Genomic DNA, 271,049 nt, shown 5'->3' with positions numbered 1-271,049 from the left:
GAAAAGAAAAAGAAAAATCACCAGAACAAAGTAGCCAAGTGAAACAAGATTTTCTTAATTTCTTTACTAAAACTGTAATTTATTTGAAATTCAAACTTAGTTTAACAAGTTCTATGTATCTCTCTGCTTTAGAAACCACTTTCCCTGAGAAGGAGAGGTTTAACTTATGATGCCATCCATATGCTTCACAGTGCTGAAAAATGAGTGTTTTACACATTAGTTAGATTGCATATTGAATAAACGAATGCAAAGGAACTGATTGACAAATAGTTGGTCTACCTAAACAAGCCCATAGATGTCGAATAGATGGGCATTTTTGGAGAGGTGGAAACTAACTGCTATGAGTCTAAGTCTTGACTTGTAAAATCCTAAGTATTCCATGCTTAAACATTTGTGTTGAGAGGAAATTTAGCTTGACGTCATCACGTTGTACTGACACCAGGAACCAGAAAAACATGATTTTGATAAAAGAAGAGCTTCCAAAGTGAATTTTATGTTTGAATGTATTCAGTTTTACCACTACATAAAAGAAGCTAAGGATGTCCTAAAGTCTATAGGCAGTTCAGAGAAATGCTTTCAGAAAAGGAAACAGCCCAGCGAAGACTGCCACTGTGTCCTCCCTGCTGTCAGCTGCACACAGTGGGGTGTCACTCCAGAACCTTGCTTCAGACATGATTCCCCCCATCCATTAAACCATTGATGTCTCTTAAAAAAAAGAAAAGGAAATAGAAAGAGTAAAAATATTCTACTGTATCACCATGTTTCTGTGACAAAAAGAAAAATGGCATTAGTTTTTACTAGGTATAGGTAATATCAGTTTAGTTAGTTCTATCATATTTACATTCTCCTTATTAAAATTCTTATATTTTATGTATTTTAAGATACAGCAATCCAATAAAGAGTTATAAAGAAGTTAAAGTAAACTTCTGTGTTAAGGGATAATGTATAAGTATCCTCTTATGATGTTTCTAGTTATGTATTTCTCACACATTAAATAGTTGTTCCTACTACCAATTACTACTGATCACCACTGTTAATTAGTCCTATTGTTTTGTTTTAAAAATGGCATTTAAGTAACAGAAAATTAAATCCAGAATGTACAATTTCAAATATCTATTTTTCATAAATTTATGTTTAAGACATATGTGTATATTTATTATATATCTTTTTTCCTATGTGGCTGTGTCCTGGATTGACAATCTAAAAAGATAGCCACCCCACTTCACTGAGTGAATACACCATAATTTATTCAACCAGTTCTCTGTTGATGGACATTTAGGTTGTTTGCAGGGTTTTCCCATTATAAATAGTGCTACCATGAATAGCAGTGTACGTATGCCTTTTCATAATATTACCAGTGTATCTTTGGGCTAAATTCCCGTAAGCAGCATTTGGGGTCTAAGAACACATGCACATGTAATTTTGCTATCGCCAAATTCCCCCCATTATGTGTTTCCTCCCCACAATTAGCAACGTATGAGAGTGCTCCCTTTTCCATAACCTCATCAATACAATATGTGGCCAAACTTTTGGAATTTTTCCAAACTGCTAAGTGATAAAAATGCTATCTCAGTATAGTTTTAATTTGTATTCTCTTCTTATGAGTGAGGTAGAAAATCTTTTTATCTTTTTAAGGACAATTTGCACCTTTCTCTGTGATCTGTCTGTCCTCATCTCTAGCCCATTTGTCTATGGGATTGATTATTTTCTTTTAAGATGCTCTATATATTCACTTTTTATTTAAGTTGAAATTTTTTAAGCCAATGTGTCATTTGTCTTTTTACTTGTTTTTGGTTGTTTAGTTTTTGTTTTGGTTTATTTTTTTATTTGCTATTTGAAATTATTTTTTAGTCAAAGTTATTAATAAAAATGTCATTTAGAACCATGGGAATTATTGAGATCACATAAGAAGATGCTATCAAGAGGGAAGTGGGCTCAAAATTGAGTCTGAGGAACCTCAACATTTAGAGATCAAGTAGAGGAAGAGGATCCAGGACTCTGAGAACAAAGGCTGAAGCAGGAGAAAAACCAGGAGAGTGGTTCGCTGAATCTGAAAGAGATGTTAACGCCAAATTATCCCTTTAATAACAACACACATACATAACTTATAACACTGCTTTCTTTATAAGAAAATCTTTTCAAAATTCCTTTTTATGGATGATTTTCAAGCAGTTTCCTGGGACCTATCAAGTCAATTTTTTACAAAAAAAAAGATTAACTACATAGGTAGGTTACTTACAAGGCCTTATAAGTTGTCTAATGCATGAATATTGAAACTTAAACTTCTATCAAAGTGGGAAATGAGCATAGAAGGCATATCAACCAATTGCAGATAGACTATGAAATTAATGAATTAGAAGAGAAAATGAGAGAAGAAATAGTGAAAAAGTATGAATTAGATAAACTTTAGATCCTAATTGAAATATTGTAAACAATTTGACTCTATTGAGCAAATTTGACGACTGACTGGATATTTGATATTACATTTTTAAAAATTTAGGTAGTATAATGGTATTGTAGTAATCTTTTAAAAACATCAGTCTTAATTTTTTTAAGAGATACATACTGAAATATTTATAATTGAAAATATTTGATGCCTTGTATTTGCTTCAAAATCATCCAGTGGGTTTGGAGGTAAATGGATAGAGGGAATAAGATTTGTTGATAATTATGGAAGATGTTGATGGATATAAGAGTTCATTATACTATTCTACTTTTGTGTATGTTTAATTTTTTCATAATAAAAGTTTTCTTGAAGAAAGAAATTAGTAGCCAAATACCTGTCCCTAATGGCTTTATCTCATTGAAGGACAAAATGGTCTTTACTCTTCTGTATTACCATAGTCCTAGCAACATGAGTAACATGAAACATTGCAACAAGTATGGTGCTACAAAATAAAACATGTTGGTGTGGAGACTGCAAAGTAAATTGGGAAATTTAAAATTGCCTTCCCTTAAATGTTACACTAAACAGTTACTGTTCAGTGACCTAAATTCTTTAATGTTTATTAAAATTTTACTACCATAACCATTGGGTATTTTTCTTGTTATAAAACCAATATAAAAAATTACTCATGCATGTAAGCCAGCATATAAAAATCGCCCATAATCCCAGACTGAAAGATGACGTTTGTTTATACTGTTCATTCATTTTCCAGGCATATATATGCTTTTATTTTGTTTTGTTTATTAAAAGTGGGTTCTCACTGTACATATTGCTTTGTATTCTATTTAACTTCCAAATGGATTATATCTTTCACATTAATAAAATTATTATGGAACACTCAGACACACAAGTATTTTTTCCCCTCATAGGATTCTTTTAAATCTCGCTCATATCTGTGTTATTTCTCCTTTGTGATTTTCTGATCTTTGTCAGTCGCTGTTAGACTGAGGAACAAGTCCTGAGAGCAGGTGAGGGGATTAAGACGAGACGGAGTCAGGAGGGTGGTGTACAAGCACACACACACTTTATTTCCCATCAAAACTCTTTTTATAGATTGCAGTAGGCAATACATGTTTTTGTTAAAATCACAAGACAGAATCATCAGACAGTATTTCCTTAATGTTGAAGTTATAGTACAAAACATTCTGCGAACCAGAATATAAACATGCATGAGAACAGACTGTGATTACCGAAACATGCCAAGGACAAACTATAGTTAGAGAAACTGCAAGCAACCTCACGGGCCAAGACTCATATCTTCTCTAATAACTCTTTCGGGGCCTGTCAAGAATTAAGCAGAACTTTGCCATGCTTTAAGCTACAAGGACTGTGTCAGCTTGCAGCTGGTTCCCGACAGATCTTGACCATTTTTTTTTTCCTTTTCAGGTTAGTAAGAAGTTTAACTCATATAATTTTTCTGTTTGTATGTTTTTCCCAAAAAAACCAGCTTTTAATTTTGTGTCCTTTTTGTATGTTTTCTAACTAATTAATTTATTATGTTTCCTCATTAATGCCATCTCAGGCTCTGTTGGTAGTCCTCTTCTGGTTTCAGAAGATAAGTTTCATAGCAGCACTATTTACAATAGCCAAGACATGGAAGCAACCTAAATATCCATTGACAGATGAATGGATAAAGATGTGGTATATACACACAATGGACTATTACTCAGCCATAAAAAAGAATGAAATAATGCCATTTGCAGCAACATAGATGGACCTAGAGATTATCATACTAAGGAAGTCAAAGACAAATATCATATGATATCACTTATATCTGGAATCTAAAATATGACACAAAAGAACTTATCCACAAAACAGAAACACTCACAGGCATAGAGAACAGACTTGTGGTTACCAAGGGGGAGGAGGGTGGGGAGGGATGGATTGGAAGTGTGGGATTAGCAGATGAAAACTATTATATATGGAATGGATAAAAAACAAGGTCCTACTATATAGCACAGGGAACTATGTTCAATATCCTGTGATAAACCATTATGGAAAATAATATGAAAAATTATATATATATATATATATATATATGTATAACTGAATCACCTTGCTGTACAGCAGAAACTAAAGCAGCATTGTACTTCAATAAAATAAATTTTAAAAATAAGATGAGTAGTTGGTTCCTTTAATTTTCATTCTTTGTATTTAATAATGAGAAGATGTCAGATGCTTTTCCAAGAGGTCCTTTTGGTTCCCTAAATGTTTCTTATAATACTGTCTTCCACATATGCATTATGTTCTGATAACAGATCTCTGATAACATAAATAATAATTTTCTCTTCTCTCTCCATACCTTATTTTTTTCTAATTTTTTTCAGTCTCTGTCTTTCATATGAGCAATTTCTTCAGTCTGGTGATTGTTGGCTAGAAGTTCGTATTGAAGCATGGTGTTTCAAAGAGTAGCTCTAAGGGTTTGTGCTTCCAGGAAGGGCTTGTCAAATGTTGTCTTCACTATGAGAAGACCTGGCTGGACCATTCAGTTGGTGAATCTTTAACAGCATCAACTTTGGGTCTTGTGTCTTGGGCTGGTCTGATTTCTCAAAGCTGCTTCTGATCCAGGGCCTTCATGTGTGGCTGTGCAAGCCTGGGCACTGCACACCAGGGGTGTCTTTCACATAAACTGTGTGTATGAAAGGCTTCCCCAGAGCTGTGCAACTTAGCAGCTTTGCTCCAAAAATCTACTAGCTGAGTAGCCATTTGGAGTGGAGGAAGAAGGCTGGGAGATGAGGGAGGGAGAATCAATATCCATTATAATATTTTCACTTAATCTCCCTTTTTCATAAGCACCCCCTTTGCCAGAGATTCCTTTACCTTTTCCAATCTTCCACAGGGATTGAGGAGGGGCTGTCACAGCCTCCCCATTGGGGAGGAGATGTCAGGTCCTGGTACTTCTGAAACATATTCCCCTTCTTTTGGCCTCATCCTAACCTCCACCTTGGGAGGTAGCTGGTTCCATCTGTTCCTGGAAATTCTAGGTGTTTCTGTGGTACAAAATGGGTGGTTTCTTGGGTTTCCCCATCACTGGCTCATGATCCAGCTCTCTTGGGTCCACTAAGTAAGTGCCCTCATCCATCTGCTTCATAGCATCAAAGGCATCGGTTTTTCTTCATCCATTTCTTTTGTCCTTGTGAGTGTGCGCCTTTTCATCTTCATTTTGTGGAGGTTGATACCTGTGTCCTGTCCTCCATATTTAACAGGAAGTCTGATGAAGGGATCTGGAGCAAGTTTCTTGAACATGCTAAATTCCAGTGTCCTCATTCGTAAAGCAATGACTTTACATTGCTTACACAGTTGTGAGAATCAAAGTTTAGAGAACTGTAAAATTACATAATGTAATCCTTTTTCTCATTCCTCTGATATCTCAGTTATTTAGTGCCACTTGACTACGTGGTCTAGAAAGCTATTTATCTAGTACTGGAAATAAAGTTCCAGGACTTCACTTTTGTCACACCCAGATTCATGTCTGCTTATTCCATTTTTAAACATCTTTGGGGAAAAGGGTCTTTATTTTATATGCTCATCTGTTCAAAAATCCATTTCAGGGCTTTCCTGGTGGTGCAGGGGTTAAGAATCTGCCTGCAAATGCAGGGGACATGGTTTCGAGCCCTGGTCTGGGAAGATCCCACATGCCACAGAGCAACTAAGCCCGTGCGCCACAACTACTGAGTCTGCACTCTAGAGCCTGTGAGCCACAACTACTGAGCCTGTGTGCCACAACTACTGAAGCCCACGCACCTAGAGCCCGTGCGCCTACAGCCTGTGCTCCACAACAAGAGAAGCCACCACAAGGAGAAGCTGGCGCACAACAACGAAGAGTAGCCCCCACTCGCAGCAACTAGAGAAAGCCCGCGCGCAGCAGCAAAGACCCAATGCAGCCAAAAATAAATAAAATAAAATAAATTAATTTTTTAAAAAAATCCATTTCAGTGACTTGAGTTTATAAAACTATAAAGGCACTCACGCTTCAGTTTCAGCACTTTGCAGAAGTACTTTTTAGTTGCCTAAAAAGCAGCCTTTCAGAAGCTTGAAGATTTATATTAAGCCTCTTATGATTGTCAGCCCTGCGATAAAATGTAAAATCACCTTTATTCTAAACTAAATTGAACCAAAAATATAGATGCTTACGTGAGACATATAAATTTCTCCCTATCCTTTAGACATGACTTTTCTTTTTTTGATATTTATTTTTTAAAATTATTTCTTTATGTATTTATTTTTGGCTGCGTTGAGACTTCGCTGCTGAGTGCGGGCTTTCTCTAGTTGCAGCGAGTGGGGGCTACTCTTCATCGCAGCGCACAGGCTTCTCATTTCAGTGGCTTCTCTTGTTGCCGAGCACGGGCTCTGGGCACTCGGGCTTAGTAGTTGTGGCTCATGGGCTCTAGAGCACAGGCTCAGTAGTTGTGGCGCCCGGGCTTAGTTGCTCTGCGGCATGTGGGATATTCCTGGACCAGGGCTTGAACCCATGTGCCCTGCATTGGCAGGCGGATTCTTAAGCACTGTGCCACCAGGGAAGTCCCTAGACATGACTTTTTAAGAGCTATAAATTGTCATGTTTACCTTTTAGAAAAGAAGTATGAAATAGTACTTTAACCTGCACTGTCCCTAGACATCTGAAGTCCTTGGAGAATTCTGTCAAAGGTAAGAAAAACATGTTTGGGCGACCCAAATGTAAAAAATCATGAGAAGAATGTTGCTATTTATAGAATAGCAATATTTCCATCTTTGTATGCCAGATACTCTTTAAAGTATACTTTAGTACAAACAAAAGAGATTTATATTCATTGTTATTATTAAGTAGGAATATAAAACATGAAGTTAATACTAATAAGATGATTCATTCAAAACTGGAAGGCAAAGTAGCCAAAAAGAATGCAAAATGAAATCTACTCTAGCGATCTTTCTTACAAAATTATTTCCAAAATTATTTGAAAATAATCCAGATAAAATATATTGGTAAGGGTGTAGGAAAAAAAATATCTGTTACAAACTAAGATTGGCAATTTTGCAGTACTGTTCTATTCTTTTTCTCCTTAGAGATCTTCAAGAACTAGGAATGTCCTTAAGGACATTCAAGAACTAGTAATGTCCTTAGGGACATTCAAGAACTAGATAAGCCAATATATGAAATTTAGAGTTATCATTATAATGTCAACACACAAGTGGTAGAATACCTGGAGTTGTACTAAAAGATTCAAAGGAGCATCATAACTTCAATGTTCTTCAAGAATCTAAGGTATGAGATACACCGTTCTACACACATATATTACAACCAAACAGATACAACTTAAAAATGTCTGCAAGCACTCCTCTTCTTTCATTATTTGCTCATCCTTCCTGGAAATTAAAGTAGACTGAGCAAGATAGGACATGCCTATTTCTTAGGATTTTTGTATACAATTTTCACTTCTGCACATCCTTTTTGTTCTGCTAACAGCGGGCTGCATTCATGTTGTAGACTCTTTCTCCACAACACAGACCTATATGTTTCTTTGCCTCTTCACATGGTGCTGGTCTCTCTTTACTCCATATGAGAAAAATGCAAAGAAGAAAAATTAACCTCTTTTGTCATCACTGCATTACAAACTCTTATTTTTTTTCAGTTCTGTAACTTTTTGATTACTTTATATAACACAAATACTCATTAAGCGTCTTTTTTTTTGCACCATTTTCTCTTATATGCAGTGGTGATATCTCTGTATGTAAGACAAATAAGATCCCTGCTCTCACAGAAATTATAATTTATGAAACTAAATTATTCTGGTGTTTTATTATAAAGCAATTTAGCAAATTAGAGGTAATTGAGAAGAAAGAAAAGCAGGAAACACTAATTCATGCCAAACACAATTATTGTTAGCATTTTAATCTCTTTGTTTCTATTTTTTTTCTTCTGTCAGAATTTGTTGTTGTTGTTTTCCCTTTTGGGTGAATGGCTGCGGGGAGAGGGAGGTGCTGTTTAACATACCAGGTCCTACATTTTTGCACTTGTGAATATGTGTCCATGTAACTGCATAATTCTCATGGCCATCATTTTGATAGTCTATAATGCTCACATGTTTATTATTTCTTGGCACTGGCAATTGGGTAAGACCTCAGGTTCACATATCCCATCGTTAGGAATAACTGGTCTACCCTGGAGTTTGTGAGACATGCTCTTTATAGCTCCAAATGATCTTTTAACTTCAGACTTGTTGATCAGAGGTCACTGGGTCTATAACAGACTCACACAGAAAGGATACCTGTATTTATGCTATTGACCAATGCTACGACACACTTTCCCATAGAAATAATGTGATGAATAATCTTCAATTCCTAGACCAGTCCAGATCATGAGGATTATGGTTTTTTTGGTTTTTTCTTTTGTTGTTGTTGTTTGTTTGTTTTTTGCCTATGATGTACTTAGTGTACTCTTGGCATTATGCTTCTTCAAAAATTTAATTGGCTTCAAACACCAGAATCATAAACTAAACCATTGTTATCAAATTGGTACTAGGTGAAAATATGTTCAGCATTACAAATAACTGCCATACAAATGAATTTTTGGAACATGACTTATTTATAAAGTGTTGACTGATATAGCAATGTTATTTTTCCTTGTTAAAGGGAATAATTGCCAATGGATAGAATCAATTGTATTCATCTATTTATTTCATCCAGATACAATGCAGTTGGGTCATCTTTGCTTGAAAAACAATCTCTGGCTTTAGTGATATTATTTGAAATACTTCAGATAACAGGACCTAGAATTTAGTCCTCAAATCCCAAATGTGTGCAAAGAATTATCTAGGTTTCTGAGAGTGTGCCAAAATAAAGGCATGACCCTCAACTAGCTTCTGATTTCAAGGGAGAGAGTTGCATGTTAACAACTAAGTACAACCATGAGCCAGAATGAAGGAGAGTGCCACAACAGTGGTAGAAGCTTTGAAGAAAGTAAAAAGACCTCAAAGAATGGAAGAAAATTTTTGTAAGTCATATATCCAATATGGGACTTGTATATAGAGTATATAAGGAACTACTACAACTCAATAATAAAAACACAAATGATTCAGTTTAAAGATAGGCAAAAGACCTGGACAGTTCTCCAAATAAGATACACAAATGGCCAATAAGCAAATGAAAACATAACATCATAAGCCATCAGGAAAATGCATATCAAAACCATGATACCACTTCATACTAATAAAAGGGACCCATAATAACAAGTGTTAGTGAGGATGTGGAAAAATTAGAACACTCATACATTGCTGATGGGAATGTAAAACGGTGCAGCTACTTTGGAAGCTGTCCAGCAGTTCTTCAAGAGGCTAAACATAAAGTGACAATATGACTCAGCTATTCCACTCCTAGGTAAATACCTAAGAGTAATGAAAATTTATAACCACACAAAAGCATGTACATGAATGTTTATAGCAGCATTATTCACAATAGCCAAAAAGTGGAAATAACCTGAATGTCCATCAACTGATGAACGGATAAATAAAATGTGGTATAACCATATAATGGCATATTATTCAGCAATAAAAAGAAATGAAGCACTGGCACATGCCACAACATGGATGGACCTTGAAAACAGGCTAAGTTAAAACAAGCCAGTCACAAAAGACCACATATTATATGATTCCATTTAAATGAAATATCCAGGGACTTCCCTGGCTGGCCAGCGGTTAAGACTCCATGCTTCCACCATAGGGGGCGTGGGTTTGATCCCTGGTCAGGGAACTAAGATCCTGTGTACCGCATGGTGCGGCCAAAAAGAAAAAAGAAAAAAGAAATATCCAGAATAGACAAATCCACAGGGATAGAAAGTAGACTAGTGGTTGCCTTGGGCTAGGATTAGTGGATGATGCCTAAGGGGTACAGGATTTCTCTGAGGTAGTGAAAATGATCTAAAATTGATTGTGGTAATGGTTGCTCTGAATATACGAAAAAGTCATTGAATTGCACACTATTTTTAAATGGGTGAATTTTATGGTATGTGAGATCTCTCAATAAAGCTGTTTTTAAAAAAGAATTTGGGATATTTGGGAGCAAGAATGGGGAGTGACTGCAAATCGTCAGGAGGAATTTTTTAGAGTGGTGAAAATGTTCTAAAATCGGATCATCGTAATGGCTTCACAACACTAAGTTTTCTAAAAATCATTCAAGTACACCCTTAAAATGAGTGAAATTTATGGTATATAACTTACCTATCAATAAAACTTTTTTTAAAGTCAACTCTTAGAGGATTTGATATTCCAGCTCAGAGAGGCAAGAAATATTTTTGGTCAGAACTCAAATTCCTGGAATAGTCACTCTCCCTGAGGCAGAAGACAAGCTCCCTGTAAGACAGCATTGTCTGTGGTCAGCCTGGTACCACGGAGAGATCTGTGGCCACCCACAGGACCCAGAGGCAGAGCTGCTAGCGATAGTATCTCACAAATTCCAGCTCACTAGTCATGTGTTGATTTTCAACTGGTTAGGTGGCAGAAAATGGGCAACTTGTGAAGATGGGCATTTCTGCATGGCCCCACCTGAACCTCTAGAGCACAGACCTCTATGTATAGTGGGATTCCCAGCAGAGCTTAATCATCCGTCATGACTTCTTACACTGGAGTTATTCTTGAACAGTAGTTATCTGAGCTCCTGGGTTGGTTCCTGATGGATGAAATGGCCTAAATACCCCTAGAGAATTCCATAGGTTAAATAAGTAGTGGAGGTGTGGTGGTGGTGGGCATTGGGGGTGGATGGGGGAGGGTGCTGTTCATCTACATAATTCCAGGAGAAGTCAGAGTTCAGAGTTTTTAGACAGTGAGGGAGAAAGCAGAGAAGTAGAGCAGCACCTAGCTGGTACCTCTGTCCCCTCCCATGCCTGGCAGGCCAGAACACATCCATATGGTAGCCACCCATGCAGGCAGATCAGCACCATGACCCAGAGACAGGCATGTCTGACCCTGGACAGTGCTGACAGAGCTTCATCCGACTACCTGATTTCTCTGACAGTCAGGCATACCAGGATTCGTCTAAGACCACTTAGCAGGTAAATACTTGAAATCTAGTTTCTGGTCAAACTTGTAACACTGGTCACTATAAGCTTAACTACCTACTATGATATTCACATCAAACTCACTCCAGAGGGATCCCACCAAACCCTTCAAGTAGCACCTGGATGCAACGCTGTATATATCAGCCTTGGTCTTAAGCTAAGAGCTATCATCCGCTGGGAACCCAACTAATGGGGCCAACTGAATGGTACCTCATCCCAGATTAACACCATACCAGGCGACAGAATACAGAAAACCATCGAAGGAGAAATTAAGTTGAAGGTTTACATACCGGGACAGCCCATCTAATCTGTGTGGGTTAAAGCTCTCAGGCTGGGCTAGAGACAAGTACTTAAGCAATAAAATCTCCAGGGGAAAAAAATCAGGAGAGCTGGAAATGTCACTGTGGGGGTGATCTGCAAAGAGTAAGCAGTAGAGATGGCATGGTCACTAAGTCTACATGAAGCTGGGCTTAAATTCTTGCTCTGCCATTTACTAGCTAAGTATCTAAGGAGTGAAGTTACTTTTTCTGGCTAAACCTCAAGTTCATCATCTGTAAAGCCATCTTGTTTTTATCAGATGTGAAATTAGATTTTTTTTCTATACCCCTGAAGCCACAGAAATAAATGAGCTATTCTCCCTAACCCCTCAGGAAAAGCTACAGAATAAGAGGGAAAGGACAGAAAGATATAATTATACAAAAAATGGTAAACATTTAGATGAGGACAGATTTCATTATTTCCTGGCATCCAGAGTTCAGTGCAAAGTGAAAACAGTAATTTCTCAGGTCATAGAGGAATATACTAGTTTACTATATTGATAGGCAGGTCAGGAGTAGAAATGACTCTGAATTTGGATCCATCAGGATCTGAGTTTTAATTCTGGCTTCACCATTTACTAGTTCTATGAACCTCAGCAAGTCACAACATTCCCAGCCTTCAGATTTACCATCTTGGAAGTGGTCATGACACTCCCCATCTTTTAGGTTTGGATTAAGAATTAAATGAGGCCTCATAAAGACGTTTGTAACTTTAATCCACAAAATGACAGAGGCTCCTGTCATGAAAAAGAATCAGTTATAAAACATTTATTGCTTTTCTGAACCCAATTTGTCAGGTAGGTATATACACCACAATTAAAGGAATATTGGTACTCACAACTGTAACTTAGATAATGTTTGGCTTCTAGCAAATTTGGTATGTTCTAGATTCAGAGATTCAACCTTGGCTACACATTAGAAATCACTCAAGGGGCTTTAAATATTGATGTCCATGCTTCCCCTGTAGAAATTCTGTTTTAATTGGTCTGCAGTATGGTTAGGGTAATGTGATTTCTAGAAACCCTCAAGGTGATTCTAATGTTCAGCCAAGCTTGAGGCACACTACTCTAGAGAAAATTGACAAAAATACAATCTGGGGTAACCAAACCATTGAACTCTACTGTATATTTAGCTAATCTAGCCTGCGTCTAGCCTGAAGTGGGGATTAAGCTGGATGAGCCCTGATACAGTGAAGACAAGGCTCAGCTTCTTGTTCCAAGCCCAGTCCATCCTCATGAATCATTGGACTCATGACACCTTCCTCTTGCTGGTCTCGCCAGGTACCCTCAGAAAAGTCTTCTATGGCCAGGCTGTGCTGTGGTTGGGACCACCTCTGGTTGTATAATCGGTGTCCTCCAGAGAAACAGAATCAAAAGGATGTGTGTGTGTACATATATAATAATTATAAGGAAATGGCTCATACTTTTGTAGAGGCTAAGAGTCTCAACACCTGCACTGACAACAAGGAGACCCAGGAAAGCCAGTGGTGTATTTCCAGCAGGCTTGAGATTCAGGAAGAGCCAATATTTCAGTTAGAATCTGAAGTCAGGAAAAAACCCTGATATTTCAGCTAGAAGGCGGTCAGGCAGGAGGAGTTTTCTCTTACTCACAGGAAGGTCAGCCTTTTTGTTCTGTGAAGGCCTTCAACTGATTGGATGAGACCCACCCACACTGGGGAGGGCAATCTGCTTTACTCAATCTATTGATTCAAGTGTTAATCTTATCCAGAAACACTCTCACAAACACACCCAGAATAATTTTTGACCAAATGTCTGGGCATCCTGTGGCCAAGTCAACACATAAAATTAACCATCATAGTAGTATTTGATCTTAAGACGCCCCATCTGCTGCCTCTACAGGAAGCACAAAAGGGTGCCCAGGGTCAGGGGTAAGGAGACTCTGGGACAGATGTCTTTAGCATAGTTTCTTGGCAATTGATGGGAAGGTATGAGAAATTCATAAACTGCCATGTTATTTATTTCCATATCTATGTTTCTAAATCATTTAATAGTAATGGCTTCAAGAGCTGCTACAACAAATTCTGTTTCCTTCCCAAGCATTTGGGTCATTTAAAGGGGAAAAAAGCCAAGCAATTGGCAACACACAAATGGAGTTCTCCCTCACTCAACATCTTTACTTCAATATTACTGAGTTACCTTAATCTTAATTAAAACAGAATACTGTTTTAGTAAAAACATTAGGGCTATTTAAGAATCTTCACCACTACTCCATCCCATTCCTAGATAATTCTTTTTTTCTACTTTGCTTGGGTTCTTAAAGTTTTATATTAGTTTTTCCCTTGCCTACCTCATCCACCTGTGTCGTTGGAACTTATCACTGATTCTAAATGCTAAGTTCTAATTGTTAAACAGAAGCTTCTCTCTGCACTCTCACCTATTTCAAACTCCCACAGTCTGGAAATGATACCCACTCTTTTAGAAGCTCAGTTCTTTTCAGAGTAAGCCAAAGTCAGCTGAAATCTGATTACTTTCTTTTTTTCTTTTAACATCTTTATTGGAGTATAATTGCTTTACAATGTTGTGTTAGTTGCTGCTGTATAACAAAGTGAATCAGCTATACATCCAATAAAGATGTTAAAAAGAAAAGAAAAGAAAAGAAAAATTACTCTGGCTGTGGTGTGGAGTACGGATCTGAGAAACAGAAATGGATGTGGGGAGACCTGCAGTAGTGCAGGTGAGAGGTGGTGGTAACATGTACTAAGAAGATGGGAGAGTGAAGACAGAAATGGACGGATTAGCCATGTATTGAGGAGGAAAAATCGAAAAGCACTAGTAATGGATTGGTAGGGTAATGAGTGATCACTAACATTTATTGAAGGTTTCCCAAGTGGCAGGTTCTACACTGTCTTACTTAATCCTCATTGCAACCGTAAAATGTGGGAATTTGCCATCTCAATTACATAGATCAGGAGGTTTGGAGAGGTTCAATAACTTGCCAAGGTTTGGAGAGGTTCAATAACTTGCCAAGTGGGAAAGTGGCAGAGTCTTAGCTGACTCATGGCCAGCACCCTTGACCACTGTACAGGAATGGATGTAAGGAGAGTTTGGAGGAGAGATGGAGAAGGTACCAAGAATCACCCCTAGATTTCTGCCTTCCTGTTTTGATGACTGGTGGTGTCATTCACTGAGGCAAAGAAAACCGGGTGAGGCCCAGCTTTGTAGAGGAAGAGCATTTATTGTGTATATGTTGAGTGATCTTCCATAAGATCACATTTTAGTGATCTTATTCAAGTTCAAATTATGCTCTGGCACAATCACCCAAGAAGTTTGTGATATATACAGCTTTTGTTTACTTAAACTAAGCCAGAAAATATGCTTCATGATTGTACTCATCCTATCTTTATAGAGAGGGAACAGTTAATCATTCCAACTCTATTGTACTTCAGTAGCTGGTTCATTTTTTTGTTTATATTGTAACTGTCTCTTCTCCTCTAGATTGTAAACAATTCCTTTGGTTCCAAGTATCTGATGTGGGAAATGATGTCGGCTCAGTAACTGCTTGCTGGAAGAACGTAAGATTAATAGCAAATATTTAAATAGTACTTTACATATTACAGACAGAAATTTCACTTCATATGGTCCCGAAGAGAAGGCTTATTAGATTTTATTTCTAGTTTTAATTTTTTTTTATTTTTTATTTTTATTTTTTTAACATCTTTATTGGACTATAATTGCTTTACAATGGTGTGTTAGTTTCTGCTGTATAACAAAGTGAATCAGCTATACATATAAGTATATCCCCATTTCTCCAACCTCTTGCATCTGCCTCCCACCCTCCCTCTCCCACCCCTCTAGGTGGACAAAAAGCACTGAGCTGATCACCCTGTGCCATGTGGCTTCTCCCCACTAGCTATCTATTTTACGTTTGGTAGTGTATATATGTCAATGCCACTCTCTCACTTCATCCCAGCTTACCCTCCCCCCTCCTGGTGTCCTCAAGTCCATTTTCAACGTCTGTGTCTTTATTCCTGTCCTGCCCCTAGGTTCTTCAAAACGATTTATTTTTTTATTCCATATATATGTGATAGCATACGGTATTTGTTTTTCTCTTTCTGACTTACTTCACTCTGTATGACAGACTTTTTTAAGGAACCTCCGTACTGTTCTCCATAGTGGCTGTATCAATTTACACTCCCACCAACAGTGCAAGAGGGTTCCCTTTTCTCCACACCCTCTCCAGCATTTGTTGTTTGTAGATTTTCTGATGATGCCCATTCTAACTGGTGTGAGGTGATACCTCATTGTAGTTTTGATTTGCATTTCTCTAATAATTAGTGATGTTGAGCAGCTCTTCATGTGCTTCTTGGCCATCTGTATGTCTTCATTGGAGAAATGTCTATTTAGGTCTTCTGCCCATTTTTGGATTGGGTTGTTTGTTTCATTAATATTGAGCTTCATGAGCTGTTTTTATATTTTGGAGATTAATCCTTTGTCCGTTAATTCATTTGCAAATATTTTCTCCCATTCTGAGGGTTGTCTTTTCGTCTTGTTTATGGTTTCCTTTGCTGTGCAAAAGCTTTGAAGTTTCATTAGGTCCCATTTGTTTATTTTTGTTTTTATTTCCAGTATTCTAGGAGGTGGATCAAAAAAGATCTTGCTGTGGTTTATGTCAAAGAGAGCTCTTCCTATGTTTTCCTCTAAGAGTTTTATAGTGTCTGGTCTTACATTTAGGTCTCGAATCCATTTTGAGTTTATTTTTGTGTATGGTGTTAGGGAGTGTGCTAACTTCATTCTTTTACATGTAGCTGTCCAGTTTTCCCAGCACCACTTATTGAAGAGACTGTCTTTTCTCCATTGTATATCTTTGCCTCCTTTGTCATAGATTAGTTGACCATAGGTGCTTGGGTTTATCTCTGGGTTTCTATCGTGTTCCATTGATCTATGTTTCTGTTTTTGTGCCAGTACCATATTGTCTTGATTACTGTAGCTTTGTAGTATAGTCTGAAGTCAGGGAGCCTGATTCCTCCAGCTCCTTTTTTTCCCTCAAGACTGCTTTGGCTATTCGGGGTCTTTTGTGTCTCCATACAAATTTTAAGATTTTTTGTTCTAGTTCCGTAAAAAATGCCATTGGTAACTTGATAGGGATTGCACTGAATCTGTAGATTGCTTTAGGTAGTATAGTCATTTTCACAATGTTGATTCTTCCAATCCAAGAACATGGTATATCTCTCCATCTGTTGGTATCATCTTTAATGTCTTTCATCAGTGTCTTATAGTTTTCTGCATACAGGTCTTTTGTCTCCCTAGGTAGGTTTATTCCTAGGTATTTTCTTCTTTTTGTTGCAATGGTAAATGGGACTGTTTCCATAATTTCTCTTTCAGATTTTTCATCATTAGTGTATAGGAATGCAAGAGATTTCTGTGCATTAATTTTGTATCCTGCAACTTTACCATATTCATTGATTAGCTCTAGTAGTTTTCTGGTGGCATCTTTACGATTCTCTATGTATAGTATCATGTCATCCGCAAACAGTGACAGTTTTACTTCTTCTTTTCCAATTTGTATTCCTTTTATTTCTTTTTCTTCTCTGATTGCAGTGGCTAGGACTTCCAAAACAATGTTGAATAATAGTGGTGAGAGTGGACATCCTTGTCTCGTTCCTGATCTTAGAGGAAATGCTTTCAGTTTTTCACCATTGAGAATGATGTTTGCTTTGGGTTTGTCGTATATGGCCTTTATTATATTGAGGTAGGTTCCCTCTATGCCCATTTTCTGGAGAGTTTTTATCATAAATGGGTGTTGAATTTTGTCAAAAGCTTTTTCTGCATCTATTGAGATGATCATATGGTTTTTATTCTTCAATTTGTTAATATGGTGTATCATATTGATTGATTTGCATATATTGAAGAATCCTTGCATCCCTGGGATAAATCCCACTTGATCATGGTGTATGATCCTTTTAATGTGTTGTTGGATTCTGTTTGCTAGTATTTTGTTGAGGATTTTTGCATCTATATTCATCAGTGATATTGGTCTGTAATTTTCTTTTTTGTAGTATCTTTGTCTGCTTTTGGTATCAGGGTGATGGTGGCCTCATAGAATGAGTTTGGAAGTGTTCCCTCCTCTGCAATTTTTTGGAAGAGTTTGAGAAGGATGGGTGTTAGCTCTTCTCTAAATGTTTGATAGAATTCACCTGTGAAGCCATCTGGTCCTGGTTTTTGTTTGTTGGAAGATTTTTAATCACAGTTTCAATTTCATTACTTGTGATTGGTCTGTTCATATTTTCTGTTTCTTCCTGGTTCAGTCTTGGAAGGTTATACCTTTCTACGAATTTGTCCATTTCTTCCAGGTTGTCCATTTTATTGGCATAGCATTGCTTGTAGTAGTCTCTTAGGATGCTTTGTATTTCTGCGGTGTCTGCTGTAACTTCTCCTTTTTCATTTCTAATTTTATTGATTTGAGTCCTCTCCCTCTTTTTCTTGATGAGTCTGGCTAATGGTTTATCAATTTTGTTTATCTTCTCAAAGAACCAGCTTTTAGTTTTATTGATCTTTGCTATTGTTTTCTTTGTTTCTATTTCATTTTTTCTGCTCTGATCTTTATGATTTCTTTCCTTCTGCTAACTTTGGGTTTTGTTTGTTCTTCTTTCTCTAGTTTCTTTAGGTGTAAGGTTAGATTGTTTACTTGAGATTTTTCTTGTTTCTTGAGGTAGGCTTGTATAGCTATAAACTTCCCTCTTAGAACTGCTTTTGCTGCATCCCATAGGTTTTGGATCGTCGTGTTTTCATTGTCATTTGTCTCTAGGTATTTTTTGATTTCCTCTTTGATTTCTTCAGTGATCTCTTGCTTGTTTAGTAACGTATTGTTTAGCCTCCATGTGTTTGTGTTTTTTACGTTTTTTTCCCTGTAATTGATTTCTAATCTCATAGCGTTGTGGTCAGAAAAGATGACTGATATGATTTCAGTTTTCTTAAATTTACTGAGGCTTGATTTGTGACCCAAGATGTGATCTATCCTGGAGAATGCTCCGTGTGCACTTGAGAAGAAAGTGTAATCTGCTGTTTTTGGATGGAATGTCCTATAAATATCAATTAAATCTATCTGGTCTATTGTGTCATTTAAAGCTTGTGTTTCCTTATTAATTTTCTGTTTGGATGATCTGTCCATTGGTGTAAGTGAGGTGTTAAAGTCCCCCACTATTATTGTGTTACTGTCTATTTCCTCTTTTATAGCTGTTAGCAGTTGCCTTATGTATTGAGGTACTCCTATGTTGGGTGCATATATAGTTATAATTGTTATATCTTCTTCTTGGATTGATCCCTTGATCATTATGTAGTGTCCTTCCTTGTCTCTTGTAACATTCTTTATTTTAAAGTCTATTTTATCTGATATGAGTATAGCTACTCCAGCTTCCTTTTGATTTCCATGTGCATGGAATATCTTTTTCCATCCCCTCACTTTCAGTCTGTATGTGTCCCTAGGTCTGAAGTGGGTATCTTGTAGACAGCATATATATGGGTCTTGTTTTTGTATCCATTCAGGAAGACTTTGTCTTTTGGTTGGAGCATTTAATCCATCCGTGTTTAAGGTAATTACTCATATGTATGTTCCTATGACCATTTTCTTAATTGTTACAGTCTTGTTTTTGTATGTCCTTTTCTTCTCTTGTGTTTCCCACTTAGAGAAGTTCCTTTAGCATTTGTTGTAGAGCTGGTTTGGTGGTGCTGAATTCTCTTAGCTTTTGCTTGCCTGTAAAGTTTTTGATTTCTCCATCAAATCTGAATGAGATCCTTCCAGGTAGTGTAATCTTGGTTGTAGGTTCTTCCCTTTCATCACTTTAAGTATATCATGCCACTCCCTTCTGGCTTGTAGAGTTTCTGCTGAGAAATCAGCTGTTAACCTTATGGGAGTTCCCTTGTATGTTAATTGTTGTTTTTCCCTTTCTGCTTTCAATAATTTTTCTTTGACTTTAATTTTTGCCAATTTGATTACTATGTGTCTCGGCGTGTTTCTCCTTGGGTTTATCCTGTATGGGACTCGCTGTGCTTCCTGCACTTGGGTGGCTATTTCCTTTCCCACGTTAGGGAAGTTTTCGACTATAATCTCTTCAAATATTTTCTCTGGTCCTTTCTCTCTCTCTCTCCTTCTGGGACCCCTATAATGCGAATGTTGTTGCATTTAATGTCCCAGAAGCCTCTTAGGCTGTCTTCATTTCTTTTCATTGTTTTCTCTTTATTCTGTTCTGCAGCAGTGAATTCCACCATTCTGTCTTCCAGGTCACTTATCCGTTCTTCTGCCTCAGTTATTCTGCTATTGATTCCTTCTTGTGCAGTTTTCTTTTCAGTTATTGTATTGTTCATCTCTGTTTGTTTGTTCTTTAATTCATCTAGGTCTTTGTTAAACATTTCTTGCATCTTCTCGATCTTTGCCTCCATTCTTTTTCCGAGGTCCTGGATCATCTTCACTATCATTATTCTGAATTCTTTTTCTGGAAGGTTGCCTATCTCTACTTCATTTATTTGTTTTTCTGGGGTTTTATCTTGTTCCTTCATCTGGTACATAACCCTCTGCCTTTCATCTTGTCTACCTTTCTGTGAATGTGGTTTTTGTTCCACAGGCTGCAGAATTGTAGTTCTTCTTGCTTCTGCTGTCTGCCCTCTGATGGATGAGCCTATCTAAGAGGCTTGTGCAAGTTTCCTGATGGGAAGGACTGGTGGTGAGTAGAGCTGGTTGTTGCTCTGGTGGGCAGAGCTGAGTAAAACTTTAATCTGCTTGTCTGCTGATGGGTGGGGCTGGGTTCCTTCCCTGTTGGTTCTTTGGCCTGAGGTGACCCAACACTGGAGCCTACCTGGGCTCTTTGGTGGGGCTAACGGCGGACTCTGGGAAGGCTCACGCCAAGGAGTACTTCCCAGAACTCCTGCTGCCAGTGTCCTTGTCCTCATGGTGAGCCACAGCCACCCCCCATCTCTGCAGGATACCCTCCAACACTATCAGGTAGCTCTGGTTCAGTCTCCCCTGGGGTCACTGCTCCTTCCCCTGGGTCCCAATGCACACTCTACTTTGTGTGTGCCCTCCAAGAGTGGAGTCTCTGTTTCCCCCAGTCCTATTGAAATCCTGCAATCAAATCCCATTAGCCTTCAAAGTCTGACTCTCTAGGAATTCCTCCTCCTGTTGCCAGACCCCCAGGTTGGAAAGCCTGACGTGGGGCTCAGAACCTTCATTCCAGTGGGTGGAGTTCTGTGGTATAAGTGTTCTCCAGTTTGCGAGTCACTCACCCAGCAGTTATGGGATTTGATTTTATTGTGATTGCACCCCTCCTACCGTCTCATTGTGGCTTCTCCTTTGTCTTTGGATGTGGGGTATTTTTTTGGTGAGTTCCAGTGTCTTCCTGTTGATGATTGTTCAGCTGTTAGTTGTGATTCCGGTGCTCTCACAAGAAGGAGTGAGGACACGTCCTTCTACTCCTCCATCTTGAACCAATCTCCGATCTTTTAGAAAATATCATCTCATACATCCCATTGGGAATGAGGTCTGTATTTGAGGGATTATTTGAACTAGGTATTATTGTTTTATGTTTGCTAAGATTTATATTCCTTCTTGTCAAACTCTGTACTTGCTGCCTGTCATGTTTCTTTAAGCCCCAAACCCCAACCCATATGATGATCATTCAACATAGAAGCCCAGACCCAAAGTCTTGACCTCATCTTGGAACCCGTGAGTATTTAAAATTGAGTGTGAAACAGTTTCATTCCTCAAGCCCTTGTTAGGCCTATGCCCCTTAACAGCTGTCTTCACCCAGTATGCCTCAGGATTAAGGAAAGATCAAAAGAAGGAGGTACTGAAACCATACCCTGTGCCTTATACACTTAGGGCCCATAAGGTAGAAACAAAAGATGATAAACCAAGACCTCTAACTTGTTTTGCAGAATACCAAGAAAACTGCAGATAAGGAAATAACTTGTTGACGGTCCTGTCAACTGAACATTGCACAGGTGCCTTGAAGGACTAGAATGACCAAGCAGTGAACTCTGGACATCACAGGCTGAAAATCCACCTCATGTAACATATGGAAAGCCCCCGAATTTGCACACTGCACCCATGAAGAGACATAAAAGGCAATTGCGCCTGTGCAGAGGACTCTTGAAACTTCCCTTTAGGGAATTCCCTGGTGGTCCAGTGGGGAACTAAGCCCCCACAAGCCGCACAGTGCAACCAAAAAAAGTAACTTCCATCTACCCCTCCACCAATCATCTCAGCCTCCAAACCCTCCTATTCCCTACTCCCACAATAAAAATCCCACTCAAAAGCCAATGGGGAGATAGATCTGATAGATCTTGTCTCCTTGCTTGGCTACCCTGCAATGAAGCCTTTTCTCTCTGCAAAGGACTGTTGCCTCGATATTTGGTATTTTCATTGCACAGAAGGCAATAAGCCTGCTTGGTTGGTTACAATAGGGAAAAAAAAAAAAAGGTTTAATTGGAAATTTATCCTGAAACATAAAACTAAAAATGTAAAAACATTACCTTATGGTAAATAAAATTTAGATTATAATTTTAAGAAAACATCAAATCATAGAACAAATAAAGAATAATTCAAGTGTTGAGTTTTACAGGATCGTAGGAGATGCCATCTTCTATAACTGACTTTCACAACACAAGTGTTTTAGTAAAACACTTAAGGATGTCATCAGATTTCTCAAGAGAACTTTCTTAATCCTTTGGTGGTTAATTTATTTTCTTTTGAAGCTCCTCTCATGTCTTAATCATCCTCATTCATTTTTCTCTCATTCATTAACTCTCCTAGATATGTATGCCAGATCATGTGACATCGCCTCTCTTTTATATGAATTTTGCTCCCCTTTACTACTTTTGTAACTGCAGGAGTTAAATAACGAGTTTTCAGAAAATAAAATCCTCTTAGAAGAATCTTTGGTCTCATCTTCTGAGGCAGTGTAAGTAACATTGTGTTCAATATGACCATTTCATACTTTTTGAACCATTTTAAATGTTTACAAAATCAAACTATTTCCTGAAATCTCTTTAAAGTTTTGTTTTAAAATAATTTTAAAGAAAGATTTAGGGGCAGGAACATGCCCTGGTACCTATATTTTTTTGGAAAGTTTACCAACTGGCATATTTTAGACAACAGCATATTGTAATCCTGTTTTTGTTTTATCTACAATTTCACAGTTACAAGTGAAAACATATGGAAATATTTAAGGAAGATGTGTCTGAGGCCTGTGAAATATCACCGACTGTCCATTTTTTTGTTATTGTTAAATAACTTGTATTCCAACTTAAGACCAAACAACAAAAAAGCTGCCAAAGATACTCACATTTGCACAAAGAGCATTTGATGATGTTATGGTAACTGAAACTGACTAGTAGAACTGGAAGTAGAAGTTAGCAATTCCTACTCCTTCCTTTAGTTCTCAGTGACCCTCAATACAGACATCAGACTGTAGCATCTTGAGGCAGCTACTAAACTTGACCATATTTTGCATGACAAATTAACATCTACAATTGTAAGTATTTTATTATAAATGTTTTTCTCTTTTTTTTGAATTTTATTTTATTTTATTTATACAGCAGGTTCTTATTAGTTATCTATTTTATACATATTAGTGTATATATGTCAATCCCAATCTCCCAATGCATCCCCTCCACCACCCTCACCCCCACTTCCACCCTTGGTGTCCATATGTTTGTTCTACGTATATACAATGGAATATTACTCAGCCATAAAAAGGAATGAAATTGGGTCATTTGTAGAGATGTGGATGGACCTAGAGACTGTCATACAGAGTGAAGTAAGTCAGAAAGAGAAAAACAAATATCGTATATTAACGCATATCTGTGGAATCTATAAAAATGGTACAGATGAACTGGTTTGCAAGGCAGAAATAGAGACACAGATGTAGAGACAGTTTTTCAATGAAACCAGTTTTTGAGCACCAACCAGCTGTAAGAAATAAGACCTTGTGCTCGTGCTGCAGTATTGTTTTGTATATATTATTCATATTGGTGTGAAAGAAGATTTTTTGCACATAGCTGCCTCCCTTGCATCATTTCTGTCTCAGCTCAATGATCCCCTCCTCAAAGGCCTTCTCTGACCAGCTCGTATTGCTTTCCTATATCACTCTCTATCCTATCATCCTGTCCCATTGCCTAATCTTTATTTGAAATTACCTTGTTTTCATTTGTTTAGTTATTTATCCTGCCTCCCCCCAAGAATGTAATCTCCCCAAGCACAAGGATTGTACCCATTCTGTTCTCTGCTCTGTCCCCAGTGCTTGGAGCAGTGCCTGTCTGGCAGATACCAAATTTGTTGAACAAATTAATAAATTATGAAGTGTCAAAAGCATAGTCAGCTAAATTAATATCTATACATAAGAGGTTGAGTGAGTCTCAAAGTTTCATTGAAATATTTGCATTAAAATATTAAATTCCAAAAAAAATTAACTTGTAATTATTTGTAGAATGCAGTGCGGGTATCAGATAGAAATACATAGTCTTTTCTAATCCCAAGATGCCATTATCCAAATACGTGTTGTCAGTTCCTGAGATAGCTTTCCTACATTGCATAGCTACATTTGGCAAAAGCACCAACATTTGTATGCAAATCCAGCATTCTCCCTGTCTATTTCTTAGAAATTTATATACTGAGTCTCTCCAAAGGTAGGGAGACCAGACAGAAAGTATGTGGCTTGAATGAGAGTTGCTTCAATTTCAGGCAATTTTATTCTTAATCAACAGAAGTTACACACTCATTTTCCTCTAGAAATGAAATTCTCTTCCTTTCAATCCTCTTATCTTTGAAATAGCAATCCACATGACTGAGACAAATGTACATGTCCAAGAACACTGAAATCATTCTATGGTAAAATCAATGTTTCATTTTCAGTAATTCATCTAATAGTTTCTCTTTTTAGCGTACATTGTAAATTTTAGTATATGTAATAAATTGAGTTGTCAAAAATATTTCCCTGTTTTTCAAAACACCTCAATAAGTAAGAAATAAATTAAGAAAAATATTGCTGGGAATTCCCTGGCGGTCCAGTGGTTAGGACTCCACGCTCTCACTGCCGAGGGCCCGGATTCAATTCCTGGTCAGGGAACTAAAATCCCAAATCCTACAAGCCACATGGCGTGGCCAAAAAAAAGAAAAAAGAAAAATATTGTTGCCCATATTATATAGCTAGCTAGCTCATATATTCTTGGTCAAAGGTAAGGATAGCATATACTAATGAAGTCAATGCCCATTTCTTAGTTTATTCATTAGTTCCAGTTTCTTTTCACTAAGTCCATTATTGAATAGCCAGTGAAATACAGAATCATTCATCAGCTTATGTTTTATTATTAGTTAAAATTAGGCTAGGTTGATGAAAATTAGGCTAGGTGTCTTTCCCCTCTGGTAGATTTTCTGCCACAAGCTTCCAAAGAAAAAATAGGTTTCTTCTCAAGCATCATATCTTTGGAACTCGTGCTCTCCCACGACACCTCACCCCAGACCTCTGTTTAGAATTTAAGAACTGTGTTAGCGCCATGTTGGAGAGTCTCCATAGGACTGCACATAAGTAGGTAGGTGGGGGTAAAGTTACAGCCTATTAGATGTTCTCAGGCCAGCCAGTTTACACCCTTAACTTCAATTTTATTGCTCTATCTTAAAAGTTAGGAAAGAAACCCTGGATTAGAACTAGGAGTTCTATTCTACATTCAGGGTTCAAAAACACTGTCATGGGCACTGGTTGATTCATCCACCTCCATTCAATCCCAGATAAATAGTTGGAAGTCAGTTGCAGTAGTTCTATTTCTCTTCCAAAGTGGAGTGATGAAAAGTTTCTTGGGTTGCTGATAACAGTCCTCCCTAAAGAATCCACCAACCTGGAAGCCTGCTCTGCTTCTTGGAGTTGATTTGGTGGAATAATGAACATCTTTACTGTTTTTTTAAAAAAATAAATTTATTTATTTTTGGCTGTGTTGGGTCTTTGTTGCTGCTCACAGTCTTTCTCTCTAGTTGCGGCGAGTAGGGCCTACTCTTCGTTGCGGCGCGCGGGTTTCTCATTGCGGTGGCTTCTCTTTGTTGTGGAGCATGGACTCTAGAGCACAGACTCAGTAGTTGTGGCGCACGGGCTTATTAGCTCCGTGGCATGTGGGATCTTCTCTGACCAGGGCTCGAACCTGTGGACCGCTGCATTGGCAGGCGGATTCTTAACCACTGTGCTACCAAGGAAGTCCCTGAATTTCTTTATTGTTGAAGTCAGTTTGAGTCAAGGTTTTGTTACACACAGCATAAAGCATTCTAATGCATACAGGTCCCCTAGGAAAAGAGTCCATTGCCATGGTTCCAATTCACTAAGAAGGACCTCAGAATTCTGGTACCACATAAATCAAATGCTCCATGGGGCATCTTCACCTAGATTCTGAGACCAGTGCTCTCTGAGCCTCAGATAAACCTCTTTGTAATTTCTGGACTGTAGGAGACCTCAGTCTAGCTTGACATTCTTTGCAGTGGTCCCTGGGGTCTCTGAAAGCTATGACTGGTTTTACTTATTGATTATTCATGCTTTGAGACCAGTTGAATTTCTCCAGGGGTTCAAAGATCCAGTATATTCCAATGTGGCTTCTTCTTAGAAAAGTAATATCCAGCAGTTTCAGTGCTTGTAGATGCACGGGGGGCCGGATTATTGTACCAAAATAATCTAAACCTGCAGGCTGCATTTTATAGTTGCCTATCTGTCTCCATAAACAAATGGGAATGAGATTTACCATCACAACTGAAATTGTTAGCTCTAGTCTGATAAGTAGACCTAGGGTATCTGAATTTCAGCAGGATGTCTAACAAAGCCTTTTGTGCTGACTCTGTAGAAAAATTGGAGAAAAGTGAGCTGGCTATTGATTTACATTTGTTATTGCTATTATTGATTCATATTTGATATTAATATTTAAATGCTGAGACTTTCAGGATGCTGATTAATGGATGAACGTCAACTTATAGAAAGCTCTCCAATCCCTGCTTTAAAGCACTGTCATCAGATATGTTCTATTCAATATTTTTCTCATTAAATAAGATGAAAACACAGAAAGCATGGCTTCGTATCATTTCCCGATGACATGAAACTAAAGAAAGTGCCAATATGATGGGCAACTCAAGCAGAATCCAAAAATAACTCAGCAAGCTGAATCAGTGAGCCAAATATAGCGGAGGCTGTTTTCATAAACAGTATAAAAAGATGGTGAAGATCATGTAAAAGCTGTTGAAAAGAATTTGGGATATGTAAAAGGAAAAAGTAGGTAGCCAATATTTATGTATTTGAAGGACTGTCATGGAATTCCATAAAGTAAAACTAGAATGAATTTTTTGGCTCATTAATGAAAGGACTCTAACATTTGGAGGCAAAGGAGCTGAATTAGAAAAGAAATATCTGGATCAGGACATAGTGATATAGTGAGAGTCCTATAGTTTACAAGTTCAAACCATAGCCAAGTGGTTGTATGTATGTATAGATAGATAGATAGATGATAGATAGATGATAGATAGATAGATAGATAGATAGATAGATAGATAGATAGATAGATACTTTATAGATAACTTGGGAGGAGATGAACTCTAAACTCTCTTCCTTGGGGTTTATTTTTTAAATTAGCCTGTCATTCTTTGTGTTTTAATTGGAGCTTTTAATCTCTTTACATTTATTGTAATTATTGATATTTTGATTTTGTGATTATATATTTGTGTAATTACCACATGATTTATATTTTTTCTATCTGCTCTATGTTTTATTTTCTCTCCATTCTTACCTCTTTTGGATTGATTGCTTTTTAAAAAAATTTTACTTTTATTCTCTATTTGCTAGGAAGTTAGACACATTTTACTCTTCTTTTGCTGCTGTCTTAGAGATTACAACATGCACACTGAGAAGTAAACTATCATTTTAGTTGTTCATTTTTAAGATGATCTGCCTTTTTTTCCTCTGGCTTCTTTTAAGATTTTCTCTTTTTCCTGGGTTTTGGTAGTTTTATTCCAATGTGCCTAGGTGGGCTTCCTTTTTCTTATCCTGCTTGAGGTTTGTAGGACTTCTTGAATTGATTGGACTGATATCTGTACAAGAGTTACTTTGTGTGTCACCCTGGATCCATGCACTAGCCTTTTTGTCACAGATTCAGGTCAAAGCCCCCAGTTCCACCCTCACTCCTGCCCTCTGTGGTGGCTACTCCCATCCCTTGTCACACTTGGGCACAATCTGCAGTTGTCTCACATCATGCATGCACCATGCACTTTCATATCCTGCCCTGGGGCTTTCCCAGTGTGGCCGAGGTGAGAGATAACATTGTACCCACTGGGCACTCACACATACACAATCCTGAAGTTTATGAGTTATCACCCCTGTGGTGGACTCTATCCAGTGCAAGAGGAGAACTGGTGGATAATCTTCTCTTCCTTCTTCCTCCTAACCAGACTGTTGTAATAACAGTTGCTCATGTACCCTCTCTGAAAATGCCCTGTGAGACTAAATAATAAGCTTGTCGTGAGTTTATGGCCACGTTGGTAAAAACACAGTCCTTATATTTGTACTATTTCCTTCTTTGTCTCACACCACTTTTACCTCCTTCCCGCTCCTGTGGGATAACACTCTCCAATAAAGTGTTAAAACAAATAAACATTTGCTTCAGGCTCTGTTTTCTAGGCTATCTGGGTAATAACAATGTCTTCAATCAGCTTGGAAAATTCTCAACTATAATCCCTTCAAATACTTCTTCTGACCCACATCCTCTTTCCTTTTCTTCTGAAACTCCAGTGGAATGCATGTTAGATTTTTTTTTTCACCATCTCCTCTGGGTTTCTTATTCTCTCTTCCATAATTTTTATCTATTTTTCTCTCTATGCTTCACTCTGTTTATTTTCTTTTCCTTCTGTCTTATCTTGTAGTAATTCTCTATTCAGCTATGTCAAATCTGATGTTAAACCCACCCATTGAATTCTTAATTTCAGTTACTGTACTTTTTCAGTTCTAAAATTTCTGGATACTTCTTTCAAAAAGTCTTCTATGTCATTTTGGTACAGTTTTCAGGGTTTTGTGGGGTTTTTTTGGCTGAATTTTCTATCTTAAGTTGTGTTTACTTGCATATAGTAAGCATGGTTAGTTCCAATATCCAGAATCCCTATGGATCTACTTTTGTTGCTTATGATTATTACTGTCTTCATTCATGTTGCCATGTCTCTTTATGTGCCTGGTTCTCTATGCGTATGTGCTGAACATTTTATTTGAACGAGCCCTAAGATGTTATCTTTCCCCAAAAAAGATTTTCATTTGTTTTGAGCAGATGCCTATGACCACTGCCATCTTGGATTACCTTAATCCAATTTCAGAGACTAAGATTTTTATGGGCCACCTAAATAACTGGGAGCTGGGTTGTACTCTGAGTAAGGGGTGTTATGCTTTTGATTCACCATTACTCCTACGGTACCATCTTTTACGGTATTGGCCCAAAGTGGGGGATTTAATCAGACTTTTCCCTTCATGAAAATCTTTGTCCCTCTTTTACATGAAAGCTGTCAAAAGCACCACTCAGACTTTCAAGTGACAAATGTCCCAGAAGGAAATGACTCCAACTGCCAAGATTCCTGTCTTCTCTTGGAAGCAATTCTTTGGCCCAGGAATTCTTTATTACGTTATCTTTCTGGTGCTTTCAAGTAGATGTTTTCTGTATTTTGTCCAGCTTTTATGATCATCAATGGCAGTATTGGTCAAGTAGAAGAGAAATGCTAAGTCTAGCCTACTGGTACCCTGAGCATCTTCACTTCTGGACTAAAAATCAGTATTTCTTTTTTTTTTTTTTTTTTAAAGGGCTCCTGACTTATTTATTTATTTATTTATTTTTGCTGTGTTGGGTCTTCGTTTCTATGCGAGGGCTTTCTCCAGCCGTGGCAAGCGGGGGCCACTCTTCATCGTGGTGCGCGGGCCTCTCACTATCGCGGCCTCTCGTAGCTGTGGCTCACGGGCCTAGTCGCTCCGCGGCATGTGGGATCTTCCCAGACCAGGGCTTGAACCCGTGTCCCCTGCATTGGCAGGCGGACTCCCAACCACTGTGCCACCAGGGAAGCCCCAGTATTCCTGATTAGTAAACTTAACTTGGTGCAGGTATTTTGGCTGTATGCATGTTATTTTAAACACTTTATGAACAGTAAAGTGGTAGTAATGTGTGACTTTTGATGACAACAGAGTACTTGAACTTAATTTCTCAGAACATAAAAATTCTATTTTAATTTTCAGAATAAACATAAAGTTGGAAAATTTTATTTTACCAAGTACATTAAAAAATAATAAAAATTAATGTTAACCATCATGATTATTTCATAAAAGAAAGAATTTTGATACAAAAAATCAGTAAGGACATAACCTCATAAAGGATGATCCTTTAAATTGGATAAATCAGTATTATGTAAAGTTCAGTAATTTGTTGTTATTTTTCTCCTTTCATCAAGAATCAGTGAAAATTTGATTATCTGGAAACAGAGGTGTACAGATTGGTGTTTTGGAGCTATTGCCTTATACTATTTAGTTTATTCTCTAAAATGGTATTTCAAAAATAACATAAAAATCTAAATACAAAACATTATGGAATAAAATGCATGTAGGTTACCAATGAAAAGTCTCTCAAAATCACCAGTCTCTTGCTAAATTAAGTGAAAAACAGATTCTCAATTATGTGCCAACAGAATCAAGCTGGCAATGATCTTTTTCTGCATTGATAAAGAAATCTGACAAGTATTTTTATACTTTAGGAATACAGAGATGTTCCTAAAAAAGTGGCCACATTACATCTTCAAGTCAACATGACACTCAGAGCTACAATTTATCAAGTATGAAGAATAATTAAAAATATAGAATATTTTGGAGGTTATTTTCAAAGGATATGACAGTAATTTCTAGTGGGTTTTTCAAAAGGACTCTGGTCAAATAATATTTCCTGGAAGACTTTACATTAAGAGAGGACAAAACCTAAATAATGTTAATGCAAATTCACACAAGTCTCCATATTTCACAAGGAGAACAAGATGGGTATTTTTGTGAAAGTTTCAACTTAACATCTTATTAAATAAGATCCTTTGAATTTGATTTATGATGCAAAATAAAATTCTCTCTCTCTCTTTATAGCTGCAGAGGAGATGGTACATCACTTTTATTTTTTAAATAGACGTTTAGTTAATTATGAGGATTTAAGTTAATTAGCATGTTTTTAAAAAGCCTACCTTTTGAATTTACTTCCAGACATAGAGAAAGGATGAATAAGATATTACCTACAAAACAACGAAATAAGGAGCTTACGGCATTTTTATTTGCCAGTCTCTCAGTTTTGTTCTTTTTAAATCAGATTTAAATCTGCATGAGATCTCTTAATATTTGAGCTTCAGATTTGCTTTCTCTTAAATACAAAATGGGCACTTTTCAGTCCTTAAAAGAAAGCTTTTGATGCATTCTTTCAAGACTACAATATATGCAACATTTTCTGACTGTTATCACTGTATACAGGCTTATCATAGTTCACAATATTGCTAATATTCGATTTTTACCCTTAAATTTCCCCAAAAGTCTACCTGGCTGTGTAACTAGGTTCCATCTCTCAGACTGTTGCAGTGTAGCAGCTTCTTTTTTCCTGTGTGAGTACACGATAATCCTAAACAAATTCTAATTAACAGGAATATTGACCTCATATTTCTTGCCAAATAAACACTCATCCTTTGTTGACAAAGGTGAAATCTGGAGCCCTGAAATTCGAGGACAATGACCACCACAGCAGTAGTGAGCAGATTTTAGATGTAGCCAAGGATTGCTGCCCTGTTCCAAAAAGGCCAGCTTAGTCCTCAGCCTTTGAATAAAGTGTAAAACTCCATATGGTAGAAATTGTACTATTTTATTCTATCAAACTGTAGTGTTTTATTTATGTCTTGGAAGCTGTGAACCTTTTCAATAAACTCCATATGGTAGAAATTGTACGATTTTATTCTATCAAACTGTAGTGTTTTATTTATGTCTTGGAGGCTGTGAACCTTTTCAATATGGAGAGTTGGGAGATAATTCATGTTGGAGGTATTACAACATGTATGTATAAGGTGAACATATAGTTTCTCATCCAAACTGGGATACTTCTGACGGTATAAGGGGGTGCTATTAATAATTATACCGAAATATTAGGTGTAAACTGGTATGGTACTGTGCAAACTTAAACCTATAAGGCAAGAAATGGACCAAATGCATGGCAAGTATGGGAAAGCATAGGTTCCACATATAAAATAGGTGCCGTTATGAGTTGTAATTTTTTTTCTTTAAGTTGAAATTCCTATCAAAATCCCAATGGCATTTTTCACAGAAATAGAAAAAACAATCCTAAAATTTCTATGGAACCATAAAGGACCCCAAATAGGTAAAACAATCTTGAGCAAAAAGAACAAAGCTGGAAGCATCATGCTCCCTGATTTTAAACTATATTACAAAGGTGATACTGGCATAAAAAGAGACACATTGACCAATGGAACAGAATAGAGAACCTGAAATAAACTTATGCATATATGGTTAACTAATTTTCAACAAAGGCCCCAAGAATATTAAATGGGAAAGGATAGTCTCTAATAAGTGGTGTTGGGAAAACTGGATATCAACATGCAGAAGAATCAAACTGAACCATTATCCGTACACAAAAATCAACTCAAAATGAATTAAAGACTTAAATGTAAAACGAAAACCATAAAACTCCTAGAAGAAACCACAAGGGAAAAGCTACTTGACGTTGATCTTGGCAATGATTTTTTGGAATTGACACCCAAAGCACAGGCAACGAAAGCGAAAACAAACAAGTGGGGAAGCTGCAAGTTTCACCACAGGAACAATGTGGAAATATTCAAGGGTCATATTTTTAGCACAGCCTAGGGTCTGGTGCTGCTACTGACATTTTGCAACAATATAGGAACCCAGTATATTCTCAATGGGATAAAACAGAGAAGTGCCAGTCTGCAAAGTTAGAACTCTGCCATACCCAGCTCAATATTCAGCTACTTGTTTGCCTTCATCTGCTCAGTCATCACATCTATCATCCCAGGTGAAAGACAAAACATCTTAGTGATCCTTCACACAGTGATGAATGATGTGTAAAAACAGGTACAGAAATTAGAGATACTTACATTTTTTGTACATTGATATGACAATCAAAAAGTGTATTATTATTGTATTCTTAGGCTACCAAATCATGCAAACAGTCACAGTTACCAGTTTGGGCCCATCATTCTTAGTGAAGGTCAATTTTACTCTTTTCTTGACAGAGAACCCTGTTCATCTTAAAATTGCAACTTAAAGTCCGGGTAGAATGTTGCTTAGTATTGATCAAGCATCAAGGTACTGGATTACTCTGGATTACTGAAACACACTTTTAATTCCAGTAATGATCTTTGTTCCAATCTTGGTCGATACAAAAGAGAGGATTAATAATCTTGTTCAGTCTTGGCATTGTGTAAAAGTTCCCCAGTAAGGACTGATGAAAATGAATACTAATCAGTTTCTGACCAAAAAATGTTTACCAGTAAATCAGGCTACCTCAGAAATTTTTGTGACATCTGGTCCCAGTTCATGGACAAGTGGGGCAGCTTTGACAATACTGTAGAGCAATTACAAAAAACAAAAACAAAAACTGGGGATGGGAGCCTACCAATCTTACCTAATTATTTCTAGCGTTTCCCTCTTGGATTCTGAGCAAGGAAGGGAGTACATCTTGGTGTTACCAAGTGGCCATCGGTGTGCACCAAAGACAATCTGGGTGCAAGGACAGCCTGTCGGTTTTCTGATTTTGGAGTATAGCTAACATGTTTAAGAACAAAGAATTGCTATAGCCATGACTGGATTATTGATGAGAGTAACAACATTTTATAACAACCACAGCAGAATGTGACATGCTATTAGGAATTTTTATCTTGTCCAAAAGTAAGGAATCTTTCGAGGTTTTTTGGTTTTGTTTTTTTGCTTTTTTTTTTTGGCAATTGTTTATGGACATGAAGGCAAAGGACCCAGAGGCATAACTAGAGTCAGTACAAATATTAACAGATTTTTGAAAAGTGAGATTATACATATGGGTCTAACAGTAAGTTCTGCCGCCTGGGAAGATTGCACAAAAGGCAAAACAAACTTTTCACTACATCATGTTGAAGCAGACTGTAAACTCAGTGATGCAATCCTCTGAACTTCCAGTCTTCTCTTCTGCATTGCATTTGAGTTTATTCATTAATTTTTATATGTCCTGGTATGTATTTATAAATAACATGTATATAGTCATATCAAGCAATGTTTAAATGACAGTAAAAAGCTTTAAAACTTTAGTTTTCAAAAAATATAATAGATCTTTCCAAGCATATATAAGATAATGATTAAAATGAAATGATTGTACCATCATAATGTAAGTGTTATGAAGAAGAAATAAATTTATATCTGGCCAAAAATACATAGTTAAAAAAAGAAAAACACAGACTAGAGGCTTGTGCTTCTGGGATGATGGAGTAGGCATAATTTTCTTGATCCCTCTCACTAAGTACAAATAAAAACCCTGAAAATTATACATAAAATAAACATGAGAAGACTCTGATATGTGGAGAGAAGAAGGAAGACCAGCTAGGAGCTGCAGGGTCCAAGGAACAACATGGTAGTAAGTTCCTTGGGTTTCCTTTTGGCCTCATATATCTCAGACTTGGAGCTAAAGAAGTCAGCAACTTGGAAACATCAATGCGCACAAACAAAAATAGCCCCAACCAAAGGCTGCTCTTTCTAGCCAAAGGATAAGGGAAAGGGCAGCTAGGCAAAGCAGAAAACTTTTAGATGATAACCACTCTATTCCAGCCAAATACCATAGAAAAAAAACTGTGGCCTCACCCTCACCCACACCAGTAAAATCTGAGGAGAAAGCCTAGACTAGGGTCCTAAACCCCCTGCAGGGGTGGTAGCAGAGAAAGCTGAGTAGGGAGCTGGAAATTTCATTCCAGCAACCAAATTCCACCTCTACCCCTGTGGAGACCACAGAAAGAGTCTGGACTTCTACTAACATCCGGCAGTAACAAGGCACCCTTCCCCCTCCTCACGGGGGAGACTGCCAGTGGAGATCATGTGAGGAGAGGTAACTCCCACCTGCCCAGTGGTACTGAGGTAGCCCCTCCTCAGGTGTCAATGGAGGCCAACTGGGGAATCTGGACATCTACTTCTATCCAGCAGTAAGAAGACAGCATCTTCCCCTTCTCCTGCTGAAGGGGTCAAAGAAAGCCTCCCAAAACAGAGGGGTTAATTTACATCCAGAGTTTTATTGCATAATAGGAGAACATTCAGTTTTCAAAAAAATCACTCATTATACTAAGAACCAAGATCTCAACTGAATGAAAAAGGACAATCAATAGATGCTAACATGATGTGACAGAGATGTTAGAATTATCTGACAAAGATTTTAAAGCAGCCATGATAAAAAGTGCTTCAATAAGCAATTTTGCACGCATTTGAAACAAATGAAAAGATTGAAAGCTTCAGCGATGAAATTGAAAATCTCAGCAAAGATAGATAAAGATATAAAGAACTAAAGGAAAATTTTGGAACTGGAAAACACAATAACCAAGTAAAAAGCTTGGTAGAGGTGCTGAACAGCAGAATGGAGGGGACAGAGGAGAGAATGAGTGAACTGGGAGATAGAAAAATAGAAGTTACTCATCTGAACAATGGAGAGAAAATAGGCTGAAAACAAAGTTGGCAGCGTCTCAGGGACTTGTGAGACTATGACAAAAGATCTAACATTTGTGTCATTGGAGTCCTGGAGGGAGGGGAGAAAGAAGATGGGGCTGAAAAAGTACTGAAAGAAATAAGGGCTGAAAACTTCCCAAATTTGACAAGACACGTCAACCTACAGATTCAAGATCTGAGTGAATCCCAAACAGGATAAACCTAAAGAAATCCACTCCAAGACATATCAACCAGCAGGATTTAAATAACATTTACAGAATGCTCCACCAAACAACAGCAGAATACATATATTCCTCTTTTCAAGTGTCCATGGAACATAAAACAACAAATTTAAAAGAGCTGGAATCATACAAAAAATCCACACAGAGTGTATTCCCTAACCAGAATGGAATCAAGTTAGAGAAGAATACCAGATAGATAACAGGAAAATCTCCAAACACTTGGAAACTAAACATATTTCTAAATAGTCTATGAGTCAAAGAGGAAGTTTCAAAAGCAATTTTAAAATGCAGTGAACTGAATGAAAATGACAATATCCAAATTTGTGAAACATAGCTAAAGCTATGAGAGGGAAATGTATAGCACTAAATGTATACATTAGAAAAGAGGAAGTCTCAAATCAATAACCTAAGCCCCCTCCTCAAGAATATAGAAGAAGTAGAGCAAAACAAACCAAAGAAAGCACAAGGAATGGAATAATAAAGATAAGGGCAGAAATCAATAAAATTTTAAAATAGAAAAACAAGAAAATAAAAGAAACGAAGAGCCGGTTCTTTGAAAAGATCAACAAAGTTGATAAATTACCAATATTAAGAATGAAGCAGAGAATATCACTACAAACCCTGCAGATATCAAAAGGAATACTTTCTCCCCTAAGACTGGGAAACAAGGCAAGAATGTCTGCTTTCATCACTCTTATTCAGCATAGTACTAGAATTTCTAAGTAGTGAGTCCAATACCATTAAGGAAATAAAAGGAAATAAAAGTTACATAGTTTGGAAAGAAAAAAATAAGACTGTCTTAATGCAGATGACATGATCATCTCCTTAGAAAGTTGATCAGAATACTCCTAGAGCTAATAAGTAAGTTTGGCAAGTTCAGATTACAAGAGAAATGTACAAAAATCAATTGTAGTTTTATATACTAGCAGTGAACATCTAGACACCAAAATTAAAAATACAATACCATTTACAATTGCTCAAAAAAGGGAAATGTTTAGGTGTAAATTCAGCAAAAATGTACAGGACTCATATGCTGGAAACTACACAGTGCTGATAAGAGAAATCAAAGAGGGTCTAAACAAATTGAGAGACATATTGTGTTCATGGATTGGAAGAGTCCACGTAGTAAATGTGTCAATTATTCCCAAACTGATATACAGGTTTAACATAATTTCTATCCAAACCTCACAAATTTTTTTGTGGATATAGACAAATTATCCTAAAACGTATATGAAAAAGCAAAGAAACTAGACTAGCTAAAACAATTTTGAAAAAGAAGAGTAAAATGGGAGGATTCAGTCTACTTGTTTTCGAGACATTACATAGCTACAGTAATAAAAACGGTGTGATATTGAGAAGGGACAGACACATGGATGAATGGAACAGAACAGAGAAACTAAAAATAGAGTCACACAGATATGTCAACTGACTTTTGACAAAAGTACAAGAGCAATTCAATGGAGGAATGATAGCGTCTTTGGCAAATGATGCTGGAGCAGACACCCACAGGCAAAAACAAATGAACCTCAACTTCAGACTCACACCTTGTATAAAAGTGAATTTAAGTGGATTACAGCCTTAAATATAAAATTATAAAGCTTTTAGAAAAAAAGCATAGCAGAAAATTTTGGGGATTTAGGACCAGGCAAGGAGTTCTCAGACTTGATCTAAAAAGGGAAAAATTGATAAATTGTGCACCATCAAAATTAAAAACTTTCGTTCTGTGAGAGACCCTGATAAAAGGATGCAAAACACTAAGAGAAAACAAATGCAAGCCACAAATCTGACAAAAGAATACTATTTCAAATGTATAAAGAACTCTCCAAATTCAACAGTACAAAAAGCAAACAATACAATAAAAACATGGGCAAAAGACATAAAGAGACATTTCACTGAAGAACATATACAGATGGTAAACAAGTACTTGAAAAGTGTTCAACATCATTACCCACCAGGGAAATGAAAATAAAAACCACAATGAGAAATCACCACACGCCTAAAGAGAATGGCTAAAATAAAAAATGCTGTTGGAGATGCAGAGAAACTAGATTACCTGATATGGGTGGTGGGAAAGTAAAATGGTACAGTCACTCTGGGAAACTGGAAGTTTCTTAAAATGCCACTAGCCTTCAATTTAGCAACTAACCTTCAATTTAGTATTTGCACTTCTGGGCATTTATTCCAGAGATATGAAAACCTATGTTCGCACATAATCCTGTACATAAATATTTATAGTAGTTTATCCATAATAGTTGCAAACTGGAAACAATCCAGTTGTCCTTCAAGAGGTGAATAGTTAAACAAACTGTGATACATCTGTACTGCAGAATACAACTCAGCAATAAAAAGCAATGAACAACTGATACATGCAACAATGTGGACGAACCTCCAGAGAATTGTGTTGAATGGAAAGAAGCCAAAATAGTTACATACCATATGACTCCATTCATATAAAATTTTTAATTTATTTTATTTATTTATTTTTTATTTTTGGCTGCGTTGGGTCTTCGTTGCTTCGTGTGGGCTTTCTCTAGTTGTGGGGGGGGGGCCACTCTTCGTTGTGGTGCACAGGCCTCTCATTGCAGTGGCCTCTCCTGCTGCGGAGCATGGGCTCTAGGCACGCGCGCGGGCTTCAGTAGTCGTGGCGCGTGGGCTCTAGAGCACAGGCTCAGCAGCTGCGGTGCACAGGCTCGGTTGCTCCGAGGCATGTGGATCTTCCCAGATCAGGGCTCAAACCCGTGTCCCCTGCTTTGGCAGGCAGACTCCCAACCACTGAGCCACCAGGGAAGCCCTATATAACATTTTTGAAATGACAAAATTATAGGAAGGGAGGACAGAGTAGTGGTTGCCCAGGGTGGAGAATGGGGTGAGGGCTGGAGGGAAGTGGTTGTGACTTTCAAAGTGCAACACGGTGCTGGAACTGTTCTGTATCTTGACTATGTCAATGTCAATATCCCAGTTGGGATATTGCATTGATATTTGCAAGATGTTTCCATTAGGGTAAAGGGTGCATGAGACCTCTATTTTTTCCTACAACTGCATGTGAATCTACAATTACCTTAAAAAGTTCATTAAAACACACACAACAGACATAATTTATCTTCTCTGTCCTTTAAAATGTTACCTTTAGAAAATTTCCTGGCAACCTAAGAATCCTCACTATTTACTTCAATTTACTGTTATTCCAAGATCTCAAAGCCAGTTAGAACCTATAATCTAAGTTGACATTAAATCATGTAATCACTGCTAATATTAAGAACATATCAGAAAAATAAAACACCTTAAAACATCACCTGGATAGTGTAAATGGAAAATCTCTGTAGGTCCACATAATTCAGCAGTGTTGGAAATTTACCAGAGCCAATTGTATAACAATGGTTTTAAAAATTCGGTTTAATTGAATCCATGTTTTCTTTTATATAGTACTTTTAAATAATGGTGTAAAGAATAAATGTAACAAATTTAGGAAGTTACATTTGATTAGCCTTTTGCCAAAAACAAATTCAAACTTTGCATAAACTACAATGTCATGTTTGCATTTCATTTTTGCACTGTGATAAAGGTCAGGGTGAAGATGTCTATCCATCCTTTTACTCAAATTCATAAAAATAAATTTGTTTAGGAGTTTTTCAGTATTAGAAGATATAAGTAAATTTCACTAATGCTTAAAACAAAATTCTTCAAATTAATTTTATGGTCTAGTATTAAAGCCCTTTAAATTATAGTACAAGATCCTAGTACAAGGAAAAGTTCTTTAAAGAATTTTTACAACTACTGATTGTCCAATGCCAAGGGTGCCAATTTGTATCTCTTTGGTCCTAATCTTATAACTCTGTAGCAGGGGTACTGAGGAATACTTTAATAAACCAAAGTTACATTTTTATTTGGTAAAGATAATATTTACCTTTAAGCAAAGGTTTCATAACTGAGTCATTGATTTTCACTTGGAAAAGAAAAGGAATATATTCCAAGTATAAAACAATTATAAAATTTAGTTCTCTAAAGACCCATCTCTTTAATCTATTTCAAAGTATTTGTGCAGGTTATAGCATATAATTTATTGCTTGGTTGTTTCATGAAGTCCACACTTTTATTTCTATCATCCTGAAAAGTTTTTCTCAAAGTTACGCTCATATAAAGCATACATATTTTGGCTTCGTTTTATTTACTTTTGTTTTCTGGGAGTCTTTGACACCTCTTATTTTAGATTTAGTGTGTACTTGGTAGTGTCTAGAACCAATCAAAATAAGAGCTCCACTGAATTTGAGACTATACAACTTTACTTGCTAATTCTCTGTTAAGGTGGGCCATCCTATCTTATTCAAAGATAGCTTTCAAGGGAAACACATTTCCTTTACCAAAAGTGTGACATAGCCCTTCCAACCCTGGAGGAACAGATTCCTTACCAAGGCGGGGAAAAACATTTACATAGCAGAGGCATCCTATCAAAATCTGACTTTTAGGAGGCCTTCCTTTGAGGCCAGGAGTCTCTTTCCCTAAGTCTGGGAGAGTGATCCTTGAGTGGGGATCTTAGCAAGGGTGATATTAAAAATGTTTGACTACGTAAATGGCAGATGCCTGAACATTCAGGTACATGCCAAACCAGCATACAACAGCTGCACATCAGAGCTGGATCCTTGCCCAGTACAGGTCTCTGACTCAGGGAATTCTTAAATGAGCAGTTTATAATGGAACTTATTGCTCTCTATTTCATTATGCACTTAAAAAAAGAAGATGAATTTGACCAATTAGACAGTGGGAGAGCCAGGTCCTAATGTGAAGATTTCAAAGCCCCACAGCAAAGCCTTGGAAGTAGCACTCAAAGCTCTTCCCTCACAGTTTGACTTGGCTCATTATTATATTTCCGTTATAATCCTGGTTGCTTGGGTAGAGTTTAGGAAGGAAAAGGCTTTGTGCCTATGCACCATTTCACCTGAAATGCTAAAACGTAACAGCATGCATTCACACAGCTGTTCTGAGCTTCCCAGCAATTGGATTTTCACTCTGGCGTTCATCCTCCAGGTGGCAGCAGTCCCTCTTACCAAAGAATGGCAATCTTGTTAGCTCTGGTTTTGCGTCTGTCTGCGTGTCTCTCCATGGTATGCATCCTAGTTCCAACAGTGAAAGCGAACTCACTGTCCCAGACTCAAATCTTACAAAGTGAAAGGCTCACCTAAATCCTAATCTGAATAACTCTCAAACCTAGAAAATAGTCTCCCAAATCACTGTGTGCGTGGTTGTCTGACCTGATGGAACTACTAGCTCTTCAGAGAGAATGCATTTCCCCTCCTAAATGGCACGGTTAGACTACATTTCCCAGCCTGCCTCGGGGGTAGATGTGATTACGTGACTGAATTTAGCTGGTGGCTTAGGAGTGGAAGTAACTCTACAGAAACAAGTGTATGTATGCCTTCTGTCCCCTTTTCCCACTTCCACTATCTGGTTACAGACACTGAGCGCAGTCTCGATAGACTGGGAGCTAGAAGAGGGCGGTTGTCGAGGGCCGAAGCCCGTGGAACTGCCGGGAGAAGCCGGTGCTCTCAGTGGAGAAGTTACAAAACGTTCCGATGATCATGATCCCACGTGGGTGAGAGACCAGCCCGTAGTTCGGGTCGGGGGCCAACTCTACTGTTTCCACCAGCCTAATGGGATAATAATCCCTTAGGTGTTTCCAAACAGTCCAGTTCCTTATCCACTCGGAACGCCCTCCGCCTTGGTGGGGTGTGTCCCGGTCCAGGAATAAGCATACCAAGTAGAGAACAGAGAAACACCAGAGCGGCGTGCAGAGGAGGAAGAGGAGAAGAAGGGAAAAGAAAGGGCCCATGAAGAGGAAAGTGAGCACGTACTGGTAGGCGCTCAGTACTTCCAGTCGCTCCCCTTCTGCCAGCAGGGCTCCAGGGCCCGGAGAACAAACGGCCAAGGTTTCGATGTGAGCCCGGGAAGCCTTTCTCGTCTGAGCGGCCAAGGCCTTGGGGCCCCCCGGGATTGCTTGTCGGGGGGCTGTGTGGATGAGGAGACCCGTGGATCCGGAGCCCCAGAGGTCGCTCCTTCTCACCGACAGTTTCTCATTTCAACACCTTCCGGTTCTCAGAGGTATCGCTTTGACTACACTGTGTCAGTCATACTCCTGCGTGCACTTGAAGGTGAATTGAAACTGGTTAAAGACAAATACCGTATGATATCACTTATATGTGGAACCTAAAAAATACAACAAGCTAGCGAACAAAACAAAAAAGAAGCAGACTCACGGATATAGAGAACAAATTAGTGGTTCCGGGGTGGGGGGCCAATATAGGGGTGGAGGGGTGGGAGATACAAACTATTAGATGTAAGATAGGCTCAAGGATGTATTGTACAACACAGGGAATACAGCCAATATTTTGTAATAACTGTAAATGGAAAATAACCTTTAAAATGGTAGTAACATTTTTAAATTAAAAAAAATTTACATAGAAATAAAAGATCCCAATATCGCAAAGGCACTAGAAAAATAGGTAGGAAGGACTTGCTTTATCAGCTATGAAGATACTGCTATTTCTACTGCAATTAAGACACTGATATTGTCACAAGAATTAGAAAATAGATCAAAAGAAATAAAAGTCCAGGGGAAAAAAAACAAACAAACTGGTTTTACTAACAGTCAGGGCTAACCATGGATGGCTCTCTCCAGCTATTAGATTATGGTCTAGTAGGTGCAGCTGTTCAGTAACGATTTCAGAAAAGCTCACTGGTGGACAGCAGGAAATCCTAAAAGCAGAGTTAAATTTCACTCTTGACTTTGGTAAGGCTAGTAAACCATTTAAATGAATATTTTATCTTTTTATAAGGACTGTCATTATTATGGTAGGATTTCATGGTCAACAAAACAGGTTCTAGATTTTCAATGATCATTTCATAGCTCATGTCTTCCCGTCCTATGTGAGCACATGGATTTGTATACAATTTATTGCTCAGATCCTTTGAGGCCTACCTAATTCATGCCCCAATGCACATAATCTTAATGTCAGGGAATGGAGGAATATTTTTTTCTAACCAAGAAGAGCTTTTCTTCTTTGTTATCCATGCTAGATTTACTTGCCAAATGACTAACAGCTCTTTGCTGTTCTGAACAAAAACAGAACAGATTATAAATAGATATTAATGAAATACATTTTTAACATTCTTATTTTCCCAATGCTATACAGTGGAGATCTAGCTTACTGCATGAATCTAAATTATATGAATTCAACTACATGTACTTGACAGAAAAGGAAAATTGATTACAACTATATACATATAATATATCTTACTGATGTCTTAAAGGATTTTAAAGAGGAATTTGGATTAACCTCAGTTTTGGTCTTTTATATTAGAACTTAACTTTCATGTATGGAACAATTCTACTATACCTAATTTTTTGAAATACGATTGCTGAAAGAAAACTGAAGCTTGGCAGCTTTCTGTAAGGTATAAACTAACTTGGATAATATATATTTTTTAAAGTTTGCATGTGATAACTGTCATTAGCTTTACAGTCTTTACAAGATAATTTCAGATTTACTGAAGATAAAGTCTTTTCGCTGTCTTAAAGGTTAAATACTTTTTACGTAAACAACTATGGACTTGTTTCAGCTGAATCATCCTTTTTCCCCAAACTGTGAGAACATTTTCTTCTGTTGCTTAGAGAAATTTCCAGCCAACAGTCACTGTTTTCATTTTTGTCTTTTCAAATGTTTTTTGATTAATGCTTGATTTCATGACACAGTACTTAATTTTTGAGATACTATTCTCATTCTATCACTGGTATATTTTAAACCAATATTTTCAATTCAAGGAGCAATCACCAACTACTTTTCTGTGAATCACTTTGCTTGGGGAAGAAGAGAGGAGATAACCCCATCTCTGCCATTATACTAAATAACTGTTGTAGGGGAACAGAATTTGTTGTTGCCCTACAACAATTAATAATAATTAACTGTTATTAATTAATAATAATTAATAACAAATTAATCATTTCAAACTGAAAACAGTCAAGGGCCAAAAGAACCTTTGACCTTCCCCCTAACTGCCTAAAAGAATGTAGATACGGGACCAGAAGGGTGCTATCACCATAGATATAACTACAGTGTGAACTAGGTGTGTAGACAAGGAGGAACCTAGCAGACAGAGTGTGTTTGTTAAAATTCCTTTCTGTGTCCCATTGTCTCTGCATTGCCCAGCAAACATTTGTTTACCAAACATTTGCTTTTTCATTTCCACATGAATTGCCTTCCTCCCCTTGAAGTCCCAAACCACTACCCCAACATCCTCTTTTGTTTTTAGCTGAATATGGTATTTAAAGTGAGGGTTTCAGCCAGTTGGAAGAGTTACTTCAGTTTCCCTGGGTCCCTCCCTTGTATATATGTTATTAAATGATTGTTTGATTTCCTCGTATTAATCTATCTCATGTCAATTTAATTCTTAGACCAACCAGAAGAGCCTAGAGGGGTAGAGAAAAATTCTTCTTCCCCAACACTGATGCATGAAATATGTAGAATATATACTAAAATGAGTTTTACAAGAAATATGATGTCTTAGTCAGCTTGGGCTGCTATAACAAAATACCATCAACTCGATGATGTTTCAACAATAGCAATTTGTTTCTCATAGCTCTTGAGGTTGGAAGTCCAGATTAGGGTGCCAGCTTGGTCAAGTTCTGGTGAGGATCCTCTTCTGGGTTGCAGATGGCTGACTTCTCATTGTATCCTCACATGGCTGAAAAAGGGGCAAGCTGTGTTCTCTGGCCTCTTCTTATAAGGACACTAATCCCATTCATGTGGGCCTCACCCTCATAACTTAATTACCTCCAAATACCATCACATTGGGGGTTAGATTTCAACATATGGATTTTGGGGGGACACAAACATTCAGTCCCTAACATATGAGAGATGAGTTTTCAAGAATAGTTAATCCCAACCATGGAAATATGTGGAAAGACTTTGGGGAGGAGGGCGTATTTGAATTGGACACTAAAGAGTAAAAGTGAGTCTGGATTTTTCAAGTCATAAAATCTGGTGTATAAAAATGGAACTTTTTTTCCTCCAAAACTGAACTTTTATCTCAAGCCCCCCTTTCTGCCTGATATCAGAAAATTTAATCTAGACACTTCCAGATAAACTCAGACAAATGTAGAGAGTTCTTATGAATTTCCATTGCAATTCAGTCAAACACAGCTAGTCAAGGTGTAGTCCATGGACTTTTTTTTCTGTTGGAAATGCAGACTCTTGGCCCCAACCCCAGATCTTCTGAATCAGAATCAAGATTTTATCAGTAGTCCCTAAATCAGAATCAGCAGTTTAACAAGATTCCCAGGTGATTTGTATGCACATTAAAATTTGAGAAATCCTGAAATACAGTGTTTGTCTCTCCCTTCCTATTATGTGCATTGTCAAGGTCAGCTGCTGAATGTTCTGCAGGCGGCCAACCAGCCTGCCTCCTCAGATGGTTGAGCCCCCCATTGTGGTCAACCTCAGTTGAGATAAAAGCTGATCTCCATCTGAGCTCTGGCCTAACTTTCCTCTTCTCTCATGGTTTTCCCTTGTCCTAGTGGCAAGGCCTTTAAGGATCTTCCACATTCTCTCTTTCCACTAATCTCACATTTCTCTGGCTTTTGGAAAATTCCTCCATTTTCCAAGAGTCTTTCTGGCTAGCGTGATCTTTGTGGAATCCCATTAGCCCAGGCATCTGATGTTCAGGTAGTCAATTACCACAGGTGCAGTGGCTTTCTTGTGGTTGGGTGAGTATGCTGTACAGGTTGTGTTTGACTATACATTGCTGAGTTCATAACAGACAATAAATACTGAGTAGGAGTAAAATGTAAAAGGTGCTGAGTGTAGAGTCACAGATTCTTCAACAGTTCCTTTATTAATTCAGACTCCACTGATTTAGAATACATGATAGTCCAGGAAAGGTTTGGGATGATGATTATTTATCTGAAAGATGCCCTGACTCATAAAGTTCTTTCTAACTTCAAGATCATCCATCCATCCTCCTAATGAACATTTGTTGAGTAGCCAATATATGTCAGATTGGACTAAGAATTAGGATTGAAAAGATTATAGTCCCCACTTCAAGGAAATTAGGAGGAGATATATAACATTAATTATGCATAAGGGAAATAACGGGAGCAGGCTGTAGGCCATATTTTAACCCATCAGTGGTCGGGGAGAGAAATAAGAGGCAAACTTGTTATCCTAATACAAAGAATGTTAGGCATATATTAGTAAGAATATTGCTTTCATACAGTTTTCAAATTACACATATTGTACTATGTTTGATAATTCATATCTGTTAGTGAAAAGCAATTCCTTTATTAGTCAATGAAAACTTTATTAGTCAGTGCAAACTTGACCATTAATTTCATAACTCTACATATGTGAAAGTAATGAAACCATTTTAAACACCTAATTCAGAGTTTTTCTTATTTCAAATTGGGTCTTGCAAATGGGCAAGATTTTATTGCTTATGCAGTAAAATGACATGGAGAATAAAAAGGCATAGAGAAGACAATCAGATGCTAAAACAGCACCTGAATTCTCTTACTTAAAAGAGTAAGGCTATCAATGAAATGCTTTTCTTTTCTAGAATAAGAATATCCATAAAAATAATATCCTCAAACTAAATATAATCTTACTATATGATCCTGCAATGACACTAGTAGATATTTACCTACTTGTGTTGAAGACCTATGAGCACACAAAAACAACTATGCTACATCCATACAATAAAATATTATTTAGCAACAAAAAGATATGAATTACTTAACCACAACAAGACATGGAGGAATCTTAAATGCATATTGCTAAGTGAAAGAAGCCAATTTGAAAAGATTATATACTGTAGGATTCCAACTATATGACATTCTGGAAAAGGCAAAACTGTAGAGATAGCAGTAAAAAAATCAGTGGTTTCCAGGGGTTTGGGGAGGGAGGGGATTTTTAGAGCAATGGAACTATTCTCATAGTATTGTAATGGTGCATACAAGACATCGTGTATTTATCAAAACCTACAGAACCTTACAACACAAAGAATGAACTGTAATGTATGCAAATTTTTTTTAAATTTGGGAGGTCAGGGCATATCACGAAAAAATGCAGTCTAATGCAGATTCAAGAGAATCTAACTGTATTACAAATGTATGAAACAACCTCACTGAAGGAACTGGGGGGAAAGTTGATGACTTAAAGAAATTTGGAAATGAATGCAGTCTGTAAGATGAAGGGCAAAAGGAACAGCACATGGTACCGTATTCTGATTGATAAAACTGTTCCCTTTGGGAGAATCAGAATTGTGATACTGTTCTACATGTATGCTGGACTTGAACAGTTTAATGAGTTGATGACAGATGAGGGAGCCAGGTTTCTTACCATTGAAGTGGGAATTTACAAATCAGCAAGGGTAGGAGGCTAGAATGACCCATGTAATGGATTAGAGTTGGAGACATCAGTAAGAACTCATGTTTAGCTTAATGTAGATACAGGTGATAGAAATATACACCTATGTATATACATAGGTGTTTTAGTTTGCTGTGGCTGTGTAACAATTACCACAACTGGGTTGCTTAAAGCAAGCAAAATTCTGGGGACCAGAAGTCTAAAATCAACGTGTCAGCAGGGCTGCCCTCTTTCTGGAGGCTCTAGGGGAGAGTCTGTTCCTTGCCTCTTCCAGCTTCTGGTGGCTTCCCGTGTTCCTTGGCTTGTGGCTGCATCAGTCCAATCTGACTTCCACGATCACATCGCCTCCTCCTCTTTGTATGTCTCGCCTCTTTGTGTCTCTTACATAAGGATACATGTGATGACATTTAGGGCCCATGCAGATAATCCAGGATTATCTCCACATCGCAAGATCCTTAATCACAATTGCAAAGATCATTTTCCAAAATAATGTACATTCACAGGTTCCAGGGATTTAAGGCAAATATCTTTTTATGGGAGGAGGGAGCATTTTTGGCCTACCACACACAGATTAATATTTACACACATATAATATTTCTTGTCTCTGTCAGCTGAGAGGGCCTAAGCAAACAACACCCGGTAGCAACAAGTATATTCATTGCCCAAACTTTGGTTTCTAATACCCTTATCCAGTAGAATTAACGGGCTCTTTGGAACCATGGCTGATTCTAGGACTGGGGTAGGTTATATAAAAGCCTGGGACATCTTGTAGCATCAGAAAGTAAGGAGGTTCTCAAAAACAACAACAACAAGACATTTATGGGGGTATTTAAAAGTGGCAAAGGAGACAACTGAAAGAGTTCTCAATGGCCAAAGCTGGAAAAATTTGAGCAAGAAAATAAAGTAATATTGAATTATAACCCAAAGTATAAAATAACTATCCATGAGTTCATATTGATATAAATAAATGATTGAGTAAATTGATAAGCAGGGACAAATCTCCTATGAAGAAAAATTCCAAATAATTTGTGTAGATACTACACCCTAAAGGAGGAGAATGTGACGACTCATTCCTTAAGTGTGGGCTGTGCAGAGTGACTTCTTTCCAAAGAGTGCAGTATGGAAAAGGGGAAAAAGAGGGTCACTCTACGCTGGAGAAACCTGACAAATACTGCTTCAACTAGATGATGAAGGCCAGCACCACTGATTACAACTCATGATGGTCGTCTATACTGCTGATATGATGTGATGAAAATGACACTTCCCCTCTGTAGTCTTCTTCCCAGAACCCAGAACCCTCGTTATCATGATAAAAACATCAGGCAAATTCAAACTGAGGGACATTCTACAAAACACTTCACCAGTACTCCTCAAAACGTCAAGGTCTTCGAAAACAAGGAAAGTCTGAGAAACTGTCACAGCCAGGAGGCGCCTAAGGAGGCATGACAATTAGATGTAGTGTCTTAGATGAGATCCTGGAACAGAAAATGAACGTTAGGGAAAAACTAAAGAAATCTGAATAGAGTATGGGCTTAAGTTAATAATAATGCATCAATATTGGCTCATTAATTGTCACAAATGTACCACACCAATGTAAAATGTCACTAAATAGAAGCCGTGTGTGCAGAGGTCAGGGGTAATATATTGGTACTCTTCGTACTATGTGCTCAATTTTTTCTGTAAATCTAAAACTGTCCCAAAGTAAAGCCTGTTGATAATAATAATATCTCCATTGCTATTTTACTATCTTCATAGTCAGATTTGTTTTGTTTTTGTTTTACAATGTAAAGAGCTGAGCTTCCTAAGCAGCCTACCCCAATGAGCAGAAGTATTATACCTGTGGGTGGGTTCTGGAGTGAGCTGCAGATCCCACCTCCCTCAGTGATCTTTGAAGATGTGATGAGTTTCACTTTAGTTGCCTTGTGGGCATAATAACAACATGTCTCATAATTTCATGGAGGTAATAATAATATTGTACCTTTCCCCCTAGAATTGTTGTGAGATTTAAATGAGATAGTATCTTGGTGGTAAAGTCCATGAGGCAAGGGATCTTGTCTTTTGTGACACATCAGTGTATCCTTAACCCCTATTCTGCCTGGTACAGGGCTTGGTTAAGCTTTCTGTAAAGATCCAGGTAGAACACATCTTAAGCTTTGAGACCTATAGCATCTCTGCTGCAGTAACTCATCTCTGCTGTTGCAGCATATGAGCAGACTTAGGCAATATGTAAATGAATGGGTGTGGTAAAGTTCCAATTAAACTTTATTTATGGATGCTGAGATTTAAATTTCATATATAGTTTTCATGTACCACAAAATATTACTCTTCCCTTGATTCTTTTCCCCAATCATTTCAAAATGTATAGCCATTCTTAGTCAGGATCTGAAGCTCACTCCAGACCCCATGCACATCTACTTCTACACATCAAAGTTAGCTAGCCAGAAAGTTAAGCTCTTTAAACTGCCACAGATGAAAAAGAACTTAATAGATTATGAAGAAACTGAAATAGTAATGAGGATAGTATTTTTTAAGATTCTAAATCCAGACAGTGAGCTGGACTTAGCCTACAGGCCATAGCTTGTTGATTCCTGGTCTAGTACAAGGTTAGTATTCACTAAAAGTGAATGTTTATAAAATCATGCAATCTGGATTGATAATTTCAATTGTATATTTGCATTGACCTTTTTAAAAACACCAAAACAGGGCTTCCCTGGTGGTGCAGTGGTTGAGAATCTGCCTGCTGATGCAGGGGACACAGGTTCGAGCCCTGGTCCGGGAAGATCCCACATGCCGCGGAGCAACTAAGCCCATGTGCCACAACTACTGAGCCTGTGCTCTAGAGCATGGAAGCCACAACTGCTGAGCCCACGCGCCTAGAGCCCGTGCTCCGCAACAAGAGAAGCCACCACAATGAGAAGCCCGTGCACTGCAACGAAGAGTAGCCCCCGCTTGCCGCAACTAGAGAAAGCTCGGGCGCAGCAACAAAGACCCAACGCAGCCAAACATAAATAAAGTTAAATTAAAAAAAAAAAAATCCACTTGATTCCTAGCTTCTGGAGTCAGGCACTGCGCCTTCCTTGTCTTTTTGGTTGTATCTCCACAGTACCTAGCGACCACCTTCCAAATTGTATGTGCTGCTTTGTGGAAGTGAATTACAATCTCTTATTCATTTGATATAGCTGTTTGGAGTGGAACCAAGAGAGGGGCCTGAGCCAAATAACACTTGGAAAAAAGATTTGTTAACCTACAGTACATCATTTTTCAGAGGGCTCATTCTGATATGCTGGCATGCATACCTCTATGTGATGACTTGGATCCAAAAAGTACAAATTGCCTAAGTCTTTATAATTTTCAGGAGAGGAGAATGTGTGTCTTTTAGGAGCACATCCCACTAGAGAATAGGTCCATAAGGAGACTTAATGGTACATTGTCTTCTGGAAGCCCTTTACACAATGCAATCATGGATCAAAGAAGACTTCTGTAAACTGAAGTTCTAGGCAAATGTAATTAACAAAATTACTCTAATTACCCAATGAAATGATTTATTTAAAATTGCTTAGTGAAGTGATTTAGAAGTAACAATGAAATGGCAGGACAAATCATTAAATTTAAAAAATAGGTTACCTGTAAGCTGAGGTCAGAGAAAAAAGGTAGATTTTTTCAAATACATTTTGTTCATATATTTGATTTTGGAACCATGTAAATGTTTCCACATAATCATAATATAAAATTAAGTGTAAAAATTAAAGTATAAACAAATAAACTAAAAAAGAGATCCAGTTATTAGTATTAACTACAGACAGAGACATTATTCCAAATGTCTTTAAAATATAGTAATTTGATTGCATATACCTAAAGTATATACCCCAGGGACAAAAAGAACTATTAACATAATCCTAAACTGTTTTCAATAATCATATTGTTGGAGGTTGTTGTAGACATGCAGAAGTGCTGCCCAGATTCCCCTTGAGAGCAGGGAGTATGGTCAGTGGCCAGCCTTGGGCTATCAACTCCTTTGGGGTTAACCTCAAGTTCAGAGCCACCCTGCCTGGTGCATGCCCTTCCTGGTGCAGCCCATATCTGGTGACTAAGCAGGACAGGAATATAAAGTTCTGGCAAGTTCAGTCCAATATGAGACATATGTGATGGGCATTATCCATCCCATATTTCCTGTGGATTAGCCAAGGTTTGGAGGGACTTGATCACATCATGTCACATTGATCTGGCTTCTGCCCAATTCTGTTTCCTCCCCTTTCCTTTCTCATGTTGTATCCTAAACTCCATCTCAGTATCTGCTTCCAGAAAACCCAACCTGTGACAGAGGTAGCATTAGTACAGTTGGCCCTTAGTATCTACAGGTTTTGCATTCGTGGATTCAACTGCAGTTAGTTGAATCTGCAGATGCAAACCCCGCGGTTATGGAGGACAAACTGTATTCATTGTACTATGCCATTTTATATAAGGGATATAAGTATCTGTGGATTTTGGCATCCATGGGGGCTCCTGGAACCAATCCAATCCCCCAGGGATACCGAGGGACGACTGTACTATTGTTCTGAGACCTTTTGATGTATAGTTTGGGATAAAACAAATAACTAATCATGTTCATCTTGTTTAAAATAAGAATTTTTGGAGTAAGAGAAAGAAGTTTCAGCAAAAGATCAAGGCTTAAGTAAAAGCCCTGTAAAATTGGATTTTAGCTTAAAGTATTAATGTGAACACATGATATATGTTAGCTTTAAAATACATATTTTTGTATCAGTTGGCTTTTACTGCTTAACAAAACTATTCTAAAGGTTAAGGGATTAAAACAACAAATGTTTTTATTTCTCATGATTCTGTGGATTAGCTGGGTGGTTCTTCTGGTTTGGGAGGCCAATTTGGGGAGGGACTGGGTAGGACGGCATCAATCACATGTATGGGGTCTCAGCTGGGACAGCCAGGATGGTGGATGCTTCTTGCCATGTGGTCTTTTACTCTTAAGGAAGCTAACCCAGGCTTGTTCCCAGTAGTACCTGATCAAGCCCCCATTGCACATGTGCTTTTCAAGTCTATGTTTTTGTCACTTCTCCTGTTGTCCACTAGCCAAGGTTAGTATCATGGCCAAGCCCAAATTCTAGAGTTAGAGAAATAGATCCATATCTCAATGGGAGAAGTGTCAAGGTCAGAGACATGTGGTATACAGGAAGGGGAGGGACTTGAGTCCATTTTTGCAATTTACCATAATTTCTTATCACTACTTAAAAGACCTGGAAACAATGATATACTGAAAAGTGCTAGTTTGAGACCACAATCTGTCTACTACAGGTCCTCATTTCTATCCAGTTGATTATTGTTTTTAGGTATTTTCAACTGAGTAGGAAAGAGCACCAGGATTCTTTGGAGAAATGGCTGCTTCCATGTTTGGGACAGGAAAATAAAAGGTGAGGCTGGAATATCTTTTAATAGCAGACAATAGGAAAACTACCAAAGACTACTAGGGTTGTATCAAAGGGACTTAAAACCAATTTGAATAGATTTCCACTGGCCAAAGATGGAGAAATTTGAGCACTAATAAGGATGATAACTGCAAGGTATAAAAATACTTCAAACATGTTTAAAATCCATGAGTTCATAATGACACTACACTGAGGGAGAGGGTATAGGTCTCACACATGCCTACAGGCTAAGGAGGTGCTCTCAGGGAATGTAAGCAGGGAGACACTATCCTTGTACATTCACTTGGCATCACTACAGCTTGACAAGACTCCCCAGAAAGGAGCATAGACACTTGTCAGGAGCCCTGATTTTTGCAACTCTTGCCCAGGGGCACCTCCAAATCTCTTGGTTTGGAGGCCAGCAGGATTACAATTACAGTCCCACAGGACTGTATATATCTATACACTTTAAGAGCTGCCTAAGGGTCTGTCATCCAATCAGCATGAAACTAGGTGCAAAATGAGATTCCTCTCCTTGGAACACTGACAGTACACCTCAACAACAGGGGTATATTCAGAATAAATCAGGTAGTATAGACAACCACAAAGATTTAAGAGGCAACCAACAGCTATGGTTGAATGAGAAAGATCATCACCTATACAAGGCCATTCCTTCAAGTCTGAGAGGTAGCAGTTTTTCCTGATACATGGAAACAAACAGAGAGCTAAGCAAAATGAAGAAACAGAGAAATATGTACTAAATGAAAGAACAAGACAAAAACCTTAAAAAAGACCCCAGTAGGGAGATAAGTAATCTATCTGAGAAAGAAGTCAAAGTAATGGTCATAAAAATGCTCACCAAACTTGGAAGAAGAATGAAATAACATAGTGAAAACTTCAACAGAGTTAGAAAATATAATAAAGAACCCACCAGAGTTAAAGAATACAACAACTGGTCTTCCCTGGTGGCGCAGTGGTTAAGAATCCACCTGCCAATGCAGGGGACATGGGTTCGAGCCCTGGTCCAGGAAGATCCCACATGCCGTGGAGCAACTAAGCCCACGCACCACAATTACTGAGCCTGCGCTCTAGAGCCCACGTGCCACAACTACTGAAGCCTGTGTGCCTAGAGCCCATTCTCCGCAACAAGAGAAGCCACTGCAATGAAAAGCCCACGCACCACAACAAAGAGTAGCCCCCGGTCACAGCAACTAGAGAAAGCCTGCACACAGCAATGAAGACCTAACATGGCCAAAGATATAAATAAATAAATAAATAAATAAATTTATTTTTTAAAAAAAGAATACAATAACTGCAATGAAAAATGTACTAGAGTGATCCAAAGTATATTAGATGATACAGATGAATGGATCAGCAATCTGGAAGATACATATTAGAAATCACCCAATCAAAACAGCAAAAAGAAAAGAGAATTTCAAAAAATGAAGATGGTTTAAGGGACCTCTGGAACAACATCAAACATACTAACATTTACATTACAGGGGTCTCAGAGGAGAGGAAAGAGAGAAAGAGGCAGAAAACTTATTTGAAGAAATAATGGTTGAAAACTTCCCTAACCAGGTTGAGGAAGCACAGTGTCAATCAAGATGAACCCAAAGAGATCTACACCAAGACACATTATAATTAAAATGTCAAAGTTAAAGATAGAAAGAGAATGTTAAAAGCAGCAAGAGAAAAAAAACTAGTGGTGTATAAGGGAACCTCCATAAGGCAATTACTGCATTTTTTAGCAGAAACTTTGTAGGCCAGAAAGGAGTAGCATAATCTATTCAAAGTGCCAAAAGGAAAAAGCTCACCACCAAGAATACTCTATCTGGCAAGGTTATCTTTCAGAGTTGAAAGAGAGGTAAAGAGTTTCCCAGACAAGCAAAAACTAAATTAGTTCATCACCACTAAAATCGTCTTGCAAGAAATATTTAAGGGACTTCTTTAAGTGGAAAAGAAAAGGCCAAACTGTAAGTTTAAAAATATATGAAAAAAAATCTCAAGGTAAAGGTAGTGGATTAACCACGTGTAAAGCTAGTGTGAGGGTTAAAAGACAAAAGTAGTAAAAGCAACTATAACTTCAATAAATAGTTAATGCATACACAAAATAAAAATATGTAAATTATGCAATAAAAAACATAAATTGTGTGGGGGATAAAATGTAGTGCTTTTAGAATGCATTTGAACTTAAGCAACTATCAACTTAAAACAGATTGCTTTATATATAGATTGTATACATGAACCTCATGGTAACCACAAACCAAAAACCTATAATAAATAAACAAAAAACAAAGAGAAAGGAACCCAAACATAACACTAAAGAAAATCATAAACCACAAAGGAAGAATCAAAGAAAAGAAAGAAGGAAGAGAAGAATTATGAAAACAACCAGAAAACAATTAACAAAATGACAATAAGTACATATCTATCAATAGTTACTTTAAGTGTGAGGACTAAATTCTCCAGTCAAAAGACATAGGGTGGCTGAATGAATAAAAAAAAAACCCAAGACCCATCTATGTGCTGCCTACTAGATACTCACTCTTTTTCCATCCATTCACTTTCAGCCTGAGTGTGTCAAATCCAAAGACACACTCAGGATGAAAGTGAAGGGATGGAAAAAGATATTCCATAAAATGGAAATCAAAAGAAAGCTGGGTAGTAATACTTAGATAAAATAGACTTTAAAACGAAGACTGTAACAAAGGACAAAGAAGAGCATTACATAATGATAAAGGGGTCAATCCAACAAGAAGATATAACATTTGTAAATATTTATGCACACAACATAGGAGCACTTAAATATATAAAGCAGATATTAACAGACATAAAGGGAGAAACTGAGTGTAATACAATAATAGTCTGGGACTTACATCACTGGATAGATCGTCCAGACAGAAAATCAATAAAGAAACATTGGCCTTAAACAACACATTAGATTAGATAGACTTAATAGATATACATAGAACATTCCATTCAAAAACTGCAGACTATGTATTCTTTTCAAGTGCACGTGGAACATTCTCCAGGATAGACTCATGTTAAGCCACAAAACAGTTTTCAGTAAATTTAAGAAGATTGAAATCATATCAAGCGTCTTTCCCAACTACAATGGTATGAAACTAGAAATCATTACAAGAAGAAAACCAGAAAAAACACAAACACTTGGAGGCTAAACAACATGCCATTAAACAGTCAATTGGTCAATGAGGAAATTAAAAAATATCTAGAGACAAATGAAAACAGAAACACAACTGTCCAAAATCTATGGGACAAAGAAAAAGCAATTGTAAGAGGAAAGTTCATAGAGATACAGGCCTACCTCAAAAAACAAGAAAAATTTCAACTAAACAATCTAACTTTACATCTAAAGGAACTAGAAAAAAAAGAACAAATAAGTCCCAAAGTTAGTAGAAGGAAAGAAATCATAAAGATCAGGTTCTGCAAATAAATGAAATAGAGACTAAGAAAATAATAGAGAGATCAATTAAACAAAGACCTGGTTCCTTGGAAAGATAAACAAAAGTAGCAAACCTTTAGCCAGACTCACCAAAAAAGAAAGAGAGAGGGCCCAAGTAAGTTATATCAGAAATGAAAGAGGACAAGTTACAGCTGATACCACAGAAATACAAGGGATCATAAGAGACTACTCTGAACGATTGTACCCAAACAAATTGAGCAATGTAGAAGAAACTAATAAATTCCTAGTAACACACAATATTCCAAAACTGAATCATGAATAAATAGAAAATCTGAACATAACAACTACTAGTAATGAATCAGCAATTTAAAAACTCCCCAAACAAACAGAACTGCAGGACCAGCCTGCCTCATAGGTGAGTTCTACCAAACATTTAAAGAAAAGGTAATACCTATCTTTCTCAGATTATTCTGAAAAATTGAAGAAGAAATGCTTCCAAATTCATTTCATGAGGCCAGTGATACCTTGAAACTGAAACTAGACAAAGACACCACAAAAAATGAAAATTACAGGCTAATATTCTTGATGAACATAGATGCAAAAATCCTCAACAAAATATTATCAAGCTGAATTCAATAATATATTAAAAGAATCATACACCATGATCAAGTGGGATTTATTCTGAGGGTGCAAGGATAGTTCCACAACTGCAAATCAATCAACATAGTACACAACATTAACAAAATGAAAAATAAAAATCATATGAATATCTCAATAGCTGCAGAAAAAAGCATTTGACAAAATTTAACATCCATTTATGATAAAAACTCTCAACAAAGTGAGTAGAGAGGGAGTGTACCTCAACATAATAAAAGCCATATATGACAAACCCACAGCTAACAGCATACTCAATGATAAAAAGCTGAAGGCTTTTCTTTTAAGATCAGGAAAAAGACAAGAATGCCACTATCACCACTTTTATCCAACATAGTGTTGGAAGTCCTAACCATAGTAATTAGGAAAAAAAAAAGAGTAAAAGTCACCCAAATTAAAAAGAAGTAAAATGTCACCATTTGTAGATGACATGATACTATATATGAAAACCTTAAAGATTCCACCATGAAGCTATTAGAAGTAATAAATGAATTCAATAAGGTTGCAGGATACAAAATTAACATACTGAAATTGGTTGCATTTCTATACACTAATAATAAACTTTAAGAAAGAGAAGTTTAAAAAACAACCCCGGGGGTTTCCCTGGTGGTGCAGTGGTTAAGAACCCGCCTGCCAATGCAGGGAACACAGGTTCAAGCCCTGGTCCAGGAAGATCCCACATGCTGCAGAGCAACTAAGCCCATGCATCACAACTACTGAGCCTGTGCTCTAGAGCCCATAAGCCACAACTACTGAAGCCCACGTGCCTAGAGCCTGTGTTCTGCAACAAGAGAAGCCACCACAATGAGAAGCCTGCACACCACAATGAAGAGTAGCCCCCACTCGCCGCAACTGGAGAAAGCCTGTGCACAGCAACAAAGACCCAATGCAGCCAAAAATAAACAAATAAATTAATTAATTAAAACAAAACAAAACAAAAAAAAAACAAAACAAAAATCCGATTTACAATTGCATCAAAAAGAATAAGACACCTAGGAATAAATTTAATCAGGGAGGTGAAAAACCTGTACTCTAAAATTATAAGACATTGATGAAAAAAATTGAAGAGGACACACATAAATAGTAAGATATATTGTGCTCATGGATTTGAAGAATTAATATTGTTAAAGTGTCTATCCTACCCAAAGCAATCTAGAGATTCAATGCAATCCCTACCAAAATACCAATGGCATTTCTTTCACAGACCTAGAACAAAGAATCTTAAAATTTATATGGAAGCACAAAAGACCCCAAATAACCAAAACAATCTTGAGAAAGAACAAAGCTGGACGTATCATGTGCCCTTAAAATTTAAACTATACTACAAAGCGATAGTAATCAAAACAGTATGGTACTGGCATGAAAACAGACACACAGATCAATGGAACAGACTAGAGAGCTCATAAATAAGCCCACGGTTATATGGTCAATTAATCTATGACAAAGGAGGTAAAACTATACAATGGAGAAAAGACAATCTCTTCAATAAATGGTGTTGGGAAAACCAGACAAATACATCAAAAGAATGAAACTGGACCACTATCTTACAACATATACAAAAATAATTTTAAAATGGATCAAAGACTTGGATGTAAGACCTGAAACCATAAAACTCCTAGAAGAAAACATAGGCAGTAAGCTCTTTGACACTGCTCTTAGAGATATTTTTTTGACATGTCTTCTCAGGCAAGGGCATCAAAAGCAAAAATAAACAGACTACATCAAACTAAAAAGCTTTTGCACAGCTAAGGAAACCATCAACAAAAATGAAAAGGTGACCTACTGAATGAGAGAAGATATGTGCAAATCATATACTCGATAAGGAGTTTATATCCAAAATATATAAAGAATATATACAATTTAATATCAAAAAACAAACAACCTGATTAAAAATGGGCAGAGGATCTGAATAGACATTTTTGAAAAGAAGACATACAGATGGCTAACAGGCACATGAAAAGATGCACAACATCGACAGTCATCAGGGAAACGCAAATTAAAACCACAAAGAGATATCACCTCACACCTGTCAGAATGGCTATTATCAAAAAGATTTTTTAAAAAAATGACAAGTTTTGGTGAGGATGTGGAGAGAAGGGAAACCCTTGTGTACTGTTGGTGGGAATGTAAATTGGTGCAGCCACTACAGAAAATAATACTGAGGTTCCTCAAAAAATTAAAAATAGAATTTAGATATGATCCAGCATTTCTACTTCTGGGTATTTACTCAAAGATAATGAAAACACTAATTTGAGGGGAACCGAGCATGGGACTAGCGCAGATGAACTGAAATACCTGCCCTGACAGTGAGACCAGGGCAAGCATGGATGGTGCTATTATTGGACAGGCACCATAACATGCTGGAGAACACTGACAAGTGAGCTTCACCAGTAACTAGTTTTGTGATGTTGGGTGTTGAGGATGGAGGGCGATGCTGTTGAAATAGACTTGGCTGAAACCAAGATGGCGGAGTAGAAGGACATGCTCTCACTCCCTCTTGCGAGAACACCAGAATCACAACTAACTGCTGAACAATCATCGACAGGAAGACACTGGAACTCACCAAAAAAATACCCCACATCCAAAGACAAAGGAGAAGGCAAAATGAGATGGTAGGAGGGGTGCAATCACAATAAAATCAAATCCCATAACTGCTGGGTGGGTGACTCACAAACTGGAGAACACTTATACCACAGAAGTCCACCCACTAGAGTGAAGGTTCTGAGCCGCACATTCGGCTTCCGAACCTGGGGGTCCGGCAAAGGGAGGAGGAATTCCTAGAGAATCAGATTTTGAAGGTTAGCGGGATTTGATTGCAGGTCTCTGACAGGATTGGGGGAAACAGAGACTCCACTCTTGGAGGGCACACACAAAGTACTGTGTGCATCGGGACCCAGGGGAAGGAGCAGTGGCCCCTGGGGAGACTGAACCAGGCCTACCTGCTAGTGTGGGAGGGTCTCCTGCAGAGGCGGGGGATGGCTGTGTCTCACCGTGAGAACAAGGACACTGGCAGCAGAAGTTCTGGAAAGTACTCCTTGGCGTGAGCCCTCCTAGAGTCTGCCATTAGCCCAACCAAAGAGCCCGGGTAGGCTCCAGTGTTGCATTGCCTCAGGCCAAACAACCAACAGGGAAGGAACCCAGCCCCACCCATCAGCAGACAAGTAGATTAAAGTTTTACTGAGCTCTGCCCACCAGAGCAACACCCACCTCTACCCACCACCAGTCTCTCCCATCAGGAAACTTGCAAAAGCCTCTTAGATAGCCTCATCCACTAGAGGGCAGACAGCAGAAGCAAGAAGAACTACAACCCTGCAGCCTGTGGAACAAAAACCACATTCACAGAAAGATAGACAAGATGAAAAGGCAGAGGGCTATGTACAAGATGAAGGAAGAAGATAAAACCCCAGAAAAACAAATAAATGAAGTGGAGACAGGCAACCTTCCAGAAAAAGAATTCAGAATAATGATGCTGAAGATGATCCAGGACATCGGAAAAAGAATGGAGGCAAAGATTGAGAAGATGCAAGAAACGTTTAACAAAGACCTAGATGAATTAAAGAACAAACAAACAGAGATGAACAATACAATAACTGAAATGAAAACTACACTAGAAGGAATCAACAGCAGAATAACTGAGGCAGAAGAACGGATAAGTGACCTGGAAGACAGAATGGTGGAATTCACTGCCATGGACCAGAATAAATAAAAAAGAGTGAAAAGAAATAAAGACAGCCTAAGAGACATCTGGGACAACGTTAAACGCAACAACATTCTCATTATAGGGGTACCAGAAGGAAAAGAGAGAGAGAAAGGACCCAAGAAGATATTTGAAGAGATCAGAGTCGAAAACCTCCATAACATAGGAAAGGAAATAGGCACCCAAGTCCAGGAAGCGCAGGGAGTCCCATACAGGATAAACCCAAGGAGAAACACGCTGAGACACATAGTAATCAAACTGGCAAAAATTAAAGACAAAGAAAAATTATTGAAAGCAGCAAGGGAAAAACAAAAAATAACATACAAGGGAACTCCCATAAGGTTAACAGCTGATTTCTCAGCAGAAACTCTACAAGCCAGAACGGAATGGCATGATATACTTAAAGTGATGAAAGGGAAGAACCTACAACCAACATTACTCTACCTGGCAAGGCTCCCATTCAGATTTGATGGAGAAATCAAAAGCTCTACAGACAAGCAAAAGCTAAGAGAATTCAGCACCACCAAACCAACTCTACAACAAATGCTAAAGGAACTTCTCTAAGTGGGAAACACAAGAGAAGAAAAGGACCTACAAAAACAAACCCAAAACAATTAAGAAAATGGTCATAGGAACATACATATCGATAATTACCTTAAACGTGAATGGATTAAATGCTCCAACCAAAAGACACAGGCTCACTGAATGGATACAAAAATGAGACCCATATATATGCTGTCTACAAGAGACCCACTTCAGACCTAGGGACACATACAGACTGAAAGTGAGGGGATGAAAAAAGATATTCCATGCAAATGGAAATCAAAAGAAAGCTGGAGTAGCAATACTCATACCAGATAAAATAGACTTTAAAATAAAGAATGTCACAAGAGACAAGGAAGGACACTACATAATGATCAAGGGATCAATCCAAGAAGAAGAAATAACAACTGAAAACATTTATGAACCAAACATAGGAGCAACTCAATACATAAGGCAACTGCTAACAGGTATAAAAGAGGAAATCGACAGTAACACAGTTATAGTGGGGGACTTTAATACCTCACTTACACCAATGGACAGATCATCCAAAATGAAAATAAATAAGGAAACAGAAGCTTTAAGTGACACAATAGAGCAGCTAGATTTATGATATTTTTAGGACATTCCATCCAAAAACAGCAGATTACACTTTCTTCTCAAGTGCACATGGAACATTCTCTAGGATAGATCACATCTTGGGTCACAAATCAAGCCTCAGTAAATTTAAGAAAACTGAAATCATATCAAGCATCTTTTCTGACCACAACGCTATGAGATTAGAAATCAATTACAGGGAAAATAACGTAAAAAACACAAACACATGGAGGCTAAACAATACGTTACTAAACAAGCAAGAGATCACTGAAGAAATCAAAGAGGAAATCAAAAAATACCTAGAGACAAATGACAATGAAAACACGACAATCCAAAACCTATGGGATGCAGCAAAAGCAGATCTAAGAGGGATGTTTATAGCTATACAAGCCTACCTAAAGAAACAAGCAAAATCTCAAATAAACAATCTAAACTTACACCTAAAGGAACTAGGGAAAGAAGAACAAACAAAACCCAAAGTTAGCAGAAGGAAAGAAATCGTAAAGATCAGAGCAGAAATAAATGAAATAGAAACAAAGAAAACAATAGCAAAGATCAATAAAACTAAAAGCTGGTTCTTTGAGAAGATAAACAAAATTGATAAACCATTAGCCAGACTCATCAAGAAAAAGAGGGAGAGGACTCAAATCAATAAAATTAAAAATGAAAAAGGAGAAGTTACAACAGACACCACAGAAATACAAAGCATCCTAAGAGACTACTACAAGGAACCCGATGCCAATAAAATGGACAACCTGGAAGAAATGGACAAATTCTTAGAAAGGTATAACCTTCCAAGACTGAACCAGGAAGAAATAGAAAATATGAACAGACCAATCACAAGTAATGAAATTGAAACTGTGATTAAAAATCTTCCAACAAATAAAAGTCCAGGACCAGAAGGCTTCACAGGTGAATTCTATCAAACATTTAGAGAAGAGCTAACACCCATCCTTCTCAAACTCTTCCAAAAAATTGCAGAGGAAGGAACACTCCCAAACTCATTCTATGAGGCCACCATCACTCTGATACCAAAACCAGACAAAGATACTACAAAAAAAGAAAATTACAGACCAATATCACTGATGAATATAGATGCAAAAATCCTCAACAAAATACTAGCAAACAGAATCCAACAACACGTTAAAAGGATCATACACCATGATCAAGTGGGATTTATCCCAGGGATGCAAGGATTCTTCAATAAACACAAATCAATGAATGTGCTACACCATATTAACAAATTGAAGAAGAAAAACCATATGATCAACTCAATAGATGCAGAAAAAGCTTTTGACAAAATTCAACACCAATTTATGGTAAAAACTCTCCAGAGAGTGGGCATAGAGGGAACCTACCTCAACATAATAAAGGCCATATATGACAAACCCACAGCAAACATCATTCTCAATGGTGAAAAACTGAAAGCATTTCCTCTATGATCAGGAACAAGACAAGGATGTCCACTCTCACCACTATTATTCAAGATAGCTTTGGAAGTCCTAGCCTCAGAAATCAGAGAAGAAAAAGAAATGAAAAGATTACAAATTGGAAAAAAAGAAGTAAAACTGTCACTGTTTGCAGATGACATGATACTATACATAGAGAATCCTAAAGATGCCACCAGAAAACTACTAGAGCTAATCAATACAGTTGCAGGATACAAAATTAATGCACAGAAATCTCTTGCATTCCTATACACTAATGATGAAAAATCTGAAAGAGAAATTAAGGAAACACTTCCATTTACCATTGCAACAAAAAGAAGAAAATACCTAGGAATAAACCTACCTAGGGAGACAAAAGACCAGTATGCAGAAAACTATAAGACACTGATGGAAGAAATTAAAGATGATATCAACAGATGGAGAGATATATCATGTTCTTTTATTGGAAGAATCAATATTGTGAAAATGACTATACTACTCAAAGCAATGTACAGATTCAATGCAATCCTTATCAAACTACCAATGCCTTTTTTTACAGAACTAGAACAAAAAATCTGAAAATTTGTATGGAGACAAAAAACACCCAGAATAGCCAAAGCAGTCTTGAGTGAAAAAAGTGGAGCTGGAGGAGTCTGACTCCCTAACTTCAGACTATACTACAAAGCTACGGTAATCAAGACAATATGGTAGTGGCACAAAAACAGAAACATAGATCAATGGAACAAGATAGAGACCCAGAGATAAACCCCCGCACATATGGTCAACTAATCTATGACAAAGGAGGCAAGGATATACAATGGAGAAAAGACAGTCTCTTCAATGAGTGCTGCTGGGAAAACTGGACAGCTACATGTAAAAGAATGAAATTAGAACACTCCCTAACACCATACACAAAAATAAACTCAAAATGGATTAGAGACCTAAATGTAAGACTGGACACTGTAAAACTCTTAGAGGAAAACATAGGAAGAACAACACTCTTTGACATAAATCACAGCAAGATCTTTTTTGATCCACCTCCTAGAGTAATGGAAATAAAAACAAAAATAAACAAATGGGACGTAATGAAACTTAAAAGCTTTTACACAGCAAAGGAAACCATAAATAAGTCGAAAATACAACCCTCAGAATGGGAGAAAATATTTGCAAATGAATCAGTGGACAATGGATTAATCTCCAAAATATGTAAAGAGCTCATGCAGCTCAATATTAAAACAAACAACCCAATCCAAAAACGGGCAGAAGACCTAAATAGACATTTCTCCAAAGACATACAGATTGCCAAGAAGCATGTGAAAAGCTGCTCAACATCACTAATTATTAGAGAAATGCAAATCAAAACTACAATGAGGTATCACCTCACACCAGTTAGAATGGGCATCATCAGAAAGTCTATAAACAACAAATGCTGGAGAGGGTGTGGAGAAAAGGGAACCCTCTTGCACTGTTGGTGGGAATGTAAATTGATACAGCCACTATGGAGAACAGTATGGAGGTTCCTTAAAAAACTAAAAATAGAATTACCATATGACCCAGCAATCCCACTACTGGGCATATACCCCGAGAAAACCATAATTCAAAAAGACACATGCACCCCAATGTTCATTGCAACAGTATTTACAATAGCCAGGTCATGGAAGCAACCTAAATGCCCATCAACAGACGAATGGATAAAGTAGAAGTGGTACATATATACAATGGAATATTACTCAGCCATAAAAAGGAGCGAAATTGGGTCAATTTGAGACGTGGATGGATCTAGAGACTGTCATACAGAGTGAAGTAAGTCAGAAAGAGAAAAACAAATATCGTATATTAACGCATATATGTGGAACCTAGAAAAATGATACAGATGAATCGGTTTGCAGGGCAGAAATTGAGACACAGATGTAGAGAACAAACGTATGGACACCAGGGGGGGAAAGCGGAGGGGGGGTGGGTGTGGTGGTGTGATGAATTGGGAGATTGGGATTGACATGTATACACTGATGTGTATAAAATGGATGACTAATAAGAACCTGCTGTATAAAAAAATAAATAAAATAAAATTCAAAAATTCAAAAAAAATAGTGTTCTTTGATGAAGAAGTTTTAAATTTTAATGTAATCTAATTTGTCTATTTTCACTTTTTTTTTGCTTTTGGTGTAAAACTGTTATTTTTTAAAACTGCTGGATTTATTTTGTTAATATTCTGTTAAGGAATACTCTGCACCTGTATTCACGTGTGAAACTGGCCTGTAATTTGCCTTTCTCATATTTTCCTTTCCTGGTTTTTTATCAAAATTAATTATACTAGCCTCATAAAATGAGTTGAACAGTGAAAAAAAAAAAGAAAAGAAAACACTAACTTGAAAAGATATATGCAACCCTATGCATATATCCTTTGCAGTATTATTTACAATAGCCAAGATATAGAAACCTAATTGTCTGTTGATAGATGAAAGGATAAAGAAGATATTGGTGTATATATACAATAGAATATTATTCAGCCATAAGAAAAGAAACCTTGCCATTTGCAAGAATATGGATGGACCTAGAGTTTATTACGCTAAGTGAAATAAGTCAGATAGAGAAAGACAATTACCATATGATTTCACATATACGTGGAATCCAAAAAACAAAACAAATAATACAAAACCAGACTCACAGAGAACAAAGCGGTGGTTGCCAGATGGGAGGGTGTTGGGGGGCAGCCGAAACAGGTGAAAAGGATTAAGAGGTACAAACCTCGAGTTATAAAAAAATTAAATCACAGAGATGCAATGTACAGCACAGGGAATATAGTCAAGAACCCTGTATTAAGTTTGTATGGTCTCAGATGGTAATTTGACATCGATTTGACCATTTCAAAATGTATGTAAATATCAAATCACTTTGATGTACACTTGAAACTAATATGATATTTTATGTCAATTACACTTCAATGAAAAATACTCATACATAAAGACAACATTAGGAAGATGAGGGCGGTAATAAGCGTCAACTGGGAAAAATGAAGAGGGATATATGCCTATTACAAGGAGAAAAAAACATAAGAAGGAAATGCAGCAGCACTGACACTTGATTTGAAGGTTTCTGTCATATTTGACTTCCTTCCTCTTCTCTGTGGTCTATTTTCTTTATTCTCTCAAGAGAATCTTCTCTTATTTGTGCTAGTTGTCCTCCATTTGACCATACAGATCCATTCTCTTGCCTTTCTCCATGTGTCTGGAGGCTACCTCTAGGGATCGTGTCACCCAGGCTGCTTCATAGACTGACTTCTGGTTAGGTTTTGCCAGGGTTGCAAGGAGGAGGTAGAGGTCAGGGTATTAATTCCACCATTTCTTCCCTCCTGGGGCACTGTGGTTTTGACAGTGGCAACTTTCCTCCACAGTTCTAGCTCTTGTACCACAGCCCTTCCTCCCTAGTTCTGCTCTCCCTAAGCTTTAATGACAGTATTTCCTCCCCTTGTCCCCTTCAGCCCTAGGCATGGTAATGGATTCCCACTGTTGCAAGGTCTAGATGCCCCCAATTTCTCTTGCGTGGTCCTTTCATGAAGGGACTCTTTAAATAATCCCTTCATTAAAGCCTCCTCAGTTAAAATATCTGGACCTAATTTCCTGCCAGCACCTGAATGAATACAGCTCACCTTAGTTACATACTATTTTCAACACTAGAATTTTCTTCAGTAGTGTAATTTACACTACTCAGAGTTGGAGCTGAATAAATTATTTAAGTCAACAAATATTTTTTGAGCACTTACTATGTGCCAGGCACTGTGCCGATATCAGCTTATACAATGGTGACTGAGACAGATAAGGTCTCCGCCCGCATGGAACATACAGTCTACTGGGGGAGTTAGACAATACAAGATCCTTTAAGTTGCAAATGATAGAAAAGCTGAACCCAAACTGACTCATGCAAAAAGGGGAATTTATTGGCTCATTAAAAAAAAAAAAAAAAATCCAGAAATTGGGCTTGCTACTGCGAATGAAAAGAAAATATCGCCTTCGGTATCAGTGAACAAAGGATGTTGCAGCCATCAAGCCATTACATTACAGCCGCCTTGATGGTGAGCCCTGAGGGAACTCAGGATATGAACGGGATGGCCGCCATCTAGCAGTCAGCTGCTGCCGCCATCCCCCCACCCCTCCCGGCAGTGCACCCTGAGGAGACTCAGGATGAGAAACCACAGGGAGTTTGAAAAAGAATAGATACGTGTATAACTGAATCACTTAGCTGTACACCTGAAATAACACAACGTTGTTAATCAACTATGTGCCAATATAAAATAAAAATTAAAAAAAAAACCCAACCAACTCAAGTAGGCCATTAGTAAAAAAAAAAAAAAAAAAAAAAAGAAAAAGAAAAAGAAAGCACAGGATACTGGCCCCAGATAGCTGAGGTGCATGTCAAAGGAATTATTTCAGTGAGTCCAGACTCTTGCATCTTCCCATACACAGAAAAGCGCTAAATTCCTTAACTTGAGATGTCTGGTTTTCTTTAATTAACAGTAATCTTTTATTTATTTATTTATTTATTTATTATGATGTGGACCATTTTTAAAGTCTTTATTGAATTTGATATTGCTTCTGGTTTTTTTTTTTTTTTTTATGTTTTGGTTTTTTGGCTGTGAGGCATGTGGGATCTTAGCTCCCTGACCAGGGATCAAACCTGAACCCCCTGCATTGGCAGGCGAAGTCTTAACCACTGCACCACCAGGGAAGTCCCCCAACAGTAAACTTTTGATGTTCTGACTACCTGGTCTTTGTTGCAGAAACTCCTGTGTATCCTGGCTCCTCCTTTACCTCTTCGGAGAAGTCTCTCAGAGTCTCTCTGAGATGCTGTGTCCTGGGCTTAAGTCTTCAGTTTTGTCCACCGAATAAAACATAATTCTCAAATTTTAGATTGTGTATTTTTTCAGTTGACACTACCTATGAAGTTTTATCTAGGACCTCAAGCAATGTCACCAAAACCTATTTCTCTTACACCTCTGGTTCTGCTTTTCGTGTGTGGGCTCAGTCCTTAAACTAGCTCTCCCCTCAGTGCAGCTAATGTGTTACAACTGAGAGTCCTAGAATATATTTCGTTGCTTCTCATTGGCTGATTGGGAACGTGATGCTCTGATTGGCTCAGCAGGAGCCTCCTAGCCACTATTATTATTACTATTTGCTGCAAAAAGCTTTATTATTTCCATTTGGTCCAGGGCTTGGGTTAGGGCTCCAGCGTGGTTCAAAAGCAGCCTAGTGGCTGCAGAGAGAGGGAGGGCTTCAGGCAGAAGCCCTGACACCAGAGGGGCTCCTCAAAGGCTGCTGGGCTTCAGAGGCTCCTAGTCGTGCTTGAGGGTGAGCCTTTCGAAGAGATACGCGCCCAGCCCAGCCTGGGGGCCCCCAGCCTGTGGACGTTAGTCAGGTGGTTGCCATCTTCTTTATGAGTTTCACCTGCTCCTGTAGGAAGTGGTTCTCCAGGAAGTCACAGAGATGGGGGTCTACTCAGGCAGAACCCAACGCATGCAGATCCAAAAGGGCCTGGGTCAGGTTTTTCTCCATGAGCACGGTGGCTTCCGTAGCCGCCTGGGTTTTACCCCACTCATCTTGGGACGGCTTCTGCAGGTCCTGGAAGTGGGTGAGGCCACTGCTGGTGTTGCATCTCCAAGAGACGCTCAGCACCCTTGGGTTTCTCCTCCGCCAATTTGTGGGAAAAGTGGCCCACGCCCTGCAGAGACACATCGTAGTCAAGGTCAAAATAGAAGCCCAGAGAGAGTTAGTATAAGCAGATAGGGTAGGGGGTCCCCAGAGAAAGAACCAGTCATGGCTTTCTTGACATAAATAAGCCATTTCTGGCCTAAGCCATTTTGTGATCTAAGACTGGCCACAATGCTAGTCCTTGAACAGATTTCAGTAATTAATGATCTTAAGAGAGTAAAACAATGCAGAAACAAATGACTATTGTCAAGTAAGCAAAGTAACAATAGCAAAGATAATACAACAGTTGTAAAAACTCCCAGTTCTCTTTCAATGGTAAAGATTAACCTGAAGCTCTCAACCACCAGATCAACTGGAACCTAAGGGAGGATGATGTTACCCTTTTCTGGACCCCTGTGACTTCCATCAACTAAAGCTTGGAGTCTTTTGACCACCCAAGTCCCTTCATGAAAATGCATGTACCCTTAGCTTCCTCAGTTTTACTGTTTAAGGAGACACTGCTTTGGGAAAGATCCCCAGTGTTCTCCTTACTTGCTGCAAGTAATAAATCCTTCCTTTTCTTGATCTTTGGTTTGGTTGTGTCAACTGAAAAAAATGGCACAAGCTAAAAGTTGAGAATCTCAGCAGACTTTCTGAGGACTTAAGACCAGGAGACAGCCTCCCAGATAGCTCTGTGGGACTGCTCCAAAGAGGTAAGGGAGGAACCAGGATACAAAAGAGTTTTTGCAACAAAACCCAGGTAGTTGGAACATCAAAAGATTGCTGTTAATTAAAGAAAAACCAGACATCTTAAGTTACTTTAGTACTTTTTTATGTATGGGAAGATGCAAGAGTCTGGGCTCTTTGAAATCATTCCTTAACTGTCTAGGGCCTCCATACTAAATCAGATGCACAGTCGGGGCAGCTGCAGTGGCTGAGGGCTTGATGGCTGCAACATCCTTTGTTTACTGATATGGCAGGTGACATTCACAGTTGTGTCTTTTAACTCGACACCCACCAAGAGGCAAACCCAGTTTTTCGGGTAACAGTAGGTGTAGGAGGCCGGCAGATGCATGTAGACCGGGCAGTTGATGACAGCCTCTATCTCCGTGGAATAATTTTGACAAATCTGGGAGCTCATGGTTGATTGGCATTAAGGAGCTAAGCTCAGAAAATGATGTTGGCTGGTCCCCGAGACCGAGGAGAGCTGAGTGGTTGGTCCAAAGGTTGCAAGTGATAAATAGGTTGGAGGGTGGATGGGGGCTGGAGGAAGGGGCGTCTCTGGGTCTGTTCTGTCCAAACACTATTGAAGCAAGAGACACATCCACTGGACTGCGGAGCACACTGCTTCCTGGCCATTATTAGAACGAGGAGTGGACTCTACTTTTGAAGCCTAATAGCTGTCAACAGAGAAGTGGCTTTCCTAGAGGAAAACTGCAGTACTGTCTCCAGAAGAAAGAAGCCCCCCCAAACATTAGATGCTCATGAACAAAGATAAACAATGATATATCCTGATAATTAAACTAAAGCTGATCAATATTGTTAGGCAAAATGCTTTAATGGCTGGCTATTTCAGCAAAGCCTCGTGGGGGTTAACCTGCGTTCGATTCGCACTGCACCTGTAGGGGTCAGTTCTCCCGCGTGTGGACAGCATCCCACTGCTAATTCTGCCTCGGGGCTTTCTTGGCAGAATTGCCATGGGAGCTTGCTCTGCCAGGTACAGGGTAAACTGGAAGTATTCACCAGGGGCAACCGTTAACCAAAAAAGGAGAGAAGTTGGTGGATAAAGGCCCCAGACTCCAACCATTTTAGAGAACAATTCTGACGCACATTCTACGTGGTGCAGCAGAGGGCTCCTAGGGGGAGGGAGCCCCAGTAGTCCATAACCGTACCCAGCCAATAAGTGGGTCCTTTATTGGATTTTCCTCCTTCCTTGTCTCATTCTCCTCCACTCTCTTTCTAAGGAATCCCTTCCTAAGTCCTTGTCTCAGTCTCTACCCAGGAGATACAAAGTGAAACCCAGCTGAGACCCGAAGGCTGGACAGAGCTACCCATGCAGAGAGCAAGGGGAAAACTGTGGTTTTGAAAAGGAGAGTCGAACTCCCCCATCAAATAGGAAAAACAGGTCAATTTTAGGCCACAGGGGAGAGCAATGAAAGGTAAAAATGAAAGCGCATTTAATGAAGGTAAAACTGAATTGTTTCTACTGTTTTATATTAAGAAGCATTCTTAGAATTATTTCCATATTAATAAACATAATTAATTTTGTAATGTGTATAATTATTAAAGTTGATTAGCTTTGTTCCTCCCATGCGCTGCAAATATTTTGAAAGCAGGAATTTCTTGAAGCTGGTATCTCTAAATTAAATTAAACTCAGCAAATTTGCATTGAGTATGTACCATATCCAAAGTACTTTGTTAAGTGCTGTAAGACAAATTGCCCTTGCTTAAGGGGCCCTCAGAATCTAGTAGAGGCAACAGATATACGTATCTGGCAAGCTTGAGACTAACCAAGGGAACTATGGGATTACAGGTATAATCCTAGTACTGTACCTTATGGCTTCTTAGTAAAGGTCATGTATTCATTCATCTTTTACCGAGCATATACCTTATACCAGGTCTATATGAAGGACCGCCTTTTAATTATTATTGTTATTATTATTCAGGGGCCCTCAGAATCTAGTAGAGGCAACAGATATACGTATCTGGCAAGCTTGAGACTAACCAAGGGAACTATGGGATTACAGGTATAATCCTAGTACTGTACCTTATGGCTTCTTAGTAAAGGTCATGTATTCATTCATCTTTTACCGAGCATATACCTTATACCAGGTCTATATGAAGGACCGCCTTTTAATTATTATTGTTATTATTATTCAGGTGCAAAAATATTAATGTGTCTCCAAAGGCCAACTCTTCTTTCTTACAACTACTGGCAAATTCTCTACCTTTGCTGTGAGCATCTTTCCTGTCTTTTTGAGACTCTCCAAAGAAAACCCTCATCTGATCTTTTTCATGGCCTCCCAGGCATATTTCCTGAGGGTTTTGGAAGCTCTCCCTCTGGGAAATGCAAATGCCACATTTACAGATTCACAGAATGTTAGCTCTGAAAGGGATCTTAATGTTTTCTAGTGTTTTCCATAGAAATCGGTATATATACTGCATACCAAAAGGGATTGGGAGGTTTGCATCTGTAAGTGGCAGACTCAGGGGCTCCAGCTGCCCTAAAGGTCAAGGGGTTCAATACCTCTGCATGCTAGTGTGGCTAGACAGGGGCAACCAGATGACCGTCAGCTTGCCCGTAAGCTGTTCCGGTCACATTTATGTTAGTTGGCACACTTGTTGGGAATAATACCTTAGAGATTGTTTAGCCCAGCCCTGCAGTTCATTTGTTTTCCAGAACTTCAGTTTTAGTAAAGAGGGAACCAAGGCCCAGAGAGGTGGCATGGCTAACCCAAGGGCACACACTGAATTGGAGTTTCTCCCCATAGCTCCATTTAGAGATGGCTCCTCTTCCGCAACTTAAGGTCCTTTCACAATGCTCTTATCCAATTTAGGGAGAAGAGAGCTTACAGTGGGAAGCCGGGGAGAGATGAGTATAGGGAGCAGTAGTAAAGTTCAAGGAAAGTTACATGCAGAAACACAGGATGTGAGACAGAGCATTCCTTTGAGTTTCAGGGAGCATATCCCGGATGCGTTTAGTGCTGAAGCAAGCGAATTATGATGATCCTCCCAAAATAACTTTGCTTTAGAGCTAAAGATATCCAGCCAGGCTCAAGGTTGCACAAGCCTTTTCCCCACAGCTCTTTGCTAATTGAATTAAACCCTTCTTGGCAATGAGGGAGTCTCCCAAAGACTGAACAGAAGGATCGATTTTGCACATGTAATGACTTGGCTTTCCAGTTGCTTCAGGCTGCCTGTCTCAGCTCAAATTCCTCCTTTAGCTACTGTCTGCTTTCATCTTCCTGTAATCATTAGTGATACCTGATCCCATTACCCTCTGGGGGCCTTCCAGGCACACTCTGTTGAACAAATACTCATGATTGCTGCTAATTCATAGAGGGAAGAGCTCTGTACCGGCTGGTACATCTTCATAGTGTTCTTATCCACTTTTCAATTTCAGATGCAATGCCAAGGGAACTGAAGGTACTTCAATTAGAAAAGGGAATGCTGCATTTTGTTTTCCAGAATCATGTATGTGCTAGAATCAAAGCCAGCAAGAGAGGACAAGAAAAGTCACAGAATTATAGTCTGTCTTTGAGTAATTCACCTCCCATTACTGTGGACTTCTACTCACTTTCAAAGCTCACTGTGTTTTGCTCTGCCCAGAGCCCACACATAGCATTCTTCCAAGCTCTGAACCTTTCTCCCATTCCTTCATGGTAATCTGTCTTTTGTGGCCTATTTTCTTTTCATTAAACTCATAAATATCTAAAAATTACATTTTTAACTGCTAAGGCATCTCCCTCATAAATTAAATATTTCATAGCTCTAAGTTCCTTTGGAGAATTAGAATTTGCCTCACAGGAGTGACTCCCAGGCTGAGAATTTCAGGGAACTTGATGAAGCTGCAGTCGGAGATATTTGGGGTAGACATTTATTTTAAGTTTTCTTTATTTCACATCAGCCACTCAGGCTAGTGTGAATGAGAAATGTTCCCTGCCATATCAGCAAACAAAGGATGTTGCAGCCATCAAGCCATCACATTACAGCCCCCCTGACTGTGAGCCTTGAGGGAACTCAGGATGGAGACAAACAGGCTGCCCACTGCCAACCCCTGAGCCACTGCAGTCACCCCCAACTGTGCACCCTGAGGGGATTCAGGATGGAGAAAAGCAGAATACTGGCCCCAGGTAGCTGAGGTGCATATCAAAGGAATGATTTCAATGAGCCCAGACCCTTGCATCTTCCCATACATAGAAAAGCACTAAATTCCTTAACTTGAGATATCTGGTTTTCTTTCATTAACAGTAATCTTTTGATGTTCCCACTACCTGGTCTTTGTTGCAAAAACTGCTATACATCCTGGCATCCCCCCTTGCCTCTTCAGAGCGGTCCCTCAGAGAGATCTGAGAGTCCTGTCTCCCAGGTTTAAGTCGAATGTCTGTCAAATAAAACATAACTCTCAACTTTTAGGTTGTGCTTTTTTTTTTTTTCAGTCGACACTAGCTAACATTGCCTAGGAGGTGAATAGAAATATTTTACAGTGTTTATGGTTCTGTGCAAGACGGTAATCTGCAAAAAACTATCAGGACCGACCTTATGCTGGAAAGCAGAACTGGTCATGCAGGCCCTCAGTAAGAAACCAGAACATATGGATAATACATAGTAAGAGAGACTAACTCAATTATTTGTTCAGGTCCAATTCTTCTGTGGCTGTATGAATACAGCATTTATTAAAAATTGTCCATTTCACTTCCAGGAATAAACAGAAGCATGATTCATAAGGGAGGAAAAGGCCTGTAAGGTATGAAATCATCACCAGGCCAAAGAGGTGGCTACATTTTGTCAGAACCACTGCTGTCAATAAATAGTGAAACTTTCAGCATTTGGTTGCCCTCTGAATAAAACCAGAAAGAATGAACACATGACAAGTAGATTTACCTTTGGCAGAAACAATCCAGAGATGGTTTGTAGATGTGTGACTATTAGAGATTCAGGAAACCTCTAAACTTTATATAGCTGACCTACATATATCATCAAGACAAGGAATATTAGCAAAGAAAGCTATAGCCTGCTAAACTGTGTTTTGCATGGAGCACACATATAGCAGTGTTCCACTGGAGCCGGCAGTATGGGTTTTACAGAACTGATTGTTAAATATCCAGGTAAAGTCGGTTGGTCCCTTGAAATCAGCCACAGTGGGAATGTTTATACCACAGAAATTGGCAGTTGTTATAGACCATGGATTTTTGTTTGCTAGTTTTGTTTAGTTTTCAGAGAGTTGGTTTACCAGTCCACCACTGTCCAGCACTGCTAGAAGCAAAGAGAGCCTATCTGTCAGGAAAACGTACATTCCCATCTCTCAGAGAGACACGTGTTGTGCGGAACTGGGAAAACTCACCAGACGTTTCCCAGAACCTGGATGGAGTATTCCTCCAAGTCTCTCTCCTTCAGGTCTATGCTCACTAAGCAACCTTCTGCTTATTTATCTGGTACCAGTAGATGAGTTGGTGCCAGATGGTATTCCTTCAAGTCCTGGGGCTTCTAAGGAACTGTTCTGGAGGACATCTGGGGAAAGAGGAGAAGATCACACCAGGCTGAGCAGGCCTTTCATCTGTCTTCAACAGGAGCGGCTTCATTTTCTCTGTTTTACATATTGGTCACACGCACACACACACACAGAGAACCCAAAACAAAACAGTTGCTTGGAGAAAGCATACCACCGCTAAAAAAAACTTTTGAAAATAGTAGGCCGGAGATCTTGTTTGCCAGAAAAGCGCATCCCTTATTAAAGTTAACAGTTTATTTTTCTGGGTATAATTCGGCCACTTGTGAGTTCAGTTAACTTCAATCAGCTTCCTATTAACGGATAAAGTTGCGATGCACCGACTGAAAATTCAAATTTCTTGACTTACCATGTCGAAGATTAGACTCATCAGTGAGGAACTGCCCTTCTGAGATTTCCATCAGGGTGGTCAGCACACTTTCCTCTCCGATAGCCCTCTCTTACATGGAGCAACTGGGAAACTTTCTCTTTGCTACAGGGAAACTGGAAAATGCAGTCAGTCAGGTGAGCTGAGCTCAAGTCATGGGACGTTTCTGTCTATTAAAATGGTTCTTCTTCCAATTACAAAAGCGACCTGATGTCCCTTAAAATTTTTAGAAAATTAGAAAAGCAAAAAGAAGAAAATGAAAATCACTTTATCCACCACCCAAAGACAGTCACTGTTACTTCTGGTGTATATTCTAGCCATTTATACAAACACACATGTTCATCTACATACACATGACTATTTTTTTTTCTTCCACATGGCTTTTTTTTTAAAGAGGAGTTTTTTTTTTTTTTTTAAACATCTTTATTGGAGTATAATTGCTTTACAATGGTGTGTTAGTTTCTGCTTTATAACAAAGTGAATCAGTTATACATATACATATGTTCCCATATCTCTTCCCTCTTGCATCTCCCTCCCTCCCGCCCTCCCTATCCCACCCCACTAGGTGGTCACAAAGCACCGAGCTGATCTCCCTGGGCTATGCGGCTGCTTCCCACTAGCTATCTATTTTACATTTGGTAGTGTATATATGTCCATGACACTCTCTCACCCTGTCACATCTCACCCCTCCCCCTCCCCATATCCTCAAGTCCATTCTTTAGTAGTTCTGTGTCTTTATTCCCGTCTTGCCACTAGGTTCTTCATGGCCTTTTTTTTTTTTCCCTTAGATTCCATAAATATGTGTTAGCATACTGTATTTGTTTTTCTCTTTCTGACTTACTTCACTCTGTATGACAGACTCTAACTCCATCCACCTCATTACAAATACCTCCATTTCATTTCTTTTTATGGCTGAGTAATATTCCATTGTATATATGTGCCACATCTTCTTTATCCATTCATCCGATGATGGACACTTAGGTTGCTTCCATGTCCTGGCTATTGTAAATAGAGCTGCAATGAACATTTTGGTACATGACTCTTTTTGAATTATGGTTTTCTCAGGGTATATGCCCAGTAGTGGGATTGATGGGTCATATGGTAGTTAAAGAGGAGTTTTTAAACTTTGAGCTTGCAATGTAATGACATTTGACTGGTTCTCATCACAGTTTCTGTATCTGTAATACCTGGCTACAGGTTGATCTCTACAAGAAAGGCCTTTTCTCTATATAAAATTCTAAATAAAAGGTAACGTAAAATCTTCAAATTAAAAAAAATCAAGTAGTTATTTTACTAGATACTACACGCATACAGTATAATCTAAGAGCATAATATGGTGTTCAATAAAGGTAAGTCTCTCTGCCACAGTCTACCAGTTCTCCCCAGAGGCAATCACTGTTATCAGTTCCTTGTTTGTTTTTCAGAGACACTCTGAGCCTATGCAAGCATATTTGTAAAGTGTAACAGCTAATTTAAAGAGAAGATTTTTGGTTTATATATGGAAATAGAGCTCAAACATTTTCCTTCTATTAAAACGTTCTTAAAAAGTCTTTCATTGTTGTTTTGTTTTTATGCATTGTTTTCCTTTATGGCTAGAGAAAGCTTCTCCTCTATGGTCATTACTATTGTCATAATCATCAGCAAACATGAATTAAGTCCCGGTGTATGCAGGTTACTGTAAGAATACCTTCATTTAGAGAATGAACTATCCTGACTTTGGGGCTGAGGTTGGGGGTTGGTAAGATGATAACTGCATAATAATGAGAGTTCCTCCTATTCAGAAGTAAGAAACATATCTACTTTTTCTATCTGGAAAGTTCAAAAGAAAAAAAACCCAGCATAATCACATTTAGAATTGAGTAGGTTATGTGTGTTTAAGAAGTCAAATAGACAGAGTAGTTCTCATTGCTTATGGATAATCAACATGGAGGTGGTATTAGTTTTCTATTGCTGCTGTAACAAATTACCATAATCATAGTGGGTTAGAATAACACACATTAATTATATTACAGTTCTGTAGATTAGAGGTCCAATACAGGTCTTACTGGGCTAAAATGAAAATTTTGACAGGGGTGCATTCCTTTCTAGAGTCTGGGGAGATTCCCTTTCCTTTCCTTTTCAGCTTCTGGAGGCCACTGCATTTCTTGGCTTATGGCCTACTCTCTCTTCAAAGCCGGCAATGTTGCACCCTGTCTGACCCGTCCTCTATAGTCACATCTTCCTCTGACCACAGCCAGGAAAGACTCTCTGCTTTTAAGGTCTCATGTGATTAGATTGGGCCCAGATAATTCAGAATAATCCAGATAATCCAGAATAATCTTCCTATCTTAAGGTCCTTGATTTAATAAAATCTGAAAAGTCTCTTTGCCATGTAAAGTAATATAGTCATAGGTTCTGGGGATTAGGATGTGGGTATCTTTGGGAAGGGGGCATGATTCTGCCTTCCACAGGGATCAAGAGAAATGAATTTCCAGAGAAATAAAGCATTCCTTCTATGCTGTTCTGTGTTGTGTGAGATTCTTGGGAAAATCCCCAAATGGAGCCTGAAATGGCTGGCTCTAGCCAAGTAGCAATTTTTTATTTCTTATAGGAACAATATACCAGCATATCCTGACCATTGTTCATAAGCAATGCAGGCCAGAGCCACTGAGTCTTTTCCTGTAAGATATTTTCATGTCTCTTTGAGCAATATCCACTAATCCTTTGGTTAAAATCCCTCTTATTTATGAATCCTGTTTTCTTACTTTTTTGACATGCATTTCTTTATAAATAGTTAAGGCATAAGCCTGTCACGTTGAATTTTAAACAATGCAAAAGGAAGTTGTAAAAGTATTTTTACCAGTGTCCCAGAATTAAAGCTCATTAAGTCTCAGTTTCTCAGGGAGGAATCACAGGTCTAGAGTCCTTTGGCAAATCAAAGATTCCCACCTAGAAGGAAGACTGAAAGCACTACAGATAATACCTAGATATTTTGGGGGACACTGTATATATGACCAGCTGTCTGAGGAAGAAAAAAATCAAGCTTGGTTTACTGATGGGTCTGTAAATATGCTGGCACCATACAAAAGTAGACAGCTGCAGCATTACAGTCCACACAGGGGTGACCCTGAAGGACAACAGTGAAGGAAAATCCTTCCAGTTGGGCAGAATTTTGAGCAATAGATATGGATCTACGCTGCTTCTTGGGCAGTTGCCAATTGTTGGGCTGGTGAGTTAGGAACTTGGAAGAGATGGGAGTGAGAGATTGGTGAGGAGGAAGTTTGCAAAGGAGGTTATGTGGATGGACCTCTCTGAATGGGCACAAACCGTGAAAATATTTGTGCTCCACATGAAAGCCCACCTAAGGGCATCTACTGCAGGGAAGGTTAATTACCAGATGGACAAAATGATGCTCTCTGAGATGTCAGTCACTTTCCCCAGCCACCTCAGTGTTTGCTCAGTGGACCCCTGAGCAAATTGGCTGCAGTGGTTGGGATAGAGGCTATGCATGGGCTCAGCAACGTGACTTATGCTTACTAAGGCTGACTTGGCTGACGCTACTTCTGAGTGCCTAACCTGCAAACAGTGAAGACCAACATTAAGTCCCAATCGGTGACTTCTCCAACGCATGGCACCCAGTAGCCAGCAGCTGGCACCCCTTCAGGCAGTTTCATAGTGGAGTGTCTCGGTGGGATGCCTCCCCATGAATAGCTTTCCCCAGCACCCTAGATGATGGAGTTCTAGGAAGTTCCAAAGGACAGGTTTCCAGCAAGTTCTGCCAGCACAGTACCACAGAGACTTCACCATCATCTCTGTGAGTCACTGCTGTGCTCTCTCCAAGATCTGGATCTTGAACCTGGGGACTGATACAGATAGAGAACAAATAATTTGATTGATTATTGTCCTGAAATTTCCATCTCATTGTGATGAGAGGAATCAAAGTCCAGTCTAGCCGAGTATAAAGGTATGCCCAAATTTCACATATCTAAAAATAGGAAATAATGTTTCCTCAATAATTCATAAAAATTATTTCTTATTTTTAAGCTGAAGATAATTCTGCATGACTTTTCTTTGTAGTTAAAAAAAAAAAATCCAAATCTTTCATATTTGCATTAACTCTTGTTTTAAAATGTGTTGTCCACAAAGTCGATTGTGACAGAAGAGAGTAATGTATAAATGAGACTTCCCAATGGTTGCCTTTGGTTTCAGGCTAATGCAGTCTATTGGTGCCCATGTTCTGTGGCTACTTTAAAGCCAGGGAAACAATAATTAACCTTTGTAGGGACCTTATGATTTACAACCTGCTTTTACATATACTATACTTTTTTAAAAAAAATTTATTTATTTTTGCCTGCGTTGGGTCTTCATTGCTGCACGCGGGCTTTCTCTAGTTGCGGCGAGCAGGGCCTACTCTTCGTTGCAGTGCGCCATCTTCTCATTGCGGTGCCTTCTCTTGCTGCGGAGCACGAGTTCTAGGCGCGCGGGCTCAGTAGTTGTGGCGCACGGGCTTAGTTGCTCTGCCGCATGTGGGATCTTACCTGACCAGGGCTTGAACCCATGCCCCCTGCATTGGCAGGCAGATTCTTAACCACTGCCCCACCAGGGAAGCCTACATATACTATAACTTCTAATCTGCTCAACAACTTTCAAAATTAGTTATGATAACTTAAATAATGTAACTTTTTTGTTAAAATATCATATTTTTATTGTAGAAAGTTTAACAACCATTGAGAAATAAAAAGAATAAATTTTAAATGATCTATAATTCCATTACCAAGTGATAACTGTTGTTAAAACTTTAATGTTCCAGTCTTGTTTTTATACATATAAAGACACGTTTTTATAAAAATGGAATCATGTTGCATGTAATCTGCTAACTTACAAAACAATGTACCATGAATATGTTTATGTGTCATTAAGTGTATCCCTCTTAAACCATGATCTTAATCCTTTTGTAATTGGACCTCTGTAAGAATCTAATGAAAGCTATACTCCCTAAGCCCCAAATGAAGCAGCTATGCAATTACACAATTAAAATTTATCAGTTAATAAATAGAGGAGGATCCAGGATTTATGGGATTTGAAGTTTATATGATTTTGGAGACACTATTTTATTTTTATTTTTTTGTTTTCAACTTTATTTTTTCTTAGGTTGCATGCTTACTTTTAAAACATTTAAATAATGCAAAATATATAAAATGGCAGTGCCTACCCCAACCTGGCCCCAAGTAATTCTAGTAAGTAGAATGGTATTTTCCCTTATAGAACCCTATTTATGAAACTGTAAATGCATAATAATTTCTGTAGTATTGATTTTTTAAAAATACAAATTTCTTTGTACAATCCATACAGTTCAACAACTTGCTTTTCTTATTTAACAATATATCAGACACTGAAGAATTTCTTAAATATGAGAAAGTGAATTTAGTTTTGACTCCCCATTTCTAAATTTCAATCGAATTAATGATTAGCTGGTATGAAACTATTTCTTTAATGTTTTCAAATCAGTTAATTATTAGTCGTTTGGAAATGCTAAACAGTTTTATTACATAGAAATAAAGAGTAGTTTTAGTGTTTGTGATTTCTGTTAAAAATTTATTATTTTGGTTATTAAGAACAAAACAAAACAAAACACTTGTCTAGATTGTAGGATTGAGAAACTGACATGAAAATGATGGGAAATTCCCTCCTTCTTACACTGTGGGGAGCCCTCTAAAAGGAAAAACACAAAATTATATATAAATGTATTTATTTAGAATGAGAAATTACAGTATCTTGCTGGAGACTTGGAGATTCAGGTGCTTTTTAAATGAGATCTGTTTAGGAATTTACCGGAAATGCTACGTAGAAATCCTTCTTGACTGCAACTTGGCTTCCCCTTCATGCCTAGAAAATTCTTTAACTCTCAGCAATTCAGCACTCACAGGCGCCTGCACAAGTGAGGGGCTATGAGACCTCTCTTCACTGCTCACTCCATTAGCCTCAGGGTAAATCCACAGCTGTTCATGAATGAAACCTTTTGGGCCCCAGGTTAAAAACTCCTTCTCTACCACATCATTTTTAATGGCTTCCTAGTCATCCATTGCATGGGTGTACAATAATATGTTTATCCAGGTGCCTTCTCTTGAACACTTAAGATGGTTTATAATACCACTCCGGGATAATCATTCTTTTAGCTAAATTCTCTGCCACTTCCCTGGTTATTTCCTTAGGATAAATTCCATTAATTGGATCAAAGGGTATTTCAAATTTTCAAATGCCAGATTTGGCAGGAATATTTAAGTTCATTTCACAAATGAAGAAAGTGAGAGTATAGTGGTTTACAGATATGGATCGTTAAACTCAGTTTTTCTGACTCTGAATCATATATCATTCGATCTACCACATGACCACTGGAAACCATTTGCCACTGTAAAAAGGTTTTGCCCCCAGAACCACACCATTATGTGAAATGCTGGGGTTGCTTCCCAGCCTTGTCATGTTTGTTTAGGTTCAGCTCAGGTTGTTCTTGCTGCACTTCTGCTCCATGTTTTTTTATGGGAAACCTTTTAGTTTGACACATAACAGCTGTTAGGTATTTTGTTGAGCATTATCATTTGTTTAACTCCTCAGAAGATTTCAGGAGGATTGTGTCTGGCACATAGGAGGTGTTCAATAAATTGATGATTGTTGAATGATATTGAATAATTACAACAATCCTACAGAGGTTACAACTCCAGAAGATTGGATATGTATCAGAAATTTCATGATTGAGCTTGTGCCTCTAACATTTATGGTTCCAGATGGAAATGACTGTAGACTTTTGAGAGGACCACTATTATTCTAAACCTTATGGCTATAAAGTTTCATGATAAAGTTTGTGGCATTTTGTATATTTCTCTAACAAAGGTATGGAGGTAAGGAAATCAGCAAAAGAGGAGAAAGAGATAGTTGGGCTCCAACGCTCACCTTTCTCTCCCAGTCTAGTCCAAAGTTAAAATAATCAAACGTTTATTGAATACTTACAAGGTATGGGCTAGACTGATTTGAAGAATCCCAGTTAAATGAATATCACTGTAAGGTCAGACTCTGGTCTACATCACACAATTATTTACAACGAGTTTTATATATCATAATAGGGTGTGCTGACAAAGCTGAGGGAACAACAGGGATTTGTTCTGCATTTTACTTAGTTGTGTGGGTTAATCTACTGGGTCTGTGTTCTGGCCATTGAACCACACTAACAATGCTTTGTTAAAGTTGAATGCAAATTTTGCAAAAACACACATTCACATTTGTATCTATACCTTTCTACATTGCAGGTTAATTCATTTAGGAAGATGCTCTTTGAATAAAGTTTCATGTATATTACATACATTTAGTTTCTGTAGTGTTAAATATTTAGATAATTAGGTGTTCTCAGATAATGCTTTTCAGCCTGGGTGGTTTGGGGTGGCAGTTGTTTTAAAATTATTTAAAATACTGTACACTGCCTTTTGGTGCTCACAGTCAAGGAAACTATGGCATTTATAAAATGGCAGTCTCTTGTTTATCGGAGTAAAGACATCTGCCAAGGGCAAACTGCAGAAAGCACAGGTGCTGCACCTCGGGTTACCTTTTGAATGACCTTCACACCTGCTTAATTTCTTTTAAACTTGATGGTAAGAAAACAAAACTAAAACCTCACAGCTCTCAATTTATTTCCCTAACTGGTTGTAATAATTTTACATTCCTTAACAGCTACTATAAACAGCAGCAAACATGATCCATGCTCTTGAAAAAAAGTAAATGGCAGTATTCATTAAGAATATATTATAGTGCGTTTACATGCAGTCAAAACAGAAGGGGGTGTATCAGTATTTTACCTTTCTGACACATTACTTTGGCTCAGATAAAACATTCCGTCTCTGCCTTCAGTGGCCCATTTAGCATTACCATTTTTGTGACTATATGTACGCACATTACAAAAAAAAAGCAAAAAATAAATCAGCATGCTATTTTGTTCGTTGCAGCACTAGGTATCTGATTTACTGAGGCAGGGCCACAAAGTGGAATTTCGTTGTGTTCTGGGAGCCCAGCTGTGATAGCTGCTTGTCTTCACCTTCTTATTATGGACTCTCCTTGAGGTGAGGAAAAGGCTAAGTTTTACCGCGGTCCCCAGGGTCCAATGCCACCCCGGTACCACGTGGGTCGGAGGTACCGGGGTGGCATGGTGTTGGCCCGGTGCTGCTAAAAGCCTCCTAAGAGGGCGGGCGTGGGCTCCGGCTTAGTTCTGGGAAAAGGCGTTGTCTCTAACTGGGAGCGTACAGGAAGGTGACTTGCGGGACATGAGCAGCCGCCCGAAGAACCATTTGGTTGGGTAGGCCGGCAGCTGCAGGGGACCACAGCCGGCGTCGCGCACATGCCCTACTCCAGACTCTCGGCCCGGCCTTCCCCGCCCCCAAACAACGGCGCGAGCGCCCCGCCCTCCCCCCTGCGCGCGCTCCCTCCTGCTCCACGCGCGCTCCCCAACACCCCCCACCCTGCTCCTGCCCGCGCGTGCCCCTCCCTCCCCGCGGCGCTCGCCCACCCGGCCCGCGCGCACGCGTGCCCCACCCTCCCTCCCGCCCGGCGCGCGCGAACCGGCTGGCCGAGGAGTGCGGTGGGCGGGGCGCCGCGCTGACGTTGCCCGGGATGCAGGCAGGTTCCGCCGCCGCTGCCGCCGCCGCCGCCGCCTGCTCCTCCTCTTCTGCCACCGGGGTTTGTATGAAAACACCCGGCGGCGGGCGGCGAGGCATCCGCCGGGCCCCCGGAGAGCAGCTGCCCGCGCTGCCGACGCCGAGCCGGCTGCTGCAGCTTTACCCAGTCCCTGCCAGCGCCCCATCCTGAGCCGGTGAGCGCCCCGCCGCCGTCAGCGCGTCCGGGCCGGCAGCCCCTCGGCTGCGGCTATCCCGCCCGCCCGCCACCCCTCCTATCTCCTCAGCCGCAGCGTCCTGGGGGCTGGAGGGGCCGGGGAGGAGCAACCCCGGGCCCGCACCGGTCTGCGCCCTGCGATCCCTCCGCCCCTTACCTGACAGGTTGTGTAACCCGTGTCTTTCGGGGGGTGGACTGGGTCTTGAGGGGAACCCCTGATGGGTGGGGCCTTTGGCCGGTTTCTGGAAAACGCCCCGCCCCCACCCATGGAGGCTCGGTCGTCCCCGTTCCAGTCCCCGCGGAGGGTGCCCGGCACGGTCTCAGGGCAGAGGCGGCCCCCTGCCCTGCTCTCCCTTTCTCTCGGTGGTGGCCGCGCGGGTGGCTGCGGTACAGCGCGGAGCGGAGCCGAGGGGCGGAGGGCAGGGGCCGGGCGCGTACCCCGCCTCCCCAGCCGCCCCAGCTCCCACCCACTAGGTGCGCCGGGCTTCAGGGTGGGCTGTGGTGTGACGTCGGCAATGGCTGGGCTTGCTCCCTCTCAGTGGGTGGCTTGGCCTAAAGTGTGTTCTCTGCTTACAACTTGGCGCCTTGTGGGTTTGATTTGAACCTGAATTAGATCGCCCTAGATGACACTGCAGAGTTTCCCTCCAGCCTTCCTTCCTGAGTTGCGGGCTCTTCATGCAAGTGTTCAGGGACTCCTGCAACCCAACGCAAAGGCTTGCTGGGCTCAATGGTTGTTTCCCTCCTGTGCCTTTAAGTCTCTTAAAGTACCCGTGCAGTTTTGAATTGGTTCGTTTCCTTTCCTGGGCATTTACTCATTACAGAATAGAGTTTTACACATCGTTGTGAATGTTGATAACTTAAAGCCCATTTCTCATTTTAAGATAGCTTCCTCGAGTGCTTGCAGGTCTAGCACTGCCGATGACCTAATATGTTGTAAGACAGTCGAAATTTTCTTTGGCAATATTAATTCTGTGTGATTTTTTTTCTTTCAGGTATTCAAAATTGTAGCAGTGTTTATGATGTACGACAGTTTGTAGGTAGAAGGGACTTTATCGGTCTTCTGGATCACTCATTTTCACTTACCATTTATGTTCGTGTTGGAATCTTTATGTAAATCGGGTTATCTCTTTCTTTGTTAACCTCTGAATTCGTCTTATAAATTGTCTTTTTTTTTTTCCCTGAGAAAACCAGAAAGTTATTTTTGTAATTGTATTGTGGAATGTTTTCAGTTCAGTAGGCCAAAAAAGTAGTAATTTATTTAAGGCACTTTATAATGGTACATATTTTAAAACGTGTGCCAAATGTTAAAACCAAAGAAAACCCTGAAAGATCTGTAAGCATTTTCTTATGTAATTACTGTGAGATAGTTAGCAGTGCCTTATCCACTCCTTATTTCTCATCCTTAAGGCTGAGTTGTAACACGACTTGTTCTGTTTCCCATTCCACTTTGCTTGAATTAATTTCTACAATGAAGTTGTAGGTTCATTTTTAAAAAAATTTATTTATTTTATTTATTTATTTTTGGCTGCATTGGGTCTTCGTTGCTGTGCGAGGGCTTTCTCTAGTTGTAGGGAGCGGGGGCTACTCTTCTTTGCGGTGCGAGAGCTTCTCATTGCGGTGGCTTCTCTTGTTGCAGAGCATGGGCTCTAGGCCCGAGGGCTTCAGTAGGCTCGCGGGTTCTAGAGCGCAGGCCCAGTAGTTGTGGCGGATTCTTAACCACTGTGCCACCAGGGAAGCCCTAGGTTCATTTTTTTTTTTTTCTAACTTTATTTATTTAGCCTTGGCTGTGTTGGGTCTTCGTTTCTGTGCGAGGGCTTTCTCTAGTTGTGGCAAGTGGGGGCCACTCTTCATCGCGGTGCGCGGGCCTCTCACTATCGCGGCCTCTCTTGTTGCGGAGCACAGGCTCCAGACGCGCAGGCTCAGTAGTTGTGGCTCACGGGCCTAGTTGCTCCGCGGAACGTGGGATCTTCCCAGACCAGGGCTCGAACCCGTGTCCCCTGCATTAGCAGGCAGATTCTCAACCACTGCGCCACCAGGGAAGCCCCCTAGGTTCCTTTTTAATGACCTCAAAACTCTGCCTTGAATTGCTTCAACACATACTTAGAACTGCAGTCTCACTCTGAACACTGAAATGAAAAGTATAGACATAGAGCTACCCTTGTAATTAGTCACATTGCAAAACAGTTAAATGTATAGTGTAATCTGAACTTTTGTAAAAGCGGTTTTTATAAAGCTCTTTCAATTGACTTGAATTGAGGCATTATTCTCTTTGGAATAGTCTAGCTAGATTCTTATATAATAACGGTTTTATCTTCAATAGTGGAAGGAAAAGAGGTCCAAGATGTGTGAAATCATCTAATTTGTATTATATTCTATATCTTGGACAAAAAATAAATCTCCACAGTTTCACCTTCCAAAATCTACTTTTCTTGCTCGAAGCCCCTTAATACCTGGAAGTTGAACAGTGCACGGGTAGTAATGGATGACCTGTCAGAGGGCTCTCTGCAAATTGGGAGCTTCTCTTAGGCAGTAGGTCTCAGTGTAAACAACAGAAATTGTCTACAGTGGACACTGAATTTAAACTTTATATATTATTGTTGGTTACTGTGCCTTTGTGTACTACAGTGTAGTGGCTAAGGGTCTGGGCCTCTGAGCCAGACAGGCTGGATTTGAATCCTGGCTTTGCTTTGAGCAAGTTATTTATCTTTTTTGTGCTTCAATTTTCTCAACTCCAAAAATGGGGATAATTATGGTGTATACTCTTAAGACGATCTTGAATATTAAATGAGTTAATACATATAAAGTGCTTAGCCCACAATGCCTGGCACATAGTAAATGCTCAGTAAATATTGCTAGTGTTTTTCCTAAGTGCAAAGGATCTAGTAAGCTGAAAAGGGGCTTTGGGCTGATCGAGCACTGTTATTCCAGATTAATTCCACGATGACCCATTTGCTCTTTTGGGGCTAAGTGAGAGCTTAGTGTTACTGTCCGGACTTGGAAGCATGTAGTTTAGTTTAGAACAGCTAGACCCTGAGCTGGGTGCCCTGAGATGCTGCCGGAGAGTGGCTGTAGTATCCCTGTTTGTCCCTTCTGACAGAACCTTGGATTGTCTCCCTTATGGTGGCGGTGGCTGCTATTTTAATCACCTGTTTTTGAGTTTGTGATTGCATGTTTCTTTGGCTGTCATGTGCAGCTATCAAAAATATTATCTATCAAACTATTAATGGATATATTTATGTGTTTATCTGATCAAGATATTGCATGTTTCCTGGATATACAAAATCACTTTCATCTAAGCATTCTTTTTTTTTTTTAATTCTGTATTGATGTTACTTAGAATGAGGTTAATTTTGATTTGCCATTGTGTTCCTTTTCAGTTTTCTTGTAATTTTCCTAGGAAAACTAAAAAAAATTTTTTTAAATGTACTTCTTGTTCTTTTTGGTTTGCAGGGATCTGATATTAATACTTTGTTCTTTACATCAGGTGCTTTCAAATGTTTGGTATCAGGACCCTTTTATACTCTTAAAAAATTATTGAGCACCACAGAAAGCTTTTGTGGATTATATCTATACTATATTATAAATTAAAGCAAAGATGCAAAATTTTTATTAATTCACTTAAAATGATCATTATAAACCCATTATATGTTAATATAAACGTATTTTTTAGTGAAAGATGACTATTTTTCAAGAATAAATAAAGGAGTGAGAAGACTGGCATTCTAGATTTTGTAAATCTCTAATGTCTGGTTTAATAGAAACAGCGGGATTCTCATATCTGCTTCTGCATTCAGTCTATTGCAATATATTGTTTGGGTTGAAGTATATATACAGAGAGAAATCCAGCCTCACCCAGTTAATGGCTGAAAAAGGAAGGGATATTTTGATAGCCTCCAGATAATTATGGATATACTTGTTTGGTACTACATCAAAACTCAGCATATGACAGTTTTTAGTTAGTTATGTAAGGGTTTGGAATGAACCTCCCCAAAATGTGCCACTTTTGAGTGTGGATTATTTTGAGCTAAAGGCAGTTGAGAAACTGCCTGTTCAAGGGAAACTACTGCCCCTTCCTTAACTACCTAGAAGGATTTAAATTGGGGATTTTTCCCAGAAAAAGAGTTATTACCAGAGATAAATTTTATCCTAGTGGCCCCATCTATATGGCAGACAAACATCATATTGTCAAACATCTGCTCTTCTTACTGTCCTGTGAATGACCTTAGTTCTTGGAAGCCCCAGGCCCCTATCCCATTCTGTAGCTCAGGATGACATATACACTTCATTTTACCTTTCTGTCTTTGAAACTCTGATGTATGGAGGGTCTCTGACCCCTCATGTGGATGGGATTCCCATACATATGAAATTAAATTTGCTTTTCTCCTGTTAATCTGTCTCATGCCAATTTAATTCTTAGACCAGCCAGGATAACCTAGAAGAAGGGTAGAGGAAAGTTTTCTTCCTCCCTGACAGTTACAGTATGGAATCTGAAATCATAACATTGGACTTTTTGATAATGTTATGTTAAAATCCATTGGTCTGAACTTAGAGTGGATCTAATGCCCATGCCTGAATTTATAACATCATGCCCTGGTCATTTGTAAATATTGGTTCAGTGAGTTACTTTTCATTATAAAATATTGAAAAAATCATGTTTGTTAATATCAGTATCACCACCTATTCCATCAGAAACAAGTTATTGGGAAGCTATCCCAGTTGTGACATGATGGTGGATATGAGTTTTCCAGAAATCTAATTTTTGCTTGAAAGCTCAAATTTTATCATTGGCAACAAATATGATTGTCAGTTGTTTCCTGTAAGTGACAAGTAGACTTCATTCATTTCTGAGCAAACCTCTGCCAAAATACCTAAGTCATTCTTTTAAGTAAAGGTGGTGTTTAATGAAAAAGGCTAATTCAAGGTCTCAATTCAGTTACAGAAGCACTTTTCCTTGAGACAGCCATCAAGCATTATAATTTAGTATATAGGAAGAAATGCTTCATGCATACTTAACCATTTTTTCACATAGAACATTAAAAGAATATGTATGCAATGGCCAAGATTTAATAAAATTAATATCTTTTTTTACTATTTCAGGGACATTCTTAAGTGAAACAGACTCTTTTTTATAATTGCTGGTGCTTGATGGTGAAAATACAATCACTAATAACAGTACAGTTTGGTGCCACCATTATAATTTGTTCCAAGGTGCCAGAAATTTTACACACCGTTGCTTTTGCACTATTAGTGTAAATGCTAATATAGTTAAAAAAGCTAATAATGTTTTAGTATTATTATAAAAATAGTTTTGACCTTGTGGACCCCCTAAAAGGGTGTTGGGACCCCAGGGTTCCACGGACCACACTTTGAGGACTTATAGTATAAATCATAGGGGATTTCTACCAAACTTTGATTAGGAAGGGAAGTGGTAGTAACTATTTCTAGTCTCTTTTTGCTTCAGACTTTTGGGTCCCTGTAAAGGCCTTCTTTAAAAAAAAAACATTAAGCAGAGTTAAGATTATTCATAGAAAGTTGAGAGGCTTCTTAGGGTTTTAGTCAAGTGCTGATACAAGGGGGCTTTATTATTAGTATTCTGAAATTGCACTATCTTAAAACAAAAAGATTTGGTAGCACATTTCCACATAAATGTTCAAATCTAATTTTTTTTGGATTTTACATGTTAGACAAATATAGTGAAGGCACAGTATGGAAACCTCGCTTGATACCCAGCTCATAAGCTGAAAAAAAAAAAAAGACAAACTACTTAGCTCCCTTCATTTCTCATTTAATTCTTGCTGAGGATGAACCATCCTAAGGAGAGGTGCCCAGCACTTGCTGTCTTTGTGTCACATCTTTTCCACGTGGGGAAAATGATTTACGATTATGATTATAAGGGTATAGGTTACATTGGGAATAATAATAATAATAATGTCAATGAACGATTTATGGTAGAATAATAGTAATAAAAATGTTAACACTGTCTACATATAATAGAGTTTAATGAATTGAAAATAATGCTATTTTTGACAAAAACTCCAGATTTGTTAATTTATGGTAGGCACAGCTTCTTGTTGAATGTAGGCAGAACTGATTGATGATAGTTGATGCAAGACTGCTAACCTCCCTGAGGAGCTTCTCTCCTAATTTACAGAGTGAAAGAATTTGACTTCCACGAGATCTTTGAAGCCTGCTACAACTCTAGAGTTCTGGGATTTTTTCTTTGCCTTGAAAATGTCTCTTTCATCTGTTAATTTCATCTCATCAGTTTTAATTTTTTTAAATTTAACTTAATTTAATTTTTCCTCTTCAACAGATTTTTTATTTTTTGGGTCCAGATTTTCTTTTATTTATTTTTTTATACAGCAGGTTCTTATTAGTCATCCATTTTATACACATCATTGTATACATGTCGATGCCAGTCTCCCAATTCATCACACCACCACACCCACCCCCTGCCGCTTTCCCCTCTTGGTGTCCATACGTTTGTTCTCTACATCTGTGTCTCCATTTCTGCCCTGCAAACCGGTTCATCTGTACCATTTTTTTAGGTTCCACATATATGCGTTAATATACGATATTTGTTTTTCTCTTTCTGACTTACTTCACTCTGTATGACAGTCTCTAGATCCATCCACGTCTCAACAAATCACCCAATTTCGCTCCTTTTTATGGCTGAGTAATATTCCATTGTATATATGTACCACATCTTCTTCATCCATTCATCTGTCGATGGGCATTTAGGTTGCTTCCATGACCTGGCTATTGTAAATAGTGCTGCAATGAACATTGGGGTGCATGTGTCTTTTTGAATTATGGTTTTCTCTGGGTATATGCCCAGTAGTGGGATTGCTGGGTCATATGGTAATTCTATTTTTAGTTTTTTAAGGAATCTCCATACTGTTCTCCGTAGTGGCTGTATCAATTTACATTCCCACCAACAGTGCAAGAGGGTTCCCTTTTCTCCACACCCTCTCCAGCATTTGTTGTTTGTAGATTTTCTGATGATGCCCATTCTAACTGGTGTGAGGTGATACCTCATTGTAGTTTTGATTTGCATTTCTCTAATAATTAGTGATGTTGAGCAGCTTTTCATGTGCTTCTTGGCCATCTGTATGTCTTATTTGGAGAAATGTCTATTTAGGTCTTCTGCCCATTTTTGGATTGGGTTATTTGTTGCATTAATATTGAGCTTCATGAGCTGTTTATATATTTTGGAGATTAATCCTTTGTCTGTTGATTCATTTGCAAATATTTTCTCCCATTCTGAGGGTTGTCTTTTCGTCTTGTTTATGGTTTCCTTTGCTGTGTAAAAGCTTTTAAGTTTCATTAGGTCCCATTTGTTTATTTTTGTTTTTATTTCCATTACTCTAGGAGGTGGATCAAAAAAGATCTTGCTGTGATTTATGTCAAAGAGTGTTGTTCTTCCTATGTTTTCCTCTAAGAGTTTTACAGTGTCCAGTCTTACATTTAGGTCTCTAATCCATTTTGAGTTTATTTTTGTGTATGCTGTTAGGGAGTATTCTAATTTCATTCTTTTACATGTAGCTGTCTAGTTTTCCCAGCACCACTTATTGAAGAGACTGTCTTTTCTCCATTGTATATCCTTGCCTACTTTCTCATAGATTAGTTGACCACATGTGCGGGGGTTTATCTCTGGGTTTCTATCTTGTTCCATTGATCTATGTTTCTGTTTTTGTGCCAGTACCATATTGTCTTGATTACCGTAGCTTTGTAGTATAGTCTGAAGTCAGGGAGTCAGACTCCTCCAGCTCCGCTTTTTTCATTCAAGACTGCTTTGGCTATTCGGGGTCTTTTGTGTCTCCATACAAATTTTAAGATTTTTTGTTCTAGTTCTGTAAAAAAAGGCATTGGTAGTTTGATAAGGATTGCACTGAATCTGTACATTGCTTTGAGTATTATAGTCATTTTCACAATATTGATTCTTCCAATCCAAGATCATGGTATATCTCTCCATCTGTTGATATCATGTTTAATTTCTTCCATCAGTGTCTTATAGTTTTCTGCATACAGGTCTTTTGTCTCCCTAGGTAGGTTTATTCCTAGGTATTTTCTTCTTTTTGTTGCAATGGTAAATGGGAGTGTTTCCTTAATTTCTCTTTCAGATTTTTCATCATTAGTGTATAGGAATGCAAGAGATTTCTGTGCATTAATTTTGTATCCTACAACTTTATTGATTAGCTCTAGTAGTTTTCTGGTGGCATCTTTAGGATTCTCTACATATAGTATCATGTCATCTGCAAACAGTGACAGTTTTACTTCTTTCTTTCCAATTTGTATTCCTTTCATTTCTTTTTCTTCTCTGATTTCTGTGGCTAGGACTTCCAAAACTATCTTGAATAATAGTGGTGAGAGTGGACACCCTTGTCTTGTTCCTGATCATAGAGGAAATGCTTTCAGTTTTTCACCATTGAGAATGATGTTTGCTGTGGGTCTGTTGTATATGGCCTTTATTATGTTGAGGTAGGTTCCCTCTATGCCCACTTTCTGGAGAGTTTTTACCATAAATTGGTGTTGAATTTTGTCAAAAGCTTTTTCTGCATCTATTGAGTTGATCATATGGTTTTTCTTCTTCAATTTGTTAATATGGTGTATCACATTGATTGATTTGCATATATTGAAGAATCCTTGCATCCCTGGGATAAATCCCACTTGATCATGGTGTATGATCCTTTTAATGTGTTGTTGGATTCTATTTACTAGTATTTTGTTGAGGATTTTTGCATCTATATTCATCAGTGATATTGGTCTGTAATTTTCTTTTTTTGTAGTATCTTTGTCTGGTTTTGGTATCAGAGTGATGACGAACTCATAGAATGCGTTTGGGAGTGTTCCTCTGCAATTTTTGGAAGAGTTTGAGAAGGATGGGTGTTAGCTCTTCTCTAAATGTTTGATAACGTTTACCTGTGAAGCCATCTGGTCCTGGACTTTTGTTTGTTGGAAGATTTTTAATCACAGTTTCAATTTCATAACTTGTGATTGGTCTGTTCATATTTTCTATTTCTTCCTGGTTCAGTCTTGGAAGGTTATACCTTTCTAAGAATTTGTCCATTTCTTCCAGGTTGTCCATTTTATTGGCATCGGGTTGCTTGTAGAAGTCTGTTAGGATGCTTTGTATTTCTGTGGTGTCTGTTGTAACTTCTCCTTTTTCATTTTTAATTTTATTGATTTGAGTCCTCTCCCTCTTTTTCTTGATGAGTCTGGTTAATGGTTTATCAATTTTGTTTATCTTCTCAAAGAACGAGCTTTTAGTTTTATTGATCTTTGCTATTGTTTTCTTTGTTTCTATTTCATTTATTTCTGCTCTGATCTTTACGATTTCTTTCCTTCTGCTAACTTTGGGTTTTGTTTGTTCTTCTTTCCCTAGTTCCTTTAGGTGTAAGGTTAGATTGTTTACTTGAGATTTTTCTTGTTTCTTGGGGTAGGCTTGTATAGCTATAAACTTCCCTCTTAGAACTGCTTTTGCTGCATCCCATAGATTTTGGATCATCGTGTTTTCATTGTCATTTGTCTCTAGGTATTTTTTGATTTCCTCTTTAATTTCTTCAGTGATCTCTTGGTTGTTTAGTAACGTATTGTTTAGCCTCCATGTGTTTGTGTTTTTTACGTTATTTTCCCTGTAATTGATTTCTAATCTCATAGCGTTGTGGTCAGAAAAGATGATTGATATAATTTCAGTTTTCTTAAATTTACTGAGGCTTGATTTGTGACCCAAGATGTGATCTATCCTGGAGAATGCTCCGTGTGCACTTGAGAAGAAAGTCTAATCTGCTGTTTTGGGATGGAATGTCCTATAAATATCAATTAAATCTCTCTGGTCTATTGTGTCATTTAAAGCTTCTGTTTCCTAATTCATTTTCATTTTGGATGATCTGTCCATTGGTGTAAGTGAGGTGTTAAAGTCCCCCACTATTATTGTGTTACTGTCTATTTCCTCTTTTATAGCTGTTAGCAGTTGCCTTATGTATAGAGGTACTCCTATGTTGGGTGCATATATAGTTATAATTGTTATATCTTCTTCTTGGGTTGATCCCTTGATCATTATGTAGTGTCCTTCCTTGTCTCTTGTAACATTCTTTATTTTAAAGTCTATTTTATCTGATATGAATGTAGCTACTCCAGCTTCCTTTTGATTTCCATGTGCATGGAATATCTTTTTCCATCCCCTCACTTTCAGTCTGTATGTGTCCCTCGGTCTGAAGTGGGTCTCTTGTAGACAGCATATATATGGGTCTTGTTTTTGCATCCATTCAACAAGCCTGTGTCTTTTGGTTGGAGCATTTAATCCATTCATGTTTAAGGTAATTACCCATATGTATGTTCCTATGACCATTTTCTTAATTGTTACAGGCTTGTTTATGTAGGTCCTTTTCTTCTCTTGTGTTTCCCACTTAGAGAAGTTCCTTTAGCATTTGTTGTAGAGCTGGTTTGGTGGTGCTGAATTCTCTCAGCTTTTGCTTGTCTGTAAAGCTTTTGATTTCTCCATCGAATCTGAATGAGATCCTTGCTGGGTAGAGTAATCTTGGTTGTTGGTTCTTCCCTTTCATTACTTTAAGTATATCATGTCACTCCCTTTTGGCTTGTAGAGTTTCTGCTGAGAAATCAGCTGTTAACCTTATGGGAGTTCCCTTGTATGTTATTTGTTGTTTTTCCCTTGCTGCTTTCAGTAAGTTTTCTTTGTCTTTAATTTTTACCAATTTGATTACTGCGTGTCTAGGCGTGTTTCTCCTTGCGTTTATCCTGTATGGGACTCTCTGCGCTTCTTGTACTTCGGTGGCTGTTTCCTTTCCCACATTAGGGAAGTTTTCGACTATGATCTGTTCAAATATTTTCTTGGGTCCTTTCTCTCTCTCGTCTCCTTCTGGGACCCCTATAATGCGAATGTTGTTGCATTTAATGTTGTCTCAGAGGTCTCTTAGGCTGTCTTCATTTCTTTTCACTGTTTTTTCTTTATTCTGTTCCGCAGTGGTGAATTCCCCCAGTTTGTCTTCCAGGTCACTTATCCGTTCTTCTGCCTCAGTTATTCTGCTACTGATTCCTTCTAATGTAGTTTTCATTTCAGTTATTGTATTGTTCATCTCTGTTTGTTCTTTAATTCTTCTAGATCTTTGTTAAACATTTCTTGCATCTTCTCTATCTTTGCCTCCATTCTTTTTCTGAGGTCCTGGATCTTCACTATCATTATTCTGAATTCTTTTTCTGGAAGGTTGCCTATCTCCATTTATTTGTTTTTCTGGGGTTTTATCTTGTTTCTTCATCTCGTACATAGCCGTTGCCTTTTCATCTCATTTATCTTTTTGTGAATGTGGTTTTTGTTCCATATCCTGCAGGATTGTAGTTCTTCTTGCTTCTGCTGTCTGCCCTCTGATGGATGAGCCTATCTAAGAGGCTTGTGCAGGTTTCTTGATAGGAGGGACTGGTGGTGGGTAGAGGTGGGTGTTGCTCTGGTGGGCAGAGCTCAGTAAAAGTTTAATCAGCTTGTCTGCTGATGGGTGGGGCTGGGTTCCCTCTCTGTTCGTTGTTTGGCCTGGGGCGACCCAACACTGGAGCCTACCTGGGCTCTTTGGTGGGGCTAATGTTGGACTCTGGGAAGGCTCTCGCCAAGGAATACGTCCCAGAACTTCTGCTGCCAGTGTCCTTGTCCCCACGGTGAGCCACAGCCACCCCCCGCCTCTGCAGGAGACCCTCCAACACTAGCAGGTAGGTCTGGTTCAGTCTCCTATGGGGTCACTGCTCCTTCCCCTAGGTCCCCATGCACACACTACTTTGTGTGTGCCCTCCAAGAGTGGAGTCTCTGTTTCCCCCAGTCCTGTCGAAGTCCTGCAATTAAATCCCGCTGGCCTTCAAAGTTTGATTCTCTAGGAATTCCTGCTCCCGTTGCCGGACCCCCAGGTTGGGAAGCCTGACGTGGGGCTCAGAACCTTCACTCCAGTGGGTGGACTTCTGTGGTATAAGTGTTCTCCAGTTCGTGAGTCACCCACCCAGCAGTTATGGGATTTGATTTTATTGTGATTGCACCCCTCTTACCATCTCATCGTGGCTTCTCCTTTGTCTTTGGATCTGGGGTATCTTTTTTGGTGAATTCCAGTGTCTTCCTGTCGATGATTGTTTAGCAGTTAATTGTGATTCTGGTGTTGTCACAAGAGGGAGTGAGAGCATGTCCTTCTACTCCACCATCTTGAACCAATCCCCCCAATTTTAATTTTGTGTTTACATTTGAAACTTATTTTTTCCAATCTTTAACGTAGTGACTCATTCATAGTTTTGGTCCATATTTTGATTTAAAAATTTATTTTAAGAAATTATGGTATAATATATATAACATAAAGTTTAGCGTTTTAATCTTTTTTTAAAATAAATTATTTTATTTTATTTATTTATTTTTTGGCTGCGTTGGTTCTTCATTGCTGCACGCGGGCTTTCCTCTGGTTGTGGTGAGCGGGGTCTACTCTTCATTTTGGTGCAGAGGCTTCTCATTGTGGTGGCTTCTCTTGTTCGGAGCATGGTCTGTAGGCGCGCCGGCTTCAGTAGTTGTGGCACCAGGCTCAGTAGTTGTGGATTTGTGGGCTCTAGAACACAGGCTCAGTAGTTGCAGCGAACGGGCTTAGTTGCTGCGTGGCATGTGGGATCTTCCCGGACCAGGGCTCGAACCCGTGTCTCCTGCATTGGTAGGCGGATTCTTAACCACTGCGCCACCAGGGAAGCCTTTAATCATTTTTAATATACGGTTCAGTGGCATTAAGTAATTCACATTGTTGTGCATCCATTATTACCATCCATCTCTAGAACTTTTCATCTTGCAAAACTAAAACTCTTGTTCCATTAAATAATAACTGCCCATTTCTTCCCCTCCCACCTGCCCCTGGCAACTACCATTTTGTTTTTTCTCTCTCTGAATTAGACTACTTTATCTACATTATATGAATGGAATCATGCAGTATTTGCTCTTTTGTGATTGACTTATTTCTTTTAGTATGGTATCTTCAAGGTTCATCTACACTGTAGCATGTGTCAGAATTTTTTTCCTTTTTAAGGCTGACTAACATTCCATTGTATGTATATACCATATTTGTTAATTTTTTTGTTTTTTCATCCATTGATAGATCCTTGTGTTGCTTCTACCTTTTGGCTGTTGTGAATAATGCTGCTGCTGTGTAGATGGGTGTGTATATATTTCTTTGAGACCCTGCTTTTAGTTCTTTTGGGTACATACTCAGAAGTGGAATTGCTGGGTCATATGGTAATTCTATTATTAATTTTTTGAGGAATGACCATACTGTTTCCATCACGGCTGCATCATTTTACATTCACACCAACACCAACATTGAACAAGGGTTCCAATTTCTTTACATCCTTGTCAACACTTGTTATTTTCTGTGTGTGGGTTTTTTTGTGTTTTGTTTTTTTTTGGATAGTAGCCATCCTGTTGGGTGTTAGGTGATATCTCATTGTGCTTTTGATTTACATTTATGCTGCTGAATTCAGTTTGCTGGTATTTTGTGGGGGATTTTTTGGATCTGTGTTCAAAGGGGTATTGGTCTGTAGTTTTCTTGTAATGTCTTTGTGTGGCTTTGGTATCAGGGCGATGCTGGCCTCATAGAATGAGTTAGGAAGTGTTCCCTCCACTTCAGTTTTTTGAAGAATTTGAGAAGCATTGATATTCTTTAAATGTTTGGTACATTTCACTAGTGAAGCCATTAGGTTTGGGGCTTTTCTTTGTTGGGAGCTTTTTGATTACTGACTCAATCTCCTTAATAATTATGGGTCTATTCAGATTTTCTATTTCTTTGTGACTTAATAGGTTTCTAGAAATTGGTCAGTTTTACCTAGGTTTTCCACTTTGTTGGTGCACAGTTGTTCACAGTACTCTCATAAAATCTTTTTTATTTCTGTGGAATCAGTAATGTCTGCACTTTCTGATTAGTAATTTGCTTCTTTTTTCTTAATCTTGCTAAAGTTTCGTCAATTTTGTTAATTTTTTGAAGAATCAACTTATGTTTTTGTTGGTTTTTCTGTATTATTTTTCTATTCACGATTTCATTTATCTCTGCCCTAGTCTTTATTATTTTCTTCTTTCTGCTAGCTTTGGGTTTCAGCTTTTTCTAGTTTCTTAAATTGTAAAGTTAAGTTGTTGATTTGAGATCTTTCTTATTTATTTATTTATTTATTTATTTATTTATTTTAAACATCTTTATTGAAGTATAACTGCCTTACAATGGTGTGTTAGCTTCTGCTTTATAACAAAGTGAATCAGTTATACATATACAATATGTTCCCATTTCTCTTCCCTCTTGCATCTCCCTCCCTCCCACCCTCCCCACCCCACCCCTCTAGGTGGTCACAAAGCACCGAGCTGATCTCCCTGTGCTATGCGGCTGCTTCCCACTAGTTATCTATTTTACATTTGGTAGTGTATATATGTCCATGACACTCTCTTACCCTGTCACATCTCACCCCACCCCCTCCCCATATCCTCAAGTCTATTCTCTAGTAGGTCTGTGTCTTTAGTCCCGTCTTGCCACTAGGTTCTTCATGGCCTTTTTTTTTCCCTTAGATTCCGTATATATGTGTTAGCATACTGTATTTGTTTTTCTCTTTCTGACTTACTTCACTCTGTATGACAGACTCTAACTCCATCCACCTCATTACAAATACCTCCATTTCATTTCTTTTTATGGCTGAGTAATATTCCATTGTATATATGTGCCACATCTTCTTTATCCATTCATCTGTCGATGGACATTTAGGTTGCTTCCATGTCCTGGCTATTGTAAATAGAGCTGCAATGAACATTTTGGTACATGACTCTTTTTGACCTATGGTTTTCTCAGGGTGTATGCCCAGTAGTGGGATTGCTGGGTCGTATGGTAGTTCTATTTGTAGTTTTTTAAGGAACCTCCATACTGTTCTCCATAGTGGCTGTATCAATTTACATTCCCACCAACAGTGCAAGAGTGTTCCCTTTCCTCCACACCCTCTCCAGCATTGATTGTTTCTAGATTTTTTGATGATGGCCATTCTGACCGGTGTGAGATGATATCTCATTGTAGTTTTGATTTGCATTTCTCTAATGATTAATGATGTTGAGCATTCTTTCATGTGTCTGTAGGCCATCTGTATATCTTCTTTGGAGAAATGTCTGTTTAGGTCTTCTGCCCATTTTTGGATTGGGTTGTTCGTTTTTTTGTTATTGAGCTGCATGAGCTGCTTGTAAATCTTGGAGATTAATCCTTTGTCAGTTGCTTCTTTTGCAAATATTTTCTCCCATTCTGATGGTTGTCTCTTGGTCTTGTTTATGGTTTCCTTTGCTGTGCAAAAGCTTTTAAGTTTCATTAGGTCCCATTTGTTTATTTGTGTTCTTATTTCCATTTCTCTGGGAGCTGGGTCAAAAAGAATCTTGCTGTGATGTATGTCATAGAGTGTTCTGCCTATGTTTTCCTCTAAGAGTTTGATAGTGTCTGGCCTTACACTTAGGTCTTTAATCCATTTTGAGTTTATTTTTGTGCATGGTGTCAGGGAGTGTTCTAATTTCATACTTTTACATGTATCTGTCCAATTTTCCCAGCACCACTTATTGAAGAGGCTGTCTTTTCTCCACTGTATATTCTTGCCTCCTTTATCAAAGATAAGGTGACCATATGTGTGTGGGTTTATCTCTGGGCTTTCTATCCTGTTCCATTGATCTATATTTCTGTTTTTGTGCCAGTACCAAACTGTCTTGATTACTGTAGCTTTGTAATATAGTCTGAAGTCAGGGAGCCTGATTCCCCCAGCTCCATTTTTCGTTCTCAAGATTGCTTTGGCTATTCGGGGTCTTTTGTGTTTCCATACAAATTGTGAAATTTTTTGTTCTAGTTCTGTGAAAAATGCCAGTGGTAGTTTGATAGGGATTGCATTGAATCTGTAGATTGCTTTGGGTAGTAGAGTCATTTTCACAATGTTGATTCTTCCAATCCAGGAACATGGTATATCTCTCCATCTATTTGTATCATCTTTAATTTCTTTCATCAGTGTCTTATAATTTTCTGAATACAGGTCTTTTGTCTCCTTAGGTAGGTTTATTCCTAGATATTTTATTCTTTTTGTTGCAATGGTAAACGGGAGTGTTTTCTTAATTTCACTTTCAGATTTTTCGTCATTAGTGTATAGAAATGCGAGAGATTTCTGTGCATTAATTTTGTATCCTGCTACTTTACCAAATTCATTGATTAGCTCTAGGAGTTTTCTGGTAGCATCTTTAGGATTCTCTATGTATAGTATCATGTCATCTGCAAATAGTGACAGCTTTACTTCTTCTTTTCCGATTTGGATTCCTTTTATTCCTTTGTCTTCTCTGATTGCTGTGGCTAACACTTCCAAAACTATGTTGAATAATAGTGGTGAGAGTGGGCAACCTTGTCTTGTTCCTGATCTTAGTGGAAATGGTTTCAGTTTTTCACCATTGAGGACAATGTTGGCTGTGGGTTTGTCATATATGGCCTTTATTATGTTGAGGAAAGTTCCCTCTATGCCTACTTTCTGCAGGGCTTTTATCATAAATGGGTGTTGAATTTTGTCGAAAGCTTTCTCTGCATCTATTGAGATGATCATATGGTTTTTCTCCTTCAATTTGTTAATATGGTGTATCACATTGATTGATTTGCGTATGTTGAAGAATCCTTGCATTCCTGGGATAAACCCCACTTGATCATGGTGTATGATCCTTTTAATGTGCTGTTGGATTCTGTTTGCTAGTATTTTGTTGAGGATTTTTGCATCTATGTTCATCAGTGATATTGGCCTGTCGTTTTCTTTCTTTGTGACATCTTTGTCTGGTTTTGGTATCAGGGTGATGGTGGCCTCGTAGAATGAGTTTGGGAGTGTTCCTCCCTCTGCAATATTTTGGAAGAGTTTGAGAAGGATAGGTGTTAGCTCTTCTCTAAATGTTTGATAGAATTCGCCTGTGAAGCCATCTGGTCCTGGGCTTTTGTTTGTTGGAAGGTTTTTAATCACAGTTTCAATTTCAGTGCTTGTGATTGGTCTGTTCATATTTTCTATTTCTTCCTGGTTCAGTCTTGGCAGTTTGTGCATTTCTAAGAATCTGTCCATTTCTTCCAGGTTGTCCATTTTATTGGCATAGAGTTGCTTGTAGTAATCTCTCATGATCGTTTGTATTTCTGCAGTGTCAGTGGTTACTTCTCCTTTTTCATTTCTAATTCTATTGATTTGAGTCTTCTCCCTTTTTCTCTTGATGAGTCTGGCTAATGGTTTGTCAATTTTGTTTATCTTCTCAAAGAACCAGCTTTTAGTTTCATTGATTTTTGCTATTGTTTCCTTCATTTCTTTTTCATTTATTTCTGACCTGATCTTTATGATTTCTTTCCTTCTGCTGGCTTTGGGGTTTTTTTGTTCTTCTTTCTCTAATTGCTTTAGGTGCAAGGTTAGGTTGTTTATTCGAGATGTTTCCTGTTTCTTGAGGTAGGCTTGTATTGCTATAAACTTCCCTCTTAGCACTGCTTTTGCTGCGTCCCATAGGTTTTGGGTCGTCGTATCTCCATTGTCATTTGTTTCTAGGTATTTTTTGATTTCCCCTTTGATTTCTTCAGTGATCACTTCGTTATTAAGCAGTGTATTGTGTAGCCTCCATGTGTTTGTATTTTTTACAGATCTTTTCCTGTAATTGATATCTAGTCTCATAGCGTTGTGGTCGGAAAAGATACTTGATACGATTTCAATTTTCTTAAATTTACCAAGGCTTGATTTGTGACCCAAGATATGATCTATCCTGGAGAATGTTCCATGAGCACTTGAGAAAAATGTGTATTCTGTTGTTTTTGGGTGGAATGTCCTATAAATATCAATTAAGTCCATCTTGTTTAATGTATCATTTAAAGCTTGTGTTTCCTTATTTATTTTCATTTTGGATGATCTGTCCATTGGTGAAAGTGGGGTTTTAAAGTCCCCTACTATGATTGTGTTGCTGTCGATTTCCCCTTTTATGGCTGTTAGTATTTGCCTTATGTATTGAGGTGCTCCTATGTTGGGTGCATAAATATTTACAATTGTAATACTTTCCTCTTGGATCGATCCCTTGATCATTATATAGTGTCCTTCTTTGTCTCTTGTAATAGTCTTTATTTTAAAGTCTATTTTGTCTGATATGAGAATTGCTACTCCAGCTTTCTTTTGATTTCCATTTGCATGGAATATCTTTTTCCATCCCCTCACTTTCAGTCTGTATGTGTCTCTAGGTCTGAAGTGGGTCTCTTGTAGACAGCATATATATGGGTCTTGTTTTTGTATCCATTCAGCCAGCCTGTGTCTTTTGGTGGGAGCATTTAATCCATTTACATTCAAGGTAATTATCGATATGTATGTTCCTATTCCCATTTTCTTAAATGTTTTGGGTTTGTTATTGTAGGTGTTTTCCTTCTCTTGTGTTTCTTGCCTAGAGAAGTTCCTTTAGCATTTGTTGTAAAGCTGGTTTGGTGGTGCTGAACTCTCTCAGCTTTTGCTTGTCTGTAAAGGTTTTAATTTCTCCATCAAATCTGAATGAGATCCTTGCTGGGTAGAGTAATCTTGGTTGTAGGTTTTTCTCCTTCATCACTTTAAGTATATCCTGCCACTCCCTTCTGGCTTTCAGAGTTTCTGCTGAAAGATCAGATGTTAACCTTATGGGGATTCCCTTGTGTGTTATTTGTTTTTTTTCCCTTGCTGCCTTTAATATGTTTTCCTTATATTTAATTTTTGACAGTTTGATTAATATGTGTCTTGGCGTGTTTCTCCTTGGGTTTATCCTGTATGGGACTCTCTGTGCTTCCAGGACTTGATTAACTATTTCCTTTCCCATATTAGGGAAGTTTTCAACTATAATCTCTTCAAATATTTTCTCAGTCCCTTTCTTTTTCTCTTCTTCTTCTGGGACCCCTATAATTCGAATGTTGGTGCGTTTACTGTTGTCCCAGAGGTCTCTGAGACTGTCCTCAGTTCTTTTCATTCTTTTTTCTTTATCCTGCTCTGCAGTAGTTATTTCCACCATTTTATCTTCCAGGTCACTTATCCTTTCTTCTGCCTCAGTTATTCTGCTATTGATCCCATCTAGAGTATTTTTAATTTCATTTATTATGTTTTTCATCGTTGCTTGGTTCCTCTTTAGTTCTTCTACGTCCTTGTTAAATGTTTCTTGCATTTTGTCTATTCTATTTCCCAGATTTTGGATCATCCTTACTATCATTATTCTGAATTCTTTTTCAGGTAGACTACCTATTTCCTCTTCATTTGTTAAATTTGGTGTGTTTTGACCCTGTTCCTTCATCTGCTGTGTGTTTTTCTGTCGTCTCATTTTGCTTATCTTACTGTGTTTGGGGTCTCCTTTTCACAGGCTTCAGGTTCGTAGTTCCCGTTGTTTTTGGTATCTGTCCCCAGTGGCTAAGGTTGGTTCAGTGGGTTGTGTAGGCTTCCTGGTGGAGGGAACTAGTGCCTGAGTTCTGGTGGATGAGGCTGGATCTTGTCTTTCTGGTGGGCACGTCCACGTCTTGTGGTGTATTTTGGGGTGTCTGTGGCCTTATTATGATTTTAGGCAGCCTCTCTGCTAATGGATGTGGCTGTGTTCCTGTTTTGCTAGTTGTTTGGCATAGGGTGTTCAGCACTGTAGCTTGCTGGTCATTGAGTGATGTTGGGTCTTGATGTTGAGATGGAGATCTCTGAGAGATTTTTGCCGTTTGGTATTACGTGGAGCTGGGAGGTCTCTTGTGGACCAGTGTCCTGAAGTTGGCTCTCCCACCTCAGAGGCACGGCCCTGATGCCTGGCTGGAGCACCAAGAGCCTTTCATCCACATGGCTCAGAGTAAAAGGGAGAAAAAATAGAAAGAAATAAAGAGGCTATAATATAGTGAAGTAAAATAAAGCTATTGTAAAGCAAAGCTATACAGACAAAGTCTCACCCAGAAGCATATACATATACACTCACAAAAAAAAGGAAAAGGGGAAAAATTAATATATCCTGCTCCCAAAGTCCACCTGCTGAATTTGGGATGATTCGTTGTCTATTCAGGTATTCAACAGATGCAGGCACATCAAGTTGTTTCTGGAGTTTTAATCCGCTGCTTCTGAGGCTGCTGGGAGAGATTTCCCCTTCTCTTCCCTGTTCGCACAGCTCCTGGGGTTCAGCTTTGGATTTGGACCCGCCTCTGCGTGTAGGTCGCCTGAGGGCGTCCATTCCCCGCCCAGACAGGATGGGGTTAAAGGAGCAGCTGCTTCGGGGGCTCTGGCTCACTCAGGCCAGGGGGAGGGAGGGGTACAGAGGAGGCGGGGCGAGCCTGCGGCGGCCGAGGCCGGCGTGACGTTGCACCAGCCTGAGGCGCGCCCTGCGTTCTCCCGGGGAAGTTGTCCCCGGGTCACGGGACCCTGGCAGTGGCGGGCTGCACAGGCTCCTGGGAGGGGTGGTGTGGAGAGTGACCTGTGCTCACACACAGGCTTTTTGGAGGCGGCAGCAGCAGCCCCAGCGTCTCACGCCCGTCTCTGGGGTCCGCGCTGATCGCCGCGGCTTGCGCCCTTCTCTGGAGTTCGTTTAGGCGACGCTCTGAATCCCCTCTCCTTGCGCGCAGCGAAACAAAGAGGCAAGAAAAAGTCTCTTGCCTCTTCGGCAGCTGCAGACCTTTTCCCGGTCTCCCTCCCAGCCAGCTGTGGTGCGCCAACCCCTTCAGGCTGTGTTCACGCCGCCAGCCCCAGTCCTCTCCCTGCGATCCGACCGAAGCCGAGCCTCAGCTCCCAGCCCCGCCTGCCCCGGCGGGTGAGCAGACAAGCCTCTCGGGCTGGTGAGCGCTGCTCGGCGCCGAGCCTCTGTGCGGGAGTCTCTCCGTTTTTCCCTCTGCACCCCTGTTGCTGTGGGGTCTGCGCTGATAGCCGCGGCTCGCTCCCGTCTCTGGAGTTCGTTTAGGCGGCGCTCTGAATCCCCTCTCCTCGCGCACCAGGAAACAAAGAGGCAAGAAAAAGTCTCTTGCCTCTTCGGCAGCTGCCGACTGTTTCCCCGGACTCCCTCCCGGCTAGCTGTGGTGCACTAACCCCTTCAGGCTGTGTTCATGCCGCCAACCCCAGTCCTCTCCCTGCGATCCAACCGAAGCCGAAGCCTCAGTTCCCAGCCCCGCCCGCCCCGGCGGGGGAGCAGACAAGCCTCTCGGGCTGGTGAGTGCTGGTCGGCACCGCTCCTCCGTGCGGGAACCTCTCCGCTTTGCCCTCCGCACCCCTGTGGCTGCGCTCTCCTCCTTGGCTCCGAAGCTTCCCCTCCTCTGCCACCCGCAGTCTCTGCCCGCGAAGGGGCTTCCTAGTGCGTGGAAATCTTTCCTCCTTCACAGCTCCCTCCCACTGGTGCAGGTGCCGTCCCTATTCTTTTGTCTCTGTTATTTCTTTTTTCTTTTGCCCTACCCAAGTACGGGGGGAGTTTCTTGCCTTTTTGGAGGTCGGACGTTTTCTGCCAGCGTTCAGTGGGTGTTCTGTAGGAGCAGTTCCACGTGTAGATGTATTTCTACTGTATCTGTGGGAAGGAAGGTGATCTCCGCGTCTTACTCTTCCGCCATCTTCTCTCCTCTCCACCTTTCTTATTTTTTAATATGTGTTTATAGCTATAAATTTCCCCCTTAGCACTACTTTCACTGCATCTAATAAATTTTGGTATGTTGTGTTTTTTGTTTTCATTTGTCTTTTAAGTATTTCTAATTTCCCTTAGGATTTCTACTTTGACCCATTGGTTGTTTAAGAGCGTATTGTTTAATTTCCACAAATTTGTGAATTTTCTAATTTTTCTTTTACTGATTTCTAAATTCATTCTGTTGTAGTTAGGAAAAATACTTTGTATGATTATCTGTCTTTAAAACTCTATTGAGACATAATTTGTGGCCTGATATATCATGTGTTCTGGAGAATGTCCCACTTGTACTTGAGAAGAATGTATAATCTGTTGTTAGGTAGAATGTTCTGTATATGTCTGTTATCTCTAGTTGGTTAATTGTGTTGTTCAAGTTCTCTGTTTCCTTACTTATCTTCCATCTGGTTGTTCTATCCATTATTGAGAGTAGGGTGTTGAAACTGCCAACTATTATTATAGAACTGTCTATTTTCCCCTTTAATTCTGTCAGTTTTTACTTCATATATTTTGATAGTCTGTTATTAGATGAATGTTTATAATTGTTATATCTTCTTGCTCTCTTGAGCCTTTTATTAATATATAGTGTTCTTCTTTGTATTTTATAACCTCCTTTGATTTAAAGTCTATTTTGTCTGGTATTAGTACAGCCACCCGTGCTGTTTTTTGGTTACTATTTGCATGTCATATCTTTTTCCATCCTTTCACTTTCAACCCATTTGTACCTTTGTATCTAAAGTAAGTCTCTGGTAGAGAACATATAGTTGGATTATGTTTTTAAAATCCAGAAATCAGTGTTGGGTGGAAGAGTTATTTTAAATAAACTATTTAATTAAATTGAAGTGTAGTTGGATTCTGCTCCTCCAACAATAAGACCCTATTATTTGTAGTATAATTAAAACATCACATAGCAGAACAAATTAGACCTTTGTAAATGTCAGAGCATCTTTTGTGGAGTAGTGTGTGAACCAACCAAATGCTTGTGTTTTTAATGAGGATGCATAATGAAGAAAGGTAAAAGGTATAACCTTCTTATAGGTTTACTGTTATCCACATTTTTTGATAAAATTAATGACAGTAATATAGGTGAAATATATTTGCCTGTTTGCAGATCAGGTTAAAACATTAGTAAACTAATCATAAAATGTCATATGTTTAATGTAACTGGATGAAAATATATACCTTAATATTGTAATTTAGAGTATGTTAATAAACACAGCTCATGTCCAATGTATATATTTCTCTCTTAATTTAAATGATAATAATCTCTATCTGCCTATTGCTGGGAATGTTACTCTTCTTTCCTTTAGACGATAGATGTTATTTATCTCTTTTCTTTAAAGTTTCTTTTTCCTTTAATAAGGGAAAGGGGTATAAGCATATTCTTTGGGATCTTATTAAATAATCAGGATTTACAATTTTCCATCACATTGACATAGCTGGTGTGGGGGAATAGTAGCTCACTTATATTCTTGAAAAGTGGTTTCTTCCTTTTAGATGATGAAACAATAAGGGAGAGCTGAAAAAAGCTCTTTTCAGCATACTTGTTTTCCCATTCCCCATGGTAGGACCAGCTACCCAGATTTTCTTTAACTACAGTCTTTTCCTAGTTGCCCACAACCATTCCAACAAGAACAATTATCTGGTATTTAACAGCAAAGGTTATTATTATTGATTAGAACAGTGTTTCTCAAATGTTTTTAAATAGTGGAAGTTTTTTGTCTAATGATACCTTGTGGGGAGACCCATTAGTAAACAGATGAGAGTAAATTAGTGAAGTTGTTCTGGCTGAATGGGAACTGGACCAAGTTGTTTAAGCAAGTCAAGTCAAAGGGAATCATATTTCCTCAGATTGTTTTTTAGAGATTTAGATGGGGCTTTGGAGTGTGAACAGTATATGGTTCTTGGCGTTTTTTCTTTTGTAGCAGTTTGACTTGAAATAAATTTAAAATCACGTGTATTTGAAGTCTTTATATATTTAGAATATACAGCTTTACCTTTGCTGTGTGTCAGAATTTCTTCTGTGGCTTGTTTGTGGAATGAAAATTAGGACAGCTTACATGTATAAAATACTGATGCCTTATGTGTGTGTGCCTGTTTATTGACTTGGCTGATGAGCTTGATTCCAGGGTTAAGCCAGTGAGAACTGAGGGTTTCAGTTTTTAGATTCTCTAGGCTCTGGAACTAGTTCTAGTTGAGAGCAAAAGATCAGGAAAATCTCAAAAATTCAGAAGATCCAAACCTTTGTACTTTTGAGCTGGAATATACAAAATTGTTTACTTTTCCTTAGGTGTGGGCTAGCTTGAGCTAGTTTATTTGCTTGTATGATTTTCTGCTAAGGCCAGATTTCCACATTTAATTCCAGTGTAAGCCACATTTAAATATATAAAAATCAATTTATACAGACTCTTCCCCCAACTGGGGGAGGTGTATACTGTGGATTTTTATGTGACAGCATAGTGCAGCTTTTTTTTTCCCCAAACCTCTTTTGGGTAAATAACTCAGAATACATATTCCCAAGAGCCAGGTGGGTCTGTAGTTTTGCTTTTGTGTAAAGGGTATTGTATTCTATCATGAGAAGCAGGCACTGAGGTACAGAAGGATTTAAGTCTCTAATCCTAATTTAGGAATGGTTGAATTATGAAAGTACCTGCAGAGATTAAGCCTTTTTTTAAAATAGTTGTATTGAGATATAACTCACATACCATACAATTTCACCAGTTAAAGTATGCAATTCAGTGGATTTTAGTACATTCACAGAGTTGTGTAAACATCACCACAGTCAGTTTTAGAAAGAACATTTTCATTACCCCTCAAAGAAGCCCCACACCCTTTTAGCCTCTTCCCACACAGCCATCCCCATCTCTCCTAGTCCTAGGTAACCACTAATTTACTTTCTGTCTCTATAGATTTAGCTATCCTGGATATTTCATATAAATGGAATTATATAATTATGTGGTCTTTCTTGACTGGCTTCTTCCACTTAACATAATATTTTTAAGATTCATCCAGGTAGCACATATAAGTACTTTGTTTCTTTTTGTCACTGAATAATATTACATTGTATGGATATACCACATTTTATTTATCCATTCGTAAGTTGATGGGCATTTGGGTTGTTTCCACTTCTTGGTTTTTATGAATAATGCCGCTATAAACATTTGTGTACAGGTTTTTGTATGGATATAACTTTTCATTTCTTTGGGTATGTACCAAGAGATGGAATAGCTGAGTCATTATGGTCACTTTATGTTTAGCTTTTTGAGGAACTGCTAGACTGTTTTCAAAGCAGCTGTATCATTTTACTTTCCCATCAGCAATGTATAAGGGTTCTAGTTTCTCCATATCCTTGTTAACACTTGTTATTATCTGTGTTTTTTATTATAGATATTTTAGTAGGTGTGAAGTGGTATCTCACTGAAGACTAATTTTTTAAAATAGTGGTTAGGCATTACAGGAATGGTAGTACTCTAAGATGAAGTTAATATTACAATTAAACTATTTAATAGCCTGACCTGGGAATATAATCTTCAGTAGCCATTCTTAAGCCTGGCTATGTATAATTAGTATCACTTCCTAATTAAAAAAAATGATGTTATGAATATTGTAAAATCCTTCCACCCACCCCACCCCTAAAAATTCTTTATTCAAAGAGAAAACAGTGAAGACTTAATTATAGAGAACAGAATCCACTTGATGTAACTTAAGCAGAGAGGATTTATTTACCATGGGGTACTAAAGAGCTTAAAAAATTGTTGTGATATATCAGTCTGGGTCCGATCAGGAGATAGAAGCCACATAGTAATTTAACAGGGAAAGAGTAGTGTAAAGAATTATTGACTACACTTGATCTTAGCCAAAAGGCTGAGAAGTGGTGCTGGGAAAACTGGACAGCTACATGTAAAAAAAATAAAATTAGAACATTCTCTAACACCATACACAAAAATAAACTCCAAATGGATCAAAGACCTAAGTGTAAGGGCAGACACTATAAAACTCTTAGAGGAAAACATAGGCAGAACACTCTTTGACATAAATCACAGCAGTATCTTTTTTGATCTGATCAGGGTCAGGTAGTAGCTATCTTGTACAATTTAGGACAGTGGATCCCTTCTAGAGTAATGAAAAATAAAAACAAAAATAAACAAATGGGACCTAATTAAACTTAAAAGTGTCTGCACAGCAAAGGAAACCATAAACAAAATGAAAAGACAAGCCACAGAATGGGAGAAAATATTTGCAAATGAAGCGACCGACAAGGGATTAATCTCCAAAATATACAAACAGCTCATGTAGCTCTATGTCAAAAAAAACCCCCAAAACCAAAAAACAAAACAAAACAAAAAAATCAAAAAATGGGAAGAAGATCTGAATAGACATTTCTCCAAAGAAAACATACAGATGGCCAAAAAGCACATGAAAAGATGCTTAACATCACTAATTATCAGAGAAATGCAAATCAAAACTACAATGAGGTATCACCTCACACTGGTCAGAATGGCCATCATCAAAAAGTCTACAAACAATAATTGCTCTAGAGAGTATGGAGGAAAGGCAACTCTCCTACACTGTTGGCGGGAATGTAAATTGGTACAAACACTATGAAGAACAGTATGGAGGTTCCTTAAAAAGCTGAAAATAGAACTACCATATGATCCAGCAATCCCACTCCTGGGCATATATCTGGAGAAAACCATAATCTGAAAGGATACATGCACCCCAGTGTTCACTGCAGCACTGTTTACAATAGCCAAGACATGGAAGCAACCTACATGTCCATTGATAGAGGATTGGATAAAGAAGATGTGGTACGTATATATAATGGAATATTGCTCAGCCATAAAAAAGAATGAAATAATGCCATTTACAGCAACATGGGTGGACCTAGCAATTATCATACTAGGTGAAGTAAGTCAGACAAAGACAAATATCATATGATATTGCTTATATGTGGAATCTAAAAAAAGTGCAAATGAACTTATTTATAAAACAGAAATAGAGTCACAGATATAGAAAACAAATTTATGGTTACCGGGGGGGAAAGGGAGGGAGGGATAAATTGGGAGATTGGGATTGACATATGTACGCTACTATATATAAAATAGATAACTAATAAGGACCTACTGTATAGCACAGGGAATTCTACTCAGTACTCTCTAATGACCTATATGGGAAAATAATCTAAAAAAGAATGGATATATTTATATGTATAACTGATTCACTTTGCCATACAGCAGAAAGTAACACAACATTGTAAATCAACTATACTCCAACAAAAATTAAAAAAAAAGAATTACTGACTGTAACAGGGGATTGGAGCAATATGGGATTTACCAGTAAGAAGTCAAGGTAATGCTAAAGAATATAGGAATAGCTGATATAAAGAGCAGTTTCTAACCCCAGGGCTCACTGACATCTATCCTTGGTTAGGTAGGGCACGTTCAAGTCAAGTAGGTAAGGTGTGACACTAGGAGAATTTGCTGGATATGTGCCCTCTTGGGTACCAGGGAAAGCGTTCCTGGGGAGGTGACTCACCAGCGGCACTCTGCTACAAAACTGCCTAACCTCCTGTTGGAGAAGCTGCACTGCTGCAGGAATCTGGTGCTGGAGAAACCATCCTTGTCGGGGTGGGTTCTGGAGAAGCCTTGCCTGCTGCAGCCAAGTGAGCACATTGGAACCACGAAACAGAATCTTTTTCCCCTACAGTGTCTTTCCAGTGCTCTCTTGACAAAGCTTAATATCATGTCAGTTGGCAAAGAAATTGGTATTTTAAGTACATAAATCCATTTTCACAGTACAGGCAAAAAGGGTGAATTTGGAGAGGAGGGGGAATGAATCAATATCTAGCACAGGTATTAAGTGGTTTACAGAATTGTTTAGACATCTAAAGAAAGAGACTCTTGATTGAGCTTCAAAGGAACAACCTCCAAAACCTCTGCACAGAACTGAGAAGCACAGGGAGTTATTGTCTTTTTTTGACTAAGAGGCCTCCTGTCTAATTGTGAAATTGCCTCTAGATCTTTACTGCTGTTTTAAAATCAGGAAAATGTTGTGGTCAGGAGGCCATGGTGATCAGGAATCTCCTGCTATACTTAACCAGCTCTAGAACCACACTGGACCTGTTCTGGTCTGTACCAGCCCTGCCTACAAGAGACTAGACTAGCCTTTCTCAATTTTTATACCCTGGAGGATCCATGAAATAATTTTCAGGTCTCAGGTTACAGGTGTGATATTAGTGTAAACAGAAAGTTTAGATATAGTAATTGTCTGACCACCTCCTATTCACCTCCCTTCACCTGATTGGTGAAAGAGAGATCTCCTGTCCTAAATTGTACAAGATGGCTGCTACCTGACCCTGATCAGATGAGACAGTAATTTTTTAGTTACATGTACTCACAACCTATGGGAATGGTACTTGGGAGTAGAGTAAACTAGCCAAATTGTCTATGGGAGATTGGCTTTGGAGTAACAAAAGGATGAAGTACTCCCCGCAACTCTCCACCCCCGTGGGAGGATGTGATTAGTTTGTTTGAATAATTCTGAGGACTGGCAGGGAACTGAAACTAGTTGGGTTGAGGACTGAGTGGAGTGCAACTGATTCAGCTGATAGTGGACTGAGCTGGGTGAGGAGTCTTTCCTGTTGGCTATGGTGAGGGTGGGAGAACTCTCATTAGGCCTCTGGGGCCCTGTGAGGCTCAAAGCTGTCAGAACAGCACTTGAAATTTTAGGCCTTACAATACAGTACTCCAGTAATGATTGCTAATGCTTTTTTGATAGAGAATGACATTTTTCTGTGCCTCTATATATTTTGGCCATCTAATTAGTCTATTCTTTTGTATGGATCTCCATCCGCACACGGGATATAAACTCTTATGTGAGTTAGTAATGCAGGTAGAAAAAACAGTTTTTCCTTTTCCTAAATTTCCCACTGTATTTTTGTACTTTATCCAAGTAGGCCTAGGAGTCTTACAGATTTTTACTATACAAGATATCAATAGCATGGCTTGTGGTATATGGCTTGTACAAGAGTAATTTTATTTTTCTTTATTTAATGCAAATAAAGACTTTAACCCACCTTACTTGAAAAATAACCAGGTAGTTAAACTTAGCTTACTGTTCTGGAGACTAATCTCTTTCCTTTTTATGATTTTTAAAAACACATATGGTGATGATAATAAATTTCTGTTAAATAACTGGCTTAAGCTAAAATGGGATTCAATTTTTTTTAAAAGTAGCCTTGGTAGACTTAGTTTAAAAAAATATTGTAAGCTGATTTTTAAAAAAATTATCTTTTTATTGTGGTAAAATATATTTAACATAACATTTGCCATTTTAACCATTTTTAAGCTTATAATTCAGTAGCATTAATTACTTTCACGATGTTATACAACAGTCATCACTATCTAATTTCCAAAATTTGTCATCACCCCAAACAGATACTCTGCAACCATTAAGCAGTGACTCCCCATTCACCCTTGCCACCAGCCCCCAGTAAACTAATCTACTTTATATCTCTATGAATTTGCCTGTTATAGATATTTTATATAAGTGGAAGCATACAATATTTGTTGTTTTGTTTCTGACTTATTTCACTTAGCATAATGTTTTCAAGGTTCATTCATACTGTAGCATGTGTTAGAACTTTATTCCTTTTAATGGCTAAATAACATTCCATTGTGTGTATATACCAGATTTTCTACATTCATCTTTCAGTAGACACTTAGGTTGTTTTTATGTTTTGGTGTTGTGAAGAATGCTTTGTATGTTGACGTACAATTATCTGTTTGAGTCTCTGTTTTCAATTCTTGTGGGTATATACCTACGAGTAGAATTGCAGGGTCATATGGTAATTCTTTTTGAGGAACCGCCGAACTATTTTCCATGGTGGTTGCACCATTTTACATTCCCACCAGCAATGTGTGAGGGTTTCAATTTATCCACATTCTTTTATTTTTTAAATTTATTTATTTATTTACTTATTTTTGGCTGCATTGGGTCTTCATTGCTGTGCCCAGGCTTTCTCTAGTTGTGGCAAGCGGGGGCTACACTTCGTTGTGGTGTGCGGGCTTCTCATTGCAGTGGCTTCTCTTGTTGCAGAGCATGGGCTGTAGGTGTGCAGGCTTCAGTAGTTGTGGCTTGCCGGCTTCAGTAGTTGTGGTGTGCCGGCTTCAGTAGTTGTGGCACGTGGGTTCTAGAGCGCAGGTTCAGTAGTTGTGGCGCATGGGCTTAGTTGCTCCATGGCATGTGGGATCTTCCCGGACCAGGGATCGAACCCGTGCCCCCTGCATTGTCAGACTCTCAACCACTGTGCCACCAGGGAAGTCCCTGGATATTAAACCCTTATGAGATGTATGATTTGCAAATATTTTCTCCCATTCTGTATGTTGTCTTTTCACTTTCTTGACAATGTCCTTAGATGCACAGAAGTTTTTAATTTTGAAGTTCAATTTATTTATTTATTTTTTGTTCCTAATGCTTTTGTTGCCATAACTTAGAATCCATCACCAAATTCAAGGTCATACAGATTTACTCCCATGTTTTCTTTTAAGAGTTTTAGTGCTTATATTTAGGTCGTTGATTCATTTTGAGTTAATATTTATATATGGTGTTCAAATTCATTCTTTTGCATGTGGAAATCCAGTTGTCCCAGCAATAGAAGAGACTGTTCTTTCATTATGGAATGGACTTGACACCCTTGTCAGTAATCAATAGGCCATAAATGTATGTGTTTATTTCTAGACTTGCAGTTCCATTTCATTGGTCTCTTTGTCTATCTTTTTGCTGGTACCACTGTAAACTGATTTTAACTAGCGTTTACTACAAACATGATAATTATTGACAGTGCAGATATTTGCTATCTAAAAACCATAAGCCAAAGTAATAGTAATAAAAATATAGCCCAGTAGAATTTATACCAGAATTCGATAAAAACAAACTCTTTTTTTCCTGACTGACATGATGAGGCTCAAATATAGGTCCAGGAATTACAAATGAGTATATATATGTGTGTTGATCACTTGATATTTTATCAAAAGGTTTTATACAATAAACTTATTAGTTTTTAAGACTAAAAATAAAGAGTGAAGTTTATGTCTTTCATATGAAACTTGTTTTTGTTTTCTTTGGTTGAACTTTAAATAACCATTCACAGATTCCATTTTCAACTGACATAAGATGATTTCCTCCTTGCTCTTGATGCTTGTTAAACAAAAAATTCCATACACATATAATGAAATTGAAAGCTGGCAGCAAGATGTTCATTACCCTCTTATGATGTGCAGGACACTACTCTTTGATAGAAATCCAGCACTTTTTAGGGGCAGATCAGTAAATACCATCTTGGGTTCATAGTCAGACCGCAGTGTGCAAAATTCTTCCTCCTCAAAGTCAAGTTCTCAGCCTGCACAGATGATTCAGAGAAAGGGTCTCTCATTTCAGCCCTATACTTGTTGGAAAAGAAAGGGAAAATACTGTTCTATTTTATTTTTAAATTTTGTTCCCCTAGGTCAGCAAGACTTGGGATTTGCAGATATATCCTTTTTCCCTATCAAGTCTAAGCAGCAATAAGAGCATCTTTTGATATCCTTTTGTCACTTGATCTTTTCCCCAAGAATCTTGTCACTTGAAGTCAAAATGCTTTCTTTAAAGTCTTGCAGAGAGTGGTTCATTTGTTTCATGTGATAACAAATCTTTGCTAAGTTGGCTAGTTTCAGTAGCCATTCTTCATCCTCTAAGCACTTAGCAGAATCTGGCCTACTTACTGTGTTTGCAAAAGTACCCCTGCAGCTCACCATTCAGCTTGGATGTCCTGTTGAGAACTCTTCATCTGCTAAGCCCCTGGACTTCTGCATGGAGCAGGAGATTTATGTGCTCTTTGTCCAGGCTTTCACACAGCTCTTTAAACATTTTTGAGTAAACAGGTTTTTGTTTAATAAAGTCAATCATTTTTTGTAGCTTCAAATAGAACTTTTTCATTTCATCTCCCAGAGCTTTGACACTAGCATTTCTCTGTGAAGAAAACACTGTGTGGAGAAGTCAGGTTTTTGTTTTTTGGTTTTTTTTTTTCGGGGTGTGGGGAGAGTTTAAACAATAGTGGCACATCTTCACATGGAGCCAGCTGTTGGTGGGACATTTTCAGCACAGATGCCAACATAGTTCCTCCAAGAGGGACCTTTTGTTTCTAGACAGAGGACAAAACATTAAATATCCTGTCCTTTGCTGGCTTTGGGCAGCACTCTGTAGCAAAAAAAAGTTTTCTTGATTTCACCATTTTCAAATCTTATAAAATCTATAAATACATAATGTAATCTTATAAATATTACAGATGATGAACTCTGTTGGCTCATCAATCTGGTTAGAGAAACTTGTTTTCCTGTTACCACGTAGGTCTTTAACATCACATGACATGTCAATAACATTGACTTACCTTACTGTTATTGTACTGTAGAACTTTAAAAATTTCTCTTACTGCATCTCATATAAACATTTCACTCAGCATAATTTTATATTCTGGCCGTATTAGGTTCTCAGCAATTGGGGTGGCTTTCCTTTTTCCGGTCAGTAAGGTCTACTACTATATAACTTGCTACCTCAGCCTTTACATTATATGTAATTTTTTAAAGCAAAAGCTTTATTATGCTTATTTTGAGATCCCATTAATACCTTTAACGTGTCAAATGACTATAATTTGCAGCTGTGTCTTTTGAATATTGCTGGAGCCATTGCTGCACTTGAAACGTTGTTTTCCACAGACAACACAAAATGGAATAGGATATTCCATTGTATAAATCCATTGATAAGTAGTTTTCATTAGAAGGGTATGTTTTTTGTGTGTGTCTCTTGTTGCATTAATTTAGTGAAATGACTCGCATGATACAACTCTTCATTACTAATCTTACCAGAATTGTCCACTGACCTTCCTTTCACACCTCAGCCTCAAAAATTGCCACATTGGATTATCCGGCATATTTGTAAATTACAAATGTTAATGTGTGAGACATAAGGACATACCAAACAATTAAATGAGAAAATCACAAAAAGTCCAAACATTTCACAGTAGAAGTCCCTGGTAATTTATTTAGTCCACATTTTGGAATGTTCAGACCAATAGCAAAGCATTAGGAGTGGGGGCACCTGGGTATAAAGTTTTTTTCATTAAAATTAAAATTTCTCTCCAGGTTTTCATTACACTTGCAGAGCTTGTTTGCTCCTATAAGGCAGTTAGCAGTGCACAAGGGGAGATTAGGGGAGGCAATTTGAGAGGGAGAGGCTGATAGTCATTAGCCTATATGATCTTCTCCCTGTGTCCTGCAGTCTTCAATTATCAAGGCCAACTCTAACCAAATGAACATGGTCCTACTGTGCACTATCACACACAGCTGATTTGTAACAAAATCATTAATTATGCTGCCATTGCTTGGTGCACAAAAGTAAAAGAGAAGGAAAAAAGAACCCCCTGCCCCCAATCGTGAGCTCTCAAAGAATTCAGCTTGTGGACCCCACTTTGAGAAACCCTGGACTAGACTTGGGGACCTCTGCATACACTGCTGTAGAAGAACTAAGCACATTTAAGTTGGTACTTACCTGTGGGATCAAGTGGCCTTTTTCTGACTTTCAGTCTAATAAATTTCATAAATGATGAAATTGAGGAAAACATCTGGAACCCTAGCTGCAGGAGAGTCTAGGAAATACTTTTTTTTTTTTTTGGAAAGCTTTCACGTTCCTGTAGTACAGGAAGGCATACTGGAGAGAAATTGGGATAGATATTGCGTGCCAATATATCTACGATATTGTTGGATTTTTAAAAATGAAGATTTCTTATTTGTGTAGTAAAATTTTCTCAAATTTTTGTTTGTTCATTCAGAAATTTATTTACCACCTGCATTGTGCTGGCACTGTTCTAGGTACTTGGGAGACAGTGAGCAAAACAAAGAGTTTTGCCCTTATGGAACTTTAATTCCAGTGGAGAGAAATAGATAATAAATAGTGCACAGAGTTAAATTGTCTAGTTTACAAGGTGATTAAAAAGAGTCAAGTAAGTGACCACCAAGATATTAGATGTTAAACTACGTGACTTATGTGGTTATATCAAGAACCTTGGGTTGCTGCTGCTTTCCTCAAAACCTTGAGGAAATGAAGGAACCCATTGTGGTTCTTTTGTAGTCACCAGTGGTGATAAGCTGCTAAGAGTCTGGGATGAATTAGAGTACAGGATTGATGTATGTGGTGTGATAGGGCCATATATTGAGCATTTATAAGTATATGGAAATAAACTGTTCCCTTAAAAATTTGTTTTGACACCTGTTCAATTATAATCAGTTATTGAGAGTACAATTTTCAATGTGTTCTGATACTTTTGAACCATCCTGTCATAGAAGGTGGTAAGTGCTCTGGGAAAAGACAAAAGTAAACTGAGGCAAGGGGCAGTGGGTATGCCGGGGTCTGGAAGTGATTTACAGTATTAAATAGGATGGTTGGGATAGGCTTTATTGAAAAGGTGATACTTGGGCAAGGGAAGTTTGGGAGTTGGTTGGTCATTGGGATATCTGGCAGAACATTCTGGGCAAAGGAAACAGGTTGGGTAAAGGTAGTAAGGCGAGAGTGAGCCTGGCATGTTGGTGGAAAGCAAGGAGGCCCAGCCAGTGTGTCTAGAGCAGTGTGAGGGAGAAGAGTTGTAGGTAGGAGATGAGGTTAGTGAGGGAAGGGCTGGGGTATTCCCTTAGGGTCCCTAATGTCATTGAAATGGGCAGCATTGCTGGGCTTTGAGCAGAGTGCTGATAAGATTTATCTACGTTTTTTTTTCTCTTTTCTCCAAGTTTTTAAAAGGATCAGTCAGGATGTTTTGTTGAGAATAGACTGAAAGGAGACTAATAAGGGCGGTGGCCCAATCATGGTAGTAGACGTGGAGAAGTGATTGGAGTCTGGATATATTTTGAAAACAGAATTATCAGGAGTTCCTCATGGGTTGGATGTGGGGTGTAAAATAAAACAGGAGTCAAGAAGGCCGCTAAGGTTCTAGACTGAGCAATTGGAGAGAGAGAATTGTCTCTAACTACAGTTGGGGAAAGCTGAGGTTAGAGCACATTGGGAAGGGAAGGGAAAGTCAGATTAGTTTTATATATGTTGAGTTTGTGATATTATTAGAGAGCCAAGTGGAGATGTTGAGTAGTCATGAGACTGGATGAGATCACCAAGGAAGAGACTGGAGTTGAAAAGGACAAGAACTGAGCCCTGGGGCATTCTAGTAAAGGAAACTTAAGAAGGAGTGGCAGTGAGGTAGGCAGAAAACAAAATATGGCCATATAAATAAAGTATTTGCAGAAAGAGGGAGTGATCAGCTATATCAAATGCTCCTTCTTGGAAGTACTTTCTTTGGCCATACACAGTTGAAGCTATGTAGCCATTAATGTTTGTTAAATGAATGAATTTTGAGATTACAGTGATTTTCATCATCTTTTTAAAGTTAATTATTCAAGTAGTATAAATCCATGCTTTCTAATATTTTAAAAATATAACAAAACATGGTAGTTACATAAATTACACATGTAATAAAATGACATAGAACTAGAGAAACATGTTGTATGAATATCAAATTGCTGGCTTTGATACTGTGCTAGAGTTAGCATAAAATGTCATATAACTGTTGGGAGAAACAGAGAGGGAACACGGGACTTCTCTCTACTATCTTTGCAACTTCCTGTGAATTTATAATAATTTCAAAATAAGAAGGTAAAACAATATGGTGAAACATAAGAAATCAAAGATCTTTTTTCCACTATCACCTTGCTTTCCAGCCCCCTCTTCCACTCACCCCCATGCTCAGAGGTAACCACTGTTAAGCTCTGTTAAAGTGTCCATTTTTCCTAACCTCCTGAAATATTTTAAAATAAATATGAGGTAGGTCAGATCATAAAAGTGATTCAGATAGTGCCACAAACTGAATGTTGTGTCCCTAAAAATTTATTTTTTGAAAACTAATGCCCAGTGCAGTAGTGTTTGGAGGTGGGCCTTTGGTAGGTGATTAGGTCATGAGGGTGGAGCTCTCATGAATGGGATTAGTGTTCCTATAAGACACCTAAGAGAAACCCCTGGCCCCTTCCCCCATGCCACAACACAGTGAGAAGATGGGGGTCTATGCACCACATTGCCAGTTCTCACTAGACACTGTAGCTGCCAGCACCTTGATCTTGGACTTTCCAGCCTCCCTTGCATAAGGTCTCAGCTTCTTTGTCCGTTTCTTGCTTTGTCACACTTGGTTGGCAAAGCCACAAAACTTCGTGAGATGCAACACTTCTGCTTCTAGGTTCCTGCTCTTTCTGTTACACCATACTGTAATGAACACAAACTGTCACAGCAAAAAGAAGGCTTTTCTTTTTCTCTGAAGTACTGTGGCATCAGGCTTCAGCAAGAAAAACTGACTGTAAGGGACATATTGGCTTAGTGAAATGCACTTTTTTTTCTTCTTTTGTATTTTCTTTGTATTTCTCTTAAGTAGTTGCTTGACTTAACATCCTTCTGTTGGCTCTATACAATGAAAATACAAACTAAATGACAATAGAAAAAAATAATTAAAGCATTAAATTGTACAAATTACGAATCTGTTCCAAATATACTTACATTAAATACAATGCACATTTCAGTAGAGATCTACAGTGAATGACAGTGTACATTCCGGGAAGCTTCATGACATCTAGGAAAGGGCTAAGAGAATTTACGTCCAATCACAGTTTGTGACGGATTTCTTATCACCAGTCTGCAAGCTACACTGAGCACATCATTAGCATCACTTGTGCAGGGAACTGATTTTGTCTGGGAAAAAGGGAAGAAGCAAGCTCTAGGCTCAATTCTGAGTTCATTACAACTTCTCAGGAATAGCAGAGGCCTATTTAGTACAGTTTCAAAAAAGTAAATATGTTAAGGTAAGGAGGCAACCCTTTAGAACTTCAAACACATTTTCTTGCTGTATTTATGTAGAACTCTTCATCTACAATGGACAGTTGTGAAGAGGTTCTTCCTCAGGACAACATGGTCACAGGACTTGGACAACCAGTGGGACTGAGAGGGAGCTTGATGACTGGGGAGGAGGGCTTCCTTTTAAGTTGGAGACAGACTTGTAACACACAGCCTATGAGCCCTGCAGCCTTCTCCTCCTATCATCTGGCAGTTAACGCTTCGTGTAGTCTTCAACTTTATTCCCCAAGTCCTCCTCGTCCCACAGATGATGTTCTGCAGCTTCATGATTCAGTCGAGCATCAGAATTGAGAGGATCAGTAAACAGAGTTTAATCCCGAAACAACATCCTTCCATGTCCTCATGGGAGCCCAGCCGGTGCCATCAACCGAATGTTCTCTCAGTAAACTTAGACATATTTTACCAGTGATCCTGGTCAAGCATTTCACTTTGGGAGGCTGGAGTTACAGTTTGCCGAAAGCAGCGAAGCTTGTTTGGATCAGAAAAGTGCACTTTACATGTGCAACGTATTATAAATTAGCTTCATGTCCTGCAACCTCTTTAATAAGCAGCATGTCTCTCATGTCTCAGCATGTCTCTCCGAGCAGAGTCGGAGGCTATGGCTGATGTCCGGGGACCCTTTGAGACCCATCATCTCGCTTCAGTATGCTTGCCAACGTCAGTGTTACTGCTCTCTTTACCCTGGGCACCCGAGACAGGCGAGATGCGGCCCCTCACCTCCTGAGGTGGGCTTGCTGTTAATGTAGTTTTAGAGAAGGTCATACTGCTCAACAAGTAGAAGTAGCTTAATTAAGTTCTGTTTATGGCAGCAACAGCACTTTTGAAGACACACAAGATCCCCCCCCCCCTTAATTAATTTGGAAATTGGAAAAAGTTACTTTGACTTTGTAGTCATTAAAAAAGTCAATTGTAAGAAAAAACAGCATTTAAAAAAATGTCTTATCTACCTTAAAAACAGCCTATGTAATTTTTGTACATAACCCTAAATACATGTTTCCTCTTTCATAACTGAGTTAATTAGAAAAATGAAAAAAAGTCATGTTTATTTTGTTAATGTAAAAGTTCTTTGTTGTTGAAGAACTACATCCAGAATATCTATATCTTCTAAATCTATTATATTAAACAATTTGAAGTCTCTTTTTTTTGCATGTTTGTTTTCTTTTAAATGTAGCATTACTAAATATTGCATAAGAATGTAACTTGTTGAATTGTCAGTAATTTTAAAATTTCTTGTGTTGCCACAAAATTCTGCTTCATTAATAAGCATTGATATGTAAAATTAAAAGATATCCAGGGTTTTTTTTTTGGGGGGGGGGTGTGAATAGTTGTAAAATAAATCTGAAAAATTATAAAAATTGTGTGAATTGAGATTTAGGGTTTTAAACCCCTTCTCCCTCTTGTCCTTGCAGCCCAGGGTGGTAACTGCTTCCTGCAGCTCTTTATCTTGAGCCTCCGTAGGTTTCCTCTTTTGCTTGCTAGCCTTTCAACACCCATGTAACCAATTCCTATATTAGGTTCCTTCTATTAAAAAAAAAAAAAAGATTTAAGGTTTTAAATGTGTAATATGCACTTTCTGAAGATGAAACCTGTATTGATTGTGGGAAAATATGCATAAGTGTATTAAATGAGATGGTGTTTTAGAAGGTTTTTGCTCTGTCTAAACAATTTGTTTTTGATTAAGGTGTTTTCATATAGAAATAATTATACATATTAACCAGTATTGCACTGCTGTGTGAATGGTGGACAATACACTAATCACATGATGCTGTGATTGGTTTGAGTATTTTAAGGTGGAGTATTAGAACAGGAAGGATAATTTGAATTATCTAAAAAGAAATCTTGGCACTATATCATAAATTGTGTTATGTTAAATTTTTGCATTTTTGTAGCACTAGGATTTTTGATAACATTTTGCTGGCTGATTTTAGGTAATTTAATAGTCACACATTGCAGATTGAAGTGACCTGCCAGAAGCACATAAAACTCAAACATTCTCCTGTGGTTTCCAGTCTTATGTTGCCCATGATAAAACCTTTCAATTGTATGGCTTTTATGATATCTAATATATAGAAAACAGAATTGTGTGTTTAATATCATTAACTTTTTTTTTCTTTTCAGCTTATCTGCAATGGTGAAATGAAGAGTAATTCAAGATGAGCAAGTTAAAAGTGATACCAGAGAAAAGGTACTGCAATTTTAGTTTTATTTATTTATTTATTTATTTTTGGCTGAGTTGGGTCTTTGTTGCTGCGTGTGGTCTTTCTCTGGTTGCAGCGAGTGGGGGCTACTCTTCATTGCGGTGCGCGGGCTTCTCATTGTGGTGGCTTCTCTTGTTGCAGAGCATGGGCTCTAGGCATGCGGGCTTCAGTAGTTGTGGTGTACGGGCTTAGTTGTTCCGCAGCATGTGGGATATTCCCGGACCAGGGCTTGAACCCGTGTCACCTGCATTGGCAGGTGGATTCTTAACCACTGTGCCACCAGGGAAGCCCTGGTACTGCAATTTTAAATACCAGTATGTATAAATTACAGAACTAATACATGAAGTGATCATTTGAAACTTTTTGCTTTAAGAAATATTTGTTTAAATACAGTGTGTTATATTTATGTTATTTTATTAATATTTATTAGTGTTTAACTTTTCAGTTAAAGCAGGAGTCAGCAAACTAGGACACATGGGTCAAATCTGGCCTACTTCTTATTTTTGTGTGGCCTATGAGCTAAGAGTGGTTTTTACATTTCCAAATGGTTGGGAATAAAAATAAAAAGAATAATATTTTCTGACATATGAAGATTATATGAAATTCAAATTTCAGTGTATGTAAATAAGGTTTTACTGGAACACACCTGTGCTCACTTATTTATATATTGTCTGGCCACTGAATTTTTTTCCTTACATAAGACTTGATCAAAGCACATCCATTTTCACAGAAAATTTATTATATTCTTTCTGTCTTTAAAGGCTTCTATAGTTGCTCTTTTTAGTTTATTTATTTTTTTGCCCCTTTTAGATTTATTTCTCAACTGTGAGATATCTATTAAACACTTTTGTGTACCTAACCCAGCACTGAATCTGTGAGAGTAGAAAAGAAACATAAATATAACACTTAACACAGTGCTCTGCAGAAAATGGGTGTTGAGTATGTTCTAAAGAATTGAGCCCTATACTCTTTTTTTTTTTTCCCCAACTTTGGGTTTATTTATTTATTTATTTATTTATTTATTTATGGCTGTGTTGGGTCTTCGTTTCTGTGCGAGGGCTTTCTCTAGTTGGCGCAAGTGGGGGCCATTCTTCATCGCGGTGCGCGGGCCTCTCATTATCGTGGCCTCTCTTGTTGTGGAGCACAGGCTCCAGATGCGCAGGCTCAGTAATTGTGGCTCACGGGCCTAGTTGCTCCGCGGCATGTGGGATCTTCCCAGACCAGGGCTCGAACCCGTGTCCCCTGCATTGGCAGGCAGATTCTCAACCACTGCACCACCAGGGAAGCCCCCTATACTCTTTTTACACGAAGCTTATAACCTGATGAGAACACCTGCACAAATGCAGTGTAGTGGTTTAACCAGTATATAGTGAAGTGTTAAATTGTGGGGTCCATAGAGTTAGAAAACAGGATCCTCATAATAAATAGGTGTTTATTGTGTGATATGGACTTGAAGAGGCAGGGCTGGCTTGAGACTTTCTTACTTTTTAGCAAATCTGGAGGAGTGGGTGGAATATTGATACTTGCTGAGTTTAGACAAGGACTGTAATTAGATGGATTAGATTGGCAGATTTAAAGACCATGTGAGTGGGTGGTGAGACAAATCAAGTAATGAAAATTTTATAAGATACAAGAAGCAGAATTTTTCTCTACTCCCTACTCCCCATCATCATGTTCATGCCCTAAATGTTATCACCAGCAAAACTCTCCTTTCAAAGTACTAATTCAGACTTTTCATTTTCCAACAAAAATCTTTTACCTTTCCAGCTCACTTGTTCAAGTGGCTGTACTGCAAAGAGTTCTGCCTTATCCAGAGCTCTGAGCTATTGACTTTTATCATCTCTTCCTCTCTTACCCAGTGTAGAATCCATTGTTCATCATTACACTCTTTGAATACCTGAAATGTTTTTACCTCACTTTGTGTTATTTCATCACACATACCTGACGAAGTCCTTTCTCTGGGTAGACCTTTACTGAGCAGCTGAATGATGTTGGAGGATAAACTAACTTGGAAGATATTGCTAAAAATTATGGATCATTACTGATCAGTAATCTTACTACTGTGGTTCTCTATAAAGCTCATTTTCTCAATTTTTTTAATGACTGTTTTACACTTTCTTCATACCTTTCAAATCTTTGAAATCCTCCGATGTATCACATACATACCCTCAGCAGTTGACCTTCTCTGTGATATCATAGAGATAATACAGTTTTTTTATCCTTATATTTCTTACACAAAATTTGCATACTCCCCTTTACTTGATTCTATCCTCTGTTTTCCCTCCTGTTATTTACTGCAACAGAGGATGTGTCTCTTTTTTTGTTAAAGACTAGCACTGTCACCTGTGTTCTAGATTTCACCTCTCTCTTTCCTTCTCAGGGTCTTTTAATCATTAGTATTGTTCTGTATTGAATCTTTAACTCCTCCATTCCTTATCATTTAAACATGATCTAGGCTTTCCAATATTTAGACTCTGCTCTTCTGCTACTACTCAATTTATCTGATTTCCTCAAAAGCCAAAAAATTTGAAATAGCCTATAAATGAAATCTACATCTCATTTCATACTCTCTAATCACTCGTCTTTAGTTTCTGCCTTATCCACTACGCCAACAGTACCTATGAATTTTTAAACAGCTTTATTGAGATATAATCATCTTACAACAAGCTGTACATAGAGAGTACAGTTTGGTAAGTGTGGCCTATGTATAACTGGAATTATCCTCTCAATCAAAATACTGAACATATTTATCATGCTCAGATATCTCCTGGTGCCCTTTTGTAATCTTTCTCTCCCACCCCATCCTTCACTCCAGACAACCATTGATCTGCTTTCTGTCACTACAGAAGTGTTGGCTTTTTTAGAACTTAATATAAATGGGACCATACAGTATGTCTTTTTTGGGGGTGGGGGTAGAGGTAGAAGGTAGGGGTGTGGGTATGCCTTCTTTAATTCAGCACAATTATTTTTGAGAATCATCTCTTGCAATCATACCTTTTTTTTGATTAGTAAGTAGTATTCCATTGTGTTGATATACCACAATTTGTTTATCCATTCAACTTTTGGACATTTGGGTTGTTTCCAGTTTTTGGTTGTTACAAATAAAGCTGTTATGAACAGTTTTGGACTTACACTTTATTTTCTATTAGCTAAATACCTAGGATTGGAATGGCTGAAGCATATGGTAGGTCTGTGTTTCTTTTTATGAAACTGCCAACAATCTGTTTTACAAAGACGTTAATACCATCTTCTATTCCCTGCAGCAGTGTATGGAAGTTCTAGTTCTACATTCTCAACAACACTTGGTATGGTCATTCTTTTTAAATTCTTAAATTCTTATGATCATTCTTTTAAAATTGTAGCCATTCTAATAGGGGTGTATTGGTATCTCATTGTGATTTTAATTTGTGTTTCCCTAATGACATGATGTTGAGCATCTTTTCATGCACTTATTGAAATATCTTTCCAAATCTTCCAGTTTTTGAAATTGTAGTGTTTCTTAATAGTTGAGTTTTAGAATTTTTTTTTATATATTATGGATACAAGTCCTTTATCAGATATTTGAATTGCAAACATTTTCTTCCAGTCTTGTCTTTTCGTATTCTGTGCAGTATCTTTTAAGATAAGAAGTTTCAAATTTAGATGATTTCCATTTGCTTATTTGTTCTTTTATGGATTATGCTTTTAGAGTTGTATCTAAGAAATATTTGCATAACCCATATTACCAACGTTTTCTCTTATGTTTCTTCTAGAAGTTTTTATAGTTTTAGATTTTACATTTAGGTCTATGCTCCTTTCTGAGTTAATTTTTATATATGGTGCGAGGTATGGATAGAAGTTCTTTTTTTTTGTACATATGGATATCTGGTTGTTCAGCACCATTTTTAGAAAGACTATCCTTTCTCCACTGAGTTTCCTTTGTACCTTTATCAAAAATCAGTTATTTGTGGATGTGTAGGTCTATTCTTATACTCTGTTTTGTTCCGTTGATCAACATGTCTATCTTAGTGCCTATACCTCACTGCTTGGATAATTGTTGCTTTATAATGAGTCTCAAGATTTAGATAGTGTTGGTCTGCCAACCTTTTTCTTTTTTCTGAAGTTTGGCCTATTTTAGGTTCTTTGCATTTCCATATGAATTTAGCATATAGATAGTGTTGATCTGCCAACCTTTCTCTTTTTTCTAAAGTTTGGCCTATTTTAGGTTCTTTGCATTTCCATATGAATTTAGCATCAGTCTGACAATTTCTACACGACAGCCTGTTGGTATTTTGATTGGGATTGCCTTGATTCTGTAGATCATTTTGGGGAGAGTCTTGGTTATGAGTCTTGGTTAAGTCGAAAACTTTGATATATTTTAATGAATTTTTTTGCTGTCAGATGTTTATATCTTATTTATGAAGACGTTTACTATCTGTATTCAATTTACATTTTAAGATGAAAAGGTAATAAAATTTATTTATAATGTGAAGATAGGTTCTTTAGCCCTTGCACTTCCTTGGGAAATTATTTGTTGCAAGATAATATCTATACACCATTGAGACTTTTGTAACATACAAAAAAATTATGTTTTTAGGGAAATAGCTGTAAGGCTGAATGTAAACTCAAAGAATCAAAAGCAGTAGGAGACCACTACAGTGAAACAAATATTTGAGTGATAGTGTCTTTAAAATATACATTGGAAAGTTAACTCGATTTGATGTATTTCACATTGATCATATTTTCAATTCCATGATTTTTTTAACTATAAAGTAATTAACATTAGCAGTTATAAATGGAACCTCCCGAGGTTGGTCTTGGTCTCATTTTGATTCATCTAAAAATAGGGCAAGGCAGGGAAGATAAATCCTTGTCTGAGCCTCTTTATTTAACAATTTTCTGCTCTGCTGTGTAGCTCAGATTGTTCATTGAATAGCTGTATAGCTTTTGTTTTTTCCTTTATCCTTGGATTTTCCAAAGTCTAAAAATCATTCAGTAGGTAGAGCTGCCCTCTGGTGTTCACCCTGCAGTTCTCTCAACATTAGTGTCAACAGCCTTAAATTTTTAGATCTGAGTTGGGGGTGGCTTGGAATATTTTGTTCAGTTTTTATTCTGTCAATGAGAAAAGTGAAAATAGGGAAATCAACTTGCCTACGTTCTTAATTTACATTTGTTTGCCGTCCTTCAAAAAATTCATGGCATCTATCCAGCTATAGTTTGTAAGAGCATGATTCTTAGAAAGAAATCACTTAGTTGCAAGTTGTTTTACTTTGATAGTGGTGTAATTTAATTTAAAATTCAAACTCTTACTTTGGAATGGAATAGAGCATGTGTTATGATCAGTGTGTTTTGTATGTTTTTGAATATTTTTAATAGTAGATGTTTTATTAGCTACTGAAAAATGCTAACAGATGACCTTTAAGAGAAAAATAACTGGAGAAAACTAAACAAAAAAAAAACACTCAATTATTAAATTTCAGAATCCTGGTTTCCATAATGCAAATTTTTCTTAAATCTAGGTTACAGAATTGTTTTTAAAGATGTATTTGCTCTCTAGTATGTGGACTGTGGTGTCTTAATACCATTTCTTACCAAAAAGAACCAGGGCTTTTTGGAGAAAGGGTCGATTCCAGATCAGAGCACAAAATGTGCAAGATAAGTTGAGAACAATAGTTCTCAAACTTTTTGTCTAAGAACCCCCTTGTGCTCTTAAATTAATGACTCCAAAAAGCTTTTGTTGAATGTGCGTTATTTTTTATCTATTGATATTTACCATATTATAAATTAAAACTGAGAAATTAAAAGATTTGTATTACTTCATTTAAAAATAACAGTAATAAACCCATTGCATAATAACATAGTAATATTTTATATTAAAATAACTAAATTGTGAAAAATATTTAGAAGGTGGCATGTTTTATTAAATTTTTGCAAATCTCTTTAATGTCTGGCTTAATGGAAGACAGCTAGATTCTCTTATCTGCTTCTGAGTTCAAACTGTCATACATACATCAATATACATATTGTATATAGTACACACATATGTTATACATACATATATGTTTTTGTGTGTATTCGTGTTGTTAAAGTATATGACTACAATATGGGCTCACATAGATATATATTTAGAAAAGGAAGGAATACTTGAATAAAAGGCCTTTTCAGATAATTGTGGCTAATTGTCTTTTGATTTATGATGGAGGAAAATAAAGTTGTGTGTTCAGTATTTGGAGAGAAACAGTAAAAATGTGATTAAAGCAAGAATAATAATTATAGGTGAGGAATAAACATTTCTGAATGATAACAATATACTTTAGAAATAAAGCCATATTGTTTGAAATTCAAATTGAAGTGGATGTTCTTTGATATTACACTAAAACTTGATAAGTGGTAGTTTCTTAAAGGTTAGTTGCACTGTGGAATCAGAAGCCACATATGTGAACTTTTTGTTTTCTTTTACATTAAAATCCATTGGTCTCTTTTGCATATTGACTGGTTATTTTTCCCATGTCTGAATTTGTAACATCGCACATTGGTCAGTGTTTGGAACATATTGATTCAGTGAGTTATGCAGACCTTCTAAATATTGACAGTGTTTATTACACAGTTTAAAAAAATTACATTTACTAATATCACCAGTGATTTTCTCAGAAAATTCTTTAAGTAGGGGGAAGCTGTCAAGGTCATGATGGTAGATCTTTGTTTTCCAAGATTCTAATTTTTGCTTGAAAGTTCACATTTAATCATTGGTAACAAATCTATCAGTTGTTTCCTTGAAATGATAGACTCACTTTGTTTATTGCCAAGAAAATGTATGCCAGGATACCCCAGTGCGAATAATTATTGTCAGTTGTTTTTTTAAAGTAAAAATGATGTTCTATGGAAAAAGTAACTAGTTCAGCTTGCAGTTTAAACAACCGCGCAAGTGTTTTCCCTCAACCATCATATTTCATTGTGCAGCTGAAATGTCTTATGTGCACACAGAATATTAAAAAAATATATACTCATAGGTGAAACTGGCATTTTTGTTTTTAACTGTGAGTGCATGTTGGTGAAGAACATGGTGACTGCTAGTTATCACACAGTGACTACAATTTGTTGGCACTGTCTTGATTGTATCATGTGCCAGCACTTTATCCACCATTGCCTTAAGATCAACAATGTAAATGTCAACACTGTGTCAAAGGTAAATAGTGTCTTAGTATTTTTATGAAAATAGTTTTTGACCTCACAGATTTTCTGAAAGAGTCTCAAGTACTCAGTTTTGTAGAGCATACTGAGAACTGCTGGCCTAATAATAGTCTTGTTATATCAGAAATCCAGGAAGCTATCAAAGACTAGGATCATAACAAAAGGACTTGGGAGCCCACATGAAGAGGCTCCCACTGGTCAAAGATGGGGCAATTTGAGCATTAATAACTACAGTGGATAAAATGTATCATATGCGTTTAAATCTGTGAGTACATATTGATACATGAAATCAAAATACTTCATTGATTACTTGGGGAGGACTTTTGGAAATGAACTCATTCTTCTGAAAACTGGTAAATAAAGATAAATTAAAAATCCAGCATTTATTTTGCTTTTATTTGATGAATTATACCTCTGGATAATTAAATAAGGGATTTTTCTTTTTATGGAGTTGTCCTAGTTAAGAAGTAGAAGGAATGGAAATGATAGAGTATCAGTGCTTTTCAACTCCTAATAAAGTAATGGATCTAGGCAGTGGTAACCAGTGACTGCTTATATTACAAAAGTAAGATAACCAGACCCTGTTTGCCTCCTTATGGAAGATTACAGTACCACTTATAAAGACTTCATGTCACCAAATCAGGCCTTGATCAGATGAGACCTTTAAATTCGGCTACCAGTTTACAAAAAATAAAGATAGACAAACATATTAATGATACCATTGTTGGGGAGGGGAAAATATATGTACACACACACACACTAAAGAATATATTGTATTGAATTTGTATATTTTAAAACCTTATGTTAATATCATACTGTATACATTTTGAGTTGTTTTTTTCATTTAGAGATTTATACATAGTGATATATATTTTCATTTCCATACTATGCTGGCTATTTGCAAAATTAGGAAATATTGTATTATTTTATTTTAGTTACATTCTTAAATAGTATGCTCAGTATGTTTTTTTCATCCTCCAGATACTTTTTCAGATGAAGTACCTCCAAATTTAAAGCATTGAGTCTAGTTGTTAATCTAAAAATAGTATAAATATACTGTTTTCCATATGCTTCTTCATTTTTTTGTTCATTCTGAATATAGCTGTGTATTGCCTATTCTGTGCTAGCCACTGTTCGAAATACTACATATATAGAATAAGACATGCAAGGTCTTTACCTTTGTGAAGCTTACATTGTTGGACACATTTTAATATTGGAAGCCAAAGGGCTGGTGGAGAAGTGGGGACATCTTCAGGTTGTAACCTGAAATGAGAAGGAGCCAGCCATATGAAGAACTGGCAGAAATTATCCTCTAGGTTGAGAGGACAGCAAATATAAACACCTTGAGATTGGGGAAAAACTTGCTATATTTAAGGAAATGGTAGAAGGCCAGTGTGTTTGGATCCCGGTATGAGGGCAGCAAGAATGAAAGCAGATTATTTAGGGTGCTGTAATTGCCAAGTGAGAAATGATGATTGCTTGGACTTGGGTAGTAATAATGATGAGATGTGGAGAGAAGTGGATGGATTTGAGGTGTTTTAGAGATGGAGCTAATATTGAGTTGGGCATGGGAAAGGGAGTTTAGATTTTTGTCTTGAGCAACTGATGGTTTCATATGAGTTTGGGAAAGTTAAGATTTGGAAGAGGAGCAGGTTGAGGCTGGAGTTGAATGTAGGAGCCAGGCAGCATATCAATTTTAATCTAACCCCCAGCTGTGGGGTTAGATGAGATTGCTCGGGGCAGTAGAATGGAGAGTGTGAAGGGAAGAGGGCTGGGGATAGAGCTGTGGGGGGTCCTCAGCATCTAGAGGTTTGTTGGAGGAGGAGCCAGTAGAGTCGATCTAAAAGAAGTGGCGATAGGAAGAAAATCAGGAGAATATGGAGCCATTGAAGCCCAAGGGAGAAAGTGAAGAAAGAAGGAGCTGATTGGGATAGGGCTGAGATTCTGAATCTGACAAGGAAAGAAGTGACCACAGGAGGTTTTGGGGAGACCTCAGAGTGCAGAAGCCAAACTAGTAGTTTGAAAAAGTGAACAACATGTGAGGAAATGGAGAGGTCAAGTACAGACATTTCCTTCAAGGAGTAGCAGAGAAAGGGGGTGGTAACTAGTGGGAGCTCCTGGATCATATTGTGTGCCAATGGGCATGATCCAGTTGAAAGGGAGAGCTAAATGATGAATCAGAGAAGGATTAATTGAAGGAACAAATACATTGGGAATGCAAGAAGGGCTGGGGTCAGGCATGCCAGTGGAGGGATTGTTCTTTGAGTCTCAACATACCGGCCGAAGAGAGCCTTTTAAAAGCAAGTCAGGGCTTCCCTGGTGGTGCAGTTGTTGAGAATCCATCTGCCAGTGTAGGGGACACGGGTTCAAGCCTTGGTCCGGGAAGATCCCACATGCCGTGGAGCAACTAAGCCGGTGCGCCACAACTACTGAGGCTGTGCTCTAGAGCCCGTAAGCCACAACTACTGAAGCCCTCGTGCCTAGAGCCCATGCTCCACAACAAGAGAAGCCACCGCAATGAGAAGCCTGCGCACCACAACAAAGAGTGGCCCCCGCTCGCTGCAACTAGAGAAAAGCCCGTGAGCAGCAACGAAGACCCAACACAGCCAAAAATAAAATAAATAATAAATAAATAAATAAAAGCAAGTCAGATCACATCACTCTTCTCCTCAAAAACTTCCCGTCTCACCTAGTTGAAAAAAGTCAACGTTTTTACAGTGGCCTATAAGGCTCTAAATGATTGTGCTCTCTTCTACCCAACCCTCAACTCTGACCTCATCTTTTACCGATATTCTCCTTTAAGTCTGCTGTGGCCATCTCACTCTTAATTGAATACAGCAGGCATGGTCCTGCCTTGGTGTTTTGATGATTGTGACTCTGTCTTCTGGTCAGCTCTTTCTGTGGGTATCTGCACCGTTCACTCTCTTACTCCTTTCCGGCCTTTCCCTAAATGGTACCCTCTCAAAGTTTTTCCTGACCACCCTGTCTAAAATTGCAACCTTCCGTGCCCTTGCATCTTTTATTCCCACAACCCACTTTTCCCCATAGTGCTTCCTACCTCCTTCATACTATATAATTATTTATGTATTTAATTTGTCCCATTAGAATGTTCACTCTGAGGGGCAGGAATTTTTGTTCATTTTGTTTACTGTTGGCAGTACCTAGAATAGCACCAAATGTGCAAATGTATAATGAATGGGAATAAAGAAAGAATGTGGGTAGAGAATCAGAGAGGTTTAAGGAACTGTTGGTGGGAAAATGAATGTATTCTTGTTTGATTTTATAATAGTTATGAAGCAGGGTACTAACTGAGAATGGAGTGGGTTAGAAGGGATGGTTAGAGTTTTGAGGAGAGCATAGGATGTATAAAAAGTCTGCTTGGAGAGCGGAAAGGTGAATTGTCAGAATGTGATAAAAGATTGCTGGATAGGGTTGAATGCACATTTGTGGTTTCCTGAAATAGAATGTTTCTCACGTAAATCAACAGAACATTAGCAATGTTAAGCTCTAACACAGAGTAAGGAAATGTGACATGTGTAAATGCTTAATGTTTTTAGAAGGGTAGAATTTTGTTTTGATTTGTTTTTAAAAATATTTATTTATTTATTTTTGGCTGCGTTGGGTCTTTGTTGCTGCGCATGGGCTTTCTCTAGTTGCGGTGAGCGGGGGCTACTCTTTGTTGCGGTGCACGGACTTCTCATTGCGGTGGCTTCTCTTGTTGTGGAGCACCGGCTCTAGGCACGTGGGCTCAGTAGTTGTGGCACACGGGCTTAGTTGCTCCGTGGCATGTGAGATCTTCCCGGACCAGGGCTCAAACCCGTGTCCCCTGCATTAGCAGGCAGATTCCCAACCACTGTGCCACCAGGGAAGCCCCTTGATTTGTTTTTAACACTGATCTTTATAGTATTTTATTTGCAATTGATGTAGAATGTGCCCTAATTTAAAGTAACATTCTTTTTTTAGCCTTACAAATAACTCTCGGATTGTGGGACTCCTGGCTCAGCTGGAGAAGATCAATACTGAATCTACAGAATCAGATACTGCCAGACATGTTACATCAAAAATTCTTCATCTGGCTCAGAGTCAAGGTGAACTTTAATCTCTTATTTTTGGAATGCTTTCTTAATTCTTTAAAAGTAGATGCTGAGAATGTTCAAACTTTTGATAAATACATGGTTTTATGTAAAAATTGAACTTTCTCCCATAGACTCAAGACGTAGAAAAGTGAATAACTGTGGAAGTAATTGATCTTCAAAGCATTGTTTCTAAAAAATGATTATGAGTTTACTTATGTGTGACTGCCCCCCTTTCCCCAATTTTCAGACAACACCTAATTCCAGTACTACTTTTTCTAGAATGTTGACAAAAAGGTGGCAGATATTATGTTGGTTATTAGTGTTGTTCCCCACTTTGAAATGCAAGCCCTGTCATTCAGTGATGGGTGACCTTAGGGAAGTTTTGAATCTCTAGGACTTCGCTGCACCATCTCTGAAATAGAGATAAGAGATATCATGTAATTATCATGTAATTTACATGAGAAGCATGTAAAAATAATGTTAAAAATGTTCAATAAATATCTGTAATTAGGCATAATTTATCTGTTTTATGAAGGTAGTACTACTGAGTTGGTATCAAAACCTTGACAGAGTACAAGAGAAGAAAAGTATTAACTTTGCACTCAGGAACCTAAATTTGAAAAATCCCAAATAAAACATTAATGAATTAAGTCCAATTATAATATCAGGAAATATATCAGTGTAGCATTATTTGGACAGGTTGAATAAAATCCATGTGATTATCTCAATAGGAGCTAAAAAAGAAATTTAAGATTCCAAAATCTGTGCTTGATTAAAAAAAAAAAAAAAAACCTTGATTTTTCTTTTTCTAAATAAGGGTAAACCAGTAGCTACCTTTATATTTAACAGTGACACATTGAAGGCATTCTGTTAAAATTAAGATCCAGACAATTCACAATTATTTTAATTAATTTATTTTTTTATTATTTCATTATTCTGGAGGTGTAGGTCATTGAAATATTGTGCTTATCAACTAAGGTAAATGTATACGGATGGTCACTGTATTAGTGCAAAGATAGACAGATGTACCAAGTATATTCATTGTATTCGCATATGAAATAACTCCTTAAAACAAACAAAACGCCCCAGCAAAACAAAGAAGACAAATTCTCCGAACCTATAGATACTACTTGCGTATAATTGCTCTCACCACTGTAGACTCTTCCCATCATAGTCTAGAAGTCCCGACTCCAACATCACTACTGAAAATGCCCCTAGTCATACCACTACCAGAGATTGTCCTTTTCCCCACACTGCCACGCACAAATGGGGAAACCAGCCCCTGAATACTGCCCCCTGGGGTTGTATAATACAGTGACTCTGTTTATAGTTAACACAGTGTAAATTAGTAGTGAAAGATTGTCCCGTCATTATTTATAGGATAATCCAGTTGTCTATCCATTTGAGAGAGAAAGATTAGGAATTTACAGCTCAAAGAAGAGGAAATGCAAATAACCAGTAAACATATGAAAAGGTTCTTTACTTTCTTAAAAGTCAGGAATTACTAATGAAAACAACTAAGGTATTTCTCACTACTTAGATTGGCAGAAATTAGAGAATGGCAATATCCAGTGCTGTTGAAGGCATGGAAAATAGGGTATTCTCATACACTGTAGGTGGTACAATAATTATTATAAACTTTGGAGGAAAGAATCTGGCAATGTTTATTAAAACTTAAAGTGCACCTGCTATTTTACTTAACGCTTTCACTCTCAGAAATCTGAGTGAAATAAAAATCTTATTATATAAAAGAATATTTGGAGGCGTTTATTTCAGTGTTGGTAAAGTCAAAGATCAAGAAACAACCTTAAATATCCAACTATGGAGAATGGTTGAATTAATTTTGATGTAACTGAACTGTGGGACATTATAACTACATTATACAGCTATTATCAATAATAAATTATTTATAATATATGCTGTGGTTCATATGTGGAACTACAGGCATACCTCAGAGATATTGTAGGTTCGATTTCAGACTACCGCAATAAAGCAAATATTGCAGTAGGGTGAGTCACATGAAGTTTTTGGTTTCCCAGTGCATATTAAAGTTACGTTTACACTGTACTGTAATCTATTAAGTGTGCAATAGCATATGTCTAAAAAAATGTACATACCTTAATTAAAAAATACTTTATTGCTTAAAATGTAAGCCCTCAGTGAGTCATAATCTTTTTGCTGTTGGAGTGTCTTGCCTCAATATTTAAGGTGGCTGACTGAGGTGGTGCTTGCTGAAGGCTGGGGTGGCTGTAGCAATTTCTTAAAATAAGACAGTGAAGTTTGCCACACATCACTCTTTCACGAGTGATTTCTCTATAGCATGTTGTGCTGTTTGATAGCATTTTACCCACAATAGAACTTCTTTTAAAACTGGAATTAATCCTCTCAAACCCTACTGCTGCTTTATCAACTAAGTTCTTGTAGTGTTCTAAATCCTTTGTTGTCACTTCAGCAATCTTCACCAGGAGTAGATTCCATCTCAAGACCACTTCCTTTGCTTATCCATAAGAAACAGCTCCTCATCTGTTAATATTTTATCGTGAGATTACAGGAATTCAGTCATATCATCAGGATCCACTTCTAATTCTAGTTCTCTTGCTGTTTCCACCACATCTGCAGTTATTTCCTCCTCTGAAGTCTTGAATCCCTCAAAGTCATCCATGAGGGTTGGAATCAACTTCTTTGAAACTTCTGTTTATGTTGATGTTTTGACCTCTTCCCATGAATCACAGATGTTCTTAATGGCATCTAGAATGGTGAATTCTTTACAGATTTTTAACTGACTTTGCTCAGATCCATCAGAGGAATCACTACCTATGACAGCTATAGCCTTATGAAATGTATTTCTTAAATAAGAAGACGTGAAAGGCAAAATTACTCCTTGATCCATGGATTGCAGAGTGGATGTTGTGTTAGCAGGCATGAGAACAACACTAATCTTGTATATCTTCATCAGAGCTCTTCATCAGAGTGACAAGGTGCATTGTTAGTGAACAGTCCCATTTTGAAAGGAATCTTTTTTTCTGAGCCAGTAGGTCCCAACAGTGGGCTTTAAAATATTCAGTAAGGGCTTCCCTGGTGGCGCAGTGGTTGAGAATCTGCCTGCCAATGCAGGGGACGTGGGTTTGAGCCCTGGTCTGGGAAGATCCCACATGCCGCGGAGCAACTCGGCCCGTGAGCCACAATTACTGAGCCTGCGTGTCTGGAGCCTGTGCTTGGCAACGAGAGGCCGCGATAGAGGCCTGCGCACCGCGATGAAGAGTGGCCCTCGCACTGTGATGAAGAGTGGCCCCCGCTTGCCACAACTAGAGAAAGCCCTCGCACAGAAACGAAGACCCAACACAGTCATACATACATACATACATACATACATAAAAAGAATGTAAGCAGACAAGAATAGCATTAAAAAAAAATTAAAAAAAAATTAAAAAAAAATAAAATAAAATATTCAGTAAACCATGTTGTAGACAGATGTGCTATCATCCAGGCTTCATTGTTCCATTGATACAATACAGGCAGAGTAGATTAAGCATAATTATTAAGGGCCCTAGGATTTTTGGAATTGTAAATGAGCATTGGCTTCAACTTCAAGTCACGAGATGCATTAGTCCCTAATGAGAGAAGCTTTGAAGCCAGGCATTGACTTCTCCCTAGTTATGAAAGTCCTGGATGGCATCTCTTCTGATATAAGGCTATTTTGTCTACATTGAAAATCTGCTGTTTCGTGTAGCCAACTCACTGCAGCTTCTACATCAGCACTTGCTGCTTTACTTTGGGCTTTTATGTTATAGAGATGGCTTTTTTCATTGAACCTCATGAGTCAACCTCTGCTAGCTTCAAACATTTCCCCTGCAGAAAAAGGTATTCCATGCAAATGGAAATCAAAAGAAAGTCAGGGTAGCAATATTTGTATCAGACAATAAAGACCATTACAAGAGACAAAGAAGGACTTAACAAGATGATCAAGGGATCAATTCAATTGTAAATAAATTTACACCCAATATAGGAGCACCTAAATACATACAGCAAGTATTAACAGGCATAAAGGGAGAAATGGACTGTAACACAGTAATAGTAGGGGGCTTTAACACTCCACTTACATCAAGTGACATATCATCCAGACAGAAAATCAATATGGAAACACTGACCTTAAATGACACATTTAAACAAATGGACTTGATAGATATATATAGAACATTCCATCTGAAAGCAGCAAAATACACATTCTTTTCAAGTGCACATGGAACATTCTCCAAGATAGTTCATATGCTAGACCACAAAATAAGCCTAGGTAAATTTAAGAAAATTGAAATCATACCAAGTATCTTTTATAACCACAATGTTATGAGTCTAGAAATCAACTACAAGGGAAAAAAAACTGCAAAAACCACAAATATGTGGAGGTTAAACAATACGTTACTAAACAAGAAATGGATCACTGAAGAAATCAAAGAGGAAATCATAAAATACCTGGAGACAAATAAAATGAAAATAATGGTCTGAAATCTATAGGATGCAGTAAAAACAGTTCTCAGAGGGAGGTTTGTAGTGATACAAGCTTAGCCCAGGAAACAAAAATCTCAAATAACCTAACCTTACATGTAAAGGAACTAGAAAAAGAAAGAACAAATGAAACCCAAAGTTAGTAGAAGGTAAGAAATCATAAAGATCAGAGCAGAAATAAATGAAATAAGACTTAAAAAAATTAGAAAGAATGAGTGAAAATAAGAGCTGGTTCTCTGAAAAGATAAACAAAATTGATAAGCCTATAACCAGATACATCAAAAAAAAAAAGAGTGCTCAAATTGATAAAATCAGAAATGAAAAAGAAATTACAACTGAAACCACAGAAATACAAAAGCTCATAAGAGACTACTATGAACAACTATATGCCAATAAAATGGACAACCTAGGAAAAATGGGCAAATTCTTAGAAACGTACAATCTCCCAAGACTGAACCAGGAAGAAACAGAAAATATGAACAGACCAATTACCAGTGATGAAACTGAATCAGTAATTAAAACACTCCCTACAAACCAAAGTCCTGAATCAGATGGCTTCACGGGTGAATTCTGCCAAATATTTAGAGAAGAGTTAATACCTATCTTTGTGAAACTACTCCAAAAAATTGCAGAGGAATGCATGCTTCTGAACTCATTCTACAAGGTCAGCATTACCCTAATAGCAAAACCAGACAAAGATATCACAAAAAAACAATATTACAGGCCCATCTCACTGATGAACATAGATGCAAAAATCCTCACCAAAATATTAGCAAATTGAATCCAACAATACATTAAGAGGATCATACACCATGATCAAGTGGGATTTATCTCAGGGATGCAAGGATGCTTCACTGTCCACAAATCAAACAGTGTGATACACCACGTTAACAAATTGAAGAATAAAAGCCATATAATCATCTCAATAGATGCAGAAAAGCTTTTGACAAATTTCAACATCTACTAATGGTAGAAACTCTCGGGCTTCCCTGGTGGCGCAGTGGTTGAGAATCCGCCTGCCAATGCAGGGGACACAGGTTCGAGCCCTGGTCTGGGAAGGTCCCACATGCCGCAGAGCAACTGGGCCCATGAGCCACAACTACTGAGCCTGCGCGTCTGGACCCTGTGCTCCACAACAAGAGAGGCCATGACAGTGAGAGGCCCGCGCACTGCGATGAAGAGTGGCCCCCGCTCACCGCAACTAGAGAAAGGCCTCGCACAGAAACGAAGACCCAACACAGCCAAAAAACAAAAAAAACAAAAAAAAAAACAAAAAAACTCTCCAGAAAGTGGGCGTAGAGGGAACATACCTCAACATAATAGAGGCCATATGTGATAAGGTCACAGTTAACATCATACTCAGTGATGAAAAGCTGAAAGTATTTTCTTTAAGATCAGGAACAAGACACGGATGCCTACTCTCACCACTTTTACTCAACATAGTTTTAGAAGTCCTAGCCACAGCAATCAGAGAAGAAAAAGAAATAAAAGGAATCCAAATTGGAAAGGAAGAAGTAAAATAGTCACTGTTTGCAGATGACATGATGCTATACATAGAAAACCCTAAAGATGCTACCAGAAACTACTAGAGTTCCCCAATGAATTTGGTAAAGTTGCAGGATACAAAATTAATATACAGAAATCTGCTGAATTTCTGTACACTAACAATAGAATATCAGAAACAGAAATTATGGAAACCATTCCATTTATCATCACATCAAAAAGAGTAAAACACCTGGGAATAAACCTACCTAATAAGGCAAAACACCTGTACTCTGAAAACTGTAAGACACTGATGAAAGAAATTGAAGATGACAAAAATAGATGGAAAGATATACCATGTTCATGGATTGGATGAATCAGTATTGTTACAATAACCATTGTACAGATTCATTGAAATCCCTATCAAAATACTAATGGCATGTTTCACAGAACTGAAACAAATAATTTCAAAATTTGTATGGAAACACAAAAGACCCCAAATTGCCAAAACAATCTTGAGAAAGAAGAACAGAGCTGGAGGAATCACACGCCCAGACTTCAGACTATACTACAAAGCAACCGTAATCAAAACAGTATGGTATTGGCACAGAAAACAGCCATGTAGATCAATGGAACAAGATAGAGAGGCCAGAAATAAACCCAGGTACTTAATCTATGGAAAAGGAGGCAAAAATATACAATGGAGAAAAGACAGCCTCTTCAATAAGTGGTGCTGGGTAAACTGGACAGCTGCATGTGAAAGAATGAAATTAAAACATTCTTTAATGCCATATACAAAAATAAACTCAAATTGGATTAAAGATCTAAATGTAAGATTGGATACTATAAAACTCCTAGAGGAAAACATAGGCAAAACACTCTGACATAAATCGCAGCAATATTTTTTTGGATTCATGTCCTAAAGTAAAGTAAATAAAAGCAAAAATAAATAAATAAATGGGTCGTAATTCAACTTAAAAGCAAAGGACACCATTGACAAAACAAAAAAACAACCTTTTTTTTCTATTTATTGTGATAAAAAGGATCATCTAGTTTCCATTTCTACTGAAAGGGAGAAAATATTTGCAAATGATACGACTGATAAGGGATTAATATCTAATATATATAAACAGCTCATACAACTTCACATCAAAAAAAAAACCAGACAGCCCAATTAAAAAATGGGAAGAAGAACTGAACAGACATTTTTCCAAAGAGAAAATGCAGATGGCCAACAGGCATATGAAAAGATGCTCAATATTGCTAATCATCAGTGAAATGTAGCTCAAAACCACAATGAGCTATCACCTCACACCTGTCAAAATGGCTATTATCAAATAGAACACAAATAACAAATGTTGGTGAGGATGTGGAGAAAAAACCCTTGTACACTGTCGTTGGGAATGTAAATTGGTGCAACCACTGTGTAAAACAGTATGGAGCTTTCTCAAAAAACTAAAAATAGAGCTACCATATGACCCAGCAATTCCACTCCTGGGTATATGTCCAAAAAACCCACAAAAACACTAATTTGAAAAGATATATGCACCCCAATGTTCATATCAGCATTATTTACAATTGCCAAGATATGGAAGCAACTTAAGTGTCCATCAACAGATGAATGGATGAAGAAGATGTGATATACACACACAAGCACACAGACACACACAATGGAATACTACTCAGACATAAAAAAAGAACAAATTTTGCCGTTTGCAGCAACATGGATGGACTTGGTGGACATTATACTAAGTGAAATAAGTCAGACAAAAAAAAATACTGTATGATATAACTTAAATGTGGAATCTAAAATATATAACAAACTAGTGAATATAACAAAGAAGCAGATTCACGGATATAGAGAACAAACTAGTGTTGCCAGTGGGGAGGGAGGGAGGGACAATATAGTGGTGAGGAGTGGGAGGTCAAAGTATTTGATGTAAGATAGGCCACAAGGGATATGTCGTATACCACGGGGAATATTATCTAATATAATATAATTATAATTAATATAATATCTAATATTAGTAAATATTAACTGTGTGATAAAACTATATGTAATTTTTTTTCTTTCATGTTTTAGAAGAAAATTTTTTTCCTACTTTTCAGAAAAAACAAGGAGAGAAATGACAGCCAAAGGTTCTACAGGAATGGAAGTTCTGCTGTCAACATTAGAGGTAACTCACTGACATGCTTTAATTATGTAGCTGTTAATAGCAACCAATACTGAGAGAAAAAAAATGACAAAGTACAAAATTTTTATCCTAGAGGTAGAGCCAATGAATGGAAGTTTGTTTTCTTTTTTAAATTATTTGGCACGGGGATATAAACATTCCAGCATACATTAGATAAACCTCTAAGTGTATTTCCCTATGATTATAATGATAACCATATTTTAAATCTTTACATGCCATTCTAATTGGTAATAGAAAATAAAGCATTAGTTGCAAATAAATCTTTAGCATAAAATAAATGATTGAGGGACTTCCCTGGCAGTCCAGTGGTTAAGACTCTGCGCTTCCACTGCAGGGGGCATGGGTTCGATCCCTGGTCAGGGAAGTAAGATCCTGCATAATGCGTGGTGTGGCCAAAAAAAAAAAAAAGGATTGAAATTGGAAATTCTCATTTATTTTGTTAGTTATACATTTATGATTAAGTTCACTTCATACATTGGTTGAATAACTATATTATATCAATATTAATTAAGTTTCAATGCTAGTATAACAGTTTGGGGTGGATCAGCAAGACATAGTCAGAATCAAGATTTTATATTTTGTTCAGTGCAATGTTAAAAATAAGGAGTGAGTGAGTACATTGTATACCTTAGACTTAAACAATGTTATATGTCAGATTATATCTTAGTAGAACTGGAAAAAAAATGATCAGGGAGTGAGTTCATGTGTGTGTGTGTGTGTTTTTTTTTGACTGTGCTGCATGGCTTGTGGGATCTTAGTTCCCTGACCAGGGATCAAACCTGTGCCCTCAGCAGTGAAAGTGTGAAGTCCTAACCACTGGACTGCCAGGGAATTCTCTGTTTTTTTTTGTTTGTTTGTTTTCTTTTAATTGAAGTACAGTATTGATTTATAATATTATATTTTTTATAGTTTCAGGTGTACGGCATAGTGATTCAGTATTTTTACAGTTTATACTCCATTAAACGTTATTACAAGATAATGGCTATAAATTCCCTGTGCTATACAATATATTCTTGTTGCCTATTTGTTTTATACATAACTTTGTAACGTTGTATTTGTAACTTCGTATTTGTAACTCAATTCTGTACCCCTAATGTGCCCCTCCACCATCTTCTCTCCCCACTGGTAACCACTAGTTTGTTTTTTGTATCTGTGAGAATGTTCCAATTTTGCTTTATACATTCATTTGTATTATTTTTTAGAGTTCACATATAAGTGATAGCATACAATATTTGTCTTTCTCTGTCTGACTTGTTTCACTAAGCATAAAATTCTCTAGGTCCGTCCACATTACTACAAATGGCAGAATTTCATTATTTTTTTATGGCTGAGTAATACTCTATTCTATATAATATATATATACCACATCTTCTTTATCCATTCATCTGTTTATGGATACTTGGGTTGCTTCTATATCTTCTTGGCTATTGTAAATAGTACTGCTATGAACATTGGGGTGCATATATCTTTTCAAATTAGTGTTTTTGTTTTTTCTGGATATATACTCAGGAGTGGAATTGCTGGGTCATTCTGTAGTTCTATTTTTAGTTTTGAGAAACCTCCATACTCTTTTCCACAGTGGCTGCACCAATATACATTTCCACCAACAGTGTACATGGGTTTTTTTCTCCACATCCTCGCCAACATTTGTTTTTTGTGTTCTTTTTGATGATAGCCATTCTGACAGGTGTGAGGTGATATATCATTGTTGTTTTGATTTGCACTTCTATAATAATTATCCTTATTGTACATCTTTTCATGTGCCTTTTAATTTGTTGAGACTTGTTTTGTGGCCTGGCATGTGATCTATCCTAGAGAAGGTTCCATGTGCACTTGAAAAGATTATGTATTCTGCTGTTTCGGGATGTAACGTCCTGTAGATACCTATTAAGTCCAACTGGCCTCTGGTGTCATTTAAGACTACTGTTGCCTTTTTGATTTTGTGTCTGATGAGCTGTCCAGTGATGTAAGTGGGGTGTTAAAGTCTTCTACTATTATGTATTATTGTCAGTTTCTCCTATATGTCTGTTAGTCATCACGAATTATTAGAGAAATGCAAATCAAAATCACAATGAGGTATCACCTCACACTGGTCAGAATGGCCATCATCAAAAAATCTACAAACAATAAATGCTGGACAGGGTGAGGAGAAAAGGGAACCCTCTTGCACTGTTGGTGGGAATGTAAACTGATATAGCCACTATGGAGAACAGTATGGAGGTTCCTTAAAAAACTAAAAATAGAACTACCATATGACCCAGCAATCCCACTACTGGGCATATACCCAGAGAAAACCATAACTCAGAAAGACACATGCACCCCAATGTTCATTGCAGCACTATTTACAATAGCCAGGTCATGGAAGCAACCTAAATGCCCATCGACAGACGAATGGATAAAGAAGATGTGGTATATATACACAATGGAATATTACTCAGCCATAAATAGGAATGAAATTGGGTCATTTGTAGAGACGTGGATGGACCTAGAGACTGTCATTCAGAGTGAAGTAAATCAGAAAGAGAAAAACAAATATATATTAACGCATGTATGTGGACTCTAGAAAAATGGTACAGATGAACCTGTTTGCAAGGCAGAAATAGAGACACAGACGTAGAGAACAAACGGATGGACACCAAGGGGGGAATGCAGGGGTGGGATGAATTGGGAGATTGTGATTCACATATATACACTAATATGTATAAAATAGATAACTAATGAGAACCTGCTGTATAGCACAGGGAACTCCACTGTACAGTAGAAACTAACACAACGTTGTAAAACAACTATATCCCCTCCCCCCCCAAAAAAAACTATAGGGTGCAAGATAGTTTTATACAAGGATATATTGTACAACATGGGGAATATAGCCAATATTTTGTAATAACTGTAAATGGAAAGTAACCTTTTAAAATTGTATAAAATTTTTTAAAAATTAAAAATAAAAAACTGTATTCAAAAAAAAAAATTATCCTACCTCCCTGGTAAATGAGATAACAGTGCAACTTCCATTCATATTCCAGTGGCCTGAAATCAGTCACAAGGCCCAAACCTAATTGCAAAAGAGCTGGAAAATGTGGTTTGGCTGTGTACCCAGGAAGAAGATGAACACTTAGCAATATTGCTCCTGCCGCAGTCTATTCTTTTCTTTAACAAATGTTTGTCTCTCATTCTTCCAACTCTGTCCCCAGTAAGCCAGTGGTCCAGTTAACACCCCCAGTGCTAAGACGAGGGTCTCTGGTTAATGTGTGGTCCTTTTTCTGGTCTGGATTTGACTTTCTGGTTCCATTAGTCTCTGCCCTTAAATGGTGAAGTAGAGACAACACTTATTCCCTTTTGGAAAGGGGAAGAGCAAGAGTCCCATTCCAGTCACTGATACATTGCAATTCCGAAATTCCTCTAAATAAACACTGTAAAATCCTTCTACTCTGGGGATGAGGCAGTTCCTTGAATAGGCCACAGTTCTGCTGTCTGTGTGGTTTTCTTCATCCAAGCATTGCTTTTAGTAAGAGAAATATAACCAAAGTACAGTATTTAAACATTTTCTCTTATTAGATTGGTTGTTCAGACTTTGGGAAATAGTTACTTTTCTGCATTGTGGGTTGGAGTGTAAATTACTCAATGAAGAGCAAGTTAGTAATATCTACTATCAAAATAAATGCCCATATTATTGACCCAGAAATTCCAGGAATTTATCCCATGTACAGTTGTACTTGCTTCCCTGTAAGTGTATGTACTTAGTTTTGGTTGCAATTTTTAATAGCAAAAGATTTAAAAAATTTAAATATCCCATTGATAGGTGACTGGTTGCATAAACAATGGTATTGCCATGCAGTGGAATATATCATGTGGCCCTTAAAAAAGGATGAAGAAACTATTTATTGACATGTAAAAATATCAGTATAAAAAATAGTTACCTATAGAGCAGTAATACCATTTGGAGAAATAAATCTATGTATACATGTATTTTTACATGGATTACTTTTACGTGTGCACACTATCTTGCTGGATACATAAGAAATTGATCATGCCGTTACTTTTTGAGAGGGGAGCTCACTGGATGGATAGTCACCATATATACATTGTAGTGCCTTTTATATTTTGATACATTTATTTGTATTATCTATTTGGTAGAAGTTGATGAGTTCAAATGACAAATTAATTCCTGTTGATAATAAGAAAATAATAGCTCAGATGATTTCCAAAAAATTTTAAGGGCAATAAGAAGAGACTGAAGTGATGTGTGAGAATAGTGAAAACCTGAATACGTTTATTCTTAGAGAAACCAAAAAGGTCATCTGTAAAATATAGGTGGTTCCCGACTGACAGAAAAAGTTTGGGAATCAGAAATTTACAATGTTTTAATAAAGCAAATAAACTATTTATTTCAGAACACGAAAGATCTTCAAACTACTCTTAATATCTTAAGCATTCTTGTTGAGCTGGTGTCAGCTGGTAAGTTTTTGTTTCCTTTGGTGTAATTTCTGTTTGTAAACAATGATCAGAAATGCATCATGTGTACTTTTTTTGGAATTTTCTGATACTCATACAGAGGCTATTCTGAGTATTGGAATTTGGAAGCGAAAATGTCATACTCTTGTTGTTGCTTTGTTTTTGGTATCTTCTGGTGTCCCTCAAACCCATGTGTTTTAGAGCCTTGAATGTAGAGTTTTGCATCACTTCTATTTACTGTCTGCGTTATTTTTTAAACTAACATAAATTAAATAAAATTTTATTTTGATACTATTTGTTTGCTTTCTGAAGTCATCACTTTTAATACTTCTTTAAAGCTAACAAGTTGTGATATCTAATATGTTACAGAGGAATTTGCGATTTCAACGTATTTCTTTCAAAAAACTTCTTAGGTGGAGGTCGAAGAGCAAGTTTCTTAGTCTCCAAAGGCAGTTCACAAATATTATTACAGTTACTTATGAATGCCAGCAAAGAATCTCCCCTGAATGAGGAGTTAATGGTGCAGATTCATTCCATTCTTGCAAAAATTGGACCGAAAGGTAAGGGTTTCATTTGTATGACTTTCAGGTGGAACTATTTTTGTTACATCAATTCTGTGTGCCTTGAAACTGATAAATTTTACAATCTAAAATGCTACTGCTTTTTCTTGGTCTGAGTCATGGAATGCTTTTTACAGTCAACTAGTGACCTGCAAGAATTTAGGATCCTAAATTTCTGAGTAATTCTATTGCATATGGTGGAAAAAGGAAGAAAAAATGCGTTAAAGTCAGACGTGTGTCTTGGTGTGTGTGTCCCTGGCATATATATGTTATAAAAGATACACGTAACATGGATATTGTTGAGGTCAGAAGGAGGGAGTGTGGATGGGAATGCTTTGAGGAGCATGCAGGTAGAATGTGTTTGCTTTTCATTAATAGTCATCTTATAGTCATGTCTCAGTGCCTAAAAAGCTTACAGACTAGTTAAGCTTTTAATCATAATCATATAAGAAAGTGATTACAGCTTTAATTATCTCAGATCAACTTTTAGTTGATAATATGAATTTATAATATTAGTTTTAGAAATTTAATCGTTTTATGACATTTCATTTTATTCAGAAGTTACATATGAATAAATTGTGTTTGTTCATTTTTTTTTAAACAGACAAAAAATTTGGAGTGAAAGCTAGAATTAATGGAGCTCTAAATATAACCCTGAATTTGGTCAAACAGAATTTGCAGAATCATCGCTTGGTTTTGCCTTGTCTTCAGCTTTTACGAGTATATTCTGCCAACTGTGAGTATTTCAGAGCAGCTTTTAGTTAGCTCAGTGTTGTGAAGTTAACACAAAATGAAAATTTTGTACTTTAACTCCATAAATCTCTAAAATTTGTGGACAAGGAAAGAGAATATTTGATATGGCTCTTTGTAATTCTAACCCCGCACCACAAAAGTGAGGTAGGGTAAGAAGGTGAGTTGACAAAATCTTCAGAATTCTCATAATTCCCCCAGTTTGTAAAGGCATGTAGTAAGGGGGATGATTAGGTGGCCTGTGGAAAAGATTTGGAGGAATATGAGGATATTGGCAGCTGGAAAAACTGCTATGCCTATTTGGATTTTCACAGATGAGAGGAAAATTGAGAAGGAAGGAATGCGGTGGCATAGTCACATGGAGCTAATTCTCTTCAGTAATGAATAGGGAAGTAGCAGAACCGAAAATAAATAGCACAGGAGACTCTGAGGAAGCTGGAGAAAACAGTAATCACAGGGAGAGAGTCTCAGATGAAGTGTCTCCCAATGGGCACGCACACACACACATACACACATTCTCTCCCTCTCTCATTAATGTAATATTAGGTCCCAAGCCCCTGAGGTATGGATTTTCTTCTATTCCCTGACTATGGGTTTGGAATGATTAACAAAACACCCAGAATTGAGACTGTACAGTATATATTATTGCAGAACATCATCACAAAATAATGATAATCAAAGTGGTAGATGTGTGTGTGTGTGTATTTATTTATCTGTATCTATACTTTGACAGTATAGCTAAAGGTGTATTCACAGGAAAATAGTTTTGAACACTTAAATAATTAACACTTAAATAATTAAGAAGTGCATAAGGAAATGAATTAATTGGCTGTTTAAACAAAGAAATTAGGAAAAGAGCAATAAACATAAGGGAAGCAGAGGAATGAAATTGTAAAGAAAAAATACGTTATGAAGTCTTTAAAAGTTGATTTAAAAAATAAAACAGATAAACCACTGAATGAAGGAAAATGGAAGACAAAACAGACTAAAATTAGAAGCAATAATGGAGTAATAAACAGATATAGAGGAAATTAAAATTGTCATACAAAACTTGAGGAACTACATTTTTGGTGGCATTTTATTTAATTAAGCACCAGGAGGCCAGTAAACAGTGTATCTATAATTTTTAAATAATATTTGTTCAGGATTGAAAATGTTAGGCACAATTTTCTGGTTAGGTAATTATTTGCATGTTCTGTCTAAAGTTGTTACCTGTTTTTCCCTACTGCAGTCACTTTAGTTAAGGTTCTCATTACCTCTCATCTAGACCACAGTCTCCTAATGTGTCTCTCAAATCCATCTTTCCTACAATGCTGTTAGATCTGACCTGTATCTAAAATGCAGATCTGATTTGTTGTTCCTTTTGGGTAATTCCCTGCAGTTGAAGGAATTAACAACTTCTAGGACCTTTCATAATTTGTTCTAACTTCTTTTCCCACCTCATCTTCCCATTGGCATGCCTTTGTCTAACACTTTGTTTTAACAATATGTAACTGCAATTTCCCTGCAACTTCCCATTAAAAAATAAAGCAAAAAAAAACCCTTCCTTTGAAGTATTGACTAAGGTGGACTTTACGAGGGACTTGAGTTCACATTTACTAAACAATTTCAGAGCAGCTTTTAGTTAGCTCAGTGTTGTGAAGTTAACACAAAATGAAAATTTTGTATGTATATGTTTTTGGTTATGTATCACACGTATACACATTTCTACTCCCTGAGGTTTTTAAATCACTTTACATCTCTTTTTTCACCTTCCCAGCTGTGAATTCTGTATCCTTAGGGAAAAATGGAGTTGTGGAACTGATGTTTAAAATCATCGGACCATTTAGTAAGAAGAATTCCAGTCTTATGAAGTGAGTAAATGTTTTAAGTGTAAATAGAGGTATACCCTTTGTTATTTTGGGCCTTACCATCTTGATCTGTACAATGAGCAGGTTGAGTTAAATTGTATCTAGGGTCCTTTCTCAGTTCTTAAATAGTGATTTAATTATGATAAAGATTTTCTTTAGTATAAAGTTTAATCTTCAAAAATATATCAAAATTAGATAAATTCATTGAACATAGTGTTATGGAAATTCAGACTTTGAACATTCCTAGATACTATAATAGGAAAAAAGACCATTTATAAATCTCATTCATTCAGAAACATTTATTGAGTGCCTACTATATTCCCTACCCAATTTTACAGTCTTTTAATGACTACTTCCTTCAGTCTTACAATTATCTGGATATATTTTAAATTTATACATTTCTTTTTTGTCAGAATCATGTTATTCTTTTTCTTACTTTGAGATATGTATATATATCTCAAAATATGTGTTATATATGTGTGTATTTGTGTGTGTGTGTGTGTATATATATATATATACACACATCCATAAATAAATAAATAATAAATAAATACACGCACACACACACATATGCACATATTCATTTGTAGGTCTTTCAACCTCAGAAAATAAAAGCAGTTTCCAGTTATTTCATTATGTTTAGTACTTTCTTAAGCCAAATTAATGGTCATTCTTTAAAAAAAATTTTTATTATGGAATTTTTCAAATACAGCATTTATATTATATTAATTATTACTTATTATATTCAACAGTTATCAACATTCTGCCATGTTTGTTTCATTTATTCCCCGTCCAGACTTTTATTTATTTTTCCTGGGGTATTTTTAAGCAAATCCCAAATGTTATCCACATATATATGAATTTCTGTAAGCAAATACCAGATATTTTCTCACTTTTCCCCTAAATACTTCATTATGTAACTCTGCTAAATAGGGACCTAAAAAATAACCATAATACTATAATCATGCTCAACAAAATGATTAATTCCCTAACACAATCTAAAATCCAGTGTGTTTAGTTTTCTCCAGTTGTCTCCAAATGCCCTTTAAAGCAAATATCAGCCATGACATTTATACTGTAAATTCTTTAGTATGATCACTATCAGACATAGTTTTTTTCTTTTAGTGTTACCAAAGTATCATTTCTTTGTTCAACAATATTAATAATTCTTTAAGATCATCTAATATTTTCTGATTGTCTAAGGAATGTCTTTTTTTTACAATTGGCTTGTTCAAATCAGGATCCAAATAAGGGCTCTACATTCTATTTGATTGATAAGTCTTGTAATTTTTTGCAGTCAATAACAGGCCCCCTACTTTTTTTTTTTTTTTTTTTAAATCTTCATCCTTCCTGTTTTTTTAAATTTATTTATTTATGGCCGTGTTAGGTCTTCATTTCTGTGTGAGGGCTTTCTCTAGTTGTCGCAAGCGGGGGCCACTCTTCATCGCGGTGCGCGGGCCTCTCACTATCGTGGCCTCTCTTGTGGCGGAGCACAGGCTCCAGATGCGCAGGCTCAGTAATTGTGGCTCACGGGCCCAGTTGCTCTGCAGCATGTGGGATCTTCCCAGACCAGGGCTCGAACCCGTGTCCCCAGCATTGGCAGGCAGACTCTCAACCACTGCATCACCAGGGAAGCCCCCCACTACTTTTCCATTCTGTTTTGTTTATTTGTTGAAGGAACTGGGTGGCATCTTATAGAATGTCCCAACATAGACTAAGATGACTGTATACTGGGGTCACTTAATTTGTAGGTATATCCCTCAAATTTTCTGTAGACTGATGGAGCTTGAGGCTTGATTAGATTTGTTTTTTTTTTTAATGGTCAAAATATTTCATAGTTGGTGCTGGGTCTCTGTTTTGCACCCCTTAAAATCATTGAGTTGAAATGTTCCATCCTCTTTCACCTAAAAACTTAGCAATATTTCATAGCATTGCCTGATCCATTATTTCTTAAAAGGTTCCAAAATAGTGACTTTTCTAATTTTCTCATTCTTTCTGCTTTTATTAGCTGTGATTCTTTTATAAGGAAGAACTTGTCCACATCAACTATTTGGTTAAATTTTACAAATGAATAATGTCCAGAACATACCCAGTCTTTTCACCCTTTCTTAGTAAAGGTCAGATATTTAGCTTTTACCCTTCTTGAAAATGGAAGCTTACTTGCACATATAATTATTTATTAAATATTTTTTGGTGGGATGACAGCATATTTACCTATATAAAGATCATACACACAGTCTTAGAGCATCTGATGAAATGTGACAAGATAAAGAAAATGATTGTTCACAATTAGTAAAACCAACTTCCAGAATTGATGTAGTGTAGTGAGTGGGCTCTGGAGCCAGGCAGAACTCGATTTGTGTGTTAGCTCTTACTGGCTTCATGATATGAAGTAAGTTGCCTAACTTTTTATGCCCCAGTTTCCTGTCTGTAAAATGGTAGTATTTGTGCATACATCATAAGGTTGTTATGAGGATTTAATGAGGTGATTCTTGTAATTAGCACAATGCCTATATTAATGCAGTGTAATTAGTTTAGGTAAGTAATGTAGTAATGTGGATGTGAATGAATCCTAGTTAATATTAAAAACATATTCTTTATCTTTAAAATTTTTATGCCTTTTCTCTTCTTGATCTTTAAAGTACTTTAAAATTAATCTTTATCTTGGTTATGATCTCCTACTTAAGATCTACATTACTCTATTGTAACCAAGTTACCAAATCTAATATAAAAAGTTCCTAGGAGAAAAGAACATTTCACAAGTATCTGTATAATATACAACATGGAATATTTCCAAAACCATGTAGAAATCAGTGGGTCTAAACTTCTGAGAAAGGAATGTAAGTTATCTACATTATTCCTTCATTCTTTTTTCTATATTTTAAAAAGAAAAATTCTTTAAACTTTATTTTTACTTTAAAAAGGATAAACCATTCATTGACCAGACATCTATATCATGATTCCTTTATTTTGAATAATTGTAGGATCTCCCCCTTAATTAAACAATCTCAACATCTAGAGCATTTGTATACCAGTTCTTCCTCCCCTTAATGCCCTGCATTTAGTTAGTTGAAGAAGATTGAGGGTTATTATTTATGTTTGAAGAGCGACACTTCCCTTTAGAATTTCCTTTCCTTTCCATTTTAGGTTTTGGATTTAAACATTGTTAATCTAGAAGGAAACAACTCTAAAAGTTATTGTAACTCTTTCCGAGTTTCACTACAGGTTTGGAGGTTATTGCAAGGATTGACGCCCCCCCAACTTAAATGACTTCATGAGTACCTGGGGCTTCAGTTTCTCCTCCCTCGCTGCTCCCAAATGAATAAGCCACAGGCTGCTTTTAAAGCCATTGTTAGTTATGTTATTCTGTGTGGGACTTATGAAGACTGAAAAATATATGAGGAAGTATAAAATATTGGTGCTGAGAAATTCTAATCAACATATAAAAATGTACTTTTCAATAAATACTATTCTGTAATTGTTGGGTAACTTTTATATTATAAATTCATACTGGCTTATAACTGACATAGAATTACAGAAATTCCTTTGTACTGAAGTTTTTAAAAATACCTTTTAAAAATCATCTTGGTAAAACTGTCAAGACGACTTTGCACCAAACTTCATAATTTCTTTTCATCTAATGGGGCTGTGGAACAAGCATGATGGGCAGAAGGAGTTGGGTGTATATCCAGTTTTGGCAGTGTTGAAGAATAAACATCAAGAGAAAAACATGTAGTTTAAGGCTTAGAAAATGTCAGAGCACTTCTGTTTGGTTCAAATGTGTTGTAAACAACTGCCAGCAGGCAGAAAGACTGTTTCTGAAAGTACTGTTAAGATTTTTAAAATTTTGAATTAAGACTTAGCTGTAAATGGGAAAATTCTGAGTTCATTGCAAATGATTGCCGCTAAGGGATTGTACTAGTTTCCTAGGACTGTTGTAACAAAGTACCTAGTACAAAGTTGGTAGTTTACAATAACAAATTTATTGTCTCTGGAGGCTGGAAGTTCAGAATCAACTTGTCAGCAGGACCAGTGTTCCCTTTGTAACCTGCAGGGGAGAATCCTTCCTTGCTTATTCCTAGCTTTTGGTGGTTTGCTGGCAATCTTTAGTGTTCCTTGGTTGTAGGTGCAACATTTCAGTCTCTGCCTCTATCATCATATGGTGTTCTCTCCTTGTGTGTCTGTCTTCAAATAGTCTTCCCTCTTTTTATAAGAGCATCAGTCTTGATGGATTAAGGGCAGTCTACTCCAGCATGACTTCATTTTAACTAATTTCCTCTACAAAGACCCTGTTTCCAGATAAGGCCAAGTTCTGAGGTGCTAGAGGTTTGGACTTCAACATATCTTTTTGGGGGAGACTGACATTTCTGATTTCATAATTTTCTTTCTCAACAAGAATCTTGTATGATTTATTTTTCATATCACTTAGTTTTTATGTGACCCTAGGCATATTATATTCTGAAATCCTTAGTTTCTTTATTCATAAAATGTGCCAATTCTATGGACTAGGAATTTTTTTTTTAAAGAATTAAACTAGAAAACACATATACAAGGCATGTGTAACAATTTTTGGCATTTATCAGGTCTTGCTGAATGAAGTCTTCCTTTCTTTTTTCCCCAAAATTGCCATTGTACTTAGAAGATCCATTTAGTTCTGATTTTGACCAATTTAAAAGTCATCCTTATTCTGATAGTTTTACAGTCTTAAGTGCATTTTATTGCATAATTATAAGATTATGAAAAGTTTCTTACTGATGATTCAGTGCTGTGAAAATTCTGTTATAATTTTATAGTTTTCATTTACTTTTAACTTGCCATTACCAAAACTGCACATTGTTTTGAGAAAGTTACATGCAGGAGTTTATATTTTTTAGAGCATATACTGTTGTTTTTATTTTACAAATGTTATCATAAATAAATGTTTATATGGGTGCTTTATTTGTGTCAATAAACCAAAATGTAACTGTTAACAACTTGCTCTAGAGGGTAGCAGTAATGAGCATTTATTATAAATGAGCACTTAGTCTGTACCTAGTCCTGGATTATTGTTTCAGGTTTTATTTTGAACCAATATCCATCTTAAATCAGTATCCGTTTTAAATCTTCTAAGTCATCTTAGAAGTCATCATCTGGTCATGCTATGTGTACCACTAATGTGTATCCAGCTTTATTAACTTTATTACTTTGTTTTCAGTTTTAATTTCTTGAGTAGTTTTTCCATAGATGTGTACATTTTATTACATTATCTAGATTGTAAAATTATCTGTGAAAGAGATAACTTTGTTTTCTAATTTTATACCCATGAAGAACCTGCTACTGTGGGTATCTAGTAGGCATTCAACAAATGCTTAGTGATGAGTGAAATGCTTAAATTTGACAGTGTACAGATTTTTATGCAAATTAATTATCCTTGTTGAAATCTTACTAAGAGGTACTGGCTTATATTTTTAAAGTTCCTGAAAGTTCCATTTCTTCAGTAACTCATTTTAAAAAAAATATTTGAATTACAGGTTTTCCACAGTGATGTTATATATATTTTTAAAGCTGATTAATGGCCACTGATTTCACTGTGTGTAACTGCACATTTATATTCAAAGAATATATAAGTCCTCTAATGGGCGGTGAGAAATTTTGAGATGTTAATTAGGTCATTATTCTCTTTGGTGCCGTATGGCTGAAAAATGTTAAGGGTTCATACTTCCTCTCCCCAAACCTCCTAGTTCCAAAATATTTTACATTTGTTATCACATTAAATGTTAGGATTATTGCTTGATAGAGCTAAAATACTTTGAAGTCAGATAGCTACGAATATCTATAGAATTTTGTAGTCGCAAACTTTGTGTTAAAACTTGTTTTTGTTTTAATGTTTTTGTGAATCAGAATCTATGATTCTTAGTATTATTCCTTTGTGAACTCTGTCCCAGTCAGACACAGGTACAATGATTCTATTCACCTAACGTCCGATAACGAAGACTTTTAGACATTGTTAATTTTCTTCTTTTTCTTTCTTAAACATTTTTTTTTGCTGCTCTTTTGTTGATATTTCAATCTTCCTCATATCCAATTTTAACCTGAAGGAAGTGAGGCATATAGAGAAATGCCATATGTAACTGATTATAACAGGAATGACATTTGGAGTAGATACTAATAACTTATCTGAAAAGATTGTATGAATTTACTATTGTAGATTAATTTTACTAGTTTTGTTGTTGTTTGTGTTTTCTCATGTTGACAGGGTTGCTTTAGACACTCTTGCTGCATTGCTAAAATCAAGTAAGTTTTTAAATACTAGAAATACTAGATACTATTTTCTGAGTATTCTATCTACTATGTTAAAGAAACTGGAAATGTAGATTTAGTTTATGTTTATAAAGCTTGTTCATAATAATGTCAAAGTTGATTTTATCTTTTAGTACAGTTGATTGATATACATCATAACTAAGATCATTTATGTTTATTGAGCTCTAATTTATCAGTACATTTATATAATTTATTCAAGTATATTGACTTCCTTTTTCTAAGTTACTTTTATAAACATAAAGCCTTGTTAGTAGAGGAAAGTAATATGTAAATATTATATAGTATCATTTTGAAAAAGTGATGCTAACATGGCCTTGAGAACATCTACCATGAAGAGTATCTTTGACAACTACTGTCTCTGTATAACATTTGATTTTCAGTTAGGACCTCTTTATTAGAAGTTTTATTTCTACCATAAAATTCAAATTTATAACATTAAAAATGACTTAATGTAAATTTACACTTTGCTAAATGCATTTACAGACTAAAGCACAATTTTTTTAATCTTCAAAATTGAAGTTTTGGAGGAAATGTGTCTTAACACAATATGGTGTTTTTGGAGAGTAACCATCTGCATTATGTGCTTTTTTTCTCTCCATGATACTCAGTGTCTGTATTTTAAATATTAATTTTTGTTAGCACTCCCATTCCCCCATTCCATTGGTTGATTAAATTAACATCTTATTTAACCACAATAACATTTAGTCCTAAAGATCTATGTTGATGGCTTTCAATGTTATTTTTCCCCAAAACTGTCTATTGAGGGTGAGACCAACTTGCCCTTAAGTTTGATGAGAAGAACAGTAGCAAATGATTAATCGATTGAGAATCTGATATTTGGTAATGATTTATTAAATTTAAAGAATCACCTTAGGTATTAGTATTATATACTAGAGTGCATAAAATTCAGTTAACAGTTTTATCCTTGAAATGAAATGTGTGTTATTCAATTAGATTAGCTATGTAGCTTTGTTTTCATATATGATGTGATAAACTTTAGACCAAGATTAGAATACTTGGATTAATTTCAAAGATATTTGTAGCCTTGCTTTGATGTGCCCTCCCTGCCTTTGTGGTTCAAATTGTTTAAAGATTAATTTTTAAATTAATGTAGGCATATTTTTTGATTTAGAGTAGATTAAAATAGCCATTAAAACTAAACTCTTATTAAAGCTTACTAATTTTCAGAATCACTGATGACAAAGTCACTAATTTGAAGTCAGTAAAAACTAAAACTCTAAGTTTCAAGTATTTTTAGATATCAGTTAACCTAAAATGACTGAAATGCTGATATCTTCAGTTTTAAATAATAAGCTTCCTTTTACTCCCTCCCTTCTTCTCCTTCAAAGGAGGATGGTGGGCAAACATATCTGTTTGCTCCATCAGGTAAAAAAGTAACTGACAAGTAAATGCTCCTGGATTGCAGATAGCTCTGTTCACTTCTCTTAAGAGTCACTCAGCACCTGTGTTTGAGTTATGCACAAGTTTTTTATTTGATCTTCAATAAAGAATTTAAATATTTCTCATAAGTACCATTTAGGCTTTTGGGAATTCCAGTGGAATCTGGAATTACATCTGTAGCAGTGGAATCTGAAATTACATTTGTAGCTCTTCCAGACACAACAGAGGTATTAAACCTTTTACATAAGAAAGTGCCCCGCTCCTGCCCCTGTGAGTTTCTTCCAGCTCTCAAATATCAGAACATAATTTCTAAGAGGGCATTAATAAGTTTGTTGATCTCGGTGTCTTTATGTTTTAGGTGGGTATTAGCACATTTAAAACTGTAGTAACTCTTTCAGGCAACTAAAAGCAGCACAGCCTTACTGTTGCATTATCTTAGTGTCCATGCCATGAGCCAGGTGGTCATTTTATACGTAAACGTAGATGAGGAAGAGATTGGTATTTCTTTCTAATTAAACAACCTCAGATGGGTTGGTATTCCACATTATCTTGCACTCTTATCATTGGCCCACCCATGTGGTGCTGGGTGGCTCAGGATGTTGCTAAGATATGATTCCCTTGCTCTCATCTTAGTGAAATGCACCCTTCTGGTTAAAAATCTTAAATATTAACATTAAAAAAATGAAGTACATCAAATTTATGGATTTATTTCTGTTAATTTTACCCCAATAAAATTGACTGTTTACCAAAAAAATTTTTGATGTAGTTTTTTCATATATTAAAAAATTAATGACAGTAAAGCACTATCTTCTAATCATATAATGCTTCTTACATTTCACTTACTAAAAAGTTGTTTAAGTATTTTTCACTTAGCTTTGTTGTAGCATGGATATTTATATAATTGTGGGGGTAATTAAAATTTAAAATAATTTCAATAGAAACACATAAAATTTGTAGTAGGAGCTACAATCCAATGGAGTTTATTTCACACAAAGATTGTAATAGAAGTTGCAATAATGATAATGGCTTTTAACAAAATCATAGTCACAGCTAGTGAGTTAAAGGCTTATATATTCCTTTTGGTGTAATGAAAGTCAGTATATTCATAAGTTTTAAAATATATGAAAGTTTTGTTAGTATTAACATTTAAAAATATACAACCTTAATTGTGTTAAAGATATTTTGATATTTATTAACCACAAAACAATATATGGGCAGGTTTCTGGAAAATTACCTGGAACTTGTCATATTTATTTTGTTAGCTAAAAAATATTTAAATATGTGGTTGCCATTTTTTTTGGAAAAAAAGTATTGTAAGACTTCATTACAGTATTGTGGTTATGTTTTTAATTTGATGTATTCTACCAGTGTCTCTTATTATTTAAAAAATATTCTTTCTCAATTTTCTTTTGTTAAAGAAACAAATGCCAGGAGAGCTGTAGACAGAGGATATGTCCAAGTCCTTTTAACAATTTATGTAGATTGGCACCGCCATGATAATCGGCATAGAAACATGCTCATTCGAAAAGGAATTTTACAGAGTTTAAAAAGTGTTACAAGCATCAAGTTGGGAAGAAAAGCATTTATTGATGCCAATGGGATGAAAATTCTTTATAACACTTCGCAAGTGAGTTTTTAATTTTCTTCCTATTATTATGATTATCTATTAATGATAGGATTTGGTTCTTAAGAATACTTAGTATTTCTAAAAATACTCAAAAAGTATGATAAATATATTAAAAAAATCCGAAAGCCAAAAGGCACAATCGTTTCTGAAATGTGACATCAGACTGAGTTCGAGAAAGTGCTCAGTGCATATCTCTGCAATATGAGGTTTTTCCCCCATACGTAAAAGGAAGATGTATATAAATCTCTCCACTGGGCAGGAAGGGATTCCATATAGCCACGTTTTCTAAGGTGTGCAGTTGGCTGTACTCAGTTTTGTATGTTCCCCTCATAAGTATTCATGAATCCTTTATGGCTGGTCAGGCAGATATGCTGTTTGTGAGTGTTCTCAGTGTCTTTCTTCTGGAGAGAATATTTTTAAATAGTGCAGGTACAAAAGTGAAACCTGGCGTTAGGAATCCTGGTTCTGCCAGCCATCTTACGCATAAACCTTCTCAACAATATCTTTAGCAAGATTCTAGCATCTGTAGAAGACTGTCAGTTATGGAGAGTGGGGATATTGCAAAGAAACCTTTTATTTTTACAAAGCTATAATTATTAGAACAAAATCTGTCTTGAAAATTCCAACCAGTCATCTTGGTTGTGCCCTCTTGGTCTTACACACAACAAATAATCTTTTTCTGTGTGAGAGTAGTTAAGAACACGTATTGTATGTTAACTCTTAGCTTTTTCTTTTCTAGATCAATCACATGCACTTATTTTTACTATTCCTAATATAGACAGTGATGGATATTTAATATATGAGGAAGAATTGGTTGACTTTGTTTATGCCACTTCACATTTATGAGCCTTAGTTTTTCATCTGTTTTGACAGGTCAGGTGTGAAGATTTCTATTGAAAATTTCACAGGTTATCAAAGTGCCATCTAAAGCCATCTAAATGTCAATTGTCAATAATAATAACAGTGTTATATGAAATAGTTTCAAATTCCCTGTTCACTAGTCCTTCTCAAGATTAGATACCAGGATAGCAAATTAAACTCTTACAACTTAAAATTGTGATATTCAGGCTATTCTTTTATAAGTTGAACAACTAACTTATTAGGGGTGCTATTGCATGATAACTGATAGAATTTTGAGAAAGGCTCAGCCAAATGCACATTCCTTTTTATTTTCTACACCTTTCTTAATTTCGTAATCGTTCTTCTTTTTTTCTTCTTCCCTTAAATTTTCATTTTTATTTTATACCCTAGGCTTGCTAAATGCTCCCTAAGTCACTCATAGATATTACTTAGTGCTTTGGTGACTTCTGGTACCAAAGATGGTACTGATTTCTGCTTAGTTAAGATATTTAAGGAAAATTACTGCTAAATGAGGTTCTTACTTACAAAGAGATATTTCTGATTAGTCAAAGCTGTTTTATAATTATGTTAAAAATATTGGTTTTTGTGATATTTGCCTTTTGAAATTATTAATATATTACTTTCTGAAGTCATGTAAAATTGTTTCACTTATTCACCAAAGGCACATTATCTTTTTTTTCTTTTCTTATAAAACAGGAATGTTTGGCAGTCAGGACCCTTGATCCTCTTGTCAACACCTCCAGTCTGATAATGAGGAAGTGTTTCCCTAAAAATCGCCTGCCACTCCCAACGATTAAAAGTTCTTTCCATTTCCAGTTACCAGTTATTCCTGTGACTGGACCTGTGGCCCAGCTCTACAGTTTACCCCCTGAAGGTAGGACCACATGCTTCTTGCTGACTTTCAGTGGTTATTGGAATTGTGTGACTTTATCTATTTTTGCTTTTGTTTATCTCCCTAGCAAAAGAAGGCTTTAATGAACATGATAAACTTTCATATTATTTTTTAGTTAATAAATATTTCTTCAAATATAAGAAATTGAGGTTGAGTAATTAAGGGAAGGAATGTGGGGTGTGCTACATATGTGGAAATGTGAATTGTGAAAAACTTAAAGCACCACACAGGAACAGTATTTGATAGTTTATATAAATTTTCAAAATCTAAGAATGTAAACATTAACTGTTTAGGTAATTATATTTGAGCTTATATTTGTAGCTTTTTAATGAACTTCATTTTTTAAAGTTAAAGATGTCTAATCATCAGACATGTTATGGTTTATGTTTAACAAAACTTGAACAGTTACTTACCTGATAGAAAATATGAAATGATCATAAATTGGCTTTTGTCATTTTTGGTGCAATATTGTATACATAGCAAAGGAAGTAAGGGTTTCCACTTCTTAATGTGGGCAAAAAGCAAAATTTTTTTTTTTTTAATTTTATTTATTTATTTATTTATGGCTGTGTTGGGTCTTCGTTTCTCTGCGAGGGCTTTCTCTAGTTGCAGCAAGCGGGGGCCACTCTTCATCGCAGTGCGCGGGCCTCTCATTATCGCGGCCTCTCTTGTTGCGGAGCACAGGCTCCAGACGCGCAGGCTCAGTAGTTGTGGCTCACGGGCTCAGTTGCTCCACGGCATGTGGGATCTTCTCAGACCAGGGCTCGAACCCGTGTCACCTGCATTGGCAGGCAGATTCTCAACCACTGCGCCACCAGGGAAGCCCAAAGCAGAATTTTTTTGATAAGACATAGCAAAATTAAAAAGAGAAAGTAGTCTAGGCTATTAATAGAATTTCTAAAGTATTTTCTTGTTAGGTGATCACTTTTTTAAAAAAATAAGAGGTTTTTAATTATATTTAAAAGCAACTCTTTGAAGTAAGTGATTTAAGAAAATTTTCAAGTAATTATAATTAGTTTATTATCCTTGATATAGACTTACCTATGGTATATATCACAGAGTTCACTGTTATGATTTCATTTCTAAAGTATTTAGTTATTAAAGTAGAAGTTTAGTCTACACAAAATATCAAAATGGATTATTCAGAAACTTCCTTTAAAAGGTTTAAAAGTCTAAGTCTGGGGCTTGATTAAACATAGCTAAGTGAAAACAGTGATGTAATTGCTTCTTCTCATTCCATTTAAAATTGCCAACAGACTTCAAAAATAGGGGAAAAATCTGTACTGAATCTGAAAACTAGATAAAAGGAGCATTCCCATGGAATAAACATAGGGTGTGCAACAAACATGTTGGAGAAAAGAATAGATTAAGGAAGAGTGTCAACTCTATTCACCCTTCTATGAAATGCAGTATCTCTGGCTCCAGGTTGAGGGCCACTAGTACCTAATTTGGAGGGACAATCAAGGAGCTGTTGGAATTTCTTTCTCTCTCTCAATGTAGGATTATGGAGGTTTAAGTGGTGGTCTAACTGGTAGAAAGCTTGTGAGACTTCGCTATATGTGGCAGGTAGTAACACTGGGAGAGAGATAGGATATACCCCAGAGTGTTCTTTGTTCAGTGTCCAGAATAATCACATGGATAGAGAAAGCTGACTTGTAGTGCAGGGAATATATCAAACATGGGGGAAAAAAAGACAGAGATAATATTTTTCTGAGGGCTCCTTTTCTGCATCATTTCAGACTGATGGATCACTGAACTAGAAATGGAGACTTTAATTGACTAAGAAGGCTTCATGAATAAGATGTGAGAGCAGGGTTCTAATAGCAATTGCATAGACACAAAGAAAACACCCTGCTCTCCATCATTTTCTCACATATCAGGCTTCATTACATTTATCACAATTTTCATTAGTTTTTACCATCCTCAGTTAGACTGTAAATTCCACGAAGCTAGGACTGTTGTTTTTACCTTCATTTTATCCTCAACATGCGTTAGATTGCATGAGTTGTAATAAATGTGCATTTAACATTTGTTAATGGGTGAATTGAGCTGGGCTCCAGACTTATTCTCTAAAACATTTAATGCCAAAAGATAGTGAAGCAGACTCTGGAGATTCGAAGGAAAAGAGTTCTGACTCAAGATTTCTGAACCCTTATTAGAAGCCACCCGTATGTGAAGGTGACATATTCTTAGATATGCAAGGGTACAGAAGCATATTGCCCAGGAACCCTTCTGAAGTAATTATATGAAATAATACTTCAGCCAGGCCAGTGATGAATTAAGTCAAGAATGCAGAAGACATGGTAGTAGAGTAATTGTATTTAACATTACAAATTGTTAATTATGTAATACTAAATAGTTGCTCTACTATTATTTTGAAATATATCAACTAATTTTTGGTGGAAGACACATAATATATGGCTATAGTAAACTGGGTCTTTTGCAATTTATATTCATAGATTTCTTAAATTATAATATTGTTGTATTTCTAAGATGGTAATTATAGAAATAGTGGCCCAAATATGTGTTTCAAAATGTAAAAGTAACATCTAGAGCAGAGATCCTTAGACTAGAATCTACTGAATCATGGGAATTCATGGATGGACCTCAGAGACTAAGAACCCTTTGAAATTCTGTATAAAATAATGTATATTCCTTCTTGGAAAAAATTCTTGAAGAGGTCCATCCATCACTGCTATAGAAAAGTAAGAAAATTTCCAAGATGCACAAAATCCGGAGAATGCTGAATACAAAGCAAGAACAAGCAAATCAGTTTCAGTAATAAGATATCTAAAAGGATAAAATACTCCCATTAAAAAAAAAGAGACTCTCAGGTTGGGTTAAAAACAAAATCTAAGTAGCTGATACATCCTAGAAACTCTTAAAACAGCAAGACTGAAAGCTTAAAATAAACAGATTGGCAACTGTGTATCTGTTTTTCTCAGCTCAAGAAAGGTGAGGAGGACATTATTACTACCCCACAAAATATAGATACAGAACAAAAGGTTTAAAGCAAGATATCAAAGATGATTTTATACAAGCTAGATAATAACAAGTGTGCCAAGCACTAGAACAAAGGTAGATAAAGCTATAATTATTTGGATAATATGGAGAAATTGATAGAAACACAGCATTAGTGGGTGATTTTAATATACCTCTAAGTTCTTGGCAAGTTAAATAGAGGAGATCCAGTCAATCTAAGTGGATGCTAAAGATAGCTCCTGTTAATACATTTGAAAATATGATTGAGATGGACAATATTTTAGGGAAATATAAGTAACTAAAATTGACTTAAATAGTAGAAAACCCGCAACTGAATATGAAATCAAGTTGCCTTCAGTGAAGACACCAAACAACAATGACTTTATAGATTAGTTCTCTCAACTTTCAAGAAATTTTCCTATGCTTTGTTTTCCAGAGCATAGAAAAAAAGAAAAGTTTAGAAGCTAGTATGTTGCTGAAATCAAAACCTGGTAAGAATAACCTGAAACAACTTACAGATCATTGTCACTCATGAAAATAAATATAAAAATCTAAAGTACTAGCAAATTGAATTGAGCGGCATTTTCAGATATAGGACACTTTGACAAAGTAAGGATTATTAAGACTTTAATTAAAATTTAACAGTAGGTCAAAGCAAGAAAACCAGTGATTATCTTAATAAATGCAGTGAAGAGTTTTGATAAAAATCATTATTAGTTTCAGATAAAATTTCTTAAGGAATATTTTCCGTGCTAGCTGAGTATTATCTAACTCAAATCAGCAACCAACATTACAAATAGTTATGAAGTGTTAGAGGAAGCATTTCTCAACCATTATTAGTTAACATTGTTTTGAAAACTCTGGCCAAATCAATAAGACAGGGAAAGGAAAGGTATTAATCATTAAAAGAGTGAGATAAAGTTATATCAGTGTCTGCAGAGGATGTTATTGCTCATGTGGAAAATCCAAGCAAATCAATTATAAAATGTATCTTAAACCAGATGAAAGTTCAGTGAAGTCCTGTTTACAAGATAGATGAATAAAATTCACTAGTTTTCCTTCATGTGCACACGCGTGCGCGTGTGTGTATATATATGTATGTATCAACAAAAAACAGTAACAGAAAACACAAAGGGAAAGATCACATTTATAGGAGCAATAGGACGAACAAAATAAACCCCTTGGAATATACTTTCCAAAACCTTATGGAAAGTGCTGACTTGTACCTTTTAATTGTTATATCATACAGATATAGTATAATTTATCTAACTAGTTTCCTATTGATAGCCATTTAAGTTTTTTCCTATGTTTTTGTCTTTACTATAAATGAGCCAAGGACATTTTGAAAACTAACAACAAGGATGATTTATATTCCCTGATTTTAATTGTGAGATTAAGTTATAATAATTGATATTTATTGGTGATGGTACAAGAATAGATCATTGGAATAGAAAAGAAGGTCTCAGACACCCTAAGCTATATAACATTTCACATCTGGAGTATGAAACCAAAGGAAAATACCTATAAAGGAAGATATTTGACAGGTTTGCCTAAAAATTAAAAACATATTTTCTCTTTGATACTGAACTGCATTTTCCCTTCTCCCTATCCAAGGAGTTCTCTTTCTTGTTTGCAATAGGCTTTTCTGAATTCAGTGCCTTCTTTTTTCCTAACAGTTCTTTTTCCAAATGTCAGTTTTTCCTATGTTTATCCATGACTAACTGGCATTAGTACATTGACATAAATAGACCCAGTTACTATATGCAATATAAATACTTACTTTGTGTGGTCTATTTCCAAAAGAATTTAGAGCAATTTGGTAACTCTGTCTGTTAGGATAGACTGAGCTGCTGTTACACAGTGACCCAGTGCAGTACCACAGTCCCTCAAGCAACAATAGTAATAACAGACGTTTTTATAACACATACTCTCTCTTTTTTTAAAATAAATTTATTTATTTATTTATTGGCTGTGCTGGGTCTTTGTTGCTGTGTGCGGGCTACTCCTTGTTGTGGTGCATGGGCTTCTCATTGTGGTGGCTTCTCTTATTGCGGAGCATGGGCTCTAGGCGCATGGGCTCAGTAGTTGTGGCGCACGGGCTTAGTTGCTCCATGGCATGTGGGATCTTCCCGGACCAGGGATTGAAGCCATGTCCCCTGCATTGGCAGGCGGATTCTTAACCACTGCACCACCAGGGAAGTCCCATATAACACATACTCTTTGCCTGGCACGTTATATATATTAACTCCTTTGAGTCTCCCAAGAACAGTATGTGTGGGTATCTCCATTTTATAGGTGAGGAAACTGAGACACAAATAACTTATGTAACTTGCTCAAGGTCAAGTAGTTAGTAACTCAAGGAGCCAGGATTTGAATTAGGTATTCTGTCTCCAGAGCCCATTTGCTACACTGCCATGAGATAGATATTTTTTTTTTCTCTCACATACCCATCCAGAAGATGGGCAGGTGATCCTGGACAGTAGGCCTCTGTCCACCAGGTCATCAAAGGAAAAAGATTCTTTTTGTTTTCATCATCTCCTATGGTGGTTTCCTCATGTGCATGTGGAAAATGGTAATGGAAGAAAATGGAGAGGGCAATTTTCTTTTTAAAGGATGTGACCTGGAATTTGTATTTACAACTTTGCCTCACATACTATTGGCCAAAAATTAGTCATATGGCTGTAACTACTGTGAGGGAGGCTGGAATCTATAACCTCTAGCTAAAACTCAGAGGTTCTGTTACTGAAATGAAGGAGAGGAGAACAGATACTTGGGTGGGAGGAATTTATAATCTTTGCTATAAAAAATCACATTGGAAATGGAAGTATAAAATGGAAGTTTAAAGAAGGTTACATCAGCAAGATGGAGGGGTAGGAGGTCCCAACACTTGTCTCCCCTGCAAATGCAGCAAAAACAATAAATAACCAACTACAAACTGATGAAAATATCTCAGGGATAGCTCTGAACTTCAATGAAGACGCATCAGAAACCATGCAGAACTCAAAACCTGAGGATGGCCACATAGAAAAGTACAGGAAGCATTTTATCTCCATCACCCCATCCCCCAGTCCAGAGCAGCTTGGTACCAGAGGGTTCCCCTCAGTAGAATTTTACCCCATGGAGAAAAGGACAGCAGAAGAATCCCAGTGAGCCTTGCTGCTGTGGATGTTTATAGCCTTTGTTTCCGAGGCCTCCCAAGTCTTCACCAAAGTTGATTTCAGCTGACGGAGCTGCCTGGAGTCCTGCCTCTTGCATTTGTTCCTTGGGGATGGAGCTGTTGCTGTGGGCTCATACAGCTGCTGCATCTCCCCTCAGCTGGACTCACTACAGTGAGCCCCAGAGCTCCAGACCTCATTTTCATGAGAGATCTGCACATTCTCGCACCTTAGACACCAATGCCACTGCCACAGCAAGTGCACCAGTGCCCAAGGACCCAGGCATTGTGGTAGTTCCACATGCACCTGATTGTAGGACCCTGTCTGGCTCTGTTACTGCTGTGAGATCCAGCATACCAGATCAGGTGCCAAGGGGGATCCCCTTAGCTAGAACTTCCTCGTATAGGCAGAAAAGAGGAGTACAAGAAGACCCTAGCAGCCTTTGCCCCTGAGGATCCCAGTAGCCCTAGCCACCACTGCTACCTGAGGACCTCCATAGTATAGGCCACAGAAGACCCCTACAGTCAGTGCTGATGTTGACCTCAACTGACGGAGCTGCATAAAGACGCCACCACTGTGCCTTCCCAGGAAGCAAAGATGCTGCATGCTACCCAGCTGGTGCTCTTGCAGTCACCTTCAGGTGAAAGTCTTTCCCTACCCAAGCCAGTCCAAAAAGGCTGGAAGAGTTGACTGCATCCTCAGATGTGCAGACATCAATATAAAACCTTCAGAAACCTGGAAAAGCAAGGAAACATGACACTGCCAAAGGAACACAGTAACTTTTCAGTAACTGAACTTAAAGAAATGGAAATCTGTGAGTTATCTGAAAAAGAATTCAAAATAAAGAAGCTCAGATACTTCAAGAGAAGACAGAAGCAATTCAGTGAACTTAGGAAAATAATACATGAACAAAATGAGAAGTTCAACAAAGAGAACGAAATCATAAAAAGAACCAAATTCTGGACCTGAAGAATACAATGAATAATGCAATAGAGAACTTCAGTATCAGGCTCAATCAAGCAAAAGAAAGAATCTGTGAACTTGAAGACAGATCTCGTGATATTATAAGGTCAGAGGAGAAAAAGAAATCAGAAAGAAAAAGAGTGAAGAAGGCCTATGTGAATAGTGGAACACGATTAAGTGAAACAACATCTGTGTAATGGGAGTCTCAGAAGAAGAAGAAGAGAGAAAGGGACAGAAAACTTATTTAAAGACATAATGGCTGAAAACTTACCAAATCTGGTGAAGGTATGGCTACGTAGGTGCACAAGCTCAAAGATCTGCAAATAGATTCATTCCTAAGAGATCTTCACCAAGACATTTTCATCAGGCTCTTAAGGCAAAGGGAGGATTTTGAAAGCAACTAGAGAAATAACTTGTTACCTACGTGGTAATCCTGATAAGCCTATTAGTAGATTTCTTGGCAGAAGCCTTGCAGGCCAGGAGAGAGTGGGATGATATATTCAAATTGCTTGAAGAGAAAAACTGTCAATCAAAAACACTTTACCCGGGACTTCCTTGGTGGTGCAGTGGTTAAGAATCTGCCTGCTAATGCGGGGGACATGGGTTCAAGCCCTGGTCTGGGAAGATTCCACATGCCACGGAGCAACTAAGCCCATGAGCCACAGCTACTGAGCCCACGTGCCACAACTACTGAAGCCCGTGCACCTAGAGCCCATGCTCTGCAACAAGAGAAGCCACCGCAATGAGAAGCCCGCACACCGCAATGAAGAGTAGCCCCTGCCTGCTGCAACTAGAGAAAGCCCACGCACAGCAATGAAGACCCAACACAGCCAAAAATAAATAAATAAATTAAAAAAAAACTTTACCCATCAAAGTTGTCCTTCAGAAATGAAAGAGAGATAAAGAGTTCAGCAGAAGAACAAAAGCTGAATGCCCACTCTAACCATTTTTACTCAGCATAGTACTAGATATCCTAATTATAGCAATTAGGCTAGAAAAAAGAAAGAAAATACATCCAAGTCAGAAAGGAAGAAATGAAATCATCTGTTTGCAGATGACATTGTCTTATATATAGAAAACTGTAACATCTCCACCAAAAAACTGTTAGAACTAATAAATGAATTCAGTAAAGGTACAGGACACAAAGTTAATATACAAATCATCATTTGCGTTTCTACACGCTAATAATGAACTATCTGAAAGAGAAATTAAGAAAGCAGTCCCATTTACAATAGCATCAAAAACAATAAAGTACTTACGAATAAGTTTTACCAAGGAATTGAAAGACCTGTACACTGATCAATAAGACGTTGTTAAAAGTTATTGAAGAAGACACACAAAAAAATTGAAAGATATCCTGTATTCTTGAATTGGAAGAATTAATATGAAAATGTTCATGCTGACCAAAGTGATCTTCAGAATCAATGCAATCCCTATCAAAATTCCAGTGTCATTTTTCACAGAAATACAAAAACTGTCCTAAAATTTGCATGGAACCACAAAAGACCCCAGATAGCCAAAGCAATCTTGAGAAAGAAGGATAAAGCTGGAGGCATCACACTTCCTGATTTCAAGCTATTATGAAGCTATGGTAATCAAAATAGTATGGTACTCAAATAAAGCAGGGCACATAGACCAGTGGAACAGATTAGAGAGCCCAGTCATAAACCCAAACATATTATGGTCAACTGGTTTTTGATAAGGGTGCCAAGAACACACAATGGGGAAAGGACAGTCTCTAATAAATGGTATTGGGAAAACTAGGTATCCACATGCAAAAGAATGAAACTGGACCCCTGTCTTACACCATTCACAAAAATTGACTCGAAGTGGATAAAAGACTTTACCTATAAGGCCTGAAACTATAAAACTCCTAGAAGAAAACTTAAGGGAAAAGATCCTTGACATTGGTCTTAACAGTGATTTCTCGGGTCAGATAACAAAAGCACAGTCAATAGAAGCTAAAATAAACGAGTGGGACTACAGCAAACTAAAAAGATTCTGCACAGCAAAGGAGACAATGTATTGAAAAGGCAACCTACAGAATGGGAAAAGATAATTGCAAACCATATATCTAATAGGGGTTTAATATCAAAAAAATACAAAGAACTCACATAGCCGAATAGTACAAAAGAAGATAGTCCAATTAAAAATGGGCAAAGGACTTGAATAGACATTTTCCCAAAGAATCGTGTACAAATGGCCAGTAGATAATGAAAAGGTGCCTTACATCAGTAATCATCAGAGAAATGCAAACCAAAACCACAAAGAGATATTACCTCACACTTCTTAGAATGGCTATTATCAAAAAGAAGAGAGAGCAAATAGCAAGGATTTGGAGAAAACAGAAGCCTTATACACTGTTGGTGGGAATGTAACATGGTACAGCTAATATGGAAAAGGACATGGAGGTTCCTCAAAAAATTAAAAATAGAACTACCATACCAGCAAACCCATTCCTGGGTATATATCCAAAGGAATCAAAATCATTATCTTAAAGAGATATCTGTATACCCATGTTCATTCCAGCATTATTTACAATAGCCAACATTTGTAAACAACCTTAATGGCTTTCCATGAATGAATGGATAAAGGAAAAGTGATTCATATATATGATGTACATATATCATATATATGAATATTATTCAGCCAATAAAAAAAAGGAAATGCTACCATTTGCAACAACATGGATACATGGATGAATCTGGTGGGCATTTATGCTAAGTGAAATGTGCAAGGCAGAGAAAGACAAATACTGTATGGTATCACTTATATGTGGAATCGTTGAATAAAAAAAAAAAAAAAAAACGATTTCATAGAAACAGAATAGAAAGTTGGATTCCAAGGGCTGGGAGAATGGTAAATGGGGTGATAAGGTCAAAGGGTATACATTTTCAGTTTTAAGAAGATTAAATTCTGAGGATCTAATGTACAACATGGTGACTATAGTTAATAATACGGCATTGTGTATTGAGTTTCTGAGAGTAAATCTTAAGCATTCTCACCACATGCACACGCACACACACATACACAAAGTGTTAACAGTGTTAACCATATGAGGTGATGGACGTATTAATTATCTTCATCTTGATAATCATTTTACCATGATTTACCATTTTACCATATGTCATCATATTTTACACTTTCAATATATACAGTTATATTGTCAATTATTCCTCAATAGAGTCAAAAAATAAAAACAAAGTTTAGAAAAATGTCCTTTAAAAATACTCTCTACTTTGTTTTAATGCACTCATTTGCTTACATGAGTACTCTCAGAGTACTCCTTTACTCTTCTTTTCTTGTGTCCCCCACCTCTATAGTCCTCATGTCCTTTTGCATTCTGTTTCCTGGGTTTTTCTCTAATGCATATTCATTCTTCATCCCCATTACTGCTGTATTGGTCCAGACAGTTACTGTCTTTTCCTCTGTTAATTGGTCCCCCTCCATATATATGCTCCCTTTCTCATACCTGCCAGAGTGATCTTTTGAAAAATGTAAGTTAAATCACTCTCCTCTTTAAAATCCCCAGTCCTTATCATCCATGGGGTGAAAATCTAAACTAATTGGCCCATCATACCCTTCATTTTCTCATTCTTACTTGCTTCTCGCAGTACTTTCTCAAGCATACAAGTTAAGTCACGATTAACTTATTTTCCAAAGATATAATTTAAATTCTTTATTTTCGCATTATCATTTCTTCTTCTTAAAAGCCACACTCACACACTCTTATGTTCACCCAGAAAGCTGCTATATTTTTCTCCAAGATACTGCTTAATTATTACCTGTTTTGTGAAGTGATCACTAATAACCTTGGCCCCAGGCAGTTTGCATTTATTATTCCATTCCCATGGCATTTTTAAGTATACACCTTCATTAGTGTATACCTTTTGTATTATAATTATTTTTTGCTCTTTCTCTCTTTAACTTCATAAGCTCCCTGAGGCAGGGACTATATTTACACATCTTTTAAAAAATTCCCAGCACACAACACAGTGCATGGTACATGGCAGTCAGTGAAAGAAATAAATGGGGAGTGAATTGTAAATGGATGAAAAGAGTTATTGAAATTTATCATAAACAGGAAACGAGGTGTTTCATTCAGGCTGTTGCAACGTAAGACGTTATTAATTTTTTAGAACTTGAAAACATTAGTAAAAAAGCTCATACATTTTTAGAGTGCTTTTCCAAATTTTGAAGTACTTTCACTTCATCTCATAGGTTTTTCAACACCTGGAACAACCTTAGCGACATTTTTTATAAGGAAATTTCATTTACTTTTCCATTGGTGATTGAAATACCAGTGTTATATATATATAACATTCTACTTTTGGATGTGCATGTTATAGAATGCTTACCTCTGACCTACTTATAGCACATTTTGTATCACAGTGGATGACGTAGTAGATGAAAGTGATGACAACGATGATATTGATTTAGAAGCTGAAAATGAAACCGAAAATGAAGATGACCTAGATAAAAATTTTAAGGTTGGTATAAATTTCTGTGTTTAGTCAACTTTATAAATTGTATTCACAGGTGTAGAACAAAGATTGGGTAGATATGTATAGCTAACAGTAGATTAATTTGTTTTGTCCACATCTTTTTATCATGGATGACTATGGACACTAAGCTATTGAAAGGAAAATAATGTTGCTTTGAACACATTAGTCTGAAAAGGGCCTTAAAATAAGTTATTTTCACTCTCTCTGACAAGGAAGATTTTATCTAACCTTTCTGACTTAGATTTTAAAGTCTAAGGAAATCTAAGGTTGAAGGAAAGTGTTTTTTGAGACTCTTAGGTGGCAACCCGTTTTGCTTTGTTAAGTGGTAGAGGGGGCCATTTTAGTATCTGCAGAAAAACATCTTAACTCCTTTATTTTTCAACTGTTTAGCTTAATGCCTTTTGGGGCACAGGGGGTTCATTTGAGTCTTGTCTGCTTGGGCCTTTTTGTCTTGAAATGCTACATCAAAATTGGGGTATACTGAGTATTTGACTCTGTCTGGAGATAGAATCTAAGGTACTGGAAGGAGATTTCTATCTTAATAGCAGATGTAGAACCAGTTTTATTATCACCAGATGTGATCACCAAGGCAAGCTTTGGCGAAATTGTCATGGTAGCCAGTCTAGACAATGTGATGGCATGCATCCTGGCTTCAAGAAGCTACAAAGACGAAAAACAGTGCAGGCTCTGGTGTTCAAGGCAAAAAATCTGGGGTGACTGTGTTGGTGGGTCTGGACTTGATATGGTGAAAGAACTGGTAGGATCCAAGTTAGAAGAGTTTATATTCTGCATGTAAAGTGTTCGTTAGATAACAGGAGGTATATTAAAATCAACTGTTTGGATTCTTTGGGAAGTGAGTGTTTAGAGATAGTAAAATTTCCTAGATTAATATTAAGATTATAATTTAAAGTTTTGTATTTCGATGGAAACCTTTCTTTTATGTATGTTTCCGTGTGTATTAAAAACAAAGTATGTTGAGTGTAATTTATTCTTCATGGCTCAGGGTCCTCATTAAAAATATCTGTTGTGACCACTACAGATGTAAAGATGGAGATTGGCAGGGAAATAGAGCTCAGTAGGAATTTATAACAGTGATTCTAATTTTTCTGCTTGGAAATTGTCAGTGTGTATACATGAATACATGTTTAAAATTTTTTAAAAAATCATATGGGGTTAAGTTCCATATATTATGTATCATGGTAATTTACCCCTAAATACATTAGTGTATATTTCCTCTAAGGACAGTGATATAGTAATCTCTCAGTGTCCTAGGGGGAATTGGTTCCAGGACCCACCTCAGATACCAAAATCTACAGATGCTCAAGTTCCTTATATGAAATGACATAGTATTTGCGTGTAACCTATACACATCCTCCCATATACTTTGTCATCTCTAGATTACTTATAATACCTAATACGATGTAAATGCTATGTAAATAGTTGTAAGTACAAAGTAAATGCTGTGTATATAGTTGCTGGCATGCCACAAATTCATGTTTTACTTGTTGGAGTTTTGTTTTTTTAATATTTTCAATCCATGGTTGGTTGAATCTGAGGAATGGATACGGAGGACTGACTGTATTCTGTTACATAACCACAATACAGTTACCAACTTAATACATTTATAGTGATATATCATTTTTCTCTAATCTACCATCCACATTCCATTTTGTCAGCTGATCTAATAATCCCCTTTAAAAGATTTTTTTTTCTTTCTCTAGTATAGGATCTAGCATCAGGTATTGCATTTAATTGTCATTTCTGTTAAGTCTCCTTTAATTTAGAACATTTCCACAGATTTCTTTGTCTTTTTTGACAGTCACATCTATAAAATATACAGTTATTGGCAGCATTATTCACTGGGGTATTCGAGATTGCTCACATTTTCCCCATTTTACCTTAACACAGCAGTTATAATAATAAGAAAAAATAATAGATTGAATTTATTGAACAGTTAATCCTGTGCTAGTCCGTGCACTTTACATCTACAGGCGTACCTCGTTTTATTGCACTTGCCTTTATTGAGCTTAGCAGATACTGCGTTTTTAACAAATTGAAGGAGGCTTGTGGCAACCCTGTGTGGAGCAAGTCTGTAGGTGCCATTTTTCCAACAGCATTTGCTCATTTCATGTCTCTGTGTCACATTTTGGTAATTCTCACAATATTTCAAACCTTTTCATTATTAATATATTTGTTATGGTGATCTGTGGTCAGTGATCTTTGATGTTACTGTTGTAATTGTTTAACAATGAAGTATTTTTTAATTAAGGTATTTACATTGTTTTTTTAGACATAATGTATTGAACACTTAATAGACCACAGTATAGTATAAACATAACTTTTGTACGTATTGGGAAACCAAAAATTCGCTTTATTGCGACATTCGCTTTATTGTGGTGGCCTGGAACTGAAGCTGAGATATTTCCGAGGTATGCCTGTAGTAACCATTAAATCCTGATAGTAATCCTATAAGGTATGTGGTATTATTACCTCTGCTTTACAGGGCTGATAATTAGAAACCAGAGGTACACAAAGGTTATTGGTTGTAGCTGATAGGAGGTGGGACCAAGATGCAGAATAAAGCAGTCCAGTGTGAATGTTTGCTTTCTTTACCACTCTGCTCTGCTAAATATTACTTTTTTTCAAGGGCTACAGAATTGTTGGCTCTTCGACACTGCTGAGCTGTGTTATCTTATTTTTCTTCTTTACCACTGTCTGCTTCTTACTCACGTTGTCTGTTGCACTTGGACTTTCCTTAGTTTTTCCTTTTTCTCTAAATCACATCACTTTTTTCATGCTTTAGGTGAACCTGCTACATTGTAGTGGGTATAATATCTGTGTTCTAATGTGACTGTAGTCATAGAGACTGTTTTTTCCTCACCATAGTGATTCAGTTCTCTTTGCCCCAGATTTTTCAGAGTTTGGAGCATTTATAGAAACCTGGAGGTTCTGTTGTAGAAGAGTCGTCTCCAGATTGCCAGGACTTGTCAGTATATAAGCTCCAGTGCATTCTTTTTTTTTCTCCTTAATTTTAGAAGAACTTTAAGGAGTAGTAGGAGGTTTATTTCTTCTGAGTGTGTCAGGAGCTCTTTATCTTTTTTTTCCCCCCGAACCAAAACACAAAATTTCTTGCTATTGACCTCTCAAAGTATAGTTTTCTTTCCTCACTGTGCCTGTTTTACAGGAAAATTTTTTTTTAATTTTTAAAACAGCTACTTTGTAAAGCTATATCTTCATAAAATAGTAATGAATATTGAACTACTAGTATGTTTAGAGAAAGGAATACCTTTTAAAAATTTTTTATTATTTTGAAAGTATTACCTACTTTAATAGATGCTAATCAAGAAAGTTACATTTTTTTGGTTCATCAGTGCATAATTTAAGGACATATGAAATTATATATTCATGTAATAATAATTACACAATTATGATACAGTAATTAATATGATACTCTTTAAATAAAACCAGTCTTTATTATTTATGGCAATGGGGAAAATCTTTTTATTGGTTAAAGAAATAATAGCTAAATTCCTGAAAATGAAATGAGAAATATATAGTATATTGTTCTTTTTTAAATTATGTGTTAATATGACAATATATAAATATAATCAGGTGCGTGTATATAAAGCATTTTAAGGATTGACACATAGTAGAATGAATTTAAGTCTGAAAAATAAGTACTTTACTCTGATAGTAAGATAAATGTAAAGTTGAAGATGAATACCAATTGAAAATTAATAAGTGGTCTTATTATCTCTCTTTAGCCACCAGTGAAGGTAATGATGGATTTGTATTTGTGTAAGGCCAGAGTTGTTGAGGGTCCTAGAAAATAGCTTGGATAGTAGGTAACTCACACTTGTCTTTCCATCATGACGTACGTTAGGTCTTTGTACACACACCGATCAAATTGATCCTGGATACACACCGTATTCCTCCGAGGTCATATTTCTTTACATTTACCCTCTTTTTTTCCCCAAAGGGACATGGAAATCATTTTTGGCTGTTGTTCCACTCCTCATTGTTTTTTTTCCCTGAAAAACAGAGTGAATGGTGGTAATGAGCTTTTCTAAGGGTGCGTGATAACCATTAGTCGCTCTTGAGGCAATGCGTTATATTGACTAACAGTGTATTCTTTGAAATCACTGATTAGTGATTTCATATGCTGGCTCCTCTCTTTGCAAGCCACTTAACCTCTCTGTACCTCAGTTTCCTCTTTAATTAAATGGAGGTCATGATACTGTCTGCTTCATAGTATTCTTATGCAGATTAAATCAGATCATTATGTAAAATCCTTAGCATAGTCCCTCACATATTTTCATTGCTCTATAAAAGTTAGTTATTTTGCTTATCACCACCACCATCATATACTTACGTTTTTCAATTTAGTTTTCTTAAGTTTTACTGCCCTTTAATCTGAGCAAAACTATGGCAGTTGGGGAGATTGGGGTGGGGGGGGGGAACATAGTTTAGTATCGATCTTGATGTTAGTTTTTCTATCTTGAGGAGCCCAAATACCATGCTATGTTAGAATAATCTTTGATAAAAAGAAAACACAGCATAACAACCAAAATAACAATAACATAACAACCAAAAAATATAAGCAAATTTTAATTTACAATGAAATTAATACAACCTTTCTGCAGTGATTATTCTCTGTGTACATGTAATTAATAATTTGGAAAGCTTTAAATCTGAAATGTATTTTGTAATTTTTCGTTTTTCTTAATTGGTGACATACCATTTTTATTATTTCAGAATGATGATATTGAAACGGATATTAACAAACTAAAACCCCAGCAAGAACCAGGACGAACAATAGAAGAACTTAAAATGTATGAACACCTTTTCCCTGAGCTTGTTGATGATTTTCAGGTATACAGAAAATTCAGCATCTTAACTAATTTTAAGAAAAAGTTCTTTTTTTCTTAGACCTATAATCACTGTTTTCACTTCTAAAAAATTAAAGTATTGTTGCTTTTCTGAGTGACATTGGACAATTATTTCAGCATTCTGAGCTACAAATTGCTGTCGGTAAAACGAGGGGACTAGGCCATTTAATTTTTGGACTAGCTTTTAAATTTTTTAATCATTTTTGTGTATCAAGTTAATTGACATAGTTTTTTATTCTTTTTAAAAATAATCTTTAAAATGGCATTTCAGAATCTTATGTTAAAGCCTTATTTTTATCAGTTGCTTTCAGCTGAGGGGAGATGAGAGCTGAGAAAATGCTTAATTAAAAGTATAGTCTATGCTCGTTGAATTGTTTTTCCTGATAGTCACCATATAAGCATGGAAGGTTGGGGAAAGAGGACAACTGGAAGTCTTTGAATCTAAGTTGCTTCATAAGGACAGTGACTTCTTGTTAACATTTCTTACCCTCATTTATTTACTAGAATATAGTATTCAGCTTGGATTGCACAGCAAGTAAAGCTGATTGAATTGATGGCTAGTAGTAAATATAGTTTCTTACGCTCACTCTGCCACTCACTTGTGGTGGGTTCTTGAGTAAGTCCCTGAAACTGCCCAGAATCTTAAACTGTAAAATAAAGGGTTTGAACTGATAATCTTAGATTTATTTAGCTCTTGCTGCAAAACCCCCCTCCCTGCCCCTCTCCCCCTGCCACCCCCACCAAGTTTCACACACTTAACTCCTGGTTGCTCAAAGAAAAAAAACTTAAATGTGAAGCTATATGTGAGAAATAAAAACAGAGAAATACTTGTAGCTAATGTTTACATTTCACAGTTCTAATTATTCAGGTTTCTCTTTGGGAACTAATGAGCTTTTGGATGCAATAGAAGAAGCAGCAAGTTGCTCCCTCTCCCCCTCCCCCAGTGTCTTGGTACTCCCCATAGATTTGGGGTATGTTGGAAGGTACGTTGAAATCAGGGGTAGTAGAAAGAGGGCAGGAATGAAGGAGAGGTTATTTGTCAAAGAAAAAGAAGAAGACAAGAAGAGGCATTTGGGAAAGGATACAGGGTGATTTTCTTTCATGCCACCTACAGGAAGTATCTGGCTGCTCTTTTCACACTTTTGTGCCCAACTAAGAACCACTTTAAAATAAAACCCCAGAGATAACAAATACTGCCAATTTAAAGCAGAAAAAATATATTGTGGAAGGGGTTTGGGGAAGGAATTGATTATTCTGTAAAGAAATGACCTATTTTCTTCTCTATTTGTATACGTATAAGAATTATATAATATGAGTAAAAACTATAGGAGTTTTGATGTGGGAATAGAGATGACTAGTTTTTTAATAGGTGTTAAGGTCAGGATTTTGATTCTCATTATTTCACAAGCCAGTTCTTTCTTGTAGACTATGTTGATGAGTACTTGTACGTTTGCCTATTAGTTCAACAATCAGAATAGGCCACCTGTGATGGTTTCCTGCTTGGCACCTTTGAAGAGCTGGCCAACTTGTCCTTTAGTTTGGCTGCTCCTAGAACAGACTCGTACTTTTGGCCTGACTTGGTGTGACCAGGGTCAGATGGTAAAGACAGGTGTGTCTGAGTGTTAAGAGCTCTGAGGATTCTTCCCAAGTGAGTTACCCCTTTTTATTGTGTTTTATTGTGTTTAAGCAAAAAAAGTTACTTACTTCCAGTATTTTAGATAGTGCATATTTATTAATGCCATATTTTTAAAGCTTAAAGTAGAATAGTAGTTAGGTCTATGTATATAGTATATGTTGCGGGAAATAGCACATTTTCTTCTATGTACGTAATTGGAAAATCATTCTAAAGTAATTGTGTTGGCACGCTTTCTCATTTTTCAGTTTCAGAGGAATGCACTGTTCAAACACTTTAGTCTCTAATTTTTTAAGTGTGTGTTGGAACTATGTATAGGCAGCAATATTTAAGTGATGTATTTTTGAGAATTAAAAATAATTGGTTGGTTCTAAATAGAAAGTGTTTGAATTTTTTTCAGCTATCATTGTATCAAATGATACAATGATATGAGATGGCAGATCATGCAATATTAAACAGAAATGGAATTAATTTTGATTATGACTTTTTCCACTTGGATTTACATGTCACTTTCAACATCAACCACTGAAGCTTAAAATTGCTTGATGTGTTTGTTTTTACCTGAACACCACCCACTTTGTTTCCAGATGTGTTAAAGCTACTATTCAGTGGCCTGACAGAGGCAGAATGAGTGCATTTGAAGTCCACATAAAGGATTATTAAAGTAGTTAGCCACAGACTTTTTTGAGGGGACCTTACGCATGCTTTTAAAGCTATGATTATTTATTTGTAGTGACAAGTATAGTTTTATTTTCTTTTGTTTCTTGATAGCAGAATATTAGAAGTGTCAAAATCCTGCATTTTCACAGCTCTATTTTCATACATCTGTGGTAGCATGATGACATTTACCATATGGACTTTTGTTATGTTTATTTTTTTCCCCTCTTTTTAATTTGGTTTTAAGTTTTTATTAAAGTTATGCATGGATAAAGTTTAAAGAGCAAATAGTTTTACATAGTTTAATCAGGAAAAACTGTAGTCTCCTTCCTATCTGCTGTTTCCTACAATCACCTTTCCATATGTTTTTGAAGTTAATCCCCATATTTCTAAATGATATGCTTACAGTGCCATGTCTTGATATTTCCTGCTTTCATTCTCTCTGTCTCTCTTTTTATTATCATCTTAAGATAGACGTCCAGTAATTTTCAGCTTTTCTTCTCTTCTAATATTTACATATTGAGGCTATAAATTTCCCTCTAATTACTGTTGTAGTTGCATCACACAGGTTTTGAAATTCAGTGCTTTCATTATCTTTGTTTTGAAACTTTTTTTCCATTATGATTTTTTCCTTTGATTCATTGGTAATGTCAGAGTTGGCTTTTTTTTTTTTATAAATTTATTTATTTGTTTTTATTTTTGGCTGTGTTGGGTCTTTGTTCTGTGCGTGGGCTTTCTCTAGTTGCAGTGAGTGGTGCGCGGGCTTCTCATTGTCGTGGCTTCTCTTGTTGCAGAGCACGGGCTCTAGAGCGCAGGCTCAGTAGTCATGGCACACGGGCTTAGTTGCTCCACGGCATGTGGGAATCTTCCCGGGCCAGGTATCGAACCCGTGTCCCCTGCATTGGCAGGCAGATTCCCACCCACTGCACCACCAGGGAAGCCCCAGAGTTGGCTTTTTAATTTCCAATTTTTTGTTTATCTTTTTATTGACTTCTAGCATATTGTAGTAGGATGAGAGGACATATCCTTTATGATTATAATCTTTTGAAATTTTTGAGGCTTATGACTTTGAATATGGTCAACTTTTGTTATTATTTCTCATGTCTTTGAAACGAACTCTGCTGCAGTTAGGCACAGTTGTATATTCGCCTAATAGGATAAGATTGTTAATTGTCTTTAGAATTAACACAATTTAATTAGTTTAGTTTAGAATTTAATTAATTAATTTAGAATTTTCTGTCCTTATGGATTTTTATTCCTGTGTTATCAATTACTGAGAAAAGTGTGTTAAAGATTTCTCACTATGATTGCAAATATGTTTCTTTTTGCAGCTCTGTCAGTTTTTGTTACATATTTTTGGAGGCTTATTATTTATTGTGTATAAGTGTAAATTGATTTCTCTTCCTTTCAAACTGAACCTTTTTTTTTTTCGGCTGCATCGGGTCTTAGTTGCGGCATGCAGGATCTTTCCTTGTGGTGTGCGGGCTCTTCATTGTGGCACACGGGCTTCTCTCTAGTTGCGGCGCACAGGCTCCAGAACACGTGGGCTCTGTAGTTTGCAGCATGCGGGCTCTCTAGTTGAGGCATACAGGCTCAGCAGTTGTGGCATGTGGGATCTTAGTTCCTCCACCAGGGATTGAACCTGCGTCCCCTGCATTGGAAGGTGGATTCTTAACCACTGGACCACCAGGGAATTCCCTCAGATTGAACCTTTTATTGAAGTTAGTTTTTATCTGTAAGACTTTAAGGCAAAAAGTTTTTTTAAAAAAATATTAATGTAGTTACATAAATTTTAGTTACTTGCCTGGTATCTTTAAAAATTTTTTCACCAACTTCTTGTTACCCTTAGATGTTTATCTTTTAAACAGCATATAGTTGGATTTTAAAAACTCAAGTCTGAGTCTTTGCTATTTAACTGGAGCGTTTAGATCACTTACATATAATTATTCATATATTTGAATTTGTGAGATCTTATTTTGTATTTTCATTTGTTTCATCTCTGTGTCTTTGTGTCTTTTTCTTGCCTTTGTTTGGATTATATTTCCTCGTTTCAGTTTTTTCACCTTTATATGAAAACTATACAGTCTTGTTATTTTAATTTTATTCAACTTTCTTGAGGTATAATTTATGTGCAACAAATTGCATTCATTTAGAGTGTAAGTTTGACGTATATGCAAAAATTCTAGTTACTCTTTTTTTTAAAATTTATTTATTTCATTTATTTTATTTTTGGCTGTGTTGGGTCTTCGTTGCTGCATGTGGGCTTTCTCTAGTTGTGGCGAGCGGGGGCTACTCTTCGTTGCAGTGCACAGGCTTCTCATTGTGGTGGCTTCTCTTGTTATGGAGCACGGGCTCTAGGCACACGGGCCTCAGTAGTTGTGGCATGCGGGCTCAGTAGTTGTGGCTCGCAGGCTCTAGAGCACAGGCTCAGCAGTTGTGGCACACGGGCTTAGTTGCTCTGTGGCATGTGGGATCTTCCTGGACCAGGGCTCAAACCCGTGTCCCCTGCACTGGCAGGTGGATTCTTAACCACTGCGCCACCAGGGAAGCCCTCTAGTTACTCTTGATAAAATAGTTAATATATGTATTTACTAAATTCTGAAGTTAATTAGGATCTTTCTTTTCTCTTCTTAATTATAAAAGGAAACTTAGGATACTTTATATACACCTCCAAAACCTTCAAAACTTATATGCTTTGAATTTATATTTTAACTCTAGCTTTAAAAAAAAAACTCATATGTTGCTACTGCTTTTTGTTTAGATTCAGTGTTTAAGATTTACACACATTTTCACTACCTTTTTATTTTTTATTTCTTCTTGTTTCTCAGACTTTCTGTCTGAATTGCTTTCCTCCTGCTTGAAATGTTTTATAGTGTCTGTCTGTCTCTTTTTTGGTCCAAAAAAGTATTTATTTTGTAATTCTTCTTGAAAGTTAGTCACTGTTTTCCTCTAGCTGCTTTTTTAAAATCAACTTTACTTAAGTGTAATTTACATGCAATAAATTACAAATATTTAAGTTCAATGAGTTTTAACAAATATATACAATTGTGTAGCTACCAACCCCATCAAGATATAGAATTGTTTCTGTCACCCCAGAAATTCTGCCTGGGTTTCTTTTTAGACAATACCCTCATCTCTTGCCCAGGTAACTACTGATCTGCTGTCACTCCAGGTTAATTTTGCCTGTTTTGGAACTTCTCAAAACTGGGCTCATATAGTGCATACTCTTTTGTGTAAGGCTTCTTTTGCTCAGTATGTTTTTGAGATTCACCTGTGTTTTGCATTTATCAGTGGTTTTTTTCCTTATTGCTGAGTAGTATTTCATTGTATGAATATACCACGATTTCTTTATTCATTCACTTCTTGATGAGTATTGGAATGTTGGCAGTTTTCGGCTATCTTGAATACAATTGATACTACCATGTGTGTACAAAGCTTTTTTGTAGGAAAGCTTTGTAGGAAATATGCCTTCATTTCTCTTGGATAAATACCTACAAGTGAAATTGCTGGGTTGAGTGTATGTTTTCGCTTTATAAGAAATTGTTTCTGGTGACTTGTAAGATTGTTTCTTTAGCTTCAATGCTCTACAGTTTCCCAGAAATGTTTGTTAAGTGTAGATATTTGTTAAGTCTTGTTTGGGATTCATTGTGTTTTGGAATCTGTGAGTGTTGTTTTCTCATAGGATTTGGAAAAATTCTTTATTCTCTTCTTCAGATACTGACTCTTTCTCTTTCCCTCTCTCTTCTCTTTTGGCATTTCTAATTGAATGTAGATTTTCTAACTCTCTTCCATATCTTTTAACTCTTTTTTTAATGTTTTCCTTCTCTTTGTTTCTCTGTGCTGCATTTAGGTAATTTCATCAGAACAGTCTGCCAGTTCCCTAGTTCTAATTTTTGCTCCATCTAATCTGTCATTAGAAACATACATTAGGCATTTAAATTTGTTTTTGATTTTTAGAAGGTTTAAAAAAATGTTTCATCAGTCTTTAACTTCTTGTTTCTTGTCTTTCATTTCTTTGAACATATTAAATATAGGCATTCCTTAGTCTTATAGTTTTAGTGTCTGAATTTCTTGCAGTTTTTTTTTAAATTTTTTTTTTACCATGAACTGCTCGTTTTCTTTATAATTTTGTGGAAATTCCAGAAGTTTTTGTTGTTGTTGCTTTTGACAAGCACTGTAATAGATTAAATTCCTCATTGAGGATTTTTGGACCACCCAGATAATGTGAATTCAGGCTGCAAATTCATGTGATGTGATAGCAGGCTTTTGGTACCATTTTGTGAGTAGTGCTATTCTTCACCCTCTTAAGTGCTAAGGTTTGAGACAGTTGACTTTTCTTGCTATTAATTGTTTTGTGGTAGGGTATTTCTAGGGCCTCTATACTGAAGGTTTAGTTTTCTGGGGTTCCATCTTTATGGGAGGTGTATCTTCTGTTGGACTCCCCACTTTATGCAAGCTCTGGGTTACTCTCCTGTTCTTTATACTTTTTGAGATGGGAAAACCTATACCCTAGGTCACCTGTTTTAGCAAACATTTTTCAAGTGAAAGCCAGCTTCAGTCTTAAAACTTTGGGATCCCATCTTCACTTACCATTTGGTTTTTAATCCTTGCTTTCTTATTCACTTGTTGTCATACTTAAAATGTTTTAATATCTTTTTTTTTTGGCCGTGCCATGTGGCTTGCAGGATCTCAGTTCCCTGACCAGGGATTGAACCCTGGGCCAAGGCAGTGAAAGCTCTGAATCCTAACCACTAGACCATCAGGGAACTCCCAAAATATTTTAATATATTTTCCAACAGTTGTAAATGTTTCTGTAGGGTAGATACCCTAGCCCACCAGGTTTCCTACAACAGATTTTTAAATGCAGATTTCTTCCCTTCAGCCCTTTTAATGCAGAGACACTTACCCTTTACCTCCTTTGTGCCTCCTTGTCTCCTTGGATTAGATATAGTGCAGAGGCTGAAAGTGAATAATATTTGAATCCCTGGTTTTTTTACAGTGGATATTTAAGGAATGAATCACAAAGGAAAAGAGTCTTAATTTTGACTACATAATGTGTGTGTAGAAGTTAAACAAAATTAAAAGATGAATTGTAAATCCAGAAAAATTGTTGCAAAAATGGGTTAAGGGATGTGTCTCTGTGTGTGTGTGTGTGTGTAAATAAATGTGAGAATTTATACTACAAAACAAGAAAATCCCTATATTCCAGGAACAAATATATTACCTATGAAGAAATAAACTGGTTAATAGATATATGGAAAATTGTTTGCTTTTCTAGTAGTCAAAGAAATGCAAATTAAAGTGGCAGTAAGACCATACTTCTTATCTACCACTTTAGAAAAAATTTTTAAAAACTATAGTACCTAATGTCAAGGAAGAGAAAAGTTGAAATAGATACTCTCATATACAGTTACTGGGAATAGTATTAATATAAGTATTTTTGGAAGGCATTTGGACAATTTGTATTAGACATTAAAATTGATTATAGTATCTGGCTCTGTAATTCCATTTCAGTGCTTGGGAAATTATCCTAAACAAAAAATTTATGCAAAAGGATGTTCATTGCAGAATTCTTTATAATAGCAAAATTTTGGAAATGGCTTAAATATACATCTTATTTGTTTGTTTAAATCCTTCCATATTCTGTGAAGGATTTAATGCCCAGCAATAGAATAAAGGTTAAATCCATTGAGGTTTTTTTTTTTGATAAAATCTTACATAGACCAAAAAAATGTCTAAACGTATAAAAAGAGGAAAGGCTATTTGATCTGTCAGCAGCATTCTTTTTTTTACTTGTCTTCCAGGACACTTTTCTTCCCTGGTTTTCATGTTTCCAGCCCAGCTTTTTCTTCTCCATCTCCTATTGTTTCACTTTCATCTCCTCAACCTCTTAAGATTGTAGTATCCCGAGGTGTACAGCCTTTTGTCTTCTTCTCTTACCTGTCTGTTTCTTTCCACTGATGATGTCCAGTCTCATGGCTTGGAATAGTATCTGTATGTGAATGACTTTTCCCCCTTTTGTGAATGACAAAATGACAATTTTTCCCCCTGTATGTGAATGACTTTTCCCCTTTCCCCCTCTTCTTTTGCTTTAACACTTTACCCTCTAACATTCCATAAAATATATTTGTATCATGTTTATTACTTTTTGTATTGACAGTCCTCTCCCCTCCTTCTGTAGAAGAATATAAGCTGCAAAAGGGAAGAGTTTTTTTTTGTTTGTTTGTTTGTTTTTTAACTGATGGGTCTTAAGTGCCTGAAACAGTGCTTGGCACAAAACAAACACTCTAAATATCTGTTGAATTAGTGAATAACAATTTAGCTGTTCTGTTTCCTTTAATAGATTTTGGATGATTTTTTTTTTTTTTTGAAAGCTATTTTAATTTTTTATTTATTTATTTATGGCTGTGTTGGGTCTTCGTTTCTGTGCGAGGGCTTTCTCTAGTTGCGGCAAGCGGGGGCCACTCCTCATCGCGGTGCGCGGGCCTCTCACTATCGCGGCCTCTCTTGTTGTGGAGCACAGGCTCCAGACGCACAGGCTCAGTGATTGTGGCTCACGGGCCTAGTTGCTCCAAGGCATGTGGGATCTTCCCAGACCAGGGCTCGAACCCGTGTCCCCTGAACTGGCAGGCAGATTCTTAACCACTGCACCACCAGGGAAGCCCGATTTTGGATGATTTTAATGTCTCTATACTTTTCTAAAATTTCTCATATTTGTTATATATAGGCACTATTTTTATAATAGAAAAAGTAAAATAAGTGTAATGAATTTTGTGCTGGTTAAACATTTTGTCTTTTATTAGCAAAATTAAAATATACCCTGTTTTATCCACATTTAAAATTTTCAAATGTTAGGTTTCTGAATCAGCATATAAAATGAATATGATCTTAGTTTTGTTAATACGTGTAAATATTTACGTATAAAAGATTAAACTTATTTTTTATTTTCAAAGGACTATGATTTAATCTCCAGAGAACCAAAAGCTTTTGTATTTGAGGGAAAAGCGCGTGGCCCTATTGTTGTTCCCACGGCAGGAGAGGAAGCATCTGGGAATTCCGGCAACTTAAGAAAAGGAGTTGTAATGAAGGCGACTGTGTCTCCTAAAGGAGATGAAGATAATAAGAAACCAGCCTGTGCAGTTCTGGCAAAAGAAGACATTAAAGATAATGACAGAACATTACAACAGCAGCTAGGTGATCAGAACAGAACTATTTCATCGGGCCATGGCTTAAACAATGATATTGTGAAGGCCTTGGACCGAATTACATTGCAGAATATTCCTTCTCAAACAGCCCCGGGTTTTACTGCAGGAACGAAGAAGGACTGCAGTCTCCCTGTCACTGCCCTGACGTGCGCTAATGCATGTTCACACGTGGCTACCTGTGGGAATGTTCTGTTTGAGGGAAGAACTGTTCAGCTAGGCAAGCTTTGCTGTACTGGAGTCGAAACTGAGGATGATGAAGACACTGAGTCTACTGCATCAGTGGAACAAGCATTAGTTGAAGTTCCTGATGGACCAACACTCCACGACTCAGATCTTTATATTGAGATTGTGAAAAGTACAAAGTCTGTCCCAGAATATTCAGAGGTGGCTTATCCTGATTATTTTGGTCACATTCCTCCTCCATTCAAAGAGCCTATTTTGGAAAGGCCTTACGGTGTACAAAGGTGAGTTGCAGATTTCCTCTTCCTCGTAAACAAGACCATTGTCAAAATATGGAGCATGCTGAAAAAAACTGCTTTGGGTATTTAGGAAGAAAATTACTCTGAATTAAAGTTAGTGTCGGCAGAGCCCCCTCACCTGCCCGCTTGTATCCCTCACAAGCATCCTGTAGTGATAAATCTACTTCTTGCCTATCAAAAGAAAAAAAATAAAGTTAGTGTCATTTTTTATCCTGCTTTGGAAATTTTGCATTGTTTTGAAATTGTCTGTATGGGTTTACTTTATTTTCTAAGTTCATTACCTATTCAAATGAAGCCAGCATAATAAACCTGACCATTGTACAATTTAGGAATTTTCTATTTAGAAAGATTCTGAAAACATAAAAAGATTATTTAGTAATCTTTGAAAAAATATTAGTAATATATATTAATTTAGTAATTTGATTATTATTTGAACTTGATTTAGGTATCTAATCTAAAAATAGCAATATGGACAGCATTATTTTGTTGTAAAATTTGGAATTGGAAATATACAATATAAAAATTTGGGATTCATAGAACCGAACTTATTAAATATTGCCAATTAATTTTAGAAATTATGGTTAGTATTAACTGTTGCCAACTAGTGAATATTGGGCACGTAAATACATTTTTGGTGCGACTTGACTATTTTCAGAGATTATGATGAAGGGTTTGTGATGGTGGCTTACCAGTACTTAAGAACATTTATATGTTCTTGCTATGAGTATGGTATGTAATGATGAAGGAAGACATTACTGTGCATATTTGATCCTCCTTAGACTGTGAGCTCCTTTAAGGCAACACCTGTGTCTTATTTATTTTTTATATTTACTATATAATATAATTAATCATTTTTACTTGGCAACTTAGTATATGTTTAATGCTACCAATTGACTCCTTGATCCATAGGTATGGAATCACATACAACATAGCATCAGAACAAGGGACTGACTTTGCTGGGATGTGGGGCGGCGGGGTGGGAGGGTGGACCTTTGCCTTGTCATCCACTGGTTGTATCACAGACTGCATCATCCAGAGGCGACGGGCCTCTTGGAGTGCTGGAGTGGCCTTCAGAAGGCACAGATGAAGCTCCAACTCAGAGGAAATACTCTGCAAGGATGGGCTGCAGTCTTTCAGGATGCAGTATAGGCACTAAGTTAAAAACTTCCGTTTGGTTCTGTATCCCCAGTAGAAAGACTAATGGGTCTGGGAAGCAGAAGGTGGAAACAGAAACAGTCCTACTTACTGTAGCTCACAGGGTCCCGCTAGGGAACTTTGTGCAGGCGTGTGTCCCTGCACCTCTGAGCTCTGCAGCGTTAGTAGTCCTAGTCTCAAAGTGGGTGTAGTCTTTCCACAGGGGACATAGCAAGGGTACAGTTTGACTGCAAGCTGTGGTTGCCAATGATTTACTTTAGTCTCTTGTGTCTAGGACCAGCAGACAGGACCCAGATCAGCTAAAGGAGGTAGGATTGCTTCTACACAATGGCAGCAGGTTGACTATGGGTGGCACTCAAGTGATCCACTAACTTTAAGTGTGAGTGGACACATCACGGCCACCCTGGAATGAGGATGATATGATTGCCAGGGTCTCAGACACCTAAGGAATGTTTGGGTCACTTAATCACATCAGCTGCCAAGACCTGCAGAGGTGTGATAGCTGAGGCAGAGGGGAATTTTGATAGATATCGGAGGATGGAGATGAGTTGCAGCCCTGAATAATTGCAGTGATGGATGGGGACAGCGTTTGTTCTGCTCATGTTTTTCTTTTAAGTGTCTCCTTAGTAGAGGCCCACAGGAACTGTGGAGCAGCTGCTCTCCAAAGATGGGTGGAGAAGTGGATCCATGCAGCACAAGGGTGGGCTGTGGCAGCCATGGCAATGAGTTTCTCATCTCTCCCTTCCTGAGAGAACCTGCTGTGAGGCTTGTAGTTGCCCCCAGCCTTCAGCCACTGTATTTTGGAGATCTCTTGCAGCATTATTGCTGAGACCATGTCCTCTCTGCATTGCTTCAGCCATTGGCTGACCATGATGGTGGTACTAGAGCTGAGCCATTCCTGAGCAATGCGGGGATCTGATCATAGGCAGTCTTTGCTCTGTGGCTTCTTGTTGGCATGGTCGAGACTTTTGCAGAGCTGCACTGCAGTGTGAGGCTCTCCTACTCAGTGTTCTCTCTCTTCCCAGGGGTAAAATCTGCTTTTTGGACAGACCTGAAGGCCTTTCACGCCTAACTACTGCTCTCTCTCACCTTTGTTTTTCACAACTGTTTCCCCTAATAGATCTCTTGCACAGTTGGCTGCAAGAGATTGTGATTGTGTCTGGCATTTGCTTTTTCAAGGACCTGAACTCACATGCCTGGCATGAGTCAGAATCAGTCAGCAGCTAGATTTTTCTCCTTTTCAGCATCACCGCTTAGCCTCTCTATCTCCTGAAAGTCAAAGATGTCGTCTTGACTACAGAAGGCACTTCCTGAACTTTAAGTGTTCGTTAAATGCTGAGAGCAGGTTTCCTCATTAAATTGCCTCAGTCTGAAAGTTTTAATTTTCCTTATTAGCCTATAATATCTGAAGTAAGATTAGAAGGAAGGAAGATTGTGGAATTGGGCTATAACTATTATATAGGTCTCTGATTCTCAGCCTTAATTTAACTACCAAGGATCCTTCTTATTTCCCCTCATGGACTTTGTTATGAAAGCTTTTCTCAGTCAAGACTCTTATTTAAGTATTTTACCCATTTGTGCTAACAAAAGACATAAATTCCTGCTAAGTAGAGCCTCTGATTAACATTAGATCACCTTTTCAGTTGCTACATTTATTGATATTGATAAGTAAAGAAACTTGTTTTAATTAAGTGTTGCTGTACTGCAAATAAATGTATCATGGCCACGAATAGTTGTTATACCTACTCTGTGGGTTCTCAAAATGTCTGTGCTGCAGGTGGGGAGCTACACCCTCAACTCTGGTGGCCTCTGTCCTCTTTGAGCAGCTTTTTCTAGTGTTGGGCTTTGTCATTGCCTGGCTGGGTCTTTAAGAGAGGATTATTCCACCCATAGTCCCATAGTCTACTTGCTGTCTCCGCAGGACTATGCCTTTCTTGGTAGAGGAGAAGTTTATACAGACTGGAATTACTGTGGCTCTTCTCAATCCTCCCCTCTTTCTTCATATTTATGGTGAATTCTTTCACCTCATTCCTGAAACACAGACATTGCAATTGCTTTACGCATCTAATCAACAGATTAGAAGTTCGACCTCTTGAGTATATTAGGCCACCTTCAGATTTTTCTCCTGAAGTGATTGACTTTTTCTGTTGCCTCTCTACACAGGGAAATGTACCACGGAGTTTGTATGTTATTCAAACCAAAGCTTTAATATATAATTTTGAAACTAAACAGCATGATAAATGATAAAAAGGTCACTCAGAGTTGGGATATGTGTTTTAAAGGTGGGTGTGTTGGTGCAAGTTAAAGTGCAAAGGAGATGGAGCTCAAGGAAGTGAAAACACAGAAAACCCAATGATTTACAACCCGGTTTCCTGCATCCACTCTGGAAAATTTACAATGAGAAAAATAGGACCCTAAAACACCTTGGAGGGTTAGATGATCCATTTCTCCTGGAAGTTTCAAAGATTTCTTACCCCACTGATTTTCATCACCTTGATAAAAATATTTTTTTGCCTTCTGATTTGTTGCAGAAGAAATAAGTCAGAAATTATGAAGTAATCTAACCTTTGCTAGTCTCTTTTGCTGCATCATTATATATTTTGTGTGACTGTGAGTGTTGCAAAGAACACCTTTCATCTTATTTGTCATAATTTCCATTTTCATATCATTTGTCAAAATTTCCATGGGTGTCAGATATTTGATGTGAGACAGGAATATAACTCTATGTCAATGAAACCAAACATTATGATTCTGTTTATTTAGATGTGTAGGACTTCCCCCGGTAATGTTAATTGCTTTAGATGTAACTAATGCAAAAAGTATATACTTAAAATATTTCTGAATTATCAATACATACTAGGCAGCAGCACTCTCATATTTGAGGGTTGTTACTTTTTTTCTCCTTATTTTATGTACTCCGCAAATACTTGTCAAGTATTTATGTGGAATTTGTGGTGGGCAGTGTCATCCCGATGCAGCGAGATGCAATGTGTCAAAGCTTCTTTTCTCCCATCATTTTTGAATAACGGGTAGAAAACTTCAGAATTATTTGTTCCTTCAGGTGACATTAATTTGAGACTGCAAGAACAAATGCCTGTAGCGGCAATACTTGGACAATTGGACTTGACTTGAGAGTGCTGAGGCCATGTGGCGTGGTGAGGCGTTTTGGCAGGTCAGGATACTCTGAAAAGCAAGTCGAAACACATGGATTCTAGACTGGGCTCTCCCACTGACTTTGTGTGTGTATATTTGAGCAAATAACTTTATTTCTCCAGATACCAATTTTCTTAACTAAAAGCAGATCACTGTTTTTGAAACTGTGGGTTGATGTCCATTAGTAGCCAGTATTGAAAGAGAAAATAACAGTGTGTCACATCTAGTGCAGCCAGGTATCGTTTTATAAACTTTTTGTTTCAGCTGTGTGTGTGTGTGTATGTGTGTGTGCGCTTGTGTGCGTGTGTGTGTATGTAGGGCTGTGATTTTTTTAATGTATTTCTTGAAGGTCACGATCAAGAAAGTTTGATAATTCATCTAGATGAGGGATAGCAAACTATGGCCCACAAGTCAAATACAGCTTACTGCCTATTTATGTTCAGCCCACCAGCGAAGAATGGTTTTTATATGTTTAAATGGCTCAAAAAAATCCAAAGAAAAATAATATTTTGTAACACATTAAAATTATACGAAATTCATATTTGTGTCCATAAATAAAGTTTTATTGGAACACAGCCAGTCCCATTTGTTTATGTACTATCTATGGCTGTTTTTTCACCACAGTGGCAAAGTTAAATAGTAGTGACAGAGACCATGTGCCTTGCAAAGCCTAAAATATTTACTGTCTGACCCTATATAGGAAAAGTTTGCTGACCCCTGTAGCTAGGTAGTCTGAAGGCTTTATGGTTCTGTATTTGTAATAAAATATCAAATATGGGCCAGGTAATACGTATTACTAAAATACTCAGAAGTGCTTCCTTTTTTTTGAAATACATTGAGGATATTGATTCTAGTTTGTTTATCTTATTTGCCTCATCTTCTGAAACTTATTTTTTGAGCAAATGATAAACATTTTGTAAATGTCAACTTTTAGCTCAATCCCTATCTGAGTGCAGTAACATTGTAAATGACTGATGTCAGAATTAATGAGGATTTATATTTTATTATTTTCAGAAAAGGAAGCATTAGATTCCTTAAAATTATTCAGTGAAAATATCTTTTTGTCATTTTGAATTTCTACTTTATGATAATCTTTCTTGTATGTAATCACTGATCTTTTTAAAAGAAAGTACAATAAATGAATAAAATTTCATTAAAAATCTCTTCACCTCATTTGGAAGGGGAAAAATCCATTATAAGATTCATATCTCCATGTGGATAATGCACTGACATTTAAAAAAGTATTGTAAATACATAATGATGATTACTTGAAATCCGTATTTTTGGTTTAAGTTGGATCAAAAATTAAAGTGAAGCGTCTCAATTTAAAGTGTGCTTAGCATTTTTTGGTGTATTTTCCTTGTTTTCATATTACATAAAATTAGCATTTTGATTTTCTTCACATTGTTTTTCTGTATGTTTTAGAAAAATTGCCTAGCTGTATTTTATAATAATAGATGTTATAAAATATAATTCATGTTACCTTGTTTTAAAAAAGCATTTAAGGTATTTTACAAAAATGCTTTCAGCAAAATAAAATGAAAAAAATGGCAAAGAAACGTGGTGACTCTTAACCTCAGAAATATGTTCAGCATTTTTTCAAAGTAAGAGACATTTTTTTTTTTTTAACTGGAGTACAATTGCTTTACAATGTTATGTTAGTTTCTGCTGTACAACGAAGTGAATCAGCTCTATGTACATATATATCCCCTCCCTCGTGGACCTCCCTCCCCCCATCCCACCGTGCAAATTAAAATGTACTGAGATATTTCCCACATATCAAAAATTGGCTAAAATGTGGAAGCTTGACAGTATATTCTATTGATGAGGCTGTGGAGAAGCAGGCTCTCACATATATTGATGGTGGGATTTTCAATTGTTAATACCTCTTGTGGAGGGCAGTCTGACAGAGTCTATCAAAATTAAACTCCTTTGACACATTAATCCCACATCTGAAAATTTATGATATATATATACGATATATATGTACATATACACATGTAATTTGCACATCTACGTTCAAAGTTTTTCATTGTAACATTGTTTTGAGATTGGAAGCAACTCAAATGCCCATCAATCAGAGACTAGTTAAATAAATTATGGTATATCCATTCTATGAATACTTTGCAATGATTAAAAAACAAAAAGATCTCTGTACACCAATAGAAAGAGCTACAAGATGTATTATTAAATAAAATAATCAAGGTGCTTGCGTAAGGAAAGTAATAAAAGTAGTTAACTGGATAAATGAACAGTGTGGGTTGTGTTGAAAGTGAGAGTCTTCATTTTATACTTTTATGTAATATTTGATTTTTGTACCAGGTCAATATATTACCTGTTGAGAAATTTAAAATTAAAAAAGTAGGTGAAGGAATTGTGGGAAAAGCAAAATAAGGAAAGCAAAACCTTGGGTTTCTTTATATCACGTTTAGAATGGTTCAGGTACTTCTGGAATGGAGATAATAGAAGTATTAGTAGGAGTAACACTAGCAGAAAACTTTTATATTGGGTGGTTTTTATGGGCCAGACACAGAAATAAGTAAAAAGCACTTTGTGTGCAGTGTGTATATGCTTATAAATTATGTCATTTAATGGTATAACAGCTCTATGAGGAAATTGCTATTATTTCTCCTGTTTTATGGAAGACTATGCTGAAGCTTAGGATTCTTGAGGAACTTATCCAAGGTTACACTGCTAGCAAATGGCAGAGCCAAGAGTCAGCCTGGTCTACGTCATGAGCCTGTCCTGTTAGGTATTCATACGTAGTGATCATATATATGTGGTTATACCATACTCGTGAAGAATATCTTCTACGGGTCCTCAGAGAACACTTATGTAATGAACAACATATCTCATAATATCCTGATGGTTGAGTAAATATAGCAATGAGGTGTACTCAGTTGTTTCTCATAATGTTGTTCTGTATTGGTTGAAACCTAACAAAAGTACAGTTTTGGTGTTGGCCACATATCATGTGAACTTTTGAGTATTTACTAGACTGAATGGGCTGCAAATTTTTCAGACTGCCTTACACAAATTATTTTCTTCTGAGCCAAGCCTTTGACAATGAATGTCAATAAGTTTGAGGTTATAGTCCCCAAGGGTACCTAGAAAATATTTATTGTTTTGTTTTGACTAGAGAGCCACATCTTTTAATAGGCAGCTGAGGTAAAGTAACGAAGGATTGATACCTCTCATGAAAGCTGTGCTGCTTAACACAAATGTATGAATAAAAGGCTAATTGTCCTCTTTATTAATGAGGTCTGAGGGCGGGGCAAGATTTCCCTCAGGTATTAGTTTTAGTTCTAATCTAAATTTAATATAAATGGGGAGTTATATCCCCTAATATGCAGTGTCAGAGGTTGAAAACCAGTGGCCTGTAGGCCATATTCAACTTGCTCGTGATTTTAGCTTCACTTGCAGAGGTTTTTGTTTTTGTTTTTTAACTGAATGCCAACATTTAACATTTGAGAGATTCCACATAGAGATCCAAGTTTCTCCTGTTTCTCGGAAAATTGGTATGACATCCTTAACCTCTGTTTCCTACCTGGCAACATTCAGTTGTTTTTAGACAGAGCCTGCGTGCCCCAGTTTTCCACAGGTCTCCTCAGGTACACCACCTGCTGGCCCTGTAGGTGTCGAGCTTTTTTACCTTGTTTTACATTACAGAACATTGCTGTAGAACTGAGCTATTATATCAGCCTTTTAATACCATTTTCCTTAAGTAAAGCCCCAAACTTTTGTAAGTATTAATTTTTTGCACATTTGTGGTAGATATCAACCTTAAGATTTAATAAATTATTTTGACAAATGGATGTATTTAGTCATTCACCATACTTGAACACTTGTATTTTTTGGTATGGTACTTATATAAGTGCCATCTCTTTCATTGTTGGAGATCTGGTTGATATAAATTTTGGATTTGTTATTATTATAATTAATAGCTTTTTAAAAGTTTGTTTCTTTAGAAAGAATTTGACTTTTGAAAGTTACGACATTGACTCTAAATCAGGGATTTATATCATAATCCTTTGATACTGGGTTTTTTTCTTGATATACTGCTTTGTGAGTGATGAGTTATTTTTTGTAAAATAAAAATTAAAAATAAATTATGCTTAACTGCGTAACTGCTAGATTAAGAATTTCTATGTAGAAAAGCATAATAGACATTCAACATTTTTTTTTTCGAAAACTATTGGCCTTGTAGCTAGTTATTTTCTGTAACTCAGACTTTTAAAATACTGGTTTTTGTCTTGTTATGAATTGATTTTTTTTTGTACACAAAATATGTGGAGGAGTGATCATTTTTATTTTAAGAAATTTTTTTATCATTTTATACTTTTTTATCCAAAACTTACTTGGGAGATAATAATGAATTTTGGTCAAACTTCTTTTTTATGATTTCAGGACAAAAATTGCCCAAGATATTGAGAGGCTAATACATCAGAGTGATATAATAGATCGAGTGGTATATGACTTAGATAACCCAAAGTAAGTATGCTTTTTGTTTGTTTGTTTTACTTTTATTGGTTTTATTCCTACTGTAAAATTTCAGTGTTCTTTTAGAAGACAAAAAAATATAGTTAACTTCCACCTAGTTAACCCTCACTACGTTTTCATCTTTTAGCAGAGATGTAACGGTAATGTAAATCATGTTTATTTACTTAAACTGAATATATCACAAGCTTTTATTTGATCTTAGGTGGGCTTTTAATGGGTTTAATAAGGGAAAGGTCACAAACTGATGCTTTGTTTTTAAAAACTGAAATTACCTCCACTTAAGAGAGTGGAGATATCACATGAATGCTGCAATTTTGTCCTGTAATACTGAGCCTTCATTTCCTTAGGACAACAAATAACCATCCCCTTTAGAAGGAACATATGCTTCCTAACTCTCCACAGTCCCCACTTCTCTCTTTTGTCTCTTACTGCTTACAATCTGCTTCAGTCCTTTAAGTTACTTGCCTGACCTTTGAAGCCATTTGTTTGTGATCCTTGATGTTTTAACATCACTTCCAATTTAGGATTATCACTGGTACCGTTGTATTTTATGGCTTAAATATAAGTAAATAAGTGAAAATGAAAAATGATGAAGGTGACTACTATTTATCAAATAAGAAATTTAATCAGCCTGCACGTGGGTTTTCCCTCTCCCTCAACATTCTAATATTTTGGGGAAGTTTCATATTTCAGTAGTCTCATTTGGAAGAAATAAAACATTTTAAAAAGATTTTTGTTAGAGAGTTAGGGTAAAGTTATGTCAGAGCTAATGACTGAATTTGAAATAATATTCTCAAAAATGAAAAACAAATCTACCTTATTCATAACTTCTTAGTTATTTCTAAAATTTTTGTGATTAACACTGACTATAAATGTGGGAACAAATCTCGTAATTATAATTTTTTTGTCTATAAATATTAGCCGAAGTTTGTATTTTGCTTGTGTTGTTTTGTTCTTTGGTTTAAAAATAATGAGGAGGGTGAGGCAGCAATAATGGTGTATTTTTAATCTGTAGTGTAGTTTTATTTTTTGCTCACTTGTTTAAATGCAATGTATTTTATTATTCTTACTTTAAAATTTCATTTAGTTACACCACTCCAGAAGAAGGAGATATTTTGAAGTTTAACTCCAAATTTGAATCTGGGAATCTGCGCAAAGTAATTCAAATTAGAAAGTAAGTCATTAAAAATTTTCCCATTTTGTATATACACAGATTATTTTCCTATTTTCATCAAATTTGTTTATTTTCTGTTTTCAGAAATGAATATGACCTTATTCTGAACTCAGATATAAATAGTAATCATTATCATCAGTGGTTTTACTTTGAAGTCAGTGGAATGCGACCAAGCATTGCTTATAGGTTCAACATCATTAACTGTGAAAAGTCCAACAGTCAATTTAATTATGGTAAGACAACTTTCTTTCCCAATTTAGAGGGTATGCAGGCATTGTAACTGTAGGATAGAAGTTTTTAAAAAATTACTAATGTTTTTTAAAAGTTTCAGTGTTCTTTTGTTTTTTCTAGTTTTCAAAATTCAGGTATTTATGCAAGATTTGACATAAACTAAGCTTTGCTTTGCTGGTGAAAAGAGTTACCCTTATAAAAGCAAGCCCTTTAAAATGTAATAAGTGAGGTTGATTTCATCCAAATTGAATACAACTATAAAGATTTATTATGTATGCGGCTTAAAATCAAGTTTTTAATAAAGTCTGTTCATCCAGAAGAGAATTACATAAAGCAGTCTCTTTTTAACTGTTTATTTTGAATAGATTCATAAAAAGTTAAAGTATTGTAGAAGTTGCAGAAAGGTTCCATGTTCTCTTCACCAGATTTCCTCTCATGGTTACATCTTACATAGCTGTACTGGAATACCAAAGCCAGGGTTTCAAATACTAGTGCTATAGGTAGATGGCATTTTCACTAACTGTATTTATTTATTCACTTTTATAAAATAGTACTTACTACTTTAAGCTTCATTAAAATATTTTAATTTTTACACTTAAAAGCACACATTTTGGAGCGATGCTTCTCTATTAAAAAAAAAAACTATACTTCTGTGTGATAAATAATTTCTTCCTTTAGTGTCATTTTAAATTGAAAATGAATAAAATTCTGTAAAACTAAATCAAAACAATGAGACAGATGGCTGCTTTAGTTTTTAAGTTTCTCCTGCCCTTTGGGTATTTTTGTATGTATATCATCCTTTCCAAACCCACTTTGTGGAGAATTTGGAAAACACAGTGTTGTTAAGAAAATTAAAACCATCAACAGTACATCATCCAGAGAAACTTATTTTGTTTATTTTGTATAAATTTATTTAATTATTTATTTATGGCTGCGTTGGGTCTTGTTGCGGTGAGCAGGGGCTACTCTTCGTTGTGCACGGGCTTCTTATTGCGGTGGCTTCTCTTGTTGCAGAGCACGGGCTCTAGGCGCACGGGCTTCAGTAGTTGTGGCACGTGGGCTCTGGAGTGCTGGCTCAGTAGTTGTGACACACAGACTTAGTTGCTCCATGGCATGTGGGATCTTCCTGGACCAGGGCTGGAAGCCATGTCCCCTGCATTGGCAGGCGGATTCTTAACCACTGCGCCACCAGGGAAGCCCGAGAAACTTATTTTAATGTTTGTTGTTTCTTTCCAGCTTTTAAAATAATGCAGTATGTGATTTCTCCATACATATAGTTATGTATTTATTTAAAAAAATAAATGCTCACAACCCACGCAGTTTCATAGTCTATATTTTAACCAAACATTGTATTTATATTGTCAGTATTTTTCTGGTTATTAAATATCCATCTGAAGCAGAGTTTAATGGACATCCTATGGAAGTTCTGTAACTCATTTATCCAAACTTTCTTTTGTTGGACTTGCTTTTTTTTTCCTTCCAGTTTTATTGAGATATAACCGACCCTACAGCACTGTATAACTTTAAAGTGTACAGGATTATGATTTGACTTATATCATGAAATGATTACAATGTTTAGTGAACCTATTACAACTTAAGTTGTTTCTAATTATTTTCTATTTTAAATACTACTGAGATAAACATTATTGTACTAAATATTTGTGTGTATAATAATTTAGTTACACATTCACAGAAGTGGAATTTCTTTGCCAGCTGTAAATGTGTGTTTTTTCTTTTTTTCTGATTAGGAACAGTGGATCTTATGGGATCCACTGTCTGAATTAGGGAATTTGGTAAAGAAAATACACTTTAGAGAAGAATCTCTAGGAAGCAAAGAGAAGAAAAAAATCCGCTGTTTAGCATTTTGTTAGCCATCCTTAACCTTATTCACATTCACATAATTTTAAAAGTAAATTTTACCCTTTTATAGATTTGGGATCACAATATGAAAACTCATTTGTAAACTATATTTTTAAACTACACAATATATTGTAAAAACATTTCCCCATGCCATTACATATTTTCAGCAACATTATTACTGATGTTTGTATAGTATTCTATTGAGTAATGTACAATAATTATTTAAATGATAACAGATTGACGAGAATTTGTCTTTTTCAGCATTTCAAAATTACGAGCTGTGTTGCAATAGATATCCTTAATTATTTTTTTGTGTGTATGTTTCTGCTTATTGCTTTGCCATAAATTCCTCCAAGTAGAATTTCTCAAAGGAAATGAACTTACGTTGGTGAAGACTAGGGAAAATGGGTCCTTACAGTGTTGGTGGGAGTGTTGAATCAGTTCAGCTTCTTTGAAGTGCATTTGATAGTATGATTTTAGTGTTTATATTTAACTTCATCCATGCAGGATTTTTTTTGGTATATTCTGTGAATTGGGATCTAACGTAATCCTATCGTTTGTAGTTAAGCAGCTTTAGCTGAACTAATTCTTTCTCAAAAGAGTTTTAAACTATTGTTGATGAATTCATTGAGGTGTCAGACGTTTACATTTGTAACTCATTTGCAACTCTATTCCTGACCCACTAGTAAAAACAGGATGGGGAACACCACTCAGAAGACGTTGTACATTGTTGCCCTGTTATAATTGTTATAGAAAACGGTCAGTTTAGAAAAAAACAGATTAGAAACTGGTTTAAGGTATCACACTATTGCTTACTCATAATTTCTGACTTTCTTTTTTTTTTAATTAATTTATTTATTTTTGGCTGTGTTGGGTCTTCGTTTCTGTGAGAGGGCTTTCTCTAGTTGCGGCGAGCGGGGGCCACTCTTCATCGCGGTGCGCGGGCCTCTCACTGTCGCGGCCTCTCTTGTTGCGGAGCACAGGCTCCAGATGCGCAGACTCAGTAGTTGTGGCTCACGGGCCCAGTTGCTCCTCGGCTGTGGGCTCTTCCCAGACCAGGGCTCGAACCCGTGTCCCCTGCATTGGCAGGCAGATTCTCAACCACTGCGCCACCAATTTGGGTTGAATTATTCTGACCTGTTAGTCATACTGTGTATCCCTTTTGGTTTGAAACTCCACAACTCTCGCAAGCTGTGGCCTTCACGATATACTAGCATTTGTTTGGGGGCTGTGTGTTGCTCTAGCATCATTTGATTTTAATTATTCTGACCTTTCAGTCTTGTGTAACATCATTGTTGCTTTAGAACCATTTTGTTTTTTAAATTATTTTGACTTTATAATATAGTTTAACATCCTGTAGTCTTTTTCAAAAACAGTTTAACAACTTTTTCTAACTTTATTTTTCCTGAATAGTTTATTCTGAATATCATTCTGAGTAATTTTATCAAGTGGCCCAAATTTCCATTGCATTAAACTTATAGAATAATGTGGGAGAAATCGGATTTCTTATATTGTATTCGATCTTGCCACTTAGGAACATGGTGTATTTGTTTACTCATGTTTTTTATGTTCTCACCTAAATTTTTTAGTTTTCTTTTTGTAAGTTCCATATATTTAAGTATACCTTCATTCTTAAGTATTTTATGTATTTCTTTTTTCTGTTGTGAAAGAGTACCTCTCCCTATTTTCAAGCTTGTTATTATTTATAATTAAGAAAGCTAAGGATTTTTATATGTTTACTTGAAAATCAGACTCCTTAGTTTCTTATTAGTTCTCATAGTTTCTCAGTTGATATTTTGAATTTTCTTGGTAGGTCCCTAGAATTTCTCCTTATCCCTAGTTATATCGTATATGTTTCATTGCTTTTGGCTGGAACTTTGAGATTGTTTAAACTAAAAGGAGACTTTGGGCATCCTTGTTTGATTTTGAATTTAATGTGAGTGCTGTTTGTGTGTGTGTGTGGTGTGTGTGTGTGTGTGTGTGTGTGTGTTTTTGTGGCGGTGCCCCGCAGCATGCGAGATCTTAGTTCCCCGACCAGGGATCACACCCGCGCCTCCTGCATTGGGAGCGTGAAGTCTTAACCTGCTGGACCGCCAGGGAAATCCTGCTAGTATTTATGTTATGTATGTTAGCTCGTTTTGGGATACATATTCTTTCTTATACTAAAGAATTGCTATTTTTACCGAGTTTTAAAAAATCAGAAATATTTTATTTCACTTTTTGCATTTATCAGTGTGACCATATATTGCTGTGAGCTGTTAATGTGCTGTATTATAATTATTTAATAATGTTTCTAATAGTAAACCATCCTTGAGTTTCAGAAATTAGTCTGTTTTGCCCTGTGAGTTAATCTTTAATACAAATATTTTGCATTTGTTAGTATTTTGTTTAAAGGTTTTTACATCATTGGTCATAAGTTAGACAAGACAATTTCCTGTTTGGAGGACTATCTTTTTATAGTTTTGGAAGCAGGCTAATGCTAACATTGAACACTTAAATGAACAGCTTTTATTTCCCTACCCAGTGTTCTGGAGCAGTTTAAATAGCATTTATATGTCTAAAGTAGTCTGATTCTGTGCCCCTTTTTGGGGGGGAGAGGGAGCATCTGGATAACTTCTTCAGTTTTATGTGAGTCCATATAGTCTAGTTTTCTATTTTTTACTGAGGCAGTCTTGATGATTTATTTTTTCTTAACACAGGTGACATTTAGATTTTCAGAATTCAGTAGCAGAGAGTTGTATGAGATATCTGTAGTATGTGTACTTGCATGTCCCCTTGTTTGCTTTCCTTTTTGTGTGTGTGTGCTTAAAACATAATTTGTTTTATTTTACTATTTTAAAAACCTGGCTCTTAGTTTTATTCATTATTTCCTTTAAAAGTTTTTTTTTTTTTAATTTATTAATTTCTCCCTTGTCCTCCCTGCAGGTTGATACTTTTTCTCTTTCTAACTTCTAGTTTATTTGCTTAAATTTATTTAAATTTATTTTTGTTTGATGATCAAGCATTTAGGGTTTTCTTTTAATTGAGGTATAGTTGATTTACAATATTGTATTAATTTTAGGTGTACAACATATTGATTCAAAATTTTTATAAATTATAATCCATTTATAGTTATTAAAAATATTGGCTCTATTCCCTGTGTTGTACAATATCCTTGATGCTTAATTGTTTTATACATAGTGCTTTGTACCTCTTAATCCCCTGCCCCTATCTTGCCCCTCCCACCTCCCCTCTCCCCACTGGTAACCTAGTTTGTTTGTTCACAATATCTGTGATTCTGTTTCTTTTTTGTTATGTTCACTATTTTGTTTTATTTTTTATATTCCATATATACATGATAAAATACAGTATTTGTCCTTCTCTGTCTGGCTTATTTCACTGAGCATAATACCCTCCTGGTCCATCCATGTTGTTGTAAATGGCAAATTTTATTCTTTTTTATGGCTGAGTAGTATTCTGTGTGTGTGTGTGTGTGTGTGTGTGTGTGTGTGTGTGTATACACCGCATCTTCTTTATCCATTCATCTGTTCATGGGCAGCTAGGTTGCTTCCATATCTTGGCTATTGTAAATAATATGAACATTGGGGTGCATGCTTATTTCGGGGCTCCCTGTCTGTTTCATTGATCTGTGTATCCATGTTTGTGCCAGTACCATACTGTTTTGATTACTGAAGCTTTGTAGTGTAGTGTGAAGTCAGGGAGCATGGTACCTCCAGCTCTGTTCTTCTCTTTCAAGATTGTTTTGGCTATTCAGGGTCTTTCATGTTTCCATACAAATTTTAAATTTATTTGTCCTAGTTCTGTGAACAATGCCATTGGTATTTTGATAGGGATTGCATTAAATCTGTAGATTGTGTTGGGTAGTATGGTTATTTTAACAATACTGATTTTTCCAATCCATGAACATGATGTGTCTCTCCATCTGTGTCTTCTTCAGTTTCATCAGTGTCCTTTTGTTTTTCGAGTACAGGTCTTTTACCTCCTTAGGTAGGTTTATTCCTAGGTATTTTATTCTTTTTTGATGCATTGGTGCATGGAATTGTTTCCTTAATTTCTCTTTCTGATAGTTCGTTGTTAGTGTATAGAAATGCAACAGACTTCTATATATTAATTTTGAATCCTGCAACTTTACTGAATTCATTGAAGAGCTCTAGTCGTTTTTTGGTGGTGTCTTTAGGATTTTCTATATATAATGTCATGTCATCTGCAAACAATGACAGTTTTACTTCCTGTTTTCCAATTTGGATTCCTTTTATTACTCTTTGTTATCTGAAAGCTGTGTCTAGGACTTCTAATACTATATTGAATAAAAGTGAGGAGAGTGGGCATCCTTGTCTTGTTTCTGATCTTAGAGGAAATGCTTTCAGCTTTTCATTATTGAGTATGATGTTAGCTATGGGCTAATAATATATGGCCTTTATTATGTTGAGGTGTGTTCCCCCTGTACCCACTTCCTGTAGAGATTTTATCATAAGTGGATGTTGAAATTTGTCAAAAGCTTTTTGTGCATCTTTTGAGATGGTCATATTGTTTTTATTCTTCAATTTGTCAATGTGGTGTATCACATTGATTGATTTGTGGATATTGAACCATCCTTGCATCCCTGCAATAAATTCCACTTGATAATGGTGTACGGTCTCCTTTTAACATATTGTTGGATTCAGTTTGCTAATGTTTTGTTGAGGATTATTGAGTCTATGTTCATCAGTGATATTAGCTTGTAATTTTCTTTTCTTGTGATCTCTTTGTCTGATTTTGTTGTCAGGGTGATGCTAGCCTCATAGAATGATTCCTTTAGGAATCATTCCTCAGCAACTTTTTAGAATAGTTTGAGAAGGATAGGTGTTAGCTCTTCTCTAAAGTTTGGTGGAATTCACCTGTGAAGCTATCTGGTCCAGGACTTTTGTTTTCTGGGAGTTTTTAAATTACTGATTCAATTTCATTATGGGTAATTGCTCTGTTTATGTTTTCTATTCCTTCTTGGTTCAGTCTTGGGAGATTGTACATTTCTAGGACTTTGTCCATTTCTTCTAGTTTGTACATTTTATTGGCATATCTCTTATGATTCTTTTTATTTCTGTGGTGTTGCTTATAAATTCTCCTTTTTTATTTCTGATTTTTATTGATTTGGGCCCTCTTTTTTTCTCAATGAGTCTGGCTAAAAGTTTATCAATTTTGTTTATTTTTTCAAAGAACCTGCTTTTAGTTTCACTGATATTTTCTATTGTTTTTATTAGTCTCTATTTTATTAATTCTTGATCTTTATGATTTCTTTCCTTCTACTAACCTTGGGTTTTGTTTGTTCTTTTTCCTTTAGGTGTAAGGTTAGGTTTTTTTTTTTTTTTTTTTGGTTTAAAGTTAGGTTGTTTATTTGAGATTTTTCTTTTTTCCTTAGGTAAGCTGTATCGCTTTAAAATTCCCTCTTAGAACTGCTTTTGTTGCATCGTATAGAATTTGGATTTATTGTGTTTTTGTTTTCATTTATCTCCAGGTTTTTTTTTCTTCAGTGATCCATTGGTTGTTTAGGAGCATATTGTTTAGCCTCCATGTGTTTGTGTTTTTGGCAGGTTTTTTTTTTTTTTGGAGTCTCATGGCATTGTGGTCAAAAAAGATGCTTGATATGATTTCAATTTTCTTAAATTTACCGAGGCCTGTTTTGTGGCCTAGCATGTGATCTATCCTGGAGAATGTTCCATATGCACTTGAAAAGAATGTGTTATCTGCTGCTTTTGGACAGAGTGTTCTATATATATCTATTAAGTCCATCTGCTCTAATGTGTCACTTAAGGGCAGTGTTACCTTATTGATTTTCTGTTTGGATGATCTGTCCATTGATGTAAGTGGGTGTTAATGTCCATTACTAATATTGTGTTATTGTTGATTTCTCCCTTTATGTCTGTTAATATTTGCTCTTTGTGTTTAGGTGCTCCTATGTTGGGTGCATATATATTTGTAATTGTTATATTTTATTCTTGGATTGATTCCCTGATCATGATATGATATGCTTCTTTGTCTCTTGTCACAGTCTTTGTTTTAAAATCTATTTTGTCTCATACAGGTATTGCTACCCTGGCTTTCTTTTGATTTCCATTTGCGTGGAATACCTTTTTCCATCCCCTCACTTTCAATCTGTGTCTTTGGATATGAAGTCAGTCTCTTGTAGACAGCATATATTACAGGTCTTGTTTTTGCATCCATTCAGCTGCTCTCTGTCTTTTGATTAGAGCATTTATTCTATTTATATTTAAAGTAATTATTGATACTTATGTATTTACTGCCACTGTGTTAATTGTTTTGGAGTTGTTTTTGTAGGTCTTTTTTGTTTCTTTTTTTTGTTCTCTTCCCCTATGATTTGATGACTATCTTTAGTGTTATGTTTGGATTCCGTTTTCTTTTGTGTATGTATCTATTATAGATTTTTGTTTTGTTGTTACCATGAGGTTTATATGTAGCAATCTATATTTATATACATGATTATTTTAGGTTGGTGATCTCTTAATTTCAAATGCATTGTAACAACCCTGCATTTGTACTCTTCTCTCCTCACAATTACCATTTTCGATACCATATATATTTTACATCTGTTGGTTTTGTGTATTCCTTAACTGCTTATTGTGGATATAGCTTATTTTACTGCCTTTGTCTTTTAACCTTCCTACTAGCTCTGTACATGTTGTTTTACTACCTTTACTGTATGTTTGCCTTTACTGATGAGCTTTTTCCTTTCATAATTTTCATGTTCCTAGTTGTAGCCTTTTCTTTTTCACTTAGAGAAGGCCTCTTAACATTTCTTGTAAAGCTGGTTTGTTGGTGCTGAACTCTTTCAGCTTTTGCTTGTCTGCAAAACATTTGATCTCTCCATCAAATCAGAATGAGAGCCTTGCCAGGTAGAATATTCTTGATTTTAGGTTTTTCCCTTTCATCATTTTAAATATATCATGCCACTCCCTTCTGGCCTGCAGAGTTTCTGCTGAAAAGTCAGCTGATAGTCTTATGGGAGTTCCCTTTTATGTAACTTAGTGCTTTTTCCTTGCTCCTTTTAATATTCTCTCCTTTTAAAATGTTTTTGCCATTTTAATAACACTGTGTCTTGGTGTGGTCCTCTTTTGGTTGATCCTGTTTGGGACTCTCTGTGCTTTCTGCACTGGGATGTCTGTATCCTTTCGCAGGTTAGGGAAATTTTCAGGTATTATTTCTTCAAATGTGTTATTTGCTCCTTTGTCTCTTCCTTTTGGGACCCCTGTAATGTGAATCCTAGTATGCTCGATGTTGCCCCAGAGGTCTCTAACTGTCCTTATTTCTTTTTATTCTTTTTTCTGTTCAGCATCAGTGATTTCCACTATTCTTGTCTTCCAGGTTGCTGATCCTTTTCCTCTGTATCATTTAGTCTTCTACTGATTCCTTATAGTGTAATTTTTGTTTCATTTATTGTGTTCTTCATCTCAGTTTGGTTGTTCTTTATATTTTCCAACTCTTCGTTAAAAACTTATAATTTCCTGCCCTGTGCATCTTTACTTCTCCTGAGTTCTTTCATCATCCTTATGATCATTACCTTGAACTCTTTCTTGGGTAGATTGCCTATATTTACTTCACTTTGTTCTTCTTCTGGGGTTTTATCTTATTCCTTCGTTTGAAACATGTTCCTCTGTCAACTTATTTTGCCTAAGTTGTTGTTTTTGTTTTTATGTATCTGGTATGTTGGTTATGTTTCCTGACCTTAGAAAAGTACCCTTTTGTAGGAGATATTCTATGCGCCCCAGCTGTATACTTCTCTCTGGTCACTAGAACTGTGTGCTCTAGTGGTGCCTCCTATATGGGCTTTTTGGGTCCTTCTGTTGTGGTGGGCTGACCACTGTGGGTGGACTGGTAGGTGTGGCTGGCCCCTGGTCTGGTTGGTTGCCAAGCCCTGCCTTGTGTGGAGGCTGCCAGCCACTGATTGGTAGGGCTGGGTTGTGAGGTGGCTGGCTGTGGAACCCCAGGGGGCCTTAGGGCTAGTGCTGGCTCACTGGTGGACAGAGTTGGGGTCCAGGAGATCCTGGGGCCAGTACTCACTCACTGGTGGCTGAAGCCAGGTCTTGGAGCTGGTGCTGGCCTTACTGGCAAGCAGAGCTGGGTCCTGGGGTCTGGCTAGAGGGCCCAGGGGTCCCAGAGCTGGTGTCAGACCACTGGAGGGTGGGGCTGGTTCGTGATACAGCTGGCTGCAGGGTTTGGGGTGTCCTGAAACTTGTCTTGGCTTGCTGGTCGGTGGGACTAGGGCCCAACTGTCCCAGGTCTGGTGCTGGCCTGCTAGTGGTTGGGCTGGGTCCTGCCCCGGCAGGCTTCAGGGCTGAGGTTGTCCTGGGGCTGGTGAGTGCCCACTGGTGGGTGAGACTGGTCTTGAGGCTAGAGCAGGCTTGCTTTTGGGCAGGGGCTGGTGCCTGTCCAGTGGTATGTGAGGCTGGTCCTGAGGCCAGTGTCAGCTTCCTGCTGGTAGGTGGACTTGGGTCTTGGAATCTCTGCCTGTAGGGCCCTGGGGGTCCCAGATCTAGTGCCTGCACACTGGTGTGTGCGGCCAGGTCCTGGGCCCTCTGGTGGGCACAGCTGTGTCTGGGGCAGCTGTCTGTTCAGGGGTTCTTAAGGCAGCCTGCCTGTTGGTGGGTGTGGGTATGTCTTGGCCCAGTTAGTTGCTTGGCCTCGGGTGGCCCAGAACTGGTGCCTACAGGCTGTTGAGTCCTGGGGTCCTGGGGCTAATAAGCTAGAGGGAGGATTCCACAGTGATACTTGCCAGCACCAGTGTCTGATAGAACGAGCACCCAAAGATGGCTGCCCCCTGTGTCTGTGTCCTTAGGGTGAGCTCCAGTTGCCTCTTGTCTCTCTGCGAGACTTCTCAAGATCAGCAGTTAGGTCTGACCCAGGCTCCTTTCAAATTACTTCTTTTTCCCTGGGCCCTGGAACGTGTGAGATTTTGTGTGTGTCCTTTAGGAGTAGAGTCTGTTTCCCACAGCCCTCCAGCCCCCCTGAATTTAAGCCCTGCTAGCCTTCAAAGCCAAACATTCTCAAGGCTTGTTTCCTGGCACAGGACTCCTGGGCTAGGGAGCCTCATGTGGGGCTTAGACCCCTTGCTCCCTGGGGAGAACCTCTGCAATTGTATTCTCCTGTTTGTGGACTGCCCACTGAGGGGCATGTGTCTTGACTATACCATGACTCTCCCCCTCCTACCCATCTCGTTGTGGTCTTCTTTATATCTTTAGTTGTAGAAGATCTTTTCTGGTAGGTTCTAGTCTTTTTCATAGGTGGTTCTGCAGATAGTTGTGATTTTCGTGTGCCCCTGAGAGGAGGTGAGCTCAGGGTCTTTCTACTCTGCCATGTTGGGAAGTCTGCTGCAAGCATTTAGGTTTTGGATTTGTTCTCGATTACAACTTAATTCTGTATCCCCTCCCCTCCAGATTTTGATACTAAGACCTCCTTGTTATTTTCTAGATGGCTTCTAATTGTGTTTGGTTTTGGTATCCCTTTTGGCCCAAGAATTATTTTGAAAAGGGTTTGTTATATTTTTAGTTGGTTAAATTATTTTGGCTATAATTTTTCTCATTGCATTCAAATTTTAATCAGTTTTGTTCATAGATGTGAAATTTATGATTTGAAATAATTTTTATGGCTTAATATCTGATCAGTTTTAGTGTTCACAGGTTCTTGGAAAATATGTATTCTTTGTTGGCAACATAATTTAACATACATTGTTAAGTTTATTGTTATAAAACGGTTTATTCAGTTTTCTGTATCCTTTTTATTTTTTATCTTGTCTACTTGCCCAAGGCTTAAGAAAACTCAAGTCTTTCACTTCTATTATGTTTCTGTCAATACCTCATTTAAAATGAGGTATTTAAAATATATACATATTTTTTCTATTTTAATGCTGTATCATTTGGCACATAGACATTTATAACTTTTCCTGTTCCTTTTGTGTATACCCATTAACAGTATAAAATAGTCACATTCATTCCATTCAGTATCTTTTGCCCAGAATTGTATTTTTATATTATATTGATTTGAATTTGTTTGATACATCTTTGCTGATTGTTTTTGTAAATAGAGGTTGCATTTTGTTGTTCGACCCTTGCCTTTTAAAATGTGATTTTAACCTATTTAAAATTCTTTTTATAATTGATACTTTTTTAATGTTTTCTATTTTTGCTGTTCTTTATTTTCTTTGTGTTATTCTTTAAGGGCCTACAAGGTGTAGTACGACACTTCTTTTAGCTGTGGGAAACCAAAATATGTATATATAAAAACAGATTGTGAGGCATATTCTGTAGTGGATTTCTTTCAGTCCTGCTCCATCTGTCTTAAGTTTAGTAGAGATTCCTCCCAGATTCTGACAAGAAGTTGTCTGTTGTGAGTCTTTCATTTTCCTATACTTGTAAGTATTTAACTAGGAGGTGGGTAGAAGCTGTAGAAAGAGTTGTTTGGTAGATGTAATTTTTAAATGAACTCTAGTATTAGATTTTTTAGGGTAATGCAACATACAGCAAATCTTGGTTTGTCTGAACATCAATAGAGTTAGAAGACGGGAGAGACCAATATCTTAGTAAATTAGAATTCAACATTTTGAGAAATGATAACCAGCTATGTAGTTAATGTTAATTGTCATGAGATTCATATTGAATTCACTTCAGGGATGGTAATGATGACTGAAGATATTTGCAGTGGAAGCGTCTTCAGCTGGAAGAATTTATTTAATTGCCATGCATGATTGAAGTCAGGAAATAATATTAATTAGGAAATTGTAAAAAAAATTTTTTTCCCCATTGGGACATGCTGCTTGGGGGAGTATTTAAATGTTGGTTCTTCTAGCGGATGTGCCCAATAGAGGTCTTGTTCTTTGGCAGTGTCCCTCAAAAAAGAGCAGAATTATAGTTTCTTTTGTTTCACAAGTTGCCCTTTTCTTGGAGAATTTTTAGGTGATTCTATTAAATATTAGTTTTCTCACAATGAATGATCTTATTTGTAAATTTGTATATGAGAATTTATATCACTATATACTACTGATGTATCTGTTATAATCCGTCACTCCCTCCCCCCTCTCGGGCCCCCCCCCCTTACTTGAAAGGGGTTTGTTCAAATTACCACTAGATGGCAGTCTTGCGTTTTAGTAACTTAGAGCTTTAGTCACAAGCTCCCTCTTTCTCCCCCTGCCCTCCCTCCCCCATATCTTCCAGATATATGAAGATTTTTAACCACTCTCTTATATAAATTGAACATATGTGGAACCAGGCAACAAAATAGAATTTCGGAGTCAATTCTGTAGCATTCCCACCTTGCTCACATTAGTTAATTCCATACTTGGAAGTTGAGCTATCTCTTGACTAAAGAAGTCTTCCCTGACTCCCCAGACTGGCTTAGTCCCCTTGATAAATGTTGCTTGTAATTTTTTCCTTTTAGGGTGCTCTTCACAGTTTTATGTTGTTTTTGTATGTGGCTGATTAATACCTTTCCTCTCTATGTGCCCCTCCCTGCAAATTGTTTGTATATTCCACAAGGTCAGGGACAGTATCTGTTGCTGACCACTGTTATTTATAGTAAGGCATTTAGTAGATGTTCAGTTAAATAGTTATTAAATAAATGAGGCAATGGATGAATGAACTATGACGATCCTATTAGGAACATAAAACGCCACGCACAAAATATACGTCAAGAAGACTAGTTCAGTTTATGATCATCGTTTTCTAAATTTTTTTTTGAAATAATTTCAAACTTACAGAAAAGTTGTACCCTTTATCTAAATGTTGGGCTTCGAAAGTGATGCCCCATCACCCTAGAACACTTTCAGTACATTTTGTGCAAACATGGCATTTTTCTATGTAACTATGGGATAGCTATCAACATCAGGAAATTATCATTGATATATGAATCCCATCTAAACCTTAGACACCCCATTTAAGTTTCACCTATTTTCTCATTAATGACCTTAATAGCACAAGGATTCAGCTCAAACCACATGTTGTATTTAGTTGTCAAGTCTCTTTAGACTATTTTAGTCAGGAACAGTTTTGTGGTCTTTAACGTTCATGACCTTGACACTTTTGAAAATTATAGCACTTATTTTGTAGAATGGTTCTCAGTTTGGAGTTGTCTCATGTTCCTCATGATTTAAGTTAGGCATCTTTGGGAGGAACATCACAGAAGTGACATTGTGTTTTGGTGACCCAGGATTTTGTTTTATTACTGATAGTAATAATTTATTCACTTGATTAAGTTGGTGTCTGCCAGACTTTTCCATTGTAAAGTTACCTTTTTTCTCTTTGTAGTTAGTTAAGTATTTTACATGTTAATATCAGTATAGAATTGTTTACTGTTTTACTCAGTGGGTTGTAATTTGTTGCTATCATTATTTATTTTGATGTTTAAATTGCCCAGGATTTGGCCATTGGGATCCCTTCATGCTGCATTGTGTGTTCTTTTGACATGTCCCCGTCATTCTTTATGGGTGGCCTTGCTTTTTTGGCACAAGATGCTCAGGGCTCATCTTGCCTTTCAACAATCGTTTCTTCAAAGAGCCCTGGTTTGGAGAATGGTATTTTAAAAATAAGATCTGTATGCATAGTGTGTACATTGTTATTGGACCTGTCCATGGACAGAGCTAGGGAATATGTATTTGTATATACAAGCGTTTATATAGAAATTTTCATTGGTAGTAATTTATACGTATGTGTATGTTTATTTTTGTGTGTGTATGTTATACACAAACACACACATAAGCACACACACAGTATCTCCATGAAGTCACACTGATACCTTCATTGCACAGGACTTATTCTAGTTTTCTTTCCATATTTACAACTTCCTTCTCCAACGAGGAGAATTTTGGCTTCTACTATTCTTTTTTTTTTTTTTATTATTTTTTTTTTTTTCCATTTTTTTCCCTCAAGACTGCTTTGGCTATTCGGGGTCTTTTGTGTCTCCCTACAAATTTTAAGATGATTTGTTCTAGCTCCGTAAAAAATGCCATTGGTAATTTGATAGGGATTGCATTGAATCTGTAGATTGCTTTGGGTAGTATACTCATTTTCACAATGTTGATTCTTCCAATCCAAGAACATGGTATATCTCTCCATCTGTTGGTATCATCTTTAATTTCTTTCATCAGTGTCTTATAGTTTTCTGCATACAGGTCTTTTGTCTCCCTAGGTAGGTTTATTCCTAGGTATTTTCTTCTTTTTGTTGCAATGGTAAATGGGAGTGTTTCCATAATTTCTCTTTCAGATTTTTCATCATTAGTGTATAGGAATGCAAGAGATTTCTGTGCATTAATTTTGTATCCTGCAACTTTACCATATTCATTAATTAGCTCTAGCAGTTTTCTGGTGGCAGTTTTAGGATTCTCTATGTATAGTATCATGTCATCCGCAAACAGTGACAGTTTTACTTCTTCTTTTCCAATTTGTATTCCTTTTATTTCTTTTTCTTCTCTGATTGCCGTGGCTTGGACTTCCAGAACTATGTTGAATAATAGTGGTGAGAGTGGACATCCTTGTCTCGTTCCTGATCTTAGAGGAAATGCTTTCAGTTTTTCACCATTGAGAATGATGTTTGCTGTGGGTTTGTCATATATGGCCTTTATTATGTGGAGGTAGGTTCCCTCTATGCCCACTTTCTGGAGAGTTTTTATCAGAAATGGGTGTTGAATTTTGTCAAAAGCTTTTACTGCATCTATTGAGATGATCATATGGTTTTTATTCTTCAATTTGTTAATATGGTGTATCACATTGGTTGATTTGCGTATATTGAAGAATCCTTGCATCCCTGGGATAAATCCCACTTGATCGTGGTGTATGATCCTTTTAACGTGTGGTTGGATTCTGTTTGCTAGTATTTTGTTGAGGATTTTTGCATCTATATTCATCAGTGATATTGGTCTGTAATTTTCTTTTTTTGTAGTGTCTTTGTCTGGTTTTGGTATCAGGGTGATGGTGGCCTCATAGAATGAGTTTGGGAGTGTTCCTTCCTCTGCAATTTTTTGGAAGAGTTTGAGAAGGATAGGTGTTAGCTCTTCTCTAAATGTTTGATAGAATTCACCTGTGAAGCCATCTGGTCCCGGACTTTTGTTTGTTGGAAGATTTTTAATCACAGTTTCAATTTCATTACTTGTGATTGGTCTGTTCATATTTTCTGTTTCTTCCTGGTTCAGTCTTGGAAGCTTATAGCTTTCTAAAAATTTGTCCATTTCTTCCAGGTTGTCCATTTTATTGGCATAAAGTTGCTTGTAGTAGTCTCTTAGGGTGCTTTGTATTTCTGCAGTGTCTGTTGTAACTTCTCCTTTTTCATTTCTGATTTTATTGATTTGAGTCCTCTCCCTCTTTTTCTTGATGAGTCTGGCTAATGGCTTATCAATTTTGTTTATCTTCTCAAAGAACCAACTTTTAGTTTTATTGATCTTTGCTATTGTTTTCTTTGTTTCTATTTCATTTATTTCTGCCCTGATCTTTATGATTTCTTTCCTTCTGCTAACTTTGAGTTTTGTTTGTTCTTCTTTCTCTAGTTTCTTTAGGTGTAAGGTTAGATTGTTTATTTGAGATTTTTCTTGTTTCTTTAGGTAGGCTTGTATAGCTATAAACTTCCCTCTTAGAACTGCTTTCGCTGCATCCCATAGGTTTTGGGTCGTCGTGTTTTCATTGTCATGTGTCTCTAGGTATTTTTTTATTTCCTCTTTGATTTCTTCAGTGATCTCTTGGTTATTTAGTAACGTATTGTTTAGCCTCCATGTGTTTGTCTTTTTTACGTTTTTTTCCCTGTAATTCATTTCTAATCTCATAGCGTTGTGGTCAGAAAAGATGCTTGATATGATTTCAATTTTCTTAAATTTACTGAGGCTTGATTTGTGACCCAAGATGTGATCTATCCTGGAGAATGTTCCGTGCGCACTTGAGAAGAACGTGTAATCTGCTGTTTTTGGATGGAATGTCCTATATATATCAATTAAATCTATCTGGTCTATTGTGTCATTTAAAGCTTCTGTTTCCTTATTTATTTTCATTTTGGATGATCTGTCCATTGGTGTAAGTGAGGTGTTAAAGTCCCCCACTATGATTGTGTTACTGTCAATTTCCTCTTTTATAGCTGTTAGCAGTTGCCTTATGTATTGAGGTGCTCCTATGTTGGGTGCATATATATTTATAATTGTTATATCTTCTTCTTGGATTGATCCCTGGATCATTATGTAGTGTCCTTCCTTGTCTCTTGTAACATTCTTTATTTTAAAGTCTATTTTATCTGATAATGAGTATAGCTACTCCAGCTTTCTTTTGATTTCCATTTGCATGGAATATCTTTTTCCATCCCCTCACTTTCAGTCTGTATGTGTCCCTAGGTCTAAAGTGGGTCTCTTGTAGACAGCATATATATGGGTCTTGTTTTTGTATCCATTCGGCCAGTCTATGTCTTTTGGTTGGGGCATTTAATCCATTCACGTTTAAGGTAATTATCGATATGTATGTTCCTATGACCATTTTCTTAATTGTTTTGGGTTTGTTTCTGTAGGTCCTTTTCTTCTCTTGTGTTTCCCACTTAGAGAAGTTCCTTTAGCATTTGTTGTAGAGCTGGTTTGGTGGTGCTGAGTTCTCTTAGCTTTTGCTTGTCTGTAAAGCTTTTGATTTCTCCATCAAATCTAAATGAGATCCTTGCCGGGTAGAGTAATCTTGGTTGTAGGTTCTTCCCTTTCATCACTTTAAGTATATCATGCCACTCTCTTCTGGCTTGCAGAGTTTCTGCTGAGAAATCAGCTGTTAACCTTATGGGAGTTCCCTTGTATGTTATTTGTCGTTTTTCCCTTGCTGCTTTCAATAATTTTTCTTTGTCTTTAATTTTTGCCACTTTGATTACTATGTGTCTCGGCGTGTTTCTCCTTGGGTTTATTCTGTATGGGACTCTCTGCGCTTCCTGGACTTGGGTGGCTATTTCCTTTCCCATGTTAGGGAAGTTTTCGACTATAATCTCTTCAAATATTTTCTCTGGTCCTTTCTCTCTCTCTCCTCCTTCTGGGACCCCTATAATGCGAATGTTGTTGCGTTTAATGTTGTCCCAGAGGTCTGTTAGGCTGTCTTCATTTCTTTTCATTCTTTTTTCTTTAGTCTGTTCCGCAGCAGTGAATTCCACCATTCTGTCTTCCAGGTCACTTATCCGTTCTTCTGCCTCAGTTATTCTGCTATTGATTCCTTCTAGTGTAGTTTTCATTTCAGTTATTGTATTGGTCATCTCTGTTTGTTTGTTCTTTAATTCTTCTAGGTCTTTGTTAATCATTTCTTGCATCTTCTCAATCTTTGCCTCCATTCTTATTCCGAGGTCCTGGATCATCTTCACTATCATTATTCTGAATTCTTTTTCTGGAAGGTTGCCTATCTCCACTTCATTTAGTTGTTTTTCTGGGGTTTTTTCTTGTTCCTTCATCTGGTACATAGCCCTCTGCCTTTTCATCTTGTCTATCTTTCTGTAACTGTGGTTTTTGGTCCACAGGCTGCAGGATTGTAGTTTTTCTTGCTTCTGCTGTCTGCCCTCTGGTGGTTGAGGCTATCTAAGAGCTTCTACTATTCTTAATATATTTATTTATTTGATGAATTCCAGTGTACGTAACAGTCTGTCCTTTGCACTTTCGGGCAGATGCCCTCCTCACCCCTTTCAAGGCCTGACACCCAAGTCAAACCTGTCTCCCTTGCCTCTGCATGGGTATCCTCCCTTTTTGTTTTGTTTTTCATTTTGATTTTAATTTCTAGTTTTATTACATGGTGATCAGAGAGTTTTGTTTGTAATATTTCTCTTTTATGGAACTTACTGACATTTCCTTTTGACCTAATATATAGTCAATTTTTGTGAATATTCCCGATGCTCTTAGAAGAAGGTATATTCTCTACTATCAGGACACAGTGTTCAACATATCTATATAAGATTTGCCTTATTGATTATGTTATTTAGATCTATATAAATATTCTTAATTTTTGTTTAATCGGTCTGTCTTATACTGAGAGTGGAGTGTTAGCATCTGCTATCAGTAGTATGTTTCTAATACTTCTCCTGTGTTTCCTGTAGTTTCTGCCTTACATAAGAGGTTGGTCTTATCTGGTGCATAGATATTGTGCCTTGCTATATTTTCACTGTGAATTGTGACTTCATAAAATTCCTTCTTCGTGTCACTTAGTATTTTTTAGCCTGCAATCTACTTTGAGCTCATGATTTCAATCCCTCCTTTACTGTTTCCACTTCTGTGGTATATCTTTGCCCATTTTTCTACATAAAGGCAACTTGAAGTCTGTTATATTCTGTCTTCCAGTAATGCTGAAGGCCTGGGCGTGTGTGGTTTTTATTTGTGCTACTTGTTGAATTTATTTATTTGTTCTTGGTGAGGATGTGTGGAGTGATTCTGATTCAAGTGACTACCATTACCCTCCAGACCAAGAATCTCATCTTCCTGTTTTTAGTATGACTCTCTGCTATGATACCAGCCATATTAGAAGCATGTGTTCTTTTCTCTGTACAGTTACTGATAACATATATGCAGCTTGTGATAGGTACCTTCAGGTTATTCAATCTCCCCCTCATCTGTTAAATGATGCTGTTAGCTTCAACTTGAAAAATTTGAGTCTGTGATTCACAACACATTTGATGATTAGGGCCTAAAACACCTTGCCTTTCATTGTATCTGCACTTGTTACTGAGCATGTACTCATACAACTTAAGCCTTTACATAGATATTATTAGAGGCTAGTGCCATTGGATGTTGGTTTCACTCTGGCAGTTTAATATTTTGATTGTCTGTATTCAAGTGACAAGCTTGACAGTTCTTAATGTATTTATTTTATACATGTAAAAGTTTATCCTTTGGCTAATGACTAAATCAGTTACTCAAATATGGCCTTTCTGTATCAGGTTGAGTAGATTGTGATTTATTCAATCTGAGTTACCTCATTTGAATGATTCTTATTGGGGCAACCTATTTTGTTCAGATGGTTTTCATTATACTCAGAATTTCCAAATATAGCTCCCTTCACTGTGACCAGAATTAACCATCATTTTAAAAGTAATAAGAGAATACATTGTCTTTTATAAAATTAGAACACTTCAGATAAATCTTTTATGCCCTTTGACTTCAGCCTGAACCTTGTTCCACCTTACTATAATTAACCATTATTATGAGTTTTGTGTGCCTGGAAGAGGTTGAAGTTTCAGATTGAAATGCCTCACTGACTCCTAGGAAGAAATAAGGAAGACAGGAATCTTTTATACGTACCAGTGAAATACCTGAGTTTCAGATTTAAGAGAAAATCTTAACATACTTCCACTTTAAAAGAACTGGTTACAGTACTTAAATAATATTGATAATAACAGCAGCTAATGTTTATTGAAAATTTATCATGTGCCAGGCCTTCTTTAAGTGCTAACGCATGTGATACTCTTAATCCACACAACAAACCAGCCTAGCAAGGTTGTTATCCACAGAAGAGAAAAAGGGGGCATGAGTGGTTTAGTAATGTGACCAGGATCATGCATGTGGCATGTGGTAAAGTTGGAATTCAAACCCAGGTAGTCTGGTTACAGACTGCATGCTCTTGATCACTATGTTGTTCTGCATGTGAAAAAATTAGGTTAGTATTGGACTCTCATCTGTGGTGCTAGAAGCTAGAGGAGTGCCAAATGTCTTTTGCAAAATCTGTCACTTTTTTGTCACGGCCAACAAACTGCATGTTTGTGTATATGTAGAATTCAGAAAATCTGCTACCCTGAACCCTCTCTGAGAAAAATAAATGAGGAAAAAGATCTCAAGATAGAAGACTTGAAATTTTTAAAATGTGTTAAGTGAAAGTGTTCTAAAAGGGGTGATGTGGGAGAAGTGAAAGCTAACTTGTCTTGATGGGATTGCTTAGTTATTTAATATGATAATAGTATACTAGAGAAATATCAGTTAATCATAACTATTAGGATGGGAAATGGAATTGAGAAACACGAAAGAAAGCTTTCAAATGATAGAAGAAGAAAAGGAAATGTGGAAAAATGTAACCAAGCAAGTGAAATAAGAAGTTGTAAAGAAGGAAAAAAAAAATTAATGAATAGTAGAAAGAAAGTAAGTTGGAAGGAATGAAATGAAATGTTTGTCTGTCGTTACTGACTATGAATGAGCCAAAATGTCCTCAAAAATCAGATATCGAAAATTATACAATTTGTAGGGTCGGAGAATATGTGTGTGTGTGTGTTTATTAATTAAATGATAAAGTTGAAAGAAATGATTGGGCAGAGATAAACTAGGTAAATGCAAATAAAGTAAAGGAAAAGTGGTAATATTAATGTCAGACAAAGAATAACTCAGGGTTAAAAGCACTGACTGCATATTGTGTATTTACAAGTTGCAGTCCTTGAAGATGCTATAATAATTGCAAATCTCCCCCCCCCCCATTGAGATATAATTGACATATAGCATTGTATTAGTTTCAGGTGTACAACATAATGATTCAATGTTTGTATATATTGTGAAATGATCACTACAGTAAGTCTAGTTAACATCCATCACTACACTTTATTTTTCTTGTGATGAGAACTCTTAAGATCTATTCTCTGAGCCACTTACAAATACACACTATTGTATTATTAACTCTAGTTACCATGCTGCACATTATATCACCATGACTTAGTTGTTTTATAACTGGACGTTCATACCTTTTGACCACTTTACCAACCCCTCCAGCCCCTGCCTCTGGCATCCACCGTTCTGTTCTCTGTATCTATGAGTTTGGGTTTTTCTTTTTTTTTTTTTAAGATTCCACACATATGCAAGATCATACAGTATTTGTCTTTCTCTGTCCTACTTATTAGCATAATGCCCTCAAGGTCTGTCCATGTTGTTGCAAATAGCAAGAATTCCTTTTTTATGGCTAAATAATATTCCACTATGTACACACACACACACATACACACACAGTCATACATACATTATATACATACCACATCTTCTTTATCCATTCACTCATCAATGGATACTTAAGTTGCTTCCATGTGTTGGCTATTGTAAGTAATGGTGCAATGAGCATGCCGGGAGCAGTGCATGTCTTTTTGAATTAGTTTTTTAGGATAAATACCCAGGAGTAGAACTGCTGGATCAAACAGTAGTTCTATTTTTTAATTTTTTGAGGAACCTTCATACTGTTTTCCATAGTGACTCCACCAATTTACATTCCCAGCAATGGTGCACAAGGGTTCTCTTTTCTCTACAGTCTCACCAACACTTATTATTTCCTGTCTTTTTGATAATAGCCATTTTAGCAGGTATGAGGTGATATCTCTTGGTGGTTTTGATTTGCATTTTCCTAATGATTAGTTATATTGAGTACCTTTTCATGTACCTGTTGGCCATCTGTATGTCTTCTTTGGAAAATGTCCATTCAGATCCTCTGTCCACTTTTCAATTAGATTGTTTGTTTTTTTGCTATTGAGTTGTATGAGTTCTTCATATATTTTGGATATTAACCCTTTATCAGATATATGATTTGCAAATATTTTCTCCCATTTGTTAGGTTGCTGTTTCATTTTGTTGTTGGTTTCATTTGCTATACGGAACACTAACCTCTTATACAATACAACAGCCATAACCACATGGCACCCACATAGGTAGAGCAAAAGCTCCGAGAAATACAACCTGATTAGAAGACAGTTATTGTGAGAATTTAAAATTCAGTTCTTTAGTGGCACTAGGCTTATTTCCTGTGCTTAATAGCCACACATGGCTAGTGGCTGCCACATTGGACAGTGCAGATATGGAACATTTCCATTCTGGCAGAAAGTTTAATTGGATGGCTCTGATCTAGAAAGTATAGCAAAGGAGAACACTTTATAGACTTATGGGACATAGCTAAACTGGTATTTGGAGGAAAATTGAATGCCTTTAATAACTGCATTATTTAAAATAAAAAAAACTGAAAATAAGTTATTGCTCAAGTGCTCAGTTTTTAAGTACTCAAAAAATAAGTACTCAAGATATCAGAAAAACAAAAAATAAAACCAAAAGGATAGAGAAGAGAATTTTTTAAAATGCCAAAAATAATGAGACAGAAATAGAACAAAACATAGAAATACTGAAATTGATTGAAAAAAGTAAAGATTCTGAACAGACTATAACTGTGGAAAAGGAAATAAAAAATGTATTTACAGGATGATATTCCAGCTAAATTATATTTACTTCTAAAAAAATAGATTTTACTTTTATTCTAATAAGTGATGGACAGCTTTTTAATATGTTTTTCTGACGCTAGTGTAATATTATACCAATGCTTGGTAAAGGTAATTTTTTTTTTTAAAGACCAATTTTTAGATGCAAAAATTCTAAATGAGATGTAGCTAATTTAATCATACAGCAGTAAAAGAATAGCATTTTCTTGGAATGCAAGGATAGTTCACAATAGGAAATCTATAAGTTTATTGCATCAAGAGACTAAAGGAGGAAAGCCATGTGATTCTGTTACTGGATGCTGAAAAGGCATTTGATGAAATAATTAAAAACACTTAAATATAATAAGAATTATGGGAGAAACTGCTCCAGTTATAGGAATAATCATAGCGCCTGCCACAGAGGGTTATTGTGAGGATTTAATGACTTAACATATGTAAAAATGCTTAGAACAATATCTGGCACATAGAAATTATTCAGTGTTAGCTCTTTCTATTATTCAAATAAGATAAAGTTGATTTGTTAAAAAAACAATAGGCAAATAATTGCATTGAATGGCAAAGTATTTTGATTAAAATGATCAAGACAGAGTTTTGTTCTTACCACTATATTCAGAATCATTTTTGAGGTTGCTTCATTTCTCTATAATAAAAGTAGAAAATAAAGTAACTGTTATAAATCCTAAAAGAGGAGATAAAATATTTTAAGTTACAAATGATATGACTTGCATGCCTAGAAGACCCTAGAGACTATTAAAGACTAATAAAAATACTCAGAGATAAGTTTAACATAATGGTTCTGTAGCAAGAAAATGAAGAAATGAAAGTTGAACGAGATCTCAATAAAAATTGTCAACCTTTCCAAAATTAACATATGAATTTCGTTAATTCCTGTTAGAAACCTAGAAACCTTTAAAATGATTTTAAAGTGCATGTGGAAAATATACTTCTAAAACTACCTAAGAAAATATACTATATATTTAATTCTGTTTTTGTTAACAGTCCCTCTCCCTCCTCATCCCCTCTCTCCTTCTCCATGCTATAAACACCTATTTGTATGGAGAAGGCTGAGGAAGAAAACAGTCATGCCATTTTAGTGGCATTGTTTTCCTTACCTTGGTGTAGATGGGAATCTATGGAGAGTTAGAGGGGTGATCATACTTAATTTAATATATATTTTTGTCTCTTTCACTTGTTACAAGGAATATATGTATAATTTTTAGTGTAATATGTATTACATATATATAATTCTTGTATATTATATACAATTATACATTATAATTATAATGTATATAATTAATCTAATATAGAAAAGATAATAGAAAAATGTTTAATGACTTTTCACTCATTGAAGTTGTAACTCCATTTTAGTTAAAACTAGAAATAAAACATATCATTGATTGATTTAGGAGATTTTAAAGAAAGATCTCAGATTTTTTAAATGCATACTGAAAAACCAAAATTATTTTTCTTTTAGCTTTCCTGAATGTTTGGTGCTTTCTACAATGGCAAGATTAATTTTTAACTCAAAAATTCTGAAAAGAATTTTCTCTTTTTTTCTCTCTGTCAAAGGTATGCAACCACTCATGTATTCGGTTCAGGAAGCGTTAAATGCTAGACCATGGTGGATTCGTGTGGGGACTGACATTTGTTACTATAAGTAAGTATTCTGACAATAACAGGACATCAGTTTTACAGAAGGAAATATTAATTCGTCTTATTTCAGTTCAAAGATAAAAAGTTATTGTGTTCTTTGAATTTGGTGATATGCTTTAGTATTACTTCCAACAGAGTTTTTAAAAATTTGAGATCCATTATGGGGGTATATTTAGTGGAAATAAAACGTGTTTTGTAGACAGACGACAGACTTAGGTCCAAATCTTGCCTCCCCCACTTAGATGTGTTCTCAACTTTTTTAGCTTTAAAATTCTGGAAACTTCATTGAGTAAGACTGAAATTAGAAACTCTAGGAAATAATTTACAGTGGTTTTTTAAATTATTCTGGTGATATTAAGTGTAATTCTTTTCTCTTCTGCACACAAATGTTTACTTCATTTTAACTTCCAAAATATTTTACTTGGAGATGTATTCCACAGTTACATTACTTCAGCTTTCACAGTTCAACTTTGACTTCAAATAGGTGATCTATTTATCAAATTAAAATAAGTGCTAGAAATCATTTATTGCTTCAGTGGAATAATTGGATTATTCAATTCATGACTAAGTAATCTAGGATTATCATATGCCTTGCTTCCCATTTTTACTGTTTCTGCGTGTAATACATTTCAAGATAACTTCTATGCACTATTGAATGCACTTGACATCCCTCTTTTTCTCTGTTATTAATCTTAATCCTGGCATTTCTGTTTAGTGGATTTTGAGTTTTTATATTTTATATTGTGCTTAACTAGCACTAATGTTCCTTTTCTTTTCGTTTTATCCATTAGAAGAAGAAGAATTCTAAAATTAAACTCTTTTTAATGGTTTAGATAGGGTTTTGGAAAAACCTAGATCTTAAGTGCTATTGCTTTCTAAGAAAGAAATTGTTCCTTGGATTTAATCTCAGTAGGGTTTTCCCCATTTTATTAGCAAAATAAGTAGTAAATAAATGAGGGAAAGAAGCATAAGGTTATATGTAATTCTTCTTCACCTGAATGAATTTCATATTTCTTTCAATGGTAGGCTAATATAAATATACTTTATCATTTATCTCTTTCTCATAAGTTGGAGTGGAGCAGTGATTATCTGGGAAGTGCTTGGTTAGATTTTGGCAGAATGATTTAAATTGTTAAAGGGTGAAACAACGTTTTTCAAAAAGTATTTCTTTCATGCTTCTCTTTTGCACAATAGAAATCATCAATCAATGAATGCTTTTCTTTTTCACACTGTAAAGTGAATGGTCATAGCATCTCAGGTGGTTTTTCTTTTTTATGTAAGGGGTGATGGCAAGGATTTTTGTTTGTTTAGTTTTTATTTTTTCTTTTGGCTACTTCCAGATCTGGAATTGGAATTCAGGCCAATTCAACAGATATTTATTAACCACTTTCTATGTAACAAGCACTGTTCTAGTTGCTTTCCTCAAGCCTGAAATCCAGATAGTGGGGATTAAAAACTATTTTTGCACTGTCCTTTGATCTTGTTTGTCTCATCTGTAAAATGAGAATAAAACTACTTTCCACGAGTATGTGAGTGAATGTAACCTATAAAATGCCAGGTAGCTGTAATGTGGTGACATAAATACCTCCCCAATTAGATGTTAAGCTTTTGGAGTAAAAGAGTTGGCAGGATCTACTTCCAGACCTTATTTTGCATTTTCCTCAACTCTTAGCACCTTGTCATTGAATTTCTATTCAAGATGTAGTGGCTAAGTTAATGAAGACTCTACCATTCTTTTAGGTCAGTGTTCTCTTACTTTCATTAATAGCAAGCTTGATTTTTATAAGATTATATTAGAAGATCTGATCCCAGGGTAGTTCTAAGGTTGTGATCTACCTTGAATGTCTGTGTGCATGAATAAGTAATTTATAGGCCATGGCTTTTCTTCAGTTCATGGCTTAAATAATACAAGGTGATTTGGAATTTTAGAAATGAAGTTGATAGACCAAAGCATCTTTAGGTCATCGTATCTCAATGATATTTAAAGTCTGGAAAGTAATATGTAGTTTTAAAAACTTTTTATTATGGAAATCTCCAAACATTTACAAAAGCGGATAATAGGATAATGAGGCCCCATGTATTCATCACTGAGTTTCAACAGTTATCAACACATGGTTTCATTTTAGCTATACTTTCACCCCTACCTCCACATTGAATTTTTTAAGGCATATTTTATCCTTATTTTTTTCCAGATATATTTTATCCATAAATACTTCAAAGGTCTTTGTCTTTTTGAGATACATATTTAAGACAATCTAACCACAAGGCCGTTGTCACACCTAAGAAAATTCCTTAATATGATAAAATATCCAGTCAATGTTCGGCCTTACTTGTCTCATAAATATTACTTTATAGTTGGTTTGTTTAAATCAGACCAACCAAGGGATCACACGTATGTCCTTTAAGTCTCTTAATTTATAGGCTTCCTTCTTCTCTATTTTTAAATTTATCCTTTATTGAAGAAATTAGATCATTTGTCATGCAGGATTTTCCACATTTTGGATTTTGCTGTTTGCACCCCTGTGGTGTTAATGAATTCTTCTATCTCACCAATTTCCTATAAACTCATAGTTAGATATAGAAGCTTAATCAGTTTCAGGTTTCATTTTTGACAAGAATACTTCATAGATGGTGCAGGATTCCCTGAATTCCTGTTGCATCATATTAGGAAACATATCATCTCTGGTTATTTCTTCTTTTGTAATTTTAAGATTGATCAGTGAATTCAGGTATTGTCGTCTGATCCATCAGCCTTTCATCCAATGGTCATAGCAGCTGTTGGTGATCACTGCCTGGACCCAGTAATGTGTATGGCTATCAAAGAATGGGGCTCTAAAACTTCTATTGATGTACAGAGTAGTAGCTCTATTTAATTAGTAAATCCAGAAGTGGAAAGTCATAATGTTGACTGATAGCAATTAACTGCTTTTTTAGTACCAAGTCTAATTTTTGTTTTAAACAACATACTGATTTTTTATAGAGATTTATTTATTTATTTATTTATTTATTTATTTATTTATTTATTTATTTATGGCTGCATCTGGTCTTATTTGCGGCACGCGGGATCTTTCATTGTGGCATGCAGGCTTCTTTCTAGTTTTGGTAAGCGGGCTCCAGAGCACGTGGGCTCTGTAGTTTGTGGTACTCAGGCTCTCTAGTTGAGGCACGTGAGATCAGTAGTTACGACGCGCGGGCTTAGTTGCTCCACGGCATGTGGGATCTTAGTTCCGTGACCAGGGAGGAAACCTGCGTCCCCTGCATTGTAAGGCAGATTCTTTACCACTAGGCCACCAGGGAAGTCCCCCAAGTCTAATTTTTAAGAGTATTTAAGTTAAACTTTTTTACAAACTATTGTTTTTCTTTTTTTTTCTGAAGTTCTGTTTACTAAAATAGCAAGAAAAATCAGAATTTTGGTGTGGATGAAATAAACATGCTTTTCTGTTGCAGAAATCACTTCTCAAGAAGTTCAATTGCTGCAGGTGGGCAAAAGGGAAAATCCTACTATACAATTACATTCACTGTCATTTTTCCACATAAAGATGATGTGTGCTATTTTGCTTATCACTATCCATATACGTATTCAACTTTACAGGTGAGAACTCATTAAGTTGTACTGTGACCATTATTGTGTTGTATGTGTATGTGTCAGATAATTGAAGAAAAATTGCTTTAATTAAATATCTAAATAAGATAAGAAAAAGATTCAGGGTTGATGACTTTAGAAAATAATACAATATTTGTTGAAATCATTAAAGTAAAATGGGAATATAGTCTTCATTTTTATTTAATAGAAATACTATGGAAATATGACATGATTTTTACTTTCCACTTTGGGTAGAAATCTACAGATCACAATTGATAAATTTTAACTAGGTGAGATTTCTACGTGTTTAATGAAAAGCATTGAATCTCACAGAAAATGTAACAGTAGAAAATGTATATGCAATTTAAGTTTTTCTGTTGTGAATTCATTTCTTCCAATGGTTTCATATGAAGTCCTAGATCCAGATTGCTTAGAATATGAGGTATAAGAGTTGTTTTGTGGGTTCTTTTGAGATTTTTTGATTATTTGCATTGTAAAACAAAAAATTCAAGTAATTACTGTGGCAGATTTATACTCAGAACAGAATGTCTGTCCTAATGATCAAGGATCGTGAAGCTTCGTATGATCAATTTACCCAGAAAGGAATTGGAACACTATGATTAGAAACAAGCTTCCAAATTATGAGAGAGGAGAAAATGAGAGAAAAACATAGTCTATAGAGCAGAAGAAATGTCAAGGCCGAGAACATTAAATGAGGCTCACTTTATTTTAGTAAGGTTCCAACCTACAGTAAAGGTATAAACCAATATCTTTCTGTGCTGAATAACATAGCATCAGAAATATAGTGTTGTTATTTACATGGTATTTGTTACTGTTCTTTACTGATGTTATCTTTTTAATATATTTTAAATGCCCCTACTTTCTTCCAGTCCCACTACCATGACCTTTTCCACGCATTACCATTGTTTCTCACCTGGACTTATGCCAACCTCTTTCTAACTGGTGTCCCAAAACTCACTTTTATCCCCTTTCCTCTTCATCATTGTTTTATCACACTGTAGCAAGAGGGCTCTTTGATGGCAAATCTAATCATATAAATCTGCTCCTTAAAACTCCTTAGTGATTTCTCTTGCCATTTGTATGAAGTCTAAAATTCTTACCGTAGCTCATTCAGTCATTTCTCCACTACTTTGCACAGTTTTGGCCATTTCTTCATACTGTTTGAACTGTTATTTACTTAATATTTATCTTTAAACAGACTTTAAAGTAATTCACTCTTTAAAGATTATCCTCATCCTAAGTTAATATCTGTGGAATTACAGGTTTAATGTGCTAAATTTTTTTTCTAATTCACAGTAAAATACATATCTATTCAAATTTTTTTAAAGGTTATCCACATATCACTTAGTTATCTTAATTACCAAATACTATGCTTTGGGAAGGACTGGTCTACCGGGCCCTTCCTTCTGTGTTAAATTCTCGATTTCTTACCCTTTTCTTTCTGGTCTAGCTATAATGAATCTTCTTCAGTTCTTTGAAATGTCCTTCTTTTTTCTTATTTCATGGTCTTCCTGTATGCTTTCCTTCTGCCTACAGCACACTTTCTATCCATTTCACTCATCCTTTGGATCTCACTTTAAATGTAATTTTTTTCTAGAAGACCTTTCCTCCATGCCCAGACTCTGCGAGGCTCCCTTCCCTTTATTTCAAGCTCTCATAGCACTGTATATTTTTTCTAGGGTAGGGACCATTTATTCATTGTTATATCCCCAATGCCTGGCACAGTTTCTAGCCCAGAAATAGTGACCACATGGTAAATCATGATTATGTGAATGAACATAGGCAAAAGTTTGGAAACCAACTAAGTATCTTTAAAATAAGGGATTGAACAATTTATTTTTGGTGTGACCATATACTAAAACCATTAAAACTTGTGTTTTCAAAAGACATATATTCAACATGTTTAATGATGTGGCATAATATTTATAATTATGAATATCCTAATGTGAATGTATAAATTATTAAATGATAAAATCAGATTATAAAAAGTCTTACATGTAATTACAGTTTTGTTTATATATATTAGCATTTGTTAGTAGTAATCTAGGTGATGCAATTATGGGTGTTTAAAATTTTTTCTTGTACTTTCTGTGTCTTCCAGACATTTTACAATGAGCCTTTATTAATCTTGAAATCAGGAAAGATTGTTAAAAAATTTGTGCTGCATAATATTCATTCTCCATATTTTAGGTTACCATTAACAGATCTATAGTCACAAAATTTCAACATTCAGAAGCCTTTGAAAACCAAAAGCATTTTCATAACCCATTTGGCAGCAAAGCCTGGCCTGAATTGATGTGAGCTTATTTAGAATATTGATTCTACTTAGGGTGACTCTTCATATGCTTTGCTACAGAAATACTAATGTGCTTATTTACAGGCTGCTGCCGCTAACCCCACTGGTTATATCGCACTATTAAGGGTATCCAAACTGTATCTATCCCCTTTCTCAAGTTCCCAAATACTGATGTTTAACTGCATCTGGACCCTAATCCCTGGAGAAGGGATTAGGAATCTGATTCACTTTTAGTTATGTTCAAGATCTGGATGCATTTATTTCTGTTTATCATAGGGAGTTTTTGAATGATTATATACTTTGCTTTTAAATTTTTATTAAGATGCATCTTCAAAAATTGGAATCAGCACACAATCCTCAGCAAATCTATTTTCGAAAAGATGTGTTATGTGAAACCCTGTCTGGAAACAGCTGTCCCTTGGTGACTATAACAGCAATGCCAGAGTCTAATTATTATGAACATATCTGTCAATTCAGTAAGTTTGTCTTCTTCACTCACAATACCAATCATTCTTACTTATTTTTCTTTGCTTCATGACTATTTTGTAAGGGCATTAGTACTAGGAATAGGTATCCGAAGTCTTGGGTTCTAGTCTGGGTCCTGTTACTGCCTAGCTCGGGCCCACTTCTGGGCCCCAGATTCCTCATATGAGGGAGCTGCCTGAGATGACCTCTGAGGTCTCTTGATACTAATATTCTGTAGTTCTTATTCTTAGAAGTCATACCCAAAGTATAGTATAACAAATTATACCATCAGTTTAAGACTTTACAATTAATTTTATTTATAAATAAAACTACCATAAACCTATCAAGTATTTTGATGCTAGTACTGAATAGCTACTTGTTTTTCCCTGCCATTTATGTTTTTAAAGTTGCCTCAAATGTACAGCTATGGTAAAAAATATATACATATAAGAAAACTGTTCTAATTTTGTTAAGAAGGTAAAATATTTTCAGGAAAGAGAAAGAGCTTGCTATTCATGAAAATATGAGCAGATGAACTGAATGGTTATTTTGTAGCCCTGTATATCTAAATGTATAGTGAAAAATAGTTTTCTTTGTAAATCTCTGAGCAGATATACCTATTGTTCTGTGCTTATCATAGCGACCATAAAACAGGAATAAGATTGTATTTTCCTTCTTTTTTCCATGACTTTATGAAAAATAAATTTATATTTCATCTATTTTCCCCAGATACTTGTTCTTTATGAAACCAAGATAATATTAAAAAATTAATTTTATATGTTAGATTAATCATTGTGAAATAAATGACTCAAATACTATTTAATGTGTTATGTTCATATAAGACATGACTTATATGGGTTTTATATCTGTTTTCTCTAGCGGGCCTAGTATAGTGCTTGTATATAGTAGGTGCACAGTGAGTTCTACTTTGACTTTATATCAGTATTCACAATTGAGTAAAAATATTTCTAAAGCCCCAAAGTCAAACATCATACAGACTTTTAGTAGACATTCATTTTAATTTGAGGTTTTATGTCTACTTTAGGAAATCGCCCTTACGTTTTCTTATCTGCTCGGGTGCATCCTGGAGAGACTAATGCAAGTTGGGTAATGAAAGGAACATTGGAGTATCTCATGAGTAATAACCCTACTGCTCAGAGCTTACGAGAATCCTATATTTTTAAAATTGTCCCTATGCTAAATCCAGATGGTGTCATCAATGGAAAGTAAGTTAAGCAATAGTTATAGAAATATTATAGATTGTTGTGGCTGTCCTGTATAAACTTGTTGAAATAATAGCATCCACATTAATTTCAAAAACAAATCTAGTGATTTTTCTAGAACAAAAAAAATTTAGTGAAGAATTAATCTGATAAATTTTTAAATGAAAATATTATTTGTATATTGTTAGTACTATGATATTTTGAGAAATTCTGTATCTATTCATGAGAATATGATTTTATAAAATGTATGTCTGCTTGAATTGTTTTAGAAAAATCACAGTATTGGGATATGAAAAAGATTTTTAGCACATTGTCTTATAGTCCTTTTTATTTGTCATGGCATGGTCTTAGGTTGTTTTAAGATTTAGAATCTTCTGGGATCTCTTTCCACTAGTATGGAATATTGGCTCCATCTGCTAACCTCTTCTTGATATGAGTAGGACTTCTTTAGAGTGGAAATACTGGAACGTTACTTTTTAAGTGGAGGTGGCTTATAGTTGGTACAGTTCATTTATTGTGTCAGTTAGACCAAGGTCTCTTTAGTGCTTCTGAAAGGGGGGAGTTAGTCTAACTGTCATGAGCATCTCCAAAGTCGAGGACACCATATTTATTTATTCAGTAAAAGAACCATGAATGTTTCTCATATTTAGGACATTTTTGAATTAAAAAAATAGAATAATTTCTTTTTAAGTAGTATGATTATGGAACTAAAATGAGACTTTATGTCTAGTTTTAATTCAGAAACATATTGACCAGTTAGAATTCTGTTTATATTTCTGTTGTCACCTTCTGACCGTTTGCTTAAATTTTTGCTCAGTGGCTTTAATACTTAGTACCTACGATTAATGAAAATGTATTTGAATTTTTGCAAGAATGTGTGCTTTTCATACACAATACTTATCTTTCTTAGAAGGAGGGCCCAGATAGCACTTTTAATAATAACTGATACAATCAAAATACAGAATGTTAGCTTAAGAAATGATTATTATATAGTTAGAATGGAAAATATGACCATGAATAAATTTTATGGTGTATGGAACAAAACCCCAGAATGGAGAATTTTTCCTATAGCTTGAAAATTTTGACTTATAAAACTGCAAGCTTACCACAGTTAAATGCATGTAACACAAGATCTTGCACATAGCAAATGCTAAATAAATGTTTACTTACTGACTATAATATGCATTCTGGTGAGCACACCATTTATACCTGTTTGAAATATTTAGTGGAATAGAATCATAAAATTAAAAAAAGTGTATGTAAGAGTTTATTGGTACCAATCTTTGTCGTTGTGTTTACATATGTGTAGTCACCGCTGTTCTTTAAGTGGAGAGGATTTGAATAGACAGTGGCAAAGTCCAAATCCAGATTTACATCCTACAATTTATCATGCCAAGGGTCTGCTGCAATATCTGGCTGCAGTGAAGCGTTTACCCCTGGTAAGCGGCAATATTTGTTTGTATAGTCAAAGAGGTGATTTTGTTATAAGTTAGTATTTTGTAGATTATTTTCTGGTTATAAAAGCTGGGTGTTAATTTCAAAAGCAGTTTCTTTAACACATCTTTGTTATCCATCACTTGTGTATTAATTATGTTGTCAAATTAATACAGTGTATCCATATTCTTATTTCATTAGATTTAATTTTTATAATTCTCATGAGCCCTTTACTTTTCTGTTTTGTTTATGAATATTGGTAACTCCTGGCTGTAAGTTTTAGCTATTTAACTTCCCTGTTTGAACAATATCAAGGTAAAAGTACAATAGGTATCTTCCAAATTCTCAAACTAGTAGAAACCTATTTCTGAGCTCTTTAGCTAATTCTAAAGCAGGTAAGTCTCGACTATACACATAGGAAAGGTAGTATAGGCATGGTGGGAGACTCTCCTGAACTGTGTATGTGTATTTCTTCTGTTTTCAGCAACTTTTGTTTAGAATGTTTCCATTATTTTAGTCTTTAAATGAGTTAATCTTCCTTTGGGAAAGATAGAACACTTTGCAGAGCGGCAAAATTGGCATGCAAATCTGTCCATTTTCTATTTTTAGAATGATGCTCTTAAAAATTAAAGGGAAACCATGCCCCCTTTTAAAATGTTTTTCATGAAAGCATTTTTTATGTTCTCTTAAATTAGGTAAATATTTTAACAACCCTTGGGGCAGTGATGAGTGCAGCTGTAGATTTGACCTATAATTGAATTTATTATTTTTTAAGTGATGAATAGTAGATACAAAAGAAAGAGTGCAACTCGTGGCTTGATGCAGGACCTACCTGCAAAGGATTTAGCCATTCTAGGATTAATCATAGATCCTTTCCAAAAGTAGATATGTATTATTACTTTTATTGATTCTACTTGTTAAATGGTGGCTCAGTTACAATAAAAGGACAAAGGAACACAGAACTGTTTATTGGCTTCATATTAGCTAGCTTTACTTGGCAATATATGAATTTGAAGGATTTTCTTTTTAAAATATATTATCTTTTCAAGGTTTATTGTGATTATCATGGCCACTCCCGAAAGAAGAATGTATTTATGTATGGCTGCAGCATCAAAGAGACAGTGTGGCACACGAATGACAGTGCAGCTTCATGTGATGTTGTGGAAGATATGGGATACAGGGTAATTATTAAAGATAAGGCAGGAATTTTTGAATTTCAAACACTCATAAAACTACAGAAAATAATTTAACATATAGGAACTACTCAGATTCAGTAAATGTTGCCATTTTGTTTCAGATTTTTCGTTTTAAATGTTTCTTCTAATTTTTTTTGCTTTTCACATTTTTTTAATTAAAGTAGACTTGATTTACAATATTACGTTAGTTACAGGTGTGCAGTGTAGTTATTCACTATTTTTGTAGATTATACTCCATTTAAAGTTATTATAGAATGTTGGCTGTATTTTCTGTGCTGTACAGTATATCCTTGTATTGTTCATGCATTGTTTATTTTATACATAGTAGTATGTATCTCTTAATCACCTACTGTTATCTTGCCACTACCCCATCCCTCTCCCTACTGGTAATGGCTAGTTTGTTCCTTATACCTGTGAGTCTGTTTCTCTTTTGTTATATACATTTGTTTTATTTTTTAGATTCCACATATAAATGATAATATACAGTATTTGTCTTTCTCTGTCTGACTTATTTCACTAAGCATAATACCCTCCAGGTCTATTCATGCTGTTTCAAATGGCAAAATTTCATTCTTTTTTATGGCTGAGAGTATTCCATTGTATAATATACACCACATCTTCTTTATCCATTCATCTGTTGGTGGATACTTAGGTTGCTTCCATGTCTTGGCTATTGTAAATAGTGCTGCTGTGGACATTGAGGTGCATGTATCATCTTGAATTAGAGTTTTTTGTCTTTTCTGGATATGTGCCCAGTAGTGGGATTGCGGGATCATATGGTAGCTTTATTTTTAGTTTTTTAAGGAACCTCCATACTGTTCTCCATAATGGTTGTACCAATTTACATTCCCACCAACAGTGTAGGAGGGTTCCATTTTCTCCACACCCTCTCCAGCATTTATTATTTGTAGACTTTTTGATGATGGCCGTTATGACCAATGTGAAGTGATACCTCATTTTGGTTTTGATTTGCATTTCTCTAATAATTAGCGATGTTGAGCATCTTTTCATGTGCCTGTTGGCCATCTGTATGTCTCCTTTGGAAAAATATCTATTCAGTTCTTCTGCCCATTTTTTAATTGGGTTGGTTGGGGGTTTTTTAGATGTTGAGTTGTATGAGCTGTTTATATATTTTGGATATTAACCTCTTTCAGTCATATCATTTGCAGATAGTTTCTCCCTCTGCGTAGGTTGTCTTTTCATTTTGTCAGTTGTTTCCTGTGCTGTGCAAAAGCTTTTAAATTTAATTAGGTCCTAGCTATTTATTTTTGTTTTTGTTTCCTTTACCTGAGGAGACAGATCAAAAAAATATTGCTGTGACTTACATGAAAGAGTGTTCTGCCTATGTTTTCTTCTGTGAGTTTTATGGTTTCCAGCCTTCCATTTAGGTCTTTAATTCATTTTGAGTTTACTTTTGCATATGGTATGGAAAATGTTTCTAATTGCACTCTTTTACATGTAGCTGTCCAGTTTTCCCACCACCACTTATTGAAGAGACTGTCTTTTTCCTATTGTATATTTTTGCCTCCTTTGTCATAGATTAATTGATCATATGTTAGTGCATTTATTTCTGGGCTCTCTATTCCATTGCTCGATATGTCAGGGTTTTTTTGTGTGTGTGCCAGTACATTCCTGTTTTGATTACTGTAGCTTTGTAGTGTAGTCTGAAGTCAGGAAGTCAGTGATACCTCCAGCTTTTTTTTTTTTTTTTTTTTTCCTCCAGATTGCTTTATAGTCTTTTGTGGTTCCATATAAATTTTAGGATTATTTGTTGTACTTCTCTGAGAAATGTCCTGGGTATTCTAGATATTTTGATAGGGATTGCATTAAATCTGTAGATTGCTTTGAGTAGTATGGACATTTCAAAAATATTAACTCTTCCAGTTCATGAACAGGGATATCTTTCCATTTCTTTGTATCATCTTCAGTTTCCTTCATCAGTGTTATATAATTGTCAGATTATAGGTCTTTCAGTTTATTCCTATGTATTTTATTCTTTTTGATGCAGTTTTAAATGGAATTAGTTTTGGATTCCTGAACTAATGATAGTTCATTATCAGTGTATAAAAAAGCAACAGATTTCTGTATTTTAATCTTGTATCCCGTACAAGAAAAATCCCAAATAAACAACCTAACCTATCATCCTAAGTAATTAGAAAAGGAAGAACAAACAAAGCTCAAAGTCAGCAAAAGGAAGGAAATAATAAAGATCAGAGTGGAAATAAAATTGAGACCCCCCCCCCAAAAAAAATAGAAAAAAATCAATGAAACCAAGAGCTGTTTTTTTTTTTTTTTTTTAAAAGATAAACAAAATTGATAAGCCTTTAACCAGGCTCATTAAGGAAGGGAGAGAGGTCCCAAATAAACAAAATAAATGAAAGAGGAGAAATTACAACCAATATCACAGAGATACAAAAAACATAAGAGAATACTATGAACAGTTTTATGCCAACAAATTGGATGACCTGGAAGGAATGGATGAATTCCTAGAAATATACAATCTTCCAAAACTGAATCAGGAAGATATATTGGGTAGGCCAAAAAGTTTGTTTGGTTTTTTCCATAAGATGGCTCTAGTAGCATTTAGTTGTCTTTAACTTCATTCAAAATAATTTTGTTAGATTGTATTGTGACAGCTGTCATGTCAGCATGCATTTAAAAAACTTAACAAAATGGGTGAATTTTTGTGTAGCCATTTTAATATTGAAAATGGAAGAAAAAAAGCAACATTTTTGTCATATTGGTTTCTATTATTTCAAGAAAGGTAAAAACGCAAATGAAATGCAAAAAAAGATTTGTGCAGTGTACGGAGAAGGTGCTATGATTGATCGAACGTGTCAAACGTGGTTTGTGAAGTTTCGTGCTGGAGATATCTTGCTGGACGATGCTCCACGGTCAGGTAGACCAGTTGAAGTTGATAGCGATCAAATGGAGACATTAATTGAGAACAATCAACGTTATACCACGTGGGAGATAGCCAACATACTCAAAATATCCCAATCAAGTGTTGAAAATCATTTGCACCAGCTTGGTTATGTGTATTGCTTTGATGTTTGGGTTCCACATAAGTTAAGCGAAAAAAACCTTCTTGACCTTATTTCCGTGTGAGATTCTCTACTGAAACGTAATGAAAACGTTCCATTTTTAAAACAAATTGTGATGAGCAATGAAAAGTGTATACTGTACAACAATGTGGAATGGAAGAGATTGTGGGGCAAGCGAAATGAACCACCACCAACCACACCAAAGGCCGGTCTTCATCCAAAGAAGGTGATGTTGTATATATGGTGGGATTGGAAGGGAGTCCTCTATTATGATCTCCTACCGGAAAACCAAACAATTGATTCCAACAAGTACTGCGCCCAGTTAGACCAACTGAAAGCAGCACTTGATGAAAAGTGTCCGGAATTAGTCAACAGAAAACACACAATCTTCCATCAGGATAATGCAAGACTGCATGTTTCTCTGATGACCAGGCACAAACTGTTTCAGCTTCGCTGGGAAGTTCTGATTCATCCGCCGTATTCGCCAGACATTGCACCTTCGGATTTCCATTTATTTCGGTCTTTACAAAATTCTCTTAATGGAAAAAATTTCAATTCCCTGGAAGACCGTAAGAGGCACCTGGAACAGTTCTTTGCTCAAAAAGATAAAAAGCTTTGGGAAGATGGAATTATAAAGTTGCCTGAAAAATGGCAGAAGGTAGTGGAACAATAGGGTGAATACATTGTTCAATAAAGTTCTTGGTGAAAATGAAAAATGTGTCTTTTATTTTTACTTAAAAACCAAAGGAACTTTTTGGCCAAAGCAATAGGTAACCTGAACAGACTGATCACTAGTAGTGAAATTGAATCAGTAATAAAATAACTCCTAGCAAACAAAAGTCCAGGATCCAACAGCTTCAGAGGGGAATTCTACCAAACATGTAAAGAAGAGCTAATACCTATCCTTCTCAAACCACTCCAAAAAACTGAAAATGAGGGAACACTCCCAAATTCATTCTATAAGGCCAACATTACCCTGATAACCAAAACCAAAGACACTACAAAAAAGATTACAGGCCAGTATCTATGATGAATATAGATGCAAAAATCCTCAACAAAATATTAGCAAACTGAGTCCAACAATATATAAAAAGGATCATGCACAATGGTCAAGTTGGATTTATTCTAAGGATGCAAGAATGGTTCATAATCACAAATCAGTCATTGTAATATGCCGCATTAACAAAAGGAAGTATAAAAACCACATGATCATCTCAATAGGTGCAGAAAAAGCATTTGACAGAATTCATCCATTCATGTTAAAAACTCTCATCAAAGTTGGTATAGAGGGAGCATATCTCAACATAATAAAGGCCGTTTATGACAAACCCACAGTTAATATCATACTCAAGTTTGAAAAACTGAAAGCTTTTCCTCTAAAAATGCTTCTCACATTTAGATTTTTAATCAATTTGGAATTTATTTTTATTTTTTTATTTTTTGGAATTTATTTTTGTATGAAATGTGGGGGTCTAATTTTAGTTTCCCCATGTATAACCAGTTGTCTCAGCACCATTTATTAAACAGCACCTCCTTCCTCTGCTGATTTTATGCAGCCATCTGTTACAGACCTTGTTTCCACATGTATGGGTGTGTTTTGAGGTCTGCCTAGGACTGAAGGGAGATCTATTGTTTTACGTACTGGGTGCTTTTCATTTTGTCACAGTGTCTCTCTTACTATATTTACGCCTAAACAAACACCCCAGGTTATTTTCCAAAAAAAAGTTTCAGTAACATACCACTCCCCTTAGCAAAACTTCAAAGCACATTTTCTTTTTGGTGTCCTCTCTCTTCTTCCCCTTTCCCAGATAAATAAAATGATTAGAGTTATGTTAAAAAATGGAAACACTCCAGAAATGTAAAGTAGTGAGTGAAAGTCATCTTCTCTCAATTAATCACTAATTAATCACTTTCACCATGTGTATTGTGAGATTTACCTCTAAGCACATTCATTCATAGATGTATATAAACATAGTATATCAAGTTTTTGTGGTTTTTATTTTTTTTTAACGCTCCACAGCAACTTTTTCTTCACATAATGTTTGTTGGCCATAGGTCCTCATATCTGTATCTGTCTTCATCTTTTTGATAGCTACACAAGATGTTCATTGTGTATTTTTGTTATTATTGTACGACTATACCAAAATTGTTCACTGTCCCTTGGTGGTGGTCACTTCATTAGTATTGCCAAATTGTTTTTTTATAAGGATTGTACAAATTGATACTCCCCAGTGAATGATAGTGCTGTTTCTCCAAACATCTTACTGTCATCTTTGCCAGGTGAAAAAAATATCTGATGGTTTTAGTTTGTGTATCTGTAATTATAATATATGAGGTCAAGTATCTTTTTCTATGTTTGGCCAATTATTATATTATCTCTCTCTTTTTTAAAAATAGCCTTTTCTCATATTCTCTGCTTACTTTTATACAAGTATTTAATTATTATTTTTAAAATAACTTTATAAGTATACTCTTTATAAGTATATTAAAATTTTTTGTTTATGATATGTAGTGATTTAAAACTTTTATCATATTTGTTGATTTTTTTTTTAAAGTAGCTTCTGGGTTTTGAAGCTTAGAAAGACTTCTCATTCTAAGATTCTAAAAGTAGAGTTCTATGTTTACTGTTTGTAGTTTCATTTAAAAATTTAACTTATTAATTGAAAATTTAAATTCACAATCTAATTAGAGTTAATTCAGTGGAGAGTGACTTCAGCTGGTTTTTCTCAGTGGCTGACCAGTTGTGTCAGCTTTTCGTGAATGATCAATGTTCCTCACTAATAATAATACTAATTTTAACAAATACCTTTGGTTCTAATTCTGAACTCTCTTTCTAAAGATGCGTCTATTCCTATACCAGTATCATCATTTAACTGTTAGATATGTAATTATCTGTCAGATTATTTCTCCAGTCATAGCCTTTTCTTTCAGAATTCCCCAGGGTATACTGCTATATTTCATTTTCATGTGAACCTGAGAATAATTTTAAGTTGCAGAAATGTTGTGGGCATTTAGACTGTGAGTGTCTTAGCTTTATTGTTTCATTTAGGGTTGATTGACGTTTACAGTGTTAAATCTCTTAGTCAAGCCATCTTCATGACTAAAGTTTCTTCATTTTTTGAAATATGTTTTTCTTCGTATTTTAAAACATGGTTTTCTTACATGGTTTTATTCCACTTACTGGTTGCTACTACGAATATTATCCTTTCGTTCATTCTATTTTCTGATTAATATTTGTCTAGGAAAGCAGAAAAGTCTAATTTAGTAAGAGGATTCTTTCAATGTTTTGAATAGCAAGGGATATAGGAAGAAGATCCACGTGACTGCTCTAATGACTGTTTTCATAAAAATTTTTCAAAATTTAGAAATTAAAATAATTTTAAATGACAAAAAAAGAAAGCTCTTGAAATATTTTATCATTCTTATCTTTGCAGACTTTGCCTAAGATTCTGAGCCATATTGCCCCAGCATTTTGCATGAGCAGCTGTAGCTTCGTAGTAGAAAAATCTAAAGAATCTACAGCACGTGTTGTAGTTTGGAGAGAGATAGGAGTACAAAGAAGCTATACCATGGAGAGTACTTTGTGTGGCTGTGATCAGGGAAAATATAAGGTAAAACATCTCAGGACTTCCAGCCATAAAAATATTTCAAGTCTTCCATATATGCTCTAGTAGTTTTCAAGTATGTATTAAATGATATGTTTGTTATACTGAGCTAAATGTAACTTGCAATAATGGAATTGAATTATATGCTATCTTAAGAACAGTTTTTGTTTTTTTTTACTTCTCTGAACTAAATAGCTTGCTTTGGATCCTTATGAAATCTTGGTTGAGTCTATTTACGGTCATAATTTTTAAGAAAGCATGCTGTAACACACATTTAAATAAGTTAGTAATTTATAATGAGCTGTGCAAGTAGTACATTATTAATAAAATGTTCTATCATTTTAATTCATTGGATGTAAATATATTTTTATGCATTTAGAAATAAACACATTACACTTACTTATAAAATTTTTTTAATTTAGATTTTATGTGTGTATGACTTTTAAATGCATATTCCTTCACTAATTTTTTTTTCTTTTCTAAGACTCCTCTTCTGTGGTACCATAGGCTTTTATGGGAAACAATGAGTTCAGACTTTACTTTTGAAATTTAAGAGTAATTAAATGTTAGGTGACTTTGAATTTTTTAATTTTAAAGTTTGAGAACTTTTAAAAAAATTTTTTATTGGAGTATAGTTGATTTACAATGTTTTGTTAGTTTCAGGTGTACAGCAAAGTGAATCAGTTATACATATACATATATCAACTCTTTTTTAGATCAGTTATACATATACATATATCAACTCTTTTTTAGATTCTTTTCCCGTATGGGTCATTACAGAGTACTGAGTAGAGTTCCCTGTGCTATACAGTGGTTCCTTATTAGTTAATCTATTTTATATACAATAGTGTGTATACGTCAATCCCAATCTCCCAATTTATCCCTCCTCGCGTTTCCCTGCTGGTAACCATAAGATTGTTTTCTACACCTGTGACTGTATTTCTGTTTTGTAGATAAGTTCATTTGTACCATTTTTTTAGATTCCACATATAAGTGATATCATACAATATTTGTTCTTCTCAGTCTGACTTACTTCACTCAGTATGACAATCTCTAGGTCCATCCATGTTGCTACACATGGTATTATTTTGTTCCTTTTTATTGCTGAGTAATATTCCATTGTATGTATGTACCACAAAAGATTGAGAACTTAAAAGGCAATGAATTGGGCCTTAGGTAAGCAACTGTAAACCCGGATATTTATTTTTCTTGCCTTACCACAAAAAGCTTTTCAGGTGTCATGCTAATTATTCCACTCATTCTGTTTTGTTGTGTTTTGTTTTTTTTGACATGGACAAGAGGAATCTGAATCTCATAGTGATTTTCATATACCTCACATAAAAGTGATTATAACTTTATGTTTAGAAAGAGTTAAAAATCTTCCAATTGGTTAGTATTAAAAATGTAAACATATTATGATTGATGCCAAAATGTTCAAATGGAAAGCTTAAATGATTTTTCCAGTCTGTAACAAACTGGGAGAAAATTGTATAGATTTTGCAACTGGCGTTCAAACTTTGGGGGCCTAGATGGGTAGAACTTAGTGAAATTTCAGTACTTTCTGTAGAGTGACTCTTCCCTAAGATTTACATTGACCACAGTATACTATTCTTCCAAAATGTGCTATCTTTTGAAATCTCTTCAAATATTGTAAAACAGTGTCTTCTAGACTACCAAAGGCACGATTGTGGTAAGAGAGGAGCATGAGCACTCCAGCCCACAAACCCTGCCTCCTAATCATTGCTTTAGTGAACTGTAAGTGTGTGGGATGGAAAAAAGCTTGACAGTCATTTTTGTAAAGGACCGTAGGTAGTTCCTATGATTTAGGGAAATAGACTATAAATTCTTTGTTCTTAAAGAGATGCAGTCCAGCTGGAGAAGGTAAGTTAAAGCGTCAGTGTCTGTGAAACTGGTCTCTGGGAGTAGGGAGAGAAGAAGTCAGGGAAGCTGAGACTTGCATGCCCCTTGAAATCATCTGTTGCATAATAATAGTAGCACTTTCTTACTATATTTGGATTCTACTGATAGACTTTCATTGGATTTTTTTAAATGTTCTTTTTGTGTTTTGATAAATTTATTTAGTCATTGGAAAAACCACGTTTAAAAAATTGCTAAAATATATTTTGAAACATAAAACATTAGACGAGTTTTCTAAAAATTACTTTATAAAATCTTAAAAATAAAATGAATACCTAATATATAGTCATTTCTCTTTTATACGATTTACATTGGCATATATGTACTTTATGTGGTTTCCATTGATAGAGTTACATTGATTTAAAACTCCTATGGAGAGGAGTATGTCTTATTACTAATAATAAGCTAAGTTTTTTACATCTAAAATTCAGTGCTTTGATCATACGTATACTTTTTTAAAGTTTTTTTTAATTAATAAACTTTTTAAAATAAGTTTACTCATTTTTGGCTGCATTGGGTCTTTGTTGCTGCACCCGGGCTTTCTCTAGTTGTGGCGAGCGGGGGCTACTCTTCATAGCAGTGCATGGGCTTCTCATTGTGGTGGCTTCTCTTGCTGTGGAACACGAGCTGTAGGCCTGTGGGCTTCAGTAGTTGTGGCATGCGGGCTTCAGTAGTTGTGGCGCATGGGCTTAGTTGCTCCATGGCATGTGGGATCCTCCCGGACCAGGGCTCGAACCCGTGTCCCCTGTGTTGACAGGCGGATTCTTAACCACTGCGCCACCAGGGAAGTCCCAATAAACTTTTTAAAGAGGAGTTTTAGATTCACAGAAAAATTGAGTGGAAACTACAGAATTCCCATATACCCCCATCCTCCCCCCCCACCCATAACGTATACTTTACAAACTTGTTAATATTAGCTAATAAGTTGTGTAAGTCTAATAATATTTTAAGAAACAAATCTCTTCACCCTCAAGAATGTTCTTATATTACTGAATTTTAGGCTTCAAATATTCTTTATTTTTATTTTTGATGAGCTAATTCAGAAATAGGCATAGCCTTTCTAAAGCTCTTAGTTTAAGAAGGCAAATGCATTTTCTAAGTCAGTTAGGTCACATTTCTTAGAATATTTGGAGATGGCCAAGCTATTTAAACAATCAGTCAATCATTATTATGAAGGCATGTGTTACATAGAGTAAATAACAGTTTTTATAATTTATCTCTTCAGTTACTGTGTGCTTTTAGTCTGGTCATTGAAAGTCTAGTCTGCTCTCATCTACACCTGCAACCTTTGTTGGTGTAAGGATTGCATTTATTTTAGAGATTCATTTTTATCTGAAAATTAAATGATAAGCAGCGTCTTGATTTACAGTCCATTTTTATCCTTTTATTTGGTAATGTTTAACTTTTGGTAAACCTTATATTGTTTATTGAGAAACTATTGGTTAAAAAAGGGTTGTGGTAAAATTTTGTTTTTGCGTTAGTAGACCGCCTTTGAAATGGGCATTGTCATCTGACATGGAACATAAGAACTTATTTTACTGCTGCCTCATTAGCTTAGATTCGTCTGATTATTTTTTGACATAGTTACCTTTCTTTTGTTTGTTTTTTACTCAGCAATTTCTTTTTATCATTCAGGAAAAGTATGTATAAAGTAATGTTCAAGTATACAAATTGGAGCCTTGATTGTAGCACTATAATATTTCAACATCGGCATACAAGTAGTAGATTACAAGAAGTACTAGCAAGATCTCGTAAAAATATAATTTCACCCATGAGCTCCAAGAATAACTTAACCACAAGATGTGTATCTGTTTTTTCCTCCCCAGTGTGTTGGTGAAAATAATTTGCACGCAGTGAATGAGCATAGACATTTTAGAAACGGTTTTTTAAGACAGTTTCCTTTGCGACTTAAAATAATCTTATGTTGTTAAGACACTGTGCTTATGAGTCCTAGGTTCATACAAAGTGCCAGCCTTTTATTTTATTAATATAGTTACAAATTCCTTTTATGTAATTTTAGTGAGATACAGCCAGAGGATAGCAAATGTCCTAGTTACATGTTTATTATTTCTTTATTTTTAGGGTTTACAGATTGGTACTCGAGAATTGGAAGAGATGGGAGCAAAATTTTGTGTTGGTCTATTGCGTTTGAAAAGACTGACATCCCCACTGGAATATAATCTGCCTTCTAGCCTGCTTGACTTTGAAAATGACTTGATTGAATCGAGCTGCAAAGTAACTAGGTAAGGCATACTTGTTTTATTCTTTTGTTATATGGTAGTATACTGTTAAACTTCATTAAATTAGTTACGCAGAGGAAAGGCACAGAGATTTTGACAGCCAGGAGCATTTTTAGAATTAATATACGTAAGTCTTGCTTCTTTTAACATTGGTATTTGGATAAAATTTTAATGAAATATCCTTATATTTGGAATGCTGTTTTAGTGATCTTAATGATTTACTCTTAACTTAAAAATAAGCAGTGTGGAAAACAGTTACTTATATCAGATAATATGTAAATTTAGAAGGCTTGGAGCCAAGATTCATAGTTCAAAAGAAATTTTATTTTGTTGATAATCTACACATATCAGATGGCTTTCCAATCACCTTCTGGTTACATCTACTAGAAACAGCTAATTTAATATCCCTCTGAAAATATAACTACATCTGCCAAGTAGTATCCTTCTGAGTAGGTAAACTTTTGCTCCTAAAATTCAGTGTATGTAAAATTTGATCAGTTATTGTCTCAGAGATAATTTAGTATCACAATTCTTAATCATAGTACCAGAGTTTAGCATTTTATAGTTTGATACATATGGGTAGGAATAGTCCCATTTTATAGAATCTACATGATTTTTATTGTTGGACATTGACATCAGATTTGTTAATTTATTACCAAGCTATCTTATATATATATATATCAATTTAGTTTTAAGTGTAGTAAAACATTGATTAGAACTCGATTCTTATATAATGTGATAATTGAGGCAGTGATCCTCTGCATTCTCTATATTTCAAAACACTTGCTAAACGATAATGGAAATAAATATAAATATATTTATTTATAAATAAGTATAAATAAAGTTGTTCTCATTGATGTTTAGAAGCCTACTTTTAAGTTATTTCATGTATTCTTCCCCCCCCCCCCATCTTTTTGAGGTAAAATTCACAAATAAAATTGTAAGATATTTAAAGTGTACACTGTGATGATTTGGTATATGTTTACATTGTGAAAGGATTTACCCCATTGAGTTATTAACATATCCATCCATCACATCACAAGTTTACCTTTGTGTCTGTGTGTGAGGGAATATTTTTCAGTTTTACTCTCCTAGCAAATTTCAATCATACAATCCAGTGTTATCTAGTATAGTCACCATGTTATACATTACTTCCTCAGACCTTATTCATCTCAACACCTGAAAGTTTGTATCACTCTTACTAACCTCTCCCTATTGCCTCCTCCGCCTGTCCCATATCCCCTGGCAACCACTTTCCTGCTCTCTGTTTCTGAGTTGTTCCAATTCTTTTTTTTTTTTTAACATTTCATATGTAAGTGACACCATGCAGTATTTGTCTTTGTCTGGCTTATTTCACTTAGCATAATGCCCTCCAGTTTCATCCATGCTGTAGCAAATGAAAGGATTTCCTTTTTTTTTTAAGGCTGAATAATATTACATTGTATATCTATATGCCACATTTTCTTTATCCATTCATCCATCAATGGACAGTTAGATTGTTTTCATACTTTGACTATGTGAATAATACTGCTTTGAACATAAGAGTAGAGTGTCTTAACAGTTTTCAGTGTACAGATCTTCCACCTTCTTGGTTAATTTATTCCTAACTATTATTTTTGATGCTATAGTAAGTTTGTTTTCTTGATTTCTGTTTCTGATGTTTCATTGTTAGTGTATAGAAATGCAGCTGGTTTTTGTATGTTGATTTTGTATCCTGCAGCTTTACTGAAATCATTTATTACTTCTAACATTGTGCTGTTTTTAGGGATTCTATATGATATCTTGTCTACTGCAAATAGAGAAAATTTACTTTTTCCTTTCTGATTTGGATGCGTTTTATTTCCGTTTCTTGCCTAATTGCTCAAGCCAGTACTGTGCTGAATAAGAGTGGTGAGAGTGGGCATCCTTGTTTTGTTCCTTATCTTAGAGGAAAAGCTTTTGGTATTTCATCGTTGAGTATGACATTAGCTGTGGGCTTGTCATATATTGCCTTTATTATGCTGGTTTGTTGAGTTTTATCATGAATGGATGGTGAATTTTGTCAGATGCTTTTCTGCATCTATTGAGATGATTATATGATTTTTATCCTTCATTTTGTTAATCTGGTGTATCACATTGATTGATTTGCATATGTTGAACCATCCTTGCATCTCAGGGTGCAAGGTGATCATGGTTTATGTATGATTCTTTTAATGTATTGTTGAATATGATTTCCTAATACATTTTATTGAGGATTTTTGCATCTAAGTTCATCAGGGATATTGGCCAATACTTTTCTTGTTTTTAAAATTTCTTCTCTGACTTTGGTATCAGGGTAATGCTGACCTTGTAAAATGAATTGGGAATTGTTCCCTCCTCTTTTAATTGGGGAAGAGTTTGAAAATAATTGCTATTATTTCTTGCTTAAATGTTTGGTAGAATTCATCATTGAAGCCATCTAGTCTTGGGGTTATCTTGGAAGGTTTTTGAGTATTGATTCAGTTTCCTCACTGGTAATTGGTCTGTTCAGATTTTCTGTTAATTTCTTCATGATTCAGTCTTGGTAGCTTGTATGTTTCTAGGATTTTTTTCCATTTCTTCTAGGTTGTCCAGTTTGTTGGTGTATAATTGTTCATAGTGACCTCTTATGATCCTTTGTATTTTTGAGGTATCTGATGTGATGTCTCCTGTTTCATTTATAATTTCTCTCTCTCTTTTTTTTGGAAAGTCTCACTGTTTGTCTATTCTATCTTTTAAAAAAATTAGCTCTTAATTTCATTGATCTTTTTTTTCTTTTTAGTCTCTATTTCATTTATGTCTGTTTGATCTTTGTTATTTTCTACCTTCTGCTAACTCTAGGCTTAGTTTGTTCTTATTTTCCTAGTTCCTTGAGGTGTAAAATTAGGTTGTTTATTTGAGATCTTTCTTTTTTCAGGCATTTATTGTTATAAACTTCCCTCTTAGAACTGCTTTTGCTGCATCTCATCAGTTTTGGTATGTTGTGTTTCCATTTTTAGTTCTCTCAAGATATTATTTGATTTCTCTTTCACTCATTGGTTGTTCGGGAACATGTTGTGTAATCTCCACGTACTTGTGAATTTTCCAGTTTTCCTAATTGATTTCTAGTTTTCTTTTCTTTTCTTTCTTTCTTTCTTTTTTTTTTCTTTTTTTTTTTTTTGCCACACCACACGGCTTGTGGAATCTTAGTTCCCTGACCAGGGATTGAACCCAGGCCCTCAGTAGTGAGGGCACGGAGTCCTAATCACTGGACTACCAGGGAATTCCCAAATCAATTTCTAGTTTTATATGGTGGTTGGGCTTAGTATGATTTCAGTCTTCTTAACTTTATTAAGACTTGTTTGTAGCCTAAGATATGATTTACCCTGGATAATGTTCCATGTGTGTTTATGTATTCTTTTGCTGTTGGATAGAATGTTCTATATATCTGTTAGGTCCGTCTGGTCTAATGTGTAGTTTAATTGCAGTGGTTTTTTTTTAGACTGATTTTCTGTCTTGGATGACCTATCCATTGTTGAAAGTGGGTGTTTGAAGTTCATTGCTATTCTTATATTGCTGTCTGTTCCCTCCTTCAGATCTGTTAATATTTGCTTTATATATTTAGGTTGCTCCTATGTTGGGTGCATAAATATTTACAATTGTTATATCCTCCTGATGAATTGATCCTTTTATTATTATTATTTTTAAAATTTATTTATTTGTTTATTTATTTCTGGCTGCATTGGGTCTTCATTGCTGCATGCGGGCTTCCTCCCTAGTTGTGGCGAGCAGGAGCTACTCTTCGTGCAGTGCGCTGGCTTCTTATTGCGGTGGCTTCTCTTTGTTGTGGAGCATGGGCTCTAGGCGCGCGGGCTTCCGTAGTTGTGGCACACGGGCTCAGTAGTTGTGGCTCGCAGGCTCTAGAGCACAGGCTCAGTAGTTGTGGTGCATGGGCTTAGTGGCTCTGTGGCATGTGGGGTCTTCCCGGACCAGGGCTCAAACCTGTGTCCCCTGCGTTGGCAGGCAGATTCTGAACCACTGCGCCACCAGGGAAGTCCAATTCTTTTATTATTATATAATGACCTTATTATTTTCTCTTGTTGATCTTTGGCTTAAAGTCTTTTATTTCTGGTATAAGTATAGCTAGCTACCCCTGCTTTCTTCTGGTTTCTATTTGCATTGAATTTATTTTTTCATCACTTCATTTTCAGTTGATGTGTGTCCTTAAAACTGAGAAACTGAGGTGTCTCTTGTAGGCAACATATAGTTGGGTCTCTTTTATTATTTATTCAGCCACTCCGTTTTTTGATTGGAGAATTTAGTCCCTTTACAGTTAAAGTAATCATTGATAGGTGTAGGCCTACTATTGTCATTTTAATTGTTTTCTGGTTATTTTGTAATTCCTTTGTTTCTTTTTTCCTGTCTTGCTCTCTTCCTTTGTGATTTGATAATTTTCTGTACAGTAAGTCCCCTACACACGAACCTTCAAGTTGCAAACTTTCAAAGATGGAAACATGTGTTCACACGTCCAATCATGTAAGTTAGTTCATGTGTCTGGTGTACATTGTCGTCTGCGTGCATCCTTTACAAGTGGTTGTGCTTTTGTGTACTTTACTGTATAGTACTGTATAGAGTACAGTAGTACAGTATCTTTATTTCAAGCTAGATCTGCAAGGGAACGACTTCATTGAACTCCTTGCTGTGCAACATGAGGAGACCCAGAGAAAGGACGAAGAGAGACAAGAAGAAGAAGAAGTAACTGAAGAACCAAAGAGATTCACGACACAGGAAATGGCAAGGGGATTTTCTTTATTTGAGGAGGCACTGTTAGTTTTGAGGCACAGGAGCTGAATGTAGAACAGTACACAAAGGTTGCAGCAGCCGTTCAGAATGCAAACCAGCGCTGCTGTGTCATCTATGATGAGAAAAAAAGAGCTACTACCCAGACATCCCTGGATCATTTTTTCAAGAGGGTAGATAGAATTGAATCCAGCAAGGAAGCAGAACCTATGTCATCAGCGTCAGGCATGAGTGAAGTTGCAGCTTGCCCTCCGTCTTCTATTGCTGATGATCCTTCAGTTCTATCATCTCTCACCTCTCCTCTCCCCTCCTCCAGTCAGTAACTCTTCTTGCCTGTTTACTCGATGCCAGCCCCTGTATGCCAGCTGGTTTACTGTACTACTGTACTTTTCAAGGTACTGTACTGTAAGATTAAAAATATTTTATTTTTTGTGTTTGTTTGTTTTTTATGTATTATTTGTGTGAAAAATATTATAAACCTATTACAGTACAGTACTATATAGCCGATTGTGCTGATTAGGTACCTAGGCTAGTTTTGTTGGACTTAAACGAACGTGCTCTCAGAATGGAACTCGTTTGTATGTAGGGGACTTACGGTAGTGGTATGCTTTGAATTCTTTATCTTTTGTGTATCTACTATAGGTTTTGGCAGTGCATTGAGGCTTACATAAAACATTTTGTTTTTCTTCTTTGCCAAGGCCGCTACCCTTACATAAAGCATTTTAAATATAAACAGTCTATTTTAATCTGATAATTACTTAACTTTAAATGCATACCAAAACTTCCCCTTCCTTCACATTTTGTTTAATGTTATAATTTGCATCTTTTCACATTGTATATCCATTAACAAATTATTGTAATTACATTTATTTTTAATACTTTTGTCTTTTAACCTGTAAACTAGATTTATAAGTGATGTACCCATCACCATTGCAATATTAGAATATTCTGAATTTAATTATATATTTACCTTTACCTGTGAGTTTTATACTTTCATGTTTTCCTGTTACTAATTAGTATCCTTTTGTTTCAGCTTGAAGAACTCCCTTTAACATTTCTTTTAAGACTGGTCTAGTGTTGATGAACTCCCTCATCATTTGTTTATCTGGAAAACTTATATCTCTTTTTCAGTTCTGAAGGACAACTTTGCCAGGTAGAGTATTCCTGATTGGCAATTTTTTCCTTTCAGAACTTTGAGTATATCATCTTACTCCCTTCTAGCCTGCAAGGTTTCTGCTGAAAAATCTGTTTATGGTCTTATCTGGGTTCCTGTGTATGTAATGAGTTTCTTTTTCTCTTGCTACTTTGAAGATTCTCCTTGTCTTTAACTTTTGATGATTTAATTATAATGTGTTTTGGTGTGGGTCCTTTTGGATTTATCTTTTTTAGTACTTTCTAGGCTTCCTAGATCCAGTTGTCTGACATCTCTTTCTTTTCCCAAGTTAGGGAAGTTTTCAGCCATTAATCCTTGAATAACCTTTCTGCCTCCTTTTCTCTCCTCTCTTTCTGGAACCCCTATAATGCATATTTTAAGCTATTTTCACTCTTTCATTATTTCTGTTTGCACCTCTGTTTGAAAAAATTCCACTGCCGTTTTCAGGTTTGCTGATCCTTTCTTCCACTTGAGCTAGTCTGCTGTTGAAACCGTCGTATTGCAGTTTTCAGTGCCGTTATTGTAGTCTTCAGTTCTATCATTTCTGTTTGGGGATTTTTAATATTTTCTATCTCTTTTTTGAAGTTCTTACTTTGTTCATGCATTACTCTCCTAACTTTGGTGTGCATCTTTATGACCATTATTTTGAACTCTGTATCAGGCAAATCACTTACCTTTATTTCATTAAGATCTGCTTCTGGATATTTTTATTGTTCTTTGTTTGGAACATATTCCCCTAATTCTTCATTTTTATTGACTCTCTGTTCATTTCTGCACATTAGTTAGAACAGCCACCTCTCCCAGCCTGACAGAATGGTCTCATGGCACGTGCTCTTCGTTGTGTTTCATACTTTTGTTATTCCCCAAAAGATAGTGTTCTGAAAGGAGCTGATAGTATAACAGAAAAAGCACAATTTACATTTGTGAAGGGGCATGATGGTGATTATAAAAAAATACAGAAAAGACATTAATATATTTTAAAAAACAAAATTTAAAAATTACATAGACATATTGAGAAAAAAGTTACTGAGTAAATAATTTAAAATCACCTGGATTTATGTGGAATAAATTTCTTAAATTAGTAAGTTTTAGGCTAGGACTTGAAAGATAGTAAATGAGGCTTGGTAAAGAAATAGGAGCTAACATGAAGGAAACAAAGTTGGCAATAAGAAGTAGACTAATTTAGGTAAGGTGGAAAGGATTGCTTGGAGCTCAGAAAAGCTAATGTTGAAGAAGGCATTACGGGAGCAGGTGTTCAGTTTCATGGGAAGGTTAGTGTGGATTTTATAGAAGAGAAGTAGTAACTGTATATGTTCTTAAGCAAGGAATGATAACTGATATATCCTATGCAGGATGTATTAAAATTCAAAATGTTTAGAAGCTTATGCTAGTGTAATACTTCTGTATTGTAAGCACCAGGTATTATGGTAAGTTGAGGGAAAAGGTGACTGCAGAGCTTTCTGGAGTTGTTCTTTGAGGTTGATACTTCTAATGTATACTACTGGTGTCCAGTTATTCAAAGTGCTGCTTCTTGAATGTAGATTTCTGTTATTCTTATTTTCTTTTGTTTTAGTTGGTTTCTAATACGGGCAGAGCGAATAAGGAGGAATGAGAGAGGTTCTGATTGTTGGCTGAAGATGAAACAAGCTAGCTCCAAAGTTTCCGATGGAATTATTGGTATATACTTAGTGCTTTTAAGACTGCTCCCCCACCACCAAGACTGACAAAGCTCTTTTCCTCATAGCTACTGTCATTTATGATTTTAAAATCTTATTTAATAATGATTGCTTACTCATTTGGCTGTCCTTTTTATTGCTTCTTGGAAACTTTTCAAGAATCATTGTAAATTCTTGTCATTATTTGCATTATTGGTAAAATGGGTGGGAGGGAAGTTGTACATATTTCTCACCTTTCCCTCTTTCTCCTAGCTTTTGATAATCATCCTTTAGTTTTGCTGTGCATTGGCAATCACTGATAACAATTACCTTGGAAATAAAAGCTATAGTAAATGTAACACAGATCAGTTGGGTTTATTTGTTGAGGCCAAAAAAGGGGGCTGTGGTGTTCAAAAACTTTCCTTTGAGTATTTCTTCTCTATCTTCTTTGCTTTTTCTCCTCTTTCAACTTTTCTTCTCACCCTACACACTTTCCATAAATGATACTCATTCCAGTGATTTTAAATTACATCTGTGTATTGATAACTCCAAAATACATATAATCTTCCAGACCTCTCTTCTGAGCTCTAGACTTACGTATCCAGCTTCCGACTTGATTTTGTACACTTGGACACAAAATTAACTTCTCTAAAACTCAACTCGTGACTTCTGTCCCCCTACCTCTCCCCAAACAAACCCATTCATCTGTATCCACCTCCCTCTACCCAATTGCTCTTGTAAGAAATCTTATTCTTGGCATCTCCTTCTTTCTCCCTTACCCTTAATCCAATCCATCACTTGGGGCTTTTTGATTTCACCTCCAAAATATTTCTCAGATCTTTCTATTTCTCTCCACCACTTCTGCCATTACACTGGTCCAGGCTGCCATCATCTCTTGCCTGCTCTACTCCAATAGCCTCTGACTGGTCTTTCCCTACTTTTTTGTATCCTCCAGTTTCTTTGAACGAAGTGGTCACTGTCCTGCTTAAAGTCCTTCAGTTATTTTCCACATATATGGCCTATATCCATTATCAGAGTCTCATCAGGTCCAGATGAGCCATCTATACCTTTCTCTCCCCCTTTAGCTTGTCCTACTCTCTCTCTGTATTCTTACCATTCCAACCACACTGACCATCTTATAGTTTTTATGACAGTGCTTCTAAACTAGCAAAGGTCTAGTTTTTATTTTCCAATTTGTTATGGATTGGTAATTGAATAAAATACAGTAAGAATGAAGTACTATACAAATGGAAGAGGGCACCCCAAGGAATGCAAATATAAGCTCCAATTTCCTGTTATTAGAGTCACCAGACACATAATTTTATGTAAAATTGTTGTAAAAGTTTCTGAACACTTCATTTTAATTCCTAGGCTTTTGTTGCCATGGACCAGTAACAAAGAATTTGTGGACCATACCTTGAGTAGTGCTATTCTAGAACATGAAAATCTTTTTATCATCCCAGCGTCTTTGCATTTGCTTTTTTTTCCTCTATCAAGATGTCTATGCCTCCACTTGTTTAAGGTTTTATCCTTATCCTCAGTGCTATTCAGTTTCAGTGCATTGTGTTTAGGAGTGGTATATTAAAAAGAATATACCTTGGTTGACACTTAATATGTACTTTTAATTTGAGGACTCTTCAATTTTGAAAAAAATCTCAACCATTTTTTTTTTTTTTTTTTTTTTGGAAAATTGCTTCTTTGACAATTCCTTTATTCTGTTCTTCCAGAATTCCTGCACTGGAGCTTCTCTATCTGTTCTCCACACATGTCTCTTAACAACTTTTTCACAGTTTCTATCTCTTTCAGTCTAGGTAAATTCTTCAGTAGCATTTTATAATTCACTAAATTTAGTTGTTTCTGGTCTAAAGTTTATCTCATGGGAGTATTTTATTTTAAAGATTATATATTTCACGTCTAATTGGTTCTTTTTTGTTTCTGCATTTTTTAATTTCATGATTCCTTGTTTATTCTTATGGCTACTATTCTTCCCTTCTTTGAAGACCCTAAACACTTTCATAGTCATTTGTAGATTATGCCATTATTTTTGTGTTGGTAAGCTCATCACGGTTTCTCAAGAGTTTTGTAACTTGCAAGGTCATATTAAATGAGAGCTTCCCCCAAACCCCCAGCTCTTTCAAGTCTTGCCCTTAATCCCTTAATGATTTTGTGTTGCTTCTACCTGGCCCTCTCTAGGCTCCAGTCCAAGCTTATATTAGCTTACACTAGCATTTTATTAGTCTTGTATTTCCTACTTCCCGTCCTTCAACGATACTGGGGATTTTGCTGGACAAGTGACTGTGTTCATGAGGGTTCTGACTTTGCTGCTTTGTCTCCTTTTTTCTGACTTCATAATTGCAACTTTATAAAATCTTAGCCTTAGGCAGAAGTCTCAGCCTTATTTTTTCAGCCTCCTTTCTAAAGTGGGAAGCCTCACTCCAGCTGCTCGATTGCCATGAGTCTGGGTTTAATTCCCTGGCTCTAGGGCACTTAAGCCTCCCTGTTATTTTGAAGGAGCTATTGCTGCCTGCTCTTGGACCTGGAATTCAGGAGACCCATGACCTATTTTTGTGCCTCTATGCTTTTTCTGGTCCAAGGAGATGTTTACGTTGTTTCTGTATGCATCTGTGTCTTTTTGATTTTCCTGTTTTATATTTTATCTATCATTGCTCTGTGGTTAGAGCAAGGATAATAAGGATCTCAAAGCATGTACTTGTCTAAACCAGCTTCTGAGAGAAGTCTGTCAGTCACACCTACCTAGCTAACTCCTAGTTAACCTCAGGGACCATATTTAAGCCTTTCAACACTGTCTAATGGTGCCTTGCATAGTACCAGTCACATATTGAGTTGAGGAAGTGGTAGGTTGCTACATAAGATTTTCAGACTCAATTGGGTTGGATTGCTTGTTGGTTGGGGGAAAGGTCTTACAGTACCCTAAATATCAGTGTAAGGATGTTAGACTTTATCCTTTAGGCAGTTGGCAGTTTTGAAGCCACTGGGTGGAGTATGCTAATTGGTGTTTTTTGCCTGAAAATAATGTAAAGATTTGATTGAAGCTGGGAAGGTAGAGGCAAGAAAACCTTTGAGGAAACTGTTTGGAATCATTCATGTTTGAGAGGAGGATGAGAGCTCAAATAAGGAGGTAACGTGGCAATGATTGTTTGAGGAGACAGTATCAGGTGGCAGTGGAGAGGTCTTGATGATTGAATATGGAATCAGAAGCAGGTGAAGCCACGTTTCCATATTGGAGTGAAAAAGGCAAATGATGGTATTAGAGATGGAACTAGGAAACCACTTACTTTTACTAAGATTACCTTCCTGTCCTTTTCTCTTTATTGTCTGTACTCTTCTGGATCCTTTCTCTGTCCTTGGTAACTTTCTGTTTCCTGGTCTTAATGTAAACCTGACGTATCATCTGAATGAATTAAGTTCTTCCCATTTTTTTTAGTGAGTTGACCCTTAAAAATCTTTCAAACCCATCTTCCCCTGTTAAATTTATGCTTTTGTTTCTGTGTACAATGTGGATGGTTTTATTCCACATAGTAGCCCTCAATTTAATTTTATCTTCCTCAGGTTTAACTGTTTCTCAAGGTAGAGTATCTATTTGTTGTGAACTAATTTATTTTCTATAGGCAATTTATATCAAGTAAGCTTGGAATAATTGCAGCAGCAAGAATAGTAAACATTAAATGCCTTTGTCAAGGTAATCAGTAACTCATTTATAGATGACAAATAATTAGTCTTCACAACACCATAAACCCGTCGGTATTTGGCACATAGCATTTGAGTTTGTTTAAATAAACTTAAGAAAAAGGTAAGAGACTTATTCAAAGTGAATCTTTGATAATTACGGAAAATAATTTCCCAGTTTTTCCATTTAGTATATATACCATTGCTTCATTTAATAGAAGATACTTTAGTTTTATAAACAATAATTGGAATCTAAAAATCAATTAGAAGTTGAACAAAGCGTAAAAACTACTGATCTATAAAATTATTTTACTTGGAACGCTTAAAACTTCTGAATATAAGACTTTATATTAAAAAGCAGACAGATTCTTTAACCATGTTGGTATTACATGTATATAAGCTATAACTAGCTCTCTTTTTATTTAGTGTTTGTTTTTAACCTTCTGTCTCTTTATATGTAACTATATTGTAAGCAGAATATAGTTGTTTTTGTAAAATTTTAGTCTGACAGTTATCTTTTAATTGGAACATTAGTTCATTTACATTTATTGTAATTATTGACATATTTAGATTTAAATCTACCTGCTTATTATTTGCTTTGTTTGTTCCACTTGCCCTGTGTTTTTAAAAAGATTTTTATTTGATTTATTTAAACTAAACTTTTTACATTTATATTATATAAAATATATTCGTATTTATATTCAAGCTCAATATAAATGTGAATTTTTATCTCTTGGGACAATATAGGATCCTTCATATGTTAACTCCATTTAACCCCCTCTATATATGTACTACTGTTGTCAGATAGAGTATACTATGAGCATTTTACACTTTGTAGCCGTTATTACTGTTTTATGCAGTCATTGGATCTCACCACACGTTTACTGCCTCGCCACTCCCCGCCCCTTTTCTCATTTCTTTCTTCATATCAGTTTTTGTCTGGGGTCATTTTTCTTCCACTCAGAGAATACACTTAAGTCTTCACCTTCATTTTTGAGGGGTGTTTTTTTGGATAGAGAAACGTTTTTCAGCACGTTGAGGGATCATTCTGTTGTCTTCAATCTTCCACCACTGAGTTGTCAAGTCAGCCATTTGTCTGATTGTGGCCCCTTTGAACGTGATCTATCTTTTAAGGTTAAGTTGCTTTTATGAATTTCTCTTAGTCTTTAGTTATTTAGGGGTTTAACTTAGATGTGATTTTATTTATTTTGCTTGGGATTCACAAGGTTTCTTAAATTTGCAGCTTGATGTCTTCCATCAGTTTGGCGAAATTCTTAGCCATTTTCTCTTCAAACGTTGATTCTGCTCCATTATCTCCCTCTTTCTGGGACTCAATTTACTTTTTTTTTTTTAATTAATTTATTTTATTTTTGGCTGCGCTGGGTCTTTGTTGCTGGGCTTTTCTCTAGTTGCGGTGAGCGGGAGCTACTCTTCATTGCGCTGCGCAGGCTTCTCATTGCGGTGACTTCTCTTGTTGCAGAGCATGGGATCTAGGCTCGCAGGCTCAGTAGTTGTGGCACATGGGCTTAGTTACTCCATGGCATGTAGGATCTTCCTGGACCAGGGCTCGAACCCATGTCCCCTGCATTGGCAGGTAGATTCTTAACCACTGTGCCACCAGGGAAGCCCCTCCATTTACTTGTAAGTTTGACCTTTTTACTATGTCCTCTGTGTCTTTTACTGTCATGAATAAGTTTCTATTCTTCTGTCCATCTGCTTTTTTCTGGATGTTTTTTCTAACCAACCTTTAATTCACCCGTGCTTCCTTTAGCTGAGTCTAATCTGATGTGAAATTTATCTTTTTAATTCTTAATTGTAGTGAATTAAGGGGGGATTAGGGGGAAAAAAACTCTAAAAAAAAACTAGGGAGGATGATTTTTTAAAATTGAGAAATATTGCCCAGGCGCATAAGCCAGCATTCTGGGAGCCTAGTAGGACTTATTTTGAGCAGACTTTCACTTACTCTTCTCACCTTTACCCCACTTCTGCCTTTTGCCCTAAGTGAATAGCCTCTCTGATAAAAAGTCTTTAGAAAGTCAACTTTCCATCTCTTTGAACTAGGGCATGGCCCAAGCAAGGGGATCTAAAGATCTAATTGCTCTTTATAATACCTTTTAACCAATTCTGTTTTCAGTTCCCCATATAACCATTATCTTCAATTCCTGAACTGTTCTAGGGCTTTGTAATACAAATCGGCATTTTTTCCTTGGCTTCCCCTACTGTAGATGCTCAGCGAATTGGAGGAAGTTGGAACTCAAGCCTACTAATTTCATCCATCTTCCTCCATCCTCCAACATTTTGTTGATATCTCTTCTTTGCTGTTATCTCCTCTCCAGTTTTCTTTTTTTATGGGTTTATCCTTTTTAAAAAAGTTATTTTTTTCCCCATCATCTTAGTGGCCTTTGAGGTCCACTGTGTTTATCATAAGTTACAGAACTTGCTTCTCAGTGAAGCCTGTGGTTGAAAATTAATTATGTTTTATATTCTTAGGGCATTTGTTGGAAATTGCCACACACAAATCATTTTAATTTTACCCAATTGTATTTGTTGTGTAATAAAAATTCCATTTCATACAACACTTAAGTCTGCATTATGTCTTTCCTAGGGGGTGTGTTTCTTTTAGGTCAAAGCTGGGAATGTTGGTAGAACTCATTTAAAAACTTAAAGCTTGTTAGGCTGCACCCTACAGGCCTGCAAGCCTTGTAATTGCCCAGCCTTAAAACCGAAGAGCGAGCCCAGAGACAGCTAGAAACATCCTTGGTTTATTGGATAGTGACCCTTACATGTCCGATGCAAGGTCCTGGAAAGAGACAGCAGGCAGGACGTGGCCGCAGTCTTCGCTACGGGTGGTGGGGGTGGGTGTTACCAGTTACACAGAGAATTGGCATCAGGTTGGCTCACCAGTTACCAGGGAAACCAGCAGAAGAGCCTGTCCCTCACAGCCCCTTTGATAAACTAGCAGGTGGAGCCATTCTGATCTGAAGAGTAGAAGATCACTAAGCTGGGGGTAGGGGTGGGAGGATGGGGCGTGGGACAAGTTACTTATTAGGCTCTATGATTAAGAGGGAAGGTCAGTCATGCCAGTAGGGTGTGGGTGAGGCAGGCACTCCTTGAGTGGGGGATGTACACGGAGCAAGAGAACAGCCATCTTGAGTGGCCTGACCATACACAGCTATATAGTGTTTTTGAACTTAGCAAAAGTGTTTTTTATTTTACCTGTTACCTGAACTAAGCAGTATTCTCAGTGACCCTCATTTAAAGGATTTGAGAACTGATAAAGCGTTTAACGATACTTCTCATTAGGAAATTGTGATGGTGACTAAATTTCAGGATAATAGGCATATGGTTTTAAGTTTAAGTATGTTTGAAACATTATGGGAAAGTGAAGTTGAAAAATACCAAACTCTATACAGTGTTTTATTGTAATAAAAAATATAGCCGTGTTTAAATGAAGCCTACTTATTATCTTATAATCAAACTGTATTTGGACCTGTTTTTTTTTTAATTGAGGTGAAATTCACACAGCATGAAATTTACCATTTTTAAAGTGAACAATTTAATAGTATTTAGTTTGTTTACAATATTTTGCAACCACCAATCACCTCTGTCTAGTACCAAAACTTTTTTTAATCGCCCACGAAGGAGACCCTCATACTCATTAAGCAGCATTTTCAGCCCCTGGCAACCACTAATCTGCTTTCTGCCTCTATGAATTAACCTATTCTAGAGGTTTCAAATAAATGGAATCATACAATATGTGGCCTTTTGTGTCTGGCTTCTTTCAGTTACCTTTGTTTTTGAGATTCATCCATGTATCACTACTTAATTCCTTTTTGTGCATATACAAAGACATAAGAAAACTTGATGAGAAATTTTTCCTAATGCAACTAATAAAATAAATAGGACTTAAGCTGAAGAAAGCCTTTAAAACATGCTTAACATTAGTTCTATTTTGTGTGAATGCTTCTTTAAAAATCTAATTTGATGTGTTTTGATAAATGTAGAGTACATTTCTACTAAGGTATAGGAAATGAGTACAGGTCTGTGGACCAGTTAACATCATAATGTTCTTGGTTGACGGCTCTACCCCGTCCCCAGAAGTATAAGAGAGGATAGCTGGACGTTATTGGTAAAGTAATACAAAGATATTGATTGCTGCACCACTATTAACATTAGAATGAAATAGTAACCTCCATATTATCCACCCTTTCTTTATGTGAAGCTAGTGTTTATTTGTAAATATATAAGAACTTTTTCTTCCGAGAAAATTAAATTAATATTGTTAAAGAAAAAAAAATTATTCATGATACTTGTTAAAGAACAGCAAGGCAGACTTAATTCAGGAGGACTGCTACGGTGGGGTTTTGCAGTAGGGGAGAGTTGAGTTCAACTCTGAATACAGTATGGAAGAGTGGAGATTTATAGCTGAGGTATAGAGTGGGGATTTGTGGATGGAAAATTGCTAAGAGTAAACATCAGGGGTAAGGGAGATTCTGACTAAACGGACATGACAGAATTTTTGCCGAAAGCAGGCCAGGGTGATCAGATACCGAGAGTAAGGGATTAACAGACTCAGCAAGATTCTTGCTAAACCTGGAGTAAGCAGGCAGAGCCCTGAACTAAGGACAGAGCCCCAGGTCAGGGCCAAGTCAGAAAGAGGACTCAGAGGACCCTGCCTCAAGTTTGGTCAAGGAGAGTCTCTGTCAGTATAGATCATTTGTGGCCAAATGTTCACAGCAATATCTAGTATAGTAAAGCTTACTAATATTAATGTGCATCATTTTTAATGTACAGTTTACCATTTAATCAAGCTAATCTTAAAAAGGGATCTTCCTTTTCAGTGACTGTGATGCACATATTTGAGTCTGGTTTGCATATGAGAGTCATTTATTACTACCACGTAGAAAATTCTTATAGCTATAATTGCTACGGGAATATTTTCTAGGCAGATAAATCATGACATGTAATTGAAGATAGTATCACAACTTCCAAGTCCCCTGGAAATCATAGTTGCTTATAACTAAAAGTGAACCATTTGTGCGTTTGTACGAAGTCGGTGAAATGCTGTTGTACCCACAAATACAGAGGAAATTGAAATCATCTAGAAAAATAACTGGGACTTAAGTGAGCACTTAGGACAACAGGCCAGATTTGACTATAATGAAAGCTTTGAGGCTTATCATAAGAGGAGGCAGTGATCATCCTTATCATTGAGATTCAGGTAGGTGTCAAGTTAGTCATTGTTAGTCTCTAAGACTTAGCTGGATAAGACATTTGATGACCAGATATATTTATAGATATTTATGTGTTAAATTCTTGGTAGCCTCTTGGAAGAATGAAGTTACTCTTCTCACATAGGTGTCTATTTGAGACTTCAAAATAAGAATATAATATATCAGAATAAGAAGAGCACATATTCATTCAAAGAGGATTCATTCTCTCCTCCGGCAGGCCGTAGAGTAGGGCAGATCGCCCCAACTGAGTGAGGAACTGAGCTGACTTGAGATGGGTTTGCAAAACTTAGGAAGCTTGTGTGATTCTCGGTTCACCCCTCCCCCCTTTCTAAGTTGTAGCCCTCCAGAGGTCACAGTTGAAGGCCCAGTGTTTCTCCTTTCCTTAGCACCACAGGACTGCCAAAAATTCTGTTATTTTCTGTTTTATTTGTTTTGCTGCTTTCTGCTTTGCTTTTCCGCTTCTTGCATTGTGTATTTTAAGAATTTGTCAAATACCTCTAGGTCAGAACTGTTGGGGGTCACATCTCGGTAACTCCCTTCCTTCAGGAAACTTCGCAGCTCTGAACTCCAATTTTTGCCTGCATTCTTTTGAAATTGCTGAAAGCTCTGATGACTACACTGCCTCTTAGCCACTGCCCTTGCCTGCCCTTGGTTTCCTCTGGGCTTTGCCCCATGCACCTTTTCTCTTGGTTGATTTTTCTTTGTATCCTTTCACTGTAGTAAGTCATAGCTTTGCATACAACTCCGTGCTGAATCCTATAAATCTTCCTAGCAAATCACTAAACCTGGGGTGGTCTTGGGACCCCCAACACGCGTGCCCATTCCGAATTTCTGTTAAGTTGGATTGTTATCTCAGAGATTTTTTTTTTTTTTTTAATCTCAGAGATTTTAATGTTCTACTGAGAATGACCAGAGACAGATGGAATTGTAACCCCTCTACATATGTGTGTAAATCGAGGCTCAGAGATGAATTTATCAAGGTCATCCATGTAGTAATTCCTGACAGAACCAGGAATTGCATCCACGTCTAACTCCAAAATTCCCCTGTACTTTCCTTATATCTTGCATCTTCCAAATGACTAAGCAAAATTACTGAAAGGGAATGGTTTCAGTTTTTGGAGCTGTCCTGTATTAGTTAGGAATTAACCATTTAACCCTCTCATTATGCACAAGGAGTGTTTTTAGATCAATAGCAAACTAAGTTGGAGTTTAGTGACTTAACTGTTAACCAAAGGCAACTGTTACACTGTTTTTCCAACAAAGTATCAGTAAATTAGCAACTTAACTTTCCTTTTTTTTTCCAAATAGATAATCTCTTTTTAAACATTCTGTACACTGTGTGTGTGTGTGTGTGTGTGTGTGTTGCGTGTGAATGTGTGTGCAAGTACTTATATGTATGCCGTGGGCACTTAAGACTGACAAAAGTTGTTATTTGTGTTTTTTATGGATAATTTTGTTAACTTTGTGATATTTAGTAGAGGCTATAGGGTAGGAATCAAATTATATAAGTAAAATACTCTCCAATATTTGTGCAGATAGAGATTTTCTTTCACCTTAGACTTAACATTTCAACACAAGAAAGACACAGTCAGCGAGTCACAAATTTCTGACAATGTGGGCAATGGAATATTTTTCTGTTTGTAAATAAGTTTCAGAAATTCTCCCCCAGGGTATCTTTATTTATTTATTTTAAAATTTTACTGTCTGAATACAGGAAGGTTGGTCTCAGAATTGTAAAAGAGTGCAGGGTTAAGGGAGGATCCTGAGTTACAAAGGTAAGGCAGCATTTTTAGTCTGCTAGGCTTGGGGCAGCCCATCACCTGGACTCTTTAGGAATTGAGAAAGATTGATTTACTTTTTTCTTTAACAAGGTAGGTTTTATTAATGTCATAATAACATTTTATATTTGTGCAGCTTAGGAGTTTCAAATGCTTTCCCATTTACTATCTAATTTGAGCCAGACCACTTTGTGAGGTGGTGGGGCTGCTTTACACTTGAGAAAAACTGGTGCTTGGAGAAAGTAAGTGACTTGTTCAAGATCACACAGCTGGTTAACAGAGGAGTAGAGGCACAAACCCAGACTTTCCGACTCCATGTGTCCTCCGTGCTTGTACAGGTAACAGAGCCGAGGGTCTACACTCTGGTGTCTCGGATGTCAGAACAGCTGTAATGGCAGCAGATGAGTGTACGTTTGAGGGAGACACTTAATTTTTTAGGTTTAATTTTGTGCAGTGCTTAATAGTTTAACATAAGGATAGCCAGAAAACCTTCTGAATCTGAATGAAGCAGAATTATAAACCTTGTCCACATCATAACAATACCATACAACAGAGAATTTCAATGATTTGTCCTGTGAGAATGCCCTTTGGGGGAAAGTTTTGATATTTACCCTGAAGCAGCATGAGGAGGATTTGTTTTTGAATTAAAATGCTATTCTCTTTTAGAATGAAATGTTTCTAAAATCCAGAATAGAAGGACATTAAGGCAGGTATATATGGAACAGCTATTAGAATGAAACAAAAACAGGGCAAAAGGAGTAAACATATGTGAAGAAAATGAGGGGAACAAGGAAGTAGTGGTGGGAAAAGCAACGTAGTAGTGATGGGAAATAATTAAATGTTGATTAGACACCAAGGGGGGAAAGGTGGGGTGGGATGAATTGGGAGATTGGGATTAACATGTATACATTAATATGTATAAAATAGATAGCTAATGAGAACATGCTGTATAGCACAGGGAACTCTACTTCATTTTGCTGTACAGTAGAAACAAACACAACACTGTAAAACAACTATACCCCAATAAAAAAAATTAGACTTTCTTTTTTTATGATTAAAATAATATTTGAATTCCTGTCTGCTGATATAAAGGGATTGTTTTATAACACTAGGGCAGATTACCTTAGTCTTTCTCTGAAGTGAAGGTTATTGTGTGAGATCATGTGTGTGCAGGAACTTCCTGAGTTGTAAAGCGCTCAAAACATATGTTGGAATTATTAATAAAAGTAAAGCTGAGTTGTTAGGATTGATCTTGTGCCTTAAGTTTTTTCACTAAGGTAAAATCACTGGGATTGGGTGATATGAAAATGGATGATCTTGTCAACCTTGTGGCTTCTCATGGAGTTCAGCAAACATTTGTTCAGGGCTACAGTGTATCAGGTAGTCTGGGAGCCGACCGTCAGGAGGTGCCAAGAGACACCTGTGATTTAGTACTGAGAAGGCAGGCCCTCAAGAGATGGTTTCAAATGCATATGAGAAACATCAGATAGAATGTGCAGGGTACAAAGGGCGTGTATAGAGAAAGGGCAGCGTGGGCTTTAATAAAAGAAGAGCATCTAAAGTGACAGTAAGAAGGCTGCTTTCAGTGAGCGATGGGGGTTGTATTCTTCCTTCTCTTTCCTCATCTCGGTATCCCTCTAGCTCCTTAAACCCAGATCTACTGACCTCTCCTGTCCCCTCTGCCCCCCTCCCCACCATAAGTTAGCACTGATGGCCCCTTTGCCATTGCAGGACATACCGAATATTTCAGCTGTGGTGTTGTCCTTAATGAAGCTGGGCTAGGAACATGATTTTGTTAGGATCCACAGAAACCGGAGTCAAATATCAGGGCCAGTGTGGGTTACAGCAGTGGGCTAAGAATATGAAACTAGTCCACTCCTGGCTCTTAGAATGGGTGATGCCAGAACGTGAATGGAGTTCATGTCACAGGCGGCATATGAATAAGCCAAAACCAAGAACTTACAGTCTTAAATTATTTTCTGTATCCAGAGCACTGAACGTTCTTTATTGTGGGATTTCTTCTAAATTTCCAGGAGCTTGCCTTCCAGGTTGTGCTTCTCTGTCTGAAAGTTCTTGCCAGCATCTGATGCCAGCTCCAAGTCTCCTTGTTTTCTGGAAGCTTCTGTGGCTTGATCCTGGGCATCTTTATTGTCCCTGAATTAACTTCTCTCCTTCAGTTTCCTTATTGACTTACAGTTTGTAAGACTAGGCTTTTTCTTTAAACTCCTTCCCTTTGTTCAAATTGATTAATTTTTTAGTATTTAGCTTCCCTGGGACACCCTGAGAATTTGAAACACCAAGGTCAAGATGGAATGAATTAACAGTTTTTCAAAAGAAAGAAAGAGTATAATTGTCATTTTAAAGGCAAATAATTTTTTAATCCAACTTTTTTTTTCTAAAAACCTAGCAGAGTGATGATATTTTAGTTGCATAATGGTGAAATTGTTCTTGTGAATGTTAGATGTATTGTAAAGTCTTACACAATCTTCCAAACCACTCAGCTTGATTTATCAGGACTACTGTATCATGGTGCAAGCTCTCAGCGTTTAAGAGGAAGTTTACTATACAAGATCAAGGTGGTTTTGCAATGTGTTATTCTCTTTTCCTTAATTAGCAAGATTAAAACAATTCTAGGAAAAAAGATACTCTCACCAGATGAGTTTTGCCTTCTTGTCTCAGAAAATTAGAACAATATAATCCATTAACTTGTCTTTCCTGTTTAAACTTCCAGATATCTGAACTGAATTAATATTCAGTTGCAGGAATTCTTTCATTTTAGGTGCCTAATAACATCTCTTTCTCTGCTCATTTGACAAGATTATTGTTCCCCGTTTATTGTCTGATTTTATAGCTTTTAATTGTATCAGCAATGGGAAGTAGGTGGGATATAAACAAACATATATCTATATGAAGCTAAGATCGTTTTGCTCACAAAATGGGGACGTTGAAATGTTTCTGTAGTGTTTCTTTGATATGGGTGTGTGTGTGTGTGTGTGTGTGTGTGTGTGTGTGTGTAAAATCTCCCAAATGTGGAGAAGTCAGAATACTGTGATTTTTTTGAAGAGGAAAGAATATGTTACCCTAGTGGAAGGGTTGTCTTAATCCCAAACAGCCTGCCTAATGAAATATTTAGAAGCACTTAGTGCTTTTAGCAAATATCTTCTTCTGTGTCCTAAGGGAAAGTAATTAACCTGGGTATGGAGTGTTCACTTGTTTTTCATTTTTATTCTTGACCAGTGGAAACTGTGAGGATGGGTATATGGGCCGTTTTCATGGCAAATAATTACTTTACAGACTTAGAATAAGTGGTTTCAGGGCATCACTGGAGGAACCAATTAGATACCACAGTTTCTTATAAAGCCTGTTGAAATTATCTGTTACTTGATTTATAGTGATTAAAATACACTTTTAGAGTCTACAAATTGATGGAATCCTTCAAAGAAGTAACCTAATGAGCGAGTCCATTGTTTTTTGTAGCTATCTAATTGTAGCATATATATTGACACTCTTGTCAGATAATTAGAAATCAGCATTTCACCCTTTATTATCAATGCAATAGATTTCCGCTACTATAAATTTCTTAATTTGTTCATTTGGGTAACATTTAAAAAATTAACCCAAATTACTTGTATTATATTGAAATCAAAGTTAATCCAGTATGGCCAAATAATCTCATATTAGAGCCTTGAAAACTAACGAAATCTTGTGTGTTCCATGTGCTTTGGCTACAGCCCCACCACTTATGTTTTGGATGAAGATGAACCTCGATTCCTTGAAGAAGTTGATTACAGTGCAGAAAGTAATGATGAGTTAGATATTGAATTGGCTGAAAATGCAGGAGACTATGAACCTTCTGCACAAGAAGAAGTACTTTCTGACTCTGAATTATCAAGAACATACCTACCTTGAGCCCTTTGCCATCTCTTGTGAACTGCAAAGAAGAAATGAAATATCTTGGTTTTCATTACACAGGAAGTTTGAGAGCAATGAGTGTATAGAGAGGTGACTCAGAAAGACAGAAAGCAGCTTGGGCCTGTTTGGTTTCAAGACAATAAATATGTTATTAATTCATGATGAAATTGGCACTTGTTTTATTTGAGATATTCAATGCACTTTACATAGCATTGAAGTATCAAATATTGGATTTACTTTTTCAAAACCTGAGTATCATTGCATGAATTTTTATCTCCTTATGGTTATATCCTGCATCAAACGGATAACTTTGAAGTGTGTGAGAATATAAAATCTAAATTCTAGAGTTGTTGAGAATCCTGGGTTGTTGAAAACTAATATGTATGTACATGGATTCCTGTAGATGTGTCTGTGTAAGGGTGGGTAGATATTGAAGATAAGACTGTTCTTCAGAATCATGTTAACTGTTGAGTTGTGACTGAAATACTCCAGAGTTTTCCTTGAAACCATTACATTCTACATTTACCAAGTTGAACAAATAAAAGCTCTATTAAATGTTGCATTCATTTTTTCATTCTTTTTAACCAGCTCAGATTATTTGGTCTATAGAATCTTTGGGGGAATATTATGATAATCTGACATCTGAAAACATTGACAAAAATTTGTAAAAAAAAATGCTTAATTTACTAGTGTTAAGTTTTTTTTTGTTTTTTTTTAATTTATCTTTGGCTGCATTGGGTCTTTGTTGCTGTGCGTGGGCTTTCTCTAGTTGCAGTGAGCCGGGACTGCTCTTCGTTGTGGTGCATGGGCTTCTCATTGCGGTGGCTTCTCTTGTTGCAGAGCACAGGCTCTAGGCACGCGGGCTTCAGTAGTTGTGGATCACAGGCTTAGTTGCTCCAAGGCATGTGGGATCTTCCCGGACCAGGGTTCGAACCCATGTCCCCTGCATTAGGCAGGCAGATTCTTAACCACTGCACCACCAGGGAAGCCCTAGTGTTAAGTTTTTTATAGCATAAGTATACCTATCTATCATAAAAAATATACTTGAACAGCCCTTTTCTCTAAAATTGTGTCTCATGGCTGCACCTAAAGTCTATCACTGCAGTCAGTTTGTTAAAAAGCTTTAAAAATTCAGTGAGGCTATGAGCCATTGTTAAATGTATATGAAGTTTATATAGCACCTCCTGAGCTGTGCTGTTATTAGATGTGCTAAAGTGAATTCAGGGCATGCTGACACTGGTAACCGAGTCCTAGAAGATGGCAGTGAATTTCAGCCTTTTCTTGTAGTGACATCTTCCTGAGTTTAAGCTGTCCTGCTGCAAGAATGTCTTTGTCCTCAAGTAAAATAAAACAAGTCCAGGGTCTTTGGATAAGTGCTGTAAGAACTAAGTTTCTGTTGTAACAAAACAAATCCAAAAAGATAACTGAAGAACAGACTCTTGCCAGGACTCGGGTGCTTTGGTTTTGGCACATTATCTTCACTTATTCCGGAAGAGAATTTTTTAAAATCTTTTTTGAAAAACCTGTAATTATGGAAAAGAAATTATAAAAGAGTATTTTTCAGAGTTTTGCATTTTCCAAATCAATGATTTTCATTGTTTTATTTGAGGCATTTCATCCACAGTGTAGCTTCTTTTTGGTGTCAGAGGAACCACATTTAAAAACATAGCAAGGGGCCTTGATAATGAGGTCTTTTCCCTAAATAGCCTAATTCTTATTAATGTCAGAAAATAAAGACTAAATAGATTGTGAAACTGATCCAGCCCTCTTAATGTGTGGTGACCTGAAAGGTGAGGATACCTTAGCAAGGTAAAGTATTATTTATTTAATAATTTATCTAACAATTCATAAAGTTATTTTATTATTTCTATATATAGAAAGTAATTACATATATGATTATAATATTTTCAGAGGGTGGATTATGGAGCCACAATGTCTGTATGTGCACTTCTCTTGGATCTTACAAAACTAGACATTAAAAACCAAGGCAACTGAGGCTACTAGAATGTGCAGAATAACTCAGAACGTGTGTTTCTTATGTTAGCAGTGTAAAAACCCCTTATGTACTGCTATAATATTTTCTATAGATCGGGCATATCTTTTAGTATATTTACAAACCTGAATATGCCTTTTATTAAATAATTATTCACGAGATTGAAGAGAAAGTCTTTATAGTTAGGAAATGACTTTTTTCTTTAACAATAAATAGCTTTGGAAAAGTAAGAAATACTTTAAAATCCTAACTTGAGGGGTAAAACTAAGTTTCATAGGCTATTTGTAGCCAAAAAGGCCCTAAATTTTACCTTTGTGGCTATGTCTTTTTAGATTTTCAAAGAATGATTGAGGTGCCTTCAGTACCATAATCCTGAAAATTAATGTGGCTGATAAACTGAGTCTATTATGGAATTTAGATTTATTTGATTTACGGTGAATTTGTAGCTGTGAATTTCTTAACTGTAGTTTTGATCTAATGCAGTGGTTCTCAAACTGTATACAGCAGCGGTCCCCAATCTTTTTGACACCTGGGACCGGTTTCATGGAAGACAGTTTTTCCACGGGCCGGGGGTGGGGGTGGGGGTGGGGGATGGTTCAGGCAGTAATGCAAGCGATGGGGAACGATGGGGAGTGGCAGGTGAAGCTTTGCTGGCTCGCCCGCCCACCCGTCGCTCACCTCCTGCTGTGCGGCCCGGTTCCTAACAGGCCGAGGACCAGTACCGGTCTGCGGCCTGGGAGTTGTGGACCCCTGGTTATACGGTATATATATTGTGTGCATCAGAATCACCTGGACTTGTTTCTCAAAACACAGATTACTGATTCTGTAGATCTGAGGTGGGGCCCCCAAATTTGCATTTCTTAAAAATTCTCAGGTGGTGACGCTGCAGGAGCCACACTGTGAGAGTCACTGGTGTGACCTGATGCTCTTTCAGCATCGCAGTTTCTCAGCACCAGGGATGAGTTACATCAAGCTAATCTGCAGAATCGAGAAAATAGGCAGAGATCAGGTGAGGTCACAGGGTCACTGAGGGACAGAGCCAGGGCTTTAGCCCAGGTCTCCTGACAACTAGCCTCATATTCTTACCAAAGAAGGAGATGCTGTTCTTTGCCTTTCCCCCCAAAATGAGGAATATTAAAAGCTCGAGAGTCGGTCTTTCTTGAGCTTATAAAATTTGTCTGGCAAAAACCTATGGTTCACAATGGCTTTTCCTTTATTGCAGTCATAGTGTTGTTTGAATACAGGATTTTGTTCTGCATTAAGTATCTTTCTTAATCAGTCTCTGCCACTTTTGCCAGTTTTTGTGTGGTGTTTCGAAACATGGACATTTGTCTGAATCCTAATTACAAATAAATAAGCTGGAGTTCCACTTTGGAGAGCATATGAACCGCAATGGATATGATACTTCTGAGTTTCAAGTATCCAAATTAAGATGATCATATTAATATAAGCACTGAAATGGATAATATAATAAGTGTACTAATGGAATTGTTTTTGTGCATGATCCAGAAATAAATTACAGTAATGAAACTATAAATGTATCTTTAGAAATCTTTTCGTTTTCCCATATGTATTTTAATCATTACAAAATATTAATTGAAAATCAGTGAATTTTTCTCCTATTTTGGTGAAAGTTTAGTAGCTGTACGTAAACCCTAGTTCTCTCCATTAGCAAAAAACCTGTTGAAGCAATATTTTAATTGAAAGGCTATTCTACTTTACATGACAGAATATTGTCATTAATTATTAAGTAAATATTTCTCTGGTTAAAGCATATTCAAATTCCTGCATAGAAAAAAGGAAACTAAGAAGAAAGTCTCATTTTCTTTATGAGCGTTAGTGTTTTGAAGATTTAGTCCTCGAAGTGTTACAATTCAGTTGTTTTCCGCTGTTAATGATACTTATAAAGCACTTCTACTTACCTATACTGGTCTGCCTTTGTGGTGGCCTCCTCTTTCTAGACCCTGAACAGTAACTTAGGCCCATGGCCATTTATTCTGCCCATTCTACCTCATAAGCCTTCTTTATACTCAGGCTCTTGGACCTGCTGGCACCCTCTGTCAAATCTGATCAAGTCTTCAGAGCACTGGGGGCATTGAGTCATTCAACCTGTTTTTCAATTTGAGTTTGCCAAACATGCAGTACCTAAATCTAGGTGAATGGCCCTGTTACGGTGGCATCTGAGGCATCATGCAGGCCAGTCACAGTGGTATTTGGGAGTCTGGGACATGGTTGACATTGGTGAGTACTGAAGGGGTCTCTGTGGATGTGCATCTGCACACAGCATACTCAGCCCTGTGAAGTGGAAATGGATTTGTAGTGCCCTCCTACCTGTAAACCCAGACAGCTTTAAAGGGCTGAAGAGATATGGCTCCAAATATTTAGGAAGGTTTATTTTTATAATATCAGCTGGATTCTACTCTCCATCTCAAAGACACCATTGATAGAGTGCCCAGCGAAGATGAGGTGAGCAGCAGGAAAAATCCGGTCGGGGTAATTATGATGCTGATCTTCCAAATATTTTTAGTGTACTTTTAGGCCACATAAAGATCTGTGATTGGGCTTCCCTGGTGGCGCAGTGGTCGAGAATCTGCCTGCTAATGCAGGGGACACGGGTTCGTGCCCTGGTCTGGGAGGATCCCACATGCCGCGGAGCAACTAGGCCCGTGAGCCACAACTACTGAGCCTGCGCGTCTGGAGCCTGTGCTCCGCAACGAGAGAGGCCGCGACAGTGAGAGGCCCGTGCACCGCGATGAAGAGTGGCCCCCGCTTGCCACAACTAGAGAAAGCCCTCGCACAGAAACGAAGACCCAACATAGCAATCAATCAATCAATAAATCTTTAAAAAAAAAAAAAAAATTGCTATACAGAACATCTTTTTAAAAAAAAAAAAAGATCTGTGATAAATGGCAAATGTGAAGAAATTATAAAAGGCAAAGATGCTCATTATTGGAAATTAAAGTGGAAAGGCTAGTGTTTAATAAATAAATGTAAAGTCTACACCTTTGAAAATACGTTAACTTCTCTGCAAGCTTTTTTTCTCTAGCTGAAGGTGTAATTAAGTAGAGAATTTTAAGACTGAAAATGTATTTTCATGTTCAGTGCTCATAGTAAAATAGTGAAGTCAAGTTATGTACTCTATTTACAGTGTCCTTATTTTTTAAAATTACTTATGCTTTCCTATTCTTTTTATTATCTATGACTGTTTTTTCTCCTGTTTTCCTCCTTTTAATTCTTAGAAATGTTTGACATTTCATCTGTTTTCTTTTTCTTTCAAAATGTGGGCACTTGAAACAGAGTGCATGAACTGGATAGGATAAATTTCGGAATCTAAAAATTTTGCTGTTAAAGGAGTATAATTTGTATTTACTATAGAGGAATGTCCAATGATAACTACCTTTGCCAACCTTTATTTCCCCCTCCTGAAGAGCTACACAAGATGAAAAAATATCAAAAACGACACCACTTTTTAACCCAGATCACTTACAGGATGCTGTGGGCA

At 36.7% G+C, this 271,049-nt stretch overlaps 1 protein-coding gene and 2 pseudogenes across 4 annotated transcripts; 1 reads left to right on the top strand and 2 right to left on the bottom strand.

Moving 5' to 3' along the window:
• Positions 1–68,223: 68,223 nt before the first annotated feature.
• LOC137770973 (ferritin light chain pseudogene) lies at positions 68,224–69,729 on the bottom strand (annotated as a pseudogene).
• A 14,154-nt stretch (positions 69,730–83,883) lies between these two features.
• Positions 83,884–265,874, top strand: AGTPBP1 (ATP/GTP binding carboxypeptidase 1). Of its 4 annotated transcripts, none has more exons than XM_068553274.1 (26): positions 83,884–84,014; positions 122,760–122,826; positions 133,973–134,097; positions 142,180–142,247; positions 146,657–146,720; positions 147,131–147,277; positions 147,882–148,013; positions 149,787–149,880; positions 156,113–156,150; positions 158,997–159,205; positions 160,763–160,940; positions 172,451–172,548; positions 177,319–177,435; positions 186,696–187,411; positions 196,142–196,225; positions 197,322–197,408; positions 197,493–197,641; positions 222,252–222,339; positions 225,783–225,927; positions 228,558–228,711; positions 229,746–229,926; positions 231,233–231,362; positions 232,407–232,538; positions 239,032–239,208; positions 243,202–243,362; positions 265,374–265,874. In XM_068553274.1, the coding sequence occupies exons 2-26, from the start codon at positions 122,795–122,797 to the stop codon at positions 265,549–265,551; spliced, it is 3,684 nt and encodes a 1,227-aa protein (XP_068409375.1). In that variant the 5' UTR covers positions 83,884–84,014; positions 122,760–122,794; the 3' UTR covers positions 265,552–265,874. The 4 variants fall into 4 exon arrangements, with proteins under 4 accessions (XP_068409375.1, XP_068409376.1, XP_068409377.1 ...); XM_068553275.1 differs by lacking the exon at positions 83,884–84,014 and adding an exon at positions 84,114–84,198; XM_068553277.1 differs by lacking the exons at positions 83,884–84,014; positions 122,760–122,826 and having other exon boundaries at positions 134,024–134,097; positions 142,154–142,247.
• On the bottom strand, positions 120,835–121,403 carry LOC137770972 (NEDD8-conjugating enzyme UBE2F-like; annotated as a pseudogene).
• Positions 265,875–271,049: the final 5,175 nt, after the last annotated feature.

This window comes from Eschrichtius robustus, chromosome 10 (genome assembly GCF_028021215.1).
Source record: "Eschrichtius robustus isolate mEscRob2 chromosome 10, mEscRob2.pri, whole genome shotgun sequence".
Lineage (NCBI taxonomy): Eukaryota > Metazoa > Chordata > Mammalia > Artiodactyla > Eschrichtiidae > Eschrichtius > Eschrichtius robustus.
This window is presented reverse-complemented; position numbering and strand designations above follow the sequence as displayed.

What these genes read in the sequence shown, in the direction of transcription:
- AGTPBP1 (XM_068553274.1), top strand. Translation starts at nt 122,795, where the DNA reads ATGAGCAAGTTAAAAGTGATACCAGAGAAAAG. An exon ending in AGGCCTTACGGTGTACAAAG is followed by an intron (nt 187,412 to 196,141) that starts GTGAGTTGCAGA and finishes TTATGATTTCAG; the next exon opens with GACAAAAATTGCCCAAGATA. An exon ending in ATACGTATTCAACTTTACAG is followed by an intron (nt 225,928 to 228,557) that starts GTGAGAACTCAT and finishes ATTTTTATTAAG; the next exon opens with ATGCATCTTCAAAAATTGGA.